General features: G+C 39.1%; 2 protein-coding genes and 3 long non-coding RNA genes across 6 annotated transcripts; 2 read left to right on the top strand and 3 right to left on the bottom strand.

The window, feature by feature from the left end:
- The first annotated feature begins 25,772 nt into the window (after positions 1 to 25,772).
- On the top strand, positions 25,773 to 28,951 carry LOC124164931 (proline-rich receptor-like protein kinase PERK9). Its single transcript, XM_046542170.1, has 2 exons — positions 25,773 to 26,663; positions 28,742 to 28,951. Exons 1-2 carry the CDS (start codon positions 25,773 to 25,775, stop codon positions 28,949 to 28,951), a joined length of 1,101 nt encoding a protein of 366 aa, XP_046398126.1.
- A 46,953-nt stretch (positions 28,952 to 75,904) lies between these two features.
- LOC124165355 lies at positions 75,905 to 88,521 on the bottom strand. 2 transcript variants are annotated; one of them, XR_006866210.1, is made up of 3 exons: positions 88,457 to 88,521; positions 84,326 to 84,503; positions 75,905 to 76,297 (listed from the first exon to the last, which is right to left on the bottom strand). It is a non-coding gene; the product is annotated as an uncharacterized LOC124165355 (long non-coding RNA). The 2 variants fall into 2 exon arrangements; XR_006866211.1 differs by lacking the exon at positions 88,457 to 88,521 and adding an exon at positions 86,384 to 86,468.
- An 18,320-nt stretch (positions 88,522 to 106,841) lies between these two features.
- Positions 106,842 to 181,505, bottom strand: LOC124165092 (SET and MYND domain-containing protein 4-like). The gene is made up of 11 exons (XM_046542370.1): positions 181,040 to 181,505; positions 136,740 to 136,866; positions 132,899 to 133,109; positions 130,957 to 131,111; positions 129,266 to 129,596; positions 123,486 to 123,712; positions 119,309 to 119,584; positions 115,080 to 115,344; positions 111,143 to 111,257; positions 110,628 to 110,918; positions 106,842 to 109,785 (listed from the first exon to the last, which is right to left on the bottom strand). The coding sequence occupies exons 1-11, from the start codon at positions 181,250 to 181,252 to the stop codon at positions 109,465 to 109,467; spliced, it is 2,532 nt and encodes an 843-aa protein (XP_046398326.1). The 5' UTR covers positions 181,253 to 181,505; the 3' UTR covers positions 106,842 to 109,464.
- Positions 181,506 to 181,519: 14 nt separating this feature from the next.
- Positions 181,520 to 235,432, bottom strand: LOC124165094. Its single transcript, XR_006866120.1, has 3 exons — positions 234,762 to 235,432; positions 211,855 to 212,005; positions 181,520 to 181,621 (listed from the first exon to the last, which is right to left on the bottom strand). It is a non-coding gene; the product is annotated as an uncharacterized LOC124165094 (long non-coding RNA).
- Positions 218,669 to 223,473, top strand: LOC124165093. Its single transcript, XR_006866119.1, has 6 exons — positions 218,669 to 219,024; positions 219,481 to 219,693; positions 219,824 to 219,957; positions 221,372 to 221,527; positions 221,603 to 221,699; positions 223,178 to 223,473. It is a non-coding gene; the product is annotated as an uncharacterized LOC124165093 (long non-coding RNA).
- Positions 235,433 to 273,258: the final 37,826 nt, after the last annotated feature.

The raw sequence follows: 273,258 nt of genomic DNA, 5'->3' as shown, positions 1-273,258 counted from the left end.
TGAGTCCTCTGTAATTGGCCTCGAGCTGTTTTTGGACTGGATTAAAGAAAGAAATAAATTTACATTTTTCACTCTGAATTTTTATAAGAAATTGGTTTTTAAGCTCTTAAACTATCACATTCAATATATAAGAGCAAGAACGCTATAAGTTCACGCTGATATTTACGTCTCGACCCTTATCCCAAAAGTATTTGTATATATTTTTAGTGCATCAAGAGAGAATCCCTTCTACCTCCCAGGTTTTTTTTAGGGGACGGAATGCTCTTACATTAGAAAAATGTCTAGAACCGGCCCTGCCAACCTCCGTCCTTACAAGTATTACTTTATCGATGTAACATTTCAATTCACCTATTTTGGAAATATTTGATCGTAAACTTGGTAATATTCCATATGTATGTATTAGAATTACTTACACCATTTTTCATCAATTAAAAAATATAAGTACAATTGTTCTTTGAATTTTCCGTTAGGTGCGAGTTTCATTTCCAATGGTATTGTATTCCACATGCGGGTTGCTTGGCCCAGGAATAAATTACTGCAAAAAGTAGCACGGTTTTGTGGTAATTGCAGGTTTTCAAGTCATGATCCATGACACAAAAATCAGGTGTTAAAGTTTTAAGTTTAAAGACTTTAAATACTGATAAATATAAATAAGTCACCTGCAAACCCTTTGAGTTACATCTTGAAGTTACGTTGTCAAAGAATCACATAGGGAAATGGCAATTTTCTGTGCGTACAATTTTATTTTTGCAAAATCAAAACAGGTAAATAAAAGTGGTGGAGGCATATCAAAAGTTCTAGACTACGCACAAATGATCTAAAATTCAAAATTATTCCGCATTTCTTGCCTGTCAGATCGATTGCTGCCGAGTTCAATTTGTGTAAATTCATTGTAGCAAGATATGAACTGCTGAGGTAATTTTCCACCTTATTTCATTCGTTCAACCGGTTTCAAAGTTTGCACGCCGTTATCAAAAGCCGAATAAAGAACAGCTTGCCTGGTTCATACAGGGTGGCTGGTATATGATAAGGTATTGAAAAATACGAATAAATTTTATCTTAACACCACTAATGTATTGAAATTAATATAAAACGTACAGTGTTATATAAGAATATTGATGCATACTTTGAAAGTTAGTGTAAGCGCCTGGGGTATCGGCCAGGTATGAAGCCCCGGTCTTCTGGAGGAAATCGCGTAGGATATTGTTGATAACTTCATGAATCCTCGCTTCAAACTCTTCCAGTGTGTGTGGTTTTGCCTGGTATACCTTATCTTTAGCCCAGTCCCATAAAAAAGTCACATGGTGTCAGATCTGGACTCCTTGCAGGCCAATCATGAGGTCCGCGTCTCCCAAGCCATCTGGCATAAAAATAATGCCATTGATGTTATCCAATCAGCAGCGCTGAAATCAAAAACTTATTTAATGTCCCTCATGTACACACTTTTTCATTATGATTGTTTCAACATTAAAAATGCAGCAGCTATGTTATAATACCTAGTTACATATCAGCACAGCTACTCATTACTATACCATACTATGCACAGTTACTCATTTACGTGACAGAGGTCAAGTCAGGGTCATCGGACAAGGTTTTTGAGTGGGGAGGGACTTTCAACTTAAGAAAAGGTGAGTTCATCGCCGGCACCAACTCATTCACCAGACTTTCTCCAAAGAACTTCGAATGCACTCCTATTTCAAAATTCTCCGTAAAACCCAGTTTTTTTACCATTGTCAAATACATGTGAAATTTCCAATTTAAAATCAGATGAGATCAGTTTGTATCTTACTTTCGTGCCTGTTCAACATGCTGAATCGACGTGTAAAACTTCTAGACACGTTGCAGCATTGATGATTGGTTTCCGGGTCTATTCCGCATCTACTCATTTTTCCAGGAGCTTTCGGAAGCTGGAAAACGCCCGAAACTGTCGTCCGCCAAAAATGAGTCGACGCGGAATTAACCCAAAAAATAATCATTAATTTAATCACCGCGGAAGCCTCCGTAATAATTTTACGTATTTTACACCTTATAAAACTTAAAAATGTAGTATGGGGTTTTTATCTATTTATTGCATTTTTCCTTGATACTGCACTGAAATCTAAATGGTCTGTACCGATGGCTCGAAGTTGTCGTGTTCAGTTGTATGTAGACCAGGAAACGAGTTTTTGTGGGCTGATTCCCTTTCACTGGATGACAATTACGGCACAAACAGAGTCGGTTCCGAAGAAAGTATTTGCCCATCCCTAAAGCAACGACCTCAAACCGCCCCTGAACTTTCCCAAAAACATACTAAATATTCGCAACGAATGACAACGAGACGGCATACACACGCATTCTATCAAATACTGAAATTAATAACTCCGAAGCACTTCGAACTTTTTTCTTCCATCGTCCTTCCAATTCTTACCTATTCTTGCCCCATCTGGTGTGTCTCTTCACAAACCAATCTCTCATCCCTGGACGGTGTCAGAAATTTATTTGCTAAAACAGTAAAAAAATAGATTGCCGCATCTACGTAGCGTGACCACTAACGCTATTCTCTCCTCCCTCACCATCCATAATTTCACTATCCATAGCCTTACAGCATATTTAAAACTTATTTATAAGATTCTCAATCCCATCATAGACTGCCCTGAATTTCTCTCTTTAATCAATTTTAAAGTTCCACCCCGCCCCACTCATTCTCATCCCCTAATCCGCATATCCATTCCCAGACTTTCACTCGCTAAACGTTCGTTTTTCTACCGTATGGCTTCTCCGTTGAACTCGCTCACTCCACACTTAGCACTTCCATTTAAATCCTTTGTAAGCCTTTGCCTATCTTATCTGTCACCGAACTAGCTCGTTCCTGCAGATTCTGGTTGTCTTTTTTTTGTCAATTATATTCTTGTTTCTGCTTGTTATATTGGTCTTTTGTTTTCTTATTTATGTACTGTTACCTGGCCACTATAAAATGGCAACAGTGATGTACGTGGTTCTCTATCTTTAAAATAAAAACGCAGCTTATAAAACTTAAAAATGTACATACAATGGCTCTTTTATGTATTATGTGAACTTTTCCTAGATACTGAACTGAAATATAAATAAAACTTAAATAAACTTTACGAATAACCTTTTCAAAAAAGCATCAGGTTCTTTTCATTCTTCTGACACCTTTACTTTATTTATGTAATCATTTCGCACATAGGTTGTTATAAATAAATCAACTATTGACAAAATAGCATTTTTATTAATAGCATAAAACGTTGGTTCAAGTAATCTTTCGAGGATTTTTATTACCCCTTTCATATACGCTTCACGATATACGAGAGCGTTGTGAGGGGCCCCTAATCACAGGGCACTCTGGCCAACATGGCCAGACCGCCTCTGGTCGTATTTACGCACCATGACGTCTATACTCCGCCGAAACTATCAGTTCCTTAGTCAGAGCCGAATTACTTCCATGCAATACCCACTTGACCCAGCAAACCACACCATATCTTCTTCGCTGTCCCTTATGCATCATCATCGGCTGTCTTCTTAGAGTAACTTCGAAACGGCCGAGGTGGATGATGACAACTGGTTTGTTTTAAACTGTAGAAGGAAGAGATACAGCACAGAAATGACATCGAGGTTCGTGAGGCGGACGAAGAAAATTTTTGTTGGGAGCTGGAGAAGTCCGTAGCCACCGAGAGATAATAAAAAATCTTAATAATCGATTTTAGACCGATTATCTTGATTTCTCTCGGTGGCTAACAGTAGACCAAGACTTAAGATAAAAGATATTTTCTGGTTTAATTAGGTGGAAATCTTTGATATTTAACATAATTAAAGCATTTATTCATGTCCACACTTCTTTATTTCTACCGACCCAGATTTCGGCACATAAGTATTAAATTATTTTAAAAGTATTCTTCCGATTAAGGTAGGTTTCCATGGAATACACAGTAAGTACTCCAGCAACCTCATTCTCCTTCTTGTACTTCCCTCTTCCATTAAAAATAAGTCATTCTCCCTTTCATTCTATCTAAAACTCCTATTCCCTTCCTTCCCGCGCTCACTCAACTTTCTACTCTCTAACTCTGTTTTTAACATTCCCTTCCCGCTAAGCACACCATCCTTCCTTTCTTTCTTCTTCGTAGCTCATATAGAAGCTACTCTCCCCACCCAACATGTCTATACTTCGTCGCTCCTCCTTTTCTGTCAACTTTACTTCCTCCATTCTTCTCCACACCCACATGCCGAACGCCTCCAGGCTTCTCTCGTCCTCCTTCCTAAGTGTCCACGTTTCCGCACCGTAAAGAGATACACTCCAGGTCAGGCTCCTCACTAACCTTTTCTTTGAACTCTTATACAGCGATCCTCCATTAAGCTCCTTCCTGTTCATGAACGCCTCCTTTGCTAACTCAAATTTCTTACTAATGTCCTTACCGTTGTATCAGTTTTCCTCTAATTTGCTTCCCAAATAGTTGAATTTCTATACCTGCTCAAGCTTTTCCCCGTCTACTTTCACCTTTAACCTCACATATAGATCATAATGCTTTACAAAACCGTATTTCATTGGTCTTCTAGTGATTGATTCTGATGCCATACTCCTCTCAACGCTTTTGTTACGCTTTCACTAGAGCCAGAAGCCCCTTCGCTAACGGGCTAATCAACGCCTGATAATCCGCGAGCCTCATTGATTTTAGCATCATTCATCCAACTTTTACTACAGCTTCAAACTCATTCCCTTACCATCTTCTCAGCGTTCATGTTAAAAAGCAGCAGAGATAAAGGACGGCCATGCCTCACTCCTCGGCCAATGTTTGTCCACCTAGATTTTCCGTCCGCTACCTTCACTTGCGCAGTCTGAACCATATAGAGATTGAGAATGAGTCGCCCATCCCTCCAATCTACTCCTCTTCGCTTGAGAATATCAATTAATTTTACCCAGTCCACTCAAACGAATACTTTTTCAAAATCCACGAAACAGACATACACGTCCTGGTCACATTCTAGATTTCTCTCTGACAGCGATCTCATTATTGCTATTGCATCACGAATTGACTTTCCTTTTCTGAAACCAAACTGATCTTGCCTAAAACACTCGTTTGCCCTCTAGTCTATTGGTCCATTTAATATCCTCAGAACATACAACTTTCGCCGCATGCGATATTATGCTTATAATCTATATAATCTTCGCATTCTATAGCTTTCTTCTTTTTCGGTAGCGAAGTTAAGGCCTGGTTACACGATACATTAACACGTACGGGTTAATGTCTAAATGTATGAACGTGAGAATGAACGCCAAAATGCACCGTGTAACCACCCAACTTGTGCGATTGCATGCACAGAAATTATAACCTGTTCTAATTTGGTTCATGCATTCGTACATGTTCCGTTACGTTCCTCCATAATCATTTACGCGAACGTACATCAACTTGTACGTGTTAATTTACCGTGTAACCAGGCCTTTAGAACCGTGTTCATGAAATCGTCCGGCCAATATCCCTTCTCGTAGATCCTGCGTGCGAGTTCGGAAAACCTCCCTCCCTAGATTCGTCAAAAGCTCACACGGGATATTGTCCACGCCCACGAACGGGCGTGGACAATATCCCGTGGTCTTATCCTTCATATCACGAAGGACTCTCTCTATTTCCGCGTTTCCCCGATCCGCGGTACAAGATAATCCTGCACATCACTTTCCTCCTCTAAATTCAATCTTTCCGGTCTGTTCCTTCCTTCATACTATAGTCTGTATACCGTAGGATGGCGTACGGGCCCGTCGGCTACCTGAGTCGGTCCCTTAGTTTTTATGGTCGGTCCTCCCCCCCTTTCCCTGGAGCTAGAGGACCCGCACGGGTCTTCCGGCTACCTAAGTCGATCCCATAGATTTTTTATGGTCGATCCTTTCCTCCCCCGGCGCTCGCGGCTCGCGGACCGACTAAGGTAGCTGGCGGACCTGTGCGCCACCCTACGGTATACAGACTATAATCCTCCACGTATTCCTTCCATGGCTTGTCATATTTTGCCACCCGACAGCAACTTAACCCTGGCGTACAACGCGCCCACCTCTCCTCCCTTCTGAAACTTTTCAATTTCCTCACACAGTCTTTTCCACAAAGCCTCCCTCGACCTCTTAATTTTACGACGTAATTGATTATTTACTTCCTTTTACATCCTCCTGCCTTACACTTAGTCCAAGTTCATCCAATTCCTTCTCTCTTTCATTTCTTTTAACATTTCCTCCGTTATCCATGGCTACTTTATCCTTCTATTGTCAACGTAGCCAATTGACTTCGTAGCCCCTTTGACTATTCCAGTTTTATTATTATCCCACCCTTCCTCGACGGTCTGGCTATTTTCAATCTCCCGGATGCTGTTACGCACTAGTTCCTAGTAATCTCTCCTCGTCGTCCCCTTCAGAGCTACTACATTTCATTTCCTCGCCGTTCTAATTTTCATAAGTCTTTTGAATCTTAAGTTTTATTTCATAAGCACTAGCCTGTGATTGGAATCCGCATCAGCTGCAGGGAAGCTACGCAAGTTTTTCACACTATTCCTAAACCTCTGTCTTACAATGATGTAGCCTACTTGATATCTCCCCATATCCCGTGGACTTTTCTTTATGTACTTCCGACCTTTATTATGATTGAACATGCGTTCGTGATGAATAAGTTGGTTCTCCTACTACTATCACTCTCCTGTCGTTACGCATTGCTAATACAAATAATCCTATTTCCTACCCATCCCAGGCTGAGGAGTCCCAGTCCCCCATCACTACTAGATTATTCCTACCCGGGGTTTCTCTAATTAGGTATTTCCTCGAGCTGCTCATACACATCATCTACTTCTTCCTCCCTGTGATTACTAGTGGCCATGTGAACTCGATCCACCACAAGGTTGGTGGATCACGAGACAATTTCCACCACCAGAATCCTATCGCTTACCTGATCTATACCTACCACACGCTTACCCATCTTCCCGTTTAACATTATAGCTACCCCTCGTTGACTTTCTTTCCCACCACTATATACGCATAACCCTATGCCCATCACTACAGCGGTCCCCACCATCCTCCTACCCCAATTCGCATAATCCTTAGATATCCATCCTTCCTTTCTCAATTTCCCCTTTGATATTTTCCATCTTCCTCGCCCTGATCATTGTCCTCACATTCTACGTACCTACATTTATTACTGACTTCTCGTCTTCGCCGTCTTCTTGGTCTTTTTTCTTTGATGCTGCTGCTGTTGATAAGTCTCTCCAAGGATTGCGCATGTTGATGACCCCGAGGACCTTGCCAACCTCGCTGCCGCGTACACCCGCCCTTTACAGGCGAGTTCCGTTTGATGAGTGTCCCAGGCTCATTTTACTGTACTCCATTTTTTCAGCGACGAGATAGTTGGTAGGGTTTACCACTTCCATTCCAATAGTGTTTTGTACATGGAACCATTACGTGTCCTGCCAATCCCAGGTGGCTCTACCGGGAGACATTTAGAGTTATAGCTTTGAACGTAGGTTTTCGCAGCGAGGGGCATCGTTGATAATGGCTTCCGGGTGCAGCTGCGTGTTGCGCTTTGTCGTGCAAGCTTTCGCGACCGTTGCAGGACGCATCATCACCGTTACGCATTACCGTTAAGCATTCATCGCCTGATGATGCGTCCTGCAACGGTCGCGAAAGCTTGCACGACAAAGCGCAACACGCAGCTGCACCCGGAAGCCATTATCAACGATTTAGAGTTATAGTCTGTCAAAACACGGAAGGCGGGTAAATGATTAAGGCAACGCTCGATAGCCCAGCACAAGCCGCGTATCCAGGGTCTGGACGACCACCTACGCTATTATGAATCACGAATCGCACCCCACCCTGAAAAATTATCGCATAAATGTAAGCTTACTTTGTAATTTTTTGTTAACAGTTTTCATTTTTACGTGTGACTTAATTGTGACTGACTTCTCGTCTTTAGCTCTCGTCTCAGCTTTAATGAAAAAATAATCTAAACACGACGGAGTTATGTCAGTTAGCTATGTAGCACTTAGTGTCACACTTTAAAAAAGGCAAAATACAATTTATGAAACCTGAATCTTTTACCCGCCTCCCGTGTTCGGACGGACTATGATCCCGCCAGTATGGCTCTAGGGGTCATAGGAACGCGCAAGTCTTCCCAGCGCGGCAAAATTGATGTCCCAAGGAAAGAAGTATACAATTACTGAATTGAAAAGAATTATAATTAATCAACTATATGCATTTGAGTTTTATCGTACTCCATATAGAAGCGTTAAAATATCCTTTTGCGCTGGATAAAACCTTAAATTTAACGATGGCGCGGAATATCATAAACGGAAACCGAATCTTAACGCAGGGATCACAAACATTTTCCCGTTCATTTTCGTTTATAGACTAGCGGAGATGTTGTCTGATGGTGGAAGGGGACAAAACAGCTTTAAAAGTCTTTCAAAACCTCAACCGAATATAGGTAATGGTTTCAGGCTTGACTCTATGAAACCTTTCCATTATGGAAAATGAATAGATAAACTTAGTAAGGATAACTAAATATATAGAAAAAACACGATCCGGGTTTCCTAACATCACTTACCTACCACCATCATCAATACTTACCTCCTACCCCACTCATTTCCGACATAGATGTCCTTACTGTCACACCTGATTTGATATTCAAGGAGATGTACACATGATCGATGCACCTGAAGATGTAACCATGTTACGAAACCCGGGTCTTGTTTTTTAATATATTAAGTGAACCTTACAAAGTTCATTCATTTATTTTCCTCGACCTTTGCTTTTGCTATTGCTTTTCAGTATGGAATATAAACAATAGTATTACATAATTTGCTCAAATAATTCCTTGCGCATCGTATGATTGGGTAGAAATAGTAGCTATTAGACGTCACGACGGTTAACAGTCTAAATGCCTGTTTACACGACGAATTAACACGTACGAGTTAATATCTGGTTGCACGAACGATTTTAGTGGAAAGGAACATGTATTAATATATGATTCAAATTAGAACAGGATATACTTTCCATTCATATATTCGCACGTTTGGCACACGGAACATATCAGTAGTGTAAAAATGGGGATACTGGGACAGTCGCCATCTTGCATTTTCCGCCATCTTGAATTATTCGATTCGATATATCGATTTATCGAAATCCAAGTGTTTTGATTGGTTGTTTGAAGTCACGTGACCTATAGTGGCGCCTCGTGGTGGTTGAGGTGATGAAACAAATGAATACGAAGGTGCGCTTGCGCGGTTAGTTGAGGATGCTTCAATTTTTTTCGCGCGCTTTTTTGAAATGTATTGAATATCCAAGCATTTTGATTGGTTGTTTGTGGCGCCTCGTGGTTGTTGAGGTGATTAAACGAATGAAAAAAGCCAATACTCTGTTCTTTCATTTTTCAAGGAGAAATCAGAACAACAATTTTAATGAGTAAGTTTTTCTTTATTCAATATACATCCATATCGTCCTCAAGTTTAAGTATAAACTTAATTGTACGCAGACGGTTACCTTTAGTAGCATATAAGGTAACATAATTCACTTTTGATCGTAGATGGTCAGTATAACACACAGGTTTAGGACCGTCAGTGCAAACACCTTTAATTCCTCTTACTCCTCCTCATCCTTTAGCATAGAATCGAGGCCGGATGCGTTCGTACACATCACACCAGATGATAGGGTGCTGCTTTTCCGCAAGGCGCCGCTTTTCCGGATCGGTGATGTCATCCTGATGAGTTATATTAAATCTCTCCACTACGCCATTCTCATCCCTGAAACCTGAGAAAACCGCATCCTGTCCGACCGCTACAAATGTCTTCTTCTGGTATTGGAATACGCAGACGTGCTCTTCCTTAAAAGTCAACGTGAGCACAAAATCTTTGCCTAGATGAGGGATGTATACAATGTAAGTATCAGGATCTGACTGCCTCTCCACCCGGAGATTGGTGTCCTCAAGGGTGGCTTCGGGATCTCTTTGCAGCAGCAGCTCAGCGACAGCTCTGGAGGCCATGTTAACGTTGACTGAGCTAATAATCTCTCGGTGGGCCATTTATATACACCTATTAGTGACAGGATGGGGAGGGGTGGTTGATTGAGGATGCTGGGATTTCCCCGCTTTTGCTACAAGCTTAGTGATTAGCTGTTTGAAAGTGTGGTGGATTGCGCATGCGTGAGGATGAGGTGGGGAAGTTATTTTTTTAAAAAAGAAACACATGACGAAATAAAATAATTATATTTTTTAATCATTACATTGTACATCATCAATAAAAACACCAGATTCACATAAGTAATAAATCCCCCATAAAACATTATTATAATAAAAAATAAGACATCATATAAATGAAAAAATCTTTTTTTTCACATAGTGGGTCCATCACCATTTCTTTGAGGTAAAGAAAATCACATCACTGATAAATGTATATATTTCACTTCATTGTCACAGTCTCCATCACCGCCAATATTTTGTTCTTTGACACATTCGAAAGAAGCCACTTTTTCAACTTGGAGCAGTTTTTCACAGCACATGCGAAATCATCCTTCCTATGAGTCAATAAAGAGCACTCAACTCCCGATGATTCAAGTTTCTTTAGAGAGGGAACGTTAAAATATTTTTCCAATTCAAACACCGTACGATCGCACGCGTATGAAAGGAATTGACACTTTTCCACACCCTTTGCGAATAAGAAGTCGTACGACCTGATTTGTTCCTTCAGAATTCTGGGAAATTCCTCGTATGATACGGTTCCCGCATCAATGGGAATTCCATGGTAAGATCTCACCAGCCATTCATTTGCCATATTGTCGTCGTCCAACTGCTTATCGGAAGGCATCTGGAATACCCACGACTTTCGTCGGTCATATTCGAGATCCTCGATAGCAAGTTCACGAACGATAAAATTGTTTCCCCCATCAACGAGCGCTTGGAAATCCAAGACCGCCGCCTTTATTTCCTTGCCTCTACTGGGGTACTGTTCAGTGTGATACATCCTTTGGGAATGCTATTCTTAACTTGCTGAATGGATTCTTACCAAAGGTGACACACAACTCATCGAGGTTGAAATTTTCCAAGGCTTGAGAGATCCTACTCAGATCGTGAAGCACTCTACCTCTTCGATTTTCAACGTAATCTAAGATCGCACTAATCTGTTCAAATGAGTGTGTAAACGTCTTCCAATCAGAGGCGTTTAATGGTACACGTTCTTCCCCCAAAGTAATGTGAGGTTTACCAAAGAATTTGGGAAATCGGATGAATGATTTCACATACGCAGGTTTCACTGAAGCGTTGAAGTAGTCTGTTATTGCAGGTTCCTCGTTTTGTAGGTCTGTCCACTCATGCACATTTAACCTTTTCCCTACCGTACACGTATATATACGTGTGGACGTTTCCTGACCCGGGAGACCACGGGCGTATATATACGTGTGAGATTTTCCCGGTCAAGAGAACGAAACACGTATATATACGTTTTCGAGCTCTCCCCCTTTCAGGAAGGTCGTGGGTTTAGGTCGCCTTTGTCTCGGGACCCAACGCTTCGGGGTTTAGGATTAACCCTCCGAATCCGGGAGCAGGTACCCGGACCCTTCGTCTTTTACAACCTCTCTCAGCGGTAAGGGACAGCGGTCATACAATTGTTTATAGAGTCAATTTTCGAAATAAATATTTGTTCATTTCTCAAGAAATATAAACTAAGAATTGAATTGTTTGTCTTTTGAGCAGCGTTTACAATTTTTAAACGAAATTCTACGACAAATATTAACTTATATCTCGAGTTATGTATAAACATCAACATGGAAATACTTGCTGTGTTAAATGCTTTGATAATGGCCTTAGAACTTCGTTTGAAATTTGACAATGCTCAGATAAAAATGAGGAATTATATTCAATGTCTGTAATTTACGTGCAAGCAACAATTATCCATTTGCTAAATACATATAAGCAATGCATAAGTTGACCGCGAACCAATGCCGCAGGTATGATCGTAAACCCGGAAAGGAGGGAGCACAACTACTCTTGGAGTCCGAGATAATACGGAGTCCCACCGTGGAGGGGTCGAAAAACGTTCAGCGAGACCCTTCTTAACGAATGCCCTCCAAAAATGCTCCGTACCACGAGAAAGAAGTCTCTCTTGGGGAGCGGTACAGCAGTCAAGCTAAGACGAAAACTCCTTGGTCTCGAAAGGGTTAATTTCACAGTCTTCCCCAACGATGAAATCACCACACAAGGTCCAGAGAGAAAGAGTGAAGAGTCTATGAGCCAACCAATTTCAACTGATTTGCTCTTGCCGATGGCGATGGGTGTGTCGAGAATTGATGTATCAACTTCCACGTCTTCTTCCAGAGAATATGATGGTCTCCGACGTTTCCCGTACGACTCCTGCATCGTAACTGACCACGTCTAAGGAAGTATGTCACTTAAATGTGGATTTTATTTTGCACTTTTGCGAGCGCGAATGGCTCTTTTGCACATGTTTTTTTTCTATCAGAGCACAACACTTTTGCGAGCGAGGATGACACTTGCGTCGTCTCCTAACTGATCCAAACTCTTCAGAGAAGAGGCGAACAACTTCACAGTCGTTTAATTCAGGATTCGGGAAAAGGGAGGTGAACTGAGATAGGGACCCTTTGGTGGACTTGAAGAGAGCATACAGACAGCAGTATTCACCACAAAGATCTGATTCATAATTTTGTAAACGACTACGGTTAAATTTCACAGTGAAAGGTTGAAGAAAGGTAATTATATCTTGAACGAAAGGAGGGAATCCATAAGAGTCAAAATACTCGGCCTTCTTTCTTGACTTAGGGATATTAACTGCAACCCAGTGAGTTCCTGGGCTACCAGAGGGATCAAAATTTATCACATAAGTTCCATAATTAGGATTACTGGGAAGTTTATCTGAAGGAAAAACTCCGCGAAAAGACGCTCTCGTGCGAGAGTCTTTTTAAATGGATCGCTCGATGTCTTCTGTTTGCATGCTTATTCATTACTTAGACTTTCTGTACCATAGCAACTCTATTAAAATCTATGGTGAGAGCTGCTTCATATTCGGCATACACAATTGCTGTGACAGCATTGGGTAAAGCATCCTTGAATGTCATCACTAATCGTATATTGCCCGTCTCCGGTTTGGATATATGATCATCGTTTCCACTTTTGTCTGGAGTTAAATTCCAAACAAATAGAGAGCTCCCATGGGTGAACATGTGTAAAGTTACTTGATTTCTCTAGTCGTTATGATGCACACCTAAAGCGGAATAGAGTTGCCTAAAGGGTTGTACGGCATGATTGCTCGAGCCATCGTAAGACATTTCAACTTCGTGAGGAGTACCATTGACGTACAGACCGCATTTGGTCATGCTGTAATGATTCAAGCTGAACGGGTTTTTAGACCTTCTACCATGAAACGCATCATCATCTACTAATGCTACCATTAATGTGATTGGGAGTTTACCTAGTATGAGATTATCACAGGTTATTTCCGACTTCCCTGTAGAGACAGAAAACGTTTTAACCTCAACGTTCTTGTATGGATAGAAAGCGACCTCCCCCTTCTGCACAAGTCGATTATGTGATAGAAGAATTGAAGGACTAATGTCAAAATGGGGTACTTTGAGAGTGGCTTGGGTTATCTTTAGAATTGATGATCCGCTTTCACCTTCTTTAATGTAAAACTCAGGTTCGGCCAACTTGAGCACTATGTCAATTGAGACACCATTTACGAGGTAGTGTGGGAGATTGAATAGATCAACGTGTAGCTTTCCTTCTAATTCTCTCTCATTACTGTTTGCAAACCATTTCTTTCTAGCTAAGAATCCCTTATTATGCTCTCCTTTCTCATTCAAATTATCACCGGTATCTAAACACCACCCGTCACACTCAAGGTGTGTACGTGCGGCATCGTTACCATAATTCAGCAAATTTTCAAAGTATGCACCATAATTGTAATTTTCAGATGATGTCATTCTGTCCCCATTGAAGAATACGTTACATCGAGAAAACATGGAGTGGAGGAGATTATTGACAACACCGGGTTGCTCCGCATCGCTTGACCTATAATCTGAACCGTCCGATTTACATAACTTTACTCTGACATTTAAGACAATTCCACTTAGATCCTTGTATAGATCACCGTTGTCCTTAATCGAAAATCTCAACTCCTTAGCACCATCTAGAGAGGAAACGGGCTTGTATTATATAATTCTATTACCAATAATGCTCGTTTGTATAGGCGGGCGTTGGAAAATTTGCAAACATGATGGAATGTACTCTGACATGATGATAACTCTTCGACGACTGATCGTCTATTAAGCAATTATATGTAATTATTCAAGTATTTATCCAAATATATCACGTCCCTTACGTGATTGCCTCTTTTTGCGTGGATTTTTTGTGCTTTCGTAGACCCCCTCCAATCTGCTTAGACTTCTTACTTTGTGCCAGTGTGGTTATTTTTCTTTTTAATCGCAACTTTACGAATTTTCGCCCGTTTCAAACCTGATCCGCTCATTTCCCCAATTTTACTCTCTAATTTTGTTTTCAAGTTACGAACAGCTTCTCCAGAACGTGTTTGTAAGATTTCTTTGAGTGATTTGCCGCTGTTAATATCCGATAGAGCTTTTAACCCAGCCTCCTTAGCCTCTTTTCCAACAGCTCTGGCACCGCTAAAAACTAAAGGTCTAACAAATTTCCAAAGACCGCTGAAAAAACTTCTCAATCCCCTACCTCTCTGTCTATATATACTCGCGCGATACACTGGGCCTAAATCACCACCAGTCTGAGAAAAATATCTCATATATCGATCCACATCCCTCGACATCACGTCTATGAATGAAGCGTGTATTATCTTTTGTATATATTTATGAATGCCTAACAAAGTGTAGTACAAAGGTTGCAGGATTCACGCTGGATGTGAATGGGAAAAGCTCACCCATCTTATCTCTTAGTTCAATATTCACGGTATCGATTTCTCTCTTGGAGAGTGGGATGTAGTATGGTGGATTGAATAGTTGATGGTTTCCCGAACCAATATTTACTATCCTTATGCATGAAATTAACTTGTCTCCGACAATTCGAGGGTCTACCAAGTCTGTGTAAACAAATACTTGCTGAAGTTCATCATTTTCATTCACCGCAGATCTTTTCCGTCTTATCTGTTTATTAATATGCATTGCATTTGTTAAGAGATTATGAAAACCTCTCTGAAACTTCTTTGGAGTGTTTTCATAGAGCGTATTCAATAATTCAATCAGGGTGTAACGAGCACAAGCCAACCGTACAATGTGGTTAGTAGCCGTAACAATTATTGCTATATGTTCACAACCTTTACTGGATGTGATATCTGCCTTGCTGAGGGATGCTTTTTTATCCGCATTCAATGAATTAAAGAATTTCTCCACAATTATATCAAATTCAGTGCGATGTAAGTCATTGCTTAAAGATTTTCTCATATCAATGAGCATTTTATCAAGAATGTATGTATGATGATCGAACAACTTATAAGTTACCCCCTTCACAATCTCTATCTCAATATATTCTCCATCATATTGACAATTTCTCGGTGGTGATTCAAAGTCTGGTAGAATAACTTCCACAAGTCCCACTACCCATTTACCGACAACTTCCACTCGCTTTTGTAGTTTTGATCGAAATTTGGCTATCGTGTTCAAATTAGAACCCGAGCTATCACTCATGAGGGTCACGTAGAAATCTCCTTGCTCCATTATTTTAACTTGTTTACTTGAGATGCTGCGATCCAACTGTTGAAATCATCACCATACCCCACCCATTTAACCAAGTATTCAAGCTTCTTCCCAGTGCCGTTACTCTTTAAAATCTTTTCTATTTCATATTCTTTATTCTCGCTAACTTCCGTCTTTGTCAGCTCTGAATCGTAGAATTCACCTTTTATACGTTTACCATTTAAATCATTTAATTGATATGTAGGAACAATGAAATTTTCATTTATTTTAACCACTGTGAAAATTTCCTTGGAGAAATTCTGGGTGTAACCCTTTGTGAAAGGCGATCTTTCTTTAGATATACGAACAAAGTCTCCAACAGAGAAACGAGGTTTCCTTTTTTTATCACGTGACGTTAAACGAAGCGCTACTTGGAATGCGTTTTTATCACTCACTTTAGAAGGAGCTATACCAATACTGGAGTGATAGCGCTGATTGTAAGCATTTACGAGTTTTGGTAATGCGGTCAGATAGGAACGTGAATTAGATTTAGTGAAGTATCGATACATAATACTTTTTAACGTTCGGTTGAATCTTTCCACTACGGCGGCTTTTACGTCAGGATTGTTGGTAGTGTAGAATATAATTCCCCGAGAAGTAAGGAATTTCCTAAATTTTTCGTTATTGAATTCTTTACCCTTATCGCTCTGAACTTTCAAAGGCTTTCGGCCATCTTTTAAGATATTTCTAAAAGCTCGAATAACATCATCAGGCGACTTACTTTTGATGGGCTTTACCCAGGCATACTTCGAGAATACATCCACCACAGTGAGAAGATATTTATATCCGGAGTTATGTTTTTTCAAATTCTGAACATCATTCAGATCGCATTGCCAGGTATCGTCAATATAAGACACTGTGTATCTATTCCTCTGAAATTTCTTTCGCACAGGTCTGTGTAAAGTGTATGAATCCTGAGCCTCCAACCACTTTTTCACATAGCTTCGCGGGATTTTTTCCCTATACCCTCCCAAAGTCTACCAACCGTTGAATAACTGGCGGGATTTCCAGGATCGAAATAGGTTGAACTCAAGAGATTATTAATATCAGTTTTACTCAAATTCCCATCATCATTTTTGTTAACTTTTTTTTTCCTCGAACGACTTTTGCTTTGTGGAGTTAAACTTAAGACGGAGAGAATATTTTTTCGTTTTTTTGCTCGTCTTCTTCGAGGTGATTGGAACAGATCTTTTAGATCTCTTTCGGGAGATGAGTCTTCTGACTTCACCTCCGCGGAGCTTATCTTTCTCTCTAGATTTTCCAACAAGTCCTCCATATTTACCGCTCTTTCCAACGTTTTTTCCCATTGTTTTCCGATTTTGCGATTAGCTCGCAAAATTTTTCTACCACTGTTGGAGGTTATTTTTTTCCTTTTTAAACTCCTACTTCTTGTTTTCAATTGTTTTTCATCATTGTCATTAGCAGCTGAATCTTCTAAGAAAGAATATGAAATGGACCCACCTCGTTCACTCACTGCGTTTAAATAAGAATCCAATTCCCGACGATAATGATGCCACTTTTTAGTGTCATCCATATCACTTGTTAGAATCTTACGCATACGATCATCTAGATTTGTGATGTTAGTTGTTAATCGCTCTTTCTTTAACGAGGACGGTTCAATGAGAATCATCTTTTTCGGACTCATTATGCTAAACCGGCTAACTTACTTATTAAATCACCTAGCACGGAACTTACTAATAAGGATAAGAAACCTCCTTTCTGTTTTATTAAGTTTCGTGTCTTGCTAACAGTGATTTTTTTATAACTCAACTTTCTGAGTAAGTTCTTGTGCTTTCCCAATTTCTGTTCCAGCGACTTTTTAATCCTATATTTTCCACTTAAAATTAGGCTACAACAATCACCCAAGGCTTTTATTTGATCGTCACTCAGCTTACTAATTATTGCCTTTCGTAACTTAGGTTCAGCAGTCTTTAAGAGTACGAAAAGATGCTTGTTACGTTTCAACCTCTTCATATTCCGCAGTATTTGCGGGTACAAATACTATCGCTTTGCATTCGTCGAAAATTTCCGTTCTAAATCGAAGGAGATCGTTCGTTTTCTGATAAAGGTCGAGGAGTCAGTAAGTGAATGGTCTGCATGTCACTTCATTAAATATTCTTAAGAGCTCATCCGGTTTTTTGGGATAAACTTGTCTAGCAAGGTGTGAGAATTGTGATTGATCGCAAGGGTTCTTAAATACCACTAAGTACTTCACGTCAAGTGAAATAGTACGTGCTTGTGGGCTCTGGTAGAAAACATTCTGCGTTATAAGAATGACTGAAATACCTAAATGATGTCAGCCTCGCGTGAATACTTCGGAAATTCTTTTATTGTAACAGTCATACATTAAATCATCTATTACATACAGAGTGGGCATCTTATTCTTGCTTCCTATTTCAAAATTTGGGATATCATTTCGAAACATTACAGTGGTATTCTTGAGCGTGTTTAATTCTTTATCTTTAGGTCTGCTGTAACGATTACAACACCAAATAATTTTTTTTATCTCAACATCGATTAATTTCGAATTGACTAATTTTAACACGAAACTTGTTTTCCCAGAACCGGAGGGTCCGGCTAAAATGCAAGTGAAAGGATGTTTCCACTTCAACATCTCATTGGCTTAGAATGGAAAGCAGTAGAAACAATCTGTTTTTAAGTATTTTTTTTCACACCCCATCTACAAATTTCTCTTTACTTTTAATAATATTATTTCAGAAGCTCTCCATTGAGTTATTCCCCTCTAATTTGCGTATAATACTTTTCAAATTTGATATTAATTCTGGGAAGACTGACTTCTTGCGACAGTGGACTCCAAATAATGATATAGTATTCATACCAGCTTTAGTTAAGGTATTGTTGAACTCGTTGAATTCAAAATAGTTCCGACCTCGGAAGAAATATAAGAGCCCATTTGTGTACCGAAAAGCTGAAGTAAGACCTGGAGGTAATTGTGGGAACACCCTGGACAATCCAGAAATGCTCATTGGTCTGAATGCTCTGGTCACATTCATTTAACTCAATCACAAAATTATCACTTAAAAAGACATAAGTTCGTCCCGAGTAAGTGTTTACAACGGCTTGAATCACTGTATGTTGAGGGTATCCTATATCTATTATTCGTTTAGGATATCCATCCAATAATTCGATGCTGGGAAATCTTATCATATAGACTACACCGTCTACGAATATAACTATCTCACCAGAAGGTCTCTGATATATAGCATCTATTTTACTAAAACTGTTCGGAAGAAACGTCAACCAGTCTGTGATGGAAATGGGACCTTGAAGACCTCGATTTGTGTCTTCCAACCCATTTCTCGTAAAAAATGTACATCATTCGGTTTGCTATTAGAAAAGTATCAAGATCCATTTCAACGTCGCATAGTGACGGTTTTTATAGCTGGCTGTACAGCTTCTGTCGGTGTGATTTTATCCACATTTTCTACGCTCTCATCCTCCTCAATTTCTTCATTTTTTTTCGAACTCCGTATAAACTTTGAATAGCTAACACATCATCCTCATCGAGATCTAATTTATATCCATTCATTATTGTGCATACATGATAGCATTCTGATTAAGAGAATGAGATATGCCTAATGCATGACCAATTTCATGCACCAAAACTTTGTACAAATTAATTTCATCGTAACCAGTTCTATTATTTAATTCATAATAGAAATCTTCATCCATATCGATGTGAATTTCAACGGTTCGACCATCACTTTTAGGATAATCTGCATGAGCAATAGCGCCTCCTATCCCGTTAAAAGAGGCAGGACATAATCCTCCCTTTTTAAAATTTTTATTTGTAAGACGAGTATTCATAATTACTTTGTCTGGATTGTCTAAATCATGCATGAAGATTAGATTTGTGTTTCGACTCCAAGCATCGAAAGCTGCCCTTGCCAGTTCATGAAGTTTGGCATTTGCGAAAGCGTAACGCCATTTTAATACAGATTTATTCCACTTATAGTAAAAGAGTGAGTAACTTATATCATCTGGTACACCACAGCGCGGTTTGTTTATCAAGTACATTGTTTCCTCATTAAGCTCCCCATCTATGCTGAGGTTGTTATACTCTTGAAAATTTTTTATAGCATCCTTAACTGATTCGAGCCTTACTTGACTTATTTCTGTTGTATTCAAGTTAAGATAACCATATTCGCTAAGGTAACTCACTACGCATGCTGTATTATTAAGTGTGAGATTTTTCCCTAGTGAGAAGAAAAATAAATTTAAGAAAATGAGCAATTTCATCATTCTGCACATTTCAGTCTTTTGAAGAAATGAGCTTTCTAACGAGTGACCATTTCAATTTGTAATGCGTTTTTTTAAATTATGAAAAAAGGTAAGCAAAAAAATACAAAAAGACGCCTGCGAATCTTCTATTGATATTTCAACCGACAAGTTAAACAATCCATTCGCAAAGGTGGTGGACCATCTATTTGCGTTCTTCCCTTGTTATGATGTTCCGTACATTTTTCATATCTCCAATCCCTTATACCCTGTCTTTCCATTAATCGCGTCATTTGACTTGGAGCTATTTTTAACACCAGCGATGGAGGAAGATGGGCAATCTCAACGTCAGTTAGTTTTGAAATGCAAGGATACTTCAAGAATTTCTTAATTGTGGAATCCACTTTGCTAAAAATCTCTTCGGTTGAAGGGTTTGCTGCCTTACTCGTATACTTGCTGCTCATGGGGGTAGAAGAATGTGAATGTTTCAAAGGACATTTTGTCTCATTTTCAGCAACTTCTGAGCTTGCACGCTTTTTTTATACTGCACGAATTTATAAATATCTTCTTCTTTATCCGGTTTTTTAAAAATAGGGGGATTATTCAGCTTACACTCGCATTTCCCACATTCGATATTTCTTTTTAATCTAAATCTCGCCATTTCCTCTGAAATTTTCTTTTCATCCAATAATGGTAGGATATCCGCATGATTTTTCCCAAAATCATTCCATCAAGAATTTTTCGAAGACCTTCGCTTTAGCTCTCTCATAAGCCATCTCACCATCAATTGGTGGGTTTCCAACACCATCCAAGCGGTTGCTGTTCATGATTGTAAATGAGTATCCCGCTGAGGAGAGTTCAGTATTTATAGCAACTTCACAAGGTCATATTTTTTGCGAGTTGCGAAAAAAACAAGCATCGAGTATTTCAGCAGCGATAAAGACAAAAAAATTCATGCTGCCTATCAAGAACCTGGAAAGGCCTCTCCATATGATCTTTTGCGGTCTACTTTATAATGACCCCAAGGGAGGGTGTTTATTCCATCCTCACAGACGAATCTCTTATCATCGTTTGCACACAAAGCAGTTTTATTTATTTCAACGGTGTGTATTTGATGTTTCTGCGACCTTATTAGTGTCATTTTCCTATATAATTGAATTTTTTCTTTCAAACATGTGACATAGTCATCAAATATTAAGGATTTATCGATTAAATTCTTCTTAATACCTTTGGCACGCTTTCCTTCCACATCACCTTGAACACGGTAGGAATATAATTTACTTCTCAGTCCTACAAAATGAGTCATTATCTTTCCTCCACATTCATCCTTCATCTTACCAATGACTTTAGCGTTGTTCGCTGAATAGCATGGATGATCTTTAGGATAATTGGAAGTATCATAGGAAGATAAGTCTTTGACCAAATCGGCATAAAAATCATCAGACATTACTTCAACAATATAACTATCTGTATCCATGTACATGAGATGTACGTTATTCCCATACTTTGGTTTAAGATTTTCGTAAAAAAATTGGTACATAAGTGTTTTTGAAAGATCCAGAACAGCCTGTCCTATATACAACGGTTTATACATTTTAACAAAATTTTTCCTTTTATGAATCGCGAATAAATTCTCTGAATAAATTGTGCGATCAATGAAGAGTGAACTAGATATCACTTTATCAAGTCTTGGGATTGCAAACAAGTTCAAGGTCAATCCTTTTTCTAACATTTTCCATTGTTTTTCCAAAAACGGCATTGTTCATTAATTTGTAAAAATCCCTATCAAAGTCATTGTTGGCCAATTTGCGTTTTTGTGAATTAATATCAATATAGGTCTTCATCCAAGGTGATTGTTCAAATTCAATGATCCGATGTATCTTTTTAAGCTTCAGACCAAAAGAAAGCGCTTGCTTCAGTGCTCTATGGTGAATCACATATCGCTCTTTATGATCAAGCGTAGTCATTAACTTTTGATGTTTCCCAGTTGGTGGAAGTTTCTTCTCAGGACAGAAGGGCAAATCAGAGTGCAAGTCATGCAGTTCGCTAGGATATTCCAAATCCATCTCTAGAATATATCCCTTGTTGGAATTGTCTGGAACATTCATGACATCTACATGGTCTATCCATTGAAAGTTAGATTTTGGGAGAGGTTCTGACAACGCCCAACCATATAAATTGTTAGCATCTACGTATGCAATATATCTGGAATCTAGATTAGGGTTGAATTCCTTCATATGTTTATTATTAGCTTCGGAGTACCTTGTAACACACTGGCTAATACCGCCACGAATTCCCTTCTCCATCATAAGTATCATATCATAATCTGTTAAAAGATGAAGTACCACCCCTGTGTGCTTCAACATCGCATCAAAAGACAGTCCTGGTGCGGTATAATACCAACCGGGATCTAACTCATATGTAGATAAACATTCGTCTCTAAAATTTTCAAATACATCTGCTAATAACAATACGTCTGTTAGCAATTATAGGTCGGAATATTCCCCCAGAGATTTACACTGGAATTCGTTCCAAACCGTCTGAGCAAATTCATAGTCATCTGAACTAATAGTTTCCTGGGTAAGGGTGCTGTAAAACTCATCAATATTAGGTAATCTATCCTCACTAAGCTTTTCCCACGAATCCACATACTCATAGGGGAAGATACCTTTACGCATCACGAGATCACTTTTATCACCAAAATTCTTGGATAATCTCGTAAATTTATCTTTTGGGATCGAGCTAACCAATTTAGATAGGGATGTCCCTAAAAACCTAAAGCTATCAATGAAACGATATGAAAATGTCTTATCTACATTTTTTCCAAACGAAGTGTACTTCTCTTCATTATTAGGGATGCATGGTATTTTCATCTCATCACAGCCGAGATGTGGGACAATCAAATGAGCATCATAATTTGAAAGATTATGAATGAAAACAGGCAGGTAGTCAGGCACTTGGAAATTCACGTTACAACTCTTATGAGCCGCCCCACGAAATTTACCCGTAAAATGATCATGATCTTTCACTCTATCCGAACCGAGCTCATTTTGACATATATGACATATTTGTGCTGAAATGAAAGCAACATTCTCACTCTCGGTCATAGTATCAATAGGTATTATATTTTTATACTTATTTCGTGCAAAGAGAGCCATTTGTTTCAGCTTTTCAAGAAAAATATCTACCGCCCCTTTACCTCGGTAAAGAAATGGCTCGAATACTTCTCCAGTATCTGATACCAAAAGCATGCAGAAGGACATGCCTTCATGCTGGTGCTGCTTATTTGTATATGAATGCTCATAATTGGGAGAGCAACTCAAATGTTTACTAAGGATACATTCAAAATCAGCGTATACAACATAGGGAATTCTGACGGAATGTGATAAGTTTTTGAATTTCAAGATGTTGTCATCAGCAGTTGGAACTATTATTTTTGTTTGAGAATTTCTACAGCAATCAATATTATGTTATCTGAGAGTATCACTCGAATAGCAAGGTTTAAAACAGCGTTTGCATACGTGTAACGCACTTTTATGTTTTGACATTTGTGATCGAATCAATCTACCAAAATTTTGATCCAGCAGAAATGCGTCTTGTCCTTCTCAACGAGGTAGAGAAGATCGCGGTGGTCGTCTAACTCCTGATCAACAACTTTAATTGGGTATACATTATTTTTTTCACCAAGACCGAAAACATTTATTGAAATTGAATTTTCTTGCTCAAACTTTGAAATTTTTGATAATTCTACCGGGTATTCAAAGCAATCCCTATTGTATCCTTGATAAAACTCTATATTATTATATTTTGAAAGGCGTTCGGGATGACACTTTATTTTCTTCCCCCATATGGCGTACTTGAAGCAGAAGACATCCTCACTCTTTACGTTGATAACTGAGTGGGTGAATTTAATGTTAGCAGGAAGGTCAATGAAAGATGACCCTCTTAGCGGGATGTATCTATTTATCCGTAATTCGAGGCCAATTATTTCACTTAGTGACCAGCCTGATCCCTTAGATGAGCTTTCTGATTTTTCTTTCAACAATTTCGCAAATAGCATTTCTAAAATTTCATTCACATCATCTGCTTCAAAAACTCTAACATTTTTTGTTTTAAACCATCTTTCCTGTCTTTCAACTGTTTCACATTCTTATCATTATGAAATTTAGCTTTCACCAGCATGTTTATTTTTAATGCTGTATCTTTGAGATAAATTCTAATTTTCTCTAAAAGTAAATCCTTTTTGCTGTTTAAAAAAATTACCAGGTCTGTATGCTCCCCACCTGCACTCACCCAAAAGGTTTTAAGCCGTCCTTTTACCGCTGATTCAATCTCTACAATTGAAGAAGAAGCGTCAGCGCCTCTTCCAACTTGTCTGATTGCATGGCGGTGATGAACCTCCGACATCTCATGACCGGCTATGTACCTTGGGTGGTAATAGACGTAGCATACCGGGCATAGCAGCATCTCTTCCATTATCGTCTGGTTGGTTTTTGCAGTGGAAATGAAATTCATGATATGAGAATTAGGCTTTATACATAAGTAACCTAACGAATATTTGAGGGTTATTTTAAATGAAACAAGATTATTCAGTATGGTCATTTATAAGCAAAGACATGTATTATTTTAATTTTTTTACAATAAAACAATTGCATTATCTTTCTGGATATTTTTAACCCAACGCCCCATGCGTTGGCATTAAAGTCCTCGATTTCGTCAAGAGTGAGGATGAAATGCTTGGGCAGGAATATTTTCCTCTTGGCACTTTCATACATTATTTCCGCTGTAATGCTGCTCCCATATTTTGTAATAGTGGGAGAAAGTTTCTCCACCTCATATGTCAGACCCTCCTTAAGCTCCTCCTTTTTCAAGAATTTTGCCTCCTCCTGCTGCGTAAGTAACTTGATCTTCAGAGCGTCCATCTGAAGTAGATAGAATAAATGAGCATTTTAGCAGTTTTTTCTAGCTAAATCCTCATAGGACTTGAATTTTTATACATTTAAAAACTAATGATATGATCGTTGAGAATTGTGAGGGTAACTGCTGGTGTTGGAAATTATCGGGAACTTCTTCCTCCTGGCTTCTTTCCGCTGATGCTGGTTCTGCTGCTACTTTCTGTGGCACCGTAAGGCGTTCTTGCTGTGAGTGTGGTTGTGAGAGCTCTGCTATGCCTTTATATACTGAATTTCCCCCATCCCACAACACAGTCACCCACCCCCTCCTACACGAAGATCGGGGTGGGTGGAGTGAGTTTTTTCGACCTCTAGGTTATGTACGTCATTCGCACAGCCGGTCATCAATTTTTATGAGCGTCGATTGCTAATCTTAATTGAAGGTCTCTGACTTCTCCTTCGTGCGTCAATGCCCCAGCCGATTGGGGTCGCCAGCATGAAATCTTGAAGCTGTGGGGGGACCGACCTCAAGGTTTACGCCTCCTCAGACCATCGGCCCTGTGAGCTCATTGGGTTGAGGGTTCCTCCAATAGCTTCATCCTTAGATATCGAATAATGTCACGTGGGACAGTCTTATATATACGCTGTTTAAGAAAACACATCATACATCCACCATGGCATCATTCCATTGCGTTCAGGCAACCATTTACCACGCATTGGATACGCGGTCAACATAAAGGGCCACAGTGTCCATTTGCAGATGGTGTCGGATTCGTCTTCAATATATTGAACTTTCGCATGTGGAAACTAGGCACACAATTTATTCGTCGCGCCTACGTATTCCACGCTTTGTTTGCGATCTGTGTGACGGACCTCTAATTACGGTTGATCAGCCGGCGCATAGGTGCTCCACGTGTAGGCCTATGGCTGAGGTGTGGAATGGATCGCGGAGCGAAGTTAACTTCTGTTTAGCTCCATACCACTGGGGGTATGCAGAGGATGATTCGCCGAGTTATATGTCATTTGACGACCTCGTTTCGGCGCTGTTTAATGAGGCGGAGGCGCTTGATTTAGCGCGGAGATTGCCATCACATTCCCCACCGCCTCCGCTTATCCCCATTCCGCAGATTGGGCGGGTGGAGGCACTTGATTTAACGCGGAGATCGTCATCACATTCTCCACCGCCTCCACTTATCCCCATTTCGCGGATGGGGCGGTCTTACGACGAGGAGACATCATCTCTACCGTCCACAGCATCAGCAGCATCGGGGCTTTCAACACCACCACCGCCCATATCTCGCCTGAGCAGACCATCCACAACTCATCCATCACCACCACACCCTACAACTCAACCGGCGACATCACCATCCCTGCTTGCGGCGCAACCCCCCACATCACCAGCACCGCAGCCGACCTCGCAACCGTTGACGTCTCCATCCCTGCCTGGAGCACATTCCCCCACATCTCCGATGCCGGATACTCAACCTCTTGCTGTGACACCACAGCTTGAAGTTGAGTCGCCCGCATCGCCACCACCCGATACCGAAGGTCTTTGCTCACCATCACCTCCATCATCCCCAGAGCCTAAAAATCCACCGCCAAGATCTCCTTTCATTGTTATACAGTCACCGAGATCGTCGGAGGACGATGTGCAGTGGATACCATCGTCACCCGCACATTCGCGTGCGTCCTCGGAGCCTCAAGTTCTTGATATGCCTGTTTTACAAAGTGATGAAGCTCACTCAGCTTCTACGTCTGTTATAAAGTCACCTATGAAAAGACTCTTCATTGATGATGTGGTTCCGAAGAAAAAGGTGTGTAGAGATCCTCGGGGGATAAGAGGGAAAAAAATTTACATGCACTTTTGTGAGGATTCATGTTGTTTTGGGAGTAGTTTTTTCAGTTAATATTTTTTGTTTTTTCATATTTTTTTAATATCATGATACAATTATTTTTATTGTCTTTAATTTTTATATTATTTCTTGAATTCCTAAATATGTGATTTGTTCCTAAAACTGATAGTTTTTATTTAAATTTTTTTGTGAGATTTGTGAATATTTTTCATTTTATTTGATTTTGTTTTAATTTAGTTTCGATGTTCAATGTTTTTCTGTTCCTCTTCTTTCATAATTTTTTCTTGAAAAATATATAATAAATTCAATATTTTTTGTTGAACTTTTATTCCTTCAAATTCCTACTCATATTCCTCTCATTCCGCTGATTATTTCAGAAATTGAAAACATTTGTTAATACGACGACCACATTGTGCAGGCCAGCTATGGTGAAGTTTAGCCCACTCAATTTGCAGTTGCTTTCGGTCAACTCTGTTGTGCGACTCATTCATAAAGTTCGCGAAGAAGATTCATTACCAAAGATAGAGAACCTTTGCCAAATCCTTCCCATCCCCTTCAGATTTTTTGACAAAAAATTTTCCCAAATACTCATGTCTCTGTATTCTCAAGATGGTCCTCCGCAAATATTGGTACAATACTGTTGCCTTCCAATGAGTTTCTCATATTACCAACACTTGTGGGAAAGTTATTTCATTTATACTTTTTCCATGAATAATTATTCGCAGACCGGTCTAGACTTATATCCCCATTATGAATGCCTAATCTGTTATAAATTGTCGAGGAATCGAAGAAACGCACATAAATATACAATATTCCATAAAGTACCACTATGGACAACACCGCATGAAATTTTGTGGGAAAATAAAATACATAAGGATGTGAGAGATGCCACAACGCAGACTGAAGAATTGTATTGATATTATGAAAATAAATAATTATTGTTATCCATTCTTTTAATTTATCACTTAACCTCTACACCCTCAGACCATCATCACCACGATGGTGGCTGTCCCAGTATCCCCATTGGAAAGAGTGGAAAATAAGTGGGAATATGGAGAAATAAAAGTTTGAAAAACAATTTAATTCATTTCTCTTTCCTCACTTATTTCAGAAATTCAACGCATTTGTGAGCAAGATACTCACAGATTGCAGGCCGGCTAAAGTGAAGTTTACCCCACTGAGTTTGAAAATGCTTTCGATTAAGTCTCTTGTGCATTCCATTTATGAGGTTCACCCAGTAGAAGATTCATCACTGAGAAACCTTTGTCGATCCCTCCCTATCTATCCCGTTTTATTGATGAGCAGATTCCCAATAATTTCATTAAACTGTTTACTCAAGAAGGTACACCACAGATATCTGTTCCATTCTGTTGTCTGCCAATTCAAGTCTTGTACTACGTAAGCCTGTGGGAAACGCATTTCATATATACTTTTTTCATGAATAATTAATCCCAGACCGGAGAATACAGCAGATACCCTCAAAATGAATGCCACTACATTTACTCATCCTCTAAGAAGTCGCGAGTGGTACATAAAAAATTAAGTGTTCCAAATGTGCGAGCATGGCCAACGCAGCAAGAAGTTCTAGGGGGAAATAAAATTTTTAAGGACGTGAGAGATTTTGAAACGCAGACTTGTGAATTTTATTGATATTCTGAAAATAAATAATTATTGCTTTCCATTCATTTAATTTATCACTTGACCTCTACACCCTCAGACCATCATCACCAAGATGGTGGCTGTCCCAGTATCCTCAGTTCATCCACGAGACGTTTCCATTTTCGATATTCATTTTTTTAAACCAGATGGCAGCACCTTCGACGAAAAATTCAAGATGGCGGAGAATCCAAGATGGCGGCTGTCCCAGTATCCCCATTTTTACACTACTCATATCGGCGTTCATTCGTGCATTCATGGATGCTGGATACTAAATTCGCGTCGAGCAAAACGATTTGTTCAAGGGTGGTTACTTCAAAGAAATTTAAACGCGTGAAGAAAGGTAGTGGACTATACTATCAAATGAAAGGTTCACATCACAGGATAGATGTTCCTCGTCTGATGCCACGTCGCCCACTGCCCCCTTTGTCTGTGTAGGGGCGTGCGACTCCCCCGCACCATGTCACGTCACCCAGGGCCTCCAACTCTGGCCCCCAATCACCCCAGGCCTCCATTCACGCATCCATCATCCCAACCCAAAGGTCCCAGCGATGGATTTTGACATTAATTTATACGAGCTAATGTACTGTTAAAGAGGTCTTAATAGATTTCTCGAGATCCATTACATTCATGTTTTATACTGGTCCACTTTCAATTGTCATAAACGCGGGAAATCTTAAAAGTCAAGGATTCGCTGAACGGTAATCAGCAATTTTTTCTTTTATTACAATTGCTGATTTCTGACAAAATCTTTCCTCCTCCGCCTCACGAACCTAGAGCTCATTTATGCGCTACCTTCTATAACTTAAAAGAAAAGTCTTCGTAATGCCTGCTCTACACGCTCGGCTCAGCGCCTTAGGATCAGCCATCCTGGCGGTTGATCTTGCCGTGTAGAGGCGTTGCCACGGCTCAGCCGAGGGGGTCGGATCATCTCGAGCCCCGTTTACACTACAAACGTACCGACGTTGATCGCGACTACTGCACGTTTACACGTCTAAAAGTTACCATCGTAACTCAGTGCTGCCCTCGCTGTGGAATTGTGTCATTGTGTCATTTAACAACTGACGACGATGCTGCGTGAGGACATTGAAATATGTGAAATTAAGAAGCAAAATAATATAAATGTGTTCATGTACTAAAACTAAAGCTAGACCTAACTGCCGGTAAAACTTTAAAGAATGTAGGATTCATTATGGAAATCTGTCCAAAGTTTAATAATATTCATGCGGTAAAGACAGTAGATATGTCGCTTTGCTACGTTCCAAATTGGAATATAATGTCAACTGGTCATCTTATCACAATATCGACTCAATCCTGCTTAAACGTGTCCAAAATAAATTTCTCAAGTTAAATAATTACGATATAGGGATCTCACTGTCTGATTACAACACTTCATATCTTCAATCCCTTGTTAATGTGAAAACTCTTGCACGACATACGATCATTCAACAACGCCTTATTCCTGTATAAAATTATCAATTCCTATTTAGATTGTTCATATCTCCTTTAATAGTAAATTTTAATGGATCCTGTCATAACTACACATCCTCACCTGCTCGTTTTTAATTACCATGGAGCAAATTATGACATTAACTCCCAGATATCCAGAATGATGAGGTATAACTAACTATAACTAGTCATAACAGTCCGTGAAGCCTATAAGAATCTAGATTCTTCGGGAGAATGTGTCAAAAAATTTAAGAATATTCACGCATTAAAGACAGTACACATTGCTCTTATTATTTAACTACAAAAGGCTAAGACTTCGTCTTAATTCGGCACAAGTATTGATTTCTCGATGTCTTCGTCTAAATGTTATAGATATTTGTGGCGAATTTTATCGTGAAACCCTGTATACATCGATTTCAATCGGTTAATATTTTGAGTACGTTTGTTATTTTCCACCATCTGTGAAGTATAATGTAAGGATACATGGTTATAGTTTAACCTGTAAATAAAGAAATACATAAAACTGGAATAGTATAGAATATCCGATATCATTTGCTAAATAGAACAGCAGAAAAAACTTTCCCCTAACGTCCTTCCATTACCTGCTCAACAATGTCTTCAATCGTTGCCATATATCTTACATATATTAGAGTTAATTATGAAATATCAATTATTGTATCAAGATTGCAACGGCGCGAAAGAATCGTATACGCATCGATCTTCATTTCCTAACTCTTTTTTCTTGGCACACAAGCGCTAACCATCGTAAGTTCGGCAGTGTTAGGTACTAAGGCCTACGATGGTAACTCTTCGCGTTTACACGACATTTTGAGGTTACGATCGTACGGATCAACGTCGCGACGATCGTTGTGTAAACGGGGCATCGCCTGGGACCCCCAGCTTAAGTTAAACGCTGCGCTGTTGTCATCAACTCTCTCAAACATGGCGCGTGTATTTGGTTGCGTTCGGTTTTCTTCTGAGTGTGGTTCTGCTCACTGAGCTCATAAATGACGAAGTCAGCGGCGCGTGTTCGAAATGGGATTGTGGACGAGACCAACGTCCTTACTGGAATATTATAATACGTTCCCAGTGAACAAGAAATTTGAAAGCCTTTACCGTCGTCGCCTTCTCGTCAGCGTTCTTGCCATATTCTCGCGGTTACCTTCATAGCCATTCCATTGACGATCCAAAACAGTTGTAATATTTAATTAACGGAGTCATAATATACCTAATATATATTTATGACTTTTTTCGAAGTAAAAACTTCAAAGCTCTCTACTTAATCTATAACAAAACCTGAGGAAGCATTATCGCTCTGGCCGACGAAAAATTATCTGAATTATTCTATATTCATATCCTTCCATAGAAGTACCACAGATAATAACTCGGGAATACACACTTATGGGGGCCCCAAAACGCTCGCGTATATCGTGAAGCGTATATGAAAGGGGTGATAAAAATACTTTTTGAACTACATGCTTTGATTACTTGAACCAACGTTTTTTTTTGCTGTTAATAAAAAATCTATTTTTTCATTAGTTGCGTCAATTATAACAACCTCTGTGCGAAAACGTTAGATAAACAAAATGAAAAAGTTTCAATAGAATGAAGAGACCCTGTTGGTTTTTTTGAAAAGGTTGCCTGTAAAGTTTATATTAGATTGTTTTTAGATTTCAGCACAGTATCAAGTAAAAAATTCACTAAATAGATAAAAGAACAATAATACATTTTCAAATTTTAGAAGCTGTGATATCCTCATTATTCGCATTATGTTATAATAGCCTTAATCAATTTCCGGCCTTGCAAATGCCTAAATATTTGGGGGAAGACCCCCGATTCACCACGGGAAGGAGGACCCCGTTCCTAGGGTACTCTGTATCCCCCAGACCGCCCCTGAAGAGTACCTTCCCCATATCCTCAGGACGATGGCGGTCACGCTTATGCTGGAATGGAACACCCACGGGCCAACACCGCCGTCATCGACCTATGGACTTTGTAGTCTTCTTGGACCATTTCAAAAATCTTCCCGTTAAGCCTGAATTACACGATCATTTTTTACATCCCTTTCGAGGGCCACCTTCAGCGACCGCTCCAATGGTGGCGGAAAAAAACGTCTGTTTCTCGTTATCATTTTCCGCGATGGCTCGAGGGATGGAAATATCATCCCTTTATCCATCAAATGGCTTGTCCATATATCGGTCGCTGGCACCATCCCTCAGCCAATCAGAACGCACGGCCGCTAACAGCGTTTGTAACGCTACACTTGGCTTTTAACCGGACGGCAGTTTTCAATAAGCGAAGTGACTGAATGAGCGATGGAAAATGGGACCATGGGGATTATGGTGTGATTTAGAAAGTGATGGGTCGAGCGATCACTCTTTTGGTCCCGGAAAAACTATAGCTTAAGCTATCATTGTGAGGGATGGAAAAATTATGGAGTGATTCAAGCTTTTTTGGAGGATGAGATATTGCTTTGATTACCTCTTTATGAACTCGCTGTATCAATAAATAAATTTTACAAATAAGCATTTCAGCTACTTAGGGATTATTGAACTAATTTTGAATTTACCACGTGAAAACGTAAGCATTGTTGTCGCCATAAAACGCAAGAAAAAGTATCTCCTAGGCAACACGTGTGGTGAAAGGCATAATAAGAGGGTAGCTCAATAAGTCCTTAGAATTTCCTAGTGATCCCTCCCAGAATCTCACCTCCTTAGAATCAAAAATTAGTTCCCAGGCAGCACCACTCTTGACTAGTTAAGCTAGAGTTTTAGAAGTGTTCATCCCATAGGTTCATTGGTGTTGCTGATTGTAATGAACAATTTCATTTGTTTATAAAAATGTATATCATTCAGTTTCGAGCGGAGATCAAACACTTTTTTGATTTCGAAAGGGTTAAAAGCCGAATGAAATCGAAGAAATGTTTAGGGAAGTTCACGGAAAACGAGTAGGATTCAGAGATTGGAACCAAGACATTTCCGTCGCCATCTTCGAAAAACGACGAAAAATGAATGCGTAATAGTAGAGGCAGGAAGGTGGTTCCAGGACACTTCCGGCCGGCCGCCATCTTGGAAAAAAGCAAACAAATGAAAGCGACATCGATGACGTCCTCAAGTTGATGAAATTACCAACTAGTTGACGTCATAGATGACGTCACCAAATTGATAAGAGCACCTATTTGATGTCGTCATCAACTTGGCATTCATTTGCGTGCATTTTCCAAGACAGCGACCGACCGGGAAATGAACAAGGAACCACCCTTCTTGTCGACTACTTTGACGAGCAATAACTTTAATATATAAAATAGTGAAAATACACCTCAAAATATGACTGGTCAAAAATGAAGGGCGAAACAGATGAATAAGGATGAGACGGAACAACGAAAATTTAAAAAATGGTAAAGTAAATGCTAAGCAATGAGGAAATTTGAGAAAGGGAATAACAGGTTACTCACGCAGTACTAATCCCGTAAACGTGCCGCCCAATCGCGCTGGAGACCCTCGCCAATTCAACCGCGCGCATGCTCAGAAAATTTTCTCGATGGTAAACGTTGTGATTCGCCCGGAAAGATGAAATGTCCTCTCCCCGAATTGGCGACGTGACGTTGAGCTGGTTAATTGTCCGTGGTTATACCTCATAGCTCCGTATGGCTCGTTCGTCGGGAAGTGGTAATCCCTCCCCTCCACTCATACCCCTCAACCAACTATCCTCGAGCGTCGCAGGTTGTTTCTCGTACGAATGCTGTGCCTCGACTAGCCTTATTTAGTCCACTCTCGTTGTCGCATCCCCTGTGCCCAGCAGTGCGCATGCGCGTTAAATTTCGCTTGGGAATAAGAGGGGAAAGGAGATAAGGACCCTCCCTACTGCTACCCCCCCACGGACTCGAGCATTATCGGATGCTGCTCGTACGACTGCTATGACTGCACTGAACCTTTTTTTTTGCTCGATCTCGCCGATTTTCTCTCCTCGCATGCTCCATATTTTTTTATAAGAATGAATAATGGTGCTGTTCCATGTCCGACCCAAGAGGTAGCACCGCGGACTCGTTATCCCTTTGTTTATCGTGGCGGATTGCCCCTGGAAACATACATTTCCTCGAGGCATATCTCCACTACGGAAAATTATTTTTCGAAAGAATAAAAGGATGTCGGTGGAAAACGAATTGGGTCAGAGTTGTTGTATGACAGTTTGACGCTGGTGAAAAATAAAAAAGGAATAAATAAACATATTGTTAAATGGTTAGTGTAATGCCGGGAAATTGATGGAAATCGTTTTTGAAACGAGAGTCACTTCTTCGTCCTGTAGAGAATGATCTCCAAAGTCCTCACCCTTTCTCCTACATACTGGGCTTTCGTTTCTCCTCCGCGATCACTTAGGTGTGCGTTCACAAACTTAGAGTACTTAACTTCGCTACGATCACGAGCCGGCAGATACACATCAATCCAAAATTTCAGCTTATCGACACTCCTCAGCATACCAAGGTCTAACTGCTCTATCGTTCCTTGTGCACTGGGAAATCCCCGGAAGGTGATCATATCCCCCATCAACCAGACGCTTGAATGAAACAATTGAGTTCGGCATACTGCCAGCCTATCAAAACGAATTTTTAACTCCACATCCAGGGGTTCATCTTCGGGTGCGATGTGCACAGGTATAACATATAGGTCGGCATGACTTTTGTCTTTTTTGTACTCCACAGAGGCACCTCCAATTGTCACCGAGAGCATGTAGTAACGGATTCCCGCCCTCTTACTCGCAATAGACATGTTCACAGATGAAGAATGACACTTATTAGTAAACGTGCAGCTCGCAGAAAACGACCACAAACTTAAGCGTTCTGAGGCGCTGCCCCTTCTCAGCTCCGCTAGGTTCGTACTTCACAGACGACGGCGAGTGATCCGTGTAAAACACAGGTTTGTTGGTAGAGTGAGCTATGCCATCGGTGCACGTTCGGGATGTTGGGAAATATGGGTTTGTTCTCTCTTCGCAGACGTCCACCCAAATGATGGGATTCTGTCTTAGTGCTTGACTCCTGGTAACGGGATCCGAAGACAGCAACTCAGTCAAGGGCACGACGTTAAATCGTTCCACTCTTCCTTGAGTATCCCTGAAACCTGAGAATTTAACTGTGCTTCCCACGACGTCAATTTCAGAGTTTTGATGCAGAAAGGTGCAGTAAAAAGAGTTGTGGAAATTTAGCGTCAATGTGAAGTCAACCTAGTACAGTTTGGATATGGAGAGAGGAACGTATATTTTGTACGTGTCCGACCCACTCCCCACCTTCAACACTTTCAAAGGCGTCTCTCCCAGTGTGGCCTCTGGACAACTCGAAAGCATAGGAGAAGGGGCGTCCATCTCGACCGTTGGGTTTAACGAAACTGAAGAAGAAGTGCACGTTGTTTTAAGTTTCACTGGAAATGGGGCGGCGTGAACCACATCCTGTTTTCAAACGAAGACCCAAGTTTTAATAGAAATGAGGAGAGGCAACCACATCCGGTTTCCATGTAGTCCGTTGGGAAAGATGGTACTGAGGTGGTATTTAAAAAAAAAAAAAGTCCGTTGGTGATGATGAAACAATGGGGAGAGGTAACCACATCCGGTTTCCATGTAGTCCGTTGGGAAAGATTATACTGATGTGGTTTATTTAAAAAAGTCCGTTGGTGATGATGAAACAGGGGTGGGGAATTTCAAAAAAATATTTCCCTAAGAATTTCAGTCCAGATGGGGTTGCACGCCACGCCTTGCATCCTTGGGAAGTAAATCCTCCATAGTTTGATAGGTACCATTCCCTCAAATTTGTACAGTTCCCAAGAGCACAAACGAGATTTCCCGATGAGGAATGGAATGAGCAAACGCTCCCCCGAGGAAATTTGGATAGTTTTGGTGCTCCTAGTTCTCCGAGATCTTTCACCTCCCTCCCCACCAATGTGGAGATGAATTTGCACTTTTCAAGCCCCTTTTTCAAATAGGTATTCGAATCCCTTCAAGTACATGTTGAGAATCATGGTTAAGTGATCGTGTGAGAGTACACCCACGGTTGAGTCCATGCCATGATGGTTCCGAACTATCCATTCGTTCTTCCTGTTCGAGAACGAGCCCGGTGCATTCTTGAACGACCACAAGCGCGTCGACCCGCTACGCACATCAATCATGGCCAATTCCTTCACCACGAATTCTCCACTGTCGCCAATTAGGGCCTGAAAGTCTACTATACACTCACGGGACATTTTTTTCTAAAAAATCGAATCCCCATTCACTCTCTTTGAATCACTGTGATTAACTCCTTTAGCACATCTACTGTGACTCCACTGTTATCTACTTGTGAAAGGGGTTCAGTTGGTTGATTTGCAGGAGAAGACTTCCTCTTTTTCACTTGCCTCTCCTTCTCCTGTGTGATCTTCGCAAGCTTTCTTGAAGAGCTGACTGTGGGCTCGTTTACTTGCGCAGAAGTTTTGCTCCCCACGTTTTGTTCGTGAGTCGTCTTGCTCGACTTTGTATTTGAGCTGGCGGTGTGTTGACAGTCTCGCACAGTACCGGTGTCGTTCACTGAGTTCTTTTCTTGATTGATGGTCTTGCGCGGCTTTCTTTTTGAGCTGGTGATGGGTGCCTTGTCTTGTACAGTGCCGGTGACTGTCTCTTTTCCTGCGTTCCTTACGCGAGTAGTTTTGCGCGCCTTTCCTATCGAGCTAGTGGGTGTCTCGAAGCCTAATAGTGAATTGACGTCTGTTCCGTCCTCAGCGACTGTGAAAATCAGGTTCTCACCCGCGGTGACGGGAGGATAGGCGAGTTCAACTTTCCCGAGTATCCTCCACGCTCTCCCGTCCTCGTCTCGCCAAATCTCCATCACAAGTGGTGAGCTGCGGACTCCACACGTTGATTATATATAGTTAACTGCCGCTGCAGTCGTTAACCGCGAACTGGTGATAACGGAGAGTGAGCCACTCCTTCCTTGAATCTTCTGCTTTTTTTTTCATTTTAGTTGAGAACTGGGAACAACAGCGTTGTGAATTCTTATGACAAGTGCGGGAACGACGGGTAGTGGGGACCTTCCCCAAACGAAGAGTGAAAAAGTTGAAGCAACCTGCAATCGTTTAGGTCGGTTCGCCTGGTGAAATTTTTAAGGAAGTCACCTAGGGATAGCGATTTTGATTTAAAAAAGCATACAGACAACAGTATTCACCACTTAGATCCGATTTCTCGTTTTGCAATCGAAAATGATTCCCACTGAAATGCGCGTCGACCGATTTCAAAAAAATTTATAATAGCCGGTACGAGTGGTTCTAATCCATAAGAATCGAAGAACTCGGCTTTTTTGGAACGGGTTATGTGTACCGCTACCCAATGACTCCCCGGCAGTTTGGACGGGTCCAAGTTGATGACGTAAGTGCCAGCTCTCTTCCTGCCGGGCAACTTATCGGATGCAAAAACCCCCGAAAGCATTTTCTTGTTTTTAACTCTCCTGTTAACAACCTCTCTATCTGCGAGCTGTCCATTTTTTCTAAAATCTAAGGTAGACCGACCTGGTTTTATCGACTTCTATCGCACTCTCGTATTCTGCATACATCAATAACATTACCGGAGCCGACAAAGAAGACGCGAACGTGATGTCCACAACCAAATCACCACTTTCAGCCGGTGACGTATGATCCTCGGTGCTCGATCCGTCAGGTGTGAGATCCTGCACTATAATAAAATAACCTTTCGCGAACATTTCTTTTGTTATCGTGTTACCTCTGTCCGAGTGCAGGTTTCCAATGCCATTTATCATGCTTAAGTAAGCGTGAGTGTAAAACCCAGTCAAATTATCAAAGGACATCTCAAGACCCTGTGATGGGATTGGTTGCCCATTGTAATACAGGCAGTAATTGGTGATGTTGAAATGTTGCAGTTTGAATGGATTCTTGGTGCACGAACCTACGTAAACGTCGTGTGAGATCATAGCGAATAATATCCTTATGGGCAGCTTGCCTTGCACGAGCCCTCCTTGATTGAAATAACGGACGCCTCTCTGTATGGTGAACGTTTTAATGTCGGTTCTTCTGTATGGATAGACTGCGTTATTGGTGAGCAGAGATTTCTCATCTGATAATAATCGTGTATGAGAAACATTATAATGAGTCATGTACAGCGTAGCGTCCAAAATTTTAAGCTTGGACTGTTGAGATTTTTCCTTGATGTAGAAAGCGTCTTTGGCCAGAGAAAACTTCATTTTCACGTCAACACCATTCAACATGAACTTCTCCTAATTTAATACGTCGGAGAATATCCTACCTTCCAATTGCACCACCCTACTATTCTTGAACATTTTCTTACGTTCCGCATACCCCTCGTTTTCCAAATCCTCACCCTCACCATCCAAAACCCAACCCGCACATTTGAGATGAGTGTTCGAGGCATCCAGACCATAGTTAAGTATTGTGTCTAGATATGCTCTGTAATGGTAATTTGATTCAAAGGGTGTCACCAAATGCCCATTCATTTCCACATTACATTGCGAGAACATAGAATGCAAAATAGTATTTACTACACCGGGTTGGTCTTCATCGGACGAAGTGTAATCGGAGCCATCTAACTTGGTGAGTTTTACCTTCAAGCTCAGTCGAGCACTGCTCAAATCCTTATATGTGGCACTACCTCCATCCCGCACGTGAAATTCAATCGTAGTCGCTGAATCTAGAGAAGTCGTAGGTTTGTGGGGAATTTCTCGCCTGCCCGTGATTTCGTGTTGCTCCAGTTTTACGGAGAACAAGTCCAGGGAACTGTGTAGTACGGTCGTCATGATGGTGAATGTTACTCCCCCAACAACTAAACTCCGAATGAAAAAAATTGTAAAAACTCTCCCCCTTTAAGAGAAGATATCAGTGACCCTATTTTTTTTCCTCACCCTTCTTTTAGATTTCTTTTTAATTACTTTCCCCCTGCCATTTTGATTCTTACGCTTCTTCCTACTATAGTTCATTTTGCTACCCCTTCCTTTCATCTTCTTTGCTGTGACGCGAGATTTGGAAATCCTCCCTTTTCTTACTATCCTGAGTCCTGACCCCGACATCATCTGAGAAATCTTAGTCTCAGCCTTATTCTTGAGGTTCCGCCCTGCTTCGTTAACGCGCTCTCTAAAAGCTTCTCGAGGGAGGCCACCGGCAGCAATATCGCTCAATGTTCCCATTCCCACGTTCATAGCTTCTTTTCCAACTGCTTTCGCACCCTTAACGATTAGTGGCTTCACGTTTCGCCAAAGGCTGCTGAAGATGCTCCCGAATCCTCGTCCCCTTTGATATCTGCGATTAGCAACGTACACCTGCCCAATGTTTCCATCATCCCCTCGCCCCACGTGCACTAAATAGCGACGCACATCCGCCGACATCTCGTAACACAATGCGCGATCTCCGCTCCAGCCCTCCTTTTTAATAGTCAATTTTCCTAAAATGAAACGTGAGCCGAGAGTGTTCTGTCCCATCATAGAATGTTATCAATCTTCCCATTTCGTCCAAAAGTTTAACTTCGATACTGTCTATGCGATTCTTTTCCAGAGGGTAGTAGTAAATGGGATTGAAGACGTGATCCGTTTCTCTCGCCCTAACTATCCGTAATAGCCTGGTGGTAACCTCTCCGACAGCATTCGGTTGAATCATATCCGTATACACATACATGTAACCTGTTTTGGGATTAAAATCTGAAATTGTTTCTTCAACCTTCGCTATCTCTCCGCGAGCCTTTCCCCTTCTCATATCCAAAGATGACTTCGTGTTTTTTCTCAGAATGTGGGTATGAGCCCTTCCCGCCTCATCAGTCTGCATGGACGATAAGAAATGTTGCATGGAGTGATAATACCCCATTGGAATCTGAATCTTTACACCATCGTTCGAGTTTATAAGGTGAGCGGCCTCCTCTATCTCTTCTTCACCATAAGGTTTATATAGTACTTCGGGAAGCATCAGTCTAAAAAGTGAGATTTCCCCTATTATGCTCGACACTACCCCAACGTCGAAGTTTAAGAAAACCACACTCCACAAATGATAAAAAGAACTTTATGTTCCTCTAGGTAGTTGCAGGTAAAGCGATGGTACGACTCTCACAAAAGCGAAGTGTGAAGTGTAAGTTCGCGCTTCATTTCTCTGAATACTTCACTAAAGTCATCCGCATATAGCGTCCTCAACACGTCGGTGAAACTAGAATATTTCACGATGTTGGGGTCGAGCACGTATCGAACACCAAACTTTTCATTGTTGATTGTGATGTTAACGTTCGGAGGTGCATCAGAAAGAGTTCTGTTATTCATTCTGTAATCAAAATTAAATTCTTCAAGCATGTCCAGGAGGTGAACTCGATGAACGCTATTGTTGGGGAAAACGAATTCGTGAAAAGATGCGTACGTTCCATACTCCAACATAAGAGGGGGTAAACCTAGAGGCATGGAAATAGTGATCGCACCTAAGGGTTTCCTTGCCAAAGGCAATCGGTTGCTTTCCAGACTTCTCGTTACTCTCCCTCCTCTTTCACGTGTATGGGGGTTCTTGATCTCGGGGTAGGAAATTTGAGCCAATCCCACCTCCCACTCTCCATCGAACATGAATTCCTTCGGTAAAACATTCGTAAAATGGGATATTGTGTTCTCTCTGAATATGTTGAGGGAACTACTGCTGAAGACTGTGACATAATGCTGCGACATGTCGACTCCCCCAAAACACTCGAAATACTACGATCAAATTGGCTCGCTCGCTACCAATTTATACCTGACCAGTTTTGGACCTACTAAATTAAATCATACATGAGAGATATCCGTCGCGCGAATCCAAGAATTAAAAGGGTCACCGTAACCTTCCCACTTCACTAAATATTCCATAGCCTTTTCTTTTCCTCGCCTCTTCAGTATGCGTTCTATCTTAAATCGTTCGGGCAATGTCACCTTGACGAGCTCTTGCTCGTAAAATGAGCCTTGGATCTGTTGCCCACTTAGGTCTTCTATGTGATAACTTGGAACGCTTTTACCTATCTTAACTGATTTAACTTGGAATATTTCTTCAGTAAAATTTTTATCGTACCCCTTCATGAATGGCAACCTCTCTTTGCTAATCCGGATGAAATCACCTACCGAGAGTAGGGGCTTTTTCATAGATTTTTTATGGTTGTTCTTTGAATTCGCCAGTCGCAATCCGATTTCATACGAGTTGCGAATCGAAACAGAGCTGGGTTTAACCCCAGTGCTGGAATGAACAGTGTCGTTGTATGAATTTAACAAGCGTTGTAGCACTTTCACGAAATTATATGTGTTCGATGCAGTGAAGTACATGAAAAGTTTTCTCTTGAGTGTTCTATTGAAGCGTTCCACGATAGCTGCTTTCACATCCGGATTGTTCGTTGTGTAAAATTTAACGCCTCTTTTCAAAAGGAAAGTTTTGAATTGGGTATTAACGAATTCCTTGCCCTTATCGGACTGAATCTTCAAAGGAATGCGTGTCTTGAAAATCTTTTTGAATGCATTTATTATACTCGAGGATTTCTTGGTTTTCAGTGGAAACGCCCAAGCATACTTTGAGAACAGGTCTATGACTGTCAGAATGTACTGATAGTTTGAATTAAACCGTTTGTATTTTCTCATATCGATAAGGTCACATTGCCATGTCTCATCGATTGAATACAGTGCATAATAATTCCTCAAGAATTTTTTCCTAGCAGGTTTGTGAAGTGTGTGAGAATCTTGCCCGCTGAGCCAACTTGCAACAAAGGAACGAGGTAGTTTCGAATATTCACTCAATTTCGACGCGGATGAAAAACTAGCGGTATGTGAGGGCTCGTAGTAGATTTTCTTTAACTTTTCTTTCGCGTAGGATACGGAGTCCATGGTGACTTTCTTTTTATGACTCCTACTGTCCACCTCGGAGATTTTAGCTTTCTTTCGCCGCTCGGGCTTCTTTTTATTTCGCCCTCGGTTAGACCCTCTGGAATTATTGCTTTTAAGTCATCCATCGCCTGCGATTGTGTTCCCATCGCGCCTCCTTGATTCCTTCCTGACCATTGGTCCTACTCTTTCACTGGCAGTTCGAAATTTTCACCTAATATTCTCTCTTTCTCTTGTTCGAAGATTGGTATTTTGATTGGCTTTTGCACTTCCTCAGCAGCGGCTATGTATTCCTTGGGGGCGCGATTGTATCTGTACCACTTCTCCGAGTCGCTCAAACCTTTCTCTTTCAAAACGCTAGTCAACTGCTGATCCAAACTAGTCCTGCGCTTATCGAAAATAGTCTTGTCGAATTCCCTAGGATCGATAAGCAAGTACTTTTTCAAACTCATCTCGAAGCGATAGCCCCAATCACTGTGGAAAGTAGAGTTCCTAATAGTGCTGGAAGAAATCCTCCTTTTTGAACTAGTATTTTTCGTTTCTTTCGCAGCGACACTTTCCTGCAACAAAGAGCCCTGAGTACGGACTTGAAGGGGGTCAACTTTTTCTTAACCTCGGGATCAATGGGTAGATTTCCGTTCAGAACGTTGATGCAAACCTCGCACAACGCCTTGGTGAGATCTAAACCCGAAAGCGAAATAATTTCTTTCCTAAGCTTTGGTGAACTACGTTTTATATTCTGAAAAACGTGAAAATGCTTACGCAGTAGTTTCTCGCTCATGCTTCCACTTCCAAGCAACTGCCTACGTCAGCTGTGGGAGCGTACACGTACGTTTGCTCGTCTGGAAAAATATGGCTAGTAAACCTTAGTTTCCCAGACCTCTCCTGAGAAAGATCAAGCACTGAATAACCAAACGGTTCTTCGGTTGCATCCTGATATGCCTTGAACAATTCCGTAGGTTTCTCTGGATACACCTGCCTCGCTAGATAAAGGAACTGCTGAGTATCTCTGGGATTTTTGAAAGCTACGATGTGTTTGGCGTTCAGCGAAATATTTCGAGATATGAAATATAGATATGAAATACGAGATGAAATATATTCTGCGTGATCAGTATCACTGAAATGTTACAGTGGTGGGAACCCCGGGTGAATAATTTGCTAACATCCGAGTTATAACAGTCATGCATTAAATCGTCAATGACGTAAAGGGTTGGTAACCTCCTCGGGTTGTCGAAAGAAGGCAGTTTGTGCTCGAATTCAACTCCGGGATGATTATCCTTTGGTTCACTCCCTTTGAAGCAGATCCAAATCACACGTTCAATATCTCCATCCACCAATTCGCACAAGTTCCTCAAAAATTTTACAACAAATGTTGATTTACCGCAGCACGAAGGTCCAGAGCAGATGCAAGTGAAAGGATGTTTCCACTTCAGAGGCATGGGGGCAACTAACTCAGTCTCATCGTGCGCCTATCTTTATTAAACGTTGGCTGGTTGATCGAAAAACGTAATCAACTTTTTCAATTCACCTATTAAGCTCGACGTATGGGTTGTGCATTTGATTCCAAATAATGCCGGGTCGTACTTGCCCGCCCTCACGAGTTTGTTTCTGAATTCACTGACTTCGTAAAAAATATCATTTTTGAAAAAGTACAACATCCCATTAAGAAAACGGAACACTGAATCTACTCCTTCAGGTATACCGGTAAAAAGTCTGGAAGTGATTCCAAATTGTTTAGTCTTAAATGTACACTCATCTATTTCCATGACGTACTCATCGTTGTAAAACAAGTACGTGCGCCCAGTATGTGAACTAACGACAGCCTGAACATCGACTTCATTTCTGGAACCCAATTCTCTAACATTCTTTGGATAACCTGGTACGGGTTGTAGGGATGGATATTGGAACATGTATACTAATTTTTCGGAGAAGAGCACTATTTCCCCGGACGGTCTTTGATATATTGCCTTAACTTTTTTGAAATTCCTTGGCAAAAATGCTAACCACTCGGAGAGCTGCAAAGGTTTGGAAACATTACCCCCACCATTCACATCCACCAACCAAACCCTACCCTCGTAAAAAACGTACATTATCTGGTTCACTATGAGGAAATCGCGGCCAATTTTAATGTCACACATGTTAACATCACCGTCGGGAACTGATCCTCTTCCTCTCCCCCCACCTCCTTCACCTTCAAACCCTTCTACCCCATCATCCTCCTAATCGTTTGATTCTTCTCTTCCTCTACCTCCCGCCACCCCATCATCTACCTCCTCCTCCTCATCTTCATCCTCTGTCCAGGATTCCCCCTGAGGTGGAGGTTGGGTTTGCACCGCGGGTGGGTCTCCATACAAACTGCGAATTCCCGCAATGTCGTCCTCATGCAGAGATAATCGATACGATTCAGTGTACGATGCGTACATGATCGAATTCGGATCGTTAGAATGCGAGAGTCCGAGAGTGTGTCCTATTTCATGTAGAAGTACGTGAAAAAGGTTAGTGTGATGTGCGGGTGCGTTTTTATCTCGCCCTAAATACCACGTCTCCGATTCATCCAAATGAATTTCGATATGATCTTTCCACTCGGCCGGAAACTCCGCATGTCCTAATATGTATCCAGGGCCGAAAAAACGATACGGGCATAACTGAGAGGGGGAGAAATATCTGTGTAACCCACCTCTCTCGGAAATGATTATATCCGCATTATAAGGATCGTATTGAAATTCCAGATTCGTCTCATCTCCCCACATTTTGAACGCCGCTTCTGCGAGTTTGATGTGTTCGGCGTCGCTAAGAGCATATCGCCACTTTATGACTCTTTTTGACCAAGTGGCAGATGATGCAGAGTACCTACCGATGTCACTCATTCCACATCTTGGTAAGCGGGTAAGCTTGATGGCGTCATCTACACTGACGTTGTAAAACTCTGTCATCCTCAAAAATGCATTCTCAACATCCGAATGGTTCAAATTTATCATTTGGTTTTCTGAGACGTCCAGGTATCCGAACGCATGCAGGAAAGACCGCATGCACTTATTATCAACATCGGATGAATTGAGGGTCAACTCCTGAGAGTTGCAAATTGTGGAAAGTAAACAGGTTATCAAGAAAAGCCACATGTCTTAGGCTGAATAACCTACACAATCGTAAAGAAAAGTCTAATTTGGTTGACCAAATTGTAATATCTATGAATCCGAATGCTAGCTGGAAGGGGCACTTGGTGACACCACTGCACTAGTCGGGGAAGCAGAAGCCTCTTGTACACACTGAACAAGACCTGCCAAATGAATGACTTCCACCTCGGAACTTCGCGCTATATATATATTGAGAGCACAATCCTCACATTATTCACGCTATCGCAATATAGAACGTTTGATCGTTGGTGGGTTGAGTCTCCCTTTTCGCGGGAAAACACCATTCGCATTTGATAAGTGGTCTTTTTTTTATAAAATTATTTCAAATTAGGTAATGCCCCCACGCCAATGTATTAACTCCATCATCTTTGATATGTCTCTTATCATCTCGCGAACTGAGAGCTATCTTGTTGACTTGAACGGTGCACATGTTATGTAAATCTGATCTTATCATGCTCATTATTCTGTATGAATCTATTCCAGTTCGCAGACAAGTCACATAGTCATTAAATGTTAAACTATTTGAAACAGTTATTTTCTTTACTCCCTTTGCCCATTTTGAGACTCTGCCTCCTATCAACTTATAGGAGTACATTTTACTTCTAAGTCCTGCGAAGTGATTGATGATCGCACTACCGCTTTCGTCCTTCATTTTTCCCACTACTTTGTTATTTGTTTGGGAATGGCAAGGGTGGTTAACTGGGTAATTTGAAGTATCATAGGAGGAGAGATCTGTGAGCATATCGGAGAAGAAATCTTCAGTTTTTATTTCCACAATGTAGGAGTCTGTGTCCATGTAGCAGAGCTGCATTTTGTCACCATATTTAGCTTTCAGATTGTCATAGTAGTATTTATACATGTGTATTTTTGAAATATCTAGTACTGCCTGCCCGATGTAAATAGGTTTATTCATTAGTATGGATGCCTTTCTCCGATGAACTGCCACGAGATTTTCACCAAAGATAGTGCGATCTATAAATCTAGAATTTGCTATTAATTTATTGAGCCTCCTCGCATTTGAAACCAAGTCCATTGAAAGCCTCTTCCTCACGCATTCTAGCGTCTTGCCAAACACGGAGTTCACCATTTTCTTGTAAAAATCCTTGCTAAAGTGGTCAACTGCCAATTTCCTCATCTCAGAATTGAGTGTAATGTATGGTCTCATCCATGCAGATTGGTCAAATTCAATAACGCGATGCACAGTATTCAATTTTAAACCCATGGAGAGGGCATATTTTAAATTTCGATAGTGCAGGACATATCTTTCTTTGTTCAAAAGGGTTGTCAATAGTTTGGGACATTTTCCGGTGGGTGGGATTCGCGTTTCCGGGCAAAGGGGTAGGTCGGAGTGGTATTCGTGCAGGCACTGTGGGTATTCTAAGTCGACTTCAAATACGTATCCTTTCGGACTATCATCGGGAATCACTGAAATACTGTTAGCATCCATAGGCTCAACCCATCGAAATCCCCCAGTAGGTAAAGGTTCACTCATTGCCCACCCATATAGGTTATTGGCATCTACGTACATTATATAGCGGCTCTCCTGTTGTGCATCGTATTCTTCTCCCATATATTTATTATTAGCTTCGCTGTAGCATTTAACACATTGACTTATTCCTCCTCTTATACCCCTTTCCATCATCATCAGCATATCATAATCGGTGAGTAGTTCTAACCGAACACCGGTGAGGCGCAGCATCGCATCGAAGGCCAGTCCAGGTGAAGTTAGATACCAAGCTGGATCGAGCCTGTATGTTGACATGCATACGCTTCGAAAGGACTCAAATACATCAGCCAAAAGAAGAACGTCTGTTTTTAAATAAACATCGGAGTACTCTCCGAGAGTTTTACAACCAAAGTCCTCCCAAACTTTTTTGGAGAATTCAAAGTCTTCCTCGGATACAGTTTCTTCGGTGAGGGAGCTGTAGAACTTTTCTCGAGTAGGTAATTGCTTATCTTCCAACTTTTCCCAGGCATCAACATATTCGTAAGGGAATACTCCCTTTCGCGTGATGAGGTCGAATTTATCACCAAAAATACGCTTGGATTCTCGCAGATTGTCTTTTGGTATTCTTTCAACAAGCTTTGCTAAATTTGTATCTAAAAATCTATAACTGTCTACGAAACGGTAACTGAAATAGGAATTTATGTATTTCGAAAATGATATATATTTTTCTTTTGTGCTTGGAATGACTCCGATTCTGCAGCCATCTATTCCTAGGTGGGGAACAATCAAATGTGCGTCATAGTTTGAAATGTTATGCATGAAAACGGGGAGAAATGAGGGTAGCTGAAAATTTATATTGCAACCTTTGTGGGCCGCACCCCTGTACTTACCGGTTAGGTGGTCGTGATCTCGAACTCGCTCACCATCCAGAGGCTTTTCACAAATGTGGCAGAGGTCAGCTGTGATGAAGGAGCGAATTTGCTCCTCTGACAGGTCTTCCATTATGATATTTGTACTGTAAACTCGCGATGCCATCTCTGAAATTTCTCTTAATTTTCTTATAAAAACTGCTACCGCATCTCGCCCCCGGTACAGTATGGGGTCGAACATTTCCCCTGTTTTCGAGACTATGTGAATGCAAAATGACATCGCTTCATGCCTTTGATTATGCGTCGTATACGAATGGTCCGAGCAAGGCTCGCATGTTGCCACCTTAGGCAGAAGGCATTCAAAATCCGCATAAACTACGTACGGAACGAGAGGACGATGAGAGAAATTTTTAAAGGTGAGCCATTTATCTTTATCAGTTGGTAGTAGTATTCTAGTTGGTGAATTTCGGACACAGTCTACGCGATGCCTCGCAAGGTTTTCTTCTGAAATAAAATTAGAGAAACATCTTTTGCAAATATGCAGCCTGCATCGACCTCTTGATTTTTGGGAACTGACCAATCGACTAAAATTTTTTATCCAAGCGTAATGAATTCTATCTGTGTCTGTTAAGTACAGCAAATCTCTGTGATCTTCTTGTTCTATATCTACTACTTTCATTGGGTAAACATTATCATCTTCATCTAGACCAAATACATTTATTGATATATTATTGACTTTTTCAAATCGTGGAATTTCCTGCAACCTGACTGGGTAGTTCACACAGTCCCATATATATCCTGCGTTAAATTAATGTGTGTTATATTTGCTGACTCTCTCTGGATGGATCGGTACATTATTTGCCCATACGCTATATTTAAAAGAGAAGGCGTCATTATTTTGCACATTCACAACTGCATTCCTGTGTTTGATAATATTTGGAAGATTTACAAACATCGAACCACCTATTGCTGTATATTTGTTTACCCGTAGCTCGCATCCCAATATTTATAGAAGAGTCCAACCTGAGCCCTTAGTTTCAAACTCTGATTTCTCTGTCATCAACTTGGCGAAATGAATTCGAACTATCTCACGCACATCATCAACTTCGTGAATTTTCTCATTCTTTGTTTTGAACCAAAAATCCTTGGTTTCCTCCCCTTTCAAGAATTTTGCCTGCACTAGGATATTTATTTTCAGCGTCGTTTGTTCAAGATGTCCAATAACTTTTGACACCACTATATCTTCAATTTCACTTAAAAATGATATAAGGTCTGTTCGCCTTTCCCTGCTGCCCACTATCCAATATGTCTTCAAACGGCCTGAGACAGCGGAATTGAGTTCGACTACACTCGGAGAACCTGCTCCTCCTCCACCACTCTGATGAATCAAATGGCGGCGGTGAACTTCAGTCATCGCATGACCGATCACATGAGTTGAATCGTAATGCACGAAGCACACGTTGCAAAGAACCTGCATGATGAATAGAATTATTCCTTACACCAACACTTCACTAATATCACGAAAAATCACAGCGCAAATAACCAGTAACTCAAATAACACTGAGCGATTCGTGTGCACAACACAATAGTTTGACAATAAATGCCACCAGCGCTAATAACCAGTAACTCAAATAACACTGAGCGATTCGTGTGCACAACACAATAGTTTGACAATAAATGCCACCAGCGCTAATAACCAGTAACTCGAATAACACTGAGCGATTCGTGTGCACAACACAATAGTTTGACAATAAATGACCTAAGCCTCGTTAAATACCACAATATATAAGCATATGCGCCACTAGCAATCAAGAGTCGCCCTGTCGCGTCTCCAATACCACACTCATCCGTTAAACCACCACGCCTCTTCTTTAAGTGGTGAGTTTGCCCCCCTGGGGAAACACAAAACGGATGCGAGTAAACCAAAACCGCCCCTAGACCGTTAATCCACCTCGCCTCTTCACAAAGTGGTGAGTTTCTGCGCCTTGGAAAAAACTCAACGGATTCAAATATTGCTCAAGACCTATCCCGCGTTCCCTTCGAATCTTGACACGCCCTGACCACCCCTCGACCGTTAAACCACCACGCCTCTTCTTTAAGTGGTGAGTTTGCCCCCTGGGGAAACACAAAACGGATGCGAGAAAACCAAAACCGCCCCTAGACCGTTAATCCACCTCGCCTCTTCACAAAGTGGTGAGTTTCTGCGCCTGGGAAAAAAACTCAACGGATTCAAATATTGCTCAAGACCTATCCCACGTTCCCTTCGAATCTTGACACACCCTGACCACCCCTCGACCGTTAAACCACCACGCCTCTTCTTTAAGTGGAGAGTTTGCCACCGGTGTGAGATCCTCCAAGCACGAGTATCTTTTTCATTTTAAAATATGCACGCAACAATATCGCATGCATGCTGTAGCGAATGGATGGTTGTTTGGGGCAATTGCACACCTCGCCCTCTTTTTAGGGATGAATTTGCGTACCAGAAAAAAACACACAACGTGCACACAACGTGCACATTTATTATTCAAACCACAGGGGCGCAAGCTTGTTTTAATTTAAAATATACCCGCGAGTATTTCACTCGCTTGCTAAAACGACCGTTAGGGAGTCGCACGTGGAAACTTCCCCAGCGCCTATTTTGAGTTGGGAAGGCGGAAGGAGATAAAGTCTCAGCGTCTCTGCCAGCAGTGGGATGGGTAGGTTGGCCGTTGGTCTGAGCTCCGCGTGGGGAAGGGAGTTATCAGCCTGGGCGGCGCGTGGGGTGGGGAGTGGTGGGGTGGGGAGTGATAAGGTCTTTGAGTGGCTGCTTGCAGTGGGATGGGGCGGTTGTCCGTTGGCTTGAGCGTTGCGTGGGGTGGGAAGATTGGGCGTTGGCCGCTTGGTGACGCTATCGAGAGGGAGCGTGGAGGGAATCAGTCTTCGTTGAGCAGTTGAGCGAGCAACATGGAAGCCCTATTCAAGAAAGTCAGCAATTCTAACTGTTCGAACATTCCCTTTGTGCGGAAGAATTCTTTGCCGAGGGGAGTACTTTACGTGGTGCGCTCCTTAGAGCGTATGGAGACCGAGTATGGCGAGGCGCTTGTTGCAGTAATTGCAGACTCGGGAGGAGAGGTCCTGGGGAAAGTATTCCTGCCCGCAAAGTATTGCAGAGCCCTGGACTCAGAAGACGTGGAAAGTTATAACAGAAATGCGCAAGGCGGTGTTTCTGAGAAGCTTCACTTGACGATCAACGATGTTGGCTTGCTGTCGCTTCTATCCCCGGCCGAAGTTAATGCGAAGTGAATGTTTCCCCTAAGAAGAATATCGCGTCTTGTGTTGTCCTGTGTCACCTTTTTTTTATTTTGTGAAAAAGTGAATGAAGTTCAAAGTGCGTCCTAGCTTAAGCAGTAATAGGTTAGCTCAGTTTTTCTGCTAAAAAGTGATATTATTTTAATGTGTGGTGCGAACTTGATTTCAAATTAATTTCATTTCTTGATGATGCTTTCAAGTGTTGAGTGTCGTTCGCCGAGGAAAGTGTAGTACTTGAATGTGCAGGTTGCGAGGAGGAAGGTGAGCACAATTTTTTTATTTTTTTCTTTATTCGCCCTCGAATGTTTCAACCAAAAAAACAAAATAACTAAGGACAAAAAATTATTTAACGTGAATATGTGTTTGTGTAACCTGAATTTATGACAATACACTATGCTTATTAATTTTATTAATACCTTGTGTGTTATTTTTTTGGCAATACCACTCCCCTTAAACTCCAGCCCATAAGTAGAGTTAAATCCATTTTTCTTTCTTTTTTTGAAAACTTCAAAATTTTCAGCATATGGTTGTGTTGTTGCATTGAGTTATTAATGTAATTCTGTGAGATATGGTACGCCTCATCTTTTTCACAAGACCAGGGCTTTGGTCGTGTAAATTCACGCAGCTCTGTGAGCGGAGAGAATTTAGGGTGTTGTCCGGAAATAAATAAGGTCACAGCCTCGTTGCTTGCTTTGGTTTGGGGGAGATTTCACCGTTGGAGGGTGGGTGACGCTTCCTAGGAAGGGCGTGGCAGGTCTTGGTGGGAACCGTTAAAAGCGTCTTCTTTAAAGCCGCAGTTTCTCACGATTTGTGCATGATTAATTAGGGAGAGGGTAAAAATAATGACTCCGTTTCGCACAAACCGCTGCATATTTCAAGGGGTGTGGGTAGCGCGTTGGTTTCCAACTTGAAGCATGAAAAATTAAATATAACCTGTGCAATAGATAAGGCCTTTGAAGACAGTTTCTCACAATTTTGTGCATGTTTAATTAATTAGCTTGGTGTGAAAGATATGGACTCACGCCTCTTAGAAACCGCTAGTCTTTGCAGGGGTATGGGTGCAGCGGTGGACTCCACCGTGAAGCATGATAAATTAATTATATGTGAAGCAAAAGATAAGGGCTCTCGCTTGCAAAAGTAGACCGCAACCTATGATAAGGAAAGAAGATGGGGATTTATATAAATGGTAATTATATTGTGATGACTCGAGCAGGGGATAAAAAAAAGAAATAAAATAAAAGAATATGTTCTGTAGCAATATTTGATTCATTCATCATTGCATTAAAAAATTTAGTGTATGTTGTTCGCTTAGTTCAAATAGTGGCCACTACGTCGGCTCTGCCAGTGCCGAGTGCAGACGACGTCAAGTGGTTGGGATTATGGGTAGGTGACGACGGATATATAGGGAAACGTCCCCAGGTGACGAGAGGGAGAAAAAGTGAGACAGTGAGTTGTGAATGAGCAATGCAGGGTGATTCATGCCCAGTTGGTCGCGGACGCAGAGGAGAGAACACCTACAATAGGAAGGAAAGTGGGAAAGGGCCATTTTGGCAGTGGATGACGTCGACGCCGGTTTGAGCGGAAGAAAAGAGGACTTGCCACGAATGAACAAACGCAAGTAGATGTTTGTTCTTGCAGAGTTCCTCTACAAGTTATCCTCACCGGAAAAACGGAAGCGTAAGCACACCACGCCCCAGTCCTTTTTTTCCCAAAGTGAAACTTTCCAATCCTACGTGAAAGTGTTCCCCAAGTGCGCGATAAATGCTCTCATATTTTCTTCGTGTTATGAAGAAGAACTCATTTGCAATAATCTCTCACTGTCATTCAAGATTCAATTAGTTTTAATTTTCAAGTACTGTTCGTGAAAGAAAAGTAGTATCATTCTCATCAGGGTATTTTTTGTGTGTTTTTGGAAAGTAAAATATATTGTTTCATTGTAATCATCATCATCAGGGTATTTTTTGTGTGTTTTTGGAAGGTAAAAATATATTGTTTCATTGTAATCATTATCATCAGGGTATTTTTGTGTGTTTTTTTTGGAAGGTGAAAATATATGTGTAATATGTTAAAGAATGATTTCTCTGGCGTGATCATTCCTTTGCTCGATCTCCTTCCTACCCTATATGTGATGTCGTGTTCCGTCACAATATTAACAATTCTCAGTCAACTCTGAAAAATGGACCGTAACGAACCTCTTTGGGCGTGCCTAAGGTACATCGTGTGGGTCATACACACAAGAATCCTGAGGAAGAGGCGTATCTTTGTCAACAACAACAGCAGGTTGGCTAGGATATGTGAGAGGTGCTTCCACAGACTACAGGTCCAGATGGAAGGACTGTACATGACGCACACGGTGCACAAATCATCATCGTACAACCCGGGAGTACCGCGTTGCGATGTATGCGAGCGTCCTGTTCGCTGCATTAGGAGGGCTGCGCGAGACTGTCCGGGTTACCGGTTACATGTGCCCGACAATGCCCTCGGAGCCAGTATCTATACTCATGAGGATGAAATGGATACGGTGTCACAATTTAGCGAGGAGACGGTGTCCTCGTCTGAGTTTAATTCCATTGCTAGCACGGTGGAATTAAGCTCAGACGAGGATGATCGTGCATCATCATCACCTCCCTCGTTCATCGCGGACACGGATGGTCCAGAGAGTGAAGAGGAGGAGAGAGGGGATGAAGATGAAGAGGAGGAGCTGAGGGATCTGGAGGAGCTGGAGGAGGGAGAAAATGAGTAGGACTGCCCCGCCAAATCCCTTTCTTTTCATTTTCTCCCTTTTTACCTATTACCTCCCTTTATCGCTCCTTCTCCAATCCCTCACCATTCCTTCCCCAGTCAATTTTCCCTCAGGTGGAGATATGCCTCGAGGAAATGTCTCATTCCGAGGGGGAATCCGCCACGTTAAATATAGGGGATAACGAGTCCTCGGTGCTACCTCCCGGGTTGGACATGGAACAGCACCATTTTTTTCCACAGGTTATAAAATTTCCACGCATGCGCACTGCGAGGCAAAGGGGGGTCTTCATAGAAAGCGAGCGGGCAAAAGTGTCAGTCGAGTCTCAGCATACACACAAGTAACATCCGGCGTCGCTAGAGGAGAATTCGTGAGGGGAAAAAGGGGTAGGGACCTCTTGTCTTTCCGGACAACGCCCTTACTTTCCTCCCCACACGGAGCTCGGAGAATTTCCAAGGTGAGCGCCTAAATTTCTTCAACCCATTGCATCAACTCTATCCGGACAACGCCCTAACTCAACCTGCGAGAGTTGATGGCGATGAGAGAGAGTAAACCGTGAGTAACCTGTTTTTGTTTTCTCCATTCATCTCTCCGTTTCAATTTGGTCGTGTATTGCACTATTCTTATGTACTTAGGTTTTTGCTCTAATGCAATCGGGATTTAGCGAGTTTTTTTAATGACGTCATCAAGTTGGTGACGTCATAAAGTTGGTGTATTTCCATTTACATTGTTCCCTGTTCTCTTATTTCGTTTCTTACATTTATTTGTTTTCTCCATTCTACTCTTCATTAAGATTTGGTTGCGTATTACACTATTCTTATGTACTTAGGTTTTTGGTCGACAAAGTAGACGCCAGGAAAGGGATTCCTTGATCATTTTCCGGTCGGCTGTCGTCTTGGAATAATGCAATCGTGATTTAGCGAGTTTTTTATGACGTCATCAAGTTGGTGCAAGATGTGCAGTGGATCCCATCGTCACCCGCACATTCGCGTGCGTCCTCGGAGCCTCAAGTTCTTAATATGCCTGTTTTACAAAGTGATGAAGCTCACTCAGCTTCTACGTCTGTTATAAAGTCACCTATGAAAAGACTCTTCATTGATGATGTGGTTTCGAAGAAAAAGGTGCGTAGAGATCCTCGGGGGATAAGAGGGAAAAAAAATGTACATGCACTTTTGTGAGGATTCATGTTGTTTTGGGAGTAGTTTTTTCAGTTAATATTTTTTGTTTTTTCATATTTTTTAATATCATGATACAATTATTTTTATTGTCTTTAATTTTTATATTATTTCTTAAATTCCTAAATATATGATTTGTTCCTAAAACTGATAGTTTTTATTTCGATTTTTTTGTGAGATTTGTGAATATTTTTCATTTTATTTGATTTTGTTTTAATTTAGTTTCGATGTTCATTGTTTTTCTGTTCCTCTTTTTTCATAATTTTTTTTTTAAATATATGATAAATTCAATATTTTTTGTTGAACTTTTATTCCTTCAAATTCCTACTCATATTCCTCTTTTTCCGCTGATTATTTCAGAAATTGAACACATTTGTGAATACGACGACCACATTGTGCAGGCCAGCTATGGTGAAGTTTAGCCCACTTAATTTGCAGTTGCTTTCGGTCAACTCTGTTGTGCGGCGCATTCATAAATTTCGCAAAGAAGATTCATTACCAAGGATAGAGAACCTTTGCCAAATCCTTCCCATCCTCTTCAGATTTTTTGACAAAAAATTTTCCCAAATACTCATGTCTCTGTATTCTCAAGATGGTCCTCCGCAAATATTGGTACAATACTGTTGCCTTCCAATGAGTTTCTCATATTACCAACACTTGTGGGAAAGTTATTTCATTTATACTTTTTCCATGAATAATTATTCGCAGACTGGTCTAGACTTATATCCCCATTATGAATGCCTGTTATAAATTGTCGAGGAATCGAAGAAACGTACATAAATATACAATTTTCTAAAAAGTTCCACTATGGACAACACCGCATGAAATTTCGTGGGAAAATAAAATACATAAGGATGTGAGAGATGCCACAACGCAGACTGAAGAATTGTATTGATATTATGAAAATAAATAATTATTGTTATCCATTCTTTTAATTTATCACTTAACCTCTACACCCTCAGACCATCATCACCACGATGGTGGCTGTCCCAGTATCCCCATTGGAAAGAGAGGAAAATAAGTGGGAATATGGAGAAATAAAAGTTTGAAAAACAATTTAATTCATTTCTCTTTCCTCACTTATTTCATAAATTCAACGCATTTGTGAGCAAGATACTCACAGAGTGCAGGCCGGCTAAAGTGAAGTTTACCCCACTGAGTTTGAAAATGCTTTCGATTAAGTCTCTTGTGCATTCCATTTATGAAGTTCACCCAGTAGAAGATTCATCACTGAGAAACCTTTGTCGATCCCTCCCTATCCCATCCCGTTTTATTGATGAGCAGATTCCCCATAATTTCATTAAACTCTTTACCCAAAGAGGTTCACCACAGATATCTGTTCCATTCTGTTGTCTGCCAATTCAAGTCTCGTACTACGTAAGCCTGTGGGAAACGCATTTCATATATACTTTTTCCATGAATAATAATTCCCAGACCGGAGAATACAGCAGATACCCTCAAAATGAATGCCACTACATTTACTCATCCTCTAAGTAGTCGCGAGTGGTGCTTAAAAAATTAAGTGTTCCAAATGTGCGAGCATGGCCAACGCAGCAAGAAGTTTGAGGGGGAAATAAAATTTTTAAGGATGTGAGAGATTTTGCAACGCAGACTTGTGAATTTTATTGGTATTCTGAAAATAAATAGTTATTGCTTTCCATTCTTTTAATTTATCACTTGACCTCTACACCCTCAGACCATCATCACCAAGATGGTGGCTGTCCCAGTATCCTCAGTTCTTCCACGAGACGTTTTCATTTTCGATATTCATTTGTTTTACCAGATGGCAGCACCTTCGACGAAAAATTCAAGATGGCGGAGAATCCAAGATGGCGACTATCCCAGTATCCCAATTTTTACACTACTCATATCGGCGTTCATTCGTGCATTCATGGATGCTGGATACTAAACTCGCGTCGAACAAAACGATTTGTTCAAGGGTGGTTACTTCAAAGAAATTTAAACGCGTGAAGAAAGGTAGTGGACTATACTATCAAATGAAAGGTTCCCATCACAGGATAGATGTTCCTCGGCTGATTCCACGTTGCCCACTGCCCCCTTTGTCTGTGTAGGGGCGTGCGACTCCCCCGCACCATGTCACGTCACCCAGGGCCTCCAACTCTGGCCCCCACTCACCCCAGGCCTCCATTCACGCATCCATCATCCCAACCCAAAGGTCCCAGCGATGGATTTTGACATTAATTTATACGAGCTAATGTACTGTTAAAGAGGTCTTAATAGATTTCTCGAAATCCATTACTTTCATGTTTTATACTGGTCCACTTTCAATTGTCATAAACGCGGGAAATCTTAAAAGTCAAGGATTCGCTGAATGGTAATCAGCAATTTTTTCTTTTATTACAATTGCTGATTTCTGACAAAATCTTTCCTCCTCCGCCTCACGAACCTAGAGCTCATTTACGCGCTACCTTCTATAACTTAAAAGAAAAGTCTTCGTAATGCCTGCTCTACACGCCCGGCTCAGCGCCTTAGGATCAGCCATCCTGACGGCTGATCTTGCCGTGTAGAGGCGTTGCCACGGCTCAGCCGAGGGGGTCGGATCATCTCGAGCCCCGTTTACACTACAAACGTACCGACGTTGATCGCGACTACTGAACGTTTACACGTCTAAAAGTTACCATCGTAACTCAGTGCTGCCCTCGTTGTGGAATTGTGTCATTGTGTCATTTAACAACTGACGACGATGCTGCGTGAGGACATTGAAATCTTTGAAATTAAGAAGCAAAATAATATTAATGTGTTCATGTACTAAAACTAAAGCTAGACCGAACTGCCGGTAAAACTTTAAAGAATGTAGCTGTTGATATTTATGGGCCACTACCGAAAGCTAAAGGTGGTAATCGGTATGTGTTTGTCTGTATTGACGTATTCTCAAAATTCATACAAGTGTATGCTCTGAATAAACCAAAAGGAAAAAATTGTTTAGACTGTCTAAAAAATAAATTCTTCCCTTTATGCGGTGTCCCTGTTATGATATTATCAGACCACGGAACCATGTTCACTAGTGAAGTGTGGAAGATTGAATTGTCTAAGTTAGGTATAAAACCCATATATTCGTCAATTCGCCATCCTCAATCTAATCCCAGCGAAAGATCGATGAAAGAACTTTCTCGTGTGTTGCGTGTTTATTGTAGCCGAGCACACCGTAGTTGGACGGAAATTTTACCATTTGTGAATCAGTGGTTCAACGAGGTTGTACAAGAGTCGACCCAGTTAACTCCTATTGAGGCACATTTTGGTCATAAACCCCAAAATAGATTTCCGGACGGGTTGTTTGTTCCTGAAGATTGTCCTCTTGGTAAGGACTTCATTATTCGCTTCGCTGCTCAAAACATTAAGAAAGCCGGGAATCGTAGAAAAATCTATCAAAGAGGGACCTATCCTCCCTTCTGCGTGAATGACCTGGTTCTATTAAGGACTCCCAAGGTGTCCGACGCCAAACATGGCTTATTTCATAAGTTTTTTCATTTATTTTCGGGTCCGTTCCGGATCGCCGGTCTTGTTGGTTCAAACGCGTATTCCCTTGTTGATGAAGAAGGCTCATCTCAAGGAATCTTTAATGCGTATTCGTTAATACCGTACAGACAATAATAATGTTTTTCTATATTATTTTTTTTTCTTGCCAAATTGGCAATTTCTTTTTTTCTTTGCTCACGTAAGCGTGAACTCATTTCTCATCCGGACCGTATCACCCCGGAAAAGAAATTCATTCACGCTGGGGGGCTATGTGATGACTCGAGCAGGGGATAAAAAAAAGAAATAAAATAAAAGAATATGTTCTGTAGCAATATTTGATTCATTCATCATTGCATTAAAAAATTTTGTGTATGTTGTTCGCTTAGTTCAAATAGTGGCCACTACGTCGGCTCTGCCAGTGCCGAGTGCAGACGACGTCAAGTGGTTGGGATTATGGGTAGGTGACGACGGATATATAGGGAAACGTCCCCAGGTGACGAGAGGGAGAAAAAGTGAGACAGTGAGTTGTGAATGAGCAATGCAGGGTGATTCATGCCCAGTTGGTCGCGGACGCAGAGGAGAGAACACCTACAATAGGAAGGAAAGTGGGAAAGGGCCATTTTGGCAGTGGATGACGTCGACGCCGGTTTGAGCGGAAGAAAAGAGGACTTGCCACGAATGAACAAACGCAAGTAGATGTTTGTTCTTGCAGAGTTCCTCTACAAGTTATCCTCACCGGAAAAACGGAAGCGTAAGCACACCACGCCCCAGTCCTTTTTTTCCCAAAGTGAAACTTTCCAATCCTACGTGAAAGTGTTCCCCAAGTGCGCGATAAATGCTCTCATATTTTCTTCGTGTTATGAAGAAGAACTCATTTGCAATAATCTCTCACTGTCATTCAAGATTCAATTAGTTTTAATTTTCAAGTACTGTTCGTGAAAGAAAAGTAGTATCATTCTCATCAGGGTATTTTTTGTGTGTTTTTGGAAAGTAAAATATATTGTTTCATTGTAATCATCATCATCAGGGTATTTTTTGTGTGTTTTTGGAGGGTAAAAATATATTGTTTCATTGTAATCATTATCATCAGGGTATTTTTGTGTGTTTTTTTTGGAAGGTGAAAATATATGTGTAATATGTTAAAGAATGATTTCTCTGGCGTGATCATTCCTTTGCTCGATCTCCTTCCTACCCTATATGTGATGTCGTGTTCCGTCACAATATTAACAATTCTCAGTCAACTCTGAAAAATGGACCGTAACGAACCTCTTTGGGCGTGCCTAAGGTACATCGTGTGAGTCATACACACAAGAATCCTGAGGAAGAGGCGTATCTTTGTCAACAACAACAGCAGGTTGGCTAGGATATGTGAGAGGTGTTTCCAGAGACTACAGGTCCAGATGGAAGGACTGTACATGACGCACACGGTGCACAAATCATCATCGTAAAACCCGGGAGTACCGCGTTGCGATGTATGCGAGCGTCCTGTTCGCTGCATTAGGAGGGCTGCGCGAGACTGTCCGGGTTGCCGGTTACATGTGCCCGACAATGCCCTCGGAGCCAGTATCTATACTCATGAGGATGAAATGGATACGGTGTCACAATTTAGCGAGGAGACGGTGTCCTCGTCTGAGTTTAATTCCATTGCTAGCACGGTGGAATTAAGCTCAGACGAGGATGATCGTGCATCATCATCACCTCCCTCGTTCATCGCGGACACGGATGGTCCAGAGAGTGAAGAGGAGGAGAGAGGGGATGAAGATGAAGAGGAGGAGCTGAGGGATCTGGAGGAGCTGGAGGAGGGAGAAAATGAGTAGGACTGCCCCGCCAAATCCCTTTCTTTTCATTTTCTCCCTTTTTACCTATTACCTCCCTTTATCGCTCCTTCTCCAATCCCTTACCATTCCTTCCCCAGTCATTTTTCCCTCAGGTGGAGATGTGCCTCGAGGAAATGTCTCATTCCGAGGGGGAATCCGCCACGTTAAATATAGGGGATAACGAGTCCTCGGTGCTACCTCCCGGGTTGGACATGGAACAGCACCATTTTTTTCCACAGGTTATAAAATTTCCACGCATGCGCACTGCGAGGCGAAGGGGGTCTTCATAGAGAGCGAGCGGGTAAAAGTGACAGTCGAGTCTCAGCAGACACACGAGTAACATCCGGCGTCGCTCGATGAGAATTCGTGAGGGGGAAAAGTGGTAGGGAACTCTCGTCTTTCCGGACAACGCCCTTACTTTCCTCCCCACACGGATCTCGGAGAATTTCCAAGGTGAGCGCCTGAATTTCGTCAACCCATTGCATCAACTCTATCCGGAAAACGCCCTAACTCAACCTGCGAGAGTTGACGGCGATGAGAGAGAGTAAACCGTGAGTAACCCGTTTTGCCCTTTCTCACAATTCGCTTTCATATCGTAATTCCCTTAACCTTTCCATTTACACTGTTCCGAGACCTCACAATTTGTTTTTTAAAATTTTTTGTTTTCTCCATTCATCTCTCCATTTCAATTTGGTTGTGTATTGCACTATTCTTATGTACTTAGGTTTTTGCTATAATGCAATCGTAATGTAGCGAGTTTTTAATGACGTCATCAAGTTGGTGACGTCATCAAGTTGGTGTCGTCATCAAGTATTTCCAGTTACATTGTTCCCTGTCCTCTTATTTCGTTTCTTACATTTATTTGTTTTCTCCATTCTTCTCTCCATTAAGATTTGGTTGTGTATTACACTATTCTTATGTACTTAGGTTTTTGGTCGACAAAGTAGACGCCAGGAAAGGGGTTCCTTGCTCATTTTCCGGCCGGCTGTCGTCTTGGAATAATGCAATCGTGATTTAGCGTGTTTTTATGTCGTCATCAAGTTGGTGACGTCATCGAGTTGGTGACGTACTCGCATTTCATTGGTTGCATTATTCCAAGATGGCGGCCGGCCGGAAGTGTCATGGAATCCCTTTCCTGTCTCTACTTTCCGTGCCCATCATCATCCCTGCTTGCAGCACAACCCCCCACATAACCAACACCAGAAACTCGACCTCTTGCATCAACACCGCAGCTTGCAGCTGAGTCACCTGCATCGCCACCGCCTGAAACTGAAGGCCTCTGTTCACCGTCACCTCCATCATCATTAGAGCCTGCAACTCCACCACCAAGATCTCCTTCCATTATTATCATCCGGTCTCCGAGTCCATCGCAGGACGAGGTGCAGTGGATTCCATCATCATCCACACATTCGCCTGCGTCCTCTGAGCCGCAAGTTCTTCATATGCCAGTTATTCAAAGTGAGGGAGCCCACTCTAATTCTACATCTGTTATTAAATCGGCTGTGAAAAGACTCACGATTGATGATGTTGAGACTCCGGGGAAAAAGAAGGTGTGTAGGGATCCTCGGGTGAAGAAAGCGAAAACAAAAAAAATTATAACATCTTTTTGTGGGGTTTCAAATGGATTTTTAGGGGTGTAATTTTTCTTAGTTAAATTTTTTTTCAAGTTTTAATATCATGTTAAACTTATTTTTAATGTCTTTATTTTTTATATTTTTTCTTAAATTCGATAAAATGTGATTTTTTCCTAAAACTGTTAGTTTTTGCTTCGATATTAAAAAAAGCTCTTTTTTGTGGGACATAGTGAGTACTGAAGACGCATTATGGGTCTGCTCGAGGTGGATGTTTTATAAGGTTTACAGTAGGATGTTGAGGAAGAAGAGGATACCGATTCCTATGAACCAGAGACGTGTGAACGGTGTTTTTATCGGCTACAGTTGCACATGGAGGGGGCAACTTTATAAGTCTATAGTTGACCGTAGCCGTAAGAAAAAAAGAATTTAATTTTAAAATTCATGTTTCTTCCATGTTAAAGCGTTTATTAGAGGGTAAAGAGTTTACGGGTCCTGTTAAATGTGAAGCCGGGCGGTTGATCAAATTTGCATGCTTAATTATCTTTCTTTCTAATTTCAACACCATAGACGATGCTAGGCGCTTCGCAACCGTCTCCAGTTTGTTTACGCGGAGTCGCAGTATTTGAAACAGGACAAATGCCTCATTCCGAAAGAGAAAGTTATTGATGAAATGGGTCAAGTCGAAGAGATTCTCACTCAGGGTTGTCTAAATTATATCATGGTGGAGGATAAGTACTTTTGTGAATTTGAAAAGACCGATGTATTGTTAAATAAACCGGTGCAACTAGGATGTACAATATTAGAACAAGCAACATTGAGAATTTTCAAATTTCTGTACCGTGTGCAGGCGTTGTTCGGAAACGAGGTTTCATTTCTTCACTCTGACTTAGTCAGTTATTGTGTGGCGTTGGAAGTGAGTCGTTTTGCTTTAAAAGTGTACAAGCATATCCATTGTTATTTGCGCTTCAAGTCTCCTTGGTTGTTAACTGAGTTGAGAGAAGCTTGTGAGTCTTACTTCCCTTGTATTGATTTGGATGTGCAAACTTGCCGTTCGGAGAGGAATTGCCTGAAGTATATCAGCAAGGAGGATACGGATCTGTTAACAAACATTTCTATAAGTAAAATGAATTTCAATTATCGTGTAGCGAAACGGGCCGAGGAAACAGATAGTTTTTCATTTTGTCACCCTTTCGTGGTAGAACATAAAAATGTATATAAATTCCTTCAGAGTTATCATAGGGAGTATAGAAATAAGCTTGGCAATCCCAGTTGTTTCCGTGGAGTAGATAAAGCGTATTTTGGATGGGCAATGGAGTGTGCCGTATGGTTTAACAAAACCATTAAGGACAGACGCCATAAAAAGAAACAGTTGTATTTATGGGGCGAAAGCAATGTTGGAAAGTCTTGTTTCATTGAGAGTTTATTAGGGCGTGATATGATGCTATACGTTTATTATCCTGATGTAGGGAAATTTGCATACCAGGGTTTGTTGCCAAATTTTCATAAAGTAATCCTTTTCGAAGAGTTTGATTATAAGTTTCATGTGAGTTCTATGTTAAAGAGACTGTTGGAAGACAAAGATTTTACCGCTCCAGTGAAGTGTGAAGCTGGACGTCTTATTAAATTTACGGGAATAATTATTTTTGTATCCAGTTTTAACATTATCGACGATGAAGCGTTACGGAACCGCTTGGAATTTGTTTACGTGGAGACGCCTTACTGGGAACAAGAGGTCTGTCTTATACCGAAGGAGGAGACGTGTGTCGAGGAATCTTCGCATGAGGAAATTATAATTTCGTCGTCGGATGAAGAAGATGCGTTTGCGTCGTAATACACGTTATGTACGCCCTTACAAAATGCTTCGTGTGAAACATGTTGGTCACAATTTTGTACAGGATAATTTTCATGTTTATCTCGTAAACGACACATGACAGACGGAGTTGCGACGGTTAGACTGGGCACGTTTGTTTTTTTGACCCCTAACGCTTTGAAAGGATTTTGTGAGCAGTATAGTCGTTTTATGATTAGAAATGTGAATGTGAAACAATTGAGTGCCTCTGTTGAAGAATTTGACTTTTATGATAAAGACAGTGATCAAGTGGCAAAGAATTTTGCAAACGATTTGGTGAGCGGCACGACGCAACCTGCTCCACCAGATTCGTCCTTTACGGCGGCTTTGGTCGAGAAGGCCGTTTTCATTATTAGGAATCCTTGCAAAGCAAATAGTAAGCCAATAGGAACCTTGAGCATTGTGATCGTTACCAACAGCAAAAGTAAACTTAAATCCAAAAAGAGTTCCAATGGTATCAGCCACCCACACGTTAACAGCTCCAGAATGATTAGCCTTCAACACAGTACAATCCTTTACAGCACGCTATGCGCATGGAAATGAAAGAATGATATAATATTATACATTATTATTAACCTTTAACATAAAATTGTACATCACCAAACACACCAATGGAAGCAGAATCTGGAGTCAAATTGCTTTTACAAAATACAATTAAACGATCTTCAGGTTTAAACTTCATACACCTCTTAGAAGTTAACACATTCGAAGAAACAGTAGTACATTGCTCCTTCTGATAAGATTGAAAATTACTCATTTGAATAGTTTTAAAACACAAAACATCTGATGAGGGAAAACTCTCCAAGCCACCAATATTCATTGTAACATTATTAGGAATCCTTGCAAAGCAAATAGTAAGCCAATAGGAACCTTGAGCATTGTGATCGTCACCAACAGCAAAAGTAAACTTAAATCCAAAATCTGAAATCTGAAATCCAGAGTCTGGAATTTTTTAATTTCAGACTCTGTGTCGTTTTTTGTAAGGAAAGAACTTGGTTTCCTACCTTCTTCTGTGAATTGGATATTGTTACATCGATGGATTTTGGACGTCGCGGGAATCGACATAGGCGAGGTATACGTCGCCTTGAACTTTTTCAGCGATTGTCTCCTGTCTTACAGGCATCGATTCGGTCTGTTAGAATGTTTGACTTTCAAAGAATGGTCGGTTTCATTAGAGCCGATCCTTTATCGTGCCTTAGGGCGCTCGGAAGGTTGTCTGGAACGCCAATTGATGAATGGCCTAGATATATTCTCCATTGTTTATTTTGTTCTAGTTTCAGAGCAAAGAGAATGAGGGAAATAGCAATTTTTACCTATTGTAATAGATTGCCTGTTGATATACTTTTAGCTGCTATGTTTATTCATAATGATTATCCTTTAGATATTGTGAAGATATGTGCTGAATTAGTTGTTTTAGATCGTCGTTTGGAGAAGGCCGTTTTCACAAAATTTATTAGCCGTTATTACACTCCAGAAGATTATTCTTCGAATACTGTACCATCTGCTATATCAATTGGCAACTACACTGATATTGACAATTAAAAATATACTGGACGTGTGAATGCAAAACTGTTATTATATCCGGGGTGTAACAGACATTTAAAGTGTAAAGATTATTTGTTGTCTGATAAAAAGTATAAGGACTTTGTGGGTATGTTAAAAGATTCAGGGAGTGTAAAATGTTTACCCAATTTATATATAGGGTGTGTGCCACCCGAATCCGTAGACGCTTTGAATATTTCAAATTTTCATAAAGCATCCGTTAGGTATAAAATGTCATACGTAATTAATTTAGCATTTTGCGGTCGAAATATATAATATCATATGTAATTTCAGGTGTTTCATTTATTTAAATCCCGGAAAACCCAAAGAATTCCATTTTAATTAGTTAGAGAAACGATGAAGCACCGAAGGACGTAATATTGCTTCTTGCCCCAAACCAATCCGCTATCCCGCGAAAACAGCCTCGCGTCCTTCAAAATGCGATCTGCTAGCGTTGCATAAATCAAGACGACATTGCGTTGATAGATCAAAGTGATGAATGAACCATCATTCAACGGCGCATACGTCACCCTGCACCGTTGCGTAGCATCACCTCCAACGAGCGCTATCAATGTGACCAACTTTCCGCAAAAGACTCTGATGTTATCCCCCCTCCCCTCACCCTCTTCTGTATTACGAGGCGCATTGACATTCGCACGTCGCGCAAAGACTTGAGCACAATGTAAAAATTTATAGTATAGTTTTATTTACAGTATAGTTATATGTAGTATGTTTATAATTTTATTATATTTGTTATGTGTGTGGTATTGTGTATATAGTATATTTATAATTTTAGTCTATTTGGTATGCTAATATATATTATCCTCATTTCCATAATCGTAACTAACAATCCCAATATGAGTGCTGAAGACGCATTGTGGCTCTGCTCGAATAGGATGCTTTATACGGTTCACAGTGGGATGTTGAGGAAGGAGAGGATACTGATTCCTTCGAACCAGAGACTGGTTCAGGTGTGTGAGAGGTGTTATTAAAGGATGCAATTGAACTTTGAGGGGGCACCATTGCAACATACGTGCCATACAAGCACCTCTTTCTTTCCACACGTGCCACACTGCCAAGTCTGTGGGAAGATCTTCCGGTTTAAGAGGCGGCCTGCGAGGGAGTGTGGTTGCTGTCGCGTCCATTCCTTTTCCTTCTCATTGAACGCGACAGTTTACTGCCACGAAGACGACGCGGAGGTGCTCTCCTCATTTAGTGAGGAGACTATCTCCTCGTCCGAATTCGATTCCGATGACTGGGATCGCAGCACCGCCATCCTGTCATCTGAAAATGAGGTTTGGCCGGAAGTAGTTCTAAACTATCGTTTAATTATCGAGTGTATCGGTGGGCTATTTCTTGTGATCATTTTTCTTTTACTGACCCTTTTGCTGTCGAGCATCATTCGAGATATATATTTTTACAAAAATATCATGCAGATTTGCGTGCTTCTATAAAAAGTGATTTCAAATTGCTTCCTGTGTCATGTAGTTATTTTGGTTGGGCTCTTGAGGTAGCTTTATGGTTTAACGAGGCTATTGTAAACCATTCACATAAATTTCAAATGCTTTATCTCTATGGCGAAACAAATGTAGGTAAAACAAGTTATGTCGAGAGTTTGATAGGTAGAAGTAATATGCGATATGTATTTTATCCTGATATTGGTAAATTTGCATATCAGGATTTATATCCTTCATTTCATAAGATTATATTGTTTGAAGAATTTGATGCTAAGTATCATTGTTTGGGTATTTTGAAAAGGTTGTTGGAAAGGAAGCCGTTTAAGGCGTCTGTGAAATGTGGTGTCGGTAGAGTTATAAGATTTGATGGAATAGTAATTTTTGTTTATAATTATGATAGTTTCGAGGATCCTGCACTTAAGACTCCGGTGAAATATGTATGTGCGGAGACGCCGTACTTGGAAAATGAAAAGGCCTTACTTCCGAAGGAAGAGGGTCGGTGTTCGGAGGAAGAATCGATGGAAGTATTTGAAATATCGTCGTCTCCGCTCGAGGCGGCTTTTTCGCCGTGTTAGGCGAAAGCCGAGAATGTTGAAATTGCATTCGACACCCCTTTTGAAGTTTAGAACGAAATATGTGAAGGATTTGGACGAAGATTTTGTTTTTTATAAGATATCTGAAAGTTGGGATGATAAATTTTATGCTGTAAATCCAGCGTTATTGTTTGCTGCTGAGGCTTGGGGTTTGGTTTCAAATATTAAAGCTGGGTATAGGAAATGTACAATTAGTCGTATAGATACTCATGTTAAACAGATTTATTCGGAAATACGTTCATTTACGTTTGTGGGTAAGGGTGCTAAGGGTTCTTTGTGGGTACCCTGAATATGTAGCGAAAAAAAAGAACGAAGGAAAAAAATATGCATTAATGTGCATATGTGTGTGTAACCTAAATTTTTGGCAATGCAATATGCTTGCTTCATTTATCTCTACCTTGTATTCTTTTATATCATTATCAACACCCATAAAACCTCAGTTCATGAGTTGAGTGAATTCCATTTATTTTCTATCTGAATATAATTTTCTGAATGTAATTTCAGGTGTGTTTCATTTATTTAAATCCCGGAAAACCCAAAGAATTCCATTTTTATTAGTCAGAGAAACGATGGAGCACCGAAGGACGTAATATTGCTTCATGCTCCAACCCCATCCGCTATCCCGCGAAAACAGCCTCGCGTCCTTCAAAACACGATCTGCTAGCGTTGCATAAATCAAGACGACATTGCGTTGATGAATCAAAGTTATGAATGAACCATCATTAAACGGCGCATACGTCACCCTGCACTGTTCCGTACCATCACCTCCAACGAGCGCTATCAACGTGACCGACTTTCCACAAAAGACTCCAATTTCATCCCCCCTCCCCTCTTATGTATTGCGAGGCGCATTGACAATCGCAAATCGCGCACAGAGTTGAGCATAATGTAAAAAATGTTATGCTAATATATATTAGCCTCATTTTCATAGTCGTCACTAAGAATATCAAGATGAATACGGAGGATGCATTATGGGTGTGCTCGCGGTGGATATTTTATACGGTGCACAGTAGGATGTTGAGGAAGAAAAGGATTCTGATTCCTACGAACCAGAGACTAGTTCAGGTTTGTAAACGCTGTTTTTATTGTACACGATTTATAGAGCACGAAATTGATGAAGTGCGAGATATAGTTCTCGTTCATTTCGCCAAGTTTATGGCCGAGAAATCTGAGTGTGCGACGCATCGCCATCAACGTGCACAAGCAAAGAGACCGGGCTTGCGCAGAAGACTGATGTCATTCCCCTACCCCTTCTCTGTCTTGCGAGGGGCATGGGCAATCACACATCGCGCAAAGAATATTTAGCACAGTGTAAAGACAATATGCTAATATATACTAGCCTCATTTCCATAATCGTCACTATTAATATCAAGGTGAGTACTGAAGACGCATTATGGGTCTGTTCGAGGTGGATGTTTTACACTGTGAAAAGTAGGATGCTAAGAAAGAAGAGGATACCGATTCCTACAAACCAGAGACTGGTTCATGTGTGTGAGAGGTGCTTTTACCGGCTGCAATTGAACTTTGAGGGAGCGACATTGCAACATACATGCCATACCTCTTTCTTTCATACGTGCCACACTGCCAAGTCTGTGGGAAGATCTTCCGGTTTAAGAGGCGGCCTGCGAGGGAGTGTGGTTGCTGTCGCGTCCATGTATAGACATTCATTGTACTTAACTGACACCGATCGTGTTCACTGCGCTTGGATTAGCAATTTTAGCTGCTTAGTCAGTTCTCAAGTTTCAAGAGGGCGATATTGCCTTCATATTTGCAAGCGTCGTTTCTCTAACTTTCTATCAGAAGAAAATCTAGAGAAGGACCACGAGGAGGAGGGCAGGTCGCTGGGGAATGGGAAATGGGCCATTAGCATCTCTGCAGTCGTAGGTGCAATATCCGTCGCCGCTCGATTTGATATCGAGGGAACGACGGAGAGGAGGCAACATAACCTCAGGTTTTCTTTGTTCATAATGAAGGTGGAGAGTTTGAGGAAAGGTAGCGGGGTCAAAAATCCAGTCGAGGCTATGAAGATACACGTGCGCTGCGCATGAGTATTGTTTTCTTTTTTTATGTCTCACAATGTGAGGTTCCTTATTCATGAAACATTACAATGGAAATGAAACATTACAAGAAACAACAATTTCGCAGTCATTTGTCGTCGTTTTCTCCAAGATGGCGACCGGAAATATCCAGTAACCCCCCTTTCTACTGATATGCTTCCTTATGTGTATTATCCTGGGAAATTTGCTTATCCGGGTCTTATTCCAAATTTTCACAAAGTAATTTTATTCGAAAATTTTGATTTTAACCGGGTTTAACCGGGTAATTTTTAACTTCATGCGAGTTCCATGTTGAAACGTTTGCTAGAAGGCTTTACCGCTCCTGTAAAATGTGAGGTAGGGCGCCTTATTAAATAATATAACATCTACCAAGACGCTATTGAGTATGATGGACTGTTTTCTGTAACCAAATCACCTTTACCTACTCCTATTAATCCTGGAAAAGCCAATGTTATATAACTGGATAACACACCTTTCTTCCTATACCCTTTGCCAGGGAAGGATGCACCTGTGGAATGATGATGCCAAAAACGGACTTCACAATCCTAGCGAAGCCCAGGCAGGCACAAATGAAGGCACTTGAAACCAACCCACATAAGGACAATTTATGTTAGCTGGGAGATACATCGAGAGAGGCACAGACTACAGTCCACTGTAAAGATGCCATGGTGAAGGGGGAACGGCAGCCGAGGTTAACATCAGTCAGTCTGATAGACTGTACCATCCAGCACACAGTCATCACAGAAATCAGCCCAACCACCTATGTCACCACCCTTCCCCCTACTAGCGCCAAGGTTCAATGCGAGTGGGCAAAGAACCAGTCGAATTGGGCTGTGGAGAACGTTGACGCCTTCAAAGTGGATCTTCTCTGTAACTGTGTATTGCAATTAGGTGACACTGAATTCCGACCCTGGTATCCTTGCCTGTCCACATCAGAAAGCGTTTTTATCCGCAGGATTATCCCCGCTCACTGGTCCACAATACCTTGCCTCACCCTACCCCAATATGATTCCTTGAACTTCTCTATCTGTGAAGAGCTGAAAGACTGTTTGAAGAGTTCTTGGAAGCCAGTAAATCGAAATTTGCCCAAACACAGCCATGCGCCGTTAATTTTTTTCGATTGTGTCATTATTAGGAACAATATACATATCATACACGTAAACGTGGTTGTTAAAAAGATGGCCTCTCACTAATACAGCATATTGAGGGAACCAATGTTTCACCATATGCAATTTCTAAAAAGTGAAATTCTCAGCAGTGATTTTTCGTTTTATTTATGGGACAGTATGGTAGTCAATCTCCCTTGGGGGCAGTGAAGGAGTCTTCCTACTCAATAGTCCTACGGGGGAAGTGAAATCTATGGGAAACCCACATGAGCCTACAACCGATCCTTGCAATGAATGCAAGGGCACAGCTGCTCGGACCCGGGTGACCCCCTATCCTACACACTACACCCTGACAAGTGGACCCACCCGGTTCCCCTGGAAGTGCAATGAGGTTGACCATTTGAAGGTGCCCCTATTTCCAAGTTCCACGAGTGAGACGACCGAAGGGGGAATGCCATGATTTAACAGGCGCCGCATGGGAGTGAGAACGAGGTCCTTAGTTACCCTCGCCCCCCACACGCCCTGTAACACATGATCTCCATTTGACTCCTTTCCCTTGAAATAAAGTACATTTGACTTTCTTTTTAATGTCCATTGGAGAAGGCCTTCACGCCTAAGGAGGACCCACTAAGGGTATTTCCTATAAATAAGGCACTTCATAAGTTACACATACTGTGAAAAATGCATTCAGTGATTCCATAGAATCAATTGGTAGACAAGTAATATACCATGTAAGTAAACATTGAACACAACCACCGTGATTTAGCATGTTTCCTGGGACTCTCCCTGCTAGAGGGTCTGGCATAATGTTCAAGAAGTCCATCCAGAATTACCAGAGATGCAAACATTTCTCTCTCCCTCCCTAATTTGGTACTCTCACTCGCTAATTCTTCTTATGCTGACAACGCTCATTCACCGGACAACTAATGCCCATCATGACACCACCTTCCTATGAGGACCTTCATCCACACGCATTGACAACCCTTCTTCTGGGTGCCATGATTGAGGCAGTGTAAAATCACTTTTATGTGCTGTAATGATACAACAGGCTCATAGAAAGCATACCCATTAAAAACCCTTTAAGTCGCCTCTTACGACAAGCAGGGATGCTGTGAGAGTATTCTGACCCCCAACTCACAGGGGTGACATTCCTGCCAATTCAAATTCCATTAAAATAACTTTATCTAAGAATTAAGAATGTATTCTTTTATGTGATCAACCCTGATGAATGAGATCCTTATTCTGAGTTCTAGGATCACCCGTTACGAACTCTTTAATATACAACAATAAATTCTCATCAACCACTCATACCAATGGAAAGAATTTCTGTTGACCAAAAGCTAACAAGAAGAACTTCTTCACCATCTGCAGAGATGCTTCAAATACTCAATGATATCTTCTATTATTGCTTCATTTTAAAAGATGAATATTCTACCCCCATGACACCTATTTGTTAAAAAGGTCTCACGAATACATAATACTGATGGGGAGGGAGATAAACTGACACGATATGAATGACCTCAGGGTAAATATTCATGTACATCTACCAAGACCTAAAATTTAAGCGGAACACTTGGGTCATGTATTTGTTTCGTGAAAACTAGGCTCTTTAATGGACTTACTGAAAACCCTTTTAGTCGCCTCCTACGACAAGCAGGGATGCTGTGAGAGTATTCTGACCCCCATCTCACAGGGGTGACAATCCTGTCCATTTAAGTCCCACTAGCTCAAATCCCAAGCAAAAAGAGAAGATTTTTTCGGCAATACTTACCTTCACCTAATTTAAATGCTCCCCACGATAAAATACATCCACTGTTAGTGTCCACGGAGATGAGGATGAATCAAGACGCCCTATCTGATACTTACCTTCACCTAACTTAAATTCTCCAACATTAAAATACAGCAACAGCTGGTGTCCATGAAGACATTGCAGAAATCAGGATGCCCGCACCACAGAGATTTCGATCGTTGACACAAATGTAGCCAAAGGAAAGAGCTAATTTAGCAGATAAAGTGTATTATTCTGGTATTAACTGGTGCTTGCTAGGCATATTGCATGATGGAAAAGTCATTTTTCCCGCCGAGTGATTGCTGACATTTTTGAATTTTGAGTCCAAAATTGAAGAAGGAACTCCACTTGAATAAAAAAAGTGATTTGGCAAAAATGACATAATAATTGTGGAATAATTCTACTTTGCCAGCATCCAACCAATGCCCTTTGACTGCAATCATCAAGAAGTACACCTTTTTAGCTTTCAATGACATCTCACTTCATTATAGCATTTTGGTGAATGCTAGCTAATAAACAAATAGCATTAAATTAACCATGAGGTGATATTTTAGTGCCCGAAGTCCGATGGTGATGTTGATAGAAAAAATTAGTGAGAAATTTCTTGAGTGCAGAGTGCCACAGTGATTTTTCTAGCATTTTTCTGCATTCAAACATTGAATTATGGAAGAATACTTATCGTGGATACTCTAGAAACAACCATAGACATGGCATCATGGGAACAATAAAAGTTAATTATTGTGGTGTAGAGATTTATATCATGGCAAGGTGGACGTAATCAATTGCTGCTCTATTATTTTCAAAGGTTACTTTAGGCATTTTGTTTTTTAAATGGAGACCAGAATACATCTATCATGAAAAGAACTATAAAACTATTAATGTTGCATATGCTCAACATAAGATAAAATGCAGAGAATTACTTTCGCATGAATTAAATTAGAAAGTATTTTAAAGCAGCCATTAACATATTAAGCACTATTCTTGCAAAATGTTAATGCATTATTCAATTAAAAACAAGCATAAAATATAATTAGCAGCTTAGCTTCAAGACTTCCTTTGCAGAAGTTTTTTTTTAAAGTCTCGCCTCAAATGTTTACACAAATACAATTTGTGGTGGTAGTCTAAGAATCAGTAGTCACTACTGTTTACTGATCATGCTTAAATTACCCAATGTGTGGCAGAAGCCAACGTCAAGAATTGTGGTTCAGGGCATCTGCAAGCCTAAAGAGGTGACGTTAGCCAAAAGAAGAAATAATTAAGGCATTGCAAAACTAACTGGAAGGAGGAAATAGGTAAATAAACTAACACCACTCAGGTAAGATCATTTATTAAAAGATATCATCACCAATATTATTAATTTTTATTGATTCTATCACAGTCACACAAATTCACAATTGATTTCAGATCGCACTGATCAGCTTTCTTGCTAACCTTTTAAACTCTAGTAATGTGAGTCTTAGAAGGTAAAATTTATTGAAAATCGAAGCCACATGAATCTTTTCAAATGAATGAAAGATCCCTTCCAGGTTCCTCTTTTAAACTGCCATAAGGGCCCCCGTGCACTGACAACTTTTTCAAAGCAACTATTTAGTTGCTAAAAATGCACGTTGTCTATTCCTGCTGGCAACAGTTTACTGACCCTTGGAAATGGTCCGGACGCAATTATTTAGTTGCGGCAACTAAAAAGTCGCCTGTGCGTGAGGCCACAGTCAATGCCATGTGTTTCATTGGAACTTCCTCAAAGCAACTAAATAGTTGCCTTGTAAAAGTTGCCAGTGCACGTGGGGTCTAAAGACTCCAGGCATTCAATGTTGATACACCATTCTCATGTGTCGCTTAGCAATGATGTAACATTTAGCGTATCTAGGTCAATGGTTTGTTAAGCTAATTAAATGAGCGAAATACTCTATGCATACACGTTTATTAGCCGCACTAGCGATACAGATGTCGAAGCGGAATAGAAAAATAGCTACAGGGTAATGGCGGACGGGCGTGCTGACGCTGGAGATCTTTCTCCCGTCCGCTCCGGTTCGCAACTACCGTTGCGCCCTCGCTCGCCGCCACCTCTCGCGGCCGGCGCAACAATCCTGACAGCTGACGGCCGCCATGAACCCTCCAAATGTGGCCGACACATAACTTTGTCGAAATGTATTGTGTTTTAATGCAGTATTTAAGAAGAGCCAGAAGAGGATCATTCATTCAATTTACCTAAACTTTATCTCACTAGAAACACCCAATGTCATTCTTATCACAATGCAGCAGCTCTTTAAAAGAAATTTACACCAATGAAATTCCCAAAACTTTGGGTTGCATGGCACACAAATATAGGTACTCAAAAATCAAAGAGCTAAAGAAAATTATCAAAATTAATGCATATAAATACATAATGAAATACATTCCAACCCGCAGAAAGCCGAAGGCCTAAACAGCATGATCTATTAGAGATTTCCTTCTCAAAGAACAAACACAGACTTTCTGAGGGAGCCAAATCACGGCACTTATTTCAACAGGGTGTTCAGCCAACCAAAGCAGAGAAATTTGTGAATAATTTCAGGTTTTCCAAGGAAACTTCATGAAATTCTGGGGTAATCTTATATGACTACTGGGATAGAGATAAATTTTAAACTCCAAATTTTACTTCAAAATTTTTGAATAGTATTATATTTACATATTATCTTATTTAAAGCATATAGTATTTAAAATGTATTCTTATTGTATGCAAGCCAACAAGCTATGTACTCTGGTGTATTAATTAGATACTGACGTCTCCTGGCACTTCGTGATTTTTAATATTACTTGAATCTGGATTGCTAGACGTTTTGATTCAGTGATCTTGTCTGAGACTCCACGTTTCGATGCAGCTGTAAAAATTCTACTAAGGTACTCCACTTAACCTTTAAAGGACGGCTTTAAGTCAAGTGGCAAGTCTAACCTATTTTCTGATCTTAGCGAGTGTCATTCTAGGCAGTGGCACAGCGAGGGGGGAGGCTCTGGGGGATAAAACCCCCTGGGCTCAAAGAATTTTTCAAGTTTAATACATTTTACTTAATTGGACTAATAGTTCTTATAGAATAATGTAAGGATTATAAAAATATCCCTCAGAAGGCCGTGAAACTTTCCATTTTGAACCATTCATCTAAAATTTTTTCTGGGGAAGGGCCCCCCCGCACCTCCCGTTTCCCCTGGTGGGTATTCCATACCCTTTAACTCCCCTGCAGTATTAGTTGTGCCTAAAACCCCCCCCTAGCCTCAATTCCTAGCTGCGCCCCTGGTTCCAGGAGCCTAAAAAAATATAAGACACGGTCTCAGGCGTTACTTTATGGAATTTCTTCATCATAGAATAAAATAAAATTACTTTGTTTTATTCCACACTTTATTTTAAATAGCACGACCCTGGTTTCAGCATCTGATGATAGCATTAGATGCTGAAACCCGGGTCTAGTTATTTACAATAAAGTGTGGAATAAAACAAAGTAATTTTATTTTATTGTAAGCCTAAAACAATATTTAAACTATCTCAGCGACAAAACTCATTAAAAGCCGATTTTAAAAGAAGTGTGTCTCAGTGGTTCCTCCTGGGGACCGCAAAGCCGTAAACGAAAACGTTAGATGGTAACTTTTGGGATAGCATGGACAATGAAGGTTAAAATTATGACGAATCTATAAAATAAGCTATCAAATGAGTGTTGAACTGGCAAAATTTTATGTGAAATCAATTTTAATAAAAATATTTTGATATTCCAGGTTGGAGCAAATATTCATGCATTATTCCTGGGATTAAAAATTCACGCATGATTCCAGATTATCCCGGTCACCAAACACCCTCTACCAGAAAAACCTAAGTTAATTCCTCAAATTCTATAAAATAAGGATAGTGAGACTGGAGACGTTGCATCCAAATATTCTCTTATATTATGATTTCCTGGATAATAATATCTAATTATGAAATGAAAAATTCAATGAAAAGAAATTAATCCTAATCCAGATCTGAAATGTTTTAGAGGAATAGATTTTCAACAGGAGGGAGTAAAAAGATCAGTTTTCATTCTCTCTTCGCATGCACAACAGTTTGCTTTGCTAGTCCTACCCATGCAACGATTTGTTCAATCGTGATATATGCAGGCCCATGCTGGACCCCTTCCAAGGGTGGTGGACGGCCATGGCCAGAGGGCGCCAGTACTATCCAGGGGGGATTATCGGGGGGCGCCAAGGATTCCTAGGCTGGAGGGTGCACCGGGAAACGTCCTGGTGTCCTGGCGGCCCAGCACGGGCCTTGATATATGCACGCAAGCACAGTAAAATTTTATCACTACAACTAAGCTACCCTCATTTTCAAATCCTCAGTTATGTTTGCAGTTCATTTCAATAACTTAGGATATAACTACAGTCTCCATTTGATTGATTGTATGTATTAAATTCCATGTGCGACAGGTTTCGGATCATGAGTGGAACTTCAGAAGAGTAAGTTATCATGTCTTTCTAATGGCATAATGGGGTTACAAAGATGCCTAGATATAAAACATTGTAAACCCTAAAAGGGTGCATGAAATCCATCAATAATATGATATAGCCATATGATAAAAAGAAAAGGCTAGAATGATTTCACCAAGTGAAACAAATAGTATAAGGACGAATTTCCAAAAATCACGTTAAGCATTAAACCAAGGACTAATCACTAGCTTACCATTATAAATAAACAGTCTCCACTTTCCAACCCATATGAGTGTTGGTATAGAACTGAAATACAAACAAAGAACAATATTAAGGTCTCTTCCTGGCATATAAATAGATTATTTTTTAACAAAATACTAGACTCTACTCCAACACTTTGATTTTACTAGAAAGATTTTTAATGGCATAATTAATTCACTTGTTAGTAATCATGCTACATAATTGTGAGCTTCAATATTCTTTCTGTTCAAAAAGTAATACGCAAGTTTCTATCATGTAGAGCTATTTACTTCAAGTTACACCGTGCATGGATCACTCTACCTCAATTTGGCACATGACTGACTCTTAGAGTCTCTGATTTTGATCATGATTTCTGCATGGATGAATTATTAATTACCTCAAACAAAATACTCCAAGATCCCACTTTATCCAACTATAATCAAAAGATCTCATGAAATAGCTAACTTATTAACAGTAATATACCAATTTATAATTTCCAAAGTACAGCAAATCCAGGTGACAGCGAAAGATAAAAAAATTGAACTAGTATTAAAGGTTTTTAAGGCTAAAGTGATTAAAATTTTAGGGCCCTGATAAAATTAAAGGCCATTTTGCACAGGGTACATACTTGCACAATCTGACATGTGTGCAAAGGTACAGTCAAGATTGCGTCATGCTAAGCAGTGAATTGCTAGTACACATGCGAGAATGCATGGATTTTATGTGGCAAAATAGCCTGCTCTAATTTCGCTCACGCAATTGTGCAATTCCACCCCATATTGAGGAAAAAACAGTCTAAATGCACAGTAAAAAAAAAAATTACGTGCTCAACCTATAACGGCCTTAGAAACCAATGTCAAACTTCAGACACCTTATGCATGTACACACATAATGGAATTCAAAATCCATAAATAATGGATGCAAAGTGATTAATACTTTCAACATTGTTAGGTACGCCATGTCCTTCTCCAGATGTATGCATCTAGTTGGAATTCTGATGGCATTAACTTATGGATCCTTGAGGGATCATCTGTGCGGTCCAGAGGTAAAGAGGAGATTTAAGAGCCATATGTTCGTCGGTCTACTGTTTTGTGAACAATGCATCATAATTTCGGCTGACACCCACCAAAGCCGTGATAGAATTTAAATGTCCGATCAAGGGTTTTGCATAATGGGCCTCCTGTACGCTGACCAAAGAATTCAGTTGGTTTCCCTGAAATACAGCAGACTCACGATTATCCGACTGTGGTATATCCATGTTTTGGATTATCCGGGCACGATTTTTACTCTCGCTCAATATTTTCCGCGATCTTTATTTAAAAAATTAATCCGATGCAAAATCACGGGAAATACTGAATTGAATGCTATGATACACCGGGAAAATTATTTCCATTAGAATCCCCTTCGTTACACGGAAGCGATCGCGCGCTAGCTGCATTCATGGAAGGTCCGTGTTTCTGTTTTCCAAGCCTCGCAGTGAGCGATCGCGCTCCGTGATCACGGATACACGTCCCGCAGCAGTTGCAACCCGGGCAACTTGTGCAACGTGGCGTGGTACCTGAAAGTATTTTTTCGGACTTCGTGCAGTGGTTTAGAAGCATTCGTGCGAACCTCTTTTCTGTATCTGTGATCAAGCAGCCGCGGATGCATGGTTTTCGTATCCAGTTCTTATATGGAGTCGTGATAAATAAAGTAAAGTAAAATCTTATTATTACCGCTAAAAAGATCGCGGTCTGGCGAAGAAAGGTCTCAATTAGTCGGGAATCACTATAATATAGCATAAATTTACTTGCTGTATTTAGAGGCATGTATTTTACTGTATTTAGAGGCATGCATTTTACTGTACTTAGAGGCATGAATTTTACTGTATTTAGAGGCATGCATTTTAATGTATTTAGAGGCATGCATTTTACTGTATTTAGAGGCATGTATTTTACAGTGTTTAGAGGCATGTTGGATTAAAAAATTTTCCCTAACCTCCCGTTGCCTGGTGGGAGGGTTTACCCCTCCTCCAGACCCTCTCATCCGCCCCAAAGCATATTCCTAGCAACGCCACTGCTTATGAGAGTAGCATTAAATTTTTGTCTTTTTGCCATTCTAACGCAATTTTTTACAGTTATATGTAGCCGTACATGTAAGCTTCCCTAAGCTATATATAAGGACAAAAGCAAAGTTCTGAAAATCCATCATAAATCAGACATAGTACATTTTCCCACCTATGAAATCTGCAATTCATAAGTTGTCGACAGTGTTGAGGAAGTTTCTATATTTAGCCCCGGTAAAATTTTTTTCTTGCTATTTAGTTTAAATAAAAATATGTCACTATAAAATAAAATAATCAAAAATCTCACTATTGTCCAAATTATGGACACTGAAATTAGACTGTTTTTTCAAAGCTCGCCATAATCATGTTTTTTTAATTAGCTGTAGCATCAGTAGCCGATTTTTGAATTATTTGTAGAGGTCTAAAATACATTTTTTTAATCGTAGAGAGTAAAATCTTAATAAGAACTAAATTTTCAAATAAAAAAACAAGGAATTTCTTTATATTTTAATTACTATCAAAATTGATAAAAAATATAGTTGTAGCACCGTAATGCGTAAAGTGCGTCCGGGAAGGTTTGTTCTTTTTGGGACTTCAATCCACTAACTTTGCTTCTTTTGTTCTTCGGTATCGTCTCGCGTGTCCCAAAATGGGGGAGCATTGAGGCCAGATAGCCACTTACGTTACGTGTGTGATGTGTGTTTTCTATGTTTTCTTTTATGTGTTTGTGGAGCATGAATGTTGAGAGGAGAGGGAGATGAATTGGAAGTTTACAGGCATGCCGCAGGACTGCAGCGAAGAGATTGGTCCTCTCTGAGGGCAGTCTTGAGGAAGATCGCCACTTTACTTCCGCGGCTGACCACGGCGGAGTAACTTGGACGACGGGCGGCCAGCGGTCCAACTGCGATGCCAGTTTAAAGACCCGCGCGTATGGAGAAGAGCGCGCGCGGGCCGAGCAGACGACAAATAGTGTCGTCTGCTACGCGGTGTTGAGAAAAACGGCAACACTGTGGGTGCTAGGTAGTCGGCGAGGCGAAGGAGACCGCTCTCTCGGTCTGCAACCTTCCCGCTGGACGCACCTAACTTGAACTCTCCTGACGTGAATTAATTCTCAGTGTTGAAGCATGGACTTCGGAGTATGTGGGTTGTATGATTGTGTGTGTGTTAGCGTAAGGTATGTGGCTGTTGGTTTTATTTTGGTTTAAAGGGGAAAGATCAATTTATTGTTGTAATTTTGGGGGCACCCATATTTGGGACTATTCAGTGGACATTTGTCTCCAATTTATTTATTCATGTGTTTGAGGTTCGTCGAGTGCAGGGGTATTTGTGATGTTTTGGGGGTCAGTGGATTGGAGTCGTTAGTGTGGATCAGGGAAAATCTTATTTTGTTTAATGGAAAAATCATTTTGTAGAAAACCCAAAAGGTGCAATAGGGAAGTGCACTAGTGTTTCAAATGCACCAAGCACATTTTTTAAATTAGAGTTCAGAATAACATAATGTCGTAAAACCACAGTTTAAATCCTAATAGTGAATACTTTATTCGAGATGACCGTCTGAAATATGGAAAAATTCAAAGGCCGCGAAAACGGGTGTCCATGTTGAATATTGGCCGTGACGTCACAAGGCAGTAGCAGAAGGCAGCTTCTACACCGTTTAGTTCTACCACTATTATTGAGTGTATCCGTTTTTTGCTGTCATAAAATATATATGTGGCTGCTTCTGTTTTGAGTAAACGACTTCATCATTGCGTAATATATTAATATTCATTTACGTGTCAACTTCAAGTTTGGAAAGAGTAGTACGAATAGCACATTGAATCTTTAATAAATGCATGATGGCATTTATTTTTCGCTGGGTATATTTTGACACAATGCCGTTTATCATGCCAAAACTTTTTTTGTAAGAACCGAGTCAAACTAATAAACCTATTTCAGACGTTTGCTGCAAGACTTATTCGTTGCGTGTATGTATTCACGCCGGCCGGAACGTTCGCCCTTCGCAACTAGAATCATGGGATGTTAGCCTTATTTCCGAGCTGGCTGGTTGTTGCAATGGTTCGCTGTCCAGGATGGGTTCAAGAAAAGATAATCTTGGTTGGGAGAAGGAAAATTCCAACGATTTATAAATGGTATACCAAACTTTGATGTATTTATGGTTACTGAATTTTTGAATAAGGAGGACAGGTTCAACGCCCCATAGAAATGCGAGACGTTAAGGCTAACAAGGGGAGACCGCGTACCTTGCTGCATCTTTTTCAATTAGGGCGTTAGTTGGGCTGTAATTAATTAAATTTCATGCGTTACTTTTTACAAGTAATATATATAAATTCAAAATGTCCAACGTTTCTTAAAGGGTCGGTTGGGGTAGTGGTAGCGTGCACGTTTCATGGTAGGATCGATTTCACCCGAAGGACCGTGGTTCGAGACTGCGTCATAGCATTATTTTTTGTTATCTTCATTGTGATCATACGGCATCAAGTTTATCATTAATTATAATTGCAGCAATCATTGGCATGAGACAATTTTTTTATCATCATTATGGCGTTTAGGTATTTTAGCAGTGTCATTACAAACGCAGAGATACGATGACTACAAGGGTTGGTGTGGGCTAAAATGTTAATTTTTTTCTTTGCTTATACTGACCAACTTCCACATTAAAAATGAAAACCACTCTTGCAAGAGCACATACCATTAAAGGCTCGCAGCAAGCAACAATATGCGTACAGGCATAATTAATAAGAACACAAAGCGAATATAAATTGCCATATATCTCGAACACTTGTAATTCAATGTTTGGAAGGAAATTTCTTAGCTTTTCTACAAAAACACACACTTTATTGCCGACTAGTTTTGGTTACACTATGGTACAGTGTAACCGAAACTAGTCGGCAATAAAGTGTGTGTTTTTGTAGAAAAGCTAAGAAATTTCCTTCCAAACATTAAATATGGAATTCTACAAAGTAAAGGCCTCAACAATTCAGTGCACTTGTAATTCACATTACTCCAAAGGGAGTTTACTTACTCAGTACATACCTCAGTACCTTGTACTCAGTACCTACCAGTTTACCTCAGTAGCAGTGCTAAAAGAACCATTCTGAAATATAATTTCAACTAACAAATAGGATGAAATAAAAGTTGATGACCCTGGACCGGGCGCGCTGGCGTGTAAAATACGTCAATCATTGAAAACCAAGGATTTCGACATTGTACGTACATTCTGGGCTATAATGGTCTCGTGTATTCTTACAATGTACTTTGACTGCCTATATTGCGAGTTTTCAAAGTTCGAGGTATTGTAGCTAATTTTTTGGATCAGCAAGATGAACCCGTCACCAGTGGAGTACAAATTACGCCGCGCGACCTGCCGTGTACCTTTATATCTTTATCACCTATAAATGTACTAATTTCAACAAATAAAGATCAACTTTAACAAAAATCGTTTGTTATCATATATGCACATATCATGGGCAAAGTACGCATTTTGCCCGGTCGTGTAAAATAACAGTCGCTTCATAATTCTTTAACCAAACTACTTTCAGTTTATAAATTACGTAGGTCTACGCGGAAGATGCTATATTTTGACTCAACACACTTTCTGATGTGACTGAGGTACCTATTAAGTAAATTATTATAATATAAATATCAATTTGATCTTACAATACCTTCAAATGATCTTCAAAACAGAATATCATCGATAGGTAAGAGTCAGGAGCAGCCTTGAACCATTTATTCCGTATAGCTTGTGCTTAAGGCACGGGAATGAATATCTTCTCCAGGCTTTTGTTTCGACGTTGAGATGAAATTGGGAACAAAAAATCATTTATAATTCTATTTTGAATTCATGTTTACGGTACTAGACGACATTTTTAGGAAGCAAACTCCATCGATTCCCGGAAACTCTCGCCGCGCTAACGAAGGCGACGGAATTCAGCGATACTCCACTGGTGACTACTGCCTTGTGACGTCACATCTCAATCAAGATGGAGGCACTGTGTTTCAGCGCAACATGAAATTTTCCGACTTTCAAAACGTTTTAAAGGGCATACCCCAGTTGCAGAAAATAAAAGTGACTATACTAATGTTTCTTTTTTAGGCTAAACTTTCAAATTCAGCAATAAAAAAAAATTAGTGCACTTCCCTATTGTCAAATAAATGCCCAAGTTGTGGTACGATTTGTTTTATAGAAATGATTCTTTTTTTTCGGTTTATTGATCCCTTGCGTGAGGTGTCCCGGACGAATCCTCGTGGTTCTTTTAGTTTTAATCAAATGATTTCTCCACTGCTAGCTAGTCGCGAGCAAATTTATGTAACGCGGAACTACCCTCGTCTTTTGGGTTCTGAGATTTAGCATGGGTAGTTGTAAGAGGGTTACAAATGGCGTTACAGCACAAGCCATTACTTATTGTACTCCTTTGTTTTACTGATTATTTATTTTCTGGTAATCCGTAGTTATTTAACACTTTTAGCCCAGAAACTTTTGTGTGCAATCCCAACATTCAGATTTGTCTGGCATAGGAAATGGGGGTTTTCAGAGATTCAAATACACATCTTTTTTGTCTCTGCAATGTAAAGAGGCTGCAGATTCAGCTTCATCATGTTGTTGTGACCCGAATGGCAGAACACAACTCATTGATCTTCGACCATAGTGGGTTGGCCAAAGACTTGAATTTAGGTTGAGACACTAAAGAGTAAAAATTCAAGCGTTTACAATACTTTTAAAGCTGTTTGCAATAGCCTTGCTTGCAGGATTGGCTAAATACTCGCTATCCAGTATTTTAAATACAAATACAAAATACTTGAAATGATAGTACAGCACTTGCCCGATTACCCGGTTTAATGGTGGGGAGGGACGGCACGAATAATCGGAAAGCACGGATAACCCAAACTTTCATTTAATTGTCTTTTCATATTCATAATTTACGTAAAACAAACAATATATTATTATTTATGCAGTTATTCTGTTATTTTAGAGTGATTCCTGGACTCAATGAGAGCTTTCTTCGCTAGTTCGCGATATTTTCAGCAGCAATAACAGGGTTTTACTTGTATTATTAATGCTCCATGTAAGGCCTCGTTATGAAAACCACACATCCGTGGCTATGTGATCTCGGATACAGAAAAGTGGTTTGCACGAATGCTTCAAAATCACTGTTCGACGTCGGAAACTACACTGTCAGGCACTACGCCACGTTGTCGCGTCTCGCACAAGTTCCCGGGTCGCAACGGCTGCGGGACGTGTATCCGACATCACGGAGCGCGGTCGCGCACTCTGAGGGTTGGAAAACAGGAACACGGAGCTCCCGTGAATGCAGCTAGAGCGCGATCGCTTCCGTTTTACTAAGGGGATTCTAACGATATAATGAGCCCGGTGTATCCTAGCACGAATGTACAAATTCCGATGATTTTGCGTCCGATTTAATTTTTTTAAAAGATCGCGGAAAAAATTGAGCGAGAGTGAAAAATCATGTACGGATAACCCGCAACCCGGATAAACAGCAGCCGGATAATCGGGAGCCTGCTATAAATTCTTCTTCATTTTGGCACTTAAAATTTAACTTTACGGAGATACAGTTATTATACGTCAAAACTAGACAATAGTTTTGAATATTTTTTTATTTCTCAGAGGCTTTGGGGGGGATCTATCCCCCTCATCTCCCTATAGTTACATCACTGCTCATAAGTGTTAACATTAATTATATACCTCTTACTTTGAAATGTTTGAGTTGCTTGCTATGTAAAGTAGCTCTGAGTATGGCAATACAACTGTTGTAGTGTTGGCGAGGAATAAGCAGGCTCTTTTATTGACCATTTCTCAAGAGAAATTAAAAAAAAACTAATATTAATACTTAAATCTAAAGGGTAGTAGATAAAACAAGATGAGGTGATCAAAAACTGTTTACCAAACCAGAAAAAAAGGCTAACAGGCCCAGAAAGCGCACATTTTGTAAAATTATTTCAATCCTACGCCTAATAGGAGCCTAAAATCACACCTTCAACTTCATAAAAATAAGGATATTACATACAAGGATTAAACATAAATAAGGACTTACCTACATGAATTTTCCACCTTGAACATTGGCAGAAAAGAAGTAAAACAGTCACAAAGGAACTTTTCCCCATGAAAAATCACTTCACATCAAAGAGAATGATATCAAGGCGACCATCGCTTCTTCAGTCTGCTCATGGCTCCGCAAACCCACTTAGGATTACCATAATAGTCGAAGTTCTCTGGAAAAACAATCAGAAAAGATGTAGCAAAAACTGTATTCACATGATAATATTAAGTGCGGAAATTAAAGTTTAATGAAAAGTAGTTAATGGAATTTTCATCAACCATTGGATATTAATTCGGCAAGTGTACTGAACCGGAGTTAATAAAATAATAATAATCGGCGCAGTTATCACATAGATGGTCAATGAATCCACAACATTTACCACTTTTTCGAAATTCTTCAACATAGGAAATGAAATAAGAATTATTAGGTACATGATAACTCCTTGATTCGGTGACCATCGTGGCAAAATAATAACACCATACTACCGTACAATAGCCAGGTTACCTACGAAGTATGTACAGAAAATAACTGTAATTTTCGTTTCTGAAAAAAAGTTAATATATTTGTCTAATTATTTGCTATTGTCTTCAAAATAGTGCCCACTACATATCATGTAGTTGTGCTCATATATAGTCGGCACCACTGGCATAACTAGGAATTAGCTTGGGTGAAGATGAGAGGGTCTGGGGGTGTTTGGGAGGGCGAGTCCCCAACCCCCAGGGGGTTCCGGGAAAATTTTTGAAAAAATGACATGCCTGGGAATATATTTTACATAATTTTAGCAATTAAAATTTGGGTTTCATTAAAATGAAAGGTTAAAAGATATTTTACGTCCAAACAATAAAATTTGCTTAAAATAAAAAAAAAATCGATGAGGCTTTGGGGGGTTGATATATCCCCCTCATCCAAGACCGTAGCCAGAAAATATTTTCGGGGGGGGGGGGGGGGGGGGGGGGGTTGGAATAGTAGACAAACATAAAATTATTTTTATAAGATAAATAAAATAGCGTATACGGCTAAATATACATATTTATTATAAACCCTTAAAGGAAAATATAAAAATATTATTATAAAATTGAATTTAGCCTTCTAGCTTTTTTTGCAGCGACCAAATGAATTAACTCCTCGGTGTCGATGTCAATTCTGCGGTCCCTCAGGAAGCTCATAATTCACTCACCTCTCTACTAATTCACAGCACTATTATTTCACACACTGCAGTGCAACTACACACACTGCACCTACAAAGTCGCTCAGATAATTATTGACTTTAGTCGCATTGGACTACTAGATGTCCCTGCGCCGCTATATATCGTCGTGTGAGCACCAAGCGAGCAAAAAGTATGTATTTAATTTTTTTCATTTCAGGGGGGGAGGGGATCAATCCCCTTGATCCCTTCCCTGGCTACGGCCTTGCCCTAATCCCCCCTCCTTAGTTACGCCACTAGTCAGCACTATGTGCTTTCAATAAGAATAATAAATAAGGACAATAAACACAACATCTAAGTACCAGAAGTGCAAGTACGGACGTACAAAATTTAGGTAAATTTGTTCCTTCGGAACTTCCTAAATATGTATTAGATGTTCTCATTCAATTTTTACAGCGGTACACTTGTAAGCCTGATCTTAATTTCATGCATTACTTTTTGCGTAATTTTATTATTTACATTGTATGTGCTAGAATCGCTACCGAAGGCCAGGTCTATCTTCCCCCTCATTACCTTGAGATTACACCACAGTGGCCTCGATGGAGTACTCAACTCACACACAGAACATGTGATATGCATGATTAATTGTAGAAGCCATTCGAAGCAAAAAGTCGGTTGAAAGACCACCCTGATCTAAAGCCAGCGCATGTCACGTCAACAAGGTCACTCCAATCCACACAAAAGAAGTGCGCGAACACATGATCTCCTCTTGAAACATCCCACTCTCCGGCGTAATAAAGTATACTAAATAATTATCTACCCTACTGAAGTCCTAAATAATTATCTACCCAATAGTCCACTAATACAGCAAAATATACGATAATCTATTTGCTATATTATTTCTCACCTGCATCCTTTTCAATCGTTGAAACAACATACAAACGGCGACAGACGACACGAACCAACAACACAAGCACTGACATCGACTGATATTACACTTCACAAGTAACATGAAAGAACCGTCGAGAATAGCTGCAAGTGCGCACGCGCGTATGCGCTAGGGCTGAGCCGCTCATGAATAAATCGTTCAAATGAACGGCTCATGTGGAGGAATCCAATGAATCGATTCATTCTCCTCGTTTAAATGATATTCAATCAAGAAATCAAGAATAAAGTGGTTCTTGAAGACAATGGCATAGCCAAGGGGGGTACAGGGGGTCCGGACCCCCCTCCCTCCCCGAAATATAAAAACTCCATAATTTTTCTTCATAAAAGAAAACAAAATATTGAAATATCATGAATTTACAAAATGTTTCTTTAACAAATGAAGTTTTTTTTTCGATCATGAAAAGTGTTAAAATAAGTTAAAAACCCAATACCACTTATTGCTAGTACCCCGTTTTTTCAAAAATTTTCCCTCCTGGTTTTGGACCCGAACGAAATTCCTGGCTACGCCCCTTCGTGAAGAATACCATAAAAATGGATAAGGGTACAACATTGTAGATGATGGATACTTAAAATTATTTAGATCTTTAATCACGCGGCCTTACATAACATGTAATAATGTATAACGTCAAATTTTATCCGCGTGAGCAGTGGCGGTCTGGAGTATTTGGGGGCCCTCAGCAGGGGCTCGTGATGGGCACCCATCCTACTGGGGGATTCGGGGATCCTTCCGCGGAAAATTTTAGGAAATTGCACACCCGGAAATAGAGTTTGACGCTATTCTGGCTCGCCAACCAATGATAAATTAATTGAAAAATAGCAATTTCGTAAATAAAAACACTACGAAAAGAGAGATTTTCATTGATTTTGCAATTTAATAATGTATTATGGTTCTATTAGCTATTATTTTGTGAATTTTCGTTCCCTGAAACGGCGATGAAATCTAAAAAATCTCTAAAATAACCTTTTGGAATGACGCTTTAAAAAAGCATTAGGTTCTTATTCATCTCATGACACTTATTTTTTATTTATGTAATATTTTCCCTGAGTATGCGTACAGCGTAAAGCAACTAATGAAGAAAAAGAGTTTTATATTAAAAAATAGTTTGGTTCAACTAACCCGACGCTATTCATGCTATCACCAGAATAAAATTTAGCAAAAAATGGCAATTTCGCAAAAAAAACACTATGATAAGTGAGAATTCAACAGCTTTTTATTAAGGTATTATGGTTCTATTACCTATTATTTTGTCAATTTTCGTTCCTTGAAACTGCGATGAAATCTAAAAGACCTCTAAAATAACGTTTAGGAAAACCCTTTCAAAAATTCATTAGGCTCTCTATCATCTTATGACACTTTAATTTCTATTTATATGACATTTTTCCACTGAGTATGCGTACAGTGTAAAGCAACTAATGAAGAAATAGAATTTTATATTTGAGAAAAAGTTTGGTTCAACTAACCCGAGTATTTTTTAAGTGCACCTTTCATATACGCTTCAAGATGGACGCGAGCGTTGTGTGGGCCCCCTAACAATAAGCTCGGGGCCCTCGGCGATCGTCCACCAGCGGACCTGGCCAGACCGCCCCTGCACGAGAGTAAGTGACGCCAATCAATTTTTTGGGAAAATATTTTGACCCATAGCGTAAGGGCCTACCCAGGATCATAAGGGGGAGGCAAGCCATGGTCTAGGGGAGAGGGCAAACCATGTCGTGACATTAGTTTATGAGATTATATCCTTGAAAAAATAGTTTTAATTTAGTTACATATCTTGTACTGATAGGTATCATTTTTCGTGGGTTTAAAGAAAATTTGTTGAATGCTTTCGTTTCAATTCAGTACTGATTTTGCTTAAAGACTTTTGAGAGTTTTGCTTCTAGGGGGAGGCAGTTTCCCCCCTTCCCCTTGCTGGGTACGCCCGTGCCATAGCGCGTGAAATTCGACCATTATTATTTGTAATGCTAAATACTAGCCGTAACTACTCTGAAATAAAAGTAATTAAACAATTTTTGACCCTTTTTATGTGATACGTACCAGTGGCAGAGTGGTGTGCAGTGCCATCTCGTTCAGGGCTGGCAGTTGTGGCTCGTCTGGCGTCGGAACGGAAAATACGAAGGAAGTCTTATCTTTGCGGTCGTTATCTAAACTCTCTCCCCTCTTCCTGTCTATTCCTCATTAGGCTGGTCGTGCAGTGGAAGTCTTGAGCGCATATAATATTTGATGGGAGCGTTTTCAAGTGGCTTCGCGCTCACGCGTACTCGAGAAGGATGAAGCGGCAAGGGGGCACTCATTAATTACGTGAGGCGTTTAGGGGGGCAGTGGCGCAGTGAGGGGAGGTTTTGGGGGATAAAACCCCCCCCAAAGCTCAGAGAAATTTCTAAGTTTAATCCATTCTACTAAATGGATTGGTATTACTTATAGAATAGTGTTAGAATTAATCAAATATCTCTCATAAAGCGGTAAAACTAGTCATTTCGAACCATCAATATTAAAATTTTCTGGAGGAGGGCCCCCGTAATTCCCACTTACCATGGAGTGTATGCAATACCCCACACTCCAAAGTATTAGTTACGCCCCTCCCCCTTACCTTAATTCTTAGCTGCGCCCCAGGAGGGGGGTGAGGTGGTCAAGCCGAATCTCACCCAAGCCCAATCTCAAGTAGCGAGGGAGGAAAGTTCGTGGAAAATATCACCTAATTTTTTTTTAATAAAACAGTGTAAAATTACCATATTTGCAGGGGCGGATCTAGGATTTTTTTCTGGGGGGGGAGGGGGGGAAGCACAAGTGTCTGATAGGTCTTCTCATATTTGAGATTAAAACCAAAATACAGCTATTACTGTCATGGGCGTGCCCAGCGAGGGGCAGAGGAGGGAAGCTGCCCCCCCCCTCCCTAGAGGCAAAAATCGCAGAAGTTTTAAAGCAAAATCAGTACTGAATTGAAACGAAAGCATTCAACAAATTTTCTTTACACCCAAGAAAGATGATATGCATTAGTATAAGATATGTAACTAAAATATAACTATTTTTTCAAGGAAATAATCTCATAAACTAATGTCACAACTTGGTTTTTCACCCCTAGACCATGGCTGTCCCCCCCTAGTTATGATCCTGGGTAACACCTTGATTACTGCATAAAATATTCTCTTTACTTCGATATGAAAGTTATTAATATTAAAATAAGTGATTGAGGCTCCGTAATACATAAAATAAAACGAACGTGATGATAACCGTACTAAAAATCTTGTCTATTTTTTAAGCGTCTCGGGGGAGGGGACGTGCCCCCGTCCCCCCTCCTAAATCCGCCAATGGGTATTTGTGATACTAAATACCAGCCTTAACTAATCTTAATTTAAAATAATTAAACAATCCATAACAAATCCAACGCAATGAAGCATTGATTAACGTATTTACACTGAAAATACTAATTTTGAACAATCTCACGTGATATAAGAGGGAGGGAGTCTAGCGAAATCTCGCGATATCTCACTAAGGAGGGAGGGTGGTGGTCCAAAAATCGCCAAAATCACTTCACGTAATTAATGGACGCCCTCCAAAAGGATGAGCAGCTACAAGCGTATGGCTCGTCCATTACAAGCGAACTTGAACTGCTGGTGGACGTGTGTATACGTTACAGACAGGCGTGAGTCTCATTGTTATGCTTGAAAAACAACGTTATCAGTAAATATGGATTTCGAGGAATAATACCTGTTTGACAGAACTTACCACTTCACTTACTTATTTATATATCCCTTGCATGATACCGCTTATCCTTCATATCCCAAAAAGATGAAAACGACCACACTATTAATGAACTTTACTGTATTTTCCCCGATTTTTGCAATATATACAAAGCGCAAGGAAACAAAATCACATAACTCATACACTGATGCACTTGAAAATTACACAATATATTGAAACCATGGTCGGTAGTTGATTTTTTAACTTAAGAGTGGAAATTACCATTTGTGTTTTTATCACGAACTAAAATTATGTTTCTATAGCAACAGCAAAATCAGGCCGATAAAGGATAATTATGCTGCTTCATGACACGCGTTATTTATAATGATTAATATAAACAGCATTCCCTGACCCAAACCAAACACAACCCACCTCGGCATATTAAATTTTGTATTGGAGCGAGGAATGGCTCAGCGCGCGAAACATTTCCAAAAAGTAGGGTCGACTTGTGATTCGTAATAATGAATCTTATTTTATACCCCATTTAGAAAAAATCTGCATCGATGAGTTTGGCAAGAAATTAAAAACATTTTGAATACCCACAAGACAACTTTTTCTTTATTTTTTCCGTTTCTTTTGTTAATTTACCGGCACAAAAAAACATCATATTCGGATTCAGGATATTGCTCAGAGCATAGGCGGATCCAGGGGGGGGGCACGGGGGCACGTGCCCCCCCCAGACCCTTAAAATTATGATAGATTTTTAATACGGTCCCATTATAATTTCGTTCGTTTTGTATAACAAGGTATCCTTGTGCCCCCCCCTGAACAAAATCCTGGGTACGGCCTTGCTTGTGCCCCTCCCAGAAAGAAATCCTGGATCCGCCCCTGGCTCAGAGCATATTAAAAGGGTGAAAATCGCTATAAAAGACACTTGTTATGAAAGGGTATGATTACCCAAGAAAGTGAGGTGAATGTTTTACCAGCGTTACGAAAACGAGTCGATTAATGCTTCATTTCTTCAAGCGGGTAATAATTGGTAAACAGGCATAGTTGTGTCACGTGTGTTCGATTGTTGTGACCACATGCCTGTCATTTAGGCTAAAAAAGTATCTAAGCCAAAGTGGGCAGTTGACTGGTAAAGAGGGGGAGGTACTGTCATGTGTGTTAGATTATTGTGTCCGTAAGCGGTTCAGATAGCATGAAAGTCATTCATTCATATCGTTCCTAGGGAAGAACTAGACGATGATTCACCGTCAACAATGAAATTACTCGTTTTGTCCTAAGTAACACCGCCGTCACAAGCAGTGGCGGATCTATGGGGGGCTATAGCCCCCACCCCCCTTGGGTATCCAATTTACACTAGATAGAATGGTAATTTTTTCCGACTCCCACTTCTGCTGGAATTTTAACCCCCACTTATCCCCCCGTTACCCCTATCCTGGATCCGCCAGTGGTCACAGGTAAGTACATGCGGCGGCCTTAAATAATATACAGAGTATTTCAGGAGGAAGCTACAATACTTCAGCAGTGGTAGGGGAGACAGTTATGAGCATTTTTTGTCCGTGAGCATGGGGTCGCGTCTCCTTAGTTACTGAGCTATGGCAACGCAAACATTTGTTTGGATGCACTTTGCACTTACCATGAAAACGGTTTTTCTTGGGTATTTCAGAAAATTGTATTCGCGCATTTTCGTCAAACCTTAATTATTTTATGTTTTTAAAAATCCCGAGTATTGTATTAAATGTCAATAAGGCTGGATACACAATAAAATCCCTTTATCATTATAACTGCTAAGTGCTTCCAAATATATGTTTGCGTTGCTATAGCTCAGTAACTGAGGATTTGCGACACCATGCTTATGGAAATAATGCTTAAAATATCCTCTCCTACCATCTCCTGAATTATTGCAGATTCTTCCTGAAACATCCTGCACAGTTATGCAAAAAGTCAAATTTTGTCTAAACTGATTGGCACAACGTTACTCTGCTACGTCAACAAATTTGTTAACTCACAGTAAAACCGTCGTCGACTGATAATAACAACGATTGATTAGATAATTTTGCAAAATAATTGTAACGTGCCCAATGCAGACACAGAAAAAACTCAAGGGAGGGCAAAAGATATTTTGTGCTAACTATACTTTAATCGTAATGAAAAATAATCAGGGCACATGCAAAGTTCAAGATACTTTTTTATTTAAACTGATTATACGAATTTACAAGACAATGCTATCTTATGATATAAAAAGGTTACAATTGTGGAACTGACATGTTCGGCAATGTGGTCAGCCCCGTAAGGGGGGGGGGGCGCCCCTTGCGACCCATTTGTATCCGCCACTGGCATGCAGCAGCCGTTGCCTGTGGCGTAACTAGGTATATGCTTTGGGGGGATGAGAGAGCTTTGGGGGGGATGAGGAGGGTTAAAAGGGGGCTACCCACCCAAGGAAACGGGGAGGTCAGGAAATATATTGAAAATTAATATGCCTGATAATGCATTTTACATGATTTCGGAACTTAAAATTTAGCTTCAAGCAGATGCAGTTATTATACAGGGTGTCCCATTTATCTTGAACACCGAAATAACTTTTTGTCCAGATGCAAATTCAAAAATGTGTCAAGTAAATGTTCATTAGCCGTCACGGGGACATTAATCAGCATGATTGCCTTCCTTGTAGCTTTGTTATTTACAAAGATATGAACAGGAGGAGATATAGGAGAGGAAATGATTTGCCAAATAAAAAATATAGGGTGCCATTTAAAAAGGACAAACCGGTGTTAATATCTTTGTAAATAACAAAGCTACAAGGAAGGGAATCATGCTGATCAATGTCCCCCTGACGGCTAATGAACACTTGCTTGACACATTTTTGAATTTGCATCTGGACAAAAAGTTATTTTTGGTGGTCAAGATAAATGGGACACCCTGTATGTCAAATCCAGGGAAGATTTTTAAATATTTTTTTGATTTCTCTGAGGCTTTGGGGGGGAAATATCCCCTCATCCTCCCGATAGTTACGTCACTGGCCATTAATACGCGTGAGCTTGCACGTAGGCATTGCATGTCAGTCCCAAGCGTAAGTTCACTGGACGACCCGCACGTTATCGTCGGATGTCGGTTCAGAGGTTGACCGGGGGCACAGTTTGAATGGGAGGAAACGGGAGCCGACCTCAGTGCATCGAATGGACGAATGATGCCGATCGGCGGGTGGGTGGATAAGGAGGGGAGTGCTGTTGTCTGTGGTCATGCGAATGCAATAATAGGGTAGAGCAGCGGTTCCCAAACTTTTTCTTTCCGCGACCCATTTTAGCTCATTCTTTTTAGCCGCGACCCCCTAAAAATGGTCGTCCAAGTTTAAGTACGTTGTTCGCCATATTATTAGTATCTCGCGACCCCTTTCCGAACGGCCTACGACCCCCTTGGGGGTCGCGACCCCCACTTTGGGAACCGCTGGGGTAGAGGAATGGAGCGAACGCTCACCAGTCGTGTCGTTCTCAAGTGAATCGTTCACTGTGAACGATTCATAGCCTTGATCCGAATGCATTTCATCACGTTGTTCGTTTCAAATGGTTGAGTGCAGGGCCGGACCAAGGGGTGGCAAGGGGCCCGTGCCCTGGGCCAAGGGCGTACCCAGGATCAAAACTAGGGGGCAGGGATGCCGACTTACAAAAAATATTGGGAGGGCCCAAACCGGAGATCTTGTCCCGGGTAAATTTAAAAGTAGTGTGTTTAAAGTTTTTTAAAAAAGCACTCTAAAAGAGTCATATTATCAACATTAGAACCCTGATAACTTGAATCTCGATATCGGGACACTCCGGGGAAAATCGACAAGCCTGACACATTTTTTCCTCACTCCCATAACGAATTTTTGAGGGGGCTCGGGCACCCTCAGGCCACATGGAGTCGGCGCCACTGCTAGGGGCCCTTATGAAAAAAATGTATAAACCTGTTTCAAATTTTTATTCATTCTTATACATTGCCATGGTAATGTATAAGAATTTATAAAATTTGAAACATGTTTATACAAGTTTTTCATAGGGGGTGGTAAGCCATGGTATTTCAAGTTGTAGGTAAGATTTAAGCATGGAAAAGGTGAATGAAATCAACATTTTAAGGAAACTGTAACAGCTCTTTATTAGTTTTTAAATTATTTACTTGAAAAAATATTATTTTCCTTAAGACTTATGCGATTTTTGCCCCCCCCCCCGGGGGGGGGGGGGGGTGAGCAGCTGCCCCATCCTTCCCCTCGCTGGGTATGACCATGTCCTGGGTCACCCACCAAGCATGGGCCTTTCGCCAATATAGGGGTAAATCTCACAAAATCGGAAGAACCATCTGTATGAGATGTCGAAATGAAGCTGGGTTGTTTTTTGGTTAACATATGTAGTCTGATGAGCACTGATTCAGACGTATTCCGTGAATTGGATTTTAGTGGCATCATCGCCAATTTTCCTGCACTCATTGTCAACGTTGCTACGGTAAATACAAATCGTGAAAGCGATTGTACGAAGCTGAGCTGACTGAAATGTGTTAGTATCATTTCAAGTGATTTACAAGAATTTCAGGTTTTTTTTACACCACTTTAAGTGTGCAAATAGCATTTGAAGAGTGATTGAACAATTTTAAGACTGAAAACAGCACTTGAAGAGTGCCCCTAACGACACCGACCTCGTCCCTCAGGGTCAATAAAGTGCCCTATGATCTATAATGAAAATCTATGTATTCAAGAATTTTGTTTCTTAATTCGGAAAATAAATAAATATATTTTTCGATTTTTGGAAGGACCAAATTGAATGAAGACTTGAAAGAAAATGTGAGTAAGAAACAGTCACAAGAGACTTGTATACGCATGAAATTCATCATCACATCGTTTACCCGGCAAATTTTGACAATAAAAACACGGCATAAATCCAAAATGGAGATATATTGCCCGCCCCCAGGTCATAGAGCACTAAATTGACCCTGGGGGCGGGCAATATATTTCAATTTTGGATTTATACCGTGTTATTGATTGTCAAAATTAACGAAAAGCAAACGAAGTGATGGTCAATTTCATGCGTATACAAATCTCTTGCGACTGTTTCTTACTCACATTTTCTTTCAAGTCTTCATTCAATTTGGTCCTTCCAAAATTCAAAAAATGTATTTATTTTCCGAATTAAAAAGAAAAAATCTTGAATACACAGATTTTCATTATTTTAACGGTAACCAACGCTTGTATTACCGCAAAAACTTTATTATGCAGGTGATAGGTGAGCTCTAAAAGGGGATTTTTAAAGAGGTTAAAAATAAAAATTAGTGATGTCATTCATTTGTTAGTACAAAAAATAGTAAGGAGGTGTATTTAAGGCTTTATTTAGTCTATTTAGAGTCCTCTTGAGATTAAAATATATCTGGGATGGCAAGTGAAACGAAACGAAAATGTTTCGTTTCGACCCGGAGGGAAACGAAAACAAAAGGCCTGGTTTAGTTTCGCTCCCGCACGAAATTAAAACCACCAAGGAGTTTAGTTTCGACCAGGGACGAAACTTAACTCCCGGGAACGAAACTAAATTAATCAAAACTCCGCTCCTCATTGTTAAGTTTCGATACCAGAGGTTGAGTGGTGGTGGATAAGAGGGAATAGTTTTGACCCATTACATTTGACATTCGTGTAAAGAGGTTAAAAAATAGAGCTTAAAAATCAAATATCCAGTTTGCGTTCACAGTTCTCCAGTTAGTGGTAAAAATATGAGTGCCCCATGCATCTAATGTCGGTAGGTCGAACCTTATCTTCATTCAACCATACTTCGTACTCGGTGTGTGGGTCGAAACTAAACTGTTCGAAGGTGAATCACGTGGTCCCTCCGATGCGAAACATTATCTACGTTTGGTTTCGTTCCAGAGTTTTTCTTTCAACCCGAAGTAGTTTTGACTCCGATTTCGTTTCGACCCTGATTTTAGCTCCCCGGGTTTAAATCTATTTCGTTTCTACATTCCGCTCCCTAGGACGAAACTATTGAACTTTTACTGGTTTTGGCTTTCCTTTCGTTTAACTTGCCAACCCTGATATATAAATTAACTGAACCTTTAACAAAACTACTTTTTAGCGTTAAACATAATTTAGGGAATCGTGTAGTTAGGGAGTGCAAACGTCCGGTGGATTTTTCCCCATTTGTCGAGAAGAAGGCAAGAAGCAGGGGCGGTCTGGGGTGATTGGAGGCCCTCGGCCGAGGCTCAAGATGGGTCCTTCGGGGGTCATCCCCCGGTAAATTTTAGAAAAAAATCTGACGCTATTCTGGCTCTTAAAAAATCAGGTAAAATTCAATAATAAAATTATCAATTTCGTGTGAAAAAAAACACTATGAAAAGGGAGAATTTTACAGCTTATACAATGTTTTAATGCATTATGGTTTCATTATTTAATGAATTTGTTCCTTGAAACTGCGCTAAAATCTAAAAATCCTCTAAAATAACCTTTTCAACAAAGCATCAGATTCTCTTTTATTCTCTTTCACTATTATTTTGTTTAATTTGTATTGGTTCACGTAATCTCAACCTTTTTTCATTGCACTTTTCATGTACGATTCACGATAGACGCAAGGAATGCCAGGGGCGCAGCTAGGAATTAAGGCTGGGGGGGGTTTAGGTGCAACTAATACCGGGGTGTGTGGGGGTATGAAATACCCAGCAGGATAAGCGGTAGGTGTGAGATTAATAAATTGTGGAATGTTAAGATAAACGGTTCAAAATGGTGAGTTTTACGGCTTTCTGAGGGATATTTTTTTAATCCTCACACTATTCCGTTAGTAATATCAATCCAATTAAGTAAAATGGATTAAACTTAAAAATTTCCCCGAGCTCGGGGGGGTTTAACCCCCAAACACCCCCCCCCCCTCGCTGCGCCACTGAGGGTTGCGGGGCACCCCTAAGCTCGGGGCCCACGACGATTTCCGACTTGGCCAGATCGCCCCTGGCAAGAGAGAAGGAGTGGTCACCTTTTGGTGAATACCAAAGGGATTCGTACCCATAGGCGGATCTAGGGGGGAGGACACGGGGGAACGTGCCCCCCAGACCCCCAGAAAATGTGCAATATTTTTAATACGGTCCCATTATCATTGCTTTCGTTCTGTATTACGAGGTATTCTTGTGCCCCCCCCCCCCCCAGAACAAAATCCTGGATACGACCTTGCTTGTGCCCCCCCAGAAAGAAATCCTGGATCCGCCCCTGTTCGTACCCATTGCTACGGCGGCGGTAAAAGCAGCGGTGAAGAGCACGAGATGTTCTAGACTGCCCATGGTGGTGGCCCATGTCGGCATTAATGATGCTTCCGAGCGCAGAGCCGATAAGATGTTGAATTTCTTTAGGGACTCTTGGTGGTTGCTTCCCGGAAATGCTGCGTAGATAACATTATCTGCTCGACGTTTCACTCCTCCTACTGGGAGCGTTTTCAAGAGAATGGGCGGGAAACCGTTCTCGTTCCGATCTTATATAGGTTTCGTTAACCCATTGTTGACCCGATTTGAATTTTCACGGAAATAAGAAATATCCTACTTTCACCGAAGGATAGCCATCCTCCTCTTCAATCCGTGGGAGTGAATGAGCATAGAGTAAGGAACTTACTCTATGGTATGAGGTTCCCTACTGCTGCTGCAGAAGCTACGTGGGACAGAGCAAGCGTTCTATCTCCCAAAGGCTTAAAGAGCACGAAAGAGCGATGAAACTTCATCAGTGGGACACATCAGCGGTCGCTGAACATTACGCCTCCAGCCCTGGGCATAAAATAATGTTTAACGCTACACGGGTATTGGCGAAGATGGAAGAATATCATCCACGTCTTATACGTGTATCCGTCGAGAGAGCGAAAAGGCCAAACAATTTCATTAGGGAGGATGGATATAACCTCAGCCGCATATGGAGAGGGTTCCTGGCCCAATCTAATGACCAACGGCTATCGGCTTCCGTGAAAATTCTGAAGGCTGGGACACAATCAACGCTAACGTGAGACGGTATACGGGATCCGGGAGAACGTGAGACGGGGAACGTCTCCGTGCGGTCACAATTGACGTCCCCGTGGCCGGAAAGAAAATTGACTAACGCCCGCGCAGTGTTTTTGTTTGTGGTCTTCAGTCTTTTCGTTTGTGTGTAGGAAGAGTTTTGAAGAATGTTCGAAATCGACGAGGATAGTATGCACGTAAATGAAATTAAGTATTGGCTTATCTTAACTGACTTCTCTGCAGCTCACGTTGCACGACAACAACAACTGCTATTTTCAGCAATGGGCGCCAACAATGCTGTATCGCTGTGATTGGCTTTCCGTGTACGGGACACGGGAAGAGATGAAAGTTGCCCATCTCTCGCTTTTACGTACTCTCCGTAAACGGTGGTTGTGTCCCTTCCATAAGCTTTCCCTTCCGCCATATTTTTACCAATTCCCGTTAACGGCTCGCGTCTCACGTTAGCGTTCATTGTGTCCCGGCCTTAATCGGGCCAAAAATGGGTTAATGAAACCTATATGAGATCGGGACGATCCCATTCTCTTGAAAACGCTCCCAGTATGAGGAGTGAAACGTCGAGCAGATAATGTTACCTACACAGCATTTCCCGAAAGCAACCGCCAAAATTGATCGAAGAAGCTATGAAAATCTTCATTAAAAAATTCTTTAGGGGTCTAAACTCGGAAGTGGAACACCATCTACAGCATTGTTCCACAGACTGACTGCGGCCCTAGAGTTTGGGACAGGATTGACTGGATCAACACCGGGCTGCTGAAATTCTGTGTGAGCATTGGGGCAGAGTTCGTGTATCTTCGGCCGGTGCCAGGCTCCCCTCAATTCGTCTGGGGTGCATGACTCAAAAGAGGCATTTGAACGGGTGGACCGTGGGATTTTTGAGCACTGTATGTATTTTTTAGATTAGAGGGTGGGTCATCTCGTGGGATTTTTAAAGATTTAAATACACGTAGCCCCAGGGGAAATCCGCATTGAGAAAATATTAACCTCAAAGTAAATTTAAAAATATAATATCACACTATTACAGGCAAGGGATTGAATAAAAGCAAGAAATACAACAACAGCAACAATTAAAGATAATGACCACGAATGTTAAATACATTTGGGAGCGCGAAAGTTCTTAATTTCAAAATGGTCGGTGTGAGAAACCTATGAATGTGTTCCATTGTGAGTGGGCAGTTGAAGTCAGTGGCGGATACATATGTGGGGTGCCCCACCCCCCGAATTGCCGAACCACAATTGTAACTTTTTTTATATCATAAGATGGCATTGTCTAGTTTAGATGTATGATAAGTTTCAATTTAACTTTCTTGAAATTTGCACGTGACTTGATCATTTTTTTATTACGGTAAAAGTAAAGGTAGTTCAAGATATCTTTTGCGACCTCCCCTTCGAGTTTTTTTTCCTGTATCCGACATTTATTCGATGCACGAGGCATGGGCGTATCCAGCGAGGGATAGGAGGGGGTAGCTGCCCCCCCCTCCGAGAAGCAAATATCGCTTAAGTTTTTAAGGAAAATCAGACTGGATCGAATCGAAAATTTTCAACAATTTTTCTTTAATATTTGTTCAAGATATGTAACTAAAATGTTTTTTTTTATCAAATAAATTTAAAAACTAATAAAGCGCTGTAAAAGCTGCTGTTAATAATTGTCTTAAAATGTTGCTTTCATTCACCTTTTCCATGCTAAAATGTAAAATGTTACAGCTTTGAACGACCATGGCTTGCCCCCCCCCCCCCAGTTTTGATCCTGGGTACGCTCTTGGTACGAGGGGAATTCAAGTTCTAAGGCGTCAGATTTTTTCTCCAGGGGCCGTATTCTGTATTTCGTCGGTACCGCACCGGTCGGTTTCCCTTCCCAGCCCACCGACAGCACATAATTCCGTACCGACGACGGTTTCCATACCGACGACGGCAAATTCAGCGATTCAGTATGGTCGTCGGTATCAAACCAGTCGGTACGGTTCCCTCTCCTTCCCAAACAGGGAAAATCCGAATATATCCGAAGTTGGAAGTCATCTAACGTGTCTCCACCAATGAGAAGGGTAACAACAAGTGAAGACTCATTGGCACAGTTTGTTGTCGTCATTCTCAATCTTTTTATTTGCGGAAATTACGACTTATTGCTAGATTAAGATAATCGATTTTGGATAAGTTGTTAACAATGCTTATATAATGTGTGGTAGTAATGCTGTACCTACAGAATCGAAGGAAACAATATTACAACATCACAATAAAGTTTGTATGTGATGGAGATTGTTGTTGCTGGAATGAATTATTGAAACTATCCTTGAGATCGTTGTTTCTTTTTTTAAATATTGGTTCCGTATAATGCTATTTATTCATGATTTAGTAATATAGTTGTCATTAAGTAAGTTCCGTCTAAATGTTATCAACGGAAGGTTATGCCATTGGCAGCGTAGCAGACGAAAATAACATACCATGGAACGTGAACGTAGGATTCAAATGTAAATGTCATATTAGAGGAACAAGTTAGGAAATTGTTATAAAAATATGGAGCTGGGTTTAATTAAAAGGAGTGTAATGACGAGGAAGTAAATAAATAGTGATTGGGTGAAATACATATGTATAAGTTGCGCATTCCAAGTGAGAGAAAATGATACTATTGCGGTAAACCTCATACTTATTAACAAATACCTTCTTTTATCGTCAAGGGAATCAATGGCTGACGATGAAATGAAATATAGTTGCCTGTTACAAATGAAAGAAACTGATACCGTTGTGGCAAACTTCATACTTAAATAAAAAGATCTTATTTCTATGCCGAGAGAAACGCCAAATTGATGATTGGGTGAAATAACAGTCGCCTATTCAGAGTGAGATAAAGTGATAACATTGCGGCAAAACTCATATTTAATCAAAAATATCTTTTTTATGTCAAAGGAGAAAATAAATGATGATAGAGAGAAATAAAGCCTATTACAAGCGAGTGAAATTTCACTTAAGTGGTAACATAAATGAGAGAAAGTCATTATATGTTAGCAAACCTCATGTTTATTAACCATTATCTTATATTTCTGTCAAGGTAATTAATATAGATGATGACACTGAATTATAGAGGCGTATTCGAAGGGGCAGAAAAAGATAACATTGCAGAAAACCTCATTATTTACTCGGTGATGAGGTAAAAACAAAATAAAACGTACAATGCGCACCGGGGAGTTCATGAAACCCACTAGTCGGTGGCCGTATCGACACCTTTTTGCTGTCGGTACGGCTACCGACGATCTCCCGTCCTCTCGTCGGTGCCGCACCGATCGGGTTCGTACAGAATCGCACGACTTCTTACCGGGAGTCGGTGTGACGTCGCACCCGACGAATCGGTGCCGCACCGATCGGTTTGGAGTTACAGAATACGGCCCCAGACTGGAAACAAAAAGAAACGTGAATGTTTTTTAAATGAGCGCTAGGCCGGCCCTTATTTTTCAGAATTGCGAAAAGTTATGTTTTCCTGGTCTCAAAATGATCCAAATGGTGTTCATATTCACGTGTTAAACTTTGGTTACTTTAAAATAACGGCAACCCGTGCCCCAAGGGCCCTAAGTACTAAGGACCCTCAATTGAGTTTTTTGGGGCCGAAAAAGCACTATTTCTATGTAAAACGTAAAAGTAAAGCCCTTCAGGGCCGATTTTCTGTTTGTTTTAACCTATCTCTAAGCGTTTAGGAGATATCGTCCGTCGTAATGCAATCCCCCCCTAGGGCGCCAACCCGCACCGCGGCACCGCTGAGGTATGTCCCGCACCACTTACTAGAGACTTCCCCTCAACCCCCTCCCCTCCCTCGGCAAAGACTTAGCTCCTGATGACAAGATCTAGCCTCTGAAGAAATGTGCTTACCTTAGAAAGAATTTAATTGCCATAACAATACTTCCAATCCAAGAGATCAATTTATTTTCACTCTGTCCATGAATTTCGGTACATTAAACAAAACAAAATAGATTTTCATTGTATTTCTAATTTTTCACTGACATCCTATATTTGGCAATGAAAGTGCCTTTCCGCACGTAAGGGTTGTATTGCGATGAAAAGTCACCCTTAGTAATAAATTTTTAAAGCTCTCTTCCTTCAACGTGACTGCCTAAAAATCTTGAATTAGTTTCACTCCTCTCGCTGTACAATCATTTCCCACTTGACGACCCCGAATAATTTGCAAATCGTTTTTGTATGTTCATCCCATTCTCGCATGTTCGCATCAAAGAATGCAATGCATATTTACAATACATTAAATAGCTTTCTCGAATTAGTGGTGACAAAATTTGGAATAGATACCTTAGTCATGTCTATACGTTTATAGAATGCCTTCTTCGGTGGATCATATTTTCCTACACAAGACCACATACGGCGTATCACGTTTTTTTTCACACCTAGAAATGGATCCGTCAAATAATGACAGGCCTACCAACTCCTAACTCATGCACCACAAGTGGTTTGAAAACCTCTTTTGTGCTGCTTTCGCTATGTCTAAGTTAACACTTTCGTAATTAAAAAGTCTTTGTAGGAACTGCGGGTCACTGATTGGAGCTAATGCAACAAAAGGAGCGGAGAACCACATCTTTTCATTTCTTCTCGAATATATTGAAATCTATTCAACCAATAACTGCATTTCGTTCTCCTCTTTATTTGCGTAAGAACTTTATTTCTTCAGCCCAAGCACATTTATCAGTGAGATTAACTGCACTTTCCTCATCGCGCGTCAAAAATTCAATGGTACCGCTCCTTGCAATGTCAAGCAAATCATCAAGTTTGTTACGAAAGATTCTCTTCTCTTCATATCCACTGTAGTTCGCGCTCTCTTTATACCGTTGCACGTTCATCCATTCTTTGCGTCAATTTTCTAACTTTTCAATCGCCTTATTTTCCGTAAAAACAGGAATTCTAGTTTAATACTATGGGTGAGACGCATTTCTCACGGTTTTTCTCGCACTAAGTCTTACAAATTTCGAACCCATTAGGTGATAGAGAAAACACATAGTACTTCTCTCGCTGTCGGTAAATTTGAGCCGAGTATTTCTTCACTTTCTTTTCCAACCAGTTCAATGCCTGGATTTAGTCTTGATGCCTTTCCTTGTTGGTCTATTCCTAAAATGAACGTCACGTTCATGATAAAGCATTTATTTCACCACTTTTCTCCTTACATCCTAAAAAACTTAGCACTTCCTATCCTTTGCACACTATACACAAGAACTATCTCTATCTATCCACAGTGATCTACATCCGTGAACTGACTGCCTCGTTTCCTCTTCCTTGAATATTTCTATCTACTGTTGGAGCCCTGGAAGCCCTGCTCATTCCCTTCATTCCTTTATTATTCATAGACACATTTCTATCACATGCTTATAATATTTTGGACATAAAAAGCACTTTGGAACAAAGCCCACTGGAATGGTTCGCGGCCGTTTGGCGGCAAAAAATCAAGGTTTAAGGGGTCGGTACCCAGTACATAGGACGGCGTTGAAGGGTTAAAATTGACATTATAGACTTTAACAACATTAATCATGACACAAGAGGAACAACCTATTCAATACTGTACCACTAGCATGTAAATCTTGTCATCAGGAGCTAAGTCTTTGCCGAGGGAGGGGAGGGGGTTGAGGGGAAGTCTCTAGTAAGTGGTGCGGGACATACCTCAGCGGTGCCGCGGTGCGGGGTGGCGCCCTAGGGGGGGGATTGCATTACGACGGACGATATCTCCTAAACGCTTAGAGATAGGTTAAAACAAACAGAAAATCGGTCCTGGAGGACTTTACTTTTACGTTTTACATAGAAATAGTGCTTTTTCGGCCCCAAAAAACTCAATTGAGGGTCCTTAGTACTTAGGGCCCTTGGGGCACGGGTTGCCGTTATTTTAAAGTAACCAAATTTTAACACGTGAATGTGAACACCATTTGGATCATTTTGAGACCAGGAAAACATAACTTTTCGCAATTCTGAAAAATAAGGGCCGGCCTAATTGAGCGCGCACTCTTTGTCAATTCGGGAGAGATAGAACTCTTTCGGCAGCGTCCGGAATGAGATCTGTTTTAGATACTTGAAATTGCGACATTTTCCCGACACGAATAGCGTAAAATCATTCCTTTTCTGCGTTTGGTTTGTGTGACACCATTTGAAATTCATCGACAATTATAGGAAACATGTGGTGATGGAGTTATGAATATGTCGAAAGTGCGTCCATGGATTATGACAGTTTAATGAAGGCATAACATCAGGTGACAACAAACCAAAACAATCCAGGCGATTTTCCATTGGGCAAAACAGACTCCAACCCGAAGCCTTCGCCGCGGCCATGGAATAATGGCGTCGACATTGTGCGAAATGAGTACGCCTCAGTGGCGGCTGGTGGTAATTTATCTAGGGTGTGCATTAGAGCAGATATAGGATGATTTAATTATATTATGTTAATCCTAATCCATGAGCGTCATATTTCGTCGTAATAGAATACATAGCAAGCAAAACATATCACTGGTACACTCTACCCTTAAAATTGCATGAACAGAAATAATATTAGCATGTATGAAAATAGTTATTCTCAACACACCTTTACAAGTGACGGTAGTTGAAATTCATTCTCTTTTCCTTACACTCTATGAGGAAGTAGTGTAGAAAACGGCTATACAGATGGCTCTGTAGACGGACTAGGATCCTGGGCGCAGGTAGTGTAGGTGGCGGCTACACCACTACACTACCTGCTAGTCAGTCACCAAAAACATGCGCGTGCGCATTCGCATGGTTTTGAGTCTGCTCCCATCGCCCCTTTGAACAGCACATACCCCCCCGCTTACCTCGTCCCGCCAGAGCTCCCTCAAGCGATCGCACAGACCGAAAATGCGCCCGGCATGATGCCACGGGATCGCACACTAGTAGAGCGGTGAATTCGAAAGGGAGATAGCTGTAGCGTTCGGAGGCTCATGTTTCTTGCATATGCAGACAGTACTTTTATCCTTCGCGTTGCAAAGGAATAGTTTTCTTTTATAATTTATTCATCTTTGGGTGTGCACTTGCTAACATGCGTATACGCACGCGCCGCCACTGGTACGCCTGCAGGGAATTTACGTCGAGAAGTTGCACCAGTTTCACAGTTTTCGGGAGAGTACCCAGTAGGAAATATATCGGAGGACTTATAACTTGAATAAACCTCGTATTGTGTAGGTTGGACATTTGTCGTTGGGGACAAAGGAATATAGATCACCTCTTCATGAGTTAACAACGCGTAAACATTTCAGCATCAATTGAAAATAAACAGAGAATACGCAGCATAATTTAATAACTCTGCGATCTCCATGATATCGTTAACACCATTAATCATACAATAAAATACAACCATCTCATTTCTGATTCAACATTTTGTAACCAAGTCATTCTATAACATATCACTTGATAGTCAAATCAAATCACTCCTGAAAGTTTGACTAGAAATTTACACTTTCGGCACTTCGAAATTTCACCTCCGAACTGTTAAATATTATTTACACAAGAAAGAAAGTATTACACCACGTACAACAGCAGAAAACTACACCACTGATATCAATAAACAAACAAATGCACCTCGCAGGATCCAACCATTGTGAAAGACCCTGTTTTCCGATAGGTTAACCCCTTTCCAATATGCCTTGGTACCTAATAGGGTAGATGACAAGGGTTAGAAGGTAGGCACATACAATGGTGACATTCAAAATAGTTTCTTCCTTCGTGAAGAAAAAAAATGATAAAAAAGGTAGCACCTCTGATTTTCTTGGGCGAACGTGTTTGCCATTTTGTGAATAATTGACACGAGCTAATAAAAAAGGTATCTTGCTCCAAATTATCCTACTCCCCAGAGTTGATGAAAACAGGCTTTCATCACAGTGAAGGTAAAGTTGGTCAGCTGAATTTGGGAGACCGCTGTCTTGTTTCTATAACCTCCACATGCCAGCAAGTACATATTCTGGAGAAACACGAGAACTTACGTGCTTCATACGATTTTTTTCATTTTGAGCAGCAAAAGGGCGAATTTACAATGTGTACACGAATACCGCTATGAAAATCTGACCAAACGTATAAACCACGTGACTGTTACGTGTGGCAGCCCAGCAACGCTGGGTTTGGCCCCTGAACACTAAAAAACGAAATGCTGATACTCCAAAAGGCCTGTTTCACGATACGTTAACACGTACGAGTGACTGACTGTTTGTACAAACGATTTTTGTGTACCGGAACGAAACATGCACGTGAACCAAATTAGAACAGGTTTTTATTTTCTGTACATGCATTTGCACAAGTTGGGTGTTTGCATGGTGCATTTTCGTGTTCATTCACGCGTTCATGCATTAAGACATTACATCGTATGGGTTAATGTATCGTGTAAAGAGGCCTTAAGAGAATTCAAGAAATTGCGCATCTGAACCATCTTGAGATACATCTCTAGGATTGCGCTCCATTTCAATCCATTGGAAATCGTGCAACTTAAAAATTTTTCTCAGCTCATATAATTTAGATGAGTTTCTGACCTATTAGATTATTTAATCGTATCCCATACAACAGTTTTTGCATATCAAAATGCGATCTCCTAAAATTTGAATTTTAGGCATTCACACATTCAACATACATCGCAGTCGGCCATGTTTGGAAGACCCAGGTCAGCTTCAGCCAGGCTTCATGAGCTTCCGAGCGCAGCACATAACGACCAATTTTCGATTATTTTGATTTCACCACTCAAAAATGTGTCGATTCATTTCTTTTTTTTTACATCTGAAATTTACAATGCGATAGGTTTAGCTTTAGGACGCACGCTCTCACTGGCATTTCTAAAGGAAGACAGCAATTCGTTGATGTGAAACGTGGATAAACACGTAGATTTCATCACCCAGATACTGCTTTTGGCGACTTTAGACCGTATCCAGGGAAACATGAAAATTTATAGTTGATATAAAGTACTAGGAGTAAAGTCGCCAAGCCAGCAAAACAACCACTTTTCCGCTGTGGGTAACTTCTCGAGGTATAAATTGGTGCGTACAGCGTGAATGACGTTAATGAATGAGACCGAAAGTGAAACAACTTTTCCGGGCTTTGAGCCGGGCAAAAAGTAAAGGAGTTGACGAAATTTCGGATCCCGTCTTGAGCACCATACCGGGGGAAGACGCAGATTTTTCTGTCGCTCCCGATTATAGTTATTTCATAAAAATCTTCAAGAAATAACCAAAACTAATTTCCAAAACCTAGAGGATTCAAAGTGAAAATTTTCTCGTGAAAAAAGGCAGTGGCTTAGCTATCGAAATTTTAGATCCTGTAGACATGCCACCATCTTGACATTAATGCCAATTAGGCCTCTCGAAGGGTGTAAACTTCGGCATCCAGGGCAGCTACAGGCTCCCAGAGCTCTCTATTGTCATCTTGCCAGAATTCCAAACACATAACACGCCATGGAGCACAATTTAATCAATTTGGCTTCGTATTAAAATGGAAAAATGTAGTTTTCATAAAAAACTTAATAGTCATTAGTTTACAAATACCGGGACTAGCCTCGGTGATATCTTTACGGAGTCTCCCTCAATACACAAATTGAGCGAAAAATTCCCAGTGAAAAAAATAATTCGCCTTGACCACGATCCTGGTCAAGGTAAATGATTTTTTCTCCGTGGATTTTTCCGCACAATTAACTGTCATTAGTTCAATTACCGTGCGACATCCTGCAGTTCAACACAGGAAATAACAAGAAATCTCAGCCACTAGGCGTCGGATAATATACATACAGCTGAAAGAGGAATGGCCTCTAAGTTAACCTCCATCGCTCTTGACCAGCACATACAGCTTAGCCTCGATTATCCGCCTTGTGATTAACTATTTGTTGGCCACCTATCACTTATTCCTTTTCCAATGCTTCCAAACACTGCCCTAGACTCCATTTAATGAGGTCCTTCACTCAAAGAAGAAATTTCAATTCATTGAAATAATTCGATACATGGAAAGAAAGTAGAAGTTGACATGAAAAAAATAAATTCCCCTCTCAGCCATTTTCTCTCGCGTTAAAAACAGGAAAATTCGAACTTTGCTCTCCCACCGCCTTTACAAGAGTTAGAGACGTCATTAGAGGTCTGATTCATTTACTCGTTCAGGGTGAACCTTTTTTTGCGTAAGGCCGAGGAGTGGCCGAGAATCGGTGAAACAGTCGGGATGATTGCGTTACATAATCAAAATATTCTCAAAATGGCTAATGCCGCCGATTTTTCATCGCGAGATAGCTGAAGAAGTACGAGACGGATCGAAAAAAATTTATCTTTTCATTTTTCAAATTCATATCAAAGCCCATTCATTCTCCCTCCACATCCCTTCTTCCCCAACTCTCAAAAAATGAGTTCATTGAAAGAATAGGCACGAGGGATGCAGAAAAAGCAAACCATAGTAACCAAAGTCAAAATTTCAACAAATAACTATCATGAATGGACTTATCGTCCATTCGAGTTTCCCCCTATAGAACGGATAATGATCGAAGCTTCCTCAATGGCTCCGTGATTTCGTAATTTCTTGCGGAGTACCCAAGGATGTCGCACATCGACAGAACTAGTGAAAGTGAAGTCAGGTCCTCAATTTTGGGGGCAACTCTGCGATGTGTGTAGTTTTGGCGACAGGGAATTCGCTAACCCTACTGCCCATGTCTTCACGCCTAAGATGCCGGATCACCATATGATGTCGTAGTTACATCAGGGTTCCTTCTTGCACATAGAGAGTGGTTACAGACTTAATCTGGTGGAATTCGAACATTTTAGAACCATCCCTTTTTTCATCACTCGGCGCGTTCCTTTTTCCCTTTCTGAAACCATCGCTGACACCGTCCTTCAGCCAATTAGAACGCACGGCCGCAAGAAGTGATTATAATTCCACGATTGGCTTTTTATTGAATGACAGTTTAAATGCGGAAAGTGACGGAATAAGCGATTGAAAAAGGGACGGTGAGAGTGACCGTGTGATTCAGAAAATGATGGGATGAGCGATTAGTCTTTCCGTCCCAAAAAACCTATCGCTTGAGCTATCATTTTTAAGGGATGAAAAAAATGATCGTGTGATTTAGGCGTTAAGGACGAGAATTTGAGGCCATCCTGTCAAATGGAGCAAACACTCATCTGTGACATTCATCTTGCAGGCCTAAAACCGCAGGCGGTAGGGCCAGCGATACTCCTTCCACCAAATCAACACAGTAAACCTGAAAAATGGAGGACTTGTCCAAAGAGCCCTTCGTGTCTATAACAACAAAGCTACAAATCAGAGAATTACAAAGTTCGTCCACTTCAATACGAGGCATTCTCTCCTCTGCTTCTGTATTCCGCAACATGGCGTCGGCCCGCAAGCGTGGATGTTTCTCAGCCCCGCACGTGGGTCCGCTAGGACGGCCCAACCCCATTGGGAGCAGTGGGAAGGGCCGGGGGCGGCTGAGGGGCCGGGGGAGTGCACAGCCTGAGGTTCCCGAGTGCTAGCATGCATCGCCTGGCTGATTGCTGACAAAGGGTGAAGTCCCGCAAGGGCGGCGCTAGGACCTCTTCGAGAGACCGGAGCACCGTGAGGAAGTCGGCCAGGGCGGCGAGGACCTTGGCCCTCCAAGGCCTTTGGCCCACGCCCGAGGTCCTCTCGGCCTCCATCAGGGCCCTAAGACGCTCCTCCGCCTTCGAGTACGTCTCGTCTGTCTCCGACAGCATCTTGAGGCCCTGATCACAGAGAGAAGGGAAAAGTTATAACTTCGTAATAAAATCGTTCAAAAGGAGTTTCAAACGGTAGAAAGCAGTGGCGTAACTAGGAATATGCTTTGGGGGGAGGGCTGACAGGGCTTTGAGCGGGATATGAGAGGGGTTAGTGGGGGCTAGCCCCTCAGGAAATAGGGACGTCAGGTAAGACATCAACCAAAAAATCCTGCACCTTTTACTTCAAGGAATTTGTCGTACGATTATTGCAAGTTGGTAAAAAAATTCCTAAACCTTTTCCCTAACAAAAGCATGGAAAACGTTCAAAAAATAATAAAAAATACTAAATATCAATTCGTCGCAATAACAACCACACCAAAAAATCGACCAAAAAATCTAGTTTATGTCCACTGAATATCATGTTCCTCAAATGTTTAAAAGCACAAAATAAAAGCGAAAAAGTTTTAGTCCCATAAGGCTCCCATGTTAATTCAATTCGATATATCTCGAAAACCAATCGACTTTTTCAAGTTTTCAGATTTTTTCTCCCAATGAATTTTTTTTTACTTTTGTGTCCAATAAGCCAAATACCCACACCTATCACAGTTTGGGCTGCGAATATTGATGAGTCAGTCAGTGGCATATTGATTTGCCATTTTATATGTGCGTTCAAATATCGATTTGCCATTTTATATGTGCGTTCAATATTTCAAATTTCAGGAACAAATGAGAGGAAATAAGTTTCACAGCAGTTCTATGACAGATTTTGATGTTTCAAAGACATTTCAAAATGCCGCCAACAGATGTGGTTTGGGCCAATTAGAATTTAGAGTATTATGTGATGCTTGAGACATTGGCAACCCACCCACCTTGATGACATTGATGGTGCACCCGCAGTCATTGCAGTTCATGACTGGTGCCAGGGACTCTGTCCTGACGACCACAAACCCTGTGGAGCAGCCCTTTCGCTTGGCCACCTGCTGACTAGCGGGGGCACCCTTGGTGGGTCCTGATGCCTTCGTAGGTGCCGGGGCAGGTGCAGGGTGGCAGCGGAAGCGTAGGGAGCCCGAGGCTGTGGTGGGCATGTTCTCGAACAGGGGCCAGTCCTCTTTACAGGGCCGGCACTCGCAGTTGAACCAATAAGTGGAACGGAGGTGAGCCTAACAGATTGGCAAAATATCCATAGTGTTATTCCAATCTCTGAGCAATTACAAACACAAGTGATTGTTCCAGGTGTAACTTTGTGAAAGTTTGCTGAATCCATCATGAAAAATAGCTTAGTTTTAAGACGAAACTTTTAATTTCTTACACAACAGACAATTTCAAAACTTTTGCCACTCATAGAATAGCATTTGCTTTCATTTTCCTCTTTCCAAGTCCTTACCTGTCTCCTGTCACGGGGTTGTCGTGTGTAGATTGGCCCGTAATTCTCCGCCACCATCTCCCCCACATTGGCCCCACGAATAGCCCTTACAACTACAGAACTCCCCTTGAAGTACCTGAAAGAAAAGAAATATGAAGTCGTGCTTAATACCGGAACATGAGCCATCCCAGAAGAAAAGACTTCAGGAAAATATCTGCCTTTTACTACCGTTGCTACATGCTCACTAACAAAGCTAATCCTTAGAATCTATTGAAGAGGAATGTTTTCTATGACATGGTCCTTGATGTACAGATGTAAGCGCATAAAATCCACCATTACCATGTCAATATTCATGTACAATGGCAGCATAAGATAAACATGTTCTTTTACTTGACTTGAAAGACTTTTCTTACAGTGAAAAATTCAGAAAGAAAGGAATTAACTTACGGAAAGCCCACACAAAAGTTTGTGGCATTGTGCAGTAGACCATTTTTGGTTGGAAAGATTCCATTTCCATTAGGTTTAAGCCATTGTTGCAAGTGTAGGAGAATTGAAGATGAACTTATTTTTTTACGACTTTTGTACAACTTTTAAAATGGTAATTTTTTTAATCAATGACAATGAAGTACCCCAGCTATTAATGGCATTAAATTACGGAGGGGGTGTTTCCTCTACTTGACGTCATTGCTGGAGGCACAGGTCAGGTATTTGCATCATGCTCCAATCTTGTCATAAAATAAGGCTAGGAATTCCATCATGAGATGAATTTCAAACTCAGTGACAGCATACTGCAACAGAAACTATTCTTTTGGGTTCATTAGCACATAGCCTAAACTATATGTGATAGAACAGTGAAAAAATAGCAATGCATTCTTAATGTGGAGCAAAAACAATTTGCAAAAAATATTACCCAGGGATACCAACCAAGATATTACCCAGGGATACCATCTTGTTTCATGGGAGGCAATGACAAAAACCATATTGCATACTTACTCTGAGGCAATGAGTTATTTCTTGTTTGGTGCAAATTTAACCAATTTTCAAGATAGCAATCAGCCAAAATTTCCATTAAATGGTGAATTCTCATAATGCCCTCTCCTCACATCCTTACTCTGTACCCTAGAGATGGTTTGGATTGTAATAGTATATTAAAATAATAATCTATTCATAGCCTGCTCCTTCAACAAAATAATGTTGGACATACAGTTTTGAATGGCAACCTGCTATCCACTTATATCCCATGTCATTGATTCTCTAAGCATTTATGTCAGGGCAGGGGCGCCGACTTATAAAAAATATTGGGGGGGCCCATATCCGAGGTCTTGCCCCGGGAAGACGTTAAATTCAAAGTGTGTCGCAGCACCGAAACACTATCATGATTCACACCACCTGATTCAGTCAACCTGCTTCACCATATAATTATTTGTTTTAACACATTGTTGAATTTATTTTAAAAGGTAACTATCGTCAAACACGGGAAATAAAAATAACCAATATATTTTTGTGATTTCACAAAGCATAATATAACTTAATTATTTTCTTGAAATATTGAGGGGGCTCCGCCCCCCCCCCAAACGAATCTTTGAGGGGGCTCCCTCAAAGTGCGCGCCAAAGAGTGGCACTGACTCCATGGGGCCCCCTCAGGCCCCATGAAGTCGGCGCCACTGTGTCAGGGGAATCATTTACCATTAGTACCTAGTTTCCTGGATAATGAGTCTTTTATGTACGTTTCATTTAAAATATCAAGAACAACATAAATGATTCGTTATATCAAGAGAATTAAACCAAGTCTAAGTAATGAAAGAAACTCCCTCAGGTCTCTCTTGGTGGAAAAATTTCACATTGAATTGAATAAGACTTTGTAAATACCACAGATTTTTATTCTACACTAACCACTGTGTCAACTGCTGAGCGTCGGACATGAAACGTGTGGGGAACCTATTGCATACCTCCATAAGTTTGTGAAACATAATTGCAATACTCAGTTGTCAACATATTATCAAATTCAACAAGCTTAACCCTATTGCGCTGATCGTCGGCTATAGCCCAGGCCCATGCTGGGCCCCTTCTTAGGGCGGTGGACGGCCATGCAGGGTAGGACTACCGGGGGGGCACCAAAGATTTCCAGGCTAGAGGGCACACCAGGATACGTCCTGGTGCCCCGGTGGCCCAGCATGGGCCAGCTATAGCTGATAAGCATTTTTATACACAAAAGACCTAAAGTTGGCCACAGCCAGCAAGGATGTACCCAGGGGGATCAAAACTAGGGGGAGGGGGGGGCAAGCCATGGTTGTTCAAGTTGTAGGCAAGATTTAAGCATGGAAAAGGTGAATGAAATCAACATTTCAAGGAAATTGTCACAGCTCTTTATTAGTTTTTAAAATTATTTGCTTGAAAAAATATTATTTCCCTTAAAGAGATTTGAAATTTTTCTTTTGGGGGAGGGGGGGTGCAGCTGGCCCCTCCTGCCCCTCGCTGAGTAAGCCCATGATAGCCAGTGTGCATTTTTCAATGATAACAAATAAATGTCAGCTATAGATGCTAGTAGGGGAAGGGAAATGACCACAAAAGTAGTAATGGTAGGAGGTAATCAAGTACTGCCTGAGATTACAGCTTAGAGAGACCTTAGTGCCATTCCTCAGGAGTTTGGCCCAACCTTGCCACTCCTTTATAATCTTCCTCACAACAGGAATCCATGGTGAGGTGGTTGAATTGTCAATGATTTAGCAAAGAAAAATTTGTAGCATACTCCAATTTTATACATTTTGTAATGAATTCATTTTTTTCTTCTGTTGTTAGGAATTTTTTAATGAAATTTATGAGTTATTTTTGATAGACTTCTAGAGTAAAAGTCTTAGTACCTTATGTTTACAAACTTTGTTATTATCAACATTAGACATCCATTTAAAATTCTTCGGTGGTTTAAAAAATATTAGCCATTCCTATGTAACAGTAAGTTATTGAAAATCATAGACAGTATTTATTTAAAAAATCACTGCCAATGCAATAAGATGACCATGGAATCATGCTAAGGAAGGGTTGGAGGGCATAGTGCAGTGACAGAAGGAAGTATTGGCCGGATACCCCATTGAGTTGGGTCGCAAATTGGAGGAAGAAGACTGCCTGGACAGCTCCTCCACAAAATAGAGCTCTGTACAGAGAGGTTTAAATATTCTTATGCTCTAAGTAGCACAGGAAACATTTTCCTTTCATAGGCACCGGAAGGAAAGAGATAAGGTATGAATACAATATATTAATAATGAGAATTATTATTATAGTATTCTACCGATTAAGGTAGGTTTCCATGGAGTACTCAAGAAGTGATCTGGGAGCCTCCCTTTCCTTCCAGCACTGCCTTCTTTAATTCACTGTAAGGCCTACTCTCTTTCAATCTATCTAAAAATCCTATTCTTTTCCTTCCCCTCCCTCGTTTCCCTAACATTCTACCCTCCAACACCATTTTCAACATCCCCTCACGGCTAAGCACTAACTCCATCCATACCTTCTGTCTCCTGCGTATCTCATCCAAAAGCTGCCTCTCCTCGCCAACCATATCCAGCACTTCGTCGTTCCTTTTCCTCTCTGTCCATTTCACCCTCTCCATTCTTCTCCATACCCACATCTCGAATGCCTCCAATCTTCTCTCGTCTTCCTTCCTCAGTGTCCACGTTTCCGCACCGTAGAGAGCTACACTCCAAATCAAACTCTTCACTAACCTTTTCTTTAAACTCTTACACAACGATCCTCTCAGAAGCTCCTTCCTGTTCATGAACGCCTCCTTCGCTAATGCTATTCTCTTCCTGATGTCCTTACTACTGTATCCGTTTTCCTGTAATGTACTGCCTAAATAGTTGAATTGCTCAACCTGCTCAAGTTTTTCACCACCCACCTTTATCTTGAGTCTCACATTCCTATAATGAGAATATGAACTAAGAAGCAGAGGTGTGAGAAAGCATACCTGACAACTCCCGGTTCGCATGAGTGGTTGAAGAGGACAAGTGAAGGATAAAGGGCACCTCCAAGCCCCACTGAGCGCCAGGCACCAATGTCCTCCTCCTCTCCCACGATCATTTCTGCCACGCTGGGTGCAGGGGTCGTTGCATTTGGTGCCTGACTACCCATTTCCACCTCGAACACTTCGTGAGCATTGAACTGCATCATCTGCAGGTGGTGCATGAGCAAATCTCCCACCAATAGGTCATCATCGTTCAAGGCATCCCCGTCTGCAAGCAAAAGAATAGAAAAACTGTTGTTTTGTATGTATTGAGTTATGAGGATGGGAGCAGACATACTTAAGACGAATTACTTAAATTATTTACTGAGAAAAGAAACGTCTTTACTTTATGGTTGACAAATATCAACATCAACAATATCAAAGAAGGAAAACACAACAAGAATATACAAACAGTAAAACATCAAATTTAAACCACGGAGAATATGAAAAATTGCTTAGTTCAACAAAAACCAAGTAATCCGATCTGCGAAAAGTACTTTTTCTAGTTTCTAGAAGCTGTAGAATTGCACTGAAAAATCTATGAATGCCAGTAATTCATCAATGAATTTACTGTTTTTGAAATTAACACTATTTTGAATATGAGAAATTGCTCTGTTCAACAAAAACCATATAATCGGGCCCCCAATACAAAATTTTTCTAGATTCAAGAAGCTGTAGCATTTCACTGAAAATCTATCAATGCCAATAATTCATCAACTACTGAATTTTTTGGATAATAGAACTATGTATTCTTCTTTCCATTTTGACTGCATTTATATCATCTTTTCATAACCGAGTTTTTTCACCTCTTTTCATTTACAGTGCTTTCTTTAATTGATTTTAACCTAGAATGAAAAGACTTGTATTAATTGCTGACCATTATAAGATTTTTGACTTCCAATTTTAGAACATTGGCATTACGGTCTTGTGGTGCATGAAGTGTTGTATGCTGGGTGATAGCTGAAACCACCAGCACAAATATTTATGTCTTGCTTTTATTATACAATGCATTTCTTGAGAGGTTTAAAATGCCATTCCTTTCTTGTACAATCGTGGATAGTAATAGTTTCCCAATTAATTAAAGGAATTGCAGTACTCACTAGAACAATGGATTACATATTTTTTCTCAATTTTCATTCTTTTGTCTCTTCAATTATTACCTCCTTCTTTTTTCTTCATCTTATTATAATTGAAATCTGTTTGTCCTTTACTTCTTCATGATAAACTCTTCACCTTTTCCTAGCCTTAGAAAGACACTCATTTCCAACAGTGTCGCATTAGAGTGGTCCTTATTTTCAAAGTTTTCGAATTTCTTTTGGGACACCCTCTTAAAAAAGAAATTTGCTGAGAAAATAAATCATAAAAATTATTTTTTAATTCAGATACCGGGAAAGTGCCGCATTGCACTTAAAGTTTAACTTATTGCACTTAAAGTTATGAAATTTTGGTACTTTTGGGTGTTTTTCGGACATAACTGAAGATGATGTAACTCTCAGATTATTCTATTACTTTTTTGTCTTCTACAATGACTCATTAGACATTTGCAGAGTAACACCTCAAATTTCTTTCATATCTGTCCATTGGTTCCTGAGATATCGCACCAAGAGTGAGCGCTCACCACTCCAGTCGGAAAATTTGGGTGGCACGCAGGTTGCATACTCTCTTTCAGAATACTCTAATTTGAAAAAAAAACTGGGAGGCATCCCAAAAGAAATTCTAACTTTAAAAATAAGGACCACCCTAGTGTCACATGCATGGGCCAGATTATGAAATGGGAGGGCCTTCGTTTTTGTCATCATAAAATCCCCTTCGAGTGTATTCGTTTATTCTACGGAGTTAATACAAAAATGTTTAGCAAATTAACAGAGTGGTTTTCCATATGCCTATAACTCAATACAATTTAGGTAGTTTGATTTTATAAAATAAAGTTAGCTTTGGACTTCATTCGTCTTATTTGGGTGGGCCAGAGGGTGGTTCAAAAAAAATTTTGGAGGGCCCTGGCCCACCCCTTCCACTACCACGGCTCATTTCCATTAAGAAATGTTGGCAGATGATAGATGCCTATTGTTCAGAGCAATGTATGCTTAGAGGGAGCTCACACTTCCTACATGAATGTTTATAGACATGTGTCATTTTTATAATAGGGTGGTTTCCTATTATTTTTTTATTGCCTAAATCGAAAGATTATTACTCCTGGAGTACGTATTTCACCCTTTAAGATTTTTAAATGATGATATCTATTTTTTGCGACTAAATGAAAAGTGAAAAATTTCAAGCGCACGAAAACGCGACGGCTAAGTAGGAATGATGGGAAAAAGTCCTTGTGACGTATTTCTGGTTCCCCCTGCCGCATTGTGAGGTGACCTTGGAGGAGGCTTGAGCGCTGATATGATGCAGGCTGCTAGCAGGTAGCTGAGTACCCTGCTAGCTGGTAGCACTTGGCTTAAATAAGGATTATTATTCCCCTATCAAACGAAGGAAACTTTCCGAAATTAGGTATTTTTAATGTGTGATTATTAAGAGGTGTTTCCCTGAGCTCTGTGACTTATGCATGCATTGGTAATCTCAGACGATGTAAAATTCCTATCCTCTTGTGTAGAAACTAGGTCCCTGTGATGTCACGTGGAGCGGAATCGCATTGGCGCCAATATGGCCTTTTTCAATTGAGGTTAAAATTGACCATTGCCATTCGTCTAAACTGGGATTTCTAAAACCAAATAATTTTTATATGAATACACTAATGGTGGGTAAGGAATCGCAATTATTGCATTTCGTTTTATTTGATGAAGGAAACTACCCTATTGCACATTTTCTCACGATCATGAAGTGAGCATGAAGGAAACCTATAGCATGCAGCATTAGAGTAGACACAAATTATTAAAAAAACCCCATTTTCTATAATATTATATGACTGAGAGGAAAAAAAGTCTGAAGAGCAGTTGCAAATTAATTTTGAGGTGTTCTAGTTTCATGCATTTGAAGCTATATTGGAGGTTTATCACCTCATGCACAATGACTACCTACATCAGAAAAATGATAAATATGTACAACCAAATCTTTCAGTTCAACCCTAATGAACATTAAACAAAGCTTAAAGACAAAAAATACCATTTAATGACATTTGAATTCAGAATACCACAAATTCTTTTCATTTTAAGGAAGAATACCTTTAATTTTTGCAAAAAATCATATTTTGTCCTAGCACTATCCAGTTATAAACGTTATCACATTGAGTTGAAACTTTCTACCATTTGTAAACTTTTAAGGGAGTTGCTAGGAAAATAAATCGCACAATGATTTTTGTGACCACCCTAATGCAATATGCTAATGATTGATCACCCCCTACTAAACATCTCTGAGGTGGTCCACCAGGGGCGCAGCTAGGAATTAAGGCTGGGAGGGGTTTAGGTGCAACTAATACTGGGGTGTGTGGGGGTATGGAATACCCACCAGGATAAGCGGTAGGTGCCAGATTAATAAATTGCAGAATTTTAAGATAAACAGTTGAAAATGGTGAGTTTTACGGCTTTCTGGGTATATTTTATTACTCCTTACGCTATTATATTAGTAATATCAATCCAATTAAATAAAATGGGTTTAACTTAAAATTTCTCTCAGCTCTGGGGGGGGGGGGGTTTATCCCCCAAAACCCCCCCCTCGCTGCACCACTGTGGTCCACAGGTTATAGTATATGTGTATGTAGACATCTGTAATACCCGTGATGCTGCAGTGTAACCATCAAAAAGTCATTCCCAGCACCTTGAGCAAAAGTGAAGCACAGATATCCTTTACAAATTTAAAAGCTACCCATTCAAAATGTTATTGAACAAAATTGCCATTCATTTTTATGTTTCCTCAGTTATTGTGCTAATGCACTGCAGTAATTGTTGTGCTATTGTTGCTGTAGTACTATAATGGTTTTAATACTATTGTTATTGCACTATTATTATTAAGGGACCATTTTTGTTGTTTTAACATTGTTACTGTTGTACTTTCACTATTTCTGCATTGTTGCTGTTGTTTAGCAATTGCTGCTGCAGTATTATTTTTGTTGTTGTACTATTTTTGCTGTTGTTGACATTATATTGATAATTAAAACTTTCATTGCCGCCAAGAACCATGCTCCTTCCCTAACACCCTTTGGATGGCTTGAAGGATATGATATATACGAATGTAATCAACCCTTGACTCACTGGTGGCATCCTCTGGTGCTGCTGATTGCTGTTGTGCCGTCGACTCTTCTTCCTCAAAGAACTCAGTCCACTCGCGCAGGCACTTTACCAGGAAGGTGGCCATAACTGCCCGTTGGAAGAGGTCCTCAACGCTGCGTTCTGCCTCATGCGTGACCATTCGGAGGACGGAGAGGTACTCGCGCTGCGCTGCACTCAGCTCGCCTGCCCAGAACAGCTTCTCCTCGGCCGGACTGCCGCCCTCGCCTGGGAAACTCTGCCCCTCGGCACTCGCCACCGCTGTCATAAAATAATATTTAAGTGATTATGCACATTTATTCATCACAGAACAATCATGAATGAATCAATCATATATTAAAAGGATAAATTTTATTCTGAATGGATTTTTTATCTCTTTCTAGTGAGGTGAATTGATATATCAACAAAAAGTGCAGTGGGCGGGTACATCGATTCATATGTAATGTGTCGTTAAATTTTATGACACTCCAATAATTATATAATTATTTTCGAAAATATAAAATAAAACAATCATTAACACTTATTTCAATTTAAATAATTTAAAAAAGCATTAATGGATAAAAGAAGATAGCTATAATTCAGGTCTGATCATCGGACTTGACCACCAACCCTCTAGGCAAAAGGCAATGGCAACAGTCAGGATACTTAGAATATATTCGTCAATCTGTTGGTCCCCTTTGGGATTGTCTCTAACTCTCTTTCCGCTCGGATGGCATGCACTCGGCTTTCCCATTCCACTACAAACCCTTATCCCGAGCCGAAGCCAAAAATGTGCAAGCAAGGAGACCGCTCGAGTGGTTGGTTTTACAGTGGTCAATCCTTTAGTCTGCTATGCAGACCTCAGGATGAGGGGTAAGAGAATGTCCCTTTTATACACTCAAGGACTCCAGTTATGGGATCATAATAGGTAATTTGATGCATTCCCACTAGGTCTACCTCAAATGCAGAACTGACAGCAGACAAAAAAGGTTCCTGGAGAGGCATTAGTGCTTCAACATGAAGGCAGCAGAAGCCTGTTAACCCCTCAATGCCATCATGCGTACCCAGTATGCGCCCTTTAAATTTCGTATACCGCCGTCATGTGTACCCAGTACGCTTCCCGACCTACTGTATATAATATTTTTTCTTTGCCAGATATTGTATTTTAAATTAAAACTAATTACTCTATCTTTTAAAGAAATGTTTTTCCTCTCCAACAAAATATTCATTGCGACTTTATGCCCTCAGCATATTTTTAAATGTTTCGATGAAATTCCGTTTTAAACCAGCTCGTTGACAAATTCGGTCCAAAAACTCGACGCCTTCCTTCAACTGCACTATCTTAAAAAAATGCCGCCTATTCTGCTTGTGGGCTGTCAAGAAGGGTCAGCTACTTTAGCTTGAGATACGGTATCTTCTAAGCTCACTGCCTTCTCTCCATATTCTCCTTGTGTGTCGTCACCTCGAGCCCCAAATGTGTTTGGTTCGCCTTGTTAGTCCTAAGCGTCCTAAGCGAAGGGGCCATGTGCCTCGCTCTGCATTTTTTAATTTTTTTCTTTTTTTTCTGGACAGTAATCAACGGAGATAAGATGCCTTCTAAACAGTCAGTGTATACCAGGACCCCTTCGAGATATTTTCTCGTCTCTTGATGGAGCTTTGAAATCATGCGCCTGTCAGTCCACTAGAGTCATTCATTCTGTGTGGTGTTCTTTCAGGCAGTGCGTTGAAATTCTCATCCGGTGTACTTCCTGTGTGTGGTATTTTTATTTATAATTGGGGATCCTACAAAATGGGAATAGTATTGAAGGGCAAAAAAGAGACTCGGAAGTCTGTTTGTGTGTTAGGTTATAATAAATTCATTGGTGGGGTGAATTTCAAGGACCTGTCATTGCATTCGTACCTAATGGAAAGAAAACGCCATTACAAGTGGTGCATGAAGTTATTTGGGAGACTATTGAATGCCGCAGTCCTAAATTCATATGTTGTTCACAGGAAAAACACGACTTATCATTGGTCGAGGTAATATTTTTGAAATATCCAACTTCATATGGACTGTTTGGACATGGCCGTCACTCCTTACACAATTTATTACCAAGACTCACAGAAATACATTTCCCAAGGACAATTCCTGCAGCTGGGAAGAAATCAAAGTCTCAAAGGAGGTATGCAGTTTGTGCCTAATATGGGAAATGAAGAGACTGCGTGTACTGGTGAGAAAAATGTGAAGTGGGATTATGTTTGGATTGCTTCAAATCATGTCACACAAAGCAGATTTTGTAAGGTAAAATCATTTGAATATTCACATATTGACGTTTGAAACATTAGCACGTGAAAACCTATAATAATAATAATAATATTTATTTGCCCAAGGATACAATATGTCATGATAAAATCATTAAACAAGTATATAGGGCACGTCAAAATTAACAAATTCACATAAGAAAATGCTACATTTCAGATTGAAGATATTCTTTTATACTATAAAAACTCTTCTCTATTAAGTAAGCTAAGACCCTCTTTTTAAAAACATCAATATTTTCTATACTTTTAATATTTACAGGTAGGTTATTATACAATTTTGTACACATGAGCTCAGGCCCTCTGGATACCAGAGCTAGGTTCGATTGTTTGACATGAACGTCATTACATCTCCTTGTTTCATAGGTATGTACCCTATTATTCATAGTAAAACAACCTTTATACCTTTTTACATATATGACACTCTGATATATATATACGCAAGGTACAGTGAGTAATTTAAGGCTTTTAAAAAAAGGGCGACAATGAGCTCGACACTTTAGTTTGCACATACTTCTCACAAATTTCTTTTGTATAACAAACACATCATGAAGTTGGGGCGAAGATCCCCATATTATAATTCCATATGAAATTCTTGAGTAGAATAGTCCATAGTAAAGGGTTTTCAGAACATACTGGCTTACACTATGCTTTAATACTGATATAAGATAAAACACTGTATTCAGTTTTTTACATAGGTGCTCTATATGTGCATCCCACTTCATATTTCTATCCACATAAATTCCTAGAAACTTTACACATTCCATATCATTAAGATAATTATTTTTACATTGCAGTAGATCATTGTCCTTTGGGCTGTGCCCAGCAGAAAACAATATCACTTGGGTTTTATCATCATTTAGCCTTAGTTCATTGACATCACACCAAGTTTGCATGCATTTTATTATATATTGACTGGAATCAATTAACGCGGTCAGATTTTTTCTTTTTGATAAGATGGTTACATCATCTGCATATAATACACACTTATTATCTTGGGTTACAATTTTATTAGGTAGGTCATTGATGAATATTAGAAAGAGAAGAGGACCCAATACTGACCCCTGTGGTACACCCTTTTTGACTTCTAATGTGGAGGAGAATATTATATGAAATGATATGGTAGTAATAGAAGAAAGTCAGAGAAATGGGTGAAGTGATAAATTTTCAAGTCGGCGAAACGGGTAATCCTATCGAAAGTATCCAATCTGTTATGACTTTTTCAACCCCAAATGACTAAAATACATCATGTAATTGTATTTTAAAAATGCAAGGAAGGTTATAGATCTCGCAGCTTATTCGAAACCATATTTAAATCTTTCAAAACGGAAAATTTATATATTAGTTCATAGAAGGAGATACATAAAACAATAAATATTTATTCAAATTATTCGAAAAATTATTATATATTAGCGCATTATATTATGCAAGTTTACAAAAATTTTCAACGATATTGATCGTATTATGAAAGATATAAATTATTGAATGATAGTATGCCAAAAAGGCGAAGTCATTTAAATCTCATCCGGCCGCTGGGATGGGATTTGATTAAATGCCCGCTGTGCTTGAGGGGTTAATTGGAGCACATTTCTTAATCCACCATATTGATCAACCGTGTTTTTTTGTGTTTCCCATAAGCATACATGTTAAATCAACCATCAATTTTGCAAGCAGTTATCCGAGGCCACTGAAATATTCTGAGGAAACGTTTGAGCTTCTATAGGCATATGTATACATTATAAAAGCCGGCATATTTCTGCTTCAAATGAGATAGAAAAATATGGTGTACAGGCTAATTTCCCACGCCCTCTGGTTTCACCTTTAAATGGTTGGAGGAATCGTTAACAACCTTGCCAGGAATATCTAAGGTACACAGCCTCCTCACCTTGCTTGGCAGCTTCAATGTTTTCTCGAAGGTCTCTGAAGAAGGCAATGTTCCGCTGCGTAATGAGCCTGAGTGCAAGGTGGCAAGTGAGCGAAACTCCAGAGTCCCAGATGAGTGCAAGAGCAGAACACTCAGTGGTGTGGTGTGAGGTCACGGCCAAATCACGACAGGCCGTGCTGCAAAAGGATACTGAGCTGCATGTGGGACATGGAACAGGAGCCAGAAGCCTAAAACAAAAAAAAAATGTTGACATTAGAATTGAGAGCCTTAAGAGAAGGACATCACGAGGTAACACTACAAAAGCCAGGTCTAAAAGTCTATGGACTTCATTTGTTCCATTCACTTCAGGAAAGTCTGAAATTTGGGAAGGAAGAACTGATCAGGGTGTATAAGCATATCAGACTTTTTGAGAAGAGTGGTTACACAGAACCATAGTCTTCAACAGACCATAAGACATATGGGAAGTTTGCCATTCACAGACATAATTTGCACAGATGGGTGGCTAGGCTGTCCCAAAAAAACACTTTCTTTTAATTCAAAATCATCAACCGGATTTCGATAACCCTCGGGTATACAAGGATAGGCGAAAAAAAACTTTTGAAAAATTGTAAATACATAATTACATAGTTAGCGAGAGGCGCCTAAATACCAACACCCTTAATTGGTCGTACGATTTCATGAAAACTACCAAAATAAGGGTAAGTTATGACCTGTTGGTCAAAAATTTCATCAGTTTCTGCATATCTTTCACTATTTAGGCCCTGGGGCCCACTCAGCCTGGCGCCAAAAGTGGCGCTAAGCGATGCAGCTCGCACGATGCAGCGCAACAGATGACTGAGGCCATCTCCCTCCACTCCCCCACCTCCTCACACACGGTCGCCTGCAATGTTCACGTGCATCAGTGACTCTCTCTCTCAAATTCAGATTTTGAACTCGTTTCGTAGACCAAATCATGTCGTCACGTATGGTAATCAATCTTAACTTTATCATTTTCCAAAATTGGGAAACGATCTGCTGCAAATATTGCATCCATTCCTCATCGTTAGTAATACTGCTATTAAATTCCGTGATTAGGACCAAGAACTGTTTGATGTGCTGTCGAACTGCTTGATAGCTTTCTGTTGTTTCCCAATCCTTAGTATCCTAGTTGAGAAATTCATGAGGTAGCTCAAGAGTTAAAAAAAAATTAATGGAACTTGATGATACAAAAAATGATTAATCTTAAGTGTGAACGTTTTTGGGCATAGGTACTCTTTTCAGGCACTGAATGGAATTATATTCACGTTCATGCATTCGTTTCACCATTTTTCTTTTAGTGTGAAACGGTACCCTATCATCAAAAAATGACAAGCACACTAGCTCCTCGCTTAAGTACCACAAATGGTTAGAGAATTTTTTTTAGCGATGAAGAGTAGCTCATTGAATGCCTCTGATCAGTGACACCCAGAGACTTGAGGAATTTCAAGTCATTAAATAGAGCCATAACCGCCACTGGTGTTGTAAACCGATACCTTACATAAACTATCACTATAAATGTTGATAAGCATTTCAGCTTCATCTTGTGTTCTGGTATAACCTCCTGGCATTGTCTGCCAAAGATGAGCATCAAAAGAGCGAATATTGCACAGTTCATCCGCTGAAGATGAAATTTTTTCCCTACGGATCATAACTTACCCTGATTACCCATATTTTGGTTGTTTTAGCGAAATCGTATGACAAATTAAGGGTGTTGGTATTTAGGCGCTGCTCGCTAACTAATTATTAAAAATTTTTCAAAATTTTTTTTCGCCTATCCTTGTATACCCGAGGGTCATCGAAATCCAGTTGACGAATTTGAAATAAAAAAAAAGATTTTTTTTTGGGACAGCCTAATGGGTGGCATTAAGCATGAATCAAACTTAGCTAATTTACTGCCCATATTTACCACTAGTTCGAGAGAATTGTCACGGGAGAAAGCTTATTTTCATATTTCTTGCAACAGTCACTCAGTGATTCAACCCAAACTGTGCTTTGGATAGGTGAGGGCATAGGCGGATCCAGGGGGGGGGGCACGGGGGCACGTGCCCCCCCCAGACCCTCAAAAATATGCAAGATTTTTAATACGGTCCCATTGTGATTGCGTTCGTTTTGTATTACGAGGTATCGTTGTGCCCCACCCAGAACAAAATCCTGGATACGGCCTTGCTTGTGCCCCTCCCAGAAAAAAATCCTGGATCCGCCCCTGGGTGAGGGTAAGGCTGACTCTGGACTAAGTCACACTACTTTGTGCTGGGTAGCAGCTTTATACTTTCAAAAAATTGGTGGCTGATTATTGTGTGTGAAGGATTAGCCTAGGTCCAAATCCAGGCTAAGCCTTAAGACAACCTCAAATGATATCTTACCAACCAACTAATACCAATCTTCTGCTTTAATGGCAGTTAAGATTTCTTAGGCTTCATACAGGGTAAGATTTTCCATATATCCTTCCAATGGGCGATTGGCCAATTGCTCTCAGAGATTTAGGAATCCAATGTACATATATCCAATTCAGGAATCCTAACACCCAATTTAACATTTATTTTTCTAAAATGATAGGATTCGTGGTTTGATAATCATTTGGACTACTGAATCACTGATGACAATGAATGAGTCGTTTATTGATACATTGGAATGAGCTACGGAAAATCTTACCCAGTGGGAAACCAAAGAAATCTTCACTGCCCTGTAACCAGAAGATTGGTTTAGGTTTTGTGAGTGAATTGCACACTTTCAGGATAAGGGGCAGTTCCATTCCATAGGCCACCTTGCACTTTGTGAATTTTATTTGAGGGTTCCAAAAAGCTTTGCCCAGGATTTGAACCTGGAACCCTTCAATTGGCAGCCAACTGCTCAACCCGTAAAGCGACCAACCTCCACAGTAGGGTGGTGCGAAAAAACTCAAGTTCCAAATTTCGTGTCGTAATAGTGCGGAAAAGTTGCGATACGTTAGTACAAGAAAAACAAAAAAAGAATTATTAAAATCGGACGTCATCTTCCGATCGCGCAAAGCACCTGAAAAAATGACAAAAATAAAAAAAAAATGTTTTTTTTTTCGTTGTAAAAAAATTAAATTAAATTAATACCTTTTAACGCTGTAGCAAAAAATGATTACAAATAACATAGGTTATTACATATTTATATATGCATATTTATGGCTTTTAACTGTTATTACCGATCGCAAAAGATCATTAAAAATGTATAAATTTTGCAATTTAGCCGGTTTTTCAGTTGTGTCATAATAACTTGAGGTAATATTTTAGTCTAAAATACATGTTTGATTATGCAGCTCTTCCTTTGTTTATATATGATTTAATAATATCTAAACAACCCAGAACTCACCGCGGAGAGGTGGTTGCACTTTGAGTTCTACCCACACCCTCCATCCATCCAACCAATGAGTGTTACTGCTTCTACAATATTTAAATATTTTGTCCCTCTTTTAAATTTTAACTTTTGAAAACTACTTTGTACTGCGATTTAGTGGTAAGTCTGGCATAATGGATATTGACTTGAATTAGCCCTAATAAATCCATCTCTGGATCGATAGCCACAAAGCTTAAGGGATGCCTCCATTACCAATTTCACATACGGCTCCATTGCTTGCATGTGATATGGGAAGTTATAATATCCCAATCTTGTTTATCGCCAGATTCAATGAAGGAAGCTATTTCTTCATTAGTAATTATTCTCATAAGAAGAGGTGGAGTAGTTAGTTTGACTACATTCCAGTCAATCAATTCTATATGGTCAGTTATTTCGAAGTTCATGGTAGGAGTGATGAAGTTTACGATAGGTTTGCCTTTTGGTTAAGTCTGTCTGGCTTTAAATACTCTTTTTAGACCTAGCTCTATAATGTGCCTTCTGTAATCAAAAACCATCGCCATCAATACATTCTTTCCTTGATCAAAGTTAGAGTTTCGTTCAATAACAGGGAAAACTACTTTCTTTTAATATCCAGGTATGTATCGAGAGGTTTCCTTTGCTCTGTTCACACGAGCCATCTAGCATGTGAAAATGGTCCAGTATACCGGTTTGCTAAGTCATTTGGAAGTCGCCACTTGTGATTGCTTGACTAATGTCAATAAGGTATCTTTGGTCCTTGCTCAAAATTCATCTATCGACTTGTAGAATTTCGCATTCAATTGTTTGGAAATGCAGTTTGGAAGCTTTCCATAACCATTCATTATAGTCCAATTGGCCCACTAAATGATTTTTGGCCACTTGTTTCACCATCTAAATACTGAAAAATATGACAAAAGAAATTCAATGAAATGAAGTAACCCAACTGCCCACTGCAGCGGGTGTCATTAGTGTTTTACGCGCTTTCTAATAGTGCAACCTTTCCATCTAATGTTGATGTTCGTGCCATCACAGCAAACTAACTCTAAGAGCTTTAATGATACTCCTTGATCATAGAGATAAGATAGTGTGGAGACCACTATATCTTTAGCAGACCCGGAGCTTGGAGAAACATAACTCAAATACACAAAAGCCGGTTCTTTTATTAGAGAATGGTGTTCCGCTATAACTGTCCGACAGTACTCCTTCGATTCAATCATTTCTACTACTATGGTATTGTCTACCCTTCCGTCAAAGTATAACCGTGTAGCTCACTTAAATCAAGATGGATTTGCTGTAAATCGCTTATAATATTTTTCTTTTCCTTTTTAATTCTACATCGGTCAATGAACTTAGAAGTATATTCTTCAGTTATAACACCAATGTCTAAAAGTACACTTGATGCTATAGCAGCAGCTGTACGGTGAGACAACGTGATCACAGAAAAGTGAGTACGTATTGATCACAATGTAAAGCTGTACTTTAGAATTTTACCCTGATTTGCCATGGTGATTTATATTTTTTTGGATGTACTAGGCATGTAATCTTCCTTGTCAACAAATTTCTCCTTGATTGTTGAACTTTGCGTTGCGTCATTTAAAACCTCAACATCTTCACTTTCGGTTTCAATAGGGTTAACATGCTGCCTTTTTAAAGTGCAATTTTGCCTTTCAATTCTAGTGGTCAGTTTTATTGTCATTTTTGATCTAAAGAGATAATTAAAACTTCTCAAAAATTATCATCATGTAATTATTACAAAACTCTGAAAAATAGGCGAAATTGCAATATTTATACATTTTTAATGATCTTGTGTGATCGGTAATAACAGTTAAAAGCCATAAATATGCATATATAAATAATAACCTATGCAATTTGTAATCATTTTTTGCTACAGCGTTAAAAGGTATTAATTTAATTTAATTTTTTTACAACGAAAAAAAAACAATTTTTTTCATTTTTGTCATTTTTTCAAGTGCTTTGCGGGAACGGAAGATGACGTCTGATTTTAATAATTCTTTTTTTGTTTTTCTTGTACTAAGGTATCGCAACTTTTCCGCACTATTACGACACGAAATTTGGAACTTGAGTTTTTTCGCACCACCCTACTCCACAGTGTAGCATGGCTTACTCTAGGGTGAGCTTTACCTTCACCTACACCAAACAGTTTGGGTTGAATCATGTACTGAGTGACTGTTGCAAAAAATATGAAAATGAGTTCTCTCCTCTGACGATCATCTCTTAACTGGCAGTAAATTTGGGTAGTAAATAAACACATTTTGATTCAGGCTTAATGCCAAAAGGCTGGAAGGAGCTACCAAAAATCGCACCTGTTGTGAAACCCAGAAAAACTTCACTGCCATTGTTCACTGGAAAAACAAACATGATTTACTATAAACCTCATGGTTAATAGTTTTAGTACTCACGGTTTGGCACACTGGTAGCAGTGCGTTGGGGCCTTTTCCCTCAGCAGCACGAAGACCCATGGCTTCTCAGAGACGAGGATGTCCCCAGCAGATATTGGGGCTTTTGCCTCTGCCTGTCGTCCCACGGCTCCTCGCCTTGCGAAACTCAGCAGCTGGCTGGCCCCTGGGTAGAGGGGGTGCCTGCCCCCAGTAGGGGCGGGCAACTGCCCCGAGTGGCCCCCGCAACCTGCCTCCTCATCATCCTCTTCATCTACGTCCACGGGCAATGGGGGCCTTGTCTGAGATTGTTGCTGTTGCTGCTGTTGCTGGCGATTACCCTTGGCCGACCTTCCTGCGATACACAAATGGGTATGTGTGGCGGGCAATTAACTCAACAGTTGTGGCACAAACGGCAGTAGAATACGGGCTAACTTTGGTCCACTGGACCATTATTGTCCATATGTTATACATAAAAATCCAAGATAACACAACTTCATAAACTGGTCTTTTGTACAATGGTCTTTCACAGCAATGTAAAATGTTAAATACAGCTCATTTTCATATCGAAAGTAAGGTAGTTGAAGTTTTATTTAAGGCAAAAAAGAGTTTCACAGTTCTCTGGCGTTTATAATAAGACAAACAGGTAATGAACGCCGTCTAATAGGCTTCTGAAAATACGCAACACACTGCCGCAAACATTTTATTAAAATAGAGGTTAGTTGTTCAATTGCACCCTTAAAGCCACTGTCGGAGCATATTCTATCATAATACCAATGTAATTTTTCACACTGAAATGTCCTGTTCCATGATTCAAGGCAACAGGTGAAATAAAAGCAAAGAAACAAATAAGTGGAACCTCGGAAATTAAAAGCTAATCCAAAAACAACCAAAATTTTCACTAGTTTTTCTGTAAACTTACCCAATTTTCCAACTAACGTTGACGGAGTACATTTTTAGAGCAAATACCAATGTTATTTACCATCGTTATTATAATATCCGCGGTCATTTTTTAACACTGGAGCCAAGGGGACTGAATAGAAGAGGCTCAATTCTATCCCATATAAAGTTGATTTCCGTAGCCACTTCGGTCGCATTTTAATCGGTTTAAAAAAATGATCGTGGCGCGGTGATGAGTGCAATGTGATCAGCTTTTTTCCGATATTTTGCAGTATAATGTTTGAAATTGCGAGGAATAGCGTGGACAAGTTATAAATTTGATAGATCCCAATCATAATGTACCTATATGAATTTCGGTTAGCATCCCTGATTATACCTTATTTCCCCGTGAAACTAGGATCACTTTGTCCACCAGCGACGCGAGTGGTGACTTTTGTAAACCCATTGAAAACCCCCAAAATGCGCGCTGGGTGACAAAACATTTAGAGGTCGACTTGAGGATCCTCTTTTGTAATATTCGCGGCTGGAACGCCCACCTCCATCATTCACGGCATGTTGTAAAAGAAAACAGCAAAAACAAATAAATGAGACATTGCGCACAACGGAATTTTCACTCGAATTCAAAATCGACACAAATTTACTCTAATTTTTCCGTAAGTTCAGCCATATTTCCCGCTAATTTTCCCGCAATTGACCCTTGAACACTGTAATCTAAATACAAGTCCCTCTTTACGTTAATTTGACGCCCTTTTTACCATTAACCGACTTCAAAAACACGCGGACAAAACATTGTTTCGCAAAACAGCACCACTCACCGGCGGTGGCGGCCTCCTCGGCAGCTTTCGTAAGCATGCACAGCATCATGCGCACCTCAGTCTCCCGCATGCCCCTGCGCTCCGCGTCCAGGTCGGTGGCCTCATCCAGGGCCGTCAGGGTCTCCCTCAGGGCCGCCATCGCTCCATCCCTAGCCCTGGAAACGAAAATGGGAAAGGCATGCATTTAAGAATCTACATACTATAAAAAACCCACTTCCGACCACTGACTGACTGATTAATACTAATGATTGGCGTGAACGAGACGATAAATACGGCAAAAAGTCATAGAATCGACCCCCTCTTCCCCTAAAGCGCACAGTAAAGCCGCATATTTCATCCATAATTCGGTCAAATGGAGTCAATTATTTATACTGAGACTTCCAAAAAAAGATCTTTACAATGAATACATAAAAAACAGTAGGTATTAAATTGAAGACAAAAGAGGATGCTTTTATATCTAATTAATGTTTTAAAAAGGAATATACATCTCATCTTTTCGGGACCACGAGACAAGTCTTCAGCCTGCATACAGCGCGGCGGTTGTTTTGATTAGCGCGTCGTGACGTAAAGTTTCTCTGACACCATGGGCGAGGTTCTCCGTCTTTTCCCTGATCCATTACAATTCCCCTGACTTTTTGATGACTTACTTTTCCTGAGATTGAATTCTTCCCGTGTTTTACACCGGGTCGAATGGTTCATATTGGCCCACGTTCCACTGCGTTCACAGGGCAGAGGCAAAGGTTTCGCAGTTCTCTCCATCCGGATATTTATATGATTCTTTATCAACTGGGCCGTCATTGATTGATGATGTTGATACGATGACCAAGTTGATTTAGAATAATATAAATATCCGGATAGATGGAGCTGCGGAGTCTCACCTCAGTCCTAATGATGCAGGGAAAGAACACTAACGAAACGTCGGCCAATATGAACGGCCTGACACGGTGTGAAAACCGAGAAGATCTCACCGGAGTCAACCGCCGGGAAATTCATTGAATTTCCCGGCGGTTGACTCCGGTTTCATTCATTGAATTTTAAAAACTCTGTTATAGTGCTCCTCTTATCCAAATAATCCGTCACCTGGGTATTTCTTCTAGATATTTCCTCATCTCGATCACCATATCATGTATTTCTATGTTGAACTTCTATGCTCAGAAAGAATTCTCGGGTTTTCTACAAGATAATTGGATGAATGTCTCCCGGCGTTTCGAGGAACGGATTGTTCTTCACCCTCATGTCATAATGGAGGTCATGATGGGTCTTCAATCACTGCTGATATGACCTCCATTAAACATGACAAAAAAAGGCTGAAAAAGCAGAACACGCCAGAGCCAATCAGAATAAACTTGACCCATGGATGGGGTGTATATATACCGGATAATTTTGAAAGATAGCATTCAGAAGATCCCCTGCGGATGAAAAAGAAGTCGTTCACCGAAACAACGGAAGACATGCAGCCAATTACCCGGTGGAGAATCCGAGATTCCTTTCTGCACCGTATACGCAGCGAACATCGACGATTTTATATCACTTCTATGTTCGTTTTCCTCTCCGTCCATCTCGCCTTCTCCAATCTCTGGAGGATGCGACCGATAGCTGAGGCCACTTTCGCCATGAGGGAAAGAAATGGAGGAGAAAAAACTCGGTGTCGCCATTAGCTTGCTCTTAATGAAGGGACCACGGATAAGTGTCTCACCGGACAGGCATGGTGCTCTGAATAGAGTGGTCTCAACTAAGCACTTGAGCAGTCTCCGAAAAATCTTCGCCGCCGCCGGGACTTAAACCCGGACTCACAGGGTGGGAAGGCAACACTATAAATACCACTCCAGCATGGAGCTCGTTTGTTTCCTAAGGTAACTTCACAAAAAAATTGATCCATACTTGTAACTCTCAAAAAAGTTTTTTAGACCGGACCACTCTTGTACCCCACACATATACTCACTTTCTGCTGGCTTCCGGGTTCTGTTTCCGTCGGTCGGAGAGGGCCAGCATGCAACGGGCCTTCCGGTCGAGCACTTTGTGCTTGAGGCCCTTGGGGAAGTCCATGGCGAGGGCGCAGTCGATGTCCTCGAGGGCCTTGCGGTACTTGCCGAGGCGATAGAGCGCCGCCGAGCGGTTGGCCGTCGCAACTGCGATCTCAGCCGTGCCCAGATCTAAAGATACATGGGGATTTACAAATTCGTACTCACGGATTATATCGCATCATGCGCAACATTCAATAACTCCCCGCAATAAATAAAGGAAATATAAACTATCATTCAAAAAGGCTATTCGGTCTTCCAGCCGGGTGGTCTCCCTCCATTCTGCCCCGAAGGAAAGAAACCCATTCTCTTGATAACGCTCCCAGTAGGAGAAGTAAAACGTTGAGTGAAAATGTTACCTACACAGCAATACCCGAGAACCACCACCAACATTGAATGAAAACCCAGCTACACGGCTACCGTTTCCTAAGCCCGAATAGCCTTTTTCGAATATGTTCGCCGGCAAAGCATCAAATTTTACTTCACCAACTATTATTCATTGAAATAAAAGGTAGTTTCACTTTTCCACCTCTCCTTCAATTGTATAGATGTGATGTTCTCATGTACTGCGAAGTCTTGAACTAGACGGTGGCTCTGTGAGCCGTAACACGCCGCACGCATTAAAATAATTGTGGAAAAGTTCAACAACCTTTTATTTCAATATGTCGAACTTCCAGTATACCAGCGGCGTAACTAGGAATATGCCTTGGGGGAGGGGATGGAGGTGCATGGGAGGTGGACCCCCCCTAGGCAACGCGAGTACCGGGAAAATTTGTGAAAAATGACATGCCTGGAAATGCATTTTACATCATTTTGGCGCTTAAAATTTTACGTTAAGCAGATGCAGTTAACATGTGTCAAAAACAGACAATAGTTTAAAAAAATATTTATCTGGGGATTTGGGGGGGATCTATCCCCTAATCCCCTCCATAGTTACGCCACTGCACTATACTACGGCTGAATCAGTTGAACTATGAGTTAAACCAGAAAAAGATGTAAAATGCAGATACGATCACGGAATAGTGCAGGTATGACAACTTGATGACGGCGGAGGCTTAATCAAGTACAAAATATAAGAGCTATTTCTTTCTCGACGGACAATATTTATAAATCAGTAGCGCCGACACCATGGCGCCAAAGGGGCCCGAGCCCCCTCAAAAATTCGTTATGTGCGTGAGGAAAAAATGTGTCAGGCTTGTCGATTTTCCCCGGAGGGTCCAGATATCGAGATTAGAGTTATCAGGGTTCTAATGTTGATCATATGACTCTTCTAAAATGCTTAAAAAACTCACTACTTATAAAATTTCCCGGGGCAAGATCCCCGATTTGGGCCCCCCAATATTTTTTGTGAGCCGGCATCCCTGTTATAAATAATTGTCAGAACTCAGGCCTCGTGCGAATTTTGGTGGCTAAAATTTTGAGCCGCGCATGCTAGCTCGAGGTCGGCCTGGCCGGCCGTGTGGGGGCAGGTTTCGCACCCACTGGGAGTCAAATGAGGACCTAGCAGGACGACACCAGTAGACACCCCCCCGTCACCGGCTGTGGAGGCATAAATAAGACCTTCCCTGGGACGAGACGTGACTGCTTCCGCATCGTAACGTGTGCCCTCGTCGCTTCGTTGCTGCAGCTCGGGCCGCTGTCAGGCGATCTTCCAGCCTGCCCCAGTGCCTGGCGTGTGTTAACCTACCCTCTCCTTCCCCTCCTCTTAGCCCTACTCCACCACCATCACGGCCACTATCTTGTTCATTTGTGTTACCGTAATATAATAAATAACTCGCCATAGGCCGGCGAGTTTTTTCTTTTGTTTTACCCCGTCGAGTTCCCTATTTACCCTTTTCCTCTTCCTTACGGGAGGTACCACTTCATTTTCAATGGACAACTCTCATATCGTCCACTGAGCACTATGCCAACTCTACCAGTTGCTTAATAAATAATTTAAGGGCCATGCCATTCAAATAAATGCAAAATCAGATTTCTGGAGACTACGAGAATATCTCATAAAGCCTAAGAGAGGGGCGAAAAAACCCCATACATTTGTCCATTCAGAACTACCCTGTCACATTTTTCACAGGTAGGTAGAGCCATTTTAGCCCCAAAAACTCAATTTCGGGTCCTTATTACTTAAAGCCATTTAGGCACGGCCTCATATCATTTTAAACTAACCAAATTTTAGCACGTGAGGATTCAATTTATTTCGGCCATTTTGTGACTAGGAAACCCTAATTTTTTCCAATTCTGAAATTAAGGTCCCACCTAGTGGGCATTTGTAGACGAATCTGTGCAGTAATACACCGGTGAAAGCATTTGCGGTAGGTGATAACACACCATATCGCCTCAAGCAGGCCCGGGCTGGACCCCTTCTTAAGGCGGTGGACGGCCATGGCCAGAGGGCGTCAGCACTAAACAGCAGGAGGACTACCGGAATGATCCAGCATTAATTATATTAATTTTAACCAGTTTTTTTACTCAATGTGGTGTTAACTATGCTGTTAAATTGTCCATCATTGAAATTAAGTTAAGAGTTCAATTTTGGTATTCTGACTGTAAGATCTGTTAGTTTCGGAACAGGAGGGCTCCAAAGATTTTCAGGCTGGAGGGCGCACCGGGATATGTACGGCTGTCCCGGGGGCCCAGCGCGGGCCTGGCCTTAAGTATTAAGTTACGACCTAAATGGTGGTTAAAAACCTCAACATAGTCCAATGAAGTGTCTGTCACTCGAAGATATGCTCAAGGTACGATCTGATTGTGGCATATATAATGTGGATATGAATTACTAAGCTGCGTTCACCAACGGAAGTCGATTACACAGAGTTGGGTAAAGCAAGACAAAAATCGTCAGTACACTAGAACAGGCGAAGAGGACATTTCAGAAAAACGAGATCTAATCTTCTTATAGCCGAGAATAAGAAAAGAAGTATGGAAACAGTACATCGGATGCTACAAATGGAGCATTTTTATGCATGGGATCGGGGCTTGAACGTTAACAGCAGCAGATAAGTCAAGAGTGGAAGCATTCGAAATGTGTAGCGTAGGCGAAGATGGCTTTCTACAAAAAGAAGAATCTTCTAATAGCTGAGAATAAAAGCATAGAACAACGCGTATCTCCAAATTTGGCCGGTTTGAGACAGGTATCTTAAACAAACTGTAATTACGTTTAAAAAATAAAATGCAAGCAAAAAACAACTCTTTGTTTGCAAATGTATACTTCTTTTTCAGTTTTATGAATTTTTGTTTTTTAATAACATTGTACAATTAAGAATATAAATCGTTTCTTGTGCTCTCCTGAAGTGTTTATCTTTTTGAGACACGTGTTTTTAGAACTTATTGTTAGCCATCGATATATTGTCTACTGAAAGCTTCACAAAACAAACTTATATAAAAAATAACAAACAACAATGCACATAGTAACTCAGAAAAATAAACATTGAAATTGGATTCACACATACATTCCAACACATTCCTATCTATGGATTGACGGTGGCTAAAGTACTCGACCGGAAATCGGGGTGTCCGGGTTCGAATCAAGGCGAATGATTTTTTCCCTGTGGATTATACGCACAAATTGTGCATTGCGGATGACTCCCGTGAAGTTATCACCGTGGCTAGTGCCGGTATGCTTAAAACTGTTATTAAGGATTCAAGATAGAGGAGATAAGCCACTATGCTAAGGCTAGCGGGTAGAAGAGAGGAATGGAGAGCTGCGTCAAACCAATCTTAGGAACGTTGACTTATGACAATGATGATTTATGAAGGGTCGCTCACCGTCGCCATAAGGTGTGAGCAGGACGCACTTGGTGTAGAGGTCGAGGGCTGCCTTGAAGTCGCCCTTGAGGAACGCCTGGTTGCCCCTGTCCTTGAAAGCCTTAGCACCAGCTGCATCCTTCATGCCCTGCGAACCAAATAGATAGGGAATATTTCATATAAAAATACGAGTAATTTCCAACATAGATAATACTTGGTACACATTGTGCTCAATAGTAACAAACTATGCGAGAAGATCTGTTTCATAAAATATTAATTATTTCCGGAGTTTTTGTTCTTATTCAAGTTTAGATTTAAACAATTTTGTCTCCAGTTTCTGGGATATATATCACGATGTAATTCAGCTAGAAATCTTATAAAACGCCTATTTTAATCTATAATAGATAAATTTTCATATGAAAGGGCGAGTTAAAAATAAATAAAAACTTAAGAAAAAAATACACTGATAAAAACGACGATAAAATATCGTGAATAAATACACCTCAAAATTTGTTTCCCGACAAAATATTACGTCATGTAATTCCATAAATATCCGATTAAACGATATAACATCCAAAATTCACTAACTCTTGCTTTACTTTGTGCTATTCCATTATAAGTTTTCCTGGATATACACAATTACTTATACCACTTACTTTTTATCAGAGCGCGACCCGGGTTTCAATGAATTATCATCATCTTCAGGCTAAAATTATGATTTTTTTTATTTTTTAAATCATAATTAATTTTTTAAATCATAATTAGTTTTTTAAATCATAACTAATTTTTAAAATTTTTAAAATCATAATTTGCGCCTGAATATGATGCTAATTCTTTGAAACCCGGGTCGCGCTCTGATAAAAAATAAGTGGTATAAGTAATTGTGTATATCCAGGAAAACTGATACAACATCCATTATAATTCGATATGCCGTGACATTTTAGTCAGATATGTCTTTAAGTTTATACTATAGCTCACATGTTCGCATTTATTATACCAGGGGCAGAGGCCCCCCCAGAGAGTGATAACGAGTCATCACATAAGTCGCAAGGGCACTATCCATCATGAACATGCCTAAGCAACTAGTAGGCAGAAGTGGGGCGTGGTAGGTCGCGTACGAATTTAGCATTTTCTAAGTGGTGGAGCGCGCTGGGTTTTTCTAGACCCATGACGTCACACCCCCTAGCAATCGCTCCACAAATACTTGGCAGCGTTCCCCCCATCCTCAAGTCTCCCGTAGCAACGCCCTACTCTGTTGACGCTCCCCCCCTTTTAAATAGAGGGCAGAATTCACTTCCGCCCATTCCCTTCCTAACATAAATCCCCCAACTTTCGAAACCTCCCCCTCACGTGCGTTGCTAGCGGAGCGATTCCCTCGAACACTTCCAAATTGAAGCCCTGGAATAATCCCACGTGTCTTGTGTTCCTTTTTTCCACACGTCATCAGAATCATGAAGTTTTAGGAAAATGCACATGTAAATATTGGAAATTTTCCATAGCTCATGATCATTTTCTTTGTCATTGCAGCGAACAATAAGGTATTTGCACAACTTTTGGTAACTACAGAAAATATATATTTGGCGCATAAAAAACCTAAATTAATTTTTTTGGTCATTATATTACATATTTATTTAAGTATAACGGTTTAAAAATGTTATTTTGAGCCTTGCGCCAAAACGGCTGGCGGCCATGTTCTACGACATAAATAAACCTATAGGTATAGCCATCGCTTCTCGCTATAGTAACATTGTTTGCATTCTTATTTATGGTATTTATGCCATAAAATCGTGTGTTATTAGCTATGAGTACCGTTGAAGTACGCTATGGAGGAGGAATATAATACGTGTTTGGGTGTGAAGACTGGAAAAAAGGATCCAATGAATACTCTCCGTGTGTATGTGTACAAGCACAATTAAATCAACGGCTGTCAAAGTTTTTGTAAATGTACCCATTAAACCGGATTTGCGTAAGAAGAGGCTCTTGGCATCCCGAAGGGATTAGAAGAAGATGCGATACGTAACGTTTGATATTTAATTATTGATGTTGTGAGGGAGTTGTTGATGGGAGGAGAGATGTGGTTGTTGAAGAAGGGCGGTAAAGGGAAAATTGCACGTAGGAAAAAGGCAATTAGAAACTGTATCTCAAATAAAATAAAGGAGATTTGGAACAAAAAATGTCTGATTTTACAAAAAGAAGTGTGATAAATATGCATTTGCCAAATAACTAAAATAACTGATATCACAGGCAAAAATTACGATTGGATTTACCTTAGGTTCGTCTCAAGACTACTTTCTCTAATTAATTTAATAATTAAAATTAATGCTTCAATAATATAAAAATACATTAGTTGAACGATAATAGAGCCACAGTTGACTGAAATTGCGATAAATAGTTTTGACGGTAAAATACAGATACATACTCGATTCTCTACATTTTGATGCAACTTGTGTTAAGTTTTAAGATCAAAGGATGTCACGCTTGAAAGCAAAATTGATTGGCTTTATGCATCAAAAGTGGTATTTTTTTGAACTCCGCTGTCAAAAAATGGAACATCAATTCCCATGGGAGACATTCCCCAAGACAAATATTTGAACCAAAGAATTTGGGGGGTTCGAGTAACTCAGCTGACTAACTCCCGTGTTTCAAGCATTCAGACGAAATCTATTTTGATCGAGGGCCAAAGGTGTTTGGACTTGAGTGACAAGAGGAAGCCGCCACGTGCGAGACGAGATATCTTTCGGAGAGTTCCACCTGACGCATTGGAAACCAAATTTCGAAGCCCCAGAAGCTTTCCGTTCGGCGTAGGTCAGTTTCAAAGAGTTGCTTCATTTCCATATTCCTTTACCATAAGCCTGAATATCACTTCACGTACTTGTCCACGCACAATTGCCAAATTTCATTTCAATCAGAGCCAAATTCGAAATTTATTAAGACAATTTGGTAAGGTAAGTTACAACAAAAAATATTCTTTCTCATTCAACCGTTTGATTATACATTTGAAATGCAAAAGTTGCCACTCACTTTTCATGAACTGGTGACGTCATTAAAGTTCTGATACATTAGGAGGCCGGTTTAAAGGAAAAACTCACTTATGCCTCGTTCGGATTACGATTGTTCCAGCAATCGTAGGAACTATCGTGCATTCAAACAACGATGGTTAAAATCTGTGCTGACCTCTAGTGCTGATATCTAAAGTGAACGAGAAATTGACGGTTAGCACAGCTGTTGAGGCATACAGGGTCAAGATATTACTGTGTTCAACTTGTATTTACCGAATAATTTTTCTTCCACCCATACTCTTCCTTCCTAGGACTAGGATTTCATGAAAAGAAATATAGCGAAGGGTGCTTCACGAACTTCTCGTCTTTCTCCTGTCGCTTCCTCTTCCGGTCTCCTAGCGCCAAACCATCGTTAAGTGGCAACGTTCGGAACTACATTAACTATTGTCAGGACATGAATTCACACTGCTAGTTCGGCCAATTATCGTATGGGCGATCGCTTGGACAATCATAATCTGAATGAGGCATTACGCTCGCTGGGGGGGCTCTGCCAGTTCTTTCAATTTTGGTTGAACCTTATTACGCAACACCTTACCTTCCACCGTTTTTGAGATAATAATTCACGAAATAGTAAAATTCCACTATTTGGCCAAAATTAAAAGTGTTGCGATCGGTTTGAAAATTGGTTTTTCTACATATCGTGGTCGTGTCGTATCGTGGTGGACGTGGCCCAGGTTAGAAAAATTACACTTTTGAAAAAAATCGTTTTTTTGACGCCCAAATGCTCCCAAAAAGTAACAGCACAGAGTCAATTGGCAACACTGTAATAGATCATTCGTGCGGAGCTCCAAGCGCGAAATTCTGGTACCAGAACGTCAAAGTCGGCGTTTAAAGAAATAACTTAAAGCGAAACATTATGAAATCAGTGCGAAAATCAGCGAGGGGTTTGGTCGATTTTTGAATTAACGGAAGATTAGCCTGAAACTATGCTTCGCGCAGAGTCGTGTTCATTTTTTAAATGCGTTTCGCCGCTATGTTTTGTTAGTTCTAATCGTAAATCATGGAAGAAGAACACATCGGAATGAAAAATCATGCTGAGATAATATCGGATTGGGAATTTGATTGCGGAAAAGAAATCGAAACAGCTGAACTCAATGCAAATACCTCTTTTGCGGCAGTTTTCTGTTTTACTTACGCAGAAGACTGATAAATGGCGTAAAATCCACGTAAATTAATTCTATAAACGAATGTCGAAAACGATCTTTTCCATCGCTACACATGGTCAACAAATAAATGTATGTATAATAATAAACATAAAACGTAAACCTTCGTCTAGGTGGTGTGAGATGCCACTGAGAATGCATATCCCCATTCAACAGAACATTGTAACACAAATTCAATTTTAGATAAAGCTAACTCCCAACTATTGGTTAGTCCATCCCTGCAAGGTTAGAATCATACAAAGCGATAACCATGAAGAACAAACGTTAAAAAATACTCAAAACTGATAAAATGGGAAAAAATGCTAGGAAAATACGAAAGGAACAAAAACGTTGAAACAGACCAAGAAAATTGAATGTTTCCGTTCGGGTTAAAAACTGAATCGACGCCAACGTAACGAAAAGCGAGTCTTTTATGGTCTTTATGGCAATCTGACGCAGGATCGAAAAATCAGCCTTATAGGCCGGCATGCCCAGGGGTCAAGCCGGATGAGGAGTTCGAAGAGCGTGCCCTAGAATCAGTTCCATTCCGCCTCCAATTCTTTTTTAGAAATGAGGACGATACCTTCGTCGTTTGGCCACATGGTATGGATGCTCTGGAACCCTTTTTGGAGCATATTAACGGACTCCATCCCAACATACGATTCCCTATGGAGTTCGAGAAGATTGGAGAATCACCCTTTCTCGAGATAATCATCTACGAGGGAGAGGACGATAGACTTATCCTTTGACCAAGAACCATACCACCTTGATCTAGACACAATGCAAAAAACATATATCTTTTGCGACTTGGTTTGAACTTGAAATGGCTCTTTTTTTTGGAATATCTTCTCAATTTTCAAGCAGAGAATATATTAACAATATCTCTAAGTCGAATACGGGTATATTTTTCATATGAACATAGGGCAAAGAATTTTTTTTCCCTGTCGCATATTGCTAACGATAGCCGAAAAAGGCTGAAAGTATAAACTTTTTATAAAAGTCTTGGACAGAATATGACTTTCTCATTTGTTTTATGTAACTCGAAGGCCGTGCTCTTGAAGATTGAAATGGTTTGCAGTGCCTATGTTGTAGTTGCCTCTACCCGCATGGAAGTTTTTTCAATTCCATTTAAGGAAAGCGAAGGAGAAAGAAAAAAATAACATATTAACAATTATTTATTTACTATAGGGCGATGAAGCTCGTCATTTGAAAAGGCGAATAATCCGTAATAATCTTTTCTGATTGAAAATTAAACAACTTAAGGCCGTTTTACACGGTACACGGAATTGCGCAATCAAAATTGCGTCGTGTAAAGCGGTGAATTACTAGAACACATGCGAGAATGCGTGGATGCGAGACGGCAAAATAGCCCCTGTTCTAATTTCGTTCATGCATTCGCGCAATTCCACGCCATTTTAGAAATTAATGCAGCTCTAACCTGCGCAATTCCGTGCCCCGTGTAAAACGGCCTTTACATGTCGCAGAAAAGTTGTCGGAATCCCAACCACGGTTAACCGTAACATGCGTTTACACCTCGTCTATGTACCACGGCCGGCTGTAACCGGCGTAGAAACGGCGTAGTGCAAACGGGGCATGAGTTTGAGCACCGAGAAAAAAGTGGCGAAACGATTCATTTAATGCGTGCACTCAGGGGCGTGGAGACTCGCCTCGTGGGCAAAGAACGCCGAGATTATGTCCGAGTTTATAGAGGGAAAGAGTAAATACGGCGGCGTGACCAGATAGGAAGCAGAGGCGCGAATGTAGCTAAAGTTGGAACGGGGGCAGTGGAGTCGCTTGGAAAGGATCAGCGGAGGGGCTGAGAGGCAGATGGCGGAAAATTCCCGCTGAGCGATGAAAAAAAATCGAATGGCCTGATTCAAAATATTTTAAAATATTTTGTCGTAGTACTTTCCTCTTATGGTAGTGAGGGCGCCTCGGTAAAAATAATTAGAACTTGATGTAACTTTGGTCACATAATCTTTGAAAGACGCCCTTAAAATTATCTAAAGAAAACCTGATTCCCAGGGGTCGTTTTCGAGATATTTGACGGTAAAATTAGGATAAGCTCTTGTGGAGAAATACGGTTTTTACGAGCTAGCGAAGCTGTTTATAACAAGACGTTGTTTAGACGGCACTCATTAGAGGCAAAATTAGAGGAAGAAGGAGGGAAAAATATAAATATGTAAGGGAAATTATAAGTTCATGATAAAATAAGAAAAATATTTGCGAAAAATTACCTGAAACTGGCTTATAGATACATAATTATTTTCTATCACTTAGTAGAAATGCCTTCATAGTTAATGATTAACTCTCCACAATTCCAAAATGAATTGACAATATTTTTAGATCAAGGTAATGTAAATGTTTACAAAGTAGTCTTTATTGCTGCCTCGTCAATTCTGCGATTTTAAGGTTCTTCTTAAAATTGTTAAAATAAGGATTACAAAATTTCCCCATGAATTAATTTTTCAATAATGCGTTTTGTTGTATAATCAAATCATTATCAAGTAATTTATTCAATCATACAATGAAACACATTACATGGGTTGAACATATGTTCCTCAGCCATTCCAAAGGTTGAATGATAACAAGAATTCCATTGATAACACTGCACCGGTTGCGCATCACTTGCACGTTCGGAACTTCAGACCTGGAGTATTTATACATGTTTGCAATGGCAAGAGCAACGGCATATCTTGTGTACATACTACACTATCTTCGCAGACGGAGCAAGCATGTAACGCGACGTTATCAGACAGGGAAGACAGCGTACGGATTGACACCGAGATATCTGGCTTCTACTAATGGATGTCAATTGACACCCAGGAATAGGGTAGGAACAGGTGCTGCCAAAATTCCGGAGATCAGGGAAATCATGGAAAAATCGGGGAGAACGAACAATATTCTGAAAAAGTATTGCGCGATTAACTAGTTCTCTTCTCCACTATCATCATAAATTCTTAGATAAAAATATGAAACATTTTATCCCTCCAAAAGCGCTTAATGAAGACAGTTCCCTCTGGAAGCCCTTTCTTCATAGAGTAGCGCTTCTGAAGGTAAATCCTCAATTGTATATTCAAAAGTTTTAACGACCTCCTCCATTGTCTAGTCATTGATGTCATTGATGTCTAGTCTCTGGCTCTTTCGTCCATTAGATAAGTGTATTGTTCTCCTCTTTCGAAGAGCATATGCCTCACGTGTCAATAGATATGTTAATATTAATTAAACGTGTTAACCGTTATGTTAATATTAATACTAATTACCTATTATCTGAATAAAATATCATCCAAAGGGATAACCTCCCATCACGGTAATGCTCCTGTACCCTTCATGCCATACAGTGCACTGACAGTTGTGAGCCCACTCGGTTATTTTTGCTCGAAGATCGCAGGCAAGAAAAAAATTTGGGGGGGGGGTTCGAAGGGGAAAATGCATCAATGACGGGCTATGGGGGAGAGGTAGCAGCCCCGTGAATTCTGGGAATGATGGTAATTTAATAATGGTAAATTTGTTGCTAGCAATGGTGAAATGACGGTAAGTATCGAAAAGATGGTAATTTTAAAGGCGTCTCTCAAAAAAAGTTTTTATTTCACTAAATTATTATTAAAATTTTTGAAAATAATTGATAACAAATATTTTTGTTTAATTTTGTGTTATTTTGTTCCGATAATAATTGTTTTCGGGTGAAAAAGTGGAAGAAATGTGTTCATTCACACTTGTCAGGCCACACATTGAATTTACAGAGGGAACATGGGATCCAGTGAAGGAAGACTTAGATTCGATAAAATACAAAGGAAAGCCGTGTGATTTGTCAAAAACAGCTGCGAGCAAATACAAAGCGTTAAACAGCTTTTAATGCTTCACAAGGGTGGATTAAATTTTGTTACGCGGTTGGGCGCGCAGGCCATTCTGGTGGTCCAAATTCACTTTTTTCATTTCCTTAAGTTTTCCACATTTTGTACAAATTTTTTTCACGAACAATAAATTTGGAATTTTGTAATTGTTTGACGAACTTTTTGTCTCTATGGAACGCATTTATAATTGATAGTGGAACAAAAGCACCCCTGTCCCCATTCCCTGCGAAGGTAGCAAGAAAGCAGGCCACTTGCCGAGGTACCCATAAAAGTGACATAAACGTGCCGAATATTGTTTGCACTTCAAAGCAAACTAATATCATACCAAATTTGCTGCACAGATGTAAGTGATGCTGAAAGGAAAAGGTTACACATTAAGGCGCGTGGGTCACACACGTGGCTCAGTCACGCCCGCTTCCATTAGAGCGCTATCTATTCTTACTTTTGTGCCGATTACTAAAAAGCAACTATGTGAGGCTTTCGAGGACAAAATAATGTGCAGCTACTGAATGTCACATTACCCTAAATACCTCAACTTTGCATTGCCAACCGTCAATTTCTCGTTCACTTTAAATTTTAGCACTGGAGGGCAGCACAGGTTTAGCCATCGTAGTGTGAATGCGTGAATGCATGATAGTTCCAACGATCGCTGGAACAATCGTAATCTGAACGAGGCATTGGGAGCCACTAGAGACTTTGCTCGAGCAGTAAAGAATAGCTATCTTTCAAAGCGGCACGGAGAACATGATCTTAGAGCACCACCATATTTCCAGGTCCGACTGAAACGATAAAGAAAGAGAGGTATATCGCCGAACGGATAGTTATGGGAATTCGTCCCCCCTAAAAACAATAAAGCATTTTAATAGACGCATGGTGGAAAAATAAGTAGACGCATTTCCTTTTCCTTTTTTTTTTTTTGAAGGCTGGTGTCCTAATATCCCACGTCGCATGCCTATTGAGGCGGCTTTCGGGGTGGTATGTAGATGTAAGAGTTTTAATTTTTATTAAACTATTCTAGCGATTAAGGTAGGCTTCCATGGAGTGCTTAGGAAGCATTCTGGGAGCCTCTCCTTCATTCAAGCACTTCCTTCTCCAATTTACTATAAGCTGTAATCCCTTTAATTCTATCTAACAATCCTATTATTTTCCTTCCCCTCCCTAGTTTACCTAACATTGTACCCTCCAGCGCTGTTTTCAACATCCGCTCTCCACTAAGTATTCGCTCCATCCATACCTTCTGTCTCTTCCGTATCTCATCTAAAAGCTGTCTCTCCTCACCCATCATTCCAGTAATTCGTCGTTTCTTCTCCTCTCCGTCCACTTCACACACTCCATTCTCCTACAGACCCATATCTTGAACACCTCCAGTCTTATCTCGTCCTCCTTCCCAGGTGTCCATGTTTCCGCACCGTAAATTGCAATACTCCATATCACTTGCCATTTCTTAAGTTTGAAAAAAAAACAAAGGTTAAGAAAGACAATCATTTGGGGCTTAAGGTAGCTCACTATATCCAACAGAGCAGAGTAGGAAGGACAGGTAATTGGGTCTCTGGAACTCGGACTAAACTTGGATTTCTTCCAAGCGCGAAGATCTCACTATAGATTAAGATCTCCAGGCGGATGCTGTCTCCGCTTCTGTGACGTTGGCATCCCGGAAATCATATAAAAGGCTCCCACACCTGTCTCCTAAATTATCACATTGGTATAAATTTATGTCTCCATTACGCTTTTTATCTATATAATGTAAAACCCACTTCTGACCATTAAATGACTGCCTCATATAAATTTTTGGTGTGAAGAAGACGATATACAACATTTAGTCATAGAAATGACCCCCTCTAAAATCGTCTGAAACCATAAGAAAAGCTTTCAAAAAGCTTAGGATTGTTGTTGACCAGTTATGATGACTTTGAAAAGACAAATTCACACTGACCGCCATGGATGAAGTTACGACTGTCCAAGAAAATCATGATATTGCTAACGACGATATGCTCAAGTATCTTGCCTATAATCGAGATAATATTGTTGATTCTGATAATGCTCTATACCTATTTCGAATGTTCAATTACGTAAGTGAAGGCATAACTACTAATCAAATGTTGGTAGTCCACATACAGTTCCTCCTTCTTGGCACCTTAAAATCACTCATGACGTAAAAATTATTACATTCTACTTTTTTTGCTGTTTTTGAGTAATAATAAACATTATTGTTAATATTATAATTATTTAAATGGTATAAGTAGATTAAATCAGGGTCATAATGAAATTAATACAAATTTATTTATAAACTTCATCAAGATTGACAAGAGTACGCATAAATAAGTCATCCGTTTGACCTCCGATTCCCCCTCTCTCATTCAATAATCTTCCTCACGGAACTACGATTTTCTCTCACCGCCACAAGAACTCTTGAATGAGTGAGGCGGTGGGGCGTTACATCACAGCGGTGAGTTACTCGCCTTCACGTTTCCTCACTTCGTCTTCAAGTCCAACTGGATGAACGGCGATTGGGCAATAAATTCCAATGCAGCTGGTTAGAATTGTAACGTCAAGTAATCATTGCGTCAGAGCGCGCCAACAACACAGTTGGAAGAAAGTCATTCAGAAATAACTAATGCCTTACGTTAAAGGAAAGGCTTGGATTTTATGTTCCTTTTAAAGAAGTGGTACCACCACGGAACTTAGTAAATGTGATTTCTCCCCATATAAATAATGAGACATTTCAATGGCCTTTCTGATAAATAAACAAACTTCAATTAAAAGATGTTTTTGTGCGTAGTACAGACATTATTCAATTTATTTCCTACTTCATGAGTCAACTCCAATCCTCTTAATGCAATATTGAGTGATGTGCTACATTTTTGGTGGTTACAACAAGAAAGTATGGTATGTACCTTCATCATCATCACATTAACAACAATCCTAAGATTAGTTCGACGCAGCTCTCCATTCCTCTCTCCTATCCGCTAGCGTTTTCATAGAGGCATATTTCTTCTCTTTTACATCCTTTATAATCTGTCCTATGTAACTCATTCGGGGCCGTCCCTTGCCCTTCTTCCCTTCCACCTGTCCTTATACGAATGTTTTCATCAGGCCATCACATCTCAATAAGTGGCATACAATATAGTCCCGTCTTCTCCATAAGGTTTCTTTAAGAATTCATTTTCTCCCACTCTCCAACTCTTTTCCACACCTCTTCCTAGCACTGGAATACCTTATACTGGAGAAGATGCCTTTTAAACTATTATGAGATCTACATCTACATACTAACCATCAAGCCGCCTAAAAGGCGTGTGGTAGGGGTGTAAGGACACCAGCCGTTTCATATAAAAAGGAAAAGCGAAATTACAATTAGCATTTATGAAAGTCCTTTATAATTAGGGGGAAAAACGAATTCCAATATCAATCCGTTCGGCTAAAAATCTCTCTTAATTTATAGCTTCTGTCGGACAAGGAAATATAGAGGGGCTCTAATATTATGTTCTACATGTCGCTCTTAAAGATATCTATTCTCAATTGTTCAAGCAATCTAAGCCTAGCGCGCAGCCTCCGAGTCGCCAGCGGCTCCCAGCCTAACTCGCTTAATATCTGGGTAACGCTGTCTGTACGTCCGTAGCAGTTTTTGACGAACCGCGCAGCCTTCCTTTGTGTTTTATTCAGTTCACAGATTAAACCGGATCCCATATGCTCGCTGCATCATATTCAAGGTGCGGTCGGACGAGTGCGATATAGCAACATTCTTTTACTTTCTCATCCGTAAATCTTGCCACAATACGCTTGACGGATCCTAATTTATTCGATGCTAAACCGCAAATATTCCCTATACGTGTTCCATACGAGACGTACGAGGTTATCGCAACTCCCAGGTACTTCTTTTCGTTTGTTGTATTTATTTTAATATCAACCACAGCATAAACATGGTTATAGTATGACGAACTATGCAAAAAATGTACCGCCGTACAAATGCTCAGATTAAGTTCGAGTCCCCACTGTTCGCTCCACAGATGAACGTTGTTTAAACCCGATGATAGAATTTCATAGTCAGAATGATCACTAATTTCACGATAGGTGACAGCGCCGTCAGCATACAAACATATTTTATTGCTAATTCGGGAGAAGAGGTGATTAATGTATAAAATGAACAAAATAGGGCCGATTACGCTTCCTTGTGGAACACCTGATGTCACTTTAACTACATCAGAGCTAATTCCGTCAAGAACTACTTTTTTTTACGATCACTCAGAAAGTCTCATATTCAGTTTACCACTGTTCGTTTAATCCGCATGACTGTAATTTGTGTAAAAGTTTATTGTGCGGTAATGTGCCGAAAACTTTCTTAAAATCTAGAATTAATGAGTCAACTTGTCTTTTCGATTCACCAGATTTGAGAACGTCATGAAGAAAGAGCGCGAGCTACGTTTCGCATGATCCACCTTTTCCGAAGCCATACTGACAGCCATGGATGAAGTTACGACTGTCCAAGAAAATCATGATATTGCTAACGACGATATGCTCAAGTATCTTGCCTATAATCGAGATAATATTGCTGATTCTGATAAGGTTCTGATATTTCCATTTTTTAACTTATTTCCCATGTTCAATTACATACGTGAAGGCATAACTTCCTATCAAATGTTGGCAGTCCACATGAAGTTCCACCTTCTTGGCACCTTAAAAACACTCATGACGTAAAAATTAATACATTTTAACTTTTTTTTTGCTGTTTTGAGTAATAATAAACGTTATTGTTAATATTACAATTATTTAAATGGTATAAGTAGATTAAATTAGTGTCAGAATGACATTAATGCAAATTTATTTATAAACGCCATCAACTAATTGTTTTCCGCAAATTTAGCAGAGCGTTTCAAAGTACAGGTCGAGGAAAAATGACAATGCATTTGGCTCAAGTGCATAATATCTAAAGGGGACTATTATGAATGCGACAAATTTAATGTAGACAAATAAAAAATATTTTTAATATTCAGCTAAGCTAGTCTCTCCTCCCAATTAAATCTTCCTCTTCAATTCACAGCAAGGCCCGATCCCTTTCATTCCTTCTTTAATTCTTAATCTCTTCCATCTTCTCCCTCGCTTATAAAATGTTATTCCCTCTAACTCAGGTGCTAACATCCCCATTCCGCTACATACTTCATTCACACGTTTTGCCTCCCCCATGTTTCATGTACACATTCTCAAATGCATAATAATCACTATGCAATCAGTGAAAGACTTGAGAATAACTAAGAAGTATGGCATAATTATTTAGAATATACCTTTGTTTCGTAAAGCTTCATTCTAACTTTTTTATTTTACCCTAAGAAATGATAATCCTTCATCGATTTGAAAAAAATTCTTTACAATCAGGGCTTATGTGAAACCTCTAAATGATAAAAGGAAATACTGATTTTTTTTCGCACGTAGACTCAATTTCTCACAGCATATTTCAGAAGGTTGAAATCGAAAATCCGAAAAAAATCACAAAAAAATAAGCCACACCCCAGTGGACACCCTGGCATAGGCATCGTTTCATAAATCTGCGGTCCTCATCACGAGCAGGGTTCCACACGCTCCGGCCTTGCGTAAGATTAAGGACGCTGTCCCACAAACGCCAGAAATTAGAGCGCACTAGTAATCAGCGAGTAAAACCTTTTGCTTGTCAGCGCTCTTTCCCTTTCGTCTTACCATTCAGCTCTCTCCGCACCGAGATATGCTCGGCCCCACGACGTCCAGGAAACGTTCGAGAGATATAGATGAAGAGACAACCGTAGTCGTTTTCCATACCTTTTTCATTTTTCTCGAACAATGCGATGTACTTTCGATGTAATTTTCAAGAGTTATGAGCAGAAATCCTGACGTATACATATATTATTAGGAAGGTTAGGAGGGCTAATGTGTTAAAAGAAGGAGTTGGTAGGTCAAATAAGAGGAAAGGACTTGGTCAGGGCCACAGAGCCTTAGGCGGGGGAAGGACCTGCACAGCCGCGAAAGGTGAGTAAGTCGGCACCGTATTTCTAGTATACTTTTTTGAAAATGCCTCAGTTTAATATATTTTATCTTTCAGTGGAAAACATTTATAAAGTATGGCAACATATGGTGGTGGTCTTTTCATTTTCGTTTTGCGATTATTTTTATGTTACGCGATGATCAATCGTTCTCTGTTGTATGTTAACGTATTCGTTAGTACTTTGAAGTTGTCGATAGCGAGTTTGGAGTTAATAGTGAAATTGTAAATGTTCGTAAAGTCTTTCGATCAGAATACGCTCCACTCATAAAATAATATGAAATAACACGCATCCGATGAATGATCACAAGCATATAAATATTATTAGGAAATTATTATTGTTGTATCTACTACGATAAATTTCCACATAGTTAACTCGTCAACAATCCATATTGTCCAAGAGAAATTTTCAACCGTAGCAGGTATAGCGTCTAGCACACAAAATCATCTTTTGGATCCAGTTCTGTTACTATTTTTAAATACCAATCAAGATGAAAAAGCATTTTTATTTTTCGCTGCTACTCACCTGCACTTGTTTTCTTTTATGTGGTTTAGTTCGGGAGCCGGAGAATCGGAGGCTGCAATAGCTTGGTCACTAGAAACGGTTAGTTCTACAGGTAACAAGTCCACACGGAAACTAGTAGCGAGCACAGTGGCCAAGCTTCCGAATTTTCCAGTACATGGATTCGTTAATCAATTACTGTGAATAATGATAGGGTTTGAAAATTATAGAGACGTCAACGCAAGTCACGAAAGAAATCTCCGCATTCACTGGGGAGACAGATTGGATAATTTTCATTTTCCACTTCATTCTTTAATATTTGTAGCATGATGACACTTCGTAAGTCAGTCTAAATTGAATTAGACTAAAGAAAGTAACTTTTGCTAAATCTTTAACACATAAAAACTTTGAATGCAACAGGAACATGGCTTAGGATATATCGCAAGCGGCAATCCTAATTTAACTACACAAGCAAAACACATTATTAGATTTATTTTTTTTCAATTTATTGCTTATAAGGCATTAAGGGTGAGCAAACAATTGATTTAATGTTTTCACAAAGAGGAGAAGATGACATTATTTATCTTCCGCAACAGTAACTTCTTTTGTTTTTCTACCTATGCCATCACGAAGCGCTTTCGCGCTCCTGTGCTGATAACAATAGTAACCGTCAATTTCGAAGCACGAACCTAACTTAATATTTGGACATTTCCATGAAAATTTCAACTTTTTCTCTCAAATTAAAATTTATGCTGGAAATATTTTATCTTGATAAATCAACAGCTAAATGATATAATTTTATGAAATCAGTATTTGAAACATTATTCAGAGCCTTATTAAAAGTTTTCAAATTATTCTTTGATTCACAGAGTTTTGAAGATGTTTGAATTTATTACACTTAGGAGGTTGACCTGACAGTTATTCCGTCACATGTTAAATTTGTGCATATTTATAAGGTATTTCGAGAATTTATTTTGTTTCTGTACATGAAAATCACCTTCATAAATGTTTTTTGACAATGCTTAGTAAGAAGTTTGGCAATTTTTTTTCTGTATTTTACACTTTTATCGGAATATCCTATTGCATAGCTTCTCTAAAGGTATTTCCGACGCAAATGGAATCACCCGCTTGTTTTGGATACGCATGAAGCTCAAATGAAGCGTATTGTCTGAAGCGTATGCAGGTGAAAACTCAACCCCATGCCAAACACCGTCGAGTTATCTCGTAAGGTATTACTTGGGTGCATTGTGTGCTCACGGTTAAACGAGGAGACAGGAAGCACTTATACTGTATGGTAGTAGTGGAGATGGAATGAGCCACTCCCCGCAGAGTGGAGTGTGGTCGCGCATTAATTTCGGATCAGGCCCCATGCGTCGGCGGTCGAAAATAAAACTCACGAGGGGGATGAGGGAGGGGTCGTTCCTCCCTCAAGAGGGGAGGGAGAGTGAGGGGAGGCAGGGAGGGAGAACCAGGAAATACCCCGCCACGATACAATTTAAAGAGGTCGTCCCAAGGAAAGAAGTAAATGACATTTTCAGATACATTCCAATCTAGTAGCACTTTATTGGCTGACGTTACGCTTATCATCATCACTAGTCAACGATCTAGAAGTTGATTTCTTCTCGGGTTCTCAGCCAGGTTAATTCTTTCGCATAAGCCAACGTTTCGAGAGACACTTGTCTCCCATCTTCAAGGCTGTGTTACTCTTTGTAAGTCCAATTTCACACTCAAACTTTCAAAGAGTAACACGGCCTTGAAGATGGTAGACAAGTCGTCTCTCGAAACGCTGGCTTATACGAAAGAATTAACCTGGCTGAGAACCCGAGAAGAATTCATCAATAGTAATAACCAGGAGAAATTAAATTCGTTCATCCTGAAATTAGTTTGACGCAGCTTTCCACCCAATTATCCTATCAGCTAATCTTTTCAATCAAATCAATGGTTCACGAGTTCAGGTCATTATCAAGAAGTAACAGAACAATTACGTTACCTCTTAATATTGACCTGAAAAGGTCGAAACCGGTAAAGTTTTTAATATATATTGTGTGGAATACAACAACGTTTATTTTTGTTTCTATTATATTTTCAAACATACGCATTTCTTCTCTTTCTCACCCTTCTTTAACTGCTCCAAATGTTTCATTCAAGGTCTTTCTTTACCGTTTTTGCCATCCACTTCTCACTCGACGATAGTCTTCATAAAGCCATCATGTCTCAAGATATGGCCTATAATTTTGTTCCGTCTTCTTATCAGGGTTTTCATGAGACTTCTTTCTCCTCCTGACTCTTCTTATGACTTACTCATCATTAACTTGGTCAATCCATTTGATCCTCATCATCCTTTTATAGCACCACAAACAGTGTACTAATACCCCTATTTTAAACTATATTTAATAAATATCGGCCCCGAAATCACTCACAAACTGCGTTTTATTGTTTGCTAATTTTAAATGAAATATGCTAAGACTTAGAATGCCAGTCACATGCATAACTACTAATCATAACTATTTTGATATAAAATATCGTCGGTGGGCACTCTTTCTTTTAAGTGAATAAATCAAACCTTAATTTGATCATGCCCGAACAAGAAAGAACCATCAAGAAGCTTCCACCATATCTGAAGCATTCAAAAGAAATACTTTCACATATTTTGCTTGAGGTTGCCATTATTGGTAGGGTTTTTGGAGAAGACTACCGACAGCTAAGGTCATTTGTGCCATGAGAGAATAGTGGAGGGAAACCCGGCGTCGGCATTTACCTATCTCAACGAAAGGCGCCAAGGGGACAACAGGCTTAACGTCTCATCTGACGGACGGAGTGTTGCGCTTGAAGTGCCCTCCACAAAGCACTCATGTAGGGATCGGGCAGTTTCTGAAAAATCTCTGCCAACGCCGGGATTGGAGCCCGGACCATCTGAATGGGAAGTCAGCACTCTAGTCGCCATACCAACCCTATCCCCAGTCGTCATTATTATGGAAATTCAAATATATTCCCAGGATGCATCTATCTACTTATGTATTTGAGGTCCAGTCGGACGAGTTGCACCTGTCTCTCACTTTCTCATTCGTAAACCTTCCCACAATGCGCTAGACAAATATTAGCTTCAAATTAATGCAGTGAATGGGGGTAGTGACGGAAAAATCGATCTTGATCAAAATAAAAAATCGAGTTTTAATGGTCAAAGATCGAGGAAATCGAGGTGGAGCCATGATTTTTGAGTTTCGATCCAAACTCGATTTTTCAATTTCGATCTTTACCGTTTCGTTTGATCTCAGCAGCGTCATTACCGGCCTATCATAACGTCATCCATAACTGTAAAAGACTTTTCTCCATGGCCGGTAAAATTGGAAATGCACGCTCTTGATCATCATGGAAGCATATCAATCAGGTCATCTTTTTTAAAAATTTTAGTTATGCCGAATGGCTCCAGGCGGTGATAACAAAACTTAAATGTGGATGCATATGTAAATTTTTACTAATAATAATTCAAGCATGTATATTACATAGACTTTTTTGCACAACTTTAATTTGTATCTTGAGTGTTTTTCGAATAAAATACAGAAATGTTTTGTGCAAACTGACTGTGAGTTTTTTTAAAGCCATCGATTTTTTCGATAGATCGATCTTCAGGTGCAAATTTCGATATTTGTCGAAAAGCCGACCTTTTCATTTCGATTAAAAATCGATTTCGACTGACATTTTTTCATCAATAAACGGGAAGCACTTTGTATTCCAGCGAACTGGTTCCGTTCATTTGGGACGACTACCGGGCTGTGGGCGCTTGATGAATTTTCGGAATGACTTCATTAACATTCCATCAGCCTATAACTCCTTTTAATGATGTGCCATTAAACATTCTTGTTTTGAGGCAGATATTCAACACGCTAAACGACCCACAGTCGTGGAATTGATTGAGGGTATAATATCAGAGGGGGCTTCCCACAAAACTGGAGCTAAAATAGCTCTCGGGTGAACATCTACGGAAATGGAAGGGAATAAACTGAATAATAACGAAGGAGTTCGTTTGATTTATTAAACGGAATTAATAATTAAGGGGTAAACAAATAAATCAATTTGTCACTGGTATGAATAAATACATATATAAGAAGCATATTAAGGCTAAAATAGGCTGAAGCAATGTCTCATTAACGCACGTGATTAAGTGATTCCCGTGAAATAAACAGCAAAAAAAATAAATACCTCGATTTGAGGTTACATAAAATTGAAACCAGAGATGTAACCTTAACTTTTTATATGATCTTAATTTTTCACTGAACCTCGATGATCAAAAAGTATTTCCAATTGATGGAGAGCCTAAAGCAGTGATTAAATTTATCGGGGATCGATAAAGGGGAAAACAATAGATTACGTACTTTCATTGTTAATGAGTTTTAAAACAGCGTTTCAAGAAGTATGTACCATTTCTAATGAAAAAATTCGCGTATGCAGAGGCACTCCATGGAAATATGTACCAAGAAATATGTACCATTGAAAAAACGGCAAGGAAATGGAATGAAAGCAAAAGGAACTTAATTGAAATTGGCGATGGTGGCGGGTTCTAAAGATAAAACGGACGAATATAGGGAGAGAAACGAGGTGTACCCAAGAATGGGAAAAGAAAGAGAATTGAGGAGCACCATATATCAAAGAGGCGAGATCTAGTGCATTTCGTATGCTATAAGAAACACTCATTACGTAATAAATGTCATGGTGGGAAAATAATGAGAAGTCCTCCGATGAAGATCAAGAGGTAAGTACTGTGGGGCAGATGACGAAGAATACGAGGAAAAAAAACAGGGAGCTAATGGAATTATTCTTGAGTAATAATACTTATGAGAGGGCGAGGAGCCAAGGGGTACAAGTGATATTTTTCTCAACTGAGTTAGGTAAAGTATTTGTTAGAAGAAATACACGAAAACTTGGTTGCCATGTGATACGAGTGAGTCTCTCTTCTGCGCTGACATCGAGTGGAAAATCAAATGCAGTACTAAATATCTATTGGTTTATTTTCTATACCTAATTTCTGTAACTAACAGTGCAAAGAAAAAAGAAATCACTAGCACCCCTTTGCTTCTCACTCACTCATCTGAAATAACATCAGTCTTACCTTTGCGAAAAAATTCAAAACTCACGATCGTAATCCCAAGAAAGTGGGCGTACATCTCATTTAAAAATTTACGCATGTAAAGAGGAAATCCGGAAAGAGAAATTACGTAAATTTATTAAATTTCTCTTTCCGGGTAAGAAAATAGTTTTCGAACCCTCGTAATTACTTTACAACGATTACTATAACGCTTTTTTCATCAACCATTGTGATTTTCATAGATTACCTAATTAAATTCTCGGTGATCACACGTTTACCACTGGATTATAACATAGGAGCACGGTTCAACATCTATCTATGCCTCGAGTACCTATGCGACGACAAATATGTACACTGTGACACTCAGGGAGGAGAATTTATGCATGATGTCCACAAAAAACAACCATTTAGTATTTGAAAATTGATCGCATGTATATGATGTAAATCATATTTAATTTATGCTCCATTTTGTTCACAGATAAAAAACTTGTTATCGATAATACTCTAAATACAAATAAAAATAATACTATCAATAAAATTCCAGACATATGGATGATAATATAATTGTAGAATCGTAAGCGAGGAATTACTATAATATTTTATTACCACCCCTAAAAAGAAATAATATCAGGTAAGTCATGTGGAAGTTCTAAGAAGAATAGGATAGTAGTAGGAGAAGAAATCTTTCCAAAACCTTGGGAAGGAGACGGGACAGCTTAATCGGTCACATCACGACCAGCGATTGCCTGATGAAAACTAAATATGATGGACAGGTGGAAGAGAAGTTCGGCAGAGGCAGGCATAAAGATGAGATACGTAGAGCAAGTGGTGAAGAATGTATGCAGCGGATAAAATCGTTTCAGGCTTGACTCGGTGGAAATGCGAAATCACATTTTAGTGAAAGAAAGCATTATAGTACTCGTCTTCTAAGACTTAAAACTTACTTTTTACGTTATTTCTCTCTCCGATATCATGCACGACCCCACTATTTCGAGATTCTATGTCATTTTAAAGTAAACATGAAATGATATAAAATGATGCTGGAACCATGGTCGGTAGTGGAGTTTTATATTGAAGTGTGGAAATTACCATTTGTAGTTTATCTTTTATCATGGATGTAAAGCACATGAAAAATGTAGGTGTTAAAAGAGTAGCCGATGAGGGGACCCCCACGGAGAAGAGAGCTGCGTCAAACCAATACATACTAATATTGATTACCGTAGATGATGACGTCAACGAAAAAAATGAAGGAGGTCTGATAGTGATTACTGTGCATTCATTTCCTTTTATTATCAAGGTTCCCACTCAAAGTAAATTATAAAATTCACGGTTTTTTCCAGGTTTTCACGGTCTAAATGTCGTCAAATTCACGGTTTGTTGAGAAGCCATTTTAGGCAGAAATATTGAACATGAGACAATCACCGGTCGCACATTAACTTAAAATTTTACAAACGCAACAGAAGCTGTGAATGCAAATGCAGCAATCAAAGTGCTGTCTCTCCTGACGTCACATATCGTTTGCAAAATTCAGCTCCGGCTAAAAGTTGTGAGTGGGAAAATAGAGAGAGGGACCAGCGTGCAAGGGAAGTTAAGAAGTGTCTGGATTTTCGCAAGTGTTAATGAACACTTTGGTTACCAGTCTTATGGCTTTGGTACAGGCTTGGGGTCAATGTGTCATGGCACACGGACCAATAATTGCGCCTCGAATATAAGTGTGCAGTGCCTGCGTGTCACCTTGAAACAAGATAGACGTTTTTCTTTTGTTCCATCAATCGTAGATATAAAATCAATTTTGAGAGTTTTTTTAAGGTTTTACGACGAAATTCACGGCTATTTCCAGGTTTTTTTCACGGCACACAAAATTCACGGCTTATTCACGGTTTTAAGGTTTTCACGGTTGAGTGGGAACCCTGATTATAATGATAATAATAATAATATTAATACGTCTTTATTGGGCGAGATTGGGACTAGAAAGTCCCATCTTCCATCTAACCTCTCGTCAAACAGTAAATATATGCAGTTAAATACATTGTCTAGTTGCTCATGAAATTAAATGCAGAAAAATTACATAAAAATAAGTAGAAGTTCCATTTTCAATCAACAATTAGCATTATAATTTAACAAAGTTACTATTGACCAAGTGTAATATAAGCGAGCCACGGACAAGGCTAAGTTTCAAAACAGGCAATTTTTATGGCTTATAACGACGCGTTTTCCCCTTTAAAGCGGTTCAGATCATGAGATATCCGCAATTAAGTGCGTCGACACAAACAGGAAGAGAGATGGGAGAAGGCACTAATAGTCCAGCCAGCAGAACTTTGCGCCAAGGCACTTGTAAACACAGGGGAGCAGGAGATAGAGGGGACATTCCTCCATGACATGTTGCTTTTGAGATTAAAAAAATCGCATAGAGGGGAAAATTTATGGTGAAGCTGGTGGAAAATTGTTAAAAATAGTACATTAATAATTTTGTGAGCTGGGTTTATGAAAGTAATTGTTGGTGATTCTGAAGGCACTGTGGGTAAGGATCCCGACATACACCACAGCCAATCACATACAATAAAATCTACCGTTCAATGAGAGGGCGCGCATCTCAAATTAGTATGCTGGTGTAGCACCCTCAGAGGAAATTAAAACTATGGTAAATGGATGGGACAATACCAAGGAAAGACCAATGTTCTACTCCATCGGAAAAAATGAGTGCTTGGTAAAACCAAATTTAAATTATTTACATTTTTAACGTTTTTCGTTAAAAAAATTCGAAATTTCAAGACAAAAATGGCGAGAAAAAGATATAAACAGATTTTGAAAAAAAAAAAAATTATATCTGTAAAATCCACCCTGGTACGCAACTTTTTCCGGGTATTACGATTCGCTCCTAAAAAAAGTGGCAAAACGTGGCACCCTATTGACCAACGATGATGATACATTTTCAAGAAGGAAGAGAGTTAGAGTGGATTAATGCGAGGGATAAAATGAGAAGAGGCTTCCGCGACCATAACAACGCAAACAATGATCATTCCATGATCTGGTGGCTGTCAGTCGGTTTACAGAGATTACCGCCTTCCAGCACGTTTATCTCAGTCCCGATGACGGCTACTCCAATTGTTTCGCCAAGTGGTTCAATTTCCTTTATGACGCATCAGACAGAGTTATACCGAGACTCAAACCGCGCTTCCCCCTCGACGGAAATCCCAACCAATCAAGTCGATGAAGATGGAAACGTGTCCTCAGCTCGACCTCGCATCCACTTATTCTCAATGCAGCCGTGAGGTCGCACTCCCCATGTCGACGTCTTATAAGGACGCCTGATCATCGTAAGACAGCAATCCGAAGATTCGTTTGATGAAGCTCTACCGTCTGGTAACCTTTTCATGCTAAAGTATTTCTTCTCTCTTATATCCTTAATAACCGGTCCCGTGTAACTCATTTGAAGCCGCCCATTGCCTTCCTTCCCGTCCACTGGTCCTTAGACGATGGTCTTCGTCAGGCCATCACGCCTTATAATATTGCCGATTTACTTGTCCCGCCTTATTCTTAGAGGTATTTAGAGGATTGGTTAACTAACATAAGACATAATAATCAAATAACACTTCTATCAATTTTGTTGCCTCCAAACTTCTAATATGTAAATTCGTAACTAAAACAAAAAATTGTAATAAAATGTAAATTATGACTTGTAATAAGAAAAGAGAAAGAATATTATTTCACTTCTAAAAAAAGTTAAGGAAAGTGCGTTCCGGCACTGCTAATTTTTGCCATGACGTCACCGCTCCTCTTGTGGCCAATGGGCAACCACCTTATGAGCAACTTAAATAAACTGCTGGATTTTCGTGATCGCAAAAGGAATTTGCGAAGAAGAATCATTCTTAACCCCATTAACCTGCATTCATTGTCCGGATGCGCGTCTCACGCCTTGCAGACAGACTCTGAAGAATGCGCGCGGAGAATCCCAAATGGGGCCAATAGAGGGGGACTGCGGGGGTCGAAGTGCTTAAAGGGTTGACAATGGGTTCAAAGAGAAGACGACGTCTCCATCCAATGTATTCCAATAGGAGCGGAGACTTCAAAGCACTGACGCGCGGAAGAGGGGTCGTCGCTCGCTATCCACACAGATGAGATTAGTTACTCAGATAAAGTGCCGAAATATTGGGTGTAGAAAACTTTAAATGGAAGTTACAGCGTGAAACAGCCCAAAAGGTAGCTATTCAATTAGATACAGGATTAAAATTCCACATCTTTTCCAAATTTTCATGCTATTTTCACCATTTTTACAACTACATACTACTCCGCAAGCCGCCTTAATAGGCATGTGGCGGGGGATGTTAGAACATCAGCCCTTAACAAATGTGAAGAAAATGCTCTAACGAAATTACACTACGCCTTTATTTAAGTTCTTTATTGTAGGAAGGAAAATGAATCCCCATACCTATAATTTAGCGTTACCGTGGGACCTGGAAATAGAGCGAGGTTCTAATAGGATATCTTTCGCGTCGCTCTTAAAGATATCTATTTTGAATGGCTCAAGCAATTTATAAAATTATGAAGAAATTTTGAAATGGCAAAAAAAATTAATTTATAATTCACGTTTATATTTTAACTAAAAGGTAGAAAACAACGAGATAAAATTCACGCTTTAAAATACTACACTGTTATAATGTTTGAAGTAACGTGTTAAAGTAAAAACAAGCCGTATCAAAAATAAGCTTTTCATCACCCGTAAAGTAAAGCGTGGTTGCTAATCCTAACTCACCTATCAGCCTCTTGTACACTAATTTCCAATAAACCTAATGGAAAAATCGTGCTTTTTAAAAACCTATTTTTTTATTTTAAAAACCTCCTGTTCATATGGGCACTGAAACCTCACTTTAAGTTCTCCTAGCATTCACTTCATAGCTCCTACAGCTTCATATTTTACAAGTATCCGGACTTTATTTGACCAGTGTATTCCACCGCTTACGACTTCGAGAAGGGGGTGGGAGAGGTGACGTGGGAAGACGATGCCCGCGCCGGAAACGATGGCGCGGGTGTTTTATTAGCTGCTGAACGTTATTTCCGGCCGTTAAGTCAATAGAAATACGAAAGAGAGTGATAAAAATATGGGATTAAATGGGAATTTAATTCCTTTGTGCAGGGGTTGGCAACCTTCTAATGGCTGTACGATCAAATTGAAAAAAGAAACTACGACGGCTATCATCGCAACAAAGCCACTACCCTGTTCCAAGAGTATTTAAAATGAGACAATGAAACAGTACGAAAAAAAAATTGAAACAATACAGCGCGATTTTCCACAAATACTTTTAATACGACCTGGCTTTCATTGTTACAACATCATCTTCAAATGGGCAAAACGGTGACTGACAATAGGTGTGCAGATTTAAAGAAGGACCTTCAGAATTTTTGTGTTACTGACACAGGCGGTTGACCTAATTATTCAACAGTTCTGAAATATGATGAGTATGAAACCTAGGAATATGGTTCTCAACACAGCTGGGTCCGAAATTTCCTTGAAATTGTAGATAATTCCCACAACATAGTTTTCATCTTGGTTTCTCTAATATGAGCCTCTTTGACGGGAAATTCAGCATAGGGCGACCCCGAATATGTTTAAGAAAATATCAGGATTCACTCCGTGGAAAATATAATAAAAATTCATTGGGAAACTCCGAATGAAATAAACGAAACATACAATGGCGGATGTAAAAGAGAAGAGATGGGTTAACATAAAAATATTAGTTGATAAAATTGATGAGTTGAGAGCAGCATAAAAGCCATCTCAGGATTTTTTTTACTGTTGATGATGATGATGTCAATATGCACTGGAAAATGAGGCGTAATTTTCTACCAGAAGAACTAATTCGACTCCGGTTTCAATATTTTTCTTTTTAAACTTCCTCTATTAATGTCATACGGTTCATTCAGACTAATTTAAACTTTTTGTTACAATTAAAAAGGATTCTAATAGTGGAAAGTTGCACATGGTAAAGTTTTCGCAGTTGTAATAGAATCTAAGAGCAAATAAATGCATAATAATTAACAAATTTGAACAGTGTTACAGAATATGATTTCTACTTCCAAAGGAGCGTAGTAGCCAATACAGTAAAGCCGTGTTTTGACTGAGGAATCTCAGGCTCGATTCTCGAGTTAAGTCTTCAGACACCCCAGAAAAATATTCTCGAAGTGTTAGGTGAAAATTTATATGAAAATTCTCTCAGCTGTGGCTTACCCACGGGTAAGCCCTACCCTAACCTAGCCTTTTCAACCACGAGGTGGTATCAGTGAGTAAGTAAAACGATTGTAATCCAGTAATTCCTTAAGAGATTTTTAAACGAAATTTCTTTGAATTGCAACAGGTGATATGAGTAAAACCATTGCTTTTCGCATTTATTTATGTGATTTACGTTTTTTATGTCAGTTCTTCTTATAATTACTTCAATACATTATTTTTCTACGATTACAATTATCGGTGAACTCAACAGAAAAATACCCTATGTGCCAATCACTGTTATATGATATTGTTTTCCAGGCCGCTTAGCAATGTGGTAGCGAATGAGTAGATACAGGTAGAATTACCATTAATTCTTTTGCTTTATCGTTACCATGGATTCATTTACATTACTTATTTTAAAAATTTACGTTTTCAAGTAAAACTATGGTTGATTGAATTGCTTTCTGCTATTTATAATATATAAAATATTACGTCCATTCATAACTTCACTCAAACGAAATATTCCTCACGCTGATATTTTGAGGTCACTGACTCAACTGAAAAAAAATTCTTTTTTCGTCTACTATTGTCACATGATTTTTTATTGCAGGCCTCCCAACTTGTGTCAAGTCGATTGAAGGGAGTGGATTGAAAAAGTTGGCGCAAACGCCGCGAGTGGCGCTGTGGTGCAGGGCTCTTGCGTTGGAAAGCGAATGTCACATCCATTCCGAAACGTCAAAAAATTTCAATGACCCAAATATCCAGGGATTACGTCTCTTTTGTTTCCACCCTCTACTCGCTGCTGTTTGGCCACGGACCCAATCGATCGAAAGCCGCGGCGCGCTCTTCAACTTGCGCCCACAGCCTACTTTCCTGCTTTCTGGTCCATCGCAGAATCCGACACGACAACCACGGAATGCACTCTGTTTACAGGCTCAGAGTAAAAATGTATCATATACAAGAATGGAGTACATGCCATGTTAACTGTTCGGCATAGAGTAATTTATCAGCGAAACATCGTGCAGGGCGCGGCAACATAATTTCTTTTTTTTCTTCAAAATCTATGAAATCCCATGACTAATCTTACCTTGCTGTTACAATGAAAAAGGATTCTATCATTGGAAAGTTACACATGGTAAAGTTTTCGCAGTTGTAATAGAATTTGAGAGCAAATAAATGCATATTAAAGAGAATATGTGAATAGTGTTGCAGAATATGATTTTTCCTCCAAAGGAGCATAGTAGCCAATGCATCATCATTCAAACGCCTCTTCCAACAACGGAATTCAAACCGAACCAATCAGCGTGCGCTTGACTAGCCTTACATATAAAGAATTGCAGCTCTGCTGATAATTTGAGCCCGAAGACGGGAGCTGCAACGCGCCCGAAACTGTCGTCCGCAAAACATGAGTCGATGCGGAATGAACCCGAAAAATGATCATCCTATTAAATCCCATTGTGCCGATCAGAAAATTCTACTTGTTTTTTTATAATGTAAGCACATATCTAAAGTACTGTTTCACGCAATTTTGAAGACCAAGCCAGGTAGGTGACGTACCCCATTCTCCAGACAATGAGTAAACCGTTTTTCATTACTGTTACCAGCATATCAGGGGTTATGCTGGCAAATTCACCCAGAATGTTGGTATTCAAAGCTTTCAGGGTCCTTGGACTGTGCACATGAACATAAGATAGCAAAATATTCCGTTGAAAAAATCACAAGGGGCCAAATCGGGAGAGAGGACCGGCTACTCCAAATCGCCCCTAGTTGAGACGAAGCACTCGGGGAAGTGTTCCTTCAAAACAGCCATCTATGCTTTTGAAGTGTGAGCCGAATGAGCGACGCATGATAGCGATTGAGTTTTGCACAAACAAAACTAAAAGGTGCATTTACACGGTGTAACATGTTATACAAAACAAGTTACATAGAACATGTTTTACGAAAGAGTTACAAATCCGTGTAACATTTTACATGTAGCATTGCGTTATTAAAAAATCGGGTTATACACCAAGTTTTTGGTTTCCCGCTTCTTGTGGCTTGTCGCTTCATGTGGCTTATAGTCACGCCTCTCGAACGAGACCACTAGCGCCCTCCTACGACATCAACCGACCGAATGGCGCACATTTAAAAAAAGGAAGTTCTGTTGCCGCACCCTGTATCTTCAACTTTTTGATGATGCAAATGGTAACCTACTAATATAAAATATATCTATATTTAATAGGAATGAGGAGGTGAAGGAAAGAGTTGGGGAGGAAAGAACATTATTGAGAACTATGCAAAAGAGAAACGGGAATTCGATCGGGCATATTTCAAGAGGGAAAATGATTTTGAATGCAGCAGTCGAGGAAATAGTCGAAGGAAAAAAGAAAGAGGAAGAAGACGGCTGAAGACTACAGACAAAAAAAAATAAAATAAAAAGAGTCATTTGAAATCCAAGGAGGAGGCACAGGTCGGGAGGAGGTGGCAACTTTGGTGGCTGTATGCAAAAAACCAGTTGATGATGATGATGATATTGTAACCAATACAAACCATTACATTTACAAAATTTGGAATCCGCATTCAACGAGCGCTCTGATATCGCAAGTCAAATAAATAAACATAAGAATTCCAACTTCGTTTCCCGGAGTAACCTACTCAACATTTCAACAGCGAATCTCCCGCGAAATTTCTCCACTGTCACGTAGCAAAGAACACTGTCGTGTTGGTGTCATTTTTGGTGACGTCATTCGCCATTCATCAACATGTTACTTCTCGATGCAGGGAGCATCACATATTCTGCCAGGGTCGCAATGCAATGCGCTGCGTATAAACCGCCGAGGTATCCTCAAAACAGCCCATTAACACGTGCCCATAAGAAGCTTTTACGTCCTTTTTTGCGTTGCTCAGCGTCGAGAGGAATGTGTGTACACAAAGTAGTTCGTTTGAGCTCAAAAAAGCGATGATCACGTCCCCCAGTTTTTGCAGTGCAGCCGTTTCCTCTGAGAGGATGACAGCGAGAGCATTTACGTCGATGAAGACGAAGACTAGGGAGGTATCTATGCACAGTCTCTATAAGCTACTGCATTCACATAAGTATTCATTCGCTTACATAAATTACTCCCTAGAAAATGATTGATGATGATAAGGGTGAGAGAGGGTGAATTTCGTTTAAAAAACGACTGCCGATAAAAAAGAAAAAAAAAATGAAAAATAATTTTTTTCCGATTTCGTGTTGTAAGCGTTTCATTTAATAAAAAATTGTAACAAGCCCAGAAATTAAAGTCTTCTTCTCGTTAGTTTTTAAGTTTAATTCACTAATGCCACTTTCTGCTGCTACCTCAATTATCACCGGGTTATATACCCGTGGATGGTCCAGCTGCCGGTGAGTATATATACCACCTCTTCAGCGGCGATGATTGTACGCAAAGTGCGTACGCGGGACAAGTATGAAAAAACAAGTGCGTAGGGGACCAATGTAACCTTTCCAGTGTTAGCGAAGGAGAATGAGAAAGACAGGCTTCTAGTGATCGCGTGCAAATTCACTCTAAAATTAGGAATACTAAACACTTTCTGATGCAAGAGAAAAGTATATATTCCCAATATACATTGAACTGTAACAAGTTTGACGAAGAGGAAGTACATTTTCATGAATGATAAATATTTATCATATAAATTAAATATTTAAATCTTAAAAGGAAACTGAAAATACGATTGATGGAAAATGTAGCGGAAAATAATCTCTGAAAACATTTCATAGCTAGCAATGAAAAGCATACGTAGACTCTACGCAGACTAATTAATTTTTTCACTGCAGAGGCGGCTTGGCCTAAATAGAACTTCGGCTGCTTGCTTCTTTAGTAGAGTGAAATCAAAAATAACTCTGTCTTTCTTTTATGATGACAGGGAGTCTCATAAAGATTTGACTTGAACAGTTCTTTAGAACTTTGGCACGTCCTATATTTCTCAGAACAGAGGGTGGAAACGCTGTTTATAGGCTCTTCGAACGATCGGGACCGATTCGAAATTCGGGTTCCCGAATTAGGATGGGCCGAAGGAAGTGGAGTTCCCTAAAGGAAGTTTAGATTCGACTCAAGAATTCGTGGCATGAGGACGAGGAGGAAAAAACTAACTGAAAAGAGAGATGCGTTTTAAGAGACCGTCGCCACGCAGAGTTGGGTGTTGCTAGGGAGCGCTAAAGCTACAACTAAAATAGAAAAGGAGACCTTTAATAGAATTTGATGCATCAATATGTAGTATTCCTTAGATAAACGGGTGACTATGAACTAAAAAAACTGCATCATTGGGCTATCAAAACTTGGTATGATGGATAGCGATGTCGGATTCTATCACCAAAGTCTTGCGTTCCAACTCTTTATCTTATTTTGCCGTTCTTCAATTCAAAATATTTGTGTCCAATGCTTTTTATCTACAAAAGTATGATTATTGTAGTTTTTTAAATGATTTCAACGAAAAAGTCCAAGGAAACTTGTACTTTTTATCTTCTCTTTTCTCCTAACCTTTTTCGTATTTTTTCAATATTTATCGTGAGTCTTTAACAACGTATTTAAAATGCTTCCACCCAAGATTTATTGCTGCTCCCATCTGCAATCAGATTCGTCTTCTTCCAGGAAACATCTATCTTTGTTAGGACTTTTACAAAGGCTATTTTCAAAAATAAGTATGGATGGGTATGAAGAAGAAACGTTAAAAGACAGGAATGAGGAGGTAAGCACTTCATAGGTGGATGGGAATATGATTAAGTAGGGACTTACAGAGGAAATAACATCGACACTGCACAACTCAACATAATTCTTTCGGTATATTTTGTTTTAATTAAGTTTTACTTTAATAGATGATTGATATTGAAAACCAAAATAGGAGCTCGAAATGAGAGTTGAAAATTCATATTCATCATTCTTAAATTGGGTGGTGCCGCTAATTAGCTGAAATGAAATTTAGATGTATATATCCCAAAGCCAACTGAAATAGAAATTAATATCTGCGGAACAGGTTTGTTCTCTGTTGCTCGTTTTCGCAACCGTCATTGGGGAAGAGGATGTGTCGTAATCTGTCTCAGAAGGTGGTAGTCACTCTTACCATACCTTCGGACAAGAAATAATATCCTCCCCTATGATGGTTGCCTAGCCAACCGAAAAACCGCTTTCGGAGATATTGATTCGAATTTAAAAGGCATTAGGAGATAAACCTCCGAGTATCATTCTTAATATTTCATGGGCAAAATCTATTCACAGTCAAACCATCACCTTCGAATAAGAGCATTTCTACGAGAGATTCATGCAATAATATTGAAATATGCATTCATAAACAAAATAAATTCATAAAGGTTACCATGCGTTAACAAAATAATTACGCTCACTTGGTCGCACACAATATTTTTGAGAAAACTGAACAAATTTCTGGGGAGGGGAGCATGAGCCCCTATACTCCTTAGCTACGTGCCTGGTTGAGTCCGATTAGGCGGTCCCGCTTCTTATCGAGGGATTCGGAAGACTCCATTACCGACTATGCGACCGTTCTTCAAATTTCCCTTTTACTCACACATTCGACCCACTTTATCTTCATCACCCTCTTGAAGCACCGTACTCCTCCCGCCTCCACAATAGATTTCCTGAAATTTTCATCTTCCACGCTTCATAGCCGCAGAGATGCATGTTACGGATATAATAAGAGGACGCTTCGCTCCAGGACAATCTATTTACGCTGCAAATCACTGGCGTAAAAATGCACGGTCTATATCTACATAATACCCCGCAAGCCGCCTAAAAGACGTGTGGCTGGAGGTGTTAGGGCAACAGCCGTTTACAGATTACAAAAATGAAGTGCTCTAACGAATTTGGGACTAGCGTTTGTTAAAGTCCTTTATAGTTCGGGGGAAAAACGAATTCCCACATCTATCCGTTCGGCAAAACATCTCTCTTAATTTATCGCTTCCATCGGACCTGGAAATATCCGTGTGAGTTTTTCCTATTTCGAAAATTAAAGAGATACTTAAAGCCGTCATTTTACAAGCATAGATAAAAATACATTTATCAGAGCTAATGGCTATCCCAAATATGGAGTTTTTAGTAGTGTTTCGAGGATGGAAGAAGCGCTGGCACAAGAGCATTAGAGAATCTAATTGGGACCTTTTTGGAGGCGACAACATAAATGTAGACGAATAAATAATTACAAAAAAATAAAATTACCGTTATTTTCTGAACACACTTCGTGCGCTATCATCTTGAAACTTTAAGAATATGTAGAGTAAGTATACTCTTTTCAACGTGTATCTCTATCTTAAAGATTAAAAAAAAATCCCAGATTAAATTACACAGGAAAAATTACAGATAATATTGTATCCCAAATTCATTAACTTTTAATGTTATTCCTCGTGAGTGCAAAAGCTACGTGTATTGCAAATACTGAGAGTAAATGGATCGAGTAGCACTCATTGCCGCGCTGCGGACGTAATTGGTAACCGATTGAAATGCTTCCAAAGCGGTAACAACATTCAAACTCATACGGGATGGAATAAAGCCTCCTCGATGCATTCCCCTCGATCGTATAGAATGGCTACCAGACCATGCGTAAGCCAATATCCGTGCCAACTCGGTGTTCTTCGGCCCATCGGCTTTGCCTTCGAACACACAGCTCTGGCATCGGGCCCATTTATGAATGGTGACTAGAATAATCCCATCGGTTGTCGATCTACATGTATTACTACTATCAGGGAGTAGTATCCATGATTTGTTGACACCAGCTAAACTCGGAGGGATTACATGGAGGAGGCCCTAATCCAATCCATAGAATCAAGGGGACTGCATAGAGAAGGCCCAATTCCATCACATAGAAGGCTTGATTTTTGAATTCTATTCTTGAATTTTTTGAAATTTGAAATTTCATTTTTATATTTTTGAATTGATTTTTGTATTCTCTGTATCGTTAAACTCTCATTCATTCTAGTATATGTTGCCCTTGTTATATTGTTTTATAATATTATTACTATATCGTTTTATAATTATCATTCACTCCTCCTATTGTTGTTCACTCCACTAATCCATTAAATCTATGTGCACACATAATTCAGGATTTTTAGTTGCATTTTTAGTAGTAGTTTTGTACATTTATACAAACAAATTTGAATTTTCCTAATTTTCCTAAGAAATGAATGCATGAAAGCACTAAATAAACTAGGAAACCGACAATCCACTAATCTAACACCTTCCATACATTATTTAATCAAATTGGATACATCATCAATGGTAAATAATTTATTCCACTTTTATGATATTCATTCTTTGCATTACTTACTTTTAGGCAACGCACAATATATTTTGGGTCCTATAAGGAATTGGAAACTTTGCTTGAAGATTTCTACTCTAGGTCTTGGTACATCTACAATGCGATGGATCATTTCTTATAAATAAGAAAGGTGGGTACGTACTACTCGGCCTGCCTCAGCTTATCAGTGATTGCACCTTATTCTCCTCATATCAGTATCCGGGTTTGCGGATAACGTGTTCAGATTCGAGTACTTACGCGACGGAGAGATTGTAGGTCGCCTTATCGTTGAGAAGATTTCAACGCCTTCCGCAAACACAAATGGACGAAGTTAGTGATGAGTAAAAGTAGTGAGCGTCTCCGATATAGCAGTAGCGTTGGGTAGGTACTAGTTAGGAACGTTACAGGTCGATTCAATAACTTTATTAGGGTTACAAATCCACTGCAACCATTAGGATGGCCACCATTCTCCAGATGTCGTTTGGATCATAGAATTAATTTTTTCATGACTTTCATGGTTCCCAGGAGTTCCCAGGAACTACAATAGATCGGAAAATGAACACCAATTCACGGGAATAGATTTAATAGTGCAGATGTTAAAAAAAATCATCTTCCCGAAAAAAGTAAAAGGCTACAACAGAATTCATGCGCGGAAAAGAAATTGTCTTAAATTTGATAGTTTTGTTACTTAGTTGTTTTTTTTTCTCCTTATTACCACCGAAAAAGATGCCCAGTGATACAAAATAGTCGATGTCATTGCGCCTACTTGTTTCTCGACAATTGTCTTCGTCAGGCCATCATGATTCAAGATATACCTGATTAAGTTGTTCCGTCTTCTTCTTAAAGTTTCCATTAGGCCCCTCCAACATGTCTTAGCACTTCCACATAAGTCACACGATACATTCATTGTTTTTTCACCATTCTTTGGCAGCACCTCATTCTGATATTCTCCACCATTGATTTCTTAGTTTCTGTCGTCCCCAAAGCCTCCCTACCATAGAGAAACATCCCCCTGAAGTAAGATATGAAGAATTTGTGATGATGGACACTAATTAAGAGCGAAATAAGCAAATTTAAAGCAGCAGATATTCTGTTCAGGAGGATGGTAACTAAAATAACGTGGATTGTCTAAAAACGAATGAAGCAATCGCCATATGAAGTCCAATAAGAATAAGAACTAATTGATAAAATTAAAATAATAAAGCAAAGTTCATCACTTATTCGGGCAACACAAATTCACACAGAATACTATAGAATGCAAATTTACTAGAAAAATACGAATGATCTGATGAAAAAAATAGTTGATGAGATTCTTGCACGCCCATATCTTGATGTATGTCCGATACATATTGATCTCAGTGCTGTCGTCGGTAACGGAATAAATGGTGTACGCCAGGTGAGAGCAAACGTTTGCCAAGTAATTCAACGTGATAGTGTGCGTCTCCTACGCAGATGCGGCGTAAGTTTATGTTGGATACACAAGGGCGTTAGCACTCATGGAAAGGTGAGTCACTTCTGGTACATTAAAATGTGCCAGCATATGAAGTATACCGGCAGTGCAAGAAGCGAGTAAGAAATAACCAGTACAACAGTCCAGGCGATGATCTACTTACAGTTGGAAATATAAGTATAGAAGCAAGGAAACAATTCATCAGATCTTGCATCAACAGGATACATCTCTATGGCATTGAGGCACGGACGATGTCAGGAGGTAAGAAATCAATGATGGCGAAAATCGAAATGAGTTGCTGCAAAAGAATGATTAAGATGAAATGAATGGATCGTGCGAGTAATGTAAAAGTCATGAGAAGCGGATCGGAAGCGGAAGCAGGTCATGAACTGAAAAAGGTCGAAATCGGTTGAGTTTTTAATAATAAATACTATGAAGAATACGACAAAGTTTACTTTTTAATCTATCATGTCACGATTCCAAAAAGTGAACTCATTATTTCATAGGAATACGTAAGCTTGAAAAGATTAGCCTATTTGAATGGATAGCTATGTCAAGCCAATATTAAGATTGCTGACAACTGATGATTATGAAGTGGATGGGCGAAAAGATGCTAGTTGTCAGAATCGGCTCTGTCACGAAGTTATCATGAAGTCGTATTCGAATGGAAGAACTATAGAAGTTATCACTTCATGAAGTCGTATTCGAATGGAAGAACTACCAACTGTTATAAGTTTTACTGAAATAATATCGGAAAATACTAAAATCCCGCTGATCATTTTGAAACACCCGGTATACTTAATAAAGCCACACTTCTTCTCATATTCTCATCACGTATTTTTCTCTTAATTATATTTAATTTAATATTTTTTCTTTTTATTAATGCTCCAGTTTTTGCTTATAGCATTCTTAAGGCTATATTCTACATTCCCAACCGGGCAATTCAAAATAATTTTAAGATAGATTCAATGGAAAAAATCTGGATGAAACATTACCAGCAATTACATGAAAAGTCTCCTAATAAATAAGGAGAGTAATGATAAAAGGAATGAAAATATATTTATTTTCTTCCAGAAATTTAACTCGGTTGATGATTTTATGGCATTTCAAATTGAAATAGATTTTCCACCATTAGCGTCGTTATCCATACCAAAATCTATTTCCAACAAAATAATAGATGAGAAAACAGTTTTTATTCTACAATCCGCTAACGGAATAAATCAAAAGTCTATGGTTCGATAACTGTTTCAAGTGCCGTTACGTAAAATTAGCGACCAGATAAATGAAAAGACATGCGCGGGGTCTGAACCTGATCCATGCGGAAACGATAGCGCACAAGTCGACATGAAAACTCACTCCTCTGTGGAAGAAGGCACGTGCACGGAGAAGGCGAACGCAAATAGAGCCATTCGTGACTCTGCTGTTAAACTTAGCTCAACAGATTCCCCCTCACAGACTACCACAGCGGTATAACCGCTCTGAGGTTAGGTCCACTCACTTAGCACACAGGTCGTTGATTTGTACAAGGGCGTACCCAGGATCAAAACTAGTGGGGGGGCAGGCCATGGTTGTTCCAGTTGTAGGTAAGATTAAATCATGGAAAAGGTGAATGAACTCAACATTTTAAGGAAACTGTAACAGCTCTTTATTAGTTTTAAAAATAATTTGATTGAAAAAATATTATTTTCCTTAAAGACATTTGCGATTTTTGCTTCTGGGTGGGGGCAGCTGCCCCCTTCTGCCCCTCGCTGGGTACGCCCATGGATTTGTAAACATGAATAAGTTCGATACGAGCAGGAATTTATTGCAGGAGTTCGTCAAAAGGTATGACTCACTATCACCTGAGGACATCGGCCTTTCTAGTCCCAATCTCGCCCAATAAAGACGTATAATTATTATTATCGGCGGATTAAGGGGGGCAACAGACCCCCTCCCCCAAAACCAATGATGGAAAAATTGAAAATATGGTAATTTTTTAGGTGGCGCTCTGCAATGCAAGTCTTCACTTCACAAGCTTGATAAATAACATTTAAAAATAAATTAGGAATAACCAAAACCCACTTATCTACGATTATCAGAATTTTCGCGAATTATACCTACGAAGCATTTCCACTGAGAAATGGATCATCGAATCTACCTCGAATCTACGTCGATTAGACGTCTATAGATCGTTATGTGGTCGACGACGATTTTATTTGTTCAATCGACGATTTTTCAACGTGTTATTATGATAAGTCATATATATGATATAGGGTGTTATTATGATAAGTCATACATATGATGTGGGATGATATGATATAGCGTGTTCATTGGTGGAGGGGGGGCAAAGTGAAGTAGAGTTGAAGTCTTAAAATTAACTGAGAGACGCTATTAAAACATACAAGGCAAAAATAAGAAAGCTAAAATAAAAGAATTATTTTGTTAATTTACTTCAATCCCGGAGAACAATCGTTTGATTCCTTTTCATTCAGTAACTTGACAGGAAGCGCGTGGCGTTCAAGCAATATTGCTTACCACCAAGGCGCAGAGTAAGTAATGAACGGCCTTACCACAAGGAGAAAAACGACCTTAACCCGCCCCTTCTTTAACGCCAAGTCAAATGATTGTATATAAACGAATAAAATCTTTAAAATAAATCATCATCATAAGTCAAAAATCTTAAGATTGGTTTCACGAAGCTGTCCGTTCCCCTCTCCCATCCGCCTTTTCATAGAGACGTATTTCTTCTCTTTTACATCCTTCATAACCAGTCGCATGTAATTCATTCGTACCTTACCCCTCTTCCTTTCCACCTTTCCTTAGACGGTTATTTCATCAAGCCATCATGCCTCATACTCTGGCCAACTAAGTTGTCCGTCTTCTCTTTAAGGTTTTTGGAAGACTTTGTCCCACTCTTTGTAGCACTTCCCCATCACTTACTCGGTCCATCCGTCTCATCCTCATCTATCTTCCTCCTGACCGTCATCGTGCCCTAAAATAAATACCAAGAAAAATACCGTGGCAACCAGCGGCCCTGCCTTGTAACTTTTCGATCCAAAAGTCGGATCGGGTATAGGAAAGTTCTTAAACAAATCATCTATATATTATCCCGCAAGCCACTTCTATAGGCGTGTGCGTGTTAAGACACTAGCGCGGCGGTTTGAAAAAAGATAAGATACACACAGAAAAGATTTGACTTCTAAATGTATCTAAGAAATTTATTGTAGGGGGAAAAACAAATTGCCATTACATTTGGTTCGGAAAAATATCTCTCTTATGTTTTCGTTTCTGTAGTACACAGAAACGTAGTGAGGTTCTAAGATGTTATCCGCGTCGCTCTGAAATATATCTGCTCTTAACTGCTCAATAAATCTGAGCGTAGCATGCAGCCTCCGAGTTTCTTCAAGACATAGAAATGTCTTAATCGAGAAAGATTATATATGAAGAATGTCTACGCAGCTGTGTTGGCAATTTCTCATTTTTCCATACACATTAAATTTACCGAATTATTTTTCCTAGAGTAATTTTTAAAATAGAAGGAGATTAAGTTATAGCGCTAACTTTCCGATAGATGTGGAATGAAATCAAAATCAGATACCATGCTTACTTTACTTTTTTTACTAGCTTTTCTTTAGCCTCAACACTTCGCCACGAGAAGGCTGCAGTGTAGCCGGGGAAACTAAGGTCACACATGCAAAGAGAAGTTCACGCTACGATCTTTCATTCTGCGAATGCTGCATATTTTTCCAAACATTATTTTTCAATTTAATTATAATTATTAATTTTTACAATTACAATTACTAATTTATTCCATCAATAAATTTATAATTTCAAAGAGGAAATTTTCTCGGTTATCACTCGGTGGTATTATACGATAGTAGATGAAATGGATATCACTATCCAAAGCAAATGTTTCATAAGCAGATACATATCCTTATCTCTCGTTCAATCAAGGAGAGCAATAGTTTATCGATAAATGAAATTAATGGCGTACTCGCCAGAGCGACTCACTGCATGTTATCTTTTTCTATTGGTGTATTATTTGCTCAAACTGCATTTTCCATGAATTTTTCTTGGTCTCACTCTTATCATTTTTCAGCACGTTAGAACGATGTTTCTTAGTGGAAACCATTTTAATTGTTCTTACCGTGCACGCATTCATTATATTAATTACAAACCGTAGGCGAGATTGGACTTTCCAAGAGTGTGTTCTTGTGTTTTGGTCTCGGGTGGCATGGAACGATGGTAGCTTATTGGGAACTAACACCACCCCTATGAATGTGATCATTAGGTTTATTACGTGCGATGTTATATGGTCGAAGCGAATTTGGAGATCCTGCTGCATGCTGGTGATTGGTCACCCCTGCCAAACACCTTAGAGATGGCTCGTACGCTATAATGTGGAAGTAGACATATCTGATACTTATTGGGGACCTGTGGAATCGGCATACCGCAGCTATTGAAATAAAGGACATTTGACGTACAGGGGAGGAGTATTTACCGTCCGACGCAAAATCAATGTTGATGAAACAAATATTATGAGTGATTCTGGTATACCGGAACGAGCCACGGTGTAACTTTACGGAGTCATCCACAATGCAAAAATGTGCGAATTTTCAAAGAGAAAATACCTTTCACCCGGACCGGGATTATGGACCCAGATCCCTAGATTTCCGGCCGAGTGCATTAGCCAGTTTAACTACCGCGGCGTCAATTCCTTCAGTGGAAATTTCTGGACTTAACCGGACAAGATGGTCAGCACAGCAGGACAGCACACATCGAGCTGATGACGTACGTAACGTAACTCTCTAAATTAAGTACCAGCGCATGGAAATAGAGGCGATGCTTATGACAAGAAGTATACAGACAGTGGCTGTCGCAATACGTAAAATGCAAATTAAAAGGCACAAGTTTGTACGATAATTCATTAGCCAGGGCAGAGGCGTAGGGGGGAGGGGCATCTCGTAGGGGTGGTGTGGTGGATCAGGCCCAAGGGTGCCCGGACCTCCCCGAAACGAGGCATTGTTTAAGCGTTATATCTACCTTTAGCCAGACGCTAACAATAATTTAGTATTTATTATCCGTCTACTAGCCCTATCGTATTTTCTTTATTTTTAAAATTCACATTTATTTAAAAAATTAAATATCAGACCTCAGTGCACGATAAAATATAATAAACAAATAGTAATTTACAAACTTTAATATAAAACTCCACTATCGACCATGATTTCGACACTCATATGTCATTCTATGTTGTCATCCTTGAGAAGGACATTGTGAGTCGAGACCATGGTGGGTAGTGGAGCCAAGAGGCAAGCGAGGGGGGTTTTGGGGATAAACCCCCCCCCCAGAACTCAGATATATTTTAAAATTGAATCCATTTTACTTAATTAGATAAATATTACTTAAAGAATAGTGTGAGTATCAATAAAATATCCCTCAGAAAACCGTAAAACTCACCATTTTGAACCATTAATCATGAAAATTTTCTGAACGACGGCACCCACACCTCCCGTATTCCATACCCCCAGTATTAGTTGCTCCTATCACTCCCTAAATTTAATTCCAAGCTGCGTGCCTAGTGGAGTCATATATTAAAGTGAGGAAATAACTATTTTTTGTTTTATATTTTATTATGAAAATGTAGAACGTCTACCACATTAAGCATGAAATGATTTTATGAGACATCATTTCTTTTTTAAATACCAAAACTAACCTTTCATGGATATTGGTCCAATGAAAATATATTCAATGCAAGCTGAAGCTCCTTGGTATTCATTTATTCGTTCAATCACACAAGAAAACATTAGAAATACCAATTCGAGTATCCATTTTTTCCTTATCCTGATCTATATTTAAAATATATTTAATTTAAATCTTGGAGTGTAGGTCTTGAAATTGAAATGCAAGTTTTGCCGACGTTTCGGCTTACTTATAAAGTATCATCAGGGCTTGAAATGAAAATGAGTATACATATAATGTTGATGCACAAACAAAATATATGACAATGTTTTTTACATTGATAAAATAAAAAAGAAACATTCAACTGTAAATGAGCAAAATTCATTGTTATCGATTTGGATTCTCGAATGAATGTAAGGGATGAAATTCTTTCCCAGATAAAAATGTCCAAGAGATTCTCCCCTTTTCCAAAGCAAATTTTCAACGTCGACATAACTACTAACCCGAAAGCCGTCAAGGTAGGCGTGCGGCGAGAGGTGTTTGAATAAGAGCCTTTTACTAGTTTCTGGCTTCATATGTGAGGGTAACTGTGTTGCGCTCTCGGGTTGCATTCAGCGATGCGTGCTTGGTGGGAGATCACACCACCTGCATGAACGTACATGCATTGTTTTTGTGATTGTATGTGTGTTTTTTATGACCGTGTGGCGTGGTTGTGGGAATCCTGTTGCATGCTGGTGAAAGATCACCCCCTGCCATACTCCTTATGGGCAGCTCGCAGGGTATTATGTAGATACAGTCCTCACCTAGTTGGAAACCCAAAATAACTTCGTCTAGTCCACTGAACGCGAGGCGTATTCAGAAAATAACGAGAACTAAATTCTTAAATTTCTCGCGATTTATGAGAGTCCGACTGTCAACTTCAATATCACTATGGTCAGTGGCGCCGACAGCATGGAGCTTGAGGGGGCCCGAGCCCCCTCAAAAATTCGTTATGTGCGTGAGGAAAAAATGTGTCAGGCTTGTCGATTTTCCCCGGAGTGTCCAGATATCGAGAATCGAGTTATCAGGGTTCTAATGTTGATCATATGACTCTTCTAAAATGCTTAAAAAACTTTAAACTCTCTACTTATAAAATTTACCTGGGCAAGATCCCTGGTTTGGGCCCCCCCAATATTTTTTGTGAGTCGGCATCCCTGATTATGGTGGTATGTATGCCTCTGAAGTATGATAAAATGTTCAGTTATATTCATTGTTTACTTACATTTGTTACATTGTTTACTTATAAAATTATTTGTTTTGTTAGTCTGCGGCAGCCGCTTAGGTGTCTAACAGCGTTTCTATGAGTTCGACGGTTTTCGGGTCACACTTCACTACTTGTTCGTGAATTTTGGCTAAAAAAATAGGGAAACGATGTCTCATCCTCCATAGTCTCCAAACATGGCTCCGAGTGACTTTTTCCTTTTTTTTCAAAAATAAAGAGAACCTTTTGGGACCATCGTTTTACAAGCCTAGATGACATAAAAAGAAATCGCTGGCAGAGCTAAACTCGATCCTATAGATCGAGTTGAATAACTGTTTCGAGGATTAGGAGAAGCACTGGCACAAGTATACAATATCTTAAGGGGACTATTTTGAGGGCGATGACTTCAATATAGACGAATACATTAATATTATAAAAAAACTACAAATTCCCGACATTTTCTGAACAAGTTTCGTGCACGCAATAACACGTCGTATATACATTAAAGGGCCCACCCCAACCGAATTTGGATCCTTTTATATAAGTGCCCCTGTGCAGTGGCGCAGCTAGGAATTAAGGCTAGGGGGGCGGGGGGGTTTAGGCGCAACTAATACTTACGGGTGTGGGGGTATTGCATACCTACCAGGGTAAGCCAGGAGTTGCAGGGGCCCTCCTCCAGAAAATTTTGAAGAACAATGGTTCAAAATGGCGAGTTTTTTTACGGCTTTCTAATGGATATTTGATAAATCCTAACAATATTCTATAATTAATACTGATCCAAATAAGTAAAATGGATTAAACTTAAAAATTTCTCTGAGCTCTGGGGGGGGGGGGTTTATCCCCCAAAACCCCCCCTCGCTGCGCCACTGCCCCTGTGTGTCATTCAATTTCCAAAGTTTTACATATCATGTATTTCCTGATCATATTTTACATGTCCCTCCCATGCTCGGGCGGATATAGATGAAAAAGAAGCCCTAGGGTATACCACATATGAGGCCCTTTTACCTCCCAGATTTGAGTTTGTAAATTACATGAGAGATAATAAAATACATCATTACTGTGATGTATGTCTGTTGTTAGCCTTTCTCCTTAGGGTTCTCGAGTGGCTGGGTTGGTATAGTGTGATTCTCTCAGGAACCGACCTCACCTGAAAAAAAACTACACAAACCTGGTCGCTCGAGAACAGGCATCAACAGCCTTGCTGAAAATGAATAAGTCATTCATCGAAACGTCGCACAGTGGGCTAGAATCGAAAAAATCTGGCCAAAACCTCAAAAAGGATTTTTTTTAAGCTAGGAAGTTGAAAATGCTAAAAGGCTGAAAACAGGCTCCGCCATTTTGTTATATATCTAAGGTTATCGAAGAAACAAAATCTTTAAAAACCCCTCAAATGGAAGAAAAAGAAGTATCAATTAAGATGGTATAACAGTTTTGTCCATAAAACTATTCATGAAACCACTGCACGAGGATAAATTTGGCAGTTTTCAGAAACAATCGAGGTTGGTCGTTTTTCGCTAAATTTGTTCAACTTCGAACTCAAATATATTTTTAAGGTGAATACACAGGAAAGAAATAATCTGGAAAGCTCTGCGCAATTTATTTGAGAACATGTATGCGAAGTTTCAACTTCCTAGCTCAAAAAACTCGTTTTTGAGGTTTTGGCCAGCTTTTTTCGATTCTAGCCCACTGTGCGTCGGCAAGGATGGAGGAGGATGATCTAAACTGGATGGAAACTATAGAACTGTTTACGTTATACCTCGTACACTTACTAAGGGCTCATCCCAACCGATATTGAGTCCCTATATATATAAGTACCAATTATCATCACTATGTACATCTTTAGTTGATAATCCACGGGGCCCACCCTAATGTCTCTCTCCTGGGAATTCGAGGTACTGTTTGATTCAATAATATATTTAAACCACGTATTAATCTTATAGCATTGCTGCCGGGCCGGTTGAAGCGTTAAGGATATCTAAGCGCTGGTTTTTAAGCCCTAAAAATATCACTTTCACTATATAAGAGCATGCATGTTACGAGCTCAAACTGATACTTAACTCGCGACCAGATACTTAATCCTATAGTATTTGTATTAATTTTAAAATACATCCAGATGGAATCCCTACTACCTCTTAGGCTATTTTTGAGGGGGGGAGCGAATTTTGTTCGCTTACACTAGAAAAATATCTAGAACCAACCCCGCATTGCTATAAGATCAGGAATGGTATGGGGTGATCGGGGGCTCTCGGCTAGATGATGGGGCCCATTTTACTGGGGGGATTCGTGAGTGCTTCCCCAGAAAATTTCAGGAAATTGCATATTCGGAAATGGATTTTGACGCTATTCGGACTCTTAAAAAATACATAAAAGTTAACAAAAATAGCAATTTATAAATAAAAAAAATACTATGAAAGTTGAGAATTTCACAGCTTATAAAATTTTATAACATATTATAATTTTATTATATATTTAGTGAATCTGAAAGTCCTCCTGAAATCCTTGAAAGTGCACTGAAATCTAAAAAAACTCTAAACTAACATGTTCGAATAACCCTTTCAAAAAGCATTAGGTTCTCTTTACCTTATGAGACCTTTATTTAATTTATTTTTAATGTATAATATTTTTATGCTGAATATGTTGTAAATAAATAAACTAATGAAAACTTAGAATTTCATAATGGCAAAAAAATTTGATTCGAGCAAACTGAATCTTTTTTTATTACAGCTTTCAAACACGCTTTACGAAAGACACGAGCGTTGTGGGGGCCCATTAACCTCGGGGCCTTCGGCGATTGCCGACCAGCCGACCTTGCCAGACCGCCCCTGCGTAAGATCTAAGTGCCCCTGAACGTCACTCACCCTGGAGAGGTCGACCGGCCACTGCGGATCCGCGGACCCCGGAAGCCTTCCGACGAACGAAAGCCTTTCCTTGGCCGTCTTGAGGGCGCGGAAATCATCCCACTGCTGCGGAGACAGGGAAGTCCGGAGGCGGGACAGGTACTCCTGGAAGAAGCCCCTCGGGCGGAAGGCAGGGCCCTGGAGGCCCGGTGGGGGCTCTGCCTCGGGCTGCATATCACTTCTACTCCTCTTCTCAAAACTACTAACACACTACTCTTGAGGGATATCACAGTATAAAAACTAAAAGAAAGAACAGCACCCTTTCTTTCAAATGGATCACTCTTATTACTTTATTATCCTCGCGCACTATCTTCGCACGGCGGGAGGCAGTCAGCCACACGCGCGTGCGGTCCTGCGTTGGAGCTGCCGTGACGGTATCTGGAGCCGAAGCGACGGCAAAGAGCGCGATGGAGGGGAGGGGAGGGAGGGGGTGGTGGAGGGGGGGATAAATAGTGGGAGGGGGGGAGAGAGAGAGGGGTTGGAGGGGAGGGATGATGGGATCGGATTCAGCGGAGCAGTGTTGCCAACACGACGGCGGTCGATCTGGGGAAAGAGAGAAAGATGGAAAGGGATGGATGTTAAATTCAATGGTTGTTTTCACTCCATTGAAGCTATCGCGGCCGAAGCCGGTTGGAAAATATGCCGATTTTTCGAGGAATCGATTTTTTTCGAAACGAAAAGCTCGGATTTTCAACGAAAACAGAAATGATTTAAGTATATCTGGACTAGCGACGGTGATAGCTTTTACGGGAATCACCCGCAATGCACAGATTGTGCGAAAAATCCACAGAGAAAAAATCATTCGCCTTGACCGGGAATCTTTTCCCCGTGGATTTTTCGCAAAAACAGAAATATGAACCGAAATACGATTAATCGAAAAAAATCGACGGTTCTTTATTTAATGAAATACAGTTATTACAAAAAATGTACGTTAAAACACTCAAAATACACATTTAAGACAGAACAAATTCCCAATAAAGGATACTTAGAAAACCTACGTCAATAATAAGTTGTAAAAATTTACAAATGCACGCACATTAAAGTTTTGGTCTCACCGTTTGGAGCCATTTGGCTCCTCTAAATTTTTGGTTAAGAAGGATAAATTTATTGAGATGCTTTCATGATGATGGAGGTCGTGCTTTCCAATTTTTTTCTGCCTAAGAGAAAATTCTTTCACATGGAACGGATCACGTCATTAGAAGCCGGTAGAGACGCTGCTGAGATCAAACGAAATGGTCGAGATAGTCGTTGAAAAATCGAGTTTGTATCGAAACTCGATTAAACTCGAAGATCAATGTTCGATATTGATTTCCTCCCTCATTCGCATATATAACTCGAATTTGGATATTAACCGAAATCGATTTTTCCATTACTACGCGGCTGATGATGATAATGGGGGCGTTTACCTAGATACGAAATCATAATTTATGAAAAGGAATGGCAAGATAAGTTACCACTAGCACGAAAGTTAAGTTATTATCGAATCTTCCCCATTCAACCAACTCTCATAAGTTTTTCGCAAATACTGTAAAATGATGGAAAGGATAGTGTAGCATCCATGGCCGGATTTAGAAGGAAAGAAGCACTAGCCTATTCTCTTTCAATTCCAATTTTTAAGCATGTAAATTATGCTTAGCATGTAAGCTTTAAATGACACATGCCGTAAAGGATTTGACTCTTTCCCCGTGAATGTCTCTCAGGCTTCCCTCCGGGTTAAGCACTCCATTTCTGTTAACACTCTTTCTAATGAATTCGTTCAATAATTTTATTTTATACTTGATTGAAAAAGAGTTGGGAAATTATGACACACTATTCTTCCGTGTTTCGATCTGTCACCTACTTCTTCAGGTCGCTGCAAAATATTTATGACCTTAACTCTTAAGGAGGTGAGTTAATGGCATAACAGGGTTCCCACTCGAACAGAATTATATAAAATTCACGGTTTTTTCCAGGTTTTCACGATCTATATTTCGTCAAATTCACGGTCTGTTTTTTTTATTTCAGGAATAAATATTGATCACATAAAAATCACCAACCGCACGTTTACTAAACATTTACCAAACGCGATAAACGACGGAAATGCAAACGCAGCAATGAAAGTGCTCTTTTTACGTCGCCTATATCGTTAACAAAATTTAGAGCCGGATAAATGTTGAGAGTGGGAAAATGGAGGGTGGCAGGGAATTGAAGAGGTGTCTGATTTTTCGCAAGGATTGATGAGCACTTTGGTTACCGGTCTTCCAATCACAGGCTTAAGGTCTGTGTCTAGTCATGACACACGGACCAATAATTGCACTTCGAATGTACTATCATTTGCAAAAGTCTTGCAACAAATCGAGCGGCGCCACTTTCGCTCCGAAACACTGGGAATTTCAAAGCTGCCTCGTATCATATGTCGTAGATATTATATTAAAACATCAACCCGAGTCGATAGATGTAAACAAAAGTCTGCCATGTTCACAGTGAACGACTCGTGATTTCCAGCTCTCTGAAAAGAGCTGAGATCACTCAAAAAGAGCCAAGCAACCAACTTTTTAAAATCCCTCCGAGGAATTACCTTCGATCTTTCCTACTGCATTAAATGCTACAATGTGTTCGGGGGAATATCATTAACATTAATTTCACTTAAATGGAAGCGGTCAAATCCCGAGACTGAAAAGGATGACAAAATACCTCACCCACCCAATGACCCGTTCTCCATGCATTGAACCATGAAGACTAGTATTGGATTGTTGCATACACCCGAAAACCATACAATTTCCGGGCACAACCTTTGTGGAGCGAAAGTGGCGCCGCTCGATTTGTTGCAAGACTTTTGCAAATGATAGTACGTGTGCAGACAAATGCGTGGACATTGTTTGCGAGTGACTGACCTTGAAACATGATCGACATATCGATTTTCCTTTTGAACGGTCAAGTGTAGTTCTACAATCAAGTTTGAAACGATTTTAAGGTTTTATAACGAAATCCACGGTTATTTCCAGGTTTTGTCACGGCAGACGAAATTCACGGCTTATTCACGGTTTTAAGGTTTTCACGGTTGAGTGGGAACCCTGCATAAGTCAACTTATGCTGTGCCTGTCTCGTTGGGGGGGGGTCCGAGCCCCCTGAACCCCCCTGACTAGCATACACGCAACCCTTTAAGTACTTCAGATCTCAAATGGATGACACAGGACAGGACGTACATGCACGATACCACTCCATATCGCGTTTTCTCCGTGAGAAAAAACATAAGACAAAATTAAGCAGCGTTGATTTACTTCGGCGTACGCGTGGTTGCCATTTAGAGAATTTTGTGAATAATTTACGCACGTTAATGAAAGAGGGTATCTTGCTCCACGTTATCCAACTCCCCGGAGTTAAAATGAGAAAACGAAGACAGGCTTTCATCGAAAATGAAGAACTAAAAGTGGTTACACGATTGAGCTCGGGAAATCGGTGCCTTGTCTATAAACTTCACATAAAGAATAATAGAGAATAGTGCGGATGGAAAAAAAAATTCCCATTGGAAAATTAGACATGGAATATAAACCACGTCTTTAGTGAGGTTAACAGGCAACAAACAATAGGCCTGACACATTTCATTACTTGTTGTCATAAAATTCATAGGATATTTCTTGGTTAAGTATTATTACATTATGATTGAAAAAATGCTACATAATTCAGGGAAGCACAAGTGGAAAATATCATCACCGACACAATTTATTGAAGGGATCATTGACTAATTTTTAATTGTCGACTCTGCTATTGTTTCATTAAACAAAGACACCCTTTCTTTTCCGTTTGTTTGTTTGTCCGTCGCCGACTTTTCGAGGTATTTGGGGCGCAGGATTGACGGCCTAAAACATTTTGTGCATAAGTTGATGACGTCACTAACTCATGCAGAGTACGTGACCACTCCTCAACTACCCCTCAGCTTAGAGCGCAGGCCACGCGAGCTTCGTTGCTTCTAACACACTTGTGAGCGATTCAATCACTCAATTAAATATGTATCCTGAGGGAGTGAATGAACTTTTATGACGTCACCAACTCATGAAAAGAGGGCCGCTACTTTAGCAAAATCTCATTTTATTCGTACGAGAGCATAGCTGAATGTGGAAGACTTTTCATTCGCCATATCCTATCTTTCTCCTCTGTTTACCGAATTATTTTACAGATTTTTAAATTAGGGACTGACGGGACGACCCCGCATTTTCTCAGCTTTTCAAAGGATTTATCTTAATGAAGGAAGTAAAAGACACAGTAAAAGTGAGGTTGCTAGAAAGATATGATTTTACCAAGTATTATGTTTGACATAATGCTAACTTTTTTAACTGAACAAAGTATTTTATGCATTTAGAGAGTATAACAAGGCACTTGATGAAGAGCTAATGAATGGCTTGTCAGGACGTTATCGAGATTTTAATTGTTATTATTTTTAAAAATACTGAAAGAGAAGTGTATTACTACCGCAAGGTATAAATCTTTTCTGTTTTCCTTATCCTGAAATCATTGTTAATCACTCAATGTAAATTTATCATTTTTTAAGATAATTTTGTAAAACAACGGGTAAAATGCATTATGGACAGGTTAAGAATCATTTCGCTTGTAAATTTACTTTTTTACGGCGAATATTTCTGATGGCTTGATCAAATGTTGATCTATGGAAAAGACGCTAAAAATTCCAAATTTGCAATTCATGAAACCGACTGTAAAATTGAGAAAATAATCTAAAATTAGGGAATGTTAGCTTGAGATAACATTTATGTAAGGGGGAATGAAGGGGAAGGTCTTCTCGTTTCTCCACGTTTTTCCTCGTATAAGGGAAGTTCCATTGAATTGCTGTCAGTGATAAGCGCATATTTTGATATATACCACAGTTTTCGTCGTGGCGTCGCAACAGATAGCAGGTGAATGCTGGCTATTATGCTGGATTTTTATTTATTGAACGTGGGAGAGGTGGAAGGAGTTAGGACTGGTAGAGGGAGATCGAGAAATTTTTTGGGAGAAATTTAATGAATGACTGAGTTCCTTTCAGGTAATGCTTATCTTTGATCCGGTGTCTCCATTGAAATTCTGTTAGTTAGCCCTTAACCGGTGACGTGAAATATTTGTTACACTACCAGTGACGTATGGTGTGGGGGACCGCAACAAAACAAAAATTCATAAAACGTTGCAACGGCATTTTTGTTGTTTTGTTTAATTTTTCTTTGACTTCTCAACTTTTATAAAACTTATACTTGCATTCCAAATGCAAACCAACGTTTTCAGTAAAAATTGCTATTTGAAACAGGATCAAAAAACTGTTATCGAAACACTTGAGTTGTTATTATTAACGTACTTTTTTAATTAAGTACTTAATTATCCACGTTGTGCAACTAAAAATACTTCCTTGCAAATTATTAATTATTATTATTATATTTTGTTCTTTGATTTTCTTCAGTTTTCACTGAGTAGCTTTGGTGTTAAGAGCACGGGTTCTCACCAAGGTAACTCTTTACTGTTGAATTGGGTTGAGAAATTTTCTCGTGATATGACAGGTTGAAATTATTACAGCCTTTTGCAGTTTGATGTATGTATTTGGATGGAGGTTGAGTATTTTGAAACTATTTTGTGTATGTTTTGGAATGATACCGGTAGCTGAGATGACAATTGGAGCTATATAAACCTGTTCCATATTCCATATTCTTTTTATTTCTATTGCCAATTCTTGGTACTTGTTAATTTTTCCTGTAATTATCTTTTCGATGTTATGCGACAGTGGCACGGCAATATCAACTATGTAGCAAGTTCTATATTTCTTGTCAATCAACACTATATCTGGTTTATTATTAACTATAGTTTTATTTGTTTGAATAGGCAGATCGTAATAGATTTTAAATTCGCCGTTTTCAAGCACTGTTTCAGGGTGGTACACATAATATGGGGTCTTAGTATCTATTAACTTGTGTTGGTAGGCCAGTTTTTGGTGGATAATCTTTGCAACTTGATTATGTCTACTTAAGTATTCTGTATTAGCTAGCATCTTACAGCCAGATATAATGTGCTGGATTGTTTCAGGTACTTGAAAACACTTTCTACATTTGTCATCTGTTAGGCTTTTATCCTTTTTTTATTATTATTACACTTAAAAAATCACTAGGAATTGTTTTTAAAAACTTTTTGAATTATTTCCGCCAGCATTACGTTTATTGGTTTTTCCAATTTAGTGACGGGTAATGGGATCAAGGTCCCAATTCCTAAAAATACCCTGCCGCTACCAAAATTCAGTCGCAAATTTTCAGAAAAAAATTATAAGAACGTTAAATTTTAAGAGTGCTATGTCGTTATTATGCAAAATTATTACGCTCACGAGGGTTTTAGATATTTTGAAATGGCAATTTTGAAAATATTCATAATTTTAGAACCCAGCGGTCTCTCAGACCGCACGTCACCGGTTAAGGGTTAATCTTGATTTTTATGGCATCAAGGATGAGTCATGGTTATAAATTTCCTACCTTCACAAGTACTCCAGATTCATCGAAGCCAATCGCATGTCCTGTGCCCCACTTTGTTGTGCACTGTAGACGATAAGTCTGTTTAAAATAAATCCAACATAGCTAACATCATCGTTATTGCCATGAATACGAGACAAGTAGAGAGTCATTAATGCCGAAGCAAAACTCCTTGTTCATTACGCGGGATATTCAAATATGATCATTCAGATAAAAATGTCCTTAAAATTCGATTGCTACCACCTACATCTACGTTAGACTGCGCAAGCCGACATAATAAGCATGTGGAGGGAGTGTTAAGTCTGCAGTTGAAAACAAAATAGAAAAGAAGGTGCGCTTTCGAGGTATTTGGCAAACAAAGTTCACCAAGAAATTGTATTCATTTTTTATTGTTCGGGGGCAAAAGTAATTTATATACCTACCCATTCGGCAAAAATATCTCCCATTTTCCACTTAATTGCTTTTTTCGGACGTAAAAACAAAGTGAGATTCGAATACAAACTCTGAGTCAGAGGCGCAGTTAGGAATCAAGGCTAGGAGGGGGGGACAGGGTTTCGGCGCAAGTACTACAGTGGGGTCTGAGGGGTACGGAATGCCCGCCAGGGTAGGCGGGAGGTACGGTGACCCTTCCCCAGATAAGATAAATGGTTCAAAATGGTGAGTTTTACGGCTGTGTGAATAGTTTGATGCTTTGTTAGCCATCCGTTCCCTAATATTAGTAAAAACATTTGTCACATTAAAATATTTTAATAAAAAAATTATTCTCTAAGCTCTGGGGGGGGGGGGGGGGGAGTAATTTCTAAAACCTCTGCGCCGCTGCTCCGAGTCACTCTGAAAGATATTTGTTCCGAACAGCTCAAATTATCTAAGAGTAGTATGTAGCCTTCGAGTCTCAAGCGACTTCCTGCTTAATGAGCGCAGAAGCTATGCAACTTTTCGCTCGAATCAATTTTTGACGACTCACGCAGTTTTTCTTTGTATTGTATCACGATACCTCCGCTGCACAAACGCTCAACAATCGCCCACCGAATCAAATCCGCTTATCTAGGACTAATAGGGCTACTAGATGAGCGGATTTGATTTGGTGGGGGATTGTTGAGCGTTTGTGCAGTGGTGTTATCGATTAAGTTCACAGGATTAAGGATTAAAAATTTAATTTCCCATTTTTTCGAGAAGAGTCGTCATCCTAGATCCAATACCACCCGCGACACATCTAAAGACCCAAGTACTTCAACATTCATTTGTGGAAGCGACATCTTTTTCTAATGGAAGTTCATCGGAATCGTTATAATTTCTCCGTGAACAACTTTATCGTCTGTGAATAGGAGAATTTTTCCCGTGACTGCGGTAGTAATGTCCTTCACATAAAGAAGGAACAAAAGAAGTCCTATGCCACTTCCTTGGGGTACACTAGATGTAACTTTTATTATTTTCTATGTATTGTATCCAAAAGTAGCAAGTGTATACATACGAGTGCTAAGAGCGTCTTAGCTCTGTCACGTCGTCGACGCACTGCACATGAGCGCATCAGCGGAGGCGTAAAGTTCGTCGAAAGACAAGGAGAGCGAGAAGAAGGACATGTCGAACGGGCGAAGCCAACGGAACGTGAAATCACTCTCTCATGCCGCAAAGCACGACGGGAATAGGCGAGACAGAGAGACCTGCCTCGTCCTACAATCTGTCGCCATCCTGTAAGCAAGAGAACTACCAAAAGGAGGCCCTTCTCCGTCCCGTAGAAGCAAGGGCGGAATGAAGGGGGGTCGCAGATGGTGTCCGCCCCCGAAACTTCCGGAAAAATTGAAAAAATTGTAATTATTAGGGCGGCTATCTAATGAAAGTATTTGTTTCGCCTGCTCAAATATTTCAAAATGATTGATCTAAAAGCCACTCGTCGACGCATATCATACCTCAAACGCATAATAGCAGAAAGTTACCCATTGTATACCACCAAGCTCATCCACAAAACGACGGCTTTATTTCACCCCTGTACCGAAGCTAGATCTATAATTGCACTTTGCTCGTTTATTAATTCGTTCGGCTGGTTTATTAGTTGGTATTCGAGAGCGAATCCCTCCCCCAGTGAAAAGTTAAACTTGAACGAACAATTGATTCAGAATTCTAATTATGCCACCAAGTAATTAAAAGTCGGTGACAACTCTCGCATTTTACTAATTTAAACAAAGGAGATGGCAGAATGGCAGAGATTTGCATTTCGCCTTGCAACTACTATTTCCCTACCATCTACCGAATCCTGTGAGGGTCGTTCAATGAGACCTTAGAATTTCCGTGAGTTTGCTCCCTTATTATCAAAAGTGATATTTTTAGGTACGCAACACTCGTGACTATAATGACTCACAGTCAGCTTTAAAGAGTTTTAGTAGTACCCATCCCGTAGTTTCATTGCTGTTACACTGTTCTGCAAAAATAAATAGTTCAAACAATGCCCCGCTACAATTTAGGGTGTTTCTGGCTAATTTTGGGTCGCTGAATTCGAAAATGACCTCCGTTTTTTTCTATCACCCTCCATTTTTACGCAACCCCTAAATTGGGGAAAACCACCCCTTATCTAAACTTATCGCTTTTCAATGGATTTTTACTAATGTTATCAGATTCTGATTTAAAAAATTGACGTTTTGAGGCTATCAGGGTCAAGAGAGAGAGACAAACTTCACTGGAGTTGAAAAGATTTAGGGGGTGACAATTGAAAACAAAACTTTAAAAAACATTAAAATAACCATTTTTCGTCGTTTTTTATGGCATATGATATGGTAGCTAATGGATAAGTTTTTAAGGGATGAATACACTGTTCACCCATCCTATTTTGTAAAGTATAAATGTAACATAAAACATAAGAGAGGGAAGGGGGGTATGTTTTTAACTATTTTGTTGCAGAACAGTGTTATCGATTGAAATAAACAGCTTTTATTTGTTTACAAAAATGTTAGAAGAGAGTTTCAAGCGTTGATCAAATACTTGTTTTTGAAAGGGTTAACACAGACAGAAATCGGAGTCAAGTTTTATGAAAATCTTGGAATATCTGCTTCTGTGTTTTCCACTATTTGCGATAGGGTAATTTAATTTAATCGTGGCCATACATCCATAAAAAGATGATTATCGTTCCGGACGCCCTCTCGAAGTTTCTGTATCGTAAATGATTGACGAAATTCACGACCAAATCCATGACAAAAGAACACAAATGGAAACTTCCACACTTTTAATTCAAAACTCAGCAACCGACCAAACCAAATATTGTGTCATTTTCAATGAGAAACAAATCCTTTCATTCATGAAAATTGTGCTGCAACCATTGTCGGTTGTTGAGTTTTGAATTGAAAGCGTGGAAATTGGCGTTAGCGTTCTTTCATCATGGATATATCGAACTTCACAAAATCAAGCCTGAAACAATTTCATACGTTTGTAAAAATCCACGACGTAATTCCAAATTATAGACGACTGATATTGCGCGAAATAGCTGAGGCCAAACGAATATCGAAGGGCACAATCGCTTGAATAGGGTGGTTTCCTATTTTTTTCATTGCCTAAATCGAAAGATTGTTACTCCTGGAGTATGCATTCCCCGCTTTTAGATTTTTAAATGACGATATCTATTTTTCGCGATTAAATGAAAACAGAAAAATTTCAAACGCGCGAAAACACGACGGCTAAGTATGAATGCTGGGAAAACCCCATGTGACGTCATTCTGGTTCCCCCTTCCGCCGGGTGAGGTGACCTTGGGGCGAGGATATTGTGCGCCGCTGCGATGCTGGCTGGTAGCAGGTAGCAGAGTATCCTGCGAGCAGGTAGCGCTTGGCTTAAATAAGGATTATTAATACCTTATTAAATGAAGGAAACTTTCCGACCATAGGCAGTTATAATAGGTGATTAAGAGATACTTCCCTGAGCACTGTGCCTCATGCATGAATTGGTAATCTCAGACGATGTAAAACTCCTGATTACTCGTATAGAAACTAGGTCCATGTGACGTCAGGTGTAGTGGAATCGCATGGGCGCTAATCTGGCGTTTTTCAAATGCGGTTAAAATTTACCATTGCCATTCGTCTAAACTGGGATTTCTAAAATCAAATCGTTTGTATATTACGAATACACTAATGGTGGGTAACGAATCTTAATTAATGCCTTTCCTTTTCTTTGATGAACGAAACTACCCTATTTTGCACGAAAAATTGGGCCTGGAAAAAATCTCGCCAAGATGGGCGCCGCATTCGCTCACAGTGTAAAAATTAACTCGATCGTGTGGTCGACTTTGAGGCACTTTTGGCGGTTTTCCATCGCAATGCTGAAATTTTCTGCACTGCTACATAACTTCTGATGAAAACTGGATTCATATCTTCACTACAGATACAAAAACCCCAGTCAGAACAGTGGATGTGAAGAAGAAGGGGCTCCAAATCCGGCGAAGATAGTGAAATGGGCCGGCAAGCTTATGGCCCCATTCTTTTGGGATGCACGAGGAATAATCTTCATAGATTACTTGGAAAAGGGAACATCGATAACAGGAGAATTTTATCCGTCGTTATTGGATCGGTTGAGCGAAGAAACCAAGGAAAAAGTCCTCATTTGAAATGGAAAAATATCCTCTTTCATCAAGAAAATGCCTGGGTGGACACCTTTGAAGTCTAAAATTGTGGAATTGAATTTCCAATTACTACAAAATTCACCGTATTCACCCGATTTGGCCCGAGATACTTATTTCCCATGACTTTAAGAAATGGCTTGGCGGACAAAGCTTAGCGTCAATCAAGGAGCTATTCCCCGAAAAAATGTCAGGTTTGACGAGCTCCTATATTCTATTCTCATGACGGCTATAGAAGTAGGAAAAATTCTTAGAAAAATTGATCCAACTGAATGGAAACTATTCTGAAAAAAAATAGATACAAAATATTTTTTTCACTTTTTTAAAAAGTTATAGAACCATCCTTGTATTAATAAACGCCGATTTCAGGTGTGAGTGAATGACACCAATGCAGAGTCAAAGATAATATTTTGAAAGGGTGTGAGAAGATTCCCTAAGGGTTATTTTCTTCTAGACCAAAGTCATAGTGTATGACAACAAAATTTCCAATATCAGAAACGCAGATATCATCGATAAAAGCACGAATATTACGGAAGAGGATGCTCAAGTCGGCTTCTAAATGTGTTGTCACCCACCGCGCGTTTAAATGGGTTTACAAAAGTCGCCACTCGTGACGCTGACGAACGAATTGATCCGAGTTTCACGGGGAAATAAGGCATAATTAGGAGTATCAACCAAAATTTATACATATAATAATGTGATCCATTACATTCATAACTCTTCAGCACTATTCCCTGCATTTTAAAAGAACATACTGCAAAATATTGGAAACAGGTGGATCGCATTGTACTCATCACCCCGCTACGGACATTTTTGAAAACAGATTTAAATGCGACCGAAGTGGCAACAGAAATCAAAATTCTATGGGATGGAATTGGGCCCATTCTTTTGGGATGCACGCGGAATAATCTTCATAGATTACTTGGAAAAGGGAAAATCAATAACAGGAGAATTTTATGCATCGTTATTGAATCGGTTGAGCGAAGAAACCAAGGAAAAACGTCCTCATTTGAAATGGAAAAAGATCCTCTTTCATCAATAAAATGCCCAGGTGGACACCTGCGATGTCTAAAATTGTGGAATTGAATTTCCAATTATTACAAAATTCACCTTATTCACCCGATTTGGCCCCCTCCACCATGCAGTCCTCTTGGATAAAAGCATGAGCAGGTAACAAAAATGTAAAAAAAATAATTAATGGAAAAAATAAATTTACCTTATGCTACCTTGAATTTTAACTGTATTAAGTACTATCAAATTCTAGATTAAGTTTATCTTTCTCCCAAATAACATTATACACCAGCAAAAGAACACGTGCGTCATTTTAAATATTATTGTAAACTGGCTGGTAGGTGTGAGCCAAGGCTCATCGGTACAGCTCCTACCTATGCCTATTGCCTATACCTATGATTATTACCTATGCCTATTGCCTATTCGCGCCTTCGGCGCAGTTGTGTCGTAGAAAGTTTTATCTGGCCGTACTATTCACCAGTTTGAATTCAGGAGAAATACTTTCGCTGCGGGCTGGAGGACCTGTTGCTTCTACCGCGGATCACGTAACAATGAAATGCTTCAGAATTTCTCATAACCAATATTCGCCACGATGCAACTTCGAAAATAGAGAAAAAAGTACTAATCCAAGGTTAATTTAAAGTATTCAATGCGTAAGAATATAGCCCGATGAGTTAATAATTATGCGAGGAGTAGCGTGGAGGGAAAAATTGCAAGAAAGTCCACGGAGGAGAACCTAGAGGTAAAGTACATGGTTCATATGAAGAAGGACATAAGGAAGAAAAATATCCGGAAAGTAAGAATCTTGAGAAAAGGAGACATGGCGGGTTACAGTACACCTATATTAGGACTGAAATACTAAAGAAAAGTAAATCATTTACACAATATTTAATTTTAGGCTTACCTTTGCGAAAGCGTTCAATTTCATAATTAAAGGTACGAGGTTTCAATGCACGCCAAGTAATATGATGTTTCGGCAGATGATGGCACATTTGCGTTGAAATACAGGTATTTTCATAACAATTATAACAAAGTAAACGTCAAATTCATAAAAAAAAGTTTAAAATATTTTCTACTAATAAAATTTTATCGACCGATGACGGAATAAAATAGGTTCTTAGCTCTCGCTCGCGGAAATTGCATTTTAAAATCTATCATTATACACAGGAACAAATTGCGACAATTGCAAAAGCATTATAGTTGCATTAATGCTAAAATATATTCAATTTAACAGTAAAGTGAAATAAAAATCAATAATTGCCTCTTTATACAACTGAGCATTGAGGTGGCACGATTTCACTCCAAAATCTGAACCATGGGGTCACCGGGAGAGTTTTATCATGCCTTAAATGCCACATGAATATAAAATAGAGCACCAACCGCGGGTGAGAAACCGACATGGAATTCAACCACGTCAGGCGGGGAACATCCCTTTGGATATGGGCTTGATGGATTCAGACAGATTTACGAGCAGTGGAACACAGAACCACTGATGCTAATGGATAATTCATTATTCATGGATTCATTCATTCGCCAACAATGTGGGGAGGAAACCCGATTTCCGTCGTAACTTCCGGGTTTCTTTTGTGGTGCCATTAAACTCTTGCTCTCGCCTCCGATGGACCATTGATCGCCGAAACCACAATACGAGGAGGAATGCGAACTCGATGAAAAGAATATCGAGAGCTAACAAGAATCCTTAATAAATTCTTGCTTAATATTTGAAGCTCGGTATAAGCTCGATGCTTCATTAACCTTTCTTCGAAAGAATTAAGACTCAGGATCGATTTTTCGCCGCGAATAGATTATTAGACGATGGACGAAAACACGGAAAAAATAAGGATATTTTACCAAAGCTTTTTAAAAATTATTTTTTATTTTTTCATTTTTAGTAATATTATTCTCTCAATATAACATTATGAAAAAGAGTCCTGTAAGGCTAACAAAAACTTTTGCACAAAAGAGTGCCAAATAGCAAATAAATGGTTTTTTTCTTTCTTTTCAGTTCACATGAAAAGGTGAGTTATTCAAATAAATTTATGTCACATATTATTGATTGGAGTTTAAATAAAAACGTGGATTCTAATTTAATATTTTTCTCTCATTATTATTTTATGAAAGTAAGGTATATACAACTATCAATAACTTCTGCATTAAAAACTTCGAAATAGCAAAGCCTTCTGCGACGGAAGACGCTCACAACGTTAAGCAATGAAAGACGCGCAAAGCCAACTAGTAAAAAACATTTTAAAGAGTAAGGAAAACGGAACTTCTCTGACAATAATCGACCCTGGAATTTCATGATCGGCAGCCAGTAATTTTTGGCAGATAGCGTTAGTATTAATTGCTTCACTGCAGATGAAAGTTGAGCAAAAATTGGCGCAAAGGATAACGCTCCTGACTAGTGACCAGAATATTCCAGGTTCGATTTCGGGTATAGCCACAACTTTTTCCCTACAATTTAAAATATTGTTTTTACAATTTGGCTTTGCGTGTCTTCCATTGTTGTATATTTTGCACTTTTTATGCAGAAATTTTTGATAGCCTTTTAGGCCTCACTTTCATAAAATAATATTGAGAGATTAGTGTATAAAATAATTTTTAAAATACTCTTTAAAACCACGTTTCTATTTTAACTAAAAAGAAGAAAATATAACAGCAAATTAAATAGTCAATTTTTTTAAACCCAAATTTATATCGAACTTTAAATAAGACAATAAACCACCCTGACTTGGCCCGAGGTCCTGCGTTTAAATTTTACAAATAAAAGACCACATGTTCAAAATCAAGAACGCGGGGTGCATCAATTATAAAATATTAAATCAATTCTATACCTATAAATATTTATTCCAATAATACAATTAAAATCTTAAATACAAATGATGATGAATTTATAACAACGCTCCAATGCTAAATTTATGGCGAATGCGGTATTTTGTTCTTTTTAGTTCGAATAAAAACGTGGGTTTTAGAATTATATTTTAATTTATTATAATATTTTTCAAAATATTTCACACAATAAAAAATTATCATTATGTCTGTATTTTTTTTTAAACAGCGTAAAGCATTTATCTACGTACTAACACCAGTAGCGGCATATTAGTCTGTATGGAATGTGGATTTTTAAACTGCAATTTCCAGAAACAACACGGAAAACAAATTTTTTGTATTCATCACTCGATAATATCACTCGATGAAGTAGAAATATAACAGCAAATATTCAAATTTCATGAAAATCACGCAATATACAGTAGGCCGGCCCTTATTTTTCAGAATTGAGAAAAGTTATGTTTTCCTAGTCTCAAAATGATCCAAATGAGGTTCATATTCACGTGTTAAAATTTGGTTACTTTAAAATAACGGCAACCCGTGCCCCAAGGGCCCTAAGTACTGAGGACCCTCAATTGAGATTTTGGGGCCAAAAAAGTGCTATTTCTATGTAAAAAGTAAAAGTAAAGCCCTTTAGGGCCGATTTTTTGTTTGTTTTGACCTATCTCTAAGCGTTTACGAGATATTGTACGTCGTAATGCAATCCACCCCCAAGGGCGCTACCCCGCATCGCGGCGCCGCTGAGGTACGGCCCGCACCACTTACTAGAGACTTCCCCTCCACCCCCTCCCCTCCCTCGGCAAAGACTTTGCTCCTGATGGCAAGATGTAGTCTTTGAAGAAATGTGCTTCCGTTAAAAAGAATTTAATTGCCATGACAATGCTTCCAATCAAAGTGATCAATTTACTCGTATTTTCACTTGTCCATGAATTTCAATACATATTAACCAAAACAAAATACATTTTCATATTTCTAATCTTTCATATTTGGCATTTAAAGTGTATTTGCGCACGTTAGGGGCTGTGCTACGATGTAAATACACATTTATTGTTAGTAATTAATTTTGAAAGCTCCCTTTCTTCTACGTGACTGACTTAAAATCTTGAATTAGTTTCACCCCTCTCTCTGCACAATCATCTACCGCTTGAAGGCCCCGAATAATTTGAAAATCGTTCTTGTAATCAGGATGTTTATACCATTCTTGCGTGGGCACATCAAAGAATGCAGTTCATATTTCCAATGCATTAAATAGCTTTCTCGAATTAGTAGTGACAACCTGTGATAGAGATACCGTTTTCAGGTCTTTACGTTTATAGAATGCCATCTTTGGTGGATCATATTTTCCCTCTCGTGTCCTCATATGGCGTATCACATTTTCCTTTTCACACACAGAAAAGGATCCGTCAAAGAATGACAAGCCTATGAACTCCTCATTCAGGTACCGCTAGTGGTTTGAAAACCTCTTTTGTACCCCTTTCGCTATGTCCAGGTTAACACTTTCGTAATTTTAGAATCTGTAAGTCACTGTTGGGAGCAGATGCAGCACAAGGAGCGGGGAATCACAACTTTTTCTTTTTTCTTGAGTATATTGAAATCTATTCCACTAATAACTGCATTTCGTGCTCCTATTTGACTGTATAAGAATTTTACTTCTTCATCCCACGCACATTTATCTGAGAGATTAACTGCGAGCGTCAAAAATTTAATGGCACCGCCCCTTGCAATATCAAACAAATCATCAAGTTTTGTTACGAAATATTCTCTTCTCTAAATCTCCACGGTAGTTCCCACTCTCTCTTTATGTCGTCGCACCTTCATCCATTCATTGTGTAATGTTTCTAACATTTCAGTCACCTTATTTTCTGTAATTACAGGAATTCTCATTTTGTTCCATGGATGAAACGCATTTCTTAGTGTTTTTCTCGCACTAAATCTGATACATTTCAAACCCATTAGATTATAGAGAAACACACAGCACTTCTCTCACTGTTAGTAACTTTGAGCAAAGTATTTCTTCACTTTCTTTTCCAACCACTTCCATGTGTGAATTTAGTCTTAATTTCATACTTTTTCTTGTTGGCCTATTCTTAAAATGAACGCCACGTGTGTTCATGATAAACTAGTTTTTTCACCACTTTTCTCCGTATATCGTTAAAAAACTTAGCACATTCTATCCTTTGCGCACTATACATAAGAACTAACTATCTCTCCACATTGATCTACAAATGTGAACTGACTGCCTCGTTTCTTCTTCATAGAATATTTCTATCAACTGTTATGGCCCTGGAAGCCCTGCTCATTTCCTTCATTTCTTTATAATTCACAAACACAATTGTATCAAATACTTATAAAATTTTGTACATAATGAGCAGTTTTGAACAAAGCATGCGGTAATTGTGCGCGGTCGTATGGTGGCAACAAACTAAGGTTTAAGGGGTCGGTGCACAGTACATAGGACGGCGTTGAAGGGTTAAGATTGACATTGTATGCTTTAAAAATATTAATCATGACACAAGAGGAAGTTTTCAATTCTGTACAACTAGCATGCAAATATTGCCAGCAGGAGCAAAGTCTGTGCCGAGGGAGGGGAGGGGGTGGAGGGGAAGTCTCTAGTAAGTGGTGCGGGCCGTACCTCAGCGGCGCCGCGATGCGGGGTAGCGCCCTTGGGGGTGGATTGCATTACGACGGACAATATCTCGTAAACGCTTAGAGATAGGTCAAAACAAACAAAAAATCGGCCCTACAGGGCTTTACTTTTACTTTTTACATAGAAATAGCACTTTTTTGGCCCCAAAATCTCAATTGAGGGTCCTCAGTACTTAGGGCCCTTGGGGCACGGGTTGCCGTTATTTTAAAGTAACCAAATTTTAACACGTGAATATGAACCTCATTTGGATCATTTTGAGACTAGGAAAACATAACTTTTCTCAATTCTGAAAAATAAGGGCCGGCCTAATATACAGTGAAACCTTCACGCAGAAGGAACGCATGGAACCAGAAAAGTTCTTATGTATTTAGAGGGGAGAGGACAATTACGGCTCAATTATCATGCATTACCTAACTGCGTTGTTCAATAAAAACTATACGTCCATCAATTTTTTTGAAATTTCCAAATATTGAAACAATGCTCATTAAAAATTTACATTCGTAATGACAATTTTATCAATTGTTCCTTCTTGAAATGGATTTTGGCCATTTCATTAACGATACCAGCTTCAAAACAAATATTGAAATAATCAGTAACTTTAGAACAACCACAGTAACGAAAACAAGGCTGTTAAAAAGGAGCCACACACCAATAAACCAACACAGTGTGATCTATTGATGCATTTGTCCCGGAATTTCTTCATAAGTAGTATGCTTTCTATAAATACGGCTTTCTTCATCGGAGGAAAAGAAATTTTCCCAGGATAGCACGTTGTGCATGCACGTAGCCAGGAAAGGGGACCCAAGCTACACCCGAATTTTTTTTCTCTTATAGCGACTACCCGCGATATAGCTGTTGACGAAACCACGAGACCAGAGGCATCTATCCTCCTACACTCCACTTTTCGATGGAGTTACATTTCACAATGTCTGCCAATAACTAACGATTAATTTCACTTACGGCAAACGAAATTTAAAGTGACTTAATGAAATTATAATTTTTCGACTTACGCGAATTGATAATGGAGGTAACAAAACATCAGTATAGACGCTTACCTACCAGACATCCGAAGCAAATTTCTAGCTACGAGCCTGAAGTAGTAAGTCTGCTATCATAGGTAATAGAAGAAATAATAGATGATTTAAGCTGTCCGTGCCCGTCATTAAGAATTTCCGATACTTTGAAGGGTTGGTGCCACGAGGCTAAATGGTCTGCTGCCTAAAACGCTGTTCACTAATGGGTGCTGTCCGTTAAGGGAGGTTTGACTGTAAGTACTTTAATTCTCGAACTTCCCTCCTCATTACGCCGCGCAGGCGACACAATTGACGCTCCTTATCCGATGCATCATGTGCGTACACGAGAAGAGAGGAGAGGGACAACAATGGATGGGTGGGTGGGTGAGGCGATGGCAACGCCGCCACCGGAGGGCGTGGCGGAGGGGGGAAAGAAGAAAAACAAAAGCAGGGTGCGAGAGCGTACGGCGGCGGATGGCGATCGTCGCTAGCGTGAGCGAAGAGGAAGAGATGGCGCTATATTTATCCGCGACACTCTGCAGGTCTATTTCGAAGGAGGGGAGTGTTTGTAGGGAGGGGAGAGGTGTCAAGTGAAAGGAATTGAGGAAGGAAGACAGACCGATAGGGGAGGAGAGGGCAGCACCAGCTCTCGATAGCCTCTTTAGAGTTTTCCATACAAGCCCTGTCAGAGCCGCTGGAGTTAATAATGACAATGCCTTCTAACGCTATTTATAGTTTTTCAGAGGCACTATGAGCCACCATTTTCGACAGTTAACATTTATTTTTATTTCAGTTAATTCTTCGTCGTTATTAAGGCTCCATATAATTTATTGGTGCACGTTACCTTCCACAGCCTCCCTTCATCGTTCATGCACATCAAAACAAATGCATGGCTGTGTGTCTGTTTGTCCTCAACGCCTTGGTACCCGATCGTCATAGAAGTTGACACAATAATTTACCATTGCAAGAGAAAGCTTATGACAGTATCTAATTTGCATTCACTGGCCCTATAAAGGTAGGGATGGATTATAATCGCCGTCTTGAAAGGGGGCGGGGCGATTCATTATTTACCGTGGCACCTTGGTGGTATGCAGTTCCTCGCAACGAAGATGCGCCTGAGGTCTGATATGCGTATACAAGAGGCTTTTAGATATTCCATAATTATTATCGAACATTTTTTGTTAAGCTGGTAAAATAATAACTGCAAAAGAGAGCCTTAAAAAGAGCCTTAAAAACTACCAACTTACATTTTTCCATAATTAACGGAGGGACCGACCCCCAGACCCCGCTTTTAATGCGTCACTGCCCTAAGGGCCTATCCCTAGTGGTTCATATCCTATGCAATTAGTTCGGAGTTCATTTTTTATACGCACTTTAACACAAAATGGACCATTTTTTTCATCAGATGGATAAATATATAAAGTTTCTAATTCTACCGATTGATTTTACTTTATCCATCGTATTTGCCTGAAAGTAAAGAGGATAGTTAAAAATTAAAAATTTTTCTCCGACATAACAACAGTGGTCTCTCGGTAATCCGGCAGATATCGGACCATTTCACTGCTGAAGTGCCGAAAACGTCGGATAGCTGGGAACCACCAATAATGACGCAATTAAACGGCAGAAGCTATGTTTTATAGTATACATACATGCATATAATATATTGTATTATACACTACATTAGTGCATAAGAGCACTTGAAGTGTTGGCGTAAAGTAAAACTACAATAAAGAAAAATTAAACCTATATTACAGAACTGTGTTTCGTATCAGTAGTCCACATAATTCCATCGAAGTGGAAGACTCCCCTCTCAGTAAGCTCTACTTCCCCTATTTTCTGAGTTGGACTAAGCTCACCTGCGAAGTAGACTACTTAAATTTACCGAGCTACCCGCTTGCTGCCTGTTTACTACACCAGATTACTGTCAGGGCAGGAGAGGTGAAGTGCCGGATTACAGAGGGAGTACTAGCAGGTCCTTGACGAGCAGTGGTAATAATGATTAATAGCGATTTGGACTTAAAAATTTGATACCAGTTTCATTTTCAACTGATATAGGGCTCTGGACCAGGCCGGCAGCCAACGAGAATGACTTCAACCTCTCTCTTCCCCCCATCCCCGCCAAAATTTGTCGTGGCCCCCTGTGGCAACTGCCGTGAAAAATCCGCTGATGAGAAAATTGACCCAGGGTCACTTCTCCTTTTATCTATATTTTAATCGTCTGGGGGGACACTTGCCCACGTCCCCACCCTCTAAATCCGTTAATGCTTATATCCACTGTTATCATATTATATTTTAACATTATTTTTTATTTATTATATTATATTATTTTATTTTTTTTATTTATATTTTTTATTTATATTTTTTTTTTTTTTAATCTTTGAGTGAAGTAAAAAGAAAAATTAAGACATGGATATTGTCTGGTTGTTGATAATGGAATGTAACAGTATTTTATATATTGATATGCTTAATTGCTTTTAATAATGTTTTTTTTTAATGTAAAAATTTGTTTGTTAGTGAAATTGTCAATATAGTAATTTTTACAAGACACAAATTGTAATGCTTAAGTTGGCACCTGCTGACAAGCCAATTTCGGCTTAGCGGGACCAGAATGTTTGTTTTCATTTGTAAATTTACACAGTTGTATAAACATTATTTCTTGTTTGTACATAGTTAAATAAATAAATTGTTAAATAATAATTAATTAAATAATTAACAGTAAATTGAAATAAGTGGTGTACGTGATCAAATAAATAAAAAATACCACCAAAGCACTCCAAGAAGCAAATTCCTGACTATGTGCCTAGGCTGTATGTTTACATGTGCAACTGTTCCTCTTCCGTCAAGTTTTTCTTTAAATAAAGTGGAGCTTGGATAATTCGAACATCAAGGGACCAGTTAGAAACTTCGAATTATCCAAAAATTCGAATTAAAGAAGTCAAAAAAAAAAAAAAAAAATAGGCCCAAAACAATAAAAACCATATTTCTAATCAAAACTCTTTATTAAATTGACACTCTTGATATACAGGGTGTCCCATTTATCTTCACCACCCGAAATAACCTTTTTGTCCAGATGTAAATTCAAAAATGTGTCAAGCAAAAGTCCATTAGCCGTCAGGGGGACATTAATTAGCATGATTGCATTCTTTGTAGCTTTGTTATTTACAAATATATGAACAGCGGTATGTCTTTTTAAAATGGCACCCTATATTTTTTATTCGGCAATTCATTTCCTCTCCTAAATACTTATTCAAAAATGTAGCACAGTGGACCATTAACATAAGCACAGTGTTATGAAAAATGACTAACTCAATAGCACTTAGAGCAGGTACGCGGGTATTGGAACTACTCCACCATTCATAAAAAATAAAGGGTGTCATTTAAAGAAGATATACCGCTGTTCATATCTTTGTAAATGACAAAGCTACAAGTAAGGCAGTCATACTGATTAATGTCCCCCTGACGGCTAATGAACATTTTCTTGACACATTTTTGAGTTTCCATCTGGACAAAAAGTTATTTCGGGTAGTCAAGATAATTGGGACACCCCGTATAAATACTTTGATTAACGCCTATTAACAAGATTAAAGTAACCTTAAAATGTCCTCAGCAACATCTGAACTGCTGTGCACTACCAACTTAACTCGTAATCGTATACGTTCAGACAAGATGTCATTTCTGACAAAAGCGTTAGTGAAGCATACTTTCCGATCGATTCACAATTATTTTGAGTCGCAGATTATAATTTACATCTAAATTTGACACACCAAAAATTCGAATTATCCACGATTTTTTTAGCATTGTTTGAATTAAAAAATGTTAGGAACCAAGAGAAATATTCGAATTGAAGAATATTTCGAATTAAAGAAGTTCGAATTATCCAGGTTCCACTGTAAATCCTTTTTTTAAAGAGAAACACTCTTGCAGAACAACGGTTTCCGGGTTTTGCCAGTGTCTGATCAAAAATTAATGGGTAGGGCAGCTGTGACTCCTCGGGATAGCAATGCGGTGGTTACCTTAGCGTTCCACGTCGCATCACTAAAGCCGTTAAAGTAAATGCAACTACACCTGACGTGACATGAGTTCCGCTGTACCGACCACTATGGTCTCCATCTTTCCCATTCCCAGAAGGCAACACCCCTTCTTCATATATGAAGAATATATAATTGGGCAGTACAGTATTGTTGGCGGTCTCCCATCGCCAAGTCATGGCTTCATTACTGGTTTCGGAATCATCTAAATAGCCTACGTCACATAAGGAAAGGGCAACACCCCCTCTGAATATCGACTCTTTCTGTACACGACTGTTAATTCGACTCGCTTATCTCGCAGCCAACTTCTTTATTAAGTGGTCGACCCACCATCCGCAATTCGGTGGACGGACTCGGTGGGCGAAAGATATGAAAAGCACAATATTTTGAGAATGGATTAGTATAAAATAAAATGTATAGCCTCAAGCAGAAGAGGCTAATATCGAAGCCAAATTAGGAAAGCAAAAACTCGAGGAAGTGAAGAAGCTCTGCCACTAGGGTAGACGAGCGACCAGCGAGAGACGAGGTGAAAAGGATAAAGAATAACAGCCCACGCGTCGAGGGTTATCTTGATAAAAAGGAGTTTCCTAACACCTGGATGTAAAAGCCGACGTAAAATAAATTTTTAAGGGCTAACATTTAAACCTGTTATAAAAAATCGGTGTAGATCAAATGAACATATCTTGTGAGAAACGCGGAAGTTCTAGGTGGAGGGGGCGACAGACAGCTGAGGTAATTGGGTGGTTTCCTATTATTTTTTTGTTGCCTAAATCGAAAGATTATTACTCCGGGAGTACGTATTTCACGCTTTTATATTTTTAAATGACGATATCTATTTTTCGCGATTAAATGAAAACTGAAAATTTTCAAGCGCGCGAAAATGCAACGGCTAAGTATGAATGCTGGGAAAACTCCGTGTGACGTCGTTCTGGTTCCCGCTGCCGCAAGTGAGGTGACCTTGGGGCGAGGCTTTGAGCGCTGATACGACGCGGGATGCTAGCAGGTAGCAGAGTGCCCTGCTATCTGGTAGCGCTTGGCTTAAATAAGGATCATTAATACCTTATCAAACTAAGGAAACTTTCCGACCTTAGGCAGATTAGAATAGGTGATTATTAAGAGATGTTTCCCTGAGCTCTGTGCCTCATGCATGCATTGGTAATCTCAGACGATGTAAAACTCCTATCTAATCGTATAGAAACTAGGTCCCTGTGACGTCACGTGGAGTGGCATAGCATGGGCGCCAATCTGGCCTTTTTCAAATGCGGTTAAAATTGAAAGGCCTTAAGAAAAGTAGGATAGAAGAGAAGTCTTTTGAAACCCTTGAGTAAAAGACGGGACAATTTGATCGGCCACATTATTAGACACCCGAGTGTAAAGGCCGTTTTACACGGGGCACGGAATTGCGCTGGTTAGAGCTGCATTAATTTCTAAAAATGGCGTGGAATTGCGCGAATGCATGACCGAAATCAGAACAGGGGCTATTTTGCCATCTCACGTCCACGCATTCTCGCATGTATTCTAGCAATTCACCGCTTTACACGACGCAATTTTGACTGCGTCTTCGTACACACGTCAGATTGTGCAAGTACGTGCCCCGTATAAAACGGCTTTAATGAAAATATGGAAGGGATTAAGGGCAGAGGTAGGCCACAGATGTGGTACACAGAGCAGGTGATGGAGCATAAAAAGCAGATGAGTTTCGTAGGAAGTAAAACATTTTCTGATAGGAGAATTGAGTGGAAAGCTGCGTCAAACCAATCAGATTAGATAGCTTCTGATGATGAACAGCGCTTGTGGGTTCATAATGATTATTGAAAGTCATTTTTGAGAAATAAATATTTCCCTCCACTAGTTTTGAATATCTCACGCCAAGTTTACCCGTAATGCACGGACTCCTCGAGGGATTCCACCGTTGAATAGGATGCCACAGCAAATATCTCACAGACGGAAACATTCACAGGCGATCCATGAATTCGCTATCTATTAGTCACATGATACGCGCCTTTGGTTTTCGCTTACGAGATACATAGAGCAGGCGATGAAGGATGTAAAGAGGAATAATTGCCAAGGCGTTAAAAGATTAGCTGATAGAAGAATTGTAAAGAGAGCTATGTCAAACCAATCTTAGGATTCATATCAACTTCTTAGGAAACATATCAACAGTCTCACAAATGTTATGCGTCCCACACTGGCAAATTTTTATTTCATCAGAAATAAATGTCTTGAAAGCTTTCTAAAGATAATTTATAACGCTTTAGTAGGTACATTCCAGACAAATCTATGCCATTTTTTGTTGGGGTGGCGCATATTTGAACTCCTTGAAACCTGCCGTTTTTTGCAAAAAAGAATTGTACGTATTATTTTGAAAAAGGAAAGATTTGAAAGATCCTTCCCACTTTTTCTTCATTTGCGTTTGCTTCCGTTGAGGCTTCGATATATTTATAAAGGCCTGTTTACACGATACATTAACACGTACGAGTTAATGTACGTTTGCGTGAATGCTTTTTGTGGACCGGAACGGAACATGTACGAATGCATGAACCAAATTAGAACAGGTTATATTTTCTGTGCATGCATTCGCACAAGTTGGGTGGTTACACGGTGCATTTTGGCGTTCATTCTCGCGTTCATACATTTAGACATTAACCCGTACGTGTTAATGTACCGTGTAAACAGGCCTTAAGGTCCTACGATGTTTTTATGCTAGAAGTGGTAACTCTAAAATATTTCAGTCCCTGTCTTCTCCCTTTACCCCGCGTAAAATAAGTGTGCCCTTACCACAACCAAAATTGACTTTGTTTAAAAGATGTTTTTTGTACGTAGGACCAAAGGTTTTTAATTTGTTACCCCAGTCATGCTTTATTTCTAAGTCTTTGAAAAAGTTGTTGCAAAATGCACATTCTTGGCTTCTGGAATTTCTAAAACCAAATAACTTGTATATTATGAATACACTGATGGTGGGTAACAAATTGCCATCAATGCCTTTCGTTTTCTTTGACGAAGGAAACTACCCTATTCATGAAATGTGCTAAGAAGAATGGGAAAGGTCTCCAAAAAACCCCAAGAAGATGACGGAACAACTTAATCGGCTAGATAATGGGACGTTGTATTATGGGATGGGACATGGTATTATGAAGGCACAATAGTCGAAAGACATGAGGAAGGGAAGAATTGCAATTAATGCAGATCATGAGTCACGACAAAGTTCGCAGGGGAGGGCAATTGGAGGAGCCGAATTCAGATAACGGCAACAAGCCTCCAATGACAAATATGGAGCCTGTGAAGAAGATTGTAAAATAGAAGAATTAAGCAGGTATTCAAAGGCAAGCTGATTGGAGTTAATTTAATGGAGAGCTGAGTCAATCCAGTACTCGAATTGCAGATGGGTGATGAAAATGACCTCCTGCAGGCGTCGTCCGACGTAAATTGCAAAAACTTTTATGATTTAATTGTTGCTGTGTGTTGCTGGCAGTTAAATTCAAAATATTACTACAAAATTCCAAAAGTATATTCCTTTAACTCAAATAATTCCACAAGTTATTACGAAAGCAAATCACTCAAAATTTTCCCGATGTTTCTTCTGGCTTTCAATCAGGTAAGCACTGCGCGAATAAATACACCCCCGTCGATTACTTCAACAAAGTATGATTATCAGGTACCAACGTCAGAGAAAACAAAAAAACAATTACATGGTATTTAATAACTTATTCGCCAGTTATTTTTCCATTTTCCATCCATTTCATAGGCTGAATACAATACTTCAAAAATTTAGTTCTAATAGGCAACCCACAGCACAATATATTTCCCCCTTCTCTCCATTTCCACATTAAATAACCCAAAAAAGGCATTTTTTCTAGTTTATGGCGCGCAGTTTCGAACAAAAAATGTCTAATTTCGTCACACATTAGGGGAAGTCACTTAATTACGCTATACCTAGCAACAATATCTAAATAAACATGCAAATACTGTACATTCTGGCCAATTGGTATTCGCACCTGGACTGATTAACATTGTTCCAAATAAGCGGCTTCCCCATTTAACCGACGCATTCCGTAAATGCGTACGTCGAAATATAACAAAATTACACTACTTTAATAAATGACAGTTCTATCATCAATTATAAAAAAATAAAAATAAAATACAGAATAAATTTCTGAAATTCTGAGTTTGGATTAAAATTTGTACACATCAATTTCCAGCCTTGATTATCCATCTTACGACTGATCGTTTTTTGGATTAACCGCCTAAATTCCAGTTATCCCTTATGGTCATTTGTCACAAGAGGGTCTGGGGGTAGAGTATATAAAACTGTTATGTGGCCAGACCTGACATATGGAAGTGAAACCTGCTAGGAAAGGCCCCGAAAAGAAAATGGATGCGTTTGAGATGGATGATGGGAAAAATAAGAGGAGATCAGATTAGGAATAAGATGATAAGGGAGATGGCAGGAGTCGTTGAGTTCTCAAGAAAGGGGCAAGAGGGAAGGATGAAATGGATTTTATATATTTTTATGAGGGATGAAGAGTATGTGGGAACAGAATTCCTAATTTTCTAGTAGAAGGGTAAAGAACAAGGAGAAGACCAAAGAGAAGATGGAGGAAATGTATCGAGAATAATTTGAGGGAGAGGGGTTTGACTGGAAGGGATGCGCGGGATGGAGTGACTTGGAGGCGACCAGTTAAGAACAGTCACCTCTAACAGGAATAGCAGCAGAGAATGAAGAAGACACATTTATTTACAAACAAAACAACAAAATTTATTTAACAAACTATTTACAATAATCCCCCATCAGGGGCGCAGCCAGGAATTAAGGCTGCGGGGGGGTTTAGGTGCAAACTAATACCGAGGTGTGTGGTGGTATGGAATACGCACCAGGATAAGCGATAGGTGCGAGATGATTAAATTGTGGAATTTTAAGATAAACGGTTCAAAATGGTGAGTTTTACGGCTTTCAGAGGGATATTTTATTAATCCTAACGCTATTCTATTCTATTAGTAATATCAATCCAATTAAGTAAAATGGATTAAACTTAAAAATTTCTCTGAGCTCTGGGGGGGGCAGTTTTAACCCCCAAATTTAATCCCCCCCTCGCTGCGCCACTGTCCCCCATTGCTCCTTCAATTCCTAGTACTTTCCTCTCACTTATTGAAGACTTACATTTATTTACAAACAAAACAACAACATTTATTTAATAAACTATTTATAGTAATCCCCCATCGCTTCTTTAATTCCTGGTACTTTCCTCTCCAATGCTCCCTTTTCCACCCTTCTCCCACACCTCTCAAAACAACTACAGTACAATCTCTGTAATCTGACCTTGCAGTAATCTGACGCATCCAGTTATCTGGCATGCAGGGCTGCCAAACTTTCTCTGCCTAATCCGATTTTGCCAGTTTTAAATAAAAGATTTTTCAATAAATAGTAAGCAGGGTTGATTGATTTAAATCACTTTGATTTAAATCATGATTTAAATCACTTGATTTTTATTTAAAAAAATCAGTTTAGTTCAAATAGTTTTGCAAATAACTGAATTTTTGAGGAATGGAGAATCATAAAAATCTCATTTAAATCAATAAAATCCAATTTGAATCATTAAAATCTGATTTAAATAAAAAAAATCAACAAAAATGATTTTTTTGAAAAAAATCGTGATTTTTATCAACCATGATAGTAAGTATTTATTTGATTATTACGTTCATAGGAGTTCGTAATTCGCATGAAGTTTTGGTTAAGTAACCCACTGAATAAGAAAAAGAAACGTTCTTTGTAGAGTCACAGTGGTGTTCAGAATTTATTCTACCTTTATAGACCATGATCATTATTATTAATTTGGTTATCTACCTTGACTCACACCCTGAGCAGTAGGGAGACTTGTCATCAATGTGTGTATTATTTGCAAAATTATGCCTTAAAAAGCTTTTTGTGCATTATGTTGTTTTCTGCACCTTTCAAATAAGCATGCTATGCCACTGCTGTATATGTGTCTGATTACCAAGATTTCACTCTATTCAGTTTTTCAATAAAATGGGGACAGATGATGAAGAGAGAGTAAAATACAGAAACTAAAGTAAAAATTGCAAAGAAAATGAACATGGAAGGATTGAACATAAATTTCTTGGGATGCCATCAGTGTCCAAGGAGTTATCAATCCCATACAACAGCAGCTTATGCTATTGTCTTCAGGGATGAAGATGCAAAGACCAACCCGCCAACTGCTGATGCTGAAAGGGCCTTGCAGCCTGAAATGAATGCCGCCACCATAATGTGAATGAATCAACCTCTTTATGAAGATTGAAAGCATCTAAATAGTGCCAAGGGAAAAATATCAAAACAAGTGATCTTCATCAACATATGACCCTGCAAACTGCCTAAATAAGTACATATGTGGCAGGGGCAGTGAGGTAGCCAAGAATTTCTTTCAAGGGGGTTCCAAAACCAGGGGGAAAAGTTTTTAAGAACAGGTTACCAAATAAAGGGTTTGAAACTATTTTTAACAATCTCCATTATAAAAAAAACTTTATTTTCCAAAGAAATCTTATGTATATTCACGATTTTTCAATATTATCTTTTATGAAGCAAAGTAATTGTCATTTTGTATTTCGGGAAGATCCGAACCCCCCACCCCACCCTAGCTACGCCATTTTAGGATACCAGCTGTTAGCAAGAATTAAAAAGGAAATGCTCTAATGACGTTACACCTAGCATTTATTAAAATCCTTTATTTTTTGGAAGAAAAATGAACTCCCATACCCATTTGTTTGGCAAAATATCTCTCCAAATTTATCGTCTCTGTCAGAGCTCAGAAAGATACCTACATATTCTCAATGGCTCAAGCAATCTAAGCCTAGCATGTAGCTTCTGAGTCTCTCGTGGCCTCCCAACCTCATTTGTTTAGCATCCGTGAAGCACAATGGGTAACATTTTAAAATACAGGGAATCAGCTTCTATATACATTGATACCTACACTGCAGTTGCTCTCAACTATAGCCCGCCAAGCGAAATCCGCTCATCTAGGAGCCAAACAATACTAATCAGCTCAGCTGGCAGTAGCTGGAGCATAAATGCTCGCCTCCATTTCTCCAAGCTTTGGAGGTGAGCGTTTGTGCCCCGGCTACTACCTGCTGAGCGGATTCGTATTGTTGGGTTCTTAGATGAGCGGATTTGATTCAGCGGGCGATAGTTGAGCGTTTGTGCAGTGGAGGTATCGACATATTTATATCAGTCCAATGACATGCGGTTCTCCGGCACTACCTGATGATTAACTCTTTTGCATCATTCCTCTACAAGAGATTCAATCATGGTATAACTCACTCACACACAGTGATTCAACCTGAAGGTTGGTTTGGATAGGTAATGGTAGGGCTCACACCAAACTAAACCACAGACATGTGAATTTCAAACATTCAGGGGAAGAGATTATTTTCTTTACCTGAGCCACCTTGTACTTCAAGGGTATTGATTAACACATTCAATGCGGGACCGATTTTCATGAACATCGTCAAATACGGTGTTTAAAATAAGAAATAAAAATAGAGAGAGGTTTTCGCACCATAGTTTCCATTCAAACACTGCTATTTACAAACAGCACACACGGGTTGAAAGAGGAAAGCTTGCTGAAGGCCATGTACATGATCAGAAGACTCGGAAGTGGATATTAGTCGCGTAAGGAGGCGAAGAAAGGCCCCTGTCCAACCGGTACAGTACGTCAATTGACGTGTGTTAAGGGCCGCAGAGGGCTTCAATCAGGATTTGAACCCAAGACTCTTGGATTAATAGCCAAGTGGTACCCAAGCTCTACCCACTAGGCTACCGAGCTCCCCAAATTATTGTACAGTATAGGAAAATCACATGAAACTGGAATGATAATTATAGCTACCAATTGTTTGCCCTCGCTTCTCCATCCCTGATGGCTGTGGAGGACTAAGTTACGGAAATATGTCAGAGAGAACCCCCTTGAACCTGATGGAAACTCAATAGCCATAGGAAAATTTATATGCACATGTTGGAAACCATAAAATCATTCATGAATGCATCATCGGTCACCTCAAATTGCATGATTGGGCTTTTCCCTTAGAAAAAATGCATGATTGAAAATCTAATGTAAACTGCGTTGGGTATTAAAAGGTTGCATACATGTAGGATCTTCCAAATCTCAACAGATCAAATACATATAACTCACCTCATTGGACCACTCCCAGGAGGAAATTCCAGGGATGAACTACTTTTTGTGGAAATAAACCTATGAAGAAGAAAAGGTAGCAGGGACATCAACATCTACCCCATTCATGGTCAAGAAGCACCCCTATCTCTATAGGAGTATTCATCACCATCTGGAATGACAATAAAAAATTTCATTTTGAACCTGATAATGTAAAATTCAAGCACCAAAATCTTGGGTTCAATAAATGCACAATTATTTCCACATATACAATTTTAAATCTGGATCATACACAAATTTTGAATGCAGCAGTCCAGGGATGCTAGCAAATGTACGATTTCTGTAATCAAACACAGAATGCTTTAAAACATCCTTGCTTGAATCATATGGTGGAGGTACAAGCCATCATTGGCATAAATTTCTTCAAATATAGAATGCAGCAGCACTTAAATATAAAATCGAGATAGTGGTGTTGCTGAGCAATTTCAAGTGTTTCAAATAATATAAGATATTGACTTTCCTAGCGCAAATGTTGTATGGACAAACCTAATTGGTTGAGAAATACTAGATCCTGCTGAGGGCAAGAATAAAATTAGTCCATGAGAACCAATCATGAGAATAAATGAATAAGATAGGTGGCCATCAACAATGCATAATCCTTGAAAGCTCTGAATTACATGATAGGAGGCATATCCAAGAAGTAAGAACAGTGTTTGAAAAAATACGATTAATTTTTTTTAGGAAAATAGCTTTATTTTCACATGAAGGAACATATATTTAGCTACTTTTCAAAATTGTTCTCAGTTTGTTGAGACACTTGTCATTCCTCATTAACCTTTAACCAGTGATGTGCAATTCTTGTTACACTACCAGTGATGTGCGGTCTGGTAGACCGCAATAAATCAAAAATTTATAAAATATTGCTACGCCATTTTTATTGTTTTGTTTAATTTTTCTTTGAATGCTTAACTATTTTCAAACTTATATTAAAATTTTTACACTCGCAATACGAACCAATTTGTCATAAAAAATTGTGATTTGAAGCAGGATAAAAAAACTGATGCCAAAAACACTTGAGTTATAACTATTATATTAATGTATCAATATTTCGTCAGATTCAAAATAGGCCTTAAATGTTAAAGTTGGAAGGCTAAGTAGTAAGTAGCCATGAAATTTATCCCGCTTATTCCTTTTCTTGATGCATTCTAAGTAAGTGACGTGCGGTCTCAAAGACTGCTAATCGAGTTCAATTGCAAATTTACAGAAATTAATACATATGTAAAAGGAACGTTAAATTTTAAGAGTGGGATGTCCTTGTTATGCAAAAATATGACGCTAACGAGAAATATAGATATTTTGAAATCTTAATTTTGAAAATATTCATAATTTTAGAAACGCAGCGGTCTCTCAGACCGCACGTCACCGGTTATGGGTTAAATGACACTTCCTACAACGACAGTCATTGCTGCATTAGGTGTTTCAGGTCCATGTTATTTGGAAATGTTTAACAGCCTGCTCCTGCTTCAAGTTTGAGAACACCTGATGCACCGGTGATGATACCACCAGTGGCGCAGCAAGGGGGGTTTTGGGGGATAAACCCCCGCCCCAGAGCTCAGATAAATTTTTAAGTTTAATCCATTTTACTTAAGATAAGATAAGATAAGATTTATTCATCCAAGAGACACATTACACAGTGGCTACTGGTATATGCATAGGATAAGTCAATATGCAAGAAATCTTACATAAATTACAAAAAGAAAGTATGTATTACAAATTTGGCACCAAGTATTCTTTAACGCGATAAAAACATTTATCAACCAGATATTCATGGACCATTGTTTTAAAATCAGGTATCCTCATTTCTTTTTTAATGTGTTCTGGTAGGTTATTGTATAATTTCACACACATAGACCTTGGACCATTGGATGCCATAGACAAATTATTGGGCTTAACATGTAGGTTATTACATTGCCTTGTGCCATACATGTGTATTTTACTATTCAATTCAAATCTGCAACTATTTTGTTTCACAAGTATTACACAATGATAAATATAAACACAAGGGGCGGATAATAATTTTAAACTTTTAAATAGAGGACGACAATGGGCATAGTAACTTTTACAACACATGACTCTCACCATCTTTTTTTGTATTTTCAGTACACTGTGAAGGTGAGTAGGCTGTCCCCACAACACAATACCATACGAAATTCTTGAATAAAATAATCCATGGTATAAGGCTATCAAAATCTTTTGGCTTACAGAATGTCTTAAAATTGATAGCACGTAGAACACAGAATTTAGCTTTTTTATCATGAGTGTGACATTCCATTTCAGGTTACAATCGACATGAAGTCCTAAGAACTTACAAGGATTAACAGTATTTACCTGATTACTAATTGTCAAAGTAGAGTCAATATCAGTAGTGCTATGAACAGTAGAGAAAACCATAGCTTGGGTTTTATCAATGTTTAAAACCAAATTATTATCATAACACCATGAAGTCATACTTTTCAGCAGTAGTTCACTAGACACAACCAAATCAATGGATAAGTATTACTTATAGAATAGTGTTGGGATTAATCAAATATCTCTCATAAAGCGGTAAAACTAGTTATTTTGAACCATTAATCTTAAAATTTTCTGGAAGAGGGCCCCCGCAACTCCCACTTACCCTTGCAGGTATGCAACACTCCCACACCCCAAAGTATCAGTTGCGCCTAAAAACCCCCTTGCCTTTATTCGTAGCTGCGCCCCTGCACTCTCTGACTTACTATCAACAATTAATCAAGTGTGGATGGATCAAGTATTCCTTCAGAACTGGTGAGAATCAATTATCATTACGATCCAAAAGCAGGGAAAGGTCAAGCCACAACCTAAAAATTATCATTCTAAAACCTGCTGATTTTGCAAATTAATGGAAAAATTGGCCAGCAAAAGGCTAAAACAGTGTCTAGAAAACCACATTCTTCTTGCAAATAAACAGAGCAGGTCCTGGAGAAACAGGTTTACCGTTGATCACCTCATCGGAATACAGAACCTGGTACGCGAGGCGATTCTTCTATGGCTACACATCATAGTCATTATTTTCTAAATTGAAAAGGCATATGACACTACCCAGAGGTGTCACATTTAGATCCAGGATTGGAGTTTTAAAGTCTATCTCCCCACATTTGTGAATAACTTCTGAAATAACTGCACTTTCTGGGTTAGAATATGATTATGTTTCGATTGTTGGAATATAGGAAGATCCATTGACCAAAAATCTCTCCAGTAATTTTAGAATTTCTATGGTTTCACTATCCTTCACCATAGACATGTATACACTGGGTGCTAGCACCCTCATACGATCACCCACTGGTCACAAAAGTAGCCTTCAAAATCCTAATATATATTAAATTTTGTAATAAATTCTATCATTGCTACTTATGATTTACAAAATATCATTTTGTCATATACTAATATAACTTGCAATTCATGTATTTGCTCTTTTGATGATGAAAGCCAGATAAATTTATTCTTGATTATACTAAAGCCACACAATCTTCAGCAATGTTCAACCTCAAGCTATCCTTAAGCATCAAATATTTGAAAAAAGATGTACATATGGTAGAAAACTGTGCTTCACATGCTAATTAAAATCTTTAATTTTTAAATAAAAATTTCACGAAAGGTTCTTTTAGCAGCATCCTTTCCAAGGATGATATTTCGCATACCTTAACTGTGTTGTATGCATTGCCAAAAGGTAGGACAGTTTAGGGGAGATCTAAAACAGAAGACCCCTTTCCCTCGTATAGTAGGAATTGGTACCTTTTTCCTTAGGTATCCTTCAGCCAGTCTGTTGGATGTCATTTCAGAGTGCATGTACCTGGGTCAATCTCCAAAAAAACATACATTTCCTGGAGGCAAAATTAAAAAATAATAATTTTGTTTATACAAGAACCAAAATTGTGTACTTATAGTTCATCAATCATACAATCTTGCGACATAAGAGGCAGAGATTGTGAGTAATATTTACACTGTTTTTTTAAATTTTTACTTTTGTGCTGTCTACTGACATGATATACATGCCTACGGACACAGCAGAAGAGGAATATTGTGTTTACTCACGAGAAAAAGTTTACCTATTTTATTTGTCATTGAACATTCTGTAACAAGTCATCGTATATCATTATGTCCGTAACCATCTGTCATGTTCATGGACTGCCAAGTCCACCGACATGACGTCCACCGACATGACGTCCACGGACATGATGTCCACGGACATGACGATTTCCTCTGAATTAAGTTATAGTTGGGTCTGGCAGTAAGTTAGGACACTGTCCTTACTGCATTGAACTTGCATCTTATAGCTGTAGAAGACATCTCAATTGTAATTAGTACAAGATTTTATTTTTACTAATTTTTACTTGTCCACGGACATGACTGGTGATCTTGGCTCTTTCAAAAACTGAACTAAAATTTTTCTTCCAGCATTAAAACATTCTCTAAACCAAGTATATCCCATTACAGCTGACAATCTCCTTCTCTACACACTGTTTGTTCAGGGCTGCCACCATCTTTTTCCTGTGTGTCCACGGACATTGCTTGATAGGTTGGGACAAATTTTTTTTATTTTATAAGAAATATAATTTACAACCCAAAAAGACAAAAAAAAAACAACCCAAAAAGACTATTTTGGAATGTTTATAGTGTTTTTTCTTGTTTAATGATAGATTTCATATAAAATTATTTAGAAAAGTTTGATACTACAATAATCACCTATTCAAAAACCTATGTGGGACTGTCCACAGACATGACGAATCATAGTCTATGGATGTTAAATTTGGGGAATATAATTATTTTTCTTCACTAATTTGTCACTCAAATTAGTAAAAGGGTACATATATAATATGTCAATTTAGTTTTGATTTAACAGCTTTGGTATTTTTATTGCAGTCCAAGTACATATTTTGTATGATATTGAGAGAATGACCCACCTGTGCACCTTAGCTCTATCATCAAGACCCACCTATCAAACAACACTTTTCTATTCATTAATTTACTGTATTACCAATGATGGAATAAATTGTCTTACCGAAATTAGGGAGCATAATTTACGGTCATTTACAATGAACAATTATGTTTTGAAATGAGCATTATAAGTAAAATCACATTCACATATATTCATGCAATACGAATTCTACCTTAAAATTGCACCTTATATGCAAAATTAAAACGTTTAATTTCACGAATCATTTTGATGCTGAAGGTTTTTACAGCCAACCCTACCCATAAAATCACATTTATATGAAGAAACTACTTAGTGCACCAAGTAATTTAACCTATGTTTCTTATAAGTGAATCTTCCCAGACAGCACACTGGTAACGGTATACATATACTGTAAGTATACCAGGTGTATACTGTTTCCTTGAGAAACTGTATACATGTTTTAGATTCTAAGTATACATAAACAGTATCCTGAAGCGTATACGTATACAGTATACGAAAGGTATCTGTATACCTTTCATATACTGTATACGTATGTGCTACATATGGAAACAGTATCTGAGAGGTATATGTATACCTTTCATATACTGTTTCCATATGTAATCTCAGTGGCGGATGCATATGGGAGGCGCGCCCCCCAACCCTTTCCTGGCCGCCCGCATAACCAAACATTGCAGGACTACAATTTTAACTTTTTTATGTCATAAGATGGCTTTGTATTTTATGTGCGTATAATCAGTTCAAATAACACTTTCTTAAACTTTGCATCTGACTTGATTATTTTTTTAGGATAAAAGTAAAGGTTGGTCAAGATATCTTTTGCGCCCCCCTCTAGAGTTTTTTTCTGTATCCGCTACTGTGTAGCCATTAGTAAACAATTAGTGCCCTTTAAAGGTTACTCTGTCCGTATACTATTTCCATATGTAGCCTTCAGTATACACAGCGTCCTTTCCAATGGGCTAAAACCTTTCCGTTACTTGCGTGCTCCTGTGACCCCAAGAGCTACACTGACAAGAATAAATCTAAATTACCTCAGGAAGGGCCACTCACGCCAAATATGTGGAAGGGTAGGAGCCAGACGAATGGTAGTCCACGCGATGGTGTCACGTGAAAAACACTGTTGGAATTTAGTTGGAAAACCTTACCAGCTAACTCTTCCCTGAAAACATGGAGTGGGACCTGTTCGCAAAGGGCAGGTGTCATTCACGGCAGCGAGGTTGGCAAAGCAAATAATTACGTTTGTACATGTATCTTCATTCTTTGTAAAGGTATCGGCTCGAGCCGCTACTCTCTTCTTATTCTCCTTCTGGTTTCATTGGATAAAGACGTCGTCTCATTTAATATATTTAAACTGATTCATCAGTGAATTTATTTTCCCCGGTTGGCTTCAGGCAGCCCTGGCAAAAATGAAGGAGGCTGATAACGGTGCTGGAGAGTTTTTTATCATTTCTGTTCGGAACACCCAAGAACGCCGTCCGCCTGGGTTATTAAGAAATGCAGATTAATTTAAAAAATCAATGAACTGCCTTATAAGATGTAAAAAATCCTGCCATGAAAAGTCCCTATTTTCATAAAGAAAAATGCTCTTCGAAATGTGATTTCAATCGTGCTTTTTTATCTACTGAGGCGATGAAACAAAAAAGATATTTTTCAGTGGAATTTATTCCTCAAGTCATAACGCGAAATTTTTTTGAATGCCAAGATTTGGACTCCCGCCCGTGATTTCGACCTATCGATAGTGGATTCCGTCGATAGTCGATTCCACCAGTAGTCGATTTCCACAGAAACATATGCAAACATATATGCGTCCATAACCGCTTTCACAATCAAAGACCCCGCCAAGGGGACTCCATTACAGGAGTCTCCAGAAGGGCCAATGGGTAGCCTTTCACCTGTTGCCGTTTGGCGCGCATTTTATTCGATCGCCAACATTGGCCGTAGAGCGGCGCCACTAGGCATTGATATCTGTGTCAGTGTAATTTTCCCCATTAAGCTTAATGGAAGTGGGGCGACGCGCTCCGTCTTTAATCGGATTTTTGCAGTAATTTTTGTAGTGAGAGTCGTAGATTCAGTTTTATTCGGCTTTAGCAATGAGGTCTGACCGGCGTTGCTGTGTCCCTGGGTGGAAAGGAGGCTACTATTGCCAAAAGAGACGTAGTAAGGAGCTGGGCGTACGCAACGAAAGCCTCTTCCAAGCAAGGGTAAGTAAATCACCTATTTTTGGTAGATTTTGATGAAATTATTAAAAATTGAAACTATTATTTATTACCGGACTCAAGGTTAATTCCATGAGCCCAACAAGCGATTGTGCCGTGAAGCTTTGGATAGAAATGCAATGTAGCGGCGTGTCTTGGTCGCTGTGTGTGGATGCCGGCATGATTACAATGTTCCTTTATGAATATGCTTTCAAAGACCAGGAGAATGCAAAGAAATTGGTTTTATCTTTTAAAAAAGCTGTGATTATAGTATAATACTGCTCATTATTTGGAATTATCATGTAGAAACTCACGAGGTCTAGATTCTGGCATTCGTAATATGCTAATGGCGTCGTTGGTCGTCTTGCATTGTGGCAGGATTACTATTAATTTGCGCGTGAGCTTTGGAGTTATGTACTTGTGTTATTTTAACGGAGCTGTTATTGGATGAATTTTTTTCAGAATGTTGCCCAAATGCAGAAATGGTGGCGGGTGATACCACGTGAACAGGGAGTTATCGGAACGAGATGTTGGCTTTTAGGACCACTTTCCAGAGGGATCAATTGAGCGGTGTACCGACATTAAACTTTTAGACGGTTCCATCGTCAAGTGGCCGGGGTCCAGTGCGAAAAAACAGTGGTGATAAATAAAAGCAGCGCTCTCCTAAAAGTTAAGGTGAAGTCCTCATTTGTCGCTGATTTGTGGTTTTCCGCCTATGAAGTGTGCTTAATGCAATATATACATGTAGTGTCTGTGCAATCGCAAGCTGTGCTTTGAGTCAATATATTTTTATGGGATTTTTCAGGTGTTATTCTATGGAAGAGAGATGTCTATTCCTGAACTCAAAATTCTTAACCTCGCTGTTTTTCGTCTCATTGATGATGTGAATGAGTAACAGATATGTGCTGGTCTGTCTGTTCAAGCCGTCAATGGTGAAAGGTAATCATATTACTGTATTTGTTTACTGTAGTGTAGTAATTAAGTGAGCAGTTTCAAAAATACTCTTTCACTTTTGATGAATTTAATGCTGTTGGAGTGTCCTAATTCTGGTCTACATTTGTTATGCTACACCCACTGATTCTTCTGGTGTACCATGCAGTCGACGTTGGATTTACTAATGCGGCGTCATTTGTCCTATTCCTTTCTTGCCTCTTATATCCTTTTAAATCATGTTAGTAAATGTTCATGAAGTAATGGAGCTGGTGAAGAAATTAATTTCGTATTGTAATAGAAGAAATATAATCTATTGTAGATTATGTTTCTTCCCTTCTAATGTCAAATTTACTTTTACGTGGGAGGATGAAGGCAATACTCAGTAGCCTGTTGATGGGTGGGGCGAAATTACTTGATTTTGTTTGCCTTAAGTGCGTGAAATGCGATGCACATGATATGGTAATTGGCTTTATAATATTTCACGAATTTTTCCCAACATTTCCAACAAATTTCAGCAATCAATATCATGACTTAGGCCTGGTCTACAATGGGGTATAAGCTGTTAGTCATTTTTGTCTCCATTCACAGACTTAACCATAAGAGGGAAACAGTTAAAATTTGAGTGCCTGTATTATGTCTGACTCTGAATGCTTGTGTTTTCATAGTGCTTTTTTTCATGATACAGAAGTTTGCAGAGTTACTTTTTGTGAATGTAAGTATACCACTCTATTAATGCTCTTATTATATTACTTATACTTACATACCAACTATTAGTTTCAATGCTTTTCACTTTAAGTGGCATGGTACAAGTATTTTCAGTGTTATCTACTCAGGATGATGATATTTTTTCCTTCTTATGTGTTAATTTCATTAAAATTCATTAAGTTATGAAATATTGCCCTCCCTGAAGGCTGAACATATATTCCCTTGGACGCTTATTTTTTATGCATTTCATATACTCTACGCCTTCACCTTTTTCTCAGTGTTTATTATGTAGACATAAGGCTACAGTTAACTGAAATTCTTACCACCTGCGTTCAGTTAGGTGTGGTACTGCATTGATCACATTGGTTTCCAGCATGTGCTCTTATTGGCTAACTGTATGCCATAAAGATGAACATTGTCCATCTTTTTTATGGCTGAAGTCCATCGTGGAATTCTATTTTGGCTCCTTATGGCTTATGTCCTTTGACTTATGTCTCACTGAACCAGCTCATTCACAGTGAATGCAAGTGTTGTCTGTGAAGGCCATGGTAATGTGTGTAGAAATTAGAATTTTCATGCCATCATATAATATATGATACTACATTTAAGCTATGACATGTTAGGGTTGATGATATGTGCGGATTCTTTGTTTTGGTGTTCCTAATATCTTGTCATTCATTCAGTTCCGTCTAGTATCTATTTCTTTTTATTTCAGGTTTATCTCTTTCATTTGGCACGAAGTGGAGTCATGTGGTACATCTACTACTTATTTGAAAGCATCAGCTATTGCCCCTCATAGTTGTTTCAATTGATAATGGATTATGCCATTCCTTCTCTTTGGCATTTAAGCTATTGGATGTCAGGGTTGATGGTATGTGTGCATTCTTTGTTTTGGTGCTCTAAATATCTTGTCATTCCATCTTATATCTATTTCTCTTTATTTCAGGTGTGTTTCTTTCATTTGGTATGAAGCATATTCATGAAACGCTACTCCGAAACATTTCAAAGGACAAAGATTCACCATCTATGCTGGTGTTGTTCAGGTACGTGGAGATGTGAGGTCAAGGCAGGTTATGGTAGCAACTAAGAAATATGTTCAATGAAAAAATGAGCAGTGAAATTTTTAATAAAACCACTCTTCAAGCAAATATTGCTCTGCTAAAGCTGCCTCATCAATTGCACTTTGATTGTAAGTTGAAATTTTGTTGAGACTTATACTTTTGATTTTTAAAATTGATTATGATCAAACCAAGTCTATAGCGCTACAGTAAAACCTGTATGTAGTGAACCTCTTTACATCATAAACCTTCATACCAAGGATACACCCCCGAGACGGCCTAACTATCTCCGCAAATCATACGGAGACAACTAGAGACCATTAATGCAGCCACGATTATGTATATGGATATTAGAAAAAATAATTTGGCTTGATTCACATATTGCCTCAGGTCAAAAATTGATGTTTTATAGCACCATGTTTTTGACGAAAAATTTTCTAAATTTTAGTGAAACATAACAGTTTAGAGAGTTTTTCAATATCACTTAGCATAACTTTCAATAAGTATTTGGAATCCTCATGACTTCTACAGTAGACGTGCAAATTTTCATAAGAATTTGATGAAAAGTATGGCTGAGACAAATTATTTCCCACTGGAAGTACAAGTGCCTCTGGAGACCGCATTCATTGATAAACTGTAGTTTCACCCAGACTTCAAATGTCGTGAAAAAAAACGAGTAGACATAGGCAAGAAATATTTTACACTGTTTCATTCCTACGTGGAAGAATGAAAATTGCCAACTTTCATCAAACTGCGAGTCGGTGGTACTGGTTTTTCATTGGAGGCCATTGTTATGGTTCTTACAGACTTGGGCCATGTTTACGTAAAATGGACAATAGAGGGGAAATTTCTCACCATTGACGTGTTGAGAAAGTATTGGTTTTGCCTTTATTCGTAAGTTTTCATTAGTAAGTAGAGTTTTTCAAATTTTTGAGTCTTTAATTTTCTGTTGGTGGCGGTGGTTATTGGTGCCGCTGTCCCTTCAGTCATATGTGAAAATAAAACTTTTCCTGAGCATTCAAGTGGTGATTAACACTCATATACCCTTTTGTGAAGTGGTAGCGTATCAGACAGGGGCAGATCCAGGATTTTGTTCTGGGGGGCACAAGGATACCTCGTAATACAAAACGAATGTAATGATAATGGGCAACAATATTAACGCAATTAAAACTTTTGCATATTATTTAAGGGTCTGGGGGGGCACGTGCCCCCCCTGGATCCACCTATGACATCAGATTGTTACTTGATAGATTCCTGTGATAATTATGTAAATTATGCATCTTTGGTAGTTATGTTTTCCGTGCTCTTCCTCCTTGATGGTTTTAATCATTGCTAATCAACTTTGCAACCTACCTCGTATTACCTTGAGTGAACTAACTCCTGCTTTGCATTGCTTAAAATTGCTGTTCATTATATGCATGCCCATGGTGTACACATTCTTATTTGCATTTTCAATATTACAGATCAATGTTACTAGCACCCGTTGGCATTGTGAGACTCCTGCACCTTTCTTGAGCATATCTGTGGCTGTGGTGAACTGAGCTGAATCACATCCCACCCACTTCTGGTTTGGCAAGAGGCTACACAAGCAGCAGTTGCTCTAAGATATGCTTTGATTGGCCAAACATCGTCTATAAGAAAGAACATTGACTATTTTTCTTACAACTTATGCCCATTGTGGAATAGTATTTTGGATCCCTTCTGGAATATATATCATTGTAGTTCTACCATGAAAGTGTACATTAATTACGGCTGACTTTCAGTTGATAATGGCCTCACATGCTTTACTTGCGTGGTTAACATGATTTGCTGGCTCAGTTCAGGAATGCTGCCGTGTATGTGAATGCGTCAAAAAAAAATGCTAATAACAGATTCCATCTTGCTTGTCAGCTCTGATTTTTCGTTTTGATCGATGGTAGAAGTGATCGGATTGTTTCATTTCAGTTGACAATTGCCTCACATACTTTACTTGTGTGGTTAATAGTATTTACTGGCTCAGTTACGTATTGCTGCCGTGTATGTGAATGCGTAAAAAATTGCTAATAACAGATTCCCCCTTGATTGTCAGCTCTGATTTTTCGTTTTGATCGATGGTAGAAGCGATCGGATTGTTTCATTTCAGTTGACAATTGCCTCACATGCTTGTGTGGTTAATATGATTTACTGGCTCGGTTACGTATTGCTGCCGTGTATGTGAATGCGTCAAAAAATTGCTAATAACAGATTCCCCCTTGATTGTCAGCTCTGATATTTCGTTTTGGTCGATGGTAGAAGTGGTCGGATTGTTTCATTTCAGTTGGAAAATGCCTCACATGCTTTACTAGTGTGGTTAATGTGATTTACTGGCTCAGTCCCCTATTGCTGCCGTGCATTTCGTCGTGAAAGGTAGATCTTAATGCCTAGTGGCGCCGCAGGTGGCGATATTTGAAAACTGAATATAATGCGCGCGGAGCGACAACAATTCTAGCGGCGAACTTGAGAATCCTCTATTGCAATATTCGTGGACCCCGCGAATAATGTTACGTTCACTGTGTTGTGTTCGTCGTTTGCGAAATTGATCCTGCCGAAGTTTATCAGCCTCTTAAGTTCTTCATTTACTTGTTTCACCTGCACCTAGGCAATCAATTACCGTTATAACTTAACTTAGTGTGTTGTGTTTGCTGTTTGCGAAACTTGTCCAATGAAAGTTTATCAACCGCTCAAGTGCTACTTTCGCTTCCTTCATCAGAATCTGGGTAAGTAGAAGTGTTGCCATTGCCACATTTTTTATTTTAAATGACGCAAATTCTTAATATTTTCAACCTTCTCACACTTTCTGAGACTGAGGGATCCATCTTATATTGATTGAAAAACTTTGCATTTGCGTAAACTTTAATTTATTTATGTGCTTGACGCATTTAATCACCGTAGTGTGGGAGGAATGTGAACAAACATTTCTCGACTTTACTATTTATTAAGTCATTAAGTCAAGTTATTTACATTTTTTTAATTGGCTGTTGTGCCATTAGTGTTGCTTCCTTTAAAATGTAATCATATTTGTTGGAGATCAGAAGGTATTTCACTCTTTAGGTTTAGACAAATTGGTTTTAAATTATTAAGAATTAAATTCTCAAATTAATTTAGTACTTCGATTATTCAAGGTGAATAACTTATCGTTTTTTACATATAGAACTGATGGGGATTTTTTTCGAAATATCCTTTGTTGAATGTTGGTATTTATATAGCTTAAGGGAAAATCCCATGAATAGAGATTACTTTTTAACAAAGTGACTTACTTTAACTAGACAAATTAGATGTATCACTAATAGATTCTAATAAAGTTTATGTGATATTATTTACAGGTGTAGTAAGGAAGAATTTTCCAAATTGCCAATGATGAAGAAATACGAGGAAAAGTGAGCTTGTTCTTCATGGATTCTTGTGACCTTAAGGAAGGATAATCAGGCAAAAACATTGATATTGATCCTATTGGTCTTTATTTTCGTTTACATTGAATAAAGGCATTTCTAACGGTATTTGTTATTTATCAACACTCATCAAAATATTCAGAAAATATTTGTCTTGTTATATTTGACATCTAAATTCTTACTACTTCTTAAATTGACTTTTAACTTACTATGCTTAGTGAATTTACTCATACGATAAGATGTTTTTTTTACATTGGATGAATAGACTGATTAAATAATACTGTGAGAGGATCCGCTAAAACGTCTTGACGATAATTAAGCACAAAATGTGGTTTACCGTCCGGGCTTTGCCCCTTTATTGTGTCTAATGAATTCAATCTCTTATGTATTTCTGAGATTGTGTGGTATATTAGTAAAAATATGTGTAATATTTAGTTAAATATAATTATTTTGTTTTAACAGCACACATGTGTTTTCCATTTCCTCTGTAGACCCTGTAAGACCTGAATTTCACAGATTTTTTTCTCTATTCAATTTATTGTCAGCAAGAAGTCTCAAACAAACTGGTAAGTGTTCCCACAGAACAATGCAAAACACACTAGCATGTTACATTATGTTTATGAACGCTCTCTGCTGCTTAGACAGGATGTTCTCAAATGTACGTAAACACTCTGAAATGCTGGAGATGTCACTCACACTAAATGACAAAATGGATGAACTAGTACTTCCACGCTTGCACTAAATACACACTGGCACCAGAACAGAGATTTAGTTTCTGTTTTGCTACTTCAATTTCAGTTTTAATACAGCAGTGCATGTCAACAACTGCATTCAGGATTTTTCTCAATCAAGAAAAATATACTCAGGGTGTTCAGTGATTGGGAATCTGGAAATATGCATGATTTTTGGTCACTCAAAATATCCATGAATTTTTGCTCCTGCTTGGAATTTAAAATCTTTTATTTCAAACTCGTTTCACATGAAATTTGTCAGTGCAAGGCCAATTTTCAGGCCTATTTTATATACTTACATGCATGCTTCAAAATGCATTGATTGCATTTTAAATTGCACTTTATGAGTGCAAACACTGATTAGATAACTTTTTCAATCTTAACAAATTTGTTGATATTCCAAGTGTTGCATTCATAAAATAAGTGAATAATTTCTTTTAAAAATGTAAGAATTTTAACTAGGATAATACATAATTATAGAATTAATTAAAAGTATTAAGTAAATGTAGTGTTGTAAAATTCGTATACATAGCTTTTATCTCGTAAGATTGACCTGGAATTTAGTAAAATTTCCCTAGAAAACCTGGAATTCTGCAGGAATTTTTCTGCTTTCATACACATATACGTCTTGTATACTGTATATATATATGTCTTGTATACTGTATACGTATACTGTATATGCGTGGTAGGAGGACATTTGCTGCGTTATATACATTTGGTAGATGGTGGGTAGAAGGTTTTTATACGTATACAGTATACGTGTATCTTCTACTGTATACGCATGTTATACACTACGTATACGTATATTTAATGTATACAGTAGCATGTGTGCTGTCTGGGTTCCTATTTCCCAACATCTTGGCCATATCTTTTGCCAGCTATCAAGCAAGCTTCTTTGTACTCAATAGGCATATGAACGGTTCCAAACTTTTTTACTTATCAGATCATCATCAAAAGATAATTATCCATGGATAAATTTGACACATTTCTCCACTCCACTCTCCTATCTCGAAAATTAAAGTAGGAAGTACTGAAATTGAATACTCAAAAGAAGTTACTAACTTAGGTGTTCATATTAATAACACACTTACCTGGAATGGACATGTATCGCCTGTCTCAAACAAGATATACAAAACACTAGCACAGATGAAACAATTAAAATCTTTAATTCCACTGAAGTTACGAATGAAGCTTGTAAATTCTGTGTTAATTCCGCACATTGATTATTGCTCACTTGTATTTTCTGACCTAACTGGTGAATTACTAAATAAATTACAAGCTATGTTAAATTCTGGCATAAGATATATATAAAATATTCATATTTATGACCATGTGACCCCATACTATGTTAAGTAAAACTGGTTAAAATTAAAGCACAGAAGGATATACCAACTATCTGTTTTCATGTATAAAATTGTATCTAGTAAAGCACCGGATTATCTCTATGAAAAGGTAATTGCAAACCTAAGCAATGTATTAAAAAGATCTATTAGAGTCAGAAAACGATTCAAAGTTCCTAAATGTAGAACAACTGTTTACCAATTGTCCACCATTAATTCATGTATAAGGGTGTGGAATGATATTCCTGACTACATATCGAAAGCTAAAACTATAAATCAATTCAAAATAAAAATGTTTGCGTACCTGATTAATGAATGTTATGGTGATCGAGCGTGTACCTCAACCGTTCAATCATTTATTGTTTTTTCTTCCTTTCAAAGAATCTAATTTAATTTCATTAAAGGTTTTTGTATGTTTTTTTGTTTATTCTATTGAATTGACTTGATATTTTATTGGTAAATTCTGTCATTGTATTTGATTTTATATTATGTTTGTGTTTCAATGATCCTGTTGTTGTAGCAAGGTGACTTGCATATATCTCTTGTAATACCACAGAGCTTGTTCCTTTTCTTTACGTATTGGATACATGTTCCATAGGCTTTGCCGTGAACAATAAATTTGTTTTCTATTTTCTATTCTATCTTCCAACCATTACATAGCTATGTATTTTCTCTTTTAAACTAGTAGATATTTCTCTTTTAAACTAGTAGATACCATGCATGCTAAGGCAATATCTCGGGAGGTTTAAGAATTTCAGAAGGTCCTAATGTTAAAAAGATGAGTTGGGAATCTCACAGCTAAGCATATACCCAGGGAGTGTGTTCATCAGGTTGCAGATGAACGGTCAGCCCCTAGATAGAGAATTTAGCTGCAATATAACCAAGTTTATTCATTGAATAAGCAGTTGTGGACAAAAAGTAATAGCATTCCAAGCTGATACATATTAATATATACCTGGGTAAGATAGGCCATAGGGCACCTCTTCAAATGAGTGAAGATGATGACCACAGTGGTCACTACAGTGACACTATGTCACTGCAGCCATTTTAGCAATACTTTAATTGGTGTAGTACTACAGTGTGAAACGCAAGGGGAATCAAACATGTTATTATCCCAAGGAGTTGCAGCTATTCCACTCATTCTTTAACCTTCTTTGTGCTATCCTTCTTCCTGGGATATTGGCGAGAAATGCCGAGGGTATTTAATAAAATGTAGAAGCAACTACAATGAAAACAATACAAAGCTATTTTATTGCATATCAATATGCGTTTTTATTTTAATTGACGAGGCTAAACTGATTAATATAGACAAAATATTTTTATGTCAACTGAAATAAGTTATAGCAATGTACGTAATAAGTTATTGTAAATTAAATAATGGACTACGTAAGAGCCGATGTATTGGCCTGCTGCAAAAAAATGTATGCCGATGTATTGGCCTGCTGGGTTAAAAAAAAACATGATGACATACTCTTGAGCAGGGGCGCAGCTAGGAATTAAGGCTGGGGGGGTTTTAGGTGCAACAAAACCTGGGGGGGTTTTAGGTGCAAAAAAACCTGGGGGGGTGGTATACCTGCCAGGATAAGCGTGAGGTGTGGGGACCCTCCCCTTGAAATTTTTAAAGATAAATGGTTCTACATGGTGAGTTTTACAGCTTAATGAGGGATACTTTATTGATCCTTACACCCTTCTTTACGTAATATCAATCAAATTAAGTAAAATGGATTGAAATTAAAAGCTTCTCTGAGCTCTGGGGGAGGTTTTATCCCCCAAAACCCCTCCCTCGCTGTGCCACTGCTCTTGAGACAAATATTCCAGAGGTGTCTCCCATTTGGATCTCTAGGTGGGGACTACACGAGAGAGTACAAACGTCAAATGTGAAAAAATTCTGGGGACAGGGACATGGAGCACAACATCACTTATGGCTTGCAGTAGACTAGGGAACATTTAGGCATAAATGTGAAAATCGAACCTCGAGGTACAACCAATCAGCCAAATGAAGTGACTAGAAGGAAGATACTTTTATACTGGAAGCTACACGATTATGCACACTGGATCTCTTAATGGTTGGAGTAGTAGTATTTGTTAGTAGATGTTTTTGGGGTACATAAACATCTGAGGTCAGTTTTCACAGCATCATATCTTGTATAAAAATTTCTGTGTGGATCACATCATAACCCATCATCAAAAGAAATCTGGAAATTCTTGATTTTTTCAAAATAGGAAGATATAAGAGAAAAAATTTACATACAGCAAATTGTGTAGTAACATTAACCCCTAGAGTGCGGGAACATTTTTTGTACTTTTTTCGCCCAGACTGCGGCATTTACCCAAAATTTTTATTGTTACCTGGATATCTTGCACTTGGGCACTTTCCCTCGCCATAAGGATTGCTGAGGGGCTTAAACTCTACCAGACCAGCCTTCATGGCAGGGGGTGCCTCCTGCACAGGGGGTTTCTTCTGCTCTGGCTGGCTGCTAAAATCGTGAACTCCCGCAGCCCAAGGGTTAAATATTGATAAGAAGACAAATAGTTTTCAAAAATGTTATTATCCAGCTAAGAAATGCGGGGTCGTCACTGGGCATACCATTTAATCCTCCAGCAAGGCCCATCCCATTGCACAATACCCGATACAGGACACTGTCAGGAAATGTCTCAACCTGATTATGGAGACACATTCATCATACTCAGGTGGGAATAGGGTGGTTTCCAATTACTTTTTTATTGCCTGAATCGAAAGATTATAACTCCTGGAGTACATATTTCATGCTTTTAGATTTTTAACTGACAATATCTATTTTTAGCAATTAAATGAAAAGTGAAAATTTTCAAGCACGCGAAAACGCGATGGCTAAGTATGAATGCTGGGAAATCTCCGTGTGACGTCGTTCTGGTTCCCACTGCCGCATGTGAAGTGACCTTGGGGCGAGGCTTTGAGCGCTGATACGATGCAGGCTGCTAGCAGGTAGCACTCGGTTAAAATAAGGATTATTAATACCCTATCAAAGGAAGAAAACTTTCCGACCTTAGGCTGTTTTAATGGGTGATTATTAAGGCATGTTTCCCTGAGCTCTGTGCCTCATGCATGCATTGGTAATCTCAGATGATGTAAAACTCCTATCTACTCGTATAGAAACTAGGTCCCTGTGACGTCACGTGGAGTGGCATCACGTGGGCGCCAATCTGGCCTTTTTCAAATGTGGTTAAAATTGACCCTTACGATTCATCTAAACTGGGATTTGTAAAACCAAATAATTTGTATATTTTGAATACATTAATGGTGGGAACGAATCGCAATCAATGCCTTTCATTTTCTTTGATTAAGGAAACTACCCTACTCCTCTTCCGCAAAGAGATAATGAGTGAGTCATGGTGCAGTATCCTATCCTCAATCGCGTGATGACCACCTTTCCTCTCTGAGTACTCCTGACAGAGGAGACCCATTCTGACATTTTAAATTTCACGCTATTAAGTTTTTTCCCTGCTTGGGAACTCCAATGTTCTTTCTATTGATTTAGAACGACATTCTTCCATGCTACCTTGAGATCCTCTGCAGGTACCAGTAATGGATAGGGTTCAAAATCAGATAAAGCCTCTTTCGCCTCTCTGCCACCCTTTTGGTTTCCTTCTATTCCCATATGACCTGGTACCAACATAAAAGTAATTTTTACACCCCTCATGTGGAAGGAGCAGAGGAAAAAATGAATTTCCTATGCAATGGGATGCAACAGAGAGAAGAAGGGGATGGTCTTGAGAGTGCTCACTGATTCCATATGGAGGATAACATACTTCATTGTGATGGACACCCTGAAGGGCCATCCACAGAGCAAACAGTCAAGCCATTAAAATTCCACACTAAGGGCTAAGCTTCAGCTTCGTGACTTCATGGTGCCTTAAAACCACAGCGTATGCACATGAAAATTAACCCTCTATGCCCCAATTTTTTACATGTGCATGTGCAGAGATCTGACAGAGAACGCCCTCAGGAGGCGAAAAAACAAAAGTAATACATGAGAGGGTATTGGGTAGGCCAACTGTTACTTTGAGTCACAATGGTATACAGAGGCCAAGAAATGAAAAAAAATAACAAAAAGTGCATAAATGCGGTATGTTACCTCAGAGTCACCCTGGGGCATAGAGGGTTAAGTTTTTCTCTCTCGTCCGCATACACAGGAATGAGCTTTGGATTGAGGTCTAGGAATTTTTTGAAGAGCTGAGGGAACTCTGCTGTTATAAAGGAAATCTTGAGACACCCGTGCGGATATGTATCACACAATGGTCTCATAATTGCCTCTGGATGTAGACTAGAGGTACATTTCAGAAATTTTGAACGTTCATTCATTCACGTTTGACAGTCATCAAAAAATTATGGGTCATTCCATGTCAGTTCACCCAGGCATGGCACCCACCGACTCGGATTTTAATGAAATTTTTGTCACTAGCTACTATCACCTATCTAATGACCCATGTAAAATATTTCCTCTCTCACTCTCATAGTTTGTAAGATATGAGGAATCAAAGTTTGAGATGTTTGCTCAGAAGTGGCGCTAGTGAGAGTCAAATTCCAGAGTGCAGGACACAGGGTAAAAATTCATAACTCAGAAACCACATAACATATTTGAATGAAATTTTGACCCCTTGTCTATCCAAGTACATAGCTTCCATAGTAATGTCTTTTATTCCCCTTGCATTGTTATGTTGGCCAAAATGATGTCAACAGTTGTTAATTAACCGATTTTTTTAGCTCAAAAACATTACTTCATATTTTCAGAATTATCACCAAAAGGCAGAGCAGTTAACTCATCCAATTTTTTTTTAAATTGAAGGTTAATATGTGCTCCAATATACTGTGAAATAAAAATGGTGGTGTTTTGACTGCCACTATGAGTATTTCAGGTTTTACTTTTTTTTCTGCCCCTGTGAGAGGGATTTTGGACACGTACTGTAAGATAATAAGTATAAGTGTATCCATACCTTCATGAGGATATATTTGAAATATTGGCCAGTAAATCTAAGACCAAACATGTAGTCTAGTGAATGTGGCTCTTGTTCATACAATTTTTTTTTAATAGCAATACTTGGCTTGTGGCAGCTGAGGGTAAAAAAATCCAAATGGCTCAGAAATGTGAAATGATGCTTTTTTCCTGGAATTTACCCATTTTTCAAGTGTTTAGTTTTTGGAAAAATTGGTATCAAAATACATTAGGCTCTTACTGTGCATTAGAGGATAAATGGAAATACTAATTTATATAAAATTATTTAAATAATACACTTCAATGTGTTTAAGGCATCTCCCGAACATCTCTGGAGGCTCTCTCGGGCAAACTAAACGCTTTACAGTACCACCAATTCCATCACATGGGGATTTTCGATATGGGTGCATAAATTTCACTTTCACATCATGTTCTTCCTCGTGTTTAGAAATCACTCATCCAAAAAAAACCAGTGGTCATCATAAGCACATGCATTGTACAAGTTTGTTAAGATCTGTGAAAAAGTGATTAAATGAGTCCCGCTGAACTGGAGTTGTACAAATTTAGCCTCACTTTCACAGAAGAAGTATGGTCTTCCAAACCCTTGGTGATGGAAGAGCTGGCAGAGCAAATGGTATTACTTATAGATATGCAGCAGGTTGTCACCAATATCCACATTCCTTGATGGCAACTTGATGGCAACAATATTTTTATTTCACAGTATATTGGAGCACATATTAACCTTCAATTTAAAAAAAAATTGGATGAGTTAACTGCTCTGCCTTTTGGTGATAATTCTGAAAATATGAAGTAATGTTTTTGAGCTAAAAAAATCGGTTAATTAACAACTGTTGACATCATTTTGGCCAACATAACAATGCAAGGGGAATAAAAGACATTACTATGGAAGCTATGTACTTGGATAGACAAGGGGTCAAAATTTCATTCAAATATGTTATGTGGTTTCTGAGTTATGAATTTTTACCCTGTGTCCTGCACTCTGGAATTTGACTCTCACTAGCGCCACTTCTGAGCAAACATCTCAAACTTTGATTCCTCATATCTTACAAACTATGAGAGTGAGAGAGGAAATATTTTACATGGGTCATTAGATAGGTGATAGTAGCTAGTGACAAAAATTTCATCAAAATCAGAGTCGGTGGGTGTCATTTTGAAAATTTCTGGGTGATTTGACATGGAATGACCCTTATCTTAACAGTGAACTAACTGGTTTGCTAGCTCTCAGTCATCGGTTACATCTAAAAACCATGGTTTGAAAATAACGTTTTACACTGAGTGATTTTGATAAAACTTTTGCAGCATATTTGAACAATGGTCTTGATAGTCTCAGTTGCCAGGTGCAGACCGATATGATGCACCATTCATTGCAATATCAGGTACAAGATGCATCCCAACAAATTGACTGTACTCTCATAATCTAATGACAAGCATATTAGAGAGCGGTACAATAGAATCATTGAGAACCGATCTGCTTCCTAAGCCGTTCTCGTAAAAATTCGTACAATACATATCTAAAATCTAGAGACATATCTCCTGCAGGTTGCTAATGTGATCACACCAGTTTAGTTGTTGGTTGAATATCATTCTCAAGATGTGGAGTTGGAGTGATTCAACTAAAGTGAGTTCAGCATTGGCCAAGTACATGTTTGGTGGGAAATGAATCCCACGCCGTTGGTGGAAATGCCGGCACTTAGTTTTCTCAGCTGAGAATTGAAATCCATTTTGCTAAGACCATATGTTCAGCCTAATGAAGGTAATTTGCAATTGCCTTTCTGCTTTAGATGATCCGCAAAACATCACCAGATCATACTCCAAAAACCCCGACAGTAAAAATTTCTGAATAAAAATCTGTAAGTTCACCCTAGAATCCCATGCGTGAAGCCTGTCCAAATCTTTCCTCTGCCAGAACCTGTTATATGCCTTTTCTGAGCAAAAAAAGACTACAATGACATGGTACATGCCGCTGAGGGAGAAAGGCCTCCGGGATGAAATTTTCTGTTCCCAAAAGGTGACCCAATATGGATCTACAGTGGCAGTAACCACACTGAATGTTGGAGACAAGCTTTCGCCTTTCCAGCCACCACATGATTCTCTTATAACCATCAAACAATTACGATGAAGGGGTAGAAGACAAAATATGTTATAAGTATGTGTGTAGCCTTATTTGTCACTGCTTTTGACTTATGCCTCCCCAGATTCGATCCAATTCAACTTCCATAAGTCTTCTACCACGGCTTGGAGTATTAATTATTAGAAAGAGAACGGGTCAATGTCATGGGTTCACTAGTGTGAGAATTAAATTTATGTAATATTAAAAAGCTTGTTAAAGGCATGTTATAAGGGGAAATTACAAGAAAAATTTTCCTTTGGGTGCTCCAAGAGTTCTGAAACTTCACCAAATCTGGGGCATCTTTCCCACCCGGAAATATGGCTGGTTGAGCCCTCGGTAAATCTGGAATTTATTTACACCTAAACAGAATTTATACCCAGGTATATCCCCGTTTTGTTTCAGAAGAAGGACCGTACTGCAAAATTATTAATAACGCTCATACTGTAGTCAACACATTATACTGACCTAGCAAATGGTAATACCTCTTCCAGTGGGACACTTCAAGCTGAACTTAAGCCCATCATCCAATCTCAGGAGTGGTTCTGAAGGGCCTTATACCATTCAACAGGAACAGGGGGTCAATTGGCCTCATTTAACCCAGGTTAACCGATAAAAAAAGTCAAGTCAGGATCAAGGTTCGGGTCTGGCGTATATCTAGGGCGCAACACAGCCACTCTTCTCTTTTGTAACACATCCCAGAAATCATTGAAAGTACGAAAGGTGATCCAACGGATCATTTACAATATAACTCCGTTTTCTGCATTCACAAACAATAACACGAGCAATTCCTATACTGTGGTTTCTGTCGCACCGAAAAAATGCCGAAGTAATTAAGTCTTATTCCCAAAAGTTCTTCCAGTTTTTCCACGTGAGTTGCTGAAAGAATTTAATCGCTTCAAACGAGCCAAGAGCTTCCCCATACCTTTCTCCACTTCAGAAACTTCCTTTGAGCTACTCAGGACGCCACTTGACGAGCATTCCGCAATGAAGTTAATTGTCCACGAGCAGCAATGACCACGATAACAACTGTTTTACACGCACAAGGAAATATTAATACACTAACGTTAAAGTACTTTTACCCTCACGATCACAGTCAAGCTAATTCGTCCAAATTACACAACTGATACCTCACGCGACGGTTTCGGCGGCGCGCCTAAACAGTGGCAATTTAGAAACAAAGACGAATCGAAATTGTGTGTTTTGAGGCGCAGATTATGAATACATAATATCCACGATTAACGAATTCGAAGCGGGTGAAGTAAAAAATCTGCGAAGATGATGCTTCGATCTTGATCAATGCCTTATGCAATTTTTTCGAGAGGAAATGTTTAAAATTCACGCAATTAGATTTGACATTTCATGATACGTAGAGTAAACCTTTGCCGTCATCTACATGTATTTCGAATATGAAAGACATGCATGAGAAAGCACTAAACTATTTTTTATGATTACTTGCCATAGATAAAACCTCCCCCGGAATGAGAATCGAACCAAGGACCTAAGGATTTCCGGGATATTGCGCAAATCACTATGCTCTCTAAATTACTTGAATCCCTTGCCAATTATGCAGACATTTTTTTATTTCAAAAACATATAAATGTTGAAAAAAGCATATACTGAGAATTTCAAGATGATAGCGTAAATTTTTGAACTGATAATGGGTCCTGAAAAAACACTAGTCGAGCTGGAGTGATGCGTCGGAGGCTGCACAACACGTTAAGGTCGCTGTATCCACCGGAATTCGAAGAGAAGTATTGCCCTTGAAATTAGAATATAGGTAAAGGAATCTTTCTGCTAAAATTAAGAAAATATCAACTTTGGGAAAAGCACTGAGAGAAACTAATTGAATTTGTTTTCCATATGATACACGCGTTACCTTCTTGAAATATTGACTACCCGAAGAAAAGAATCAACGTTTAAAGGTTCAGAAACGGATACTACCCAATGAAAGCCAAAACATATGTCATACGCCCTCCAGGGTTAAACAATTGTCTACTGTTCTGCAAACACGGTAGAAATTAAGAGATAAAATAACAACAGTAAAATGTTTCAATGTAACGACATTAAACTAAGCGGCATCATCAATGTAATAGAGAGCGTGATCGATCATAACTGGATGTTTGACATTAACAATTGGTCGATGGAGGGTCGGGCAGAAAAAAATATTAATACCATAAAAAATATAGCTAATTTAATGTAAAAACTTGTACTTGGGATATCAGAGAACAGAAAAGACATAACTTTAACTCCGAATCGGCGACAATAACGCACTATTTTACCAATCTGATTACTCATGCTGCAGTAAAATATGTATAAGGAATACTTGGAAACATATTTTGGTACCCGATGAGGATAGAAACGTTTGGATATCAATGTGAGAACAAAACTGCTAGACCCAAAAGAAGGAGAAAAAATTATGATCAGATGTGAAACTTTGGCAAATGATTTTTCTTGGACCAATGCAGCTACAAGTGTTTAAATAGGACCACAGAATATGCCGTTAAAGCTAAAAATTATCCTTGTGATTATGGACGTTGCTCAACTTTTTAACCATCAAACTGATCAAACCATCTACTAAGTGTACATGTGACACTCACTCCCAAAAAGCTGGAAATTGTACTACCCTAGATAATGGTGTTTTTGGTACCGAAAACGGAAGGGCTAGTAAATGTTGTGAAGAATAATACAGAGTTATCATCACCCCCAGGTTTGTTAAAAATAATCAGGTTTGATAAAATTGCATTTTGTCCAATTGAGGATGATTGAGTTACATTGACGCATTCAGTGAAGTGTTATTAGATTTTGTTCGTAGATGTGATGGTACACATTGAATGAAAATAGGCAGGCATCGAATGAAATAGGCAGTAATTGCTCTCGAAGGCGGATTTTCAGTGTAGCCAGGGCCGTATTTATAATGTGGGGGGCCCGAGGCTCATATTGGTGAGAGACCGGGAGGTCCACTGTTTCAAGGTGTTGCAATTTGTAACCTAGTCACACAAAATGAAAGTAACGCAATTTTCCATTTACTAACGCCGATTTTGACGACTGCATGAAAAAAATAAGCTTCACTTCGAAGTCCCTGATACTTGAGGTTTGTTTTTCTGTTTTTCCGTTTTTTTTTAGATTTACCTCTATATTGGCGAAAGGCTCATGCTAGGTGGGTGGCCCTGGGTTGGTGAGTGGCACAGGGCCTGGGCCCTGGGCCCCTCCTTTGATACGGCCCTGAGTGGAGCTAAAACGGATCAAGAAACTGGGTAGTACTTATGACGGTCCATATAAATCGCCCTTGAACTTCCTTTCTCGAGTAAAAGTGAAAATTCATTATGTAAGCAGTTTTTAATGCGAATTTCAGCGCTTTGGTTTCGGCCAAGTTTTCGTGGCTAAGAGCTAGCCATCTCTCATAAAATCTCCTTACCCCGCCACCTTAGAGAACCACTCGTTTACTTTCCCTGTACTCTCTGCCCTTTAGCCCCCATTGTGAACTTGTTTACATGTGAAACTCGCCATAAAAAAATAACGACGTTTGCAGTGGAACTTGATAGTGGATCATTAATTGGAGGAGGTCGATCGCGTTTTGAGGATTTTTGAGGATTCCGGTCGAGTAAATAAAAATTGAGTTTTTTTCCATCTCTTGTCGTCTATGTTTAGTGATGATTCAGTTTCTTTGAGTATTTTTTGCTGTTTTTCGGATTGAAGAATTTTGAATGTAAGTTTTTGCCATCGTTTCGGTATATTTATACACTTTTTTATGGGCTGTGAATGAATATCAGTACAATATTTTGTTACATTAAAGAAATAAAAGGTTATAACAATGTCTTTTACGACAATAAAAGAAAAACTTAATAATAATATTACTTTTTTATATTCCTAGACACCGAAACAACATAAAAATTAATGCATCGAAAATCGAAAAGTTATTGAAGAAACATCGCAGGCTTTCCGGCGTATCAAATCGTGGAAGGTTTTCTGGGCATTCCACCGGGTCAGGTTTTCCAACTCCATCTCCGACGTTTCGATGAACGAGATGGAGTTGGAGAACCTGACACGGTGGAATGTCCGAATAACCTTCCACGAAAAGTTATTATTATTTCCATCAGGGTTGTCAAAAGTACGCGCCCAGAGTCCTACGCGCCAAGATGTTTTTGCCATCTGTCGACCGCGAAGTCAACCGTCTCATCTTTGAATCGAGAGTCCGTCATCAGACGAAACGACAAGCGGTGGCGAGCGGAACTTCTTCGCCTCTGTATGCGGCGTCTATCAATGAATGCGGTCCTCTGCTGCTGGAGGGAGAAGATTGGATACGTGCGCCATATTACAGTAACTTCCGAAGACGCGCGCGACATTTGAGCACCCTTGCGGAGAGAGTTAAAAACACCGGGCACAGGCACATAAGGCGGGGGGAGGAAGGAGGGTAGTGGAGCTCGATCATCCCCTTTCTGTAAGTAAAATATATAGCCGTAGTCTGAATTTGTTTAACGGTATCAATAACCAATTTACTCAAATAACTTCTGTGACGATCATTAACGCTTTTTCAATTTTGTCGATCAAAATACGAGCTAAAATTAAATGACATTTTTCCATGCCACCTCCAGGAGCCATATCACCTCTCATTAACTAAATTTAAAATAGCCACTGCATCTTGCCCAAATAGCCTCAAATGAAAGGTTTTTCAGTACAAATTAATTTTTAAATAATATGTTAATTAATTTATTTTCTTTTATGTCGAGCTTAAATGCATATTTTGTTTTTTTTTCATACTGAAGTCCCGCGATTTTGTACATTTTGCAGTAAAAAACTTCCAAAAGATAGTATGTTTACAGAAAATAATTATAGTGAGTAGGTATTACACACGCAATTAGGCATTATTTTCTATGGTACAAGTCGCTTTTTTTCTCGCGGCTGATCTGAAAACCACCGAGTGCGTTCTACCTGCCCTCGATGGCTTTAAATTCTTTTCAGCTTTTCCCATGGTTCATATTTCTGATCCGTAGAGTGTCACTTCTCATACGAATATTTTTACTATGAACAATAAAATACCAAAAAATTGGAAGGGATCCGATTCATCTTACTTTATCTTCTCAACGATTATTTATCCAAGTTTCTTCAGGCGAAAGAGATTATTAACTCCTCTGAAGCACACGAAGTAAATTAACAGCAGAATGATAAATACAATATGGTTGCACTTTTCCACAGTATTTTAATGCGTACGAAGCGACGGGGGTAGGGTAAAAAGAGAGACCGCGTGGCGGTAGAAATGGAGAGGCGGGAGTAAGTAGCGAAGCACGAAAGACGCGGGAGAGAGGAATTCCCGAAGGGTAGCTGAGAAAGAAGTGAGAATAGGGTAGTTTCCTTCAACAAAGAAAACGAAAGGCATTGATTGCGAATCGTTACCCACCATTACTGTATTCATAATATACAAATTATTTCGTTTTAGAAATACCGGTTTAGACGAATGGCTATGGTCCATTTTTAACCTCATTTGAAAAGGGCCAGATTGGCGCCCATGCGATGCCACTCCACGTGACGTCACAGGAACCTAGTTTCTATAGGAGAACATAGGAGTTATACATCGTCTGAGATTACCAATGCATGCATGAGGCGCAGAGCTCAGGGAAACATGTCTTAATAATCACCTATTAAAACTGGCTAAGGTCGGAAAGTTTTCTTCGTTTGATAAGGTATTAATAAGCCTTTTTTAAGCCAAGCGCTACCACCCAGCAAGGTACTCAGCTACCCTCTAGCATCCTGCGTCCTATCAGCGCTCAGACCCTCGATCAAGGTCACCTCACAAGGCGAGAGGGGGAACCAGAAATACGTCACACGGAGAGATTTCCTTACCCGTCGCGTTTTCGCGCGCTTGAAAATTTTCAGTTTTCATTTAATCGCGAAAAATAGATATCGTCATTTAAAATTCTAAAAGCGTGAAATACGTACTCCAGGAGTAATAATCTTTCGATTTAGGCAATAAAAAAATAATAGGAAACCACCCTATTAGCATGGGTACCAGGAAGGGATTGCAGGCGGAAGAAAATGGTCAACACAATACGGAGAGAGGGTGGGCGGACGGAAAAACCCTGTGGAGGTTGGGGTCGGTTAAGGATATTGAGAAAAAGGAAAATTGGATAACTTATTCATTTTCCCAATTATTTTGATAATATTTTATGCACCCTTGGACATATTGCTGAGTTTGGTGCGCACTTTGAAGACAAAATTGCGCATTAAAGGTAGTTAATGAGACTGGGTATTATTGTTTTAAAGAGGAAAGCCTTCGCTGGTAGTAGCAGAGATGCGTAGCACGTGCGCCATTGCAATTTTGAAGGCAAGAAAAAAAGAGTTGCCCTCAGACTTCGATGCTACGACCATACAAAGTCAGTTGCATTTTATACGGAAAATATTCGGAACACCAAGCATCCTGGAGGCGGCTCGCAGGGTATTATGTACAAATAGATTTGCTCGGAAAGCACCATGGGCACACATAGTTATTTTGCCTTCTGGATATTCCCAGATGGAATGGTGGCCGTGCAATTTCGATTTAGACAGGCAGAATCGCCGTCCAAGTCCAGGTGAGGGACATATTCCTCTCAAAAGGCGGATTCAGAGAGGATTAGGCGAACGTCTCCATGAACGGAAGAGAGGATTTGAGCTTTTGGCAGCGACAGACGTCCAAAGGAACGTTCCCATACGCTTCACGGCAGAATATTGCTTTCCCCCGCAAACGCCGATATCCACCTCATGCGGGAGTTCCGCGGTGTGAGAAACCGCGAAAATGGAGTTACCACCAAGGCTTTCCCACTGTTTGAAAAGATAAATACGCTTTAAAGAAATTAAATTTGTGAGAATAGGTCTCGGTATAACATATTTAAGATCAAGATTTTATGATTTTCATTTATTTATTTAAATCATTTTTCATTTTCAGACGTGACGCCAATTTCCTGTGAAAATAAAAAAAATGAATGAGACAAAACGGAATAAAATTATAAAAACTTGGGAAGAACAAACGAGAAGAGAGAGGAAAAGAGTCAATTAGCTGACGGATGTTACAAGGCTTGTACGGTGAAGTTCTTTCATGAGAAGTAAAAAGGAACGATGGAGGGAGGGAGTGAGTTTTGATAAAGGTTTTTTGGGTAATGAGGGAATAATTGTTAAATTAATGGCTTCATTCTCCCGCTACACACCTTAAGTAACTCCAAGCGACAGAAAACTTAATTTTCTGAATAAACAAATAGTGGAAACTGCAAGGTTCAGATAAAAAGCAACAGAAACATAAGAAGATACCTAAGGTTCAGCCCACGTCAGAAAATATTGAATGCACCGATTGAAAGCTTCTCGGAATTATAAAGAAAATCAGACGTCTTTCAACGAACGAACAAGTCAACGAACTTTTAACTAATTATTGATACATAATCCTCCTCTCATTCCAAAACGAAAACTCTCCAAATCTACCGTTAACCTCGATAGTATTCCATTCCACATTGATTAACTGCTATGCCTTGACCAAATCGCGAATAAAAAATATTAAAGAAACCAAATAAAAGAGATACACCAAGGAGACAGATGATTTGACTGGCATCTGAGGGCAAATTATCCAAAAGACTTTCACAGGATTTATGCATGAAATAGCCTCCGTAATGTAATGCATTATGCTCATGAAGCTAGCAGAAGCGTATGGTACTTGGGGATTGGGTATCAACAAGCACAAAACTAAGTTTATGGAAATTGGATGAAGATATGAACATAAATATTACTGGAGGATACCAATGACGTAGTGGAGGCTTGTTATTGATATGAATACTTCGGTATTAAAATTAACAACAATGCGAAGAGCGTTGATTCGATTAAAGTTGGGATACATAAATGTAGAACAAAAATTACTATGTATAATATCAATATATAGAGATATACATGTAACAGGGTCAGACGATACTCACATATGTTGGTAAAATACGGCAAATTAACATGATAGGTGAAGAGAAACTCAAAGCTTCAGAGTTGGACTGCTGCAAAAGGATAGCCGGAAAATCCAGACTTGATAGATGTATGCATATCCGTACATTTTTCCGAAGATAAGGAATCCAAAGATTAATTTGTTCTAGAAACCTCACCACTGAAACAGGTTTTATGATTGCCTGAGGAAATGATCAATAGTTTTTACCTCACTCAAAGCCAAGCTGAGATTGAATGGTTCGATTCCCTTCCGGTGGATGTATGATGATGCAGTGCGGAAAAATTGTGGCTGTAGCTATATTTTTGACGTTATAAGGTTGAAGATAGACAAATGGACTCTACCGGTCAGCTTAAGACTTGTATATACACCACTAATCATCTATTTTCTGCATGATTCTTTTCATTTGAGGGATAATAAAATGACAAAGAAAGTAGAAAATAATTATCGAAAAAGTAATAAAAAAGCTGTGAATGTTTTTACATTAGTTGAGAAATTAAATTCAGCATATCATTAAAATACCAATTACTGGTACTGTGAGGTCAAGCACGAACAAAATTAACCTTAGATTTGATATAAATTAAATAACGTAATAAATAAAAACTGAAATAAATAAAATGAGTGGAATGGAATGGAATAAAATGGAATTCCATATCAGATTAATGAAATTCCTGAGTTTATAATGCAAAAAATGTTTTAATAATAATGTCTCAGATCTGTTATATTTTCGGTTCATACAGCCATTAATAAGACAAAGGGAATCTTAAATTAAATTTTTTTCGCTGTTGGACTTGCGTGCTTATGGTAATGAAGGGGTTATATGAGAAATCCTCGCTTCAAAGAAGTACATTGGAGTTCAGTAATTGAAGAGTTTCCTCTTGCCATTCATTTGATCATAAAGGCATTTATTAAATCATCAAGGTCATAAATCAAGATTGCATCCTCGTACAGGGATTTAATTTTTCAATTAGAGACTAGATCAAACAATTTTATAGTTAGCAAAGCGAAGATGATTAATGAGGAATGAGCTATATCTTAAATTAGACTAACTGTGGCCAAAATCCTGGAAAATCTATAGGTTTATCTAATTACTCCGAAGCCCATAATAAAAGCACTGGCGTTCTGTGAATTGCAAAATAGTAAGCTTCAAAGTGGAGACCTCCCATTGTAATGCAACTACAGTTGAGAAATGCAGCTCGTAGGCATTATTAGAAAATCGAGCTGTTCGCCAAGACGAGAAATTGCATTTCGTTTAAAGAACTTGGCAGATGAAGGAAAATATGTATAATTCATAGCGAAAAATGCCTGTCTCACTAAGTCATTCTTTCGTTAGTTAAAAAAAACACGAAAAATGCCGCCAACTTCTCATGTGTTGATGACGTCAATAGCTCTCTAGTTTAATAACTCCCCCTTGGAGAATCTCTCTTTCTGGGAATTAATCACTCAAAAGAATGTAAACCACATGATACGAGGCGTAAGAGTGATGTGACCCGATTGGCATGAGTTTATGATGTCACCGTTTTATTGCGTTGATATTAATTTAAATAATGGCCGATTCACGAAGTAATGATGAAGTTTGAGATTTTTGTTTTCCTAATCCCGAAACCGCATAGAACAGAAATACAAGTAAAATATAAAGTAACATTTTAAAAATTTTGATCAACATCTACTTAATGTTTTTTCAACTGAATAATAGTGGTTAGTTACATAAGAACGTAAAAATAATATGTACGATTTCTATGAAAAATAAAGGCTGATCTTGAGCAGTTATTATAAGCAATGATATAAAATTACTATTATCGGAGTCTACAATTTGACCTAAATCCTATATCCATATCTTACGGTGTAACATCTTAAAAAGGCTCCTCTTTCATGCTAAGATCCCGAATGTAGATGGAGTGAATTGTGCCATCCGTTAATTTTCGCGGACTTAAAGGCTCCTGACCGAATCCATCCGTAAAGGAAAGGGGCAAAAATACTTCTTTGAGCATATTCAGTGACAAACTATAAAATATAATTCTTTCCATCTTCCATGATCCTACATTGATAGGGTACCTCCCAGAAGGAAGGGGAAAAGGGTAAATAAGGAACTCGACGCGGTAAAACAAAAAAAAACTCGCCAGTCTATGGCGAGTTATTTATTACGTTTATACAAATGAATAAGAAAATGGCCGTAGTGGTGGAGTAGGGCTAGGAGAAGGAGAGGGTAGCTTCAGGGGCGCAGCTAGGAATTAAGGCTGGGGAGGGGGTGTTTAGGTGCAACTAATACCGGGGTGTGTGGGGGTATAGTATACCCACCAGGATAAGCGGTAGGTGCGAGATTAATAAATTGCGGAATTTTATAGATAAATTGTTCAAAATGGTGAGTTTTACGGCTTTCTGAGGGATATTTTATTCATCCATACACTATTCTATTATTAATATCAACCCAATTAAGTAAAATGGATTAAACTTAAAAATTTCTCCCCTTCGCTGCGCCACTGGGTAGCTTAACACTCCAGGCACCGGTGCAGACTGGAAGACCGCCGGACAGCGGCCCGAGCTGCAGCAACGAAGCGACGACGGAATACGTTACGATGCGGAAGCAGTCACGTCTCGTCCCTGGGAAGGCCTTATATATGCTGCCCCCACAGCCGGCGAGGGGGGGGTGTCTACTGGCGTCGTCTTGCTAGGTCCACATTTGACTCCCGGTGGGTGCGAAACCTGCCTCCTCACAGCCGGCCAGGCCTACCACGAGCCAGCATGCAAGGCTCAACATTATCACTTACAAATTTCCCTTTACAAATCATTTACATCATCATTACAAGTCAAAAGTCCTAAGATTGATTTGACGCAACTCCCCATTCCGTTCCCCTATCCGCTAGCCTTTTCATGGCGACGTATCTTTCCACTTATAAATCCTTAATAACCTGTCCAATGTAACTTATTCGGGGCCATCCCTTGCCCCTCTTCCCTTCCACCCGTCCTTCAACAATTGTGTTCACCGGACCATCATGCCTCATAATGTGGCAAACTAAATGTCCCGTCTTCTCCATAAGATTTTCAAAAGAGGTCTCTTTTATCCTACTCTTCTTAGCACTTCCTCGTTACTTATACTGCCGATACATTTTGCCTTCATCATTCTTCGTTAGCACCACATTTCAAAGGCTTCCACTTTTGACTTCTCTGCTGCTATCAACGTCCAAGAGACGCTTCCAAAGAGAAATATGCTCCATATGCAGCATCTGATGAATCGTTTCCTTACTTCTATGCTTGTACTCTCAGCTGTAAGAAAATTCTTTATTTTGTTGAAAGCCTTCCTCGCCTCCATTATTAAGGGATTTACGGGGTACGTATTCTAAATCCATCTGTGCGTTGGGTCCAGCCGCACCGGAAAATGATGGAGAAATATGCATTTACTCTTTGGCAAACGGATTTTTGAATGTGAAATACGTTTCGGACGAGGATATAGGAGTCATATTGAGGTTGGAATCCCCTTGCTACGTGGATGACGCTTTGGCCTCTTTACCACACCAACCGTTAAATCTATTACCGCGCTCCAATATGGCGGATCAGTGCAAGGGCGGCGAGTGGGTGTCGTTTTGCGCCGGACGCGCCTCGTATTTCTCGTGACAGTTGAGGAGATAGAAGCGCAGTAGCACGCGTTGAGCGTATCATATCCCTGGCTCGGTTTAATCCTCTCATGCTTTCCACTGGCGAAATACAATTTCTACAGATTGCTGCCTACTTGACACAGATAAAAATAAGAGTAACAGTCAGGAAAAGAGAAGAAAAGCAATTATTTATAGCTAATTAATATTTTCAAGACCATATAAAATCGTTTCAGGCTTAATTTTGTGGAATAATGCTATATCTATGATTAAAGCACAAATGGTATTATCCACACTATTTTATTTATCACTAAAACGACCATGGTTTCGACACTTGGTGTCATTTTCAAGACCAAAATGACTTGAAAATGACACTAAGTGTTGAAACCATGGTCGGTTAAGTGATAAATAAAATAGTGTGGATATTACCATTTGTGCTTTAATCATGTTCAAGACCAGGTGTATGGGCAATGCTCGTAAATGGAAATACTGCAAACAAAGAAAATCTCCATTCTTTGGTGTGAAACGTTTACACTGGATTTTACATATTGTAGACACAACACAGACACCATAAAACAGCGTTAATATAATGCTTTAAGGTTTCAGCTTTTTCAACTTATTTATGATGAAATATTCGAAATTAAAATTAACCAAAGACAATTGAATTTCATACGTATAATATCCCCTTATTTTATAAGAAATATTTACTGTAGAAAACAACGAAAAAATGATGAATTTGAAATTTAAATCGCAATTTCGATATATGTCAAAGAATCTCAAACGAACATGTCTCAAATAAACCATATAAATAGTAATATTAAATATGTGAGCATATCCTTTGCTTGATCTAAGAAATATATGATACGCAATCGCAAATAATAAGATACGCGTAAATTTCCACCGGTCATTCTGGTGCCCATTTTTTAAATATCACGATGCTTTTGATGCATCAATATATCGTTTGCGGTTTCCGGCTTCACTCATCAACCTCGTTTACAATTCCATATTGGATTGATTGATTGACTGACACAGAAGTTTACTACTACGCTCTACTTGTATGTGGACAGTGACAACGAATACTAGAAAAGTTAGTAGCAGGGTTTCGTTTCTTAAGCTACAAGTAGTCTGCTTCGACGTGTATACCACACTTTTAACGCTACTCTTAACTTTTTCATCGTTTCCTTTGAAAATACATAGAAACTGAGAGAGTCATAGTGTTAACGTAACATAAAGTTTTTTAAGAAAATTTAGTTTAATGTTTCTGGGCATAAGTGCGTGAACGTATTATTGTAGGCTCTCGGTGAATAAGTTTTCCATTTGATCAAAAATATATTCATTACATATTAAAATCATATTCGATAGCGATATTTTACCACGCATCTATATATCGCAAGAGGATAACGTTTTCGCCGTTAAAGACGCTAAGATACCGGCACCGAATAGTCAATGTGATGCTTTGATAACGAAACAATTCAATACATAAATAATAAAAAGTCGTAATTATATAAGAAAAAAATGTACAAGTGATGATAAAAGTGACCTATAGAAACCAAATTCAAATAATAATAATAATAAAAATAAAATGAAATATGCCTTAACATCCAAAGCACTCATCAGCTACAGATGAAAATTACTGAATTTTCTAAAAATATCTTTTCCTTTATCAATCACATTTAGGCAGCCAAAAAGTAAATACAATAAAGATTTTTATGATACAACTTTTTTGTCCCAGAATTTTTATCGACTTCCTATTAGATGTCACTGGATAGTGTGCTCTCTAAAATAGTCATAGATAATAATCTAAGAGGCTGCATTTCAATTTCAAAACTTTATCTTAGCCTTGGCTCACCGCGGCTCCTCACAAAGACATTTTAAAGCCAAAACAAAAGTAGAAGTTTCGTGGAAAAAATTAAAAATAACTTCAGGCTTTATCTTTCAACTATATAAAATAATAAAATCCATTATAGAAAAAAATTACTCTTAATCTTGAATTATACATGTTTCATGTGTTATTTGTTATACCGATGGCTATAAGTTCTAACAACACGTATCTCAAAAATAGAACCTTTTCAGGAGAGGGAAAAAACGATGTATTTTTTTAATTGTATATGATTTAAATTGAAATTAAAAACAAAAAATACATAAAACTGAAAAAAGCATACATTTGCAAACAAAGCGTTGTTTTTTGCTTGAATTATATTTTTTATTAACAGTATTAGCGTTATTAACTCAGACCGGCCATATTTTGAGATACGTGTTGTCAGAACTTAGCCATCGATATTAGCATTTTAAATAATAATTGAGGGAGTGCGAAGCCAAGGGGCACAAATGATTTTTTTAATAAAAAGAGTTAGGTACAGTCATTAGGTATAGGAAACAAACGAGATCAACTTGATATTTAGTAGTGCATTTGATTTTTCATCCAATTTCAGCACCGAACAGAGACTTAATCGTATTCCTTGGCCATCCAGGTTTTTGTATATTTCTTTCATCAATTTCTGTGCCTACATCTATTTAGAAAGAAAATCACGTGTACCCATTGGCTTAATTAATAATAATTGCCTTTATTTGCATATACAAACTTGGTCCTTCTAAGCCATATGGCTTGTCAGAAGGTTCCTGTTATTCAATGCAACATGTGGCACATTGAGAGCATAGCATTTATATTACAAGTTTCAACTTCAACTTTAGGGGCTTTTAAACAAAACTATGGTAATGTAATATATTTTGCACATTTCAAATTAAAATAAAGAAATTACAAGTTTACAATATCACTTATTAACCAATATTTCACTTTCTTTTAATGTCGGCCAAAGATTTGAGATTACATGAAGCCTTTGGCATACAATTAAAGGTATGAGGTACAAAATACTTCAGCAACCTTTTACCGTACATGCTATTATAAAGATAAAACCGCGCTCCCAACCCCTCTATTATTATAACGCGTTATTTGTCGGTGCATCAACATATCGCCAGCGAATGCCTTCTTCACCGTTAAATACGCTGCGCCACATCCTTCTCCACCCACTCTTGCAGCTCTCCGCGCCAGAATTTATTATCGACTCCCCTTTGGATGTCGCCTGATCCTCCAGACCCTCAAACCCTCGTTCAGGCGATCCCCCTAAAAGGGTACGGGGGGAAGGGAAAGGAAGAAGGGATCTCTTCCTCCGCCCCCGTCTTCTTTCGCTCCCATTCATGATTCGTAGTCTGATCACGCGGTTTTATTTCAATATATATAGTGTGTTATCGACTTCCCCGTTGGGAGAATATTTTTTTTTATTTCCCAAGGCTCCTCGTTGATCCCCCCGGGATGGAAACTGATAGCATCCTCAATCACGGGCTGCCGAGGGGAATGTTAAAAAAAGATAATAAATAGAGTATCTATCAACGTAGGAGGAAGAAGATGAATTGAGAGGATAATAAGGGCGGGAGAATATTGCTCGCCCACAGGGATAAGAATATTGCTGGAAATCTCATTTAAGCCGTGAGGCGAGCGTACATGTTGCCATCATATTTTGAATTTATTTATTGTCAACAGATCCACCATTTACAATAAAACCTACTAATATAAGAAATATAACAAAAATGAAGAAATTGAAGAAATAAAAACTTGGCTATTTCCACACGGTTAATTAATGTGACCGACCATGGTTTCGTTACAGCGTAACATTATCCAGGTGAAGAGTTACAGGTAAATTGAGCTGCATGTGTTTATATAGCGTAAAAAAGATGGGGTGGGAAATTTCCGGGTGCTGATGGTTCCCAACCCATCGTTTTTGCTATATGATTGCTATGCTGTAAAGAAACCATGGTTGGTCACAATAAATTACCATGTGGAAATAGCCAAGCTTTTATTTCTTAAATACCTACGATAAAAGATTTCCACAGAGTTACTACCGCTAACATTAACTATAACAGAAGTGCATAAAATATCCATTAAATTTAGGAATGACTCGAAAATAAAAACTGAACACAACAATAAATAAATAAATAAATAATACGTATGATTTAACACTTACCTGGCGAACATAATTAATAAACCTATCTCAGGTTTCCGTGCGTTTAAAAAATATAATTTTAGATTTTCTTACTGGGGTGGGAACCTGAGAAAATTTTATTCAAGCAATAACAGTAACAATTATATATGAGGGGGTGAGAAGCCAAGGGGTATAAGTGATTTTCTGTTCTAAACAGAGAGAAGTACAGAAATTAGGTTGATAAAAAAAGGAGACTAACTAGATATTTCGAAGTGCTTTGATTTTGCTCTTTATGTCAGTACAGACCAGAGAACCACTCGCATCCCTTGGTCGCCAAGTTTTTGCGTATTTATTCTTGCAATTTTTGTACCTAACTCTGTGTAGAAAAAAAAATCACTTATACCCCTTGCCTTCTCACCTTCTCATATGAGAGTTAGGTACTACATATATTTATAGAATAAATGTGCAAAAACTTGGTGGGCAAGAGATACAAGTGAGTCTCTGTTCTGTACTTATATCGAGTGGAAAATCAAATGCATCACTAAATATCTAGTTGATCTAGTTTGTTTTCTTTACCTAATTTTTGTACCTTACTCTGCTTAGAAAAAAATATCACTTGCACCCCTTGGCTTCTAACCTTCTCATATAACAAGCTAAAATGATTGAGTGGTTTAAATACACGTTCACCCAATCAATATCAAGTCATTAATGGACGAATTTACCCTTGAACTTGAGAGCACTAATTCCAAAATTTTTACCAAATAGTCCTGGATGGCTAAATTATGCATCTCAGTCAAAGACTTTGATTGTACAGTGCCTTGATGAATAAGCACTGCTAAATCAATTAGAGAAATGTGGGGATGGAGAAATCAGAAGATATACACGTTTATGTAAATAATTTATTGGTGCTTATTAAGCGTTTACAATTCCAATGTTCCCATTTGGGAACTGATTGATAAAAATTCACGAAATTATATTTCGTATCTGTGATAACTTTTATAGCTTTTGTTGTCTAAATAAAGTATAGAAGTATTTTTTTAAGTGAATCGCATGACTTGTGTATACATTGGTCGTTAATTATGCCTTTAGAAAATTGGTTCTTTTCATCACCCCTGACGTGAGTACGCGGTTTATTCGATATTATCCCCTACACTCAGTCTCCAGTTACAAATGCTCATTTATTCAAAAGATCAGTACACATTAATTAGTTAAACTTAGTTTTTGGGTCAAGTGTATATTTATTTTTCAAGTAATAGCAAAATTTTGTGGCGTATTCCCACTTGGAAACATGCTTGAAAACGCATTCAAAAATTTTTGCTTGGGTTTTCTCTCATAATATCTCTTAATTACTCAATAATTGACGAATTTCACCCTTGAACTTGAAAGCAATAATTCCAAAATTGTTACCAAATAGTCTTTGATTATCTCAAGTTTTTTTTTCTCGACTCGTTCACCCAATCAATATCAAGTCCATAATCGACGAATTTCACCCTTGAACTTTCACCTTTATATGGGTGAAAACTGAAATGTGGGGATGAATAGATATACGTTTCACGAAGTTTCACGAAATATGCGTATGAAAAAAAAATAAAAATCAGTTGGTATGTTTGTTCAGTCTTTAAAGGGTTGATCTAGGGCCTACTGGACCTGTCTCTGATTTATATACATAAACAAAACATCCAGGCCTCCTTGGCAACAATACAAAATTTTATGCTACCATAAACAGTCGCCATATTTATGAGTTTTATTTTACAAAAATGAAAACATGGAATAAACACTGAAGTAACCTTAATTTCAGAATGGCTCTTTTTTATTCTGAAAACGAATGCGAAAAAATTCTGGTGATCTTTTTGATCAGAGAAAATGAAAACAAACAGCATGGCACTTAATTTATGGTTCTTAAACGTTAAAAATAATGGCTTCCCTTTTTTACAAGTAAAGGAATTTTCAAAATTTTTTCACCCAAGAATAGCTGCAGAATGTTCACTGATAATTTTATTTTTTTAATAGATTTTTTCCCAAAAAGCCAGCTTTGGAATATATAGAGGTAATCTCATTTCCGAAATGCATTTTTTTTAATTTCAGATAAAAAACGGCTGAAGTTTGCCCGCCAAGCTAATTATCAGAAAATGAAGACAGCCTGAGGACTTAATTTAGGGAATTGAGGTTGGAAGTTGTCTTTTTTTGTAACGCGCAAAAACCATGAATGCGTAATTAATTATTTTGTCGCGCGGCGGCGTTGCGAACGCCCTCGTGTTTAAATGTTTCCTCCTCTTGACTTTCTCCCGCGCAGTGTTTGTTCAATCTGATTCGGAATGGTCTGCTGAGAGGCACACATGCCCTTTAAAGTAAGCGAAACACGTTAAAAAAATACATATTCAGCCAAAAAGCTCACTAACGAAGACAAACACTATAAAGAAACAGGATGTGGAAACCATTGATTTGTGATGATGATGTGAAGCAAAATATGATGGGAGTATTGGGTCCTATATGGATGATTCTAAGTATTAAGTAAGTACATAATTCCTATTTGTGACCCCTCCTACCCCGTAATTAAAATAAATAAGCATTTGCCGAACCACCTCTTCCCCACTTTATTACGTAAGATGTTTATTACATATTTGATTAATAAAAAGAAAAGTAAATATTTTACACTATTTTCTAACTTTTCTAAAGAAACCCTTTAACAAGCACATCATTTGTACTTATGTACGTCTTAGGAATTTTGTTACCCTTGAACTTATCTATGTTCAAAAACTTTATTTATTTTGAATACACTTCAAGTACCTATGGAGATAGAGCCTCATGCGTGATATAAATGCAGGAAAGTATTTATCCAAGGAAGAGGAATGAAAAACGTATATTCAGTACGCTACTGCGACGCATAGATTACCAATACGGATCTTCAAAGACAAATTATATACGTTAGTACCGTGCATAAGCGTAATATTTAATATTTTTTAGCATCTATGCATAAATTATTTTTTGTACGCGTAAAGTTATACATTATCTGGTAGTTCCGTACTTGAAAAAATACGCTATACCCCACTAATCCAACAAGGAAACTCATAAACCCTCCATTATTTACCTTAGGGTACTACTTCACGTATTATTGTTGAATTGTACGTACCTTTCTATTTCGGGGCCAATACATCACCATTTAAGTATCCAAATGAGAAATTATCCCAATAATTAAGAGAGATATATAAATATTCCTCGTTTTAGTGCAAGATAATTCTTCCATTTCCTTGACTGTAATTGATTACTATACTTTTTGTCTCGCACTCTAATTCATACAATAACAATGAAACTTAATAAGTGCTTCCTGCAAAATTGGAATGAAGAAGACTACCCGTTAAGTATTATCAATACTGTAACAAGCATTTTTCTCTTTTGCCATGAAATCTGTCCCTATTGAGATAAAAAGCTGTGTTCTTTATGAAAATAAATTTTTTTCTAGGTACTTGCACTATGGAGGGTATAATGTGTTAAACGTTTCTCATGTAAACATCAGAGCCAATTAAAAAAAAACAATAGGTATAATTATTTCACTGTGGCAATAGTTATGTAATAGTTACGACGTTTATTTTTGTGGGATATTTTTTATTTGCTATTGGCTAAATTATGGTCTTATCACCTTGGAGACCACTTAAAGCTCCCGTTTCTTTGCTACAACCGGAGTGTAGGTACAGCCAAAATCTTGGGAGCACATAAATTATTATTATTAAAAATAATAATTGATAGTGGATCCGTTTATTTTCCCAACTCTAGAAATGTCAAACGGATGTTTCTGATGAAAGTATTTTCAAATTAATAAAATTTAAAGTATATAAATCGATCCCTCACCCAAAATATACCATGTGAAACACGCAAAAATAGTTTCAGAACGATATAATTTTTATTAAAAAATAGTAAAATATCAGTAAAATGTTGGGAGCTCCAAAAAGAAAAAAGTAACTTTAAAAGTTATCCCCGTTAATCCTTTCAAATTCAGAGCTGCTTCTGGGAGAAATTAAATTACAACACTTCTAATTTGAAAAATGTGAACAAAATTTACTCAATCATAATTTTTGAGGCATATTTTGCCATTAAACTTCACAGCACAAAAGAACACGTAGTTTAAATATTTCCTGAATACAGCAGATACTGTAAAAATTTTTGATGTAACTTAGAAGCAACTTGGTGATGTGTTCTTACATAGAGGAATAAAGGAGTGAAACGACCTACCTGAAGTTATTTTTATGACTTTGATAAAATTTTAGAAAAAATTTCATCGATTTTTGGTTGATGACATTGTTGTTTATTATGAAGAGTTTAAAATTGAGTTATTTGGGTCAATCTTCATTTTTTAGTTGTATGATATTAGAATTAATGTATTATTTTATATTACAGGTGTATTTTCCCTTTCCTTATTAATTATTAGATATGTAGACTTGTCATCCGTGTGTTTAAATAATTTTGCCACCAGGAAATAGCTTGCGTGCAGTAATATGTAATAATGAAATAAATGAATAAATAAAAAAATTGGAAATATTCAGTAAAAATAGCAATAGGTAATTGGCAGTCCACTAAAAAAACACTTACTGTAGGAGATAAAAAACGTAACACGATAAAAATGGTGATATTGAGAGGGGGGAGGGATTATTTTGAGTAGAAAAAATGTATGATGGATACAAATAGAATAAGGATGCCATGAATAAGGAAAGGAAAAGGATTTTCTGAGGGGAATCGGGAGGCAAGAATACGCTTCAACCTGTGTATATGAGATACGACAGGCAATTTGTATAGGAAGCCGGAAGATATTCAGAGAACGAGGCAAGAAGCTGGGGAGAGCTTATGTTATAAAAGGACTGAGATCGGGCGCAAAAAAGTTGACGCCAGAGATGGGGCTTTGTCCGATATAAGGGAAACCTGGAATACAATGGAATTCAGAAGAATAGAAATTTGATCAAACATATTATAGAAAGAAGGTAAGATTCAAATATACCGTCGAAATTTAAATAACCATGAAAATGTGGTAAAACCTTAGTGAGGGAAGAGACTCAATACTCGTATATATTTAAAATACCTTGTTTCTTAAAAAGGAATGATATCCTCAGCCTTCAATCTACAGATCATGTGTCAATGGAGTGAGGGAATATTTTGGTTATTGAGGGGAAGGATTGTCTGAGATGAATTGCTATTAATTTTCAAATTTTGATCTGAAATTTACAACGCCAATTGATATTTAACCGCTGTCTTAAAATTCGACGGATATTTTATCAAAATTACCTGTTCTGATATAAATTAATTTTCATAAAGTAGCACACGAACGATATTTGACTAAGATCTACAAAATGATTCGGTGGTTTTTGGTAGGAGAGAGCAAAACTCACATCGGATATAGCCTCAGGCGTGTGAATATCACGAATTAAGTGTAAAGGAGCCGGATCCTTTCCCTTGAACACCTCGAACATCGAGGATGCTATTTGAGAGTGTCCCAAGGTTTGAACCCAAGACCCTTCCATCAGCAAACTACTAGGCTTCCTTACCTCCGATAGGTAGCCCCGTAGCAATATTGTATGCCGTAGACATATAAGGTATACATTTATTAGAGAATGTTCCGAGAACACCCCGAAATCATAATAGCCTACACTGCAGTTCCATCTTAATAAAAGCCACAGAGTGCGTCGACCAGATTGCGGATGGTGGTTTTACCTCTAGAATAAGAGGCTAGCGACTAGATAAGCGAATTCACATGCCGGAGAAGTAGTCATGGACAAAAAGTAACGGCATTCTGAGGAGTAACATAGGGCATTAAAATAATACCCAAGGCTTGCGAAAATTCCGTGACTTGGCCACAAGAGGCCGCCAACAATTATGCCTCTCGTCACCCAGGAGAGAGGGTAGCAGCCTTTTTGCATTTAAATGAAGCCGGAGACCATTATGGTCAGTGCAGGGATTCTAATTTCACTGCAGGCGTTGTGAAAATTACTTGAACACTGTGATGTGGAAGGCAAAGGGATACCACCATATTATTATATAGAGTATTCTACGCATTTATCACATGAGGGGTGAAAAAATAATCACATATGTATGTTAAAAGGTTAGCCTATAGGAAAGCGGAGTGGAAAGCTGCATCAAAACAATATTCGGATTGTTGATGACGATGAAACTGCAATGAAAAAGTTAGTTGAAAGCCGTACTGAGGATTTTTCACGCGAAAAATCGCCGGGATATTGAAAATACTTCATTAAATCACTAGCCGCAAAAGTATTTTTCTGTACGTATCTGCAAACGAAGAATCAGCTTTATTAATTAGAAGGTCTCTTTTTCTTCCTTGGCTATTCCTGGTGTTGATCTCAAATTCTCCACCCTTTCAGGAGAGAGAGAGAGAGTGTTGTTTAAGAGAAAGAGCCCCAGCGAGAAGCAATCTGTGGCTCAAAGATAAGCAGACCTCCGCTTTGAGCGGCTGCCTCTTGCGCTCCTGTCACCAAGCAATTACATTTCGCCCAAACTAAAGGGAAAACGGAGAGAACGGGGCTGCAACACAATTGAGCAGGACAAGACAGGGGCGAAAGAATGGAGTAGGCGTCGCTATATCAACAACCATTTCTTAAGGCATATAAGAAAATTCCAACTATTAAGTTAACTTGATTATTTTTTTCCTTTCTCTAGACCTCTATATTTAATCTTGATTCAGTGTATTGGAGAATTGCCTTTCTGGAAAGTGTTTTTTAAATATTCTCGTTTATATTAAGATTTTTTGTGTATCACTTAGAGTTCTAAATTATAGTGCAATAGCTGCATTTATTTTATGTTTTAGAGGGCAATGAGGTTGAAAATTTAAATGCCTGTCTAATTTGTGGGGTTTCTTCCATCAATGTACAGTAATGGCTCCTTTATGTTTCTTATCGTTCACATATCAAAGAATGGAAGTGTATTATTTTTTCATATTCTACTATAAATTGTAAGTTAGGAAAAAAATAATCACGTATATATATGAAAAATTGTAATCAATCCATTCAATACCTTTACTCCAGGGCACTGAATCAATGTTAACTTGATGTCGAGTCCACTGAAAAAATCAAAGATAGCGATCTTAAGTGACACTTCTTGCAATGAAAAAGATATATAGCGGTCATTGCCCCCTTTAAAAAAAAATAGGCATCAAAATTCCAATATATGTCCATAGTACCTTTTCATGAAAGTGCTGAAGATCTCCAGATGTCTCAAAAGTTGAAGGAAAATGGAAGCTTCATATGAGATTACTATACATGATTTTCATGACAATTCGAAATAAAGTTGACTTGACCATTGACACTTTCGAAAGCGCCCTTTGAAGTGATTACAAAAAGTCGAGATATCTGAGCTCAAAGTTTTGTACTTCGATACTTCGGTTCGACTGTAATTAAATTAACTTGACATGAAAGGCCCTCCCTTTCCTCAATATCATTGAAAATTAATTTTAACATAAACATTTTTAAATCTGGCTTTCGAATAAAAACCTTTAACAGCTTTTTAACCCTCAGAAAACGGTTGCTCACTTTTTTATGCACTTTATCAAGAGTTCCACCGTGCTTTGACATGAGAGTCAATGCAATAAAAGATTGAACACTTATAAATCCATTTCCCAGGACATGAATTTTTAATATACTATCAATTCAAAGCATCATAGTTAGGTAAATCATTACTATTATTTTTATTACTCCTATGATAGTTATTTGAAGCTTTGTAACAAACTTAAAACTACCATGGTCACCACACACATAAACAGTTGATGAATATTGGAGATCAAACTTGAAAAAATTACTTATTTATAAAATATCGAATTGTATATATTTGCTCGTCTTATTTTCTACTAGGGAGAAGTGAGAAAAAGACTACTTGATAAATTTTGAGAAAAGGAAAGCGGTAACCTTGCAGCCAATTCTACGCTTGGTATGAATAGGACCTTGCCGCTGAGTTCAACGCCAGCATTCGAAAAGGCAACCATGCTCGCCGATTCGCTTTGCCGTCTTTCACTTCTCCTGCCCCTCCGGGTGGGCGTAATGGAAATAGGAAATATCTTATATAAAAATATTTTATCAATCGAATAGCTCCCACGTTTATGTTCAAGGTATTTTTTAATTTGTACTTTTTAGTCATTTACGAATTTTTTGCTCGAATATAGTGGCTTATGTTTTTGTGGTATTAATAAAGATAACATGTTTGTAACTAGCGCTACTTATCAAAACCATTTATTTTATAAAATTTGAATTAAATTTATTTATTAAATGTGAAAATATATGCATTTTTGTCTGATAATTAATTAATAAAAAAAAATATGGCCAGCTCCCGCAGCCATCAGCTAATTACAATAGGTATCCTGAATACTAGGCACGCAAAAGTACATACTAGTAACCTAGTATTGCATATTTTCAAGGATACGAAATTAGTGGTTACTGTAAGTAGGCTTATGGTGATATATTTGCTGGAAATTACGTCTTAAAATCCTAATTTTTTTCGGCTCTTATCGCAAAACTTGTCTCAGAAAAGGAAAAGTTTTGACTTCGACCGCAATATATTTGTCATTTTGACAAATAGCAGATAAATTTTCTGTTGCACCAACCGGATTATAATAAGAATGTTGGAATGTTGTCCGTAGAAATTAAAATCGCATGAAAAAGAATGGGTTATCGATCTAAACTTGAAACGAGATGGTTGTCGTATTTCTCAAAGAATATAACCTTCATTTGGGGAACGGATTGATATGTGTATTCATTTACTCGCTCCGAAGTTTCACAAAAAATAGTGGAACGATACGGTATTTTTCTCCTAATAAAGTTAGCTGCAAACAAATCTACATCTACATCTACATAATACCCCGCAAGCCGCCTAAAAGGCGTATGGCAGGGGGTGTTAGGACACCAGCCGTTTACAGCTATATAAAAAAAATGAAGGGCTCTAACGAGGTTGGGACTAGCATAACTAGCAAATAAGACAGGCGACGAAGGATGGCGATGAAACATGACAACTGCAAGCCAACTCACGGGTTAATTACGAAAGAGAGAGCAAATGAAACTAACAGCAGAGGTCAAATCATAGTAGTTACAAGTAAATGGCGCTACGGTCGGCTCGAATAGGTGGACAAAGTACTAACTTGAAAATTCAAAAATTGCCTAATCTTATTTTTCTGTGTGCTCAAATTGTGCTTTCAACCTTTGTTGATGTCGCCTACTGGCAATTTATTTAAAAAAACATAGCCCCTTCATCAAAGGGATGTCGGAGATCTGGGAGTTGAGATAACTTTAAATAAATTATTAAGAGAACATTAGAGAAAGACTGTTGGCAGAGCTGTGAGGAAAATAGGATTTCTCAACGGTGCTGTGGGAAGATTTTTGAATGTAAAAGTGACAAATAGGTTTTACTTTACAATTGTGAGGCCGTACTTAAAATACGCGGTAATGATATGAGAACCGGCGCAGAAAGATTTCATTCGCTAATTAAATTGAATGCGAAGAATAGCTGCGCGATTCTTCAGAAACCGCTATGAGATAACAGAGACCGTTACATAGCTTTTACCTAAATTAGGTTGTGAGCCGCTAGAGAATCGGAGGCTGCTTGATAGATTTAGATAGCTTGAGCTATTTAGAACAGATATACTTCAGAGTGCAAGAGAGAGCATTAGCTTGTAACTTCATTATTTTTCCAAGTCCGACTGAAACGAATCAATTAAAGTATTTTCCGAACCAATAGATATCGGAAATTATAACCCCAGAGAAATTAAGGATATTAATAAACTCTAACTCAGTGATCATCATGAGAGGGTGCACCTTTGCTTTTTTATCTTGTCAAAAGGCTGGGAGCACGTCGTGTACGGCGGAATTTTTCATAAAATCCGGTTGCTCGTTTTCGCTTCCTTTCTTTCTTTCCCATCTCTTACTTAAAACCGGCTGTATTTCGCGACCAGATGAAGGTATTTGTTGTAGCGATGTTCTCTGAAATGAAAATAAAAGGTGAGGTGAATTCGGCGCGTTATGTAAACCAAAATGGAAGTAACATATCGATTTCACGTATCGCTTCTTTCGTTTTCTATACCTTTGTGGTTATCTCATTTCTCAAGGCGTATTTCCATTAATTAAGGCAATATATAGATGCTTACGTTTATCTAATATTATTTATTCGTATATTTCCAATGTAGGGAAAAGAAGTATCGCAATTTTTAAATGAGGTGGATCAACTTCATGTCTGAAATCGTTAGATATTACTCAAGTAAATCCTCTAACTCCTTTCTCATTCGGGGAGCTGACTTGCTTCAACATGATTAGAAGCTGATAACCTTTTGCACTTACTGTCAGTAGGGTACTGACTGCTTCGATAACCGCAATATATAACGACGGGGTTAATCATATCTGATACAAAATGCGTTAGACAGGTAGAATTGTGCCCTTCAGAAAAAAACTGGCAATGAGTGTAGTGTATCATGTGGGATACAAAATACAGTGAAGGGTTAATTTACTGCAAGATTTCAACAACATATTTGTGACAATTTAACAGAAAAAAGGAGAGCGGGTTTTCTTCAAGATACTCATATGCTCAGAATTATTGGATTCCGCCATATGACTACAGTGGGAAGAAATGGGTTAAAGTACTGCAGCCATCTCCACATGGAGATCCACCTAGCGGGGTGGAGGAGCGGACAGCTGCTCACCGAGAACCAGAAGTATGTTTGATTCAAAAAGAAAGTTTTAAAGAAATTTTCTTTAAATCCAAGAAAAGTGATCTTATTATAAAACACGAAATTACAATTTAAAAAAAATCGTGCAAACAATTTTCAAAACTAATAAGGTGCTGATATAATATTCTTGAAATGTTGGTTTCCTGAGCCTATTCTGTGTTAAAACTTGAACAACCACGGCTTACTGCCCATCTAGTTTTGATTTTGGATACACCCATGCCTCTCCAGGAACTGGCTCATGAGAGCAGTTGCGTCATCGGAAATATTCGTCCATCGCAAATACCTGTATTTGCGCATTTCTCACTCCATCTCTCGTGCGCAACCAGGCTCCATTTCTCGACCGGATGCAGCCTTTTGTGTAACACCGGCGTGACCTTAGCTTTGGAGCTATTTTGGTCGCAGTTTTGCTGCCAATCAACGCATGAATTTCATCGTCGAAATGCGTGCTGCAAAGGCGGGAGGCGGCGAGGTGCTCTGGGAATATTCCTCGACTATTTTATTGAACATACCAGCCGATATGACATGGGATTCCAAGAAGCTCTGTGTGAATACCGAGCTTACCGGCAGTCAAGCTTCTATAGGTCATACTATTACAAAGCCTTCAATATTCATTCATGATACCCACATAGAGCCGAGGTAAGTTTTAGTCACTCATACAGCATGAGTTAATAGCAGAGGTTTAGGTAAAAGATCAGCTAATTATTCATATATTTACAATAAAATTGAGCTTATTCTGTAGAGTAGATAGTAAATTCGCTTACTTCTTCTACAAAATGCAAAATTGATACCATACCGCTCTCTCAGATTCGAAAACGATGTTCATTAAATGAAGTCACTAGACTGAAGGGTAATATAAGTAAAGACAGAAATATATTTTTCCCTACCAAGCCTTTATCCCAAAAGGTTGAAATAACAACGAGGCGAAGGTTGCCACCCACATCTTATAAGACGCAATTCAGTACCTTGGTTCAATTACTCGTTCAGAGAAAACCTTTCATTGCGTGAAAGACTCAGTTACCACTGTATACAACGAAACACCTTAGGCCGATGTGAGAAAGAGATAAGTAGCTGAGATGCGGTGACCTGCTCGGCATTAATGACAAGGATATTCTCCTGTTCTTACACTAAAGAGGGATTCTCCTCCTTTGAGAGTTTTCCGAACGACTCGGAAGATATATGTCATCTAGATGCCGCAACTGAAGGGTTAAAAAATGGAAAAAAATTGAAAGTAGGCAAAATATTACTTCCGAGCAGCAAGAAGCCCTAGTTATAAGGTTAAACAAAATTTTAAAACCTACTTGAAGAAAATAAGATCGTTCACCATTTTTTTTATCGATTGTGATAGTTTTATAAAAAAGCTACCCATATTTTCCATTTTTTTCGATCGTTTGCTCACTTCTCAAACTTCTCTCAACGATTAATCAAATCCTTAAATCCTTTCGTAGATAATTTGATGACGTCAAAGTTCATTCCGGGCGTGTAACCGCTTCTCAGCTAATCCTAGAACTTGTGAATGGAAATCGCGTGTTTCATTGCTGTAAAAAATCTTGTTAGCAATTCGTTCCCTTAATGGAAGGTATTGAACTCAGTAAATGAACTATAAACACTAATGACGACACCAAATCATGAAAAGTAGGCAGAGACTTTTGCACTTTTATACTTTAAACTTAATTTATCTTTTTGAGAGAATCGCATTATGGGGAAAGTTTTTTTTTCATCGTAACTTATCTTTCACTTCATTCTATCAAATTCTTTTAATGAAATGCGTTTATGGGTGTTAGCGAACGACTCGATTATTCAATCCCAAGTTTTTTTCCTAAATTGAATTTCAACTCAATTAAATAAATAAATGAATAAACATGAACGAATTCCGTTATATAGTTAACACATTCAATTAAATGTTCTTTGCCAGTTATTTTCGCCTTTCGTGCTGAAGAAATAACAAAATAAACCTAACAGCCAATCGGAAAGTGGGTTAAAATGGAACTTCAAGTTTGACCCGGACAAGACGGCAAACAACAAAAGGAGTTAATAAAAAGATGACTATCCTATTCCGTGATCTACCGAGATCGGTCAACTATTTGCCTGTGACTTTACGTTTCGGCGCACCGTCGTTATGCGGCGCTAAATCCGTCGATTACGTCACATCACGGAACATTCCATTGAAGAGGGACCACCACATGCATTCTCAATTCCGCGCGTGTATTCTTCCGGTCGCTTGGCGCACTTTGGTGTAGGTAGTACATGGCCCTCACAGTGTTGAGCATCATCTGTCACCGCGTCTTTCGCTCCGTAGGTTTGCTCTTCTCTGGTCGCTTGCGCACGGAGAAGACAGCTGACGCGTTCCACGATAATATGGAGGACAGCCGAGAATGTAGGATGTTGAAGGATGTTAAGGGAGGAATATGCAGGCGGCATCATACTCCTACATTATATCATAACGCTGATAAAGACCAGAGTTTTACACCCCTCTCGGCTGGATTCATTATTCTTATCCTATTCTATTTTAACAGTAGCTTTAAGGTACCTAATATGAGTCATTCCAACAACGGAATACCGAAGTTAATAATAAAATAATGAATCAGAATAAAATCACATTTTTTGCGTTTTACCAATAATTTTTTAATGCGATCCGCTAGATTTTATGGTATTATATCAATTTTAAGAAACAAGTACTTCTGATTCAACCATTACTGGCTCTACTTCGTGGAATTCCACCATGATTTCCCCTAAATGGGAGTATTACACCGAAAAAAATTCTTAAATCGAGTTGTGCCTGCATATTTTCTTTATTCTCACTTATGAAAGGAAATCAGGCAATCTCAAAAAATATTCTCAAATTAAGAATATGCTCTTGAAAGTCAATAGCGCCCTTCATTATTAAACTAAGGATGTGGAGATAAGTATGAAATATCCTAATATTTTCACAATATTTCATTATCCTTATTATTATTATCAACTGTAAGAAGCTGTCCATTGGCCTAGTGATAAAATGAACATACGATAAAAAACAATTGAAAACATCATAAGATACCCTTGGTTCCTACTTCTTAAACAGCTTTTTAAAAATATGTAAATTTTTCGGGAAGGGCTCAAATAGTTTTGCTGGTAGGTTGTTCCAGCCCCTTATGGTCCCATTCAAGAAGGAAAACTGCTTTGCATTTGTACATTGTGATCGCCACTTTATATTGAACTGGTGATCATTTACTCCAACAAATCTGGGTATTTTAATGTCTTTCCCAACTCTTTCCATGCTTTTTCCCCACTCATTATTTTAAACATACCACATAGCCTTATCCTCCTCTCCGGTAAAATCTCCTACCCCAGAATTCCGAGCATTTCTGAAACGCTCTGCTATTTCTTGTGCTTAACTATATATACTCTTGAATCACTAAATCAGTTTCAACCTGTTCGTTGGTTTAGATGGGTGAGAGTAGATCTCACCCTAGAGTAAGTCAAGGACGTATGAATTTACACATTTATTTCAGAGAATTTATTATATATTTGTGTCAGTTCCTATCCCTGGGCCGCATTGCACTTTAACGATTTGGATTTTGAGGGCGTCTTCAGTCTTCACCCGGAATAATAACTATGTTTCGCCCAGGATATATACGAGTGGAGTTCGAGAATTAATTAAACACATTACTTTTCTGAAACAGAGGTTATTTTATTCAGCATTCAAATACACCGTATTATTCCTCAATCTTTTAGATACACAACGATATTTTTCAACATTGTAAAAATTAAATGCTGCGGCTTGACGCCACTTTGAAGGAAGGGCCTGTATGTCTGCACGGTACCATTTCACTGGTCGATCGCGGAGCTAACGTAGTATTGCATCACTACCTTCTTCATCATCTCATTAGTGGCGATGATGAAACACGCGTTGCCCAATGTTTCACCGTGCTTTTATGAATTGCTAGATCACTGTATACTTGCTGCAAGCGCCTATGAATATCTGAGATACCCTGATTTTCTGCCCAAAGAAACCCAATCAATGCCCGTTGCTTGGAACGCACCTCCGTTACCGACGTGATTTTAACAGTTCCATACAGTACGGTCATCTATCGGAAGCCAATGCAAGTATACGAAACAGAGGAAATGTTTAAAAATTTTCCACCAGAAATTCCATGTTTTTTCAGTCAAAATTGGCCCCGAAAAAAAGTGTTTCATTTTAATAATTATTTATTGAACTCACCTGGTAAATATGCTCATCGCATAGCAATATACCTAATTGGGTATAAGAATTGAAACAAAAACAAGGAAATTTTCTTCTATTTAAATCATTCCCTGCCTATTCAAAACCAAAATAACTTTTTCAATATACTACCCACGAAAATTATAACAGAGGATCCTCAAGTCGGCCTCTAAATGTGTTGTCACCCACCACGTATTTGAATGGGTTTAAAAAAGTCGCCACTCGTGTCGTTGACGGACAAATTGATCCGAGTATCACGGGGAAATAAGGTATAAGTAGAGGTTTTAACGGAAATTTATATACACGATGACGTGATCTATCAAATTCATAATTTTTCTATGTTAATTCTTGAAATTGCAAACATTTTACTAAAGACATTGGGAAAAAAGTGGATCGCACTCTTCACCACGTCGCGGACATATTTGAAAACCGATTAAAATGTGGTGACCGAAGTGGCAACAGAAGTCATCCTTCTGTAGGATGGAATTGGGCCTCCTCTATGCAGTTCCCTTGATACTGCCACTGACCATAACTGCCATATAAAATTTTATTTTTAACAAATTGTGGCATTATCACCCAGCCTTCCAGTTTTAAGTCTATAACGATCCTTGGGTAATGTTTAAAGCACAGTGTTTCGCGAATTGTGAGACCTCGTTCCAACTATGATATACTGCGCCACACACTAAAATACGCACCACGCATGTTTTCCCAGCTCTACATAGTGCTCGAGTCGCTATCAGTTTCCTCCGAAAGTTCATTAACAACAATATAAGATTTTGAATACCCATAGTTTAAGGAAAATACGTCGCTCAGCGAATAGATGTTGCTACGTAGTGAACCAAGTGGGTACAAAAATACTCTAACATTAAAAATATTTTTTTAAAGTCAGCAACTTTCAGGCGGTGAACACCAGATCGTATTAATTATGACTCCGTCAGATTGGAGAACCTCTAAAATCAACTCTAAGTTGTGGGTGTTTAGAATATTTAATTTAAAAAAAGTGTTCCCTCTTAATTTAAGAACTCTTTTTTCTTTCACTCTTTTTTTCGGTGAACCCTTGATAATGACACAGTAAGTGTCAAAACCGGTTTGACTGAATAAATGTTGTGTGAAAAATTGTCATTATTATTCCCATCATCAAACAAAGAATACCTCTCGAACCAACTTGCTGATATATATTTTATGGCTTTTCCTAAATATACCCCTTTCTTGTAACATTTAGTTTCTAAGTTTTTGCTAGAATCAAAATAGTATAACAACTAGAACACAATTTTTCATCAACGTCCTTCGACCTGAAAGATTTGGCCTTTGAGTGGTTGGCTTCACGCAGTGAAGACAGCTGACGCATTTCAGGACATTGGGGAGGACCGAGAATGTTGGCTATGTACGGAGAAATATGTCGGCGACGGCATCACACTCCTACATTATACCATCTGACACCGAAAATACTTGCAGCCGCATTCTTAGATCCGCTCTATTGGTACTAATTGTAAGAACTGACTAACAGTCAGTCACTTGAGGACCAAATGGTATTCATATCTCGTTTTTTATGCCTGGTATTGCTCTAGCATAACAACTGTTTTTTAAACTATGTTCTCCTTGTTAAATAGAGGTAAGTACGAAGCACATCATTATAGAATTAAAAGCCATCTCCGGGAGAAAAGTAAAGCGTTTTAGAAGTTTTGAAGAAAATTTCGCCAAATTTTCCATCGCCATATATTTTATGGAGTTATTACCGGCAATAGAAAATTTTCATGATTTAACCAGTTAAATTGGTATAACTTATTACCACTCTGAAGTTGGAAATAAGTGAGATTCTATTCACAAAAGGAGTTGTATCAAAGGTTTCCTGTTGGATTTTTAGAGGCTTTCGAGGTTGTTCTTAGCATAGTTGATAGAGGCACTCACATAGCAATTTTGATAGTTTAAGCTATTTGTGGTATTTTAAAGGAAAAAGCTCGCCGAAGAAACCTAAGAGGCGAGTACTAGGGACAACTTAGGAACGATTTGTGTGAAGAAACCACAGGGAAATGTTGGAGCTGACATATGAAAGAGATAAATGGAGTGCTCCTGTATACCAAGCCTAAAATTGTAATACTATGTATTCATGTCCTCTGCCAACACTCATTATCCGTTATTCTCAGTACACAGAGTCCCTGAATTGCAAAGCTGTTTCCCGAGCCCAATTACTGTTCAATCGGTGGCAATAATAATAATGACGTATAAATCTTCATGACGACTGAGATGTCTTGGGGAAGGAAATCGCGGCAATTTCCGAGCATTTGTGATCGCCAAATGATCTTCATTTGTCATCGCCATCCCCCGTCGCGAGGTGTCACCCACATCCCTTGTGGGGACTAGCCCGCGAAATGAAGGGTAGCAAAAATGTAGCGGTTTTCACCAGAATTGAAAAAAAGAAGTATACATGACTTGGAAGGTTCTATAATTAGTTCAGCGCAGAGTTTTATAGAGAAGGTATAGTATGTAACCTATACTATGTTTCGATAAACATAATGTAGGTTTAGATTTGCAAGTCTATTAGCAGGCTCTTTGTGACCTGTGCAATTATGTATTGTTTTACGAAATTAATTTTTATTTGTAATTTACACCATATGGTGAAATAGGAATCGTTACTTTCGTTGTAATCGTTACTTGCTCGTAATCGAGGATTACTTTACTGATTTCATTGATTTACCTAGGGCTATAGATTATTCGAGTCCCTGAGTAACATGATTTTCTTGCTTAGACTCAGCAACTCCTATTTTGTTACATAAGTTATAACCGCATGTATCTAAGTGAAATTGCAACTTTAGCTTATTCTATTACTCAATAATTCCATATTTTTACTATACAATTCAACAATTGCCAGGTTGGACTGGAATCTAAGAGTGGAGAATCTTATAACAAGTAATTGTTACCGTAGTTTTACTACATAATAACTTTTTATAATCATTGAATTTTACTCGTAATCGATTAGATTTTTATGAAGTAGCTAACTGTAATTTAGTTCATTTAATGTTTCTTAGTACTTTTATCAACACTGCCCATAAATGGAGTAGAAATATTTATTCAGATTTTGTTCATTTATAATACCAAAAAGCAAAGAAAATACAATATAAGTGCGTTACAGAAAGAAATCAGCTCCTGCATTTGTTTGATTGCTTAAAATAAGTCAGCAATAAAACAAAGGAAAACTTAAAGTACAGTAGATTCCGGTTAACTGGGACATATCGGGACTTGTGCACTTTGCCCCAATTAAGCGGTTCCCCCAATTAGGCGAACTCTCTTGTATATGGGCATTAAAACTTTGAAATGGTAGAAAGAATACTAAAGAATGTTTATAATGCAACATAAGTTTATTAAACTATTAATTTGATTAATAAATCAGCTAGTTTACCTAATTTATTATCATTTTCAAGAATTATAACATTTTTGTTAAAAAATATTTTTCACAGCCTCGGGCGACGCTGAATGAATGTCTTTTACTAAGTCCTATTAAATAAAAGTCCTATCCTCTTGCGGATTCTATAACAAAAAGAGCTTTCAAAATAGGGCAAGAATAGGAACATTTGTGAAAAATAAGAGTAAATCAAAGGAGGAAAAAAAATAGTATTCTGAAAACAAAAAATTTTAATTTCGTCGCGAGTACAGAGTCTATGTCGCCGACTCATGGCCCAATAAAGCGGCATGCTGTCCCAATTAAGCGAAGAATACTCTGCGATATTCCTCTTTTGGGTTCTGTTCTTCAAGACCTGTCCCAGTTAAGCGGCTGCCCCATGTAACCGGTGGACCCATTAAACGGAATTTACTGTAGTTGTAGACATCCAAAATTCATTTCGACAATATTATGATAGGAACAAGTATTTTATTTGACATTTGAACACATTTTCCACAACGTGGGCGCCGCATGCGATGGAGAATGGTACCTCCTCGGTATTACTTCCTCTCTTTTCGACGCAGAGCAAAACTCCTTCTTCCTCCACAAACTCGGCATTGATTTTTTTATTCTCCTCCGCCTTCCATTGCACGAGGGCTCCAAATTAAAATTAGATGCTAAGATCCCTCTCTCTTTTTCCCGTCAGAAGCATTTCCAAGTCGTCGCCGCAAAGTGAAGAAAGGAGACAAGAATATTCATTCGCTAGACGGAATGAAAATGAGCCCCGGCAAGCAAAAGGCAGATGTGGCCATAGTTCCACGAATCGACTGGCGAGAAATATTTTTTTTTATGATTAAGAAAATAATTATACTAAGGGAATGCAAAATGGGTGCTAAGTAAATTCTGGTGCCTTCTCCGTTCACTATTTATGCATTTTATTTTATTTTTTCAAGATAGCGTAAGAAATTTAATTAAGATGAAAGGAAGATAGCCTCAAACGTTTCACAAGGTTTTCCTCTATCGGAGAGATATTTTTTCCCATTCCATTTTATCTAACCGTCTTCGCCATTATAGTGCTTGCTTGAAAACCGGGTCAGGTGTGGTCTTTTCTTATACTTACTCTGCTTGTGTTAATTAGAGAAAATGGAAATGCGTTACATACAACAGTCAGTTCCTGGACTTTGTTTAGCGGCTAAAAATAAGTTGACGACAAAAACAAAGGAAACTGTGACTTAAAAGAGTGGTAAAGACAGCCAAAATTTACTTGAGAAAATATATATAGGATAGGAAGAATTTGGGAACAATATGAATTTTTTTCGAATGTAATTTTTACGTCCTTTCAATTCAATTTTCAGTTAATTTCAACTAAGAATTCAATAATTTGCTGAATCGTCCTCAAGATATTCAAAATAAAAACACATGAAAATTAGACGAGTCTATATATATTATATATCTATAGTCGTATGTCAAGGAATTTTTCAGCAGTAAAATTCAATTAGAAATATGGAAATGTTGCATGCTAACATCAATTTACAATCAATTTATAAGTCTAAATTATCGTTTCTCTCCCAAAGAAACGACTAAGAAATAAAAAATTATTCCCCCAACGTAATTATTTTTAGAAACGATGAATTTATGCGAGGGTTTATCATTATTGAAGATGTTTCTATGATAATTTCATTTTTTTCCGGCATTGCCGCAGAATCCATTTCTCTTTCAAACAAATCACTGCCTTTTTAAATAGCTAATGAAGTACAGGATGGGGGACTAGATAAGAGCTAAAGTATATACCAGCGGAGGTGTTAACTTTAGTATATTTTCCACATTTAAGTTCTTAAAAGGATTTACCATACACGATTTGGGAAAAGATTATGATTTTTCCTGCATACTCTTAGCCTCTATGTGGAGTCCATGAGTAATAGGTAATTATCTTGAATAGAATAGATAATAGATCACCTGGACTCCATGGCCAGGCACTTCGCTACGACTAAGTCTCGCAAAATACTGATTGGAAGATTAGATCAGTACTATAAGATACTCGATGACATGTGCTGTCAATTAAACGGTGTTTATTGATGATGATTTTTTTCACGTTCTAAGGAATACAAAATCTTTTTGACAGAAAAATTTCTTAAAGTCTGCAAAGTGTTTTCTTTAATAGTGCGAAAAAAGTATGTAAAATTGCTGGAAGGGCCAGAATTTGGGTAGATATCGTTTCCGCTATATCAAGCTTATCTTAGAATTTGCGTCTGGGATTAAGTCTCAATATAAAATTTGAGCCTTGGAGTGTACGTCTCATAATTTAATAAACCGAAAATAATTTCATAGAAATATTATTTAAAGATTTTACACTTATGTACAAAAACAAAAATAGTTACGATAAAACATCAGATACAAACAATTTAAGCAAAATTTATTATTAATTTCAATTTATTGTTAATTAATAAAAATTTACAGGTAACCATGAATTCTATTAGCACAATTACCATCAATTAACATTAAAAAAAGCTATGCCAAAACTCTGGTATCTTCTTTTTTGTTACTTCACCACTGAATGTTTCTTTTTTATCATGCTAATCATTCTTTATCATCATTCTAAAAACATTGTTCTAGGTTTTTTATTACGTTTATGAATAAAAAACATACACTCTTCTCATTTCAAATCTTGATAATAGTTCATTAATAAACCGAAACGCCGGAAAAAATGCATTCTTATTTAAAAATCTATAGTTCAATATTCAAGTATAATGTAAAACATTTTCATTAAAATTGTGCAAATGAATAGATTACAAAAAACGTAAAAAATGAAACTTATGAAAATAAAAAAATTCAACCGAGGAGTCGTGCTTTCTTTTCACGCTCATGGTTCACTGTTTCCACTTGGATTTTCGAGAACCCTCACGGGAGGGACATCCGGTCTCCTGGGTAAGGGTACACGACGGAGGAGGAGAGGGACTAAGAATCGGAAGGGGGTGCAATGAGGCCATTTAGATCACTGAGCACGCGGCGCGAGACACATCTGCGTAACAGATGACGCGCGGGCGTCGCATTTCTCGGAAATACGGAGGAGGATTATAGGGGAAACCTCTCTTTTTCCTCTTCGAAATATTTCCTTCTCTTGAACGAGAGGAAGGGAGAAGTTCGTCTCTTTCTACATCGCTTTCCTCTTCTAGAAGTTGAGACTGCGTAACAGATGACGAGCGCGAGACGCAGAGCAGTGAGACCAAACCCAATTTCACGCGGACGTAAGACAAAAAAATGCCTAAAATATAAGCGATATATTTTATGGAATAGTTTAGTAGGCCAACTTATTGGCTAAAATGAATATGACCACAAAGAGTGAATGAGACTCATTAGTGTTTTATGAAATATTTAAATTGAGTTCCTCATTGGCTAGAGTGAAAATGTCCGAAGGCAGGAAATCCGAATGCCAATCAAGGTAAAAAGAAAAAAAAAATGAACCAGAACCATTTCCTTATAAAATCATCAACGGAAAATCAAACTCGCCACATTGTAGATGAGTCAGGTGTGTTTCGGGGGTTTGGGTTGTTTACGTCAGCAGTGCGGTATCTCCTAGATCTTGAAGGTTTACGAATGATCATAAGAGGAACATTCCCAGAATTTGGTGATCTGTGTTTATATGTCTGCGATTTGCTTATTTTTTCGTATGCATTGAACAAACTTGCCGTTTATGATGCATGTTTTACTAATTATATATTAATAAACTTAAGAATGACGTACGCTATATTCTACGTTAATTAGTATTGCGTGCCTTTTATATCCAAATAAACATTTATTTTTGGATAGAAAATTTATGTAATGAAGCAAAAATTGAATAAAAGTGTACTGCAAGGGTCGGTGCTTGGTCATCTATTGTTTTACATTACTTATGCACTGCCGCATTGATACTGATTCTGCGATTCAAATACCGCTCCGTTTTTTCATTGTAAAGAATGAGTAAAATTTCCAACATCATTTCCTCATTCGAGTACATACAAGCGTTTCAGATTAGTCCATACCGTAAATAGTTACAAAATAGATATTCTGTTAATGACCAATTTCAGCACTTTCAAATGTTTCAAAACAATAACTCAAGCCTAAACGTAATGGCTTCACTTACTAACCGGTGAAATGTACGGATGTAACTATCCACTTAAATCTTTGAAAGACCCAGATTCAAACTGATATTTGTGGAATTTTCCCGCCTAAAGAGGTATTTCCCTTAATTTGCGTCGATTTTCTCAGAGAACGAAAGATTAGAGACCCAATGCCTCACTTCATTCATAGAATTCCCTTCCTTTTCATCTTTCTATCCATCTAAAAGTCCCTATTAATGCGCACGAGAGACAGCGACGAAAGAAATCACTCATGCGCAAGTTTACGCTTCGCTCGCTCCGAGGCGGCCGAGAAAAAAAAATGAAGAACGAATTTCAATAACGCTCACTTGGAGATCAAATGGATGGGGAAAAATTGGCGATACTGGATTTCTGCTAAGAGTTGGAGAGAATTGATGTTTAGTGTCAAGTCTTCGGAGGGGAAAGGAGCGGAGTTATTGGGTAATGTGAGAGAGATATCAGCCGTTATGAAACAGGATGTATACTGGAAATGGAAGCGAGAGAAAAGATATATCCAGAAAGATCAATAACGGAGCATATGTAAAGAACAATTTGGGGCTAAAACTTCCGCAGGTTGTGCCCATACATTGAAGAGCTCTTTTTGGGTTTCCCGGCGTTAATTGTAAGAGTCGTGAACGTTTTCTCTCTTCTACCGGAGACCTTGTCAGGGCTAATAATCTCGCTTGTACAACCCATCAATATATATCCGATTATGGCGGTGGATTTAGAATTTTCCGGATGGATTTCTCCTCCTCGGAATTATTTGAAGCCACATGTCACAAATTGTTAAGTCGTTCTCTCCGGTAAAATTATTTCTGAGGGTTATTGACCTCCGGAATTATGTAAAAATTCTTATTTTATAATACTTATCTCTTCCATGGATATTGGGGTTGTAGACAGTTGTAGAACCAGGATTCTGACAGGGGGGTAACCTTCCAGCAGTAGTGGGGGTTGAACAAAAGTTGCTATTATATATAGTGTAAATTGGATATCCAAGGGGGGCTATAGCTCCCTTAGCCCCACCCCCACATAGATCCGCCACTGGTTGTAGATGTTTTCTTCGTG

The sequence above is a fragment of the Ischnura elegans genome, chromosome 9 (assembly GCF_921293095.1).
Source record: "Ischnura elegans chromosome 9, ioIscEleg1.1, whole genome shotgun sequence".
NCBI lineage: Eukaryota > Metazoa > Arthropoda > Insecta > Odonata > Coenagrionidae > Ischnura > Ischnura elegans.
This window is presented reverse-complemented; position numbering and strand designations above follow the sequence as displayed.

Excerpts from the sequence above, each read along its gene's own strand:
- LOC124164931 (XM_046542170.1), top strand. The coding sequence starts at position 25,773 with ATGGCTGAGGTGTGGAATGGATCGCGGAGCGAAGTTAACTTCTGTTTA. Across the intron at positions 26,664-28,741 it reads ATGTGGTTCCGAAGAAAAAG|GATAGATGTTCCTCGTCTGA; the intron begins GTGTGTAGAGAT and ends TTCACATCACAG.
- LOC124165092 (XM_046542370.1), bottom strand. The coding sequence starts at position 181,252 with ATGCAGCCCGAGGCAGAGCCCCCACCGGGCCTCCAGGGCCCTGCCTTC. Across the intron at positions 110,919-111,142 it reads AACCCCGTGACAGGAGACAG|GCTCACCTCCGTTCCACTTA; the intron begins GTAAGGACTTGG and ends CCAATCTGTTAG. Across the intron at positions 109,786-110,627 it reads GCACCATCAATGTCATCAAG|GGCCTCAAGATGCTGTCGGA; the intron begins GTGGGTGGGTTG and ends CTCTGTGATCAG.